Genomic DNA, 288,358 nt, shown 5'->3' with positions numbered 1-288,358 from the left:
AGCTGGGAGCGCCACAGGACAACTGTGTGAGTGTGTGCGCATGTGCTGGTCCGCAAAGTAATGGCTGCGGTCTGCAGAGAAAGCGGCAGAGTCCCGTATGGAGGTTCTTTGAGTACAAACACCTGCACACGACCACAAGGTAATTAACATACACAATCCAGCTACACAAGCATAAATGCGGACATGAGGTCGGACACTTCTGTAGGTTGTGTACAGAGGCCGCAAAGACCCTGCAGGTTTAATTAGCGAGCATCTAACCAAGCTAGCTCCAAAACAGAAGCAGCTTCAGGTGGTGAGAACATCAGGATGCAGCTGGATTTGAGCTTTGACTCCTTCAAAGAGTTTGTTTTTGTCAAACACCACATGTACGCGTTATTAATCTGCTGCACTGATGCTGAACTTTATTGTGGAGTTTATTGTAGAATTTATTGAGTTTGGGAGTTCATGTTTTTCTTTGTTTCTCCCTGCTGATGTTCATGTGTGTCCTTAATATTACACAAATTTAGCATGTCTTGTGAACAGTTGGTTGTTGAATATATTTCTTTAAATGGTATCTTTTTGTCATTACACAATAGTCACTTTTGCGCCTTGAATCTTGCACCTGATTAGGTATGAAAATACTAAAACTAATACTGAAACTAACTGAAACTAACTAAAACTATGCATGAAACCAAAAATAAAAACTAATAAAAATGAGAAAAACCACTCTGAAAACTAATTAAAACTAACTGAATTAGAGAAAAAAAAGTAAAAACTAACTAAAACTAAACTATAATGTAAAATCCAAAACTATTATAACCCTGATCATTAGTTATTATTAATCTATATGTCTTTTGTCCTGTCTCTCTCCCCCCTCAGCAGATGACCCCCCCTCCCTGAGCCTGGTTCTGCTGGAGGTTTCTTCCTGTTAAAGGGAGTTTTTCCTTTCCACTGTCACCAAGTGCTGCTCATAGGGGGTCGTTTGACTGTTGGGTTTTCTCTGTATTATTGTAGGGTCTCTAGATTACAATATAAAGTCTTTACCTTACAATTCTATAGAAATAAGTTCAGTCTTACAGCATGCACTTTATGAGACAAACTAAATAACTATGTAACCTAAACAAACTCTTCAGTAAGTTTGTGCTTTAACTTCTGAGAACTACAAGCTGAACCATACAAATGTCAGCTGCAATCACCAGACCAAGGTTATTACATCCCTTTACTTACAGCGCCCTTAATAGATTCTGATGATGCACCTCCTTCCATTTGTCAAATACTGTGTCTGTCTTGCTAACACGCAGCTTTGGTGCTGTGAGATTTGACTGTGTGGGTAATTAGAGAATTCAAAAGGTGAGGATAAATATTCTGGCACTCTAGTGATTGTTAGTGAGATGGATGAATGCTGGAGAGCAGATGGAAGGAGACTTGATTTAAAAAAAGAGAGAAGGATATAGATTATAAATGTTTTGTTAGAGTGTTGTTAGAAGCGGACTAATAACTGTATGGATTACAGAGACATATTAGATAGACTGGTATAATATATTGTAATAACCTTATAAACTTGTCAAAAATGTGCCAAAAATGTTATTGGAAAAAAGCAGCAGGCAAGGACGCCAATAAGCGCAAACTGCAATCTGTGCAATAAAGCACGGATCTCCAGACGGTGATAAACAATAAGAAAACTGGCAGGTTTGTGTTGCAGGCTGAAAGCATTTGGAACCGCCTGCTAAGTGCAACCTGGGGAAACTGACAAGAACAGTGACAGGAAACTCAAACACAGCATGACTAAAGCAACAAAGGCGCCGAAGGATTCAGGAGCTGTTTGAGTGGACATCTGGGTACAGGATGTCATTCCTCCAAACCGTGCATTTGGAGTTGACAATAAGATATTATCAAAAGCAACGAACCAGAAAATGAAACAGAGACCCTTTAAAAAAAAAAAAAAAAAAAAAAAACTACAGAGATATTCATACATTTTTAGACAAATGACCCTTCTGAATATTCAGCTTGGAAGCCAGTTTCCACTCCTGCATCTGAACCACAATCTGTTAGGAGCTTTCTTTGATGTGTCTTCTGAACCTTGTCCTTACAAGATGTGGTTGGTTTGCAGCCACTGGTCTCCAGTGTCCCATTCGGATTTATCCGACAGTTGGAAAGATGAGGATAAGCCCTCAAGAGCCTGTCAATCTGACACCTTTGTCAACAAGCTGTCATATTAGCTATAATGACATGCACATATTTTGAGCTCATGATAATATGAACCTTACAGTTTTTTAAAGCCCATGTGCAATTTCTGATTTAACAAATAGAGAAACTAAAATCCAAAACTTTGATTGCATACAACTAAGTTTGATGTGGCAGTACAATATTTTGTAGCTAGAATATACAGTACCAGTCAAAAGTTTGGACAGTGTGTCTTATAAATAGAGTAAGGTGAAAAAGAGTTTTCATAGGACCCTATTCTGCCCTGGAAAAACTAAACAGATCCTTACTGCTTCCAAAGGAATTAAGAGAGTAAGCAGCAGCCAGGTGCAGCTGATCAAATGCACTTGATTAACCGATCAGCCAGTGCCCACTGACCACTTACCACCTCTGTAAACGCCAGTCTGGCACATTCAGGTGTGTGTTAACCAACATGAATGTTCATCCAATCCCAGGAGCGGCTGACCCAGCAAATTTAACCCAGTGTTGGACCGCACAGTTCTCAGAGAAACTGCAACAAACCTCAGCAACATCTCCGACTCTTCAGCATGTTAAATGTTAAAGTTCATGACAGTACAATTAGAAAAAGATTGAACAAGGTTTGTGAAAGTGTCTTCTTTGTAAAAAGAACACAGCAGCTTGGGTATGAAAAACTGCATCAAACCACATGGCATCTGGGACAATGCCCTTTGGACAGAAGAGCCCAAAGTAAAGATGGTTGACCATAAAGCACAGCGCCATGTTTGGCAACAACCAAACACAGCTTATCAGCACAAACACTTCATACTAACTGCCAGGCACAGTGGTGGAGGGGTGATGATTTGGGCTGGTTGTTGCTACAGGCTGGGCACCTTGGAGTCACTGAGTCAACCACGAACTCGTCTGTATGCCAAAGTATCCTAGAGTCTGTCTGACAGCTAACGTTTGGATCATGCATCAGGACAATAATCCAACGAGCAAATCTGTAACATAACAGCTGTAAAAGAAACAAACTGAGGTGCTGCAATGGCCCAAGGTCCAGACCTCAACCTGAGTGAAATGCTGTGTTGCGACCTTAAGAGAGCCGTGTAGAGTTTGCAAAGAAGAGAGGAAAGGAAGATAAGAATAGAAATGCAACAAAATAATCTGTGCAGGTTTAAGAGAGAAAATGCATTCAGCATGTTGTTTACATTTGGTTTTCCTGGCAGAACAGATTGCATGTACGCCATCTAAAATTTGTCACGATCCTGTGTCTTATTTATGAATATATACATCAGTGTAAACATGCTGCGGAATGTAAACAACTTGTAGCACATATTTACAGCAGATAGCTTACACAACATTCATAGTTTGGACAGTTTCCATGTATTTATTAATTAATTATGCAGTTCCATTTCATTCCCTGGTAACCTTAAGGTTAGAACTGATTTTTGGACAAAAAAAAAAAATATGTCAAACAGAATATTTGAGCATGCTGTGGGCTGAGGAAATGAGAAGAGAGAGCCTGCCGGTTAAATCAAATGCATACAAGATAAGCACACTAATACGCTCAGAGAGCCTCCAGAGATGACTATATGTCAGTCAGCTGTCTCTCTGTACATAATGATATGCTGGTGTTGATCCGTTCCACTGGAGGCCAAACTCCTCGGCTCTAATGAGAGTAGATTTCCAGTTTATTGTGTTTTCAGCAGCTCGGTGTGGTTGTTCAAACACATAACGTACATCTGTTACCATGTTTCACTAAATTAAAACAATACAAAAAGCAAATATGAATAAAGAATTGTCATATTTATGAAATATTTTACAGTGTGCACAATGCAAGTTTTATGTATGCAAACTATTACCTGCCACTGTGCAAGCCGAGAGACACATTACAAATGCGTCATTGTGGGCAGATTTTTAATAATTACTACAAAAATACTGCTGTTTTCTTTCATCTGTAACAGACGCGTATCATCAAAGAGGCTTTTTTTTTTTTTTTTTTGGATCATCTAATTTTCTTTTATCTTAGCAATCATCAAACAATTCTGCTTTGTCTTCACTGTGAATTATTACAAAAATACACTGTATTGTTACACCCATGTTCGACTGCTTAAGACAGTCAAACAAACTTAAGGATGTTCTCCCCCAGAGGACAGCTGACATTTGGCCTGCAGTGGCAAGGATCAACATTAATATGTGCACAGAGAGCTGACATATAATCATTTCTAGAAACTTGTTCATGAAATGTATGCTTATCCAGGCTTTCTGAGCAGCACTGGCTCCCACACAGAAAACACAATTCAAAAGGAAAATCAAGACTTATATATATATATATATATATATATATATATATATATATATATATATATTAGGGGTGGGACTTTAACGCGTTAATTTCGATTAATTAATTACGGGGAAATTAACGCGTTAAAAATTTTAACGCATTTTAATCGCACTTTGCACCGTGGAACGTTTCTCAGTGCGCGAGTTCCCGGCATACAGATTATATCGACGCACAATGTCCAAATTAGGGGCCGCATCCTGCGAAGGACCCGGCCCACGTCTTTCATAGCCCACGAAGACCACAAAGGCCGGAAGTGAGCAGCTAGCCTTCATATCAGCTGCCGTCACCTCTGCGTAGCTCATGTCGCCTAGCAACCGTGAGTGCGAAGCACAGCTGTGTAAAAGCAGCTGTTAAACGGAGAACGAACTTTTTCTCCTTTTTGTGGTTTAATTTTAAGTCTTTAATTCAAAATAAGCTGTTAAAACAAGCATAACACATTTCAACATCAAGGAATACAGCTGAGAGAATGATTAATTTCCAACTATAACAAGTGAGACATTAATGTTGAATAAAACTATCCAGTTATGATGCTTAACTTTAGTTTCAGGAGTTTGCTTATCACAGGAGCACTTCCACCCTTTGTTGGTCTGTGTAGTAGACTGGTGGGAAAATAAACTAAATTTTGAAGTTTAAGCTTATGTATATTGATTCATTCATCAACTAAACTTAAATTAATATTTCTCATGTCAAATATTGAAATGCGATTAAAATGCGATTAATTTCGATTAATTAATTACAAAGCTTGTAATTAATTCGATTAATTTTTTTAATCCAGTCCCACCCCTAATATATATATATATATGCATATATATATATATATATATATATATATATATATATATATAAAATGTTCTTTTTCCCTGCAGTCCCTGCAGAGTTATATCAGTGGAAAAATAAAGAAATGTAGGCTGAAAACAATCAGGCTTATGTTGCATATAACCCCCACGGGGGGCGGGGGGGCTAGTCTGGGGACCCTTATTAGATGCATCCTCTGGTCAGGATTCAAACCCCCAACCTGTTGTTGCAAAGACAGTAATGTTGCCATTACACTAACGCAGCCTACAGGATCCAGCTGCAGACTGTGTAAAGGTGCCCCAGAGATGATCCAGCACATGGTAGCAGGATGTAAGATGCAAGCTGGGACTGCATACAGTAAGAGGCACAACAGAGTGGCTGGAATAGCATTCAGGAACATCTGTGCCACATATGGACTGGATGTGCCCGGGTCCCGGTGGTTAAGAACCACGAGTCTAAGGTCCTTTGGGACTTCAAATTCCAGACAGACAAGCAGCTGCTGGCCAACCAACCAGACACAGTGCTGCCTGACAAGGAGCAGAAGTCTGCAGTTGTGATCGATGTGGCAACCCCAGTGGACAGCAACGTCAGGAAGAAGGACTACAAGAAAATAGAGAAGTACCAGGAGCTGAAGGAACAACTGGACCATATGTGGAATGTAAAGTCCAAAGTGGTCCCAGTGGTAATAGGAGCTGTAAACTGGGAGAGTGGCTCCAGCAGACTCCAGGCACAGCATCAGAGGTCTCTGTCCAGAAGAGCGCAGTCCTGGGAACAGCTAAGATGCTGCGCCTCTGATAGAAGACCCGAGCAGGGGGATGCACAGAGCAACTGTATGTTGTTGTGAAGACACAACAACATACAGTGGCAGTCACCATGTTTTAATTATTCAACTCAAAATGTACACAAGTGTCCACCACCACTGAAAAACTCCCTGAGGTGGAACAGCAGCACTTTTGCTAAACCAGTTATTATTTTCGAGCTTTCAGTTAAATTAACCCATGGCACTTTTTTCTGAGAATGTCTCAAAGAAGAGAAGGCTGCACTGTCTGAGAAAATGAAACAAAGGCATACAGCAAGGCAGCAAAGTGAGAGCAAGTGAGATATTCAGCAGTGATAATGCTGCAGGAGGTGTGTTATTAAATCTAATTACCTCACTCTTTTAAGTTACCCCTGTTTCTTCTTAATACACAATCTCCCCAATCTCAGTGCTAATTAAGATTATTGTGACTTGGTGCTCTGGGACTCAAAAGGCTTGACTCAAGAATTTAATGATTGTATAAGACAATGAAATTACATGTAGCATTACTGAGCTGTTTCTCAGTTAATTGTTGGCTTTATTTCCTCTGTTTTCAGGCGTTCACTGAGCTCCGTATATACAAGGAGTGCTGATGAAACCGTTACAAAGAAAAAGAATCATTTATTTTGACACAGTGACACGAACTGTTTTTTAAAATCTGAAAAGTAAGAAAAGGGAAGAGCTCTGTGGGCTTTAGCAAATCTTCATCAGTAAAGGATATCTTTAGCATAATGAGGCACTTTTTGATCCACTGTATAATTATGATGTTCCACATTATTATGCTGAACAGCAGGGGGCGAGGATGAACCGGAGGGCCGCGGGGTGTCAGTTAAGACTACAGCCGTCACCCTCTGAAGTGTGAAAGCAAAAGAAGAGCTGCCTGTGAAAGAAAGAGCCTTTTACTTTTAACAGGTTTGTGGGTAAATTTAGAAAACTGGTGATTTTGTTATTACATGTAATATTACCAAGGTTTAGCTTTTCTAAACAAACCCCATTAAAAGACTCAAACCAACAATGAACTGAACCTCTCATTGAGTTTTGACCAAGTGTGTAAAACCTTATTCACCCCTCTGTGAGTCACCACCTTACTCTGTGTGTGTCTGTGTGTGTTGGGGGGTGGGGGGGCATCCCTGTTGATCCCAGGATCTTTGTTGTCAAGGGCAACTGGTCCTGGATGAGGGGAAGGTGTGAGGACACATTTGCGAGTGTCCACAGCTCACATGAGTCTCATGTGGGTCCACCTCCTCTGGAGATGGACTGCAGTGACCTGAGGCATCTGAAGGAGAACGAGTGGAAACTATTTGAACTGTGCAGGTGCCGTAATGTATTTGCTCACAGAAGACTTCAAGTACACATTTTGGGGCACACCAAGAAAATTATCAGGACTTGTCAGATTTGGCTTCATGCAACTTTATTCTTTTTCCCAAAAATTAAATTCCACTTGGCAAACAGGAGGAGATCCAACGCTCACTTCAGGTGCTCTAATACAAGCGGTTAAAATGGGACCAGAAGACCTACAACACGGCTGAAGCATGATACCTTTAAGGGGAGTTTGGCCAACCTTCAACAGCCTCAGTCCTACCTAACTACCCTGATGTTCACAAATACAAATGAAGATTATGAGCAGTCTCACTGGTTCCTGCTGTGCTCTGTGTGAACAGCATTTCTTAAAGTGAGACTGTTCATACTTTCAGTCACAATTAATCTGCAATACTGGAAATACAGCTTGTCTCAAAGCCTGAAAACACTCAGAGCTATCATGCTGTTTTTTAATGATCACAGTCATTAATCTGTGAGTAAACTCGTGATACACATACACACACACGTGCGTGCACGCACACAGAATCACACACACACACACACAGTCTCATAATGGATGTATAAAAGTCAGTCGGACATAAAAGTAAACAAACACAGCTTTAAGCTCTCTGCCACTAATGGTCCTATCAGTCACACATAAGCACAACAAAGCACTGCATGGGAGTACCGCTGAACTTCAGAGGCAGTGATTAATATGCTCTCACTTTATTCTTGATTTTCTACATTGGAAAAACTTTTAAGCTTTTCAGTGTTTCAATTAATGACTCAAATGCATCACAAGTTCCAGCTTCTGTTGTTACCGGAAAATTCGGTGCACAGTTTTTGGCTCAGGCCACAACTTTATACTAGTCTCAGTTCAGCCACCAGGTGTCCTCGTATTCGTTGCTCCTACCTGCTCAACAAATGTGCAACAACGTCTGGACTGTGTTTCATTTGGTGTGTCAAAATTGTTACCCAAAATTAAACAGGCTACACACACACACACACACACACACACACACACACACACACACACACACACACACAAAAAATCAGGTGCAAAACGAATCAACGCAGTGGCCGAATCCTTCAAATAATTCTAAAAAGTGAGTGAAAGTGCCACGTTTGACCCAATCATTCATTACTGTGGCCTCTATGGAACGACACCAACAGCAAAACGTGAGACAGCCTCCACCTGTGAAACCATTCCTGTCTGGGGGGGTGTCTCATTGTTGCCCCTGTAGTGCACCTGCTGGTAATTTCATGAACACCAAAGCAGCTGAAACTGCAACTGAATACCCTCCTCTGATACTTACCCGACCTCATCAGTATCACAGAGGTTTACTGACTGATGCTGAATGATTCAGTCCAGTCCCAACTACAATACAGCCAACACAAATATTCACCCCCCAACCTCCCCCACTCCCCACACCTCAGAGAAGCCCACATTATCAAGGACTCCCACCCCAGAGTCCCCCTCCTCCCCCACCCCCACAGTCTTTTGTATTCAGGAGGACCAGGTGCTAAAGCAGTTCAGGAGTGTCAAAGCTCGCAAAGCTCCAGGTCCAGATGGTGTCTCACCTGCCACACTGAGACACTGTGCTAACGAGCTTGCCCCATTGTTCACGAACATCTTCAACTCCTCACTGGAGGCTTGCCACGTGCCTGTCTGCTTTAAAACCGCTACCATTGTTCCTGTCCCCAAGAAGCCAAGGATCACTGGACTAAATGACTACAGACCTGTGGCACTGACTTCTGTGGTCATGAAGTCATTTGAGCGTCTGGTGCTGTCCCACCTCAAGTCCCTCACAGCCCCCCTTCTGGACCCCCTGCAGTTTGCCTACAGAGCCAACAGGTCTGTGGACGACGCCATCAACCTGACTCTGCACTTCATCCTACAGCATCTGGACTCCCAGGGAACCTACGCCAGGATCCTGTTTGTGGACTTCAGCTCTGCCTTCAACACCATCATCCCTGATCTCCTCCAAGAAAAGCTGTCCCAGATGAACGTGCCTGATCCCATCTGCAGGTGGATCACTGACTTCCTGACGAACAGGAAGCAGCACGTGAGGCTGGGGAAGAATGTCTCGGACTCCCGGACCATCAGCACTGGCACTCCTCAGGGCTGTGTCCTCTCTCCTCTGCTCTTCTCCCTGTATACCAACTGCTGCACCTCTGACCACCAGTCTGTCAAGCTTATTAAGTTTGCAGACGACATGACTCTCATCGGACTCATCTCAGACGGGGACGAGTCGGCCTACAGGATGGAGGTCAAACGTCTGGCGTCCTGGTGCAGCCACAATAACCTGGTACTGAACGCCCAGAAGACAGTGGAGATTATAGTGGACTTTAGAAAGCACACAGCCCCTCTACCCTCCATCATCCTGACTGACACCCCCATCACCACAGTGGACTCTTCTCGCTTCCTGGGAACTACCATCACCCAGGACCTCAAGTGGGAGCCCACCATCACCTCTGTCATCAAAAAGGCCCAGCAGAGGATGTACTTCCTGCGGCAGTTGAAGAAATTCAACTTGCCAGCAAGGACCATGGTGCAGTTCTATACTGCCATCATTGAGTCCATCCTCACCTCCTCCATCACTGTGTGGTACGCTGGAGCCACCACTAGGGACAAACAGAGACTACAGCGCGTTGTTCACTCTGCTGAGAAGGTGATTGGCTGTAACCTCCCATCTCTCCAGGACCTGTACACCTCCAGGACACTGGGGCGTGCAGGTCGGATCACAGCCGACCACTCTCACCCTGGGCACAGACTTTTTGACCCTCTCCCCTCAGGCAGGAGGCTACGGTCCATACGGACCAGAACCTCCCGCCATAAGAACAGTTTCTTCCCCTCTGCTGTTGGACTCATGAACAATAACCCTAAGACTGTTACCACCACCCTCCACAAACGCTGATGACCCTATGTCTATGCACCTGTCTGACTGCACTGATGTACATATTAGTGGAATATAGTCTACATTCTTCTATCTTTTAATTAGTCTCTGCACTGTATATTTTGTAATTTTGTAATATTGTGCTATAGTTATAGCTCTAATATCTCTGTATATTTGCAATTTGTATACTTGTATATTGTCTTATAGTTTTTATACTTATTTGTTTCTTTCTGTAAGCACGAAGTACCGCAGCAATTTCCTAATGCTGTGAACCTGTTCACCCATATGGCAATTAAAAACCTTCTGATTCTGATTCTGATTCTGATTCTGATTCCTTATTAGTGTGCAAACAACACTTTTAAGCCTTTTATATTTATGTACATGTTGAATTTGTTGTGGGGTAAACTTGTTGGTCTGTTACAACCACTGCCCAACAGAGATGTGAAAATGTCAATATGTGATTTCCGGTTGTATCAGTGTGAGGACAGCTGTAGAATATTACAGTCATAGCCAAAGGACTAAGGTCCCATTTACACTGGAAACGCTGTCGTTTTGATGCGTGTCAGCCTTCTGTTTACACGATAGTGTTTCAGAAACGATCTGCGTTTACACGGGGACACGTGAAACGATGAAAATGATGTAGTTCCCATGCCAGGCCACAAGTTGGCGTTGGTTTTCTCTTTGCAAAGCTTGTTTACGCAAGACGCGCGTGTGTGGAGTGACACAGTAGGAAGCACGGCAAATTGTTCATTACTTACAAAACGGCCAATGTGAGAGGTTTTGTGTGGACTGACGATGAGGTTGGATCGCTGCTGCACACAACGCTGAATTACAAAACGGTAAAAACACAAGAAAAGCACAAGAAGCACTCGTGAATCCATGAGTACTGTTTATCAATTTGTACAAGCGCGGAAAACTGTGGCCGTCGCAACCATAGTGCGCATGTACGAGTCACCCGTTTTCAAATCACGCCAGTTTCAAGAGTTTACACGAGAACGCAAGCTGGTACGTTTCTGAAACGCTCCACTCTGGACCCCGTTTCCGAAACACATCGTTTTCACTCCGTTGTCGTGTAAAGACCAAGACGGCGGCGCGTGAACAACGCAAGGCTCAGCGTCTCTCCAGAATCTGCTATTTAGTGATTTTCTATCAACTCTTGACTGGATTATTCATCCAGAATTGCTCTGCGTTGCTGCTCTACAGCAGACAGGAGCTTCTGGACATTTAGACTCAAAACTCCGACAGTTTCATCACCGATCTCCAATTCATCCCAGAGATCTCCAGAACACCGGAGGCTGCTTACTCTTCCCGGCCGGGCGGAAGTGCACGCAGACGGCGCCGGGAACGTAAACAAAGACGGGGTAGGCGCGGTGGGCTACAAGCCAAGCTAAGGCTAACACCACACCGGCTTCCTTTACCCAGCATCTTCCTCGCCAATGTCCGTTCTCTGGTAAACAAAATGGATGAAATATGACTCTCCATCACCAATAATAGATGAACCATGGACTCAAATGTCATGACTTTTACCGAAACATGGCTAAACAACAACTGCCCGGACAATGCTATTGAGTTAACAGGACGTCACACACACCGAGCTGACAGGATAGCAGATGACTCTGGTAAGACCAGAGGTGGAGGTTTGTGCATTTATATCAACAAAGCTTGTTGCAGAGACTCTGCTACAACTGAGAGACAATGCTCACCTAAGGTGGAATTTTTGATGGTCAAATGCAGACCTTATTATCTCCCCAGAGAATTCACTTCCATCATACTCACTGCAGTGTATACCCCCCCAGATGCTGATGCTAAGCAGGCTATGAAAGAACTTTATGCAGCCATTAGCAAACACCAGACCAAACACCCTGAGGCTGCTTTTATTGTCGCTGGTCATTTCAATCACTCCAATTTAAGGACAGTCCTCCCCAGATTCCACCAACATGTCTCCTGTCACACCAGAGGGGACAAGACCTTGGATCATGTTTATTCCAACTTGGCTGGGGCCTACAAAGTAACACCTCTCCCCCACATTGGTCAATCGGACCATCTCTCCCTGTTCCTCACACCTCGGTACTCACCACTCATCCAATGTGTGGAACCCGCTGTGAGGATCATAAAAGTGTGGCCAGAGGGGACAGATGTTGTGCTTCAGGACCAGTTCAAAAACACAGACTGGAATATGTTCATCCACACAGACTTGGACCAGCACACCTCATCTGTACTGAACCACATCGCCACCACTATAGACAGTGTCACTATCCAGAAACGGATCATCATGTACCCCAACCAGAAGCCTTGGATGAACCGGGATGTCCGTCTCCTGCTGAAGGCCCGCAACACCGCCTTCAGGTCAGGGGATGTAAAGGCCTACAGCACAGCCAGGGCTGAGCTGAAGAGGGGCATAAAAAGGGCAAAATACCACTACAAAAAGAAAATAGAAGAACACTTCTCCAACTCCAATCCCCGACGTATGTGGCAAGGACTTCAGATTTTTACAGACTATAGGACCACCCACCCCTCACCCGCCTCCTCTGACGTCTCCTTCCTCAACGAGCTCAACAACTTTTATGCTCGTTTTGAGAGGGGGAACCCAACAACTGCAACCAAGGCAGATGTGACCCCAGACAACCAACCACTGACCCTCTCCCCCACTGATGTAGGAGCGGTGCTGAGCAGGATTAAAGTCCACAAGGCAGCAGGTCCTGATGGCATCCCTGGATGTGTTCTCAGAGCGTGCTCTGGGGAGCTGGCAGGAGTGCTGACGGACATATTGAACCTGTCCTTGTCCCGTGCTGTGGTACCTACCTGCTTCAAATTCACCTCCATCATCCCGATACCCAAAGTCTCTAAACCAACAAGTCTTAATGACTACCGTCCGGTAGCCCTCACCCCCGTCATCACAAAATGCTTCGAGCGGCTGGTCCTAGCACATCTCAAATCTTGTCTCCCTTCCACCCTGGATCCCCACCAATTTGAGTACAGGAGCACAGAGGATGCAGTCTCCATAGCGCTGCACGCTGTCCTCTCACACCTGGACAATAAAAACACCTACGCTAGAATGCTGTTTGTAGACTTCAGCTCAGCATTCAACACAGTCATCCCCTCAAAACTCATTACAAAACTCACAGACCTAGTTATCAGTTCCCTCATGTGCAACTGGTTACTGGACTTCCTAACCAGCCGGCCCCAACATGTCCGGCTGGATAACCGCTGCTCATCCACCATCACCATAAACACCGGTGTACCACAAGGCTGTGTGATGAGTCCCTTCCTCTACTCCCTCCTCACCCACGACTGCAGACCTGTTGACGTTTCCAACATCATCATTAAGTTCGCAGACGACACCACGGTGATCGGCCTCATCAAAGGCAGCAATGAGGCTGCCTACAGGGAGGAGGTGGAGCGTCTGGCTGAGTGGTGTAACACCAACAACCTGCTGCTCAACACAGAGAAGACCAAGAAGCTCATCGTGGACTTCAGGAGGAATGCGAATCCACATCCACCCATCTACATCAAGGGGATGGCGGTAGAGCGTGTGAACAACTTCAAGTTCCTGGGAGTCCACATCTCCGAGGAGCTTACCTGGACAACCAACTGTTCCAAGCTGGTCAAGAAGGCTCACCAGCACCTCTTCTTCCTGAGGACTTTGAGGAAAAACCATCTGTCCCCAGACATCCCGGTGAACTTCTACTGCTGTACCATCGAGAGCATCCTGACCAACTGTATCACAGTCTGGTATGGGAACTGCTCTGCCTCAGACCGGAAGGCGTTGCAGATGGTGGTGAAAACCGCCCAGCGCATCACCGGAGCACCACTTCCTGCCATAGAGGACATCTACAGGATATGATGTCTGAAAAGGGCTAGGAAAATCATCAAAGACTCCGGACAAGGACCACCAGGTACCGGAACAGCTTCTTCCCCACAGCTGTCACACTCCTGAACTATGCTTCCTGACATCTGAACCACATAAACAATCATGGACTGAGCATACACACACACACGCATGCACGCACACACAACCACTCTCAGCCATCCATAACTGAACAACTGGCACATACTTATATTAATCTGTAACATATGTAACATGCATAATCCTGTTCACAGCCTGTACATTCACCACAGTTATAGCTTGTATATACTTGTAGTCATGGTGCATTCACAAAAGTGTTGTATACCGTGTACGCAAAAGTGTTGTATACCGTGTACGCATTATATCTATACTTACAGTTTTGCTAAAGCACTTCTGACTGACACCCCCATCACCACAGTGGACTCTTCTCGCTTCCTGGGAACTACCATCACCCAGGACCTCAAGTGGGAGCCCACCATCACCTCTGTCATCAAAAAGGCCCAGCAGAGGATGTACTTCCTGCGGCAGTTGAAGAAATTCAACTTGCCAGCAAGGACCATGGTGCAGTTCTATACTGCCATCATTGAGTCCATCCTCACCTCCTCCATCACTGTGTGGTACGCTGGAGCCACCACTAGGGACAAACAGAGACTACAGCGCGTTGTGCACTCTGCTGAGAAGGTGATTGGCTGTAACCTCCCATCTCTCCAGGACCTGTACACCTCCAGGACACTGGGGCGTGCAGGTCGGATCACAGCCGACCACTCTCACCCTGGGCACAGACTTTTTGACCCTCTCCCCTCAGGCAGGAGGCTACGGTCCATACGGACCAGAACCTCCCGCCATAAGAACAGTTTCTTCCCCTCTGCTGTTGGACTCATGAACAATAACCCTAAGACTGTTACCACCACCCTCCACAAACGCTGATGACCCTATGTCTATGCACCTGTCTGACTGCACTGATGTACATATTAGTGGAATATAGTCTACATTCTTCTATCTTTTAATTAGTCTCTGCACTGTATATTTTGTAATTTTGTAATATTGTGCTATAGTTATAGCTCTAATATCTCTGTATATTTGCAATTTGTATACTTGTATATTGTCTTATAGTTTTTATACTTATTTGTTTTTTTCTGTAAGCACGAAGTACCGCAGCAATTTCCTAATGCTGTGAACCTGTTCACCCATATGGCAATAAAAACCTTCTGATTCTGATTCTGATTCTGATGGATGCAAACTGCATTTTGTTGCCTTTACTTGAGACATGTGCAATGACAATAAAGTTGAATCTATCTATCTATCTATCTAAACGGAAGGCTGAAACGCATCAAAAGACGCCGTTTTCATTTTGAAACAGCGCCGTGTAAACGGGGCCTGAGAAAGGACAACTCTGCACTAGTCTGAGCCTGTTTCTCCTGAGCTGTCCAGACTTTTCACATGTGAGGCTGCAGCCATTAAATGAGATGATAAGAACCCCTTCAGCTTACTTGGAGTTGGAGGTGTAATAGGGTGTCACATAGCAATACCTTCTGGATTGATAAACAAACTGAGAGCACTGGGAAGAGAAGCTCCACCTCCATCAAAAGAAACTGCAGATCAACTACCTGCAAATGAAAGAAAACTACAGATAGTTTAATCAGCAACAAAGACTTTGATAAAAGAAGACCGGGATCCTGGAAAGGCAGCATACTCATCAGTGCCTCAACACACACACACACACACACACACACACACACACACACACACACACACACACACACACACACACACACACACACACATACACACACACACACACACACACACCAAAGCCTCCCCTTAATCCACACTGCTGCTGCTTTCTTCTTCTGCAGAACATCTCTTGCTCTCCTCTCCTGACTCATGTAACACCCCAGCTTCACGACTCCGTCTCTGCTTTCGATCATTAAGACTTTTTTCATCCACCTGGCCGCCACAGCCTGAGGATCCGGCTGACTTTGTCACTTTATTTTTAAACCACATGGAGGTAATTGGATAATCTTAAACAAATGTGTAGTACTGTATCACCTTCACTTTGATTGATTTATGTAAAGCTCAGAGTTCAGACTTTTGTCACAATGTGATTTTCAGTTTGAACTCAGGAAAATAAAATTCTGTACTGTGCAGACTTCATTCCTTTATTTTCATGACAGTTTCCTTCATATTGATTTTTACACTCTAATTAGCTCAGCTGTGTGTGTTCTTATTGTTGGATGTGCATCCACACAATTTTTCACTCCTCCTTTACCTTTTGTCATGTTTCCTCTCATATATATATATATATATATATATGTTTGTGAGCATGTATTGTGTTTTCTCCTCAAGTCTTTGCCTTGTTCAACCACTCATTACAAACAAGGTATGCAGAAGAGCACCTCTGAAGCCACAACACATCTCACCTTTAAGCAGATGGGCTGCAGTAACAGAAGACCACACCGAGGGGGGGGGCACTCCTGTCGGCTGAGAAGAGGAAGCTGAAACTACATTTTGCACGGACTAACCAAAATTAGACAACAGAAGACTGAAAAAACACTGTACTCCAATGGCCTCCACCGAGAAAGACCGAGCTCACATCCCGTGGGACTTCCAGATACAGACAGACAAACTGGTGATGGCTAACCAACCAGACACAGTAGTGGTGGACAAGCACTTGTAATACCAAGTGATCCCAACATCAAGAAGAAGGAACAGAAGGAGCTCGATAAATACCAAGGGCTCAGAGGCGATCGCCAAGGTAATCAGTGACCCCCAAACTGGGAGAACGTCTCCAGCAGATTCCAGGAACGACATCCAAGATCTGAGTCCAGAAGAGCGTTACCGAGAGAAGCAAGAATGACTTTTCTGCTGTAAGAATTGCTCTGAATAAACTAAGTAAAACAGTAATAAAAAATTAATCTACATGTTTGTGGACCCAGAAAATGTTTTGAATAGTGCTGAAATAATAATAAAAAATGAACAACATGAGACAAAATTCAAAGAACACAAAGTCATCCAAAACCAGTGTTGTGAAAATGATATTTTAGTTATTTAGCCATTTATGTTTTAGCTCAAAATATGTCAATAACACAAACACTGAGACTGCTTTTTGCTGTTTTTATATTATTGAAACAGTAGTAGCTTTAAATCCCTGCAGCGAGCAAAGAATCACAAAGAATGTTAAAGAACATTTTAGGTAAAAATGAAGAACAATACACAAATTTCCATTAATGTAAGTTGAGTTGTCATGTGTCTGTGTCAACAGCCTGCAGTTATTGATTCTAACTACAAAGGCAGTTAGATGAGGCAGCTATCAGGAACTCGCTAACACGGGTTTATGTTTAGTAGGGTGGATGGTAAGTGAAATTCAGCTGGACTGATAAATGATGAATAAGTTTTCAAAGGCCTCTTTGAAAAGTGCAGCTCAACACAAACAACAGTTCCACTCTGGTTTAATCATTACTCAGCAGGTGGTTGCTCCCTTTGTGATTGTCCTTTCACGAAATGTTGCTCCAACTCTCTCCTCCCCGGTAAGAAGGGTTTTTCCTCCTGCAGAGCTTTACAGCCAGACTGGAGTGAAGCCACCAAATCTTCCACCTGCCACCTTCTCTCCGTGAAGGAGGGGGGATTTGGATCAATATGGTACGTTCTCTCATTTCCCTTATCTAAGGCACTTTCTCCTTTTTTCATTTCTCACTTTGTTTCCTCTGCCCATCATCCTGTCTTCCCTTTATTATCTGCTTTTTCTACTCTTCACTTTATTTAACATTTAATCATTTGATCCTGAACATTTTTCTATAACCATTATTTGGCTTTCTCACCTTTCACCTTCTTCAACTCCAACCTTTCCTTTCATATTTTTTATCATCATATTTTCCTCACCTATTTTCTCTACTTTTTCTTCACCCTCCCCAGTTTTAATTTATGATTTCTGATCCTTCCTGTTCTGCTCAAACTGTTCTCCCATTTATATATTTATTTTACCTCTGTCTTCTTCAAACTTATTCTCATTTTTTCATACCATATTTCCCATGTTGTTTTTTCAGTCATTTTGCTATCAGAGGGGAGACTGGTGCATAGAGAGTGACCTGGGTGGGTGGGGTCATACTGGATCTCTGTGGCCTGTTGGAGCAGACAGTAGATCTCATCTAGATATGGGATGGGGCAGCTGATGATCTGCTGAGCCGTCTTGATGACCCGCTTCAGCTGTTTCTTCTGTGATGCTACCACACCGTACAGCAACCAAGGACACTCTCTGTTGTGCAGTGATAAAGGTTCTTCAGCAGGGGTGGAGGAAGCTTGCTCCTCCTCAGCGTTCTCAGGACAAAGAAACTCTGCTGGGCCTTGTTGATAATGTGGGTGATGTTCACAGTCCAGCCCAGGTCCTGTGAGACATGCAGTCCGAAGAATGTGACGGCTTTCCCATTGATGCTCAGGCCTGAGTGCAGTGCGGTCCTCAACTTCTGGAAGTCAACGATGATTTCTTTTGGATTCCTGATGTTGAGGTTGAGGCGACAGTCCACCAAAGTCCTGATCTCTTCCCTGTATGGTGCCTCATTGTTGTTGCTGATCAATCCCACAATGGTTGTATCATCTGCAAATTTGATGAAGGTGTTAAAGCCATGGATAGCAATGCAATAGTGGGTACACAGCATGAACAAGACTGGGCTCAGGACAGAACCCTGAGGAACACCAGTGTTGAGGACGAAGGTGGAGGATGTAGAATTGCCCATCCTGACATGCTGGGGTCTGTTAATCCACAGACAGAGGGAGGCTCCTCTGTGATTAGTCGGCTGGGGCCGATGGAGTTCAATGCCGAGCTGAAGTCAACAACAGCATCCTGATGTACAGTGCCAGTCACCCAACAGGTGAGTGTAAGCCAACTGCTTATTTTTCCATGTCAGCAACTTACAGTTATTGATCCTAACTACAGAGGTGATTAGATCAGAGTTATTAGGAACTAGCTAATATTATTTTCTATTTTACAGGGTAGATATTGAGTGATATTCAGCAGGCCTGGTAAATGATGACTAATTCTTTTCAAAGGCCTCTTTGAAGATGAAAAGTGCAGCTCAACAACAACAACAGTTCCACTCGGTTTCAGTCCAGAGGGATTATTCAGCAGGTGGTTGCTCCCTTTGATTGGTCCATTGGGTCACAATATGCCATGCAAAGGCACACTACTGTTGTGTTTTCCGTTTATTTCAGAAATTCTGAATGGAGATGCAACTTGTATAATTGTATCCTTTGTATGTCTGTGTAGATTCTCAGTTATCCAGGTCATAGTAGTCTCTGGAGCTTGAAAAAAGGCGACTGGACTTCTTTTTGTATCCTTTGTAATTACATCAGGGAGAAAAGAACGGGAGCTTAAGTGAGACAATGATGATCAGGACAAATGGGATGATTGCAAAACAAGGCAGCGTCTGTGATTTGATCTGTTTGTGCTCAGTAAGCAGTACAATGCAGCACAGCTGTCATGTCCTGGGCCGTTGGCCCAGCGTTTTGTGTTAATAGTTTATTTCCTGAGTTTGTCCTCCCTGTATGTTTGTCATGTTCCCAGTGTTGTGACTTGTCTGCGTGTTCCTTGGTTTATCACTTCCTGTTTTATTTTGCCAATGTGATTTCCTTGTGCTTTGTGTTTAGCTTTGCTTCCCCTGTGTAATTAGTTTCATTTGCCTCACCTGTTGTTCCCTGCTGTTTCCTCTTGCCCTGATTACCCATTGTGTATTTAAGCCCTCAGTTTTCATTTGTTCTCTGTCGCGTCGTTGATGTTGTGTGCCCGTGTGTTCCTGTGCTCCCTGTGGTTCCCCTTCGTCTCCCTTCTGAACGGTTTTTGTATTGTTTTTTTCCCGTTGAAATAAATCCCTTTTAAGTTACGCTGACTTCTGGAGTCCTTTGTGTCAGCCATTCCTCGCCTGTTTCCTCCCCGGCCATGACAGAACGACGCGACCAAACTATGGACCCCGCAGATATAAGGACCCTCTCTGAGCAAGAAGAGAAGATCCAGGAGCTCAAGGATTTCTCCGAGAGAATTGTTCAGGCCCCCACCAGTCACCACCGGTTAATACAATTAGCTTTCTGTTGTGGACTTATTTCGTCCTCCACCTGGCTCCTCACCCATCCTGACACCGCTTCACTTGCCCATTCAATAATCATGCTCCGAAAGAACCTACAATATGAACTGCACAATATTGGCCGCCCAGTCCAGGGCAGGGACTCAAATTTTTTTCTTCAAGCCATCACTAATGCACCTCTCCTGCAGCCAGACGGCTTATCCTCGTCTCCTCCTCTCCATGGCCCCTCATCGCCACCGGCACTGCCTTGCTCTCCGGCCCTGCCATCTTCCATTCCACTCACCTCTCCCCAAGACCCGAGCGGTATAACGCCGCGGACATTGTCACCGCTTCACGCACAGGCCACCACCTCCGTGAGTACCACCGGGCTCGATATTATTGCGGCAAGTGATGAGACTTTTTCCCACTCCACCGTCGCGCAGCCCGACCTCTGTTGGCTGCCGCAAGATGTAGAAATCATTGATTCTCCTCTGCTAGTGGACATTCTGGATGCAGAGAATCGTGCCTCCCACTCCAACAGAAAGCGGAGGAAGCAGCGCACCCGGCATCGTCACGCTCCCCCCCGGTCGCGCTCGCCCCTGTCTGCTGTGATGCCAGCTCGTCTCCAGGAGCCCCAGGTTCCGCCAGCCTCTGTGAAGCTCTCTGCACCCGTTCCTGTTTCGCGGGTGGGGGCAACCACGGACGGGCTGACCTCTGCGCCCGTTCCTGTTTCGCGGGGGGAGGCAGCCACGGACGGGCTGACCTCTGCGCCCGTTCCTGTTTCGCGGGGGGAGGCAGCCACGGACGGGCTGGCCTCTGCGCCCGTTCCTGTTCCACGGGGGGAGGCAGCCACGGACGGGCTGACCTCTGCGCCCGCTCCTGTTCCGCGGGTGGGGGCAGCCAGGTCCAAGCCTTCACAGCAGTTTTCAGTGTCGTCCACAGTGCCTCTTCAGCCTGTCTCTCAGTCAGCTGTAGCTCCAGCCACCTCCCAGTCTCAGTCAGCTGTAGCTCCAGCCACCTCCCAGTCTCAGTCAGCTGTCGCTCCAGCCACCTCCCAGTCTCAGTCAGCTGTAGCTCCAGCCACCTCCCAGTCTCAGTCAGCTGTCGCTCCAGCCACCTCCCAGTCTCAGTCAGCTGTAGCTCCAGCCACCTCCCAGTCTCAGTCAGCTGTAGCTCCAGCCACCTTCCAGTCTCAGTCAGCTGTCGCTCCAGCCACCTCCCAGTCTCAGTCAGCTGTAGCTCCAGCCACCTCCCAGTCTCAGTCAGCTGTCGCTCCAGCCACCTCCCAGTCTCAGTCAGCTGTAGCTCCAGCCACCTCCCAGTCTCAGTCAGCTGTAGCTCCAGCCACCTCCCAGTCTCAGTCAGCTGTAGCTCCAGCCACCTCCCAGTCTCAGTCAGCTGTAGCTCCAGCCACCTCCCAGTCTCAGTCAGCTGTAGCTCCAGCCACCTCCCAGTCTCAGTCAGCTGTAGCTCCAGCCACCTCCCAGTCTCAGTCAGCTGTAGCTCCAGCCACCTCCCAGTCTCAGTCAGCTGTCGCTCCAGCCACCTCCCAGTCTCAGTCAGCTGTCGCTCCAGCCACCTCCCAGTCTCAGTCAGCTGTCGCTCCAGCCACCTCCCAGTCTCAGTCAGCTGTCGCTCCAGCCACCTCCCAGTCTCAGTCAGCTGTCGCTCCAGCCACCTCCCAGTCTCAGTCAGCTGTCGCTCCAGCCACCTCCCAGTCTCAGTCAGCTGTCGCTCCAGCCACCGCTCAGTCTCAGTCAGCCTCTGTAGCTCTCCCCGCTTCACCTTCCCCAGAGCCAGCTCTCCCCGCATCAGCTCCCTCAGCCTCAGCTCTCTCTAGCTCTCAGTCAGTCTCCACGCAGTCGGCTCGCCCTCAGTCAGCTCTAGCTCCAGTCGCTCCCCCTCGCCCTCAGTCAGCTCTAGCTCCAGTAACTCTTCCTCGGTCCCCAGTGTCAGCTGTTTCAGTGCCCTCTCAGTCAGTTCCCTCAGCCCCTGTCTTAGTTCCTTCGGTTTTGGTCCCAGTTCCCTCAGCTCCTGCTCCTTCTGTAGCTCCAGTTGTGTCAGCTCCCTCTCAGGCCCCAGTGTTAGCTAGCTCTCGGTCTGTTTCCACGCAGCCAGATCTCCCTAGCTCTCGGTCTGTTTCCACGCAGCCAGATCTCCCTAGCTCTCGGTCTGTTTCCACGCAGCCAGATCTCCCTAGCTCTCGGTCTGTTTCCACGCAGCCAGATCTCCCTAGCTCTCGGTCTGTTTCCACGCAGCCAGATCTCCCTAGCTCTCGGTCTGTTTCCACGCGGCCAGTCGTCTCCCTAGCTCTCGGTCTGCTTCCACGCAGTCTGCTCTCTCTCGCTCCCGGCCTGCTTCCACGCGGCCAGTCGTCTCCCGGCCTGCTTCCACGCGGCCAGTCGTCTCCCGGCCTGCTTCCACGCGGCCAGTCGTCTCCCGGCCTGCTTCCACGCGGCCAGTCGTCTCCCGGCCTGCTTCCACGCAGTCCCCTGCACCTCGGCTATTCCTCGAGCAGCCCCTGCTGCTCAATAAAGCAGCAGTGTGCCCTGTTCCGCGGTCCCAGCCTACGCATCCGGTGCCTCACTATGTAGGCCCCGTTCAGCCCATGGGCTCAGCTCACTCCAAGCCGATGGGGGTCTCCGCTCATTCCGAGCCGATGGGGGTCTCCGCTCAGTCCGAGCGCTCCGCGCCAGAGGGCCCCGCTCAGTCCGAGCCGATGGGGGTCTCCGCTCAGTCCGAGCCAGGGGGTCCCGCTCAGTCCGAGCCGATGGGGGTCTCCGCTCAGTCCGAGCGCTCCGCGCCAGAGGGTCCCGCTCAGTCCGAGCCGATGGGGGTCTCCGCTCAGTCCGAGCCAGGGGGTCCCGCTCAGTCCGAGCACTCCGCGCCAGAGGGTCCCGCTCAGTCCGAGCCGATGGGGGTCTCCGCTCAGTCCGAGCGCTCCGCGCCGGAGAGTCCTGCTCAGTCCGAGCCGCCAGAGTCCTCAGAGTGTTCCGCTCAGTCCGAGCCGCCAGGGGGTCCCGCTCAGTCCGAGCCGCCAGGGGGTCCCGCTCAGTCCGAGCCGCCAGGGGGTCCCGCTCAGTCCGAGTCTTCGGAGTGTTCCGCTCAGTCCGAGCCGCCAGGGGGTCCCGCTCAGTCCGAGCCTCCGGAGTCTTCGGAGTGTCCCGCTCAGTCCGAGCCGCCAGGGGGTCCCGCTCAGTCCGAGCCGCCAGGGGGTCCCGCTCAGTCCGAGCCGCCGGAGTCTTCGGAGTGTTCCGCTCAGTCCGAGCCGCCGGAGTCTTCGGAGTGTTCCGCTCAGTCCGAGCCGCCAGGGGGTCCCGCTCGGTTCGGACCTTCCGAGTTTCCTGTGTCCTTGACCGCCCTGGGCTCAGGGGAGTCCGGGCATGTTGCGGCTCTGGTGTGTCTTCGTCGTCGCCGCCGGGGGCGCGGTCGGCCTCCAGTGTCTTCTCCTCGTCTCCGCCGCCGCCGCTGGGAGCGCGGTCGGCCTCCAGTGTCTTCTCCTCGTCTCCGCCGCCGCCGCTGGGAGCGCGGTCGGCCTCCAGTGTCTTCTCCTCGTCTCCGCCGCCGCCGCTGGGAGCGCGGTCGGCCTCCAGTGTCTTCTCCTCGTCTCCGCCGCCGCCGCTGGGAGCGCGGTCGGCCTCCGGTGCCTGCTCCCCATCGCCGCCGCCGCTGGGAGCGCGGTTGGCCTCCAGTGACTTCCCCTCGTCGTCGCCGCCGCCGCTGGGAGCGCGGTCGGCCTCCAGTGATTCCTCCTCGTCCTCGTCGCCGCCGCCGCTGGGAGCGCGGTCGGCCTCCCTCGTTGGGACTTTGCTTTGTGGCCCCTTGGCCTCTGCGGCCTCCTGAACTGTGTGTTTTTTGTTTTGGATTTCCCACTGACTCCCCTGAACTGTGGACTGTTTTTTCCCCTGCTGTTTTTGTTTTGTCATAGCTCCTGGACTGTTCCTTGTTTCGACCCCCTATTTTGGACATTGGAGCTCTCCGGCCTTGTGCCGTCGCGTTTTGTTTCATCCGGTTGTTTTTTTTTTGTTTTCTCATCCCCGTGTTTTTGCTCTGGTTTTTGGACTGTATTCAGCTTGTGCCATTGCTTTTCTTTGTTCTGTTCCTTTTGCTTATTGTTTTTTGCCCTTGTGCTCTTCCCTTGCTCCAGTGCTTCCTTGTGTTTTTGGGTTTGTTCCTGACTTTGTTTGCTCCCTGGCTGTTTTTGTTGCGGGCCCTCCTTCCTGGTCCCCCGCCTCCCGCCCTGGTCTGGTTTTGTTTCTGGTTTTGGCCGTCGGGAGCCGGCCTTTGAGGGGGGGGTACTGTCATGTCCTGGGCCGTTGGCCCAGCGTTTTGTGTTAATAGTTTATTTCCTGAGTTTGTCCTCCCTGTATGTTTGTCATGTTCCCAGTGTTGTGACTTGTCTGCGTGTTCCTTGGTTTATCACTTCCTGTTTTATTTTGCCAATGTGATTTCCTTGTGCTTTGTGTTTAGCTTTGCTTCCCCTGTGTAATTAGTTTCATTTGCCTCACCTGTTGTTCCCTGCTGTTTCCTCTTGCCCTGATTACCCATTGTGTATTTAAGCCCTCAGTTTTCATTTGTTCTCTGTCGCGTCGTTGATGTTGTGTGCCCGTGTGTTCCTGTGCTCCCTGTGGTTCCCCTTCGTCTCCCTTCTGAACGGTTTTTGTATTGTTTTTTTCCCGTTGAAATAAATCCCTTTTAAGTTACGCTGACTTCTGGAGTCCTTTGTGTCAGCCATTCCTCGCCTGTTTCCTCCCCGGCCATGACAACAGCATACTTTTTAAAACATGTAAATGATTAGGATCAAGAAAATCAGGATAAGAATGTGGATTTATTGATAATACTTGTCTTAATTTCAGTATATGTTACATATTCTCGAGACCATGGGGGAAAAAAAAAAACTTGTATGATGTAAAATGAATATTACTACAAAAAAAGCTTTGCAGTGTCTGCCGGTTCATGTAAAGGTGAATGTCTTACAGCCTCCAACGTCTTCCTTGTATCTTCAGAAGAACAGATGAAGGATGCAGGAAGTGTTGACTTTACAGGAAACATCAAAGACTGAGGTGGAAGAAGTTCATACAAATGCTGGAAACACGTCAAAGCAGTTGAATTTTTAGAAAGGCAAACACAGCTTAAAGTCCATCCTTTCATTTTCTCTCACTGATCTGATTCATTCCTTCTCCTCTCCTTCAGTTCATCTTCCCTTCTTTCCTCTCAACATCTCCATCCTCCAGATTTATGAGGAAAGATTTAACTCCTCTGCTCTCGCTGTGGCATATTGGTTTCTGTTGTCTTGTCAGGCTCTGACTCTCTGTCTTCGCCTCGGGTGTTTTTCATTGAAGTAATATGAGGAAAACTTTTCATGGTTGATTAGTAGCTCACCTACTGTCTTTTTGAAAAATATAAATTCATAATGACTACAGACTGCAGTGTTTTGAAAAACAAATTCAAATCTGGCATCAACTGTTGAAACTGAAAAATTGATGTTTTTTAATAGCTGGTTTTGAAAAATACAAGGTCAGATACAGAATCACTGCTAGCTTCTCTGAGCCTGCATCTCAGATATTTGGGGGGGGGAGCACGGGAAATCTGCACATCTGTGAAAACACCATTGATGCTGCACGATACCCACAGAGTTTGGAACGATATATGCTGCCATCCAGATGAATATATCAGAAATATATCAGAAATTTCAAAAGCATGGCTTTGTAATAAGAGTCTGGATGCTAAACCAGCCTATTGGTAATCGGGATCTGTCGCCTAATTAAAGCATTCATAGAATTTTGAAATTAAAATATAAATATAAAGCAACACTGGGGACTACTTAGGCTCCTCAAAGTGTTGTTAGAAGAAGAGATGAGCCATCACAATTTCAACATTTTCTTTTTCTGTGATTTTTAATTAAGCACAGCATTTATATGAATTTCAGTGTGTTTTTATTTACAGTGTCAGCATTTTATTTTTGATTCGCGATGCTCAGTTTTTAAGCAGACTGTTTAAAAGAGACACTTTACACTTTATTTCCTTTCAGCTCCGTTTTCATAAAACAGGAAGTTGTCATTTCTTTGGCATTTTTTTCCTTTACTTCCAGATGTAAAAGCAGCATCATAATAACAAATCATATTCTTCACACAGAGCACGAATACACACGTTTATGAATAAACATCACAGCGAGCACCACGCGCACACAGCCTTGGAAGCCTCCGGGTGCCGAGGCCACCTTCCAGTGAGCAGATTAAACTGAACAGACAGTAAGCCAGGGTTTTAATTAGTGTGTGTGTGTGTGTGAGACCGCTAAAGAGACACACCTGTCGCCTGTCGGGAACACATTGTACCAACCAGATGCCTGACAAATGCCAGCTTCTCATAGACAAACACACACACATGCTCATGCTTGATTCTTACCCATATCCAGAGCCTGGGGATCAATTTGGGTTTATTCCTATAAAACGATCACCATGAAAGTGTCCCCGTAATTTATTTCCATTTATTTGCATCTTCTTAATATGATTTGTTCAAAGCCTTGCAGGAAATTTGGTAACAGCTTAAGACTACTGATGAGCTGTTGATGAGTATTGACGAGCCTTTCATGAACTAGTCTGGGTTACCTATTAGTGGGCAAGCAAAAATTCACCAGCCCTTCTCTGTAACCTTTGCTAAACTTTAACAGTTTTAGCAAATAGTATTGTTAACTTGGCCATTAGCATCCCTAGGTTGGTGACTAGCATTCTTAGACTAGTCAGTATAGCCACTTAGTACAACAGCAAACTTTAAGACAACTACTTCCAACTACTCGAGTGCTCCTGTGAGACTGAGCCAACAATACTGTACAGTGTGTGCTCATTATAACGGAGGAACATGATCACAGTGTGAATTCATGCCACATTAAAAACAGCATATCAGGATACACAGATAATACTGCTTAGTAGGATCGATACATGGGTGGGCATTTGTCCATTTGTTGATAATAAATTAGAGGCTGTGAACAGTTTTCACCCAAAGTTGTGGCTACAGAGGGAAGTCTAAACAGGGAGCTAATAGCATGATGCTCTTGTGTAATAATTTAGTTGAAAAGAATTGGCCCCTGCTTCTCTGAGAGGAATTTGAAGGCACAGATCCTGATTAGTTGGCATCTTCCAGCTGCTATTGTCATCTGTGTTGCCTGTTATTTCCACAAACATGAGCAGATGAGACCAACAAATTGTATTTGTGAACATAACATGCAAATTAGCCTCATATCCCCTCAATTCCCTCACCAGAGACCACCTCCAGACCTGGATGCTGCCCCAGTTTAGCCTAGAAAAGGGTTTTTTTTACCTTGCCAGAGTGCCTGTTAGTGTGGGGATGTATCCTAACAACTGTGAGTATTACATGGAAAAAAAACCAAAAACATAAAACCCAGCCAAACTAAATAAAAGTAGTGTTCAAGGGCTAAATAAAAAAATCTGTGCCATTTGTGGTGTCATCCACAGGTCTCTGATGTGATGTTTAAAAGCCCGATGCCACCATCTTGGCAGCTTTGTTGAGCCATATGTGGGAAAATGGAATGAAGCCTTAGTTGAGATAAATGAGAGTGAGGTCGGGTGAAGAGCTTAAAAATCAGGAAATTCCAACAAATCTCTAAACTATTGTTTTAAATATCTAATTTAAGATGCCATGTGATCGTGGTATCTCTCTGTCGATATACTGTGGATTCTAGTCCAGACTTTTCTGAGTTTCTCTCTGTGACATGAGGACCAAATGAGCATGAAGCTGTGTGATGAAACCAGGGTTAGTAATAAAACAGTCGACCACATGCGCTGCAGTATATTCTTGAAATTACTCACTATCATTTTTATTTTTTTATGCTTTGTTTTTATTAAAGGACCAGCAAACTTAGTATGCTGCCATGACTATGCACATCAGGGTCAGCTTTAAATGACTGGCCATTATTGGTTAGGGAGAGGATCCACTGATACCGATAGGTCAGTAATTAATCTTTGTATGCTGTAGTGCACAGTTAGTTTTTGCTTATGTCTCTCATCCTATACATGCCGCTCTGCTAAGTGCTGATGATTCTTAGAGAGAACAAAGTGCCAACTCCCCCTTTTCTGTCTGTTCAAATTGGCTGACACCCCCACAAGACTTGGATGAATTTTCCTAATAAGTCATTTGAGTGAGTTTAAGTGTATTTACAGGGCAACAGTGTTCATTTTGACAGCAAATTTTGATTTAGTTTTAGTCATAATTTAGTCATCTGAATAGTTTTACTTTTAGTCGATGAAATTATGGTAAGAATATATTCGACTAAATCTACAGTCGATTTAGTGACTAAAATATAAAGGGTGGAAAATGTAAATGCTTTTTCTTCAGTTCCCTTGAATTAGTCATTATACACACTTACACAAAATTAAACATTTATTAAAAGTTATGGAATATTATTAATAATATTAACATTAGCATTTCACCTGCTTCCCAGACGAGGATGATGAAGATGCAGGAGCAGCTGAAGTGAACCGTCGGCCTGTCAGCTCTAAACCAACATGCAGGAATCTTGGATTTTTTATTTTAAGCAACAAAGAAAGGGTAACGTACCAAAGTGTGTTTCAGTAAAAGATTTTAAAAAATAAATAAATAAAAAATTCAGGTCCTGTCCTTCTTCACCAACCAGCATATGGTACAGGGTTCAGGGTCTAGTTTAAACACAATGCCAGAACAAATAAACACCTTTTTAAGAATCTCCATATATATATATATATATGGTTGGCTATCCAAAAATCAACATGGCCTGGGCTGCAAAAAGAGGAGTTGCAGTTATACCAGATTCTATGACATGTGATCATTTCTACATCATCAGGTCTTCGCTGAAAGTGGTCAATGATTTTGAACGTGCCAGAAGATGAGAAGAACAAGGATCCCCTGTGGAAAGTCAGACGAGTTCTTAATAGCGTTCTCCGAGGTTTCCTTGACCTACCTGGGCCAACTGTTACGTTCCCTTAAACAGTCCAGGGGGTGTGGGGAAGTAACAAAAAGTGTCCAGGTTGACCAAAAGGAGACGTGGAGGCAAAAGTCTTAAAAGGTTTTTATTGATAATTAAAATAAAAGAGACAAACAGGCCGCTTTCACCTTCAAAAGAGAGAAAAAACAAACAAAATCCAGAGGTCTATAAAAAGTCTATTTTGATGAACAGATTGTTCCATTCAGCAGCAATTGTTCAGCCAAATCCAAAAGGATTAAAGGTGTTCGTTCCTGTAAGTCCAGGTGGCTTAGTACTGGATTTTGAATCCTACATTGGACAGAATACCTTCAGTCAAGTCCAACAGATGGGAATAAGTGGAAATGCAGTTCTGCGTTTGACTGAGAGACTTCCCAGAGGATCACTGGTCTACTTTGACTGGTATTTTACCATTATCAGTCTCATGGATGCTCTTCAAGAAAGCCTGCTACAAGAACAATTCAAAAGAATCGAATCCCAAAAAAAATGTCACTTCACTGCTGTCATCATCCTGAGCACAAAACCAAAAGGGTCATCAGAAATGATTATACGGAGACCTGATGAAATAGCTGCAAAGAACACCTCCCAGTACCTGGAGTTCAAACTCCTCTTGGCCGTGGAACTGATAACCCAGGGACAAAGATGTCAACAATGAGCTGAACGATTCAAGCGATGAAGAGCTCGCTCCAGAAATCGAGAAAAGGAAGCCCGACCCAGATGAGAGAGTAAGAAAATATGGTGCAATCCACTTGCCTGAAGTGGTTAACAGCCTGAGGCCTTTCAGGTGCAGCATTCCTGGGTGCAACAGCAAAACATATGTGAGATGTGTCAAATGTTCCTCTGTGTCTCCAAATAAAAGAGACATCAAAATACTTTGTGTTCCTTTGTCTCAGGAGGATCGGAGTTCTTGAAAAGGTAGGTTGGTGGTATGATCACCAGACTTAAAGTGGGGAAAACTGAACACAAAGTATGCTGGTAGCAGGTTTGGCATTTAGCACATTTCAGATATATTTTATATGAATTTAAGTAAAACAACTTCCTCATTAAGAAAGTAAGCATGAAAGAAAGCTAAAGTTTCTCCTCATACTTTTGTATCTTCATCTTGCCTTTGTTTTCTTCCTTTTCCATCCCAATAACTGCTGTTTTATGAGGATGCATCCATAGATCTGCACATCACATTTCTCATGTCATATTCTCTTACACATGAAATTGAAAAATAGCAAAAGCAGAAATGTCCAAAAACCCAGTGAAGTTACTCATAACAGGGTGAAGCAGGTGAATTCTACAGAAAGCTGCAAAACTTGTGACCTTTTGGTGACTCACGATTTTCCCGGCTGGGAAAGGTTGACCTGCAGGCGTCCCATGGTGACAGCCTCCCCAGCTTTCTTCACAAAGGTAGGATTTTACCTGTCCAGCAGCGAAAACTAGAATCAATAAAAATGAGTGATAGTGTCTCAATATGTGGGATGAAGGACAGGAGTTAAGAATTCAGTGTGGTGCACCTGGTCACCTGATGGAAGGGGTTAGAAACAGGCTCAAAGACCCTTTAACACAGAACACTGTTTTATGTTAAAGCGTAAAATAAAAATATCAGCTTTGTCTTCATTTTAACGTTTACATCAGGTAAAGTTTGTTTTTAGGTGTTTTGCCTTCCCTGGACTGGAACACCTGTACCAAATTACCCTGACAAAGAAACATGGCACTTCATCCATATTCCATCTTTGTGGGGTATGAGTCACTCTGCAGAAGGATGATGACTCCCAGCCATACGTCAAAGGTTTTTTAACAGCTATTGAAGATGTTTAAGGACCGACTGTCTAAGACTTTCATCCACAATCACCTGAACGCAGCCCCACTGAACCTTTATGGGGACTGAGTCACTCCTCATGTTACAAGATGTTCTCTGGAACAAATCCAAACCTCAGTTATCAGGTTTGGATAAACTTGTATTGTGCATGCAGAGTGATACTGCTGCCATTAAATCAAAAAAGGGGAAAATAAATACCAAGATATTCTGATATTTGACATCCATTTACAGTTTTCAGATATTTCACCTTTTAAACTGTTAAGCGCAATCATTTCATATAGAATGAAACCGATGTGGTCTTTTTATTGAACAGGGAATCTTAATTGTAGTTTCTCAGACCTTTCTTTTCCCCCTCTAATTGCTGCATACAGTCCATATGATGTATCTTTTTTTTAATGCATTCCTTTATGCCAGATTGCGTGATGGCATTTAACTAACGGCCAGCTCCACATTTCGTGCAGTGAATCTCTCTGTCAACGTGCTGCCCTCACAAGCCACAGTTGTCTGCCTGTTTCTTCGAGCTCACTTCAAAAGAGAGGCTGCGGTGCTAATTACTCCCACAAGTGGAACCCTGCTGCCGAGCACAAAGCATGAAGCATAGATTTTCAGCTCCCTTTTCATCTGAAACTCAGACTGGCTGCTCACTCCTTCAACTCACTTGACCTTCTCCGTTGAAGTCATACTTCGCTGTACTCCGCTTTCATATTTCACCATGTACACCTCTGCGGGAATTAGGCTGCAACAATCTCGGCCCAGAAGATCCACCGTCTCCTTCAGACTCTTTACCAGGTCTGTGATCAGTTGAAAAGGAGGGAACGTCTTCAAAGAGAAAGACAAACCTGCTTTGTTGTGTTGATACAGTGTTACCTTCAGCAGGTTTCTCTTAATGAGCTTAGCCTTCATCTGTGGCAGCATTCCTATATCGGTGCTGTGTGAACTTGACTCAGTATCTTTTTTACACCACGGTTTAGGTACCGAGACTTTCACGATTGCACTAATAGATTTACAGTAACATCTTTGTAAAAATGAGCAAAATTGTAGCTAAAAGAAACATAAACAAATGTTTACTAAAGAAATGAGTTTGATAACAGAAGAGGAGATCCAACCTGTCACATCTGATGTAGGCGTTTATCAGGCAGGCTCAGTTACAGATATGCTGAGGACTGCTTTTTGTGTTTGGAGCTCGAGCTTGGCCCCGTGATGTAATTTTGACTTCTTTTTTCCTCTGTCCCACTCAAGTCTTTCACTTTTTATAAAAGGTGGAGTGGTCCACTTTATCAAACAGTTGGAGAGATGCAGCAGTTCAAACTGTCCAATTGGTTAAAATGGGAAAGGACTATAGAAGTGCAGTTGAAATTACTGGAGTTCTTCTGGATATTGATTAGAGAAACATTTAGTATATTTGAGTAAAAGTGTTTATAGGTCACCCTGTACCGTCAGTGCCACTTTTTGGGGGAGGGGGCAAGTTAGCAGGCTAACACAGAGAGACAGACAACCATTCACACCTACCGGCAATTTAGAATCACCAATGAACCTAACCCCACTAACTGCATGTCCTCGGACTGTGGGAGGAAATGGGGAGAACATGCAAACTCCACACAGAAAAGCCGAGGTGGATTCAAACCCAGGACCTTCTTGCTGTGAGGGAGCAGTGCTAACCACCGTGCTGCCCAAGACAGAAACCCAAAGGTGTAAAATAAGTAGTTTATGCAGTTTTAAAACTGCTGTTGTAACTCTGGGTTACCAAACTGGCAGCACGCTACAGTTTGAAATCTAATGTACCGTTTATGTGAAATCATAAGTCTGTTTCTGTTTGTCACAAAAGGCAGATGAGAATAACTCATCTGCACTGACTGACATTATGAACTCTCGTTATTCTGAAGCACTTCCCTAACTCTACATTCCTTCAGATTCCTTTTTTTTCATCCCCGTATTTTATAGATATTTATTTAAACATTAAAATTTTGAGACACAATGTCAGCTGTGACTGTCCTTCAAATTTATGTCTCAGATTTGACCTTTGCAGCTCTTCCTGTAGTTGTGAGCACCTTGTTTTCCTGCAGTTGGGGATTCTTACTGAAATGTAATATTTTTGCTTATTCTTTAAACATAAAATGTTTGGATTATTTAGCATATCTGAGCTTCTTTTTCTACCCTGCTGGATTTAAAGTAACAGTTCAGAAGTCTGTATTTAATATGGTTAAAGGAATTTTCATACATTAGTAATGGTGGACACAATTTTTGGTAGAAGATCACTTAATTATTTGCTGTTTTTGCAGCTATCTATAATTTAAATTGAGGTTAAAAAGCTCACTGTTGCCTCTCCCTGTGTACGGTCCTCAGTGCCAACAGTCTTGTAAACCTGGTCACCTGAATGTGCCAACACCTGATCATCCTTTCTGACATCTTCAAAGAGCTGCGGCGTAACTCGGCGAGGCGGTTACAGGGATTTACCTGTAAGCTGTGACTGTGAGTAGAGTGTCGGGCTCAGCCTGGCATTTTATTTCAGGCAGACACCAAAATGTTGTTGAAGTGCGAGTTCAGCAGTGGAACCTGCGCTTCTGGGCAGAGAGCCACACTTATCACACAGATGCTTATTAAAGCCTGAGGGGACACACGGACACACACACACACACACACACACACACAGTGGGACAGAAGTGGGCACAGAAAATACACACAGACATGCAAAGATTAAAGTACATGCTTGCACAAGTGTGCACACCATTGGCACGGGTGCTCAGGCATCAGTAAGGACACACACCTGCACAGAGGTCAAGAGGAAGCGAGTTCTGACAGGATGCTGCTCTGGGGTAGTGCTGGACTTTAATGTTGATTCATTCTGAGTCGTTTCCACGTCTGCTGCTCTGCACTTTAACTCTGTGTCTGATTCTCTGTTCTGTGACTTTCCTGCACTCCTCACAGGGCATCGGTTTAGGCTCGGACATGAAGAGGGACACAATGAAGTACAGAAATCAGTGAAAACACAGCTGATGCTGTTCAAACATACTGTGGTGGGAAACGATGGCTGGAACATTTTGTTTAATTGTTAGAAATAATAATAATAATAAAAAAGATTTATTAAAGTATCGGAACTTTATGACCTGAGCCAATGTATTATTATTATTACTCACTGAACACATATGTATTGCAGACATAATGGGTTGAAATTTTAATGAATGTTTTGTAAATTACCATCATATTTTTGCTTCATGGTCTTTTTTTCCTCTTTTCCACACAGGGTGGCCAAAGCTCTGACACGGGCATACAGGTAGCAGATGGCATCTTCTGGGACAGGACGAAGCATGTGATCAAAGCTGCTTGTTGCCAGTCGGGTCTCTCTTTGATGTGAGCTCCTTCAGGATAATGTTGAATCCTGTGAGGGGGGGGAGAGAAACGGGCAGAGCTTAGCCAACCCACGAACCCACAGCATTTTTTAATAGTTATTTTTATATCCTTATCTAAATGAATTTAGCTTTCTACAACTTTTATTTCAGTGCTCAAGGCGACATAAGACTGCAAAAAAGCAAACCAAGCAGAACAAGCACAGCCATTTGATGAATTTAGCCCAAAATTTTCTCAGTAAATGAAATTTCAACTATGCAGGTTTACAGTTCCACACCTGCACAGCCTCATTAAGAGCTCGTTACGGTGCACGATCAGTATCTGTGGCTTATTCTATCAGAACCCTGAACAAGTGCTCTCCAGTCTCCAAATGTGCACTTTGCACAGTGGGTCTTATCACGCTGCAAGATGTCCCTCAACTTTATTTTTTTTCTTACTCTAAAAAGTTAGTTTAGTTTTCTCTGCATTACCTCACACACATCATACAAACACAGAATTGCACCTGAAGCCAAAATAAGCTAAAGTCTACTCTGAATATCAACATGGTGAGTATGCATGCTGGACATAATTTATGGAACAGTGTATAAAGAGCTGTGCTGGCCTACTGGCATAATGAATGCAGAGTCAGCCGGGGAGAGCCATGAGCTTCATTTTGGTAAAATTTCATTTTACCAAAAAAAAAACCATCTTTCCACAGAAGAATGGAGGAAAATAAGATAAAGACAAAAGAGAACTGGAAAACAGGTTTCTGGTATTTCAGAGAGCTTACCACAGCCTGCGTCTTTGTAAAGGACTGCTGTACAGCCTCACGTGTGGAGCAGATGATGAATTGCCTTTCAAAACAAATGTTGAAAGGAACGAGTTTTCTTTCTATGTCATAATTCGGATCAGTTATGACAAAATTTGGCTCGAGTTCAGGAAAGATGATGTCCTTCCTGTCTAACGCATCGCTTTCTTCTTTTAGCATCAAACCGCACTGCGATCTTTTTCTAACGTAAGGCAGCAGCTGTGAGCTCCTAACCTTAATCATAAAAACTCCATTCATGCTTCACATCAATGATCAAATGTACTGAAGAGCAGTTTTTCTTATTTCCTGGGTTTTGAGTTTATAAATTTTGTATTTTGTTGTTAAATATTCTCCATTTGGCTTTTAGTTTGGTTTCATCTTCTTGTATTTTCTTAGTATTTTGAGTCTTAAATTCAAATATTTGCCATAATTGGAACAAAGAACTAATTTGTTTCCCTAGTATTTCCCTCTGTTTTCTGCATGGATTCATGACTTCAGAGACAAAGGTTTGTGTTTGGGACCATCTGGCATGAAGGAACTATTTACAAACATCCTCAACTGCTTCACTTCCTTACAATTCCTTCCTGTGTGTATATGACACTAAATAATATTAGTACACAACCAATACACTGATAATTTATTGGAAACGTTAAAACCACCAATCCACTCAATATAAGCGCTTTTCCAACTCGACTCTCTTCTCCTCCTCTTCCTTCTCTGCTCATCAGCCCTGCACAGAGGCAGAGGGATGTCAGAGTCCACAGAGAGGAGGTGTTGAGATGAACAAGACGTCTGCCTCTGGGAGAAGCAGAGCAGAAATGGTTGAACTGAGCCAACCGGAATATCTGATAGAAAATGAAGACGTGAGTTAACACGTAGACTCCAGAGAGAGGGGTGAAGCAGAGGTGAAGTGTTTTTATGCTGGGAAACCTACCTTAATGGAGAAAAGGAGTAACGTCTCTCAAAACCTGTTGTGCTTGAGGAACTGTGGTCAGACCTCAGCTCATTAGCAGTTTATTAAATAAAGTACCTGTCTGAACTAACAGTCATCTTGGTTTCTGTTAAAACTTTGAATTCTGAAAGATTTTAAAAGCACTTAACACAACTACAAGGAAACATTTATAATGAATCAATATTTATATGCAACCCATTTAGCCTGACAAAATAATTATTTTTTCATGAACCCTCGCGGGAACTAAACTTTGGTTAAATCTGGAAAATATTTTCAGTAGTGAGTGGAACAAGCTTTTATCGCCTAAACTCAAATCCTGTTTCAAAACATCTAAACTCTAAGGAGGCTCCACACACACACACACACACACACACACACACACACACACACACACACACACACACACACACACACAGGTATTTTGGGACTTGTCACTTTTTCTGTCCACGTGTGAACAGGATCACTGAGAACTGAGCTTTGACAAACTCCTGCCTTTAGAGGTGTATGCCTTTAGCTCCTTTTTAAACAGTTTGCTGTGCTATTGTTGGGTGGCTTATGATTGGTGAAGGGTTATATCACCACCTGTTGCTTTGGCGTGCTCCCAACAGACAGATAATTTTTTTTGTTCCTTTTGTTTTATTGTGGACAGAAATATTTTTTCAGAACAAAAATCCCTGTTTTAAAAACTAGCTGTGTACGTTTGAACAGTCTTAAATTATTCACATTAAAACAAATTGGTTTATGAATGTGTATCTTGTGAGGTAGCTATGAAGTGCATTAATGTGTATGAACATGAAGCGGAGAGCAAATCAGAGTCCAGCAGAAACTATGGGAAAGGTGAAATGTGTTTTCACTTTGGTGAATGGAGACATTTTTAACTAAACATCACAAAAGCTGAAAGTTCAATAAGATCTGTAATCACTCATGTGTCTGCTTTCCTGGGTGTTTGGACTAGAAAAGCATGGAAAAGTGGAAATGATGTGAAGAACAGACTAGGAGCCAATCATCTTCTTCAGGCTAATCCACCTCCACTCTTTAAACCTGTCATTCTCCCTCACAGACTCATTTGTGTAACCCACCTCCTCTCCACCAACACCTCACCACAGTCGAACCTCCATCTTTATCTTCAACACCACCGGCTGGGATTCTGTCCTGCTATGATGGGCCACCGGAGTGTAATTGCCAAATAACTTAATTGAATTCTATATATCAATGAATCATGTTCAATTCCTAATAATGATGTCCCTTTACTGAAATAAAGTCAGTGATGGAATTTGCAAGATGGAGGCAGAAAAGATTTATGAAGTGAAAAGGAAGCAACATAAAATACTGACAGGCAAGAGGTACTGATAAACAGCAACCGACCGAGCAAGACAACAGATGGAAGATTAAATAATACATAGGACCAAGTCAGACAGATGAAAGACACAAACAGCAGGCCATTACAACTGACAGAAAGGTCAGATGATTTAACCAATAAATCAAAGTGAAATACGTTCGCTGAGGGACAGACGATGGAGAGATATTTGTCAGAGGAGATGATGGAAAAAGTAGATGATTAACGTGTGTTTTTTCTTTAAGCTGGCTCATCCTGGCACTCGGTAGATACTCGATAACTTTACCACTAACACAACAAAAAAGGTGATAAAATATTGTACATTTTTGTTACTGTATCTTTCATGGCCATTAAGTTATTACAGTTAGGACTGTAACATCGCGTTTCCATAAGTATCTACTCAGCGTGGGTTGACTCGGCTCGCCACGTTCTTCTTTTGTTTCCATTGCAATTGAGGACCACCTCAAAGTGGGTGGAGTCTATATAGCAGCGTGGGCAGTAGTGTCTTGATGTAATTTGTATGCAACTCAAAACACAACAACAATGGATGAGATAGAGGCAAGCTAACATAGCTAACATAGCTAATGCCAGTTTTTGATCGTCATCATACATAAGTCCCCCGTACAGTATTTTAATGGATGAAGGTTATCATTGTTAAGTATTAAAATATGTATTCTGTGTGCACTTTGCAAACGGTCAGTCTGGGCATTCAACCGAGCCTCCCCGTGCTTCGCGTGCCTCCATTTTCTTGCTGTCGGATTTTAAAAATGGCATGAATCATTCTGGCGAAAGAGTCTCTCTCATGACTCAGCTAGTGACAACACTCCATGTCCAATCAGAGGCATGCACGTCACATTTTCAGATCGTCTCGGACCGCTTGGAACCCCGGCTGAGTGGGTACTCATGGAAATGCCTACAAACTGTGCTGAGTTGAGTCGAGCTGCGCTGAGTAAATACTAATTGAAAAGCGGCATAAATTTAATTTGTCTCTGTACATCACAGTCAATTTTAAAGACAGTCTTTAGAGATTACTAACATTTTTATTTTCAGATGCCCCAAACTAATTGGACATACTAAGTAAAGACTGTTTAACCCTTTAACGCTGAACGAGTCTTCAGTGTTAAAGTATTTCAAATATCCCGCTGTTCGTGGGCCAATTACTGTAATAATCCTAGGTTGGTTGTGAAGCGCAGTTTCTCAGCTTTCAGAAACTGTTTGAATTTTTCCAATAGGACAAATGGTTGCATAATTACGGTAAAGTTCGTTTGATCAGTGGTCTCAGTGGTGATACGCTCAGATGACCCCCCCTCCCTGAGCCTGGTTCTGCTGCAGGTTTCTTCCTCTTAAAGGGAGTTTTTCCATCCCACTGTCACCAAGTGCTGCTCATAGGGGGTCATCTGATTGTTGGGGTTATATTTATATTTATTATTATTATTGTAATGTCTTTACAATTTAAAGCACCGTGAGGTGATTTGTAATTTGGTGCTACATACATAAAATTGAGCCAGTTTTGATAACCGGGGACCCGTCTGCCAGGGCCTCCGCCCGACACACACTGCACCCGACCCCTACGACGCCCCTGCGGGTGGTGGGCCTACGGGATGAGGCCCCGGGGCAGACCCAGGACATGCTGGAGAGATTATATCTCTTGGCTGGCCTGGGAACACCTTGGGGTCTCTCCGGATGAGTTGGTGGAGGTGGCTGGGGAGAGGGAGGCCTGGGCTTCTCTGCTTAGGCTGCTGCCCCCGCGACCTGGCCCCGGATAAGCAGGAGAATGGATGGATTTATAAATATGGATGAAACACAGGCAGGGAAAACCGGGATGGCTAGAATAACAAGTAGAAATAAAACAAAAAACAAAACATGAAATAAAGCTATAAATAAGAATCCAAAACTCTGACACAACCAAACCCTGTGACATTAAAAAAAAAAAAAAAAAAATTGTAAGAGGAGGTTTGGTAAAATTCTGGTTTTGGTCTTTTCAGGTGATTTACTGATGCTAAAAAATACAGAGAAATGCTCCCTGCAGTCGTTCTTCCAGCTTCAGACGCCGTTTCCCAAAAGCATCTCCAGGGTAAGATCCATGCAAATTCCATCCAAGCACTGTCATTAGTTTTCATAAGGAGAAGTTAGGCAGCTTTTCACTGAAGGTGGAAAAAAATGAATAATGATCACTTTTGTAATCACTGATTGAGGGAACTAATAGCACTGCATACAAAAGCTGCTAAGTGGCAGACAGACCACCATATAAAAACAGTTTCCTGTCAGACCGCGGCATTATTTTTACCTGGAGGAAGAACTAGAAATAAATCCAAATACTCTGACTAATAATCCCTGAGTTAGTCCTGTTTGTACCGGTTTAGTTGGTGTGGTATTTTGGTGATGCCAACAATAATCAGTAAGACAGGTACCACTCTGATGTAGCACATTAAACTGAATTTTAGCCCACGTGCAGTTGTGTAAGACTTATGACTAAAGAGGACATTACATTCACTTAATTTCCTTAAGACTCTAACCATAAATAGCTCTTGTCTAATCTTTATCCTAACATTAACTAAAACCTTACCCTCACTCTGAAGCATACATTCACCTTAAAATTTCATGATTCACTTTATGGGTATCTGCTTTTTGTCCCTATAAGAAAGCTAAACCCCCATAATGTGTAAACAGATTTAAGTCCTCACAACATTAGTAGTACCTAGTCTACACACACACACACAAAGTTAGCTAGCAGGCATGCATGTATTTCACACCCACTGTTTGAACACACACGCTCTCTCCCCCTTGACCAGAGGGAGAGGGAGGCAGCACCGATTAGCAGAACAGAGGTTTTTACTCTGCGGGGGAAGCAAAACTCGTTTAGCAATCATATTCCTCTGCATAATGTTCCATTAATGACATGCTAATCATATGTAAATTAGATGCTAATTGAGCAGGATTCAATTCTGAGCCAACAGATGGTTCCCATACTGCTGTAATGGAACCTCTGATGGCTGTGAGAGCAAGTGTGTGTGTGTGTCTGTGTGTGTGTGTGTGTGTCTTTGTGTGTGTGTGTGTGTGTGTGGGGACAGGTATATCTGTTGCACGGTTGTGAACATCTACAGAAAAAAAACAAAGACATGTAAGGTGAAGAAAAAAATTAAACCACAGACAAATGAATTCTTTTTAATGAGAATAATGGAAATACTTAGAATCAATAAAATTACTAATCCCAATACCAAGATGTCTCTGATACCCAACTGAGACTTGTGACCTATATTATCAACACTAAACAAGTTCTAATAAAGCCATTTACTTCCAAACAGCATATACAGTACCAGTCAAAAGGTTGGACACACACTCGAGTGTGTCAACAGCCGGAGGGTGCTGCACCATAAACCTCCTTGTTATTGCGTTGGTTATACAGAGATAGAGAGCTAGATACTTTTTTTAATCCCCACTGGGGAAATTCATTTGTCCAGCAGCAACTACACACAGGTGAACAAAACATTACAAATCACACCTAGTATAACCAGACAGGAAAGACATAAAACATAAATGCACATGTCAGGAAGAGGTGTTGTACAAGCTTACAGGAACAGAGGACCTCCTGAACCTCTCAGGTCTACAGTGCAGCAGAGGAGCCTGTTAGTTTGGCTGCTTCCCTGACCTGCCACAGTCTCATGCAGAGGGTGTTTGCTGTAGTTATGGATGGTCTGCATAAGACACCTCACCCTCTTCTCCACCAGCTCCCCCACATAGCCCACTCTCCCACCCATCACAGAAACACTTTCTGATCAGCTTATCAAGCCTGTTGCAGTCCTTGACAGTGATGCTGTTTCCCCAACATGTTTCCCAAAGAACACAGCACTTGCCCCAACAGAATGGTAGAAAGTGTGCAGGAACTCATTGCAGACATTGAAGGATTTGAGCCTCCTCAAAAAATAGAGTCTACTCTGTCCTTTCTTATAGGCTGCATTCATGTGCACTGACCAGTCCAGCTGGTTGGACTCTGAGATATTTGTAGGACTGAACAACTTCAGTGCTCTCTCCATCAATTACAATGGGCTTATGGGGAAGTCTCTGTTGATGGAAGTCCACAGTCATCTCCTCGGTCTTAAATATATTCAGGATCAGACCATTTCTCCTACTTCAGGCTGTAAAAGCTGCAACAAGGTCTCTATACTGCACTTCCTCTGCTCCTTTTACACATGCCACCACTGCTGTATCATCTGAGTGTTTCTGTATATGACAAAGCTCAGACTTATGTGAAGTCAGTGGTGTATATGGTGAAAAGAAAAGGTGACAGTACTGTACCTTGAGGAGCCCCAATATTGATCACTACCATCTCTGAGATGCTGCTACCCAACCTGATGTACTGTGGACACTCTGTGAAGATAGCTTTTAATCCACGTGATTAACGTAGGATCTGTCATGGTCCAGGGTCCTTTTGACCCTGGGTGTTTTGTTTTGCCTTGTTTGTCTGTTCTGGGTTTCTTTTGTTTTGGAGTTTGGTTATGTTTTGATTTTTCTAGTTCCTTGTGTTCCGTGTCAAGTCTGCATCTTTGTTCCCTTGTCTCACTTCCTGTTTTATTTTGAGAGTTATCTGGTCCCTGTGTGTTGTGTTCAGTTTTGCTTCCCCATGTCTCATCAAGGTATTTTGGTTCACCTGTGCTCCCTGCTGTTTCCACTTCCCTCATTATCCCCTGGTGTATTTAAGTCCTGTGTTTCTGCTGCTTGTTGTTGTGTCCGTGTGTTCTTGTCAAGCCTTGCTTTGTTTTTGGATTACAGTCGGCACTCAGGAGGATTTTGTATTTTGTTCTCCTCACTAAACACTTTTTAGTTATGTCTGTCTCCAGAGTCCTGCAACTGGGTCCATCCCTGCATGTCATACTGCCCACCATGACAGGATCCACTCCTATCAATTCCAACTTCTCTCTTAGACTTTGTGGCCTGATTGTACTGGTTGTTCCCCCAGGCTCATCCAGGAACAAGAGAGTTTTGTGCAGCATATATAAAACTGCATCATCAACCCCCATCCTCTCTTGATAGGCAAACTGTAATGGGTCCACAGCCTGCTCCACCTGTGGTTTGAGAACCCAGAATAAGAACCTCTCAAAAGTCTTCACAATAACAGACGTCAGGGCCACCGGTCTATAGTCCTTGACCCCCGCCTGTCTCCCCACTTTAGGAACCGGCACAGGGCATGACAATTTCCACCCGACAGGGACTTGTTCAGTGCAAAGACCCTATTTAATCAGAGTCTGAAAAGGCACAGCCAACTCAGATGCACACTCCTTGAGAAGTCTTGGTGCTACTCCATCAGGACCAGCAGACTTCCCCCAGACACAACCTCAGCTGCTCAGCACGCACCTCATCCACAGAAAAACCATGAGGTGTACCAACAGCAGAGGTGGAACAGCCACCGGGTGGAGCAGAGCAGGTCACAGCACTTGGACTTGCCCACCGGGCGGAAGCTGAGTTGGACCTACTATAAAAGCGGTTAAACTCATTGACCATGTTGGCGCTGCCTAGAGTCTCACTCTCTTTATCCTTATAGCCAGTGATGGTCTTCATACATAATCTGAAACAGCAGCAGCACGATTTCCCCAGGACGGGTCAGAAGTATAGATTTCACTGATTTCCTACAAAAAGAGCGATGAGCAATCAATGCTATTAGTCACAGTCGCTGTGAATAGTGAGACGTAAAGGGGAAGTAAAACTAGAGGCAATACACAACATAGACAAACTACCAAAATAAAACAGGAAGTAACTAAGCACAGATAACAGACATACACAACTTAACACAGGAACACTGGTGGAGGTGAAGGAAATAAACCGAAATACAAAGAGTGCGACACAAATAACTGACAGAAACTAGGTTTCCAAAGTAGCAAAAACTAAAGGGTAAGGATCCCTAAAGACTAAACTGGGAATATAATCATAAAACCAACCAGGAAATTTCACATACATAAACCATCAAAATGAATCATGAAAATGAATCATGAACTCTCAAAAGAGAAGCTCAAAACTGAGGACCCGAGAGCCAGGTACCATGACAGGGCATATTAAACTGTATGTACACACAATGGACTCTGAAATGCCACTTTTATGAAGTATGCTATTCAAATATATCTGCCTTGACACGGGGAGGACATGCAAACTCCACACAGAACCCCGGCCAGATGATGGATTCAAACCCATGACCTTCTTACTGTGAGGCAACATTGCTAACCACTGCACCACCATGCCGCCTGCATCTTACCTGTTTTCTTTTTTATTTTCTATAAATCCACCCACTCCTTCTGTCCTCTAGCGCTGATGTTTTGCTGCAGTGCAGATTCTCTTCACTGCTGCAGGATGTAAAGACGCATTCATATTAATGATTATATTCCGCTATAGCTAGTTATCATTAGTCTACAATAATATGTTTCTTTTTCATTACACCTACTCATAGCAACAAAGCCCAGAGGATGAGACTTACTGTAACTGAAGCAGATCATGAAAAGCTTCATGTGCAAAGAGATGGTGATGTCATCACCATCTTGTAGCAGCATTGTGTAGTCAAAACTGCCTCTGGCTGTTTTTTCTTTTTTTTTTTTTTAAAGCTTGTTGCGCATTGGAAAATAACACTTATCTAGTGCATTGAAACTTCTACAAGGATCCATACGTGTCAAATTGGCTGTGCCATGCCTCTCTCAGTAATAGCACTGGATGCCTTGGGAATGAAGAGACAGGTGGATTTATAAGGTCAAAACAATACTAGCCATGTTGAGATACATCAATGAAGATAATATCATTATGAGTGCAGTTAATAAGCCTAAGGCAGGGTAATATTTAACCTGCTGCAGGTCTACTTTTTACACATGCAGCCAGCAAAAAACTCTGCCTTTAAATATCCTTGTCAGGTCATTTGACTTTGTGAGCTGGATGAAAGGTTTTTTTCTCCCTGATGTCTGCAAGAGAAGTGTGGCTGGTTGGAAAATAATGGGACCAACCACAAAGACTGTTGGCAGTTCTCATGAACTGCCTGGGGAAGGTAAAGCACCTGGTATATGGAGACTGTCAACATACTGAGATCAGTTTTAATCATTAATTAGCTACACCATGATGAAAATGGCTCAGAAAGACCGACAGTCTGATGTGCAGCTATTTTCTAAGGTGCAAATCTAACTGCAACGAGGCTTTCTTATAACTTTCATATATATGTGTTGCTAAATTTAATCATGTGACTATTTTCTGCTTCTTAATAAGTGCCCAAAATATGAATTGGTGAAAGTGAGTACATTTAGTTTTAAAATGTATAATCCAGCTCTGAACCTGTCAGCTTCCTACTAATAAATTCAGTTCAATTCAATTTTATTTATATAGCGCCAAATCACAACAAACAGTCACCTCAAAGCGCTTTGTATTGTGGGTAAAGACCCTACAATAATACAGAGAAAACCCAACAGTCAGAACGACCCCCTATGAGCAGCACTTGGTGACAGTGGGAAGGAAAAACTCCCTTTTAACAGGAAGAAACCTCCATCAGAACCAGGCTCAGGGAGGGGCAGTCATCTGCTGAGGGGGGGCTGAGGGGAGAGAGACAGACATGCTGTGGAAGAGAGATGTCCTGCATCCCTTTGCTTAAGCAGCACGTCTGCCAAAACCAAAATATTTCCATTAGTGATGAATATGGATGACACAACGACACGGTCCTGGGCCGAGTGCCCAGAGGTTTGGGTTTAGTTCTTTTAGGTTTTGTTTCCATTGAATTTCTTCTGTTTCCCTGTTTGCATTTAGTTTTGATTCTTTGTTCATTATAGTTTCCTGTCCTGTTTTTAGTTCTTGTCATTTACAAATTGACTTCCTGGTTCCTTTTGTTCCCATCTCCCCTGCACGTCTGTGCTCTAGTATCTGTTTTGTCCCTCTGTCATGTGTTTTTGTACTGAGTTTTATTCCCAGCGTTGTCCCGTGCCTGCTTGTTTCCTGTGTTTGTGTTTAAGTTCTCAGTCTGTGTCAGTTCTTTGTGATGTTGTCGTCAGTGTTTCCCTGCTGTGTGTCACCCTTTAGTTTTATATTCAGTTCTGGCACCCGTCCAGCCCCAGTGTAGCTGTGTTTATCATTTCCTGTTGTTTACCAAATAAACCACGTTTCAGTTCAGTTTTGCCTGATGAGTCCTGCCACACAGCATCACCAAGACATAAATTGTGCTACATGTGAAAAAGAATCACTTTGGATGACGATTCTTCCAGTATTTTCCACAGATGTCTGAAAAGAAACACTGTGTATTTAGAATTTGAGTGATATGTCTAATAGATTAAGCAAAGGTTTTTTGATATCTTTCAATAACAGGTACAATTTAGTTCCTTATTATATCTTATTCCTTATCCAATTTGCATTCTCCACCACCTTGGTTTTGTGTGTCTTGTGTGTATCTGGTAAAATAAGTGATCTGAGGTGCATTGAGCCTTGGAACACAGAAAGGGTTAAAAATGTCAGCAGATCTTGATTTGACAAGCTGACAATGAGACTTTTAGAGGGGAAAAAAAAACAGCTCAAGGTTTTCTGTTCAGCACAACACTGACATGTAAAGTGGCCGGAGAATTTACCGAGTGAAGTGCATTTATTTGTGAAGGATGCTTGTGTCTTTGTGGATCTGCAGCAACATGAAAAGAACACGGCCACAAAAAAGCCATGAAAGGTGCCAAAACCTCAGAACCCTTTAAAGAAAAACAGCAATTAAAAGAAAATGTTTTTAATTTTAAATGTTTTTCTGATTTTTCAAGTGTTCCTGTGTTTCTTTCTCACTTCACACCCACGTGTAACAGCAAACAGATTAGAAAGGAACAAAAGGGCAGGGACGAAGTTCACTGTGGTGCAGAGACCGTGTGAGTAATATGTACGCCCTTTCTGATGTAACAAAAAAAACAATCCAGTAAGATAGCATTTGTTTTTTCCTTTTATAAAAGTGAATTATTTTTAAAACATATTTAAGTAAACATGAAAATTTACTCCAGGGAGTGTATTTTATTATTCAGGCTCAGTGTCATTTTTGAAATGCTAACTTTTCTGAATGTGCCCGTCCCATTTTTCACCCATTTCTGTTTTATGAAATTGTGCATAAACAGTTGCCTGTTTTCAAACCCACATTAACAGCACAGCTCAGATTTGTTCAAAAACGCAATTACATGCAGTCCTGTTTCTATCAGTGACTGTGTGATGTTAGGTTGGAGAACTTTAGATGAGATGGGTGAATTGTTGAAGGGGTTAGCCCCGTGTTCTAGCTTTCTCCCTAAAACATTTTTAAAAGTTTGTTTTATATTTTCAAAAAAGTTGCTAAAGCCACAGTCACTTCAAGGCACTTAAGGTAAAGACCCTACAATAATACAACAACCAGACGACCCCCTATGAGCAGCACTTGGTGACAGTGGGAAGGAAAAACTCCCTTTAACAGGAAGAAACCTCCAGCAGAACCAGGCTCAGGGGGCGGGGGTCATCTGCTGGGACCAGTGGGGAGTGAGGGGAGCTAATGAGCAACCCCTCCTTTCATACATATGAGGTAACTAAACAAAACAACAAAAATTTTACAACAGGAAAAATTATAATATTGAATCTTCAAAATATAGAGTCCAAAACCAATGAGTGATGTTATGGTGCCTTCATCCTTTTGCATGTTTTTTTTTTTTTTTTATTAATACAACGGCTGAATGTAATGTGTGTCAGTCGTGTTGTCGCACGAAAATGCGAATGGCATTATTTTTATTCTGGAGTGATGAACTACAGTTGTTGCTCTTGTTGGCTGTCTGGTTTTCCCTGTTAATATATTATAATGTTGTAGTTTTAGGCATGCATTAAAACTTTAATTTGGGAGAAAGTTTACAAGCCTTCTATTGTTTTTTTGTTTAGATTTGACTAGTGACCATACAAGTTGAGTCTCTCTCCCCAGTCATTTATATAGGGGACTGTTTGTGTAGATTCTCAGTCATCCAGGTCATAGAAGTCTCTGGAGCTTGAAAAAAGGTGACTGGACTTTGTTTCTTGAAGACGTTTCACCTCTCATCTAAAAGGCTTCTTCAGTTCTCTTCAATTGGTGCGGGAGTATGAAAGGGAACCAAGAAAGCTAGCAGACTACAGGAACCACCTTCATTTCAACTTTGAAATGGAGACAGTCCAGACTGGTTCCCGAGAGTTTGCACCTTGGGTCCACAGTAAAAGGACATAAAGCTGATCAAATCCTATGGAGAGCACAGAACCACCTTTTGAGTGAAAGGATAAGACAGGTCCATTTCACCATAGATGCACTCCAGAGCAAAATCCACCAGACTCGGCAGAAACTCATCACTCTTACCTCACACCATCGTAGAAGAAGTTTTTACATTTGTGGACAAAGCCCAGCTCGCACAACACATCAAAGGCAAAGAAAGACAACTCCGTAAATTTCAGAGCCAGTACACAGACCATCTGGAAACAAACAGGAAGACACCATAAGCAAATGCAGCCAAGAGAAGTGCGTGAAGAACCTATCAGACAGGGTCCTCATCAAACCAGAAGAAAATGTGCTAGCCAAAGGACTCAATTTTGCCATATCTCCACAACAGCTTCCCATAGTAGACCTCATCACAGTCACAAAAACAGCTGTAAGAAATAAACTATCCCAACCTGAAGCAGAACAAATCAGGATGAAATTTTCAGCCACCCTCTCTGGTGCAAGACTTCCTTCATCCAACCTCAGCATTCAGGAGAAGAAGGCCATTACAGTCCCGAGTAAGGATCAAAACATCATTCTACCAGCCAACAAGGGGAGGTGCACCGTTGTTCTGAATTCAACTGACTACCACAACAAAACTACTACACTCCTCAGTGACAACAATACTTATGAGGTCTTGAGATGTGATCCCACAAACAACTACAAGAAAAAAAGTCATCTGCTACCTACAACAACTGGAAAAGGAAAAAGTCATTGACCAACCCACTTACTACCATCTGTACCCTGGAGAAACTACTCCATGCATTTATGGACTCCCGAAGGTCCACAAAGAAGGAGTCCCACTCTGACCCATTATCAGCAGTATAAACTCGGTCACCTACAACATTTCCAAACACCTCACCATCATCTTATCACCGCTTGTTGGCAACACACCCCACCACACTGAAAACTCCACAGATTTTACCAACAAGGTCCACAATCTTGTACTGAATCCAGATGAAACCATGGTGTCCCCACAACTGAGGCAGTGGAGACCGTCAGAAGACGACTACAGGATGACGACTCCTTACAGAACAGAACCAGCTTCACCCCAGATCAGATTTGTGCACTTTTAGACCTCTGCCTCACCACAACATATTTCAAATACAATGATGGATTCTTCAGACAGAAGCATGAATGTGCCATGGGCTCCCCAATGTCACCCATTGTAGCCAACCTTTACATGGAGGAAGTGGAAAGTAAAGCTCTTGGTTCCTTCAAAGGTGTGGCGCCTAGCCACTGGTACAGATATGTGAATGACACCTGGGTCAAAATCAAAACCCAAGAAGTAGAAGCCTTCACTGACCACATCAACTCAGTAAATAAATACATATGTTTTACCAGGGAGGACACCAGAGATAACAAGTTACCATTCCTGGACTGGAAAGCGGTCCCTCTGTGGCAGAAGGTAAACAAAAGGAACACACACATATTAAGAAAGCCCTAAAAACATGTGGTTACCCCAACTGGGCTTTCATCAAATCAGCAACAATGCACAGGAATGAAGGTCAAACACAAACTACAGAGAATAAGAATGACAAGAGTCAAGTCAAGTTTATTTACAAAGCACATTTAAAACAACGACGTTGACCAAAGTGCTGTACAAGATCTTTAACCCCAAGGACTATACTAAATTAAAAAAATAAATAAAATAAAATAAATAAAAACATTAAAAAAAACAATAAATAAAATAACATAAAACAACTAAAAAAACATTTAAAACAAATACCATAAAATACCATAAAGCAATCGTCTAAAAGGAGGTAGCACTGCAGCCAAATGCAAGAGGAACAACTTTGTCCTCCCTTATGTGGCAGCTTGTCAGAGAAACTCAGAAGAATTTTCTCCAAGAATGACATCCCAGAATACTTCAAACCAAGTCACACCCTAAGGCAAAGACTGGTCCATCCCAAGGACAAACCTCCAAACACACAAGATCAGCAACGTAGTGTCTGCTGTCCAGGGCAGTGAAGAGTGCTCGGACCTCTACACCGGAGAAACCAAACAGCCTCTTCACAAACGATGGCACAACATAGAAGAGCCACCTCGACAGGACAAGACTCAGCTGTATGTCTGCATCTGAGGGTCAAAGGTCACTCTTTTGAGGATGCCAATGTTCACATTTTGGACAGGGAAGACAGATGGTTTGAAAGAGGAGTAAAAGAAGCATCTAAGGTGCCGTTTACACGAAGCCGTTTTCACTGGAAACGGTGTCGTTTTGATGCGTTTCAGCCTTTCGTTTACACGATGGCGTTTCAGAAACGATCCGCGTTTACACGAGGACATGTGAAACGATGAAAACGATGTAGTTCCCATGCCAGGCCACAAGTTGGCGTTGGTTTTCTCTTTGCAGTTTGTTTACGCAAGACGCGCATGCGTGGAGTGACACAGTAGGTAGTGCGGCAAATTGTTCATTACTTACAAAACGGCCAATGTGAGAGGTTTTGTGTGGACAGATGATGAGGTTGGATCGCTGCTGCACACAACGCTGAATTACAAAACGGTAAAAACACAAGAAAAGCATAAGAAGCACTCGTGAATCCGCGAGTACTGTTTATCAGTTTGCGCGTGCGCGAAAAACTGGCCGTCGCAACCATAGTGCGCATGTGCGAGTCGAGCGTTTTCAAATCACCCCGGTTTCAAGTGTTTACACGAAAACGCAAGCCGGTGCGTTTCTGAAACGCTCCACTCTGGACCCCGTTTCTGAAACACATCGTTTTCACTCTGTTGTCGTGTAAACAGAAGGGCGAAACGCATCAAAACGACGCCGTTTCAAAATGAAAACGGTCTCGTGTAAACGGCACCTAAGTCTACTGTAAACAACCATCATTGAACAGAGGAGGTGGATTACGTCACCAGCTTTCCCCCACTTACAGTGCTGTCCTGAGCTCCCTCCCCAGACGTCTCAGCCCCCATTCACACCTTTGTTCCAGTGACCTCAATAGGCCACAGGAAACAATGGAGCAAAGTCCTAAATTGGTTTGATCTGAAACCACTGATTGAAATGACCCACGCCTCCTTTCACACCTTGGCACATGTGTTTACGCACATGAACAATAGAGGGTCATAACCACCTCCAGGAGACCACGCCCACAGGGGTTTAAATACCGGGGTCTCTCCACCTTTGGTTGAGAACTGAAGAAGCCTTTTGGATGAGAGGAGGAACGTCTTCAAGAAATAAAAAAAAGTCCAGTCGCCTTTTTTTCAAGCTCCAGAGACTATTCCTGACTTCGCGCCATTACCCATAATTCATAGCGGAAACCGGTAGTTTACTTCCGTTTGCACTGCTGTTTACGGTTGCGGGCTTACACAAAATGTTCATTGAAACATTTTGACACTGCAGTTTCTTTTACCTGGCCTAAATGGTACCACATCGGAGGTGGATACATTGCAAGGATGTTTTAAAAAGCAGCGAGGTAACAGTGCCTCACCCGTCACTTGTGTAAATGACATGAAATTATGGCCTGAAGTCAGCTACATCCACATTATCAGTTACCATGTTTTTTTCCGAAGGTGTTGATGGCGGGGAATCACGTAATTATAAGAGCACCAGATTACCTTCAAAGCAATAAAATCAATAAAGTAATGCTTAACAAACAAGGCGAGGTTGTTTTCCTTAAAGCAGCTGTAGAGCCGAGCAAGAGCATCGGCCAAGCTAAGCGCTTAGCATGGGTGGAGCGGTGGAGACAGTCAGCTGTTCCTGAATCGCTGATTAGGGAAATCATGTAGTGATACTGCAGCTATTCTGTGGAAGGTAAATCACTGATCTGGATATCAGAGTGTTCAGATCACTGAAACAGAAACACTGGACTGGCCGAAGGCTGTGATCGAGGAGACACGCAGCTGTCATCTTGCTAACTGCTACGTGTTTACATGAAGGCAGGCATTGTTTAAGCTTTGTGTAGGCTGTATGCTGTAGTGTCACACTATAAATAAAATAACGTAAACAAATAAGAGGCTGTACATTAAAGGAAAACTTAAAACATAAGGAAAAATACAGTAATAGGATGTGCAACTGGGTAGTATAATTAGGGGAAAAAGGAACACATTTACAGAATAAAATATTGTGAAAAAAAATGTACAGACTGATGTAGTGACAACCGACAACAGCACAAGTTGAACCCGAGCTCATGTTCCAACTAATAAAGCACAAAGTAACCGAATTTTGTCATTAACTCTGGCTGACTTTGGGTAACCGGAAGTGTAAAACCGTACAGCGGAAGTAGCACTCTGTCAAAAAAACCTGTGGATACTTAGCTTGGCTTGTAGCTGGTAACTAGCTTGCTCGTCTACTGTAGGTCAGCTCAGCGAAGAGGAGAGATGCAGTGGAACTTTATTCCCTTACAGGAAGCGAGGACAGCGAACAGTGCTATACCAACATTTCAGTCATAACTGAGCCAAAACTCTTGTTGGGGCTGCAGCATCTGGCAATCAGGCATAACTTACTTTCCATCGCCACCTAACACACTTTTTCCCTCGCACTCCACTCCCGCGCTAACCCGCAGACACACAAACAGGGGGCGGAGAAAGTGGGTGGTCTCTCTTAGCCTACAACACACAACCTGTGGCTTGAAATACATTACCCATAAGGCTACAGTCTTAAAGGGGAAGGCTCTGCCTGTAACACTGAAAACTATGACGCGCTGCTTCACGTCTACGCGCGCTCCTGATTTTCATTCATGCGCGTTCACGTGTGGATTCCTTCGAGTCGCGCTTCTGCGCGCGCGTTCTTGTTTAATTTCAGATAAAAAAGCGGCCGAAAATCCTTTGAAGGTTCTAATGTCTGTGATCGTGATCGCTGATGACGTCACAAAACAGAAGGCATACATTGGATGTCTGACACTCAGCACTTCAGAAAAACAAGATAGAAACGCAGGAGCTCAAACTTGAGAATGTCAACAATGAAAAAACACGAAGCTAAAATTACAACCGTGGTCACAGCAGAGGACTTCTTACCAGCTTTTAATGGCTATTTTGAGAAGTTCTCTGAATTACAGTGGAGCATGATAAAAGATGGTGTTTGGGACTCAGATGCTAAAGCACTTCTGGCTGATCTGATTTCTGAAATCATTCAGATCGCCGCTGCCAAAAACATGAGAATTGTTCTGCCTCTGATTCAAAGCCAGACGATCAGGGGAGAAAGCCCAGAAGATGTAATGGAGAACATAAATACATCTCTTGGAGACTCTGTCTCAGACAGCATTGCCAGCTCTCTCAATGTCCTGAAACAGACATGTAAGAGCGCTCAAAAGCTGACGCAGATGATTGAGAAGGAGGTCACGGAGAAGGTCAACGCGGCCATCTCTCTGCTCACACAGAGCCCCAATTTGCCATCAGACCCTTCTATCTACGTCAATGGAAGAGTAAGCAACATAAAGAAACTGCGTCGCATGGTTTCGTCTGCTGCCTCGTGCCTGAGAAGGTATATACGTCGGCTTGAGCGCTGCTGCATGGGAAGGGAAGATCATTCAAGCTCCAGTGATGAAAGCACAACATCCATCACCACAGTGAAATCAGCCACCAGTAAGGTTTCTTCAATTCTCACAAAATGGATTAAACACACAGATATCACAGGGGATGATACTCCTGATGGTGTGGAAGAAGGCATGGACATGGGGCTCACAGACAAAGCAGCAGCAGTGGAGAAACATGAAGAAAGCGAGGAGTTCACACACACCGAGGGACGAGCGGAAAACATCCACGATCCAATCTCGGCAGAAAAGGCTGCATCAGAATTAGTGGAAATAGCATTTGAAAAACAGGAGTCCAGTGATGCATCTTGCTCACCCAAACACGCCTCTGACAGGAGTTTAATGATCAGTAAAGTGAGAGACTTCTTCACCTCAAATTTACCATCTACAGGCTTAGCCAAACAAAATGTCCGCGAAAAACTGTTTTTCATGTTTGCGGAAAAACAGTTTGAAAAAATGAGAAAAGGGTTGAAAAGAAAACTTAGGTTAAACAGGAAATATTTGATTTCTCTGTTAAACATGGCCAAACCCCCCCAGGATGACAGACAGACCCCCCCTGAGAGTAGTGATTTAAGCCTCCCAGGATCAGTGCCTCAAACTCCTCGTCCTGAGTCTTCTACGTCCTCCCGTACTTCTATACAGACGCCAGCCCCGGAGAGCACAGGTAAACGTTGTTCTCCTTTCAACTTTGACACCATCAAGTCATATGTTATCAATTTGTATAACAAACTGACAAAGAAAGAAGAACATTGCATTGGTCCCGATGATCTGGAAAACACTGGAAATAGCGTGGAACTCAGGAATATTACGAGGGAACTGACGGACAAAATATTTGATCTTCTAACGGTCAACGACAAATATGAAAAACCGGTGCCTGTGATGGGAAGATCTCTCTCAGAATCTGTGATCTCCAGGACTCCAGTAGACGGCTCACGGCGCCGGTTTTCACATGAAGTCCTCTATGTTCTCATAGAAGACTTAGTAGAAAAGTACGTGCAGAAGATTGTCCTCTGGCTGGAGAATAAAGAGTTAGATCAAACTATTCAAGCTGATCTAGTCTCTGGGGCACTAGGAGACATCCGGGACCTTATTGGAACAGCCCCGACCCCAGCAGATGCTTTGTCAGATGCTTTGGAACAAAGTGGCAGAGAATCTGCAGCATCCTGCCCTTCAAGGCCAGCATCTGCTTTGAGTACAGCAGAGCAGAGCATCTGTCTGGAAGAAAGCTCTGCTACATCCACAGCCCAGTCACAGCCCAGGATCAGCTTATCGCCGGAAAAAAGCTCTGCTAGGTCCAGACGCTCTGCATCACCATTGAGGTCCGAGAGCCCGTCTCTGGAAGAAAGCTCTGCTAGGTCCAGACGCTCTGCATCACCATTGAGGTCCGAGAGCATGTCTCTGGAAGAAAGCTCTGCTAGGTCCAGATGCTCTGCATCACCATTGAGGTCCGAGAGCCCGTCTCTGGAAGAAAGCTCTGCTAGGTCCAGACGCTCTGCATCACCATTGAGGTCCGAGAGCATGTCTGTGGAAGAAAGCTCTGCTAGGTCCAGACGCTCTGCATCACCATTGAGGTCAGAGAGCATGTCTGTGGAAGAAAGCTCTGCTAGGTCCAGACGCTCTGCATCACCATTGAGGTCCGAGAGCCCGTCTCTGGAAGAAAGCTCTGCTAGGTCCAGACGCTCTGCATCACCATTGAGGTCCGAGAGCATGTCTGTGGTAGAAAGCTCTGCTAGGTCCAGACGCTCTGCATCACCATTAAGGTCTGAGGGCACGTCTCTGGAAGAAAGCTCTGCTAGGTCCAGACGCTCTGCATCACCATTAAGGTCAAAGAGCCCGTCTCTGGAAGAAAGCTCTGCTAGGTCCAGACGCTCTGCATCACCATTGAGGTCCGAGAGCCCGTCTTGTGAAGAAAGCTCTTCTACATCCAGTGACTCTGCATCAACATTAAGGTCTGAGTGCTCAAGTCTGGAAGAAATCTCTGCTACATCCAGTCACCCAGTTCCTGCATTCAGGCGTAGGGTCAGATTATTGCCACAAAAAAGTTCTACTAGATACAGACACTCTGCGCCAACATTAAGGCCCAGGAGCACATCTCCAGAAGAACGATATATTAGATCCTGTCACTCCGCGCCAGTATCAAGGTCCAAGTGCAAACATCTGAAAATAATATCTGAGCGTAAACTGGCCTCTCTTCCTGGGGCTTCAAAAGGTCACATCACTCAGCCGTCACCCTCTGAAAAGTCTGAGCAGGGTCTGTCACAAGTGTCTGTGTCATCATTTGATGCTGAGAAAATATCCAAAAACCTCACTTCCTTTCTGTTAATCCGGATCATCACAAAATCCAGGAAGCAACATCTTCTGTCTAGCAAGGAAACAAAAATCGTCTTGGACCGTCTCGAAGATTTGGTGAACCAACATATCAGCAACATAGAGTCTGCCGGAAGTCTGGAGGACTCCATGTACCAATTCACCAAATCCTTATCTAAAAGACTCATCAAGGAGTTTGGATCCCCAGACAAGGTGTTGGAGGCTGCTATGGCCTATGATTCATCTTTTGATGAAGCTGTCCTGAGGAACCTAAAAATGGATCTCGGTGTCTTCCCTAGTCCTCCCCCAAAGAAGTCCAAAATTTCCAGATTCTGTTCAGCAGTGGGAAAAGCTTTTCTTAAGCCCTTTAGGTGCTTCTGTAAGGGCAATGATGGTTTAAACATCACCCCGTCTCCTTTTTGAGTCCCAACATTCCCAACCGGTCGCGGCAGATGGCCGCCCCTCCCTGAGCCTGGTTCTGCCGGAGGTTTCTTCCTGTTCAAAGGGAGTTGTTCCTCCCCACCGTCGCCGAGTGCTTGCTCATAGGGGATCATTTGATTGTTGGGATTTCTCTCTGGTACTGTAGAGAGTACCAGAGAGAAAGATGTTTCGTACTGTAGAGTCTTTACCCTACAGTACGAAACATCTTAAGGAGACGGATTCTTTTAATTTGGCCCTTTCTAATCTTGAGTTGTACTGTTTTAAAATTGGCATCAATAAAAAAAAAAAAAAAAAAAAAAATCTTTTCATTTTTTTTCTTGTGTTGTCAAATATAAAAAAAGTGTTGCATATGTACGTTAGTCATTGGTTCCTGTATTTTACGGTATTAGAGTATTAAAATAGACTGTTGTGATTTTGCACTCTAATCATAAAATATTTAATTCAACATGTGGTCGCCAGATTGTCATCAACTTTGTGGGGTAACGTGGCTTCCTTAGTTTTTCTGTATAATGAAAAACACTGTCACTTTATGTTCTTTGCTCCAGTCAGTATTGCTATGGCAACTAAAAGATGCTATCACAATAAAATATAACTGAAGGTCATTTATGCAGTCAGCTCATTAAAACCGTGGTTGTAATAGTAGTGAACGACCCTGTTGAGGATCATGTCTGCAGTGATGTTTGCATGATTCTCTCTACACTTGTTCTGTTTGGTCCTGAATCATCGCTGATCTCTCCTTCTCATTAATACCAGAGCTCAGTGGTTCTCATGAAATGTGTCAACATCGACCCACTCCTCACACTAACTTCAGCTTAAACATACTTTGAACCTTAACATTTACTGTATGTCAAGTATTTCAAGTAAACACTTGGGGAAAAAAAATAAGAAATAAGTCTTTTCATAAAGAAAACCCTTGAAAAATTTACACATTTTCCAGCATGTCAAAGTTTGGAATATAACAATATGAAAATGCATTAGAAAATAACATTTCTGTATTATCCAACAAGGTATGAAACTCCCTCTTCACAAACCTTTAAATAAAACAGCGCATGTATGAAATTATCCATATTAAAAACACACACTCCCTCTCACATGCCGTTAGTACACACACACACACACACACACACACACACACACACACACACACACACACACACACACACACACAATGCTACACAGCACCACACTTCTCCCTGCTTGGTAAGATTATTGATGACAAGTTGAGTAATTTGTCTTTTTAAACAAGACGCGAAAATATCTTTTGACTCTGAGGACGTTCACACTGCAATTAAGGCCAGCTTATTAACGATGCACAGATGTGGATACAGAATTTCTGCTCTCCTTTATTCATCACACATGACTTTTCCTTCCACAGAGGAATCACTGCTGGCACAAATGGACCAGTCACAGTTTAGCACATCCATTCACAGTGCACATGCTTACTTCACTTTAAATGCCCAAGTCAGTGAAAGAGGGAGGGGTGGTTAAAAGGTTCCCATAATAAAGGAACCTATTTGCTTCAAATTTCCATAAATTACTTCTAACCTCAGCTGTTATTTTACTTCAAGATGCACTAATAGGATCGAGTTTTTTTTCCTTCCCTAAACCAGATGCAATTTAAAAAGTAAAAGTCTGATTATAGATTGAATCAATTAGTTTGCATCTTAATTTATGTCAGATTTATGAGTTTTAGTCACTGATGTTTTTGGATAAACCATTGGCCAGTCTCAATTATGGTTTTATACTGTAAAAGTATACTGCAGTAACTTTATTCACAGGACCCAAAATGTTTGTTAGAACACAAACTTATCGACATACTTGGGAAAACAAATTAGTATTGCATAAGCACGATTTCTATGAGGGGGGGTATCCTCTTGTGGCCTCCAAACCGCGGCAAACGAAGGCTACATTTAGATGAGCTTTAGAAGTGGGACTGGCCCCGCTGGCCTGTAATGATGCATTCATCCTTGAAATGCAGACTTCTTCCACGGCAGCCTCTGAATTGTGATGAAGCGTGTGTTTGCATGTACACCTGGAGAGTTTGATGCTCTTACCTGAAAACGAGCAAAAGCAGTGAGATAATCTGGATATTCTGCACACACAGACACACACAGACACACACACACACACACACACACACACACACACAGAACATCGTCAGCGACTGCTGGAGCAGCTGAACTGTGATTGATTGGCTGACAGCAGCTGGCCTTTGCAGGATCCTTGTCTGAGTAATATGCATTGCTGCTGATATGAACTTTATATGTCCAACAGCTTAAACAGTCACTTGGTACAGTATGCCACTGCACATTTTCATAAATTTTTATCAATAAATTTTACTTCAATCATTTTAAACAATAGTAAACAGGTCCAGTGCATTCTGCAGAAATGCAGTTGAAACTATCAGATCAAATTTAGCTACTGATATTGATAAAGCTGCACACACATTTTGCTGCCTCTCTTTCCCGGCTGTTTCCACCTCCCCATCACCCCTCAGTGCATAAATGTATAGGCCTATCTTCCCTTTGCATCTGTGTATGTACCCCAGCATACTCCGTTTTCCCAGGGCATCCCACAAACTTCTGGATTGAAGTTTTGTGCTGGGTTTGGACTTTCTTGAACTATATAATTCGACCTAATTAAAGGTTCTTTATTTTTCTCTTATGTCTGCCTGCTTTAGATTCTGTACTCTGCAAACCATCACAGATCAAGTTTAAAGCCTTTAAGTTGGCTCAAACACCACCTCTTTAATGTAAATCTGTCCCAAACTTTCTGAAAAATCCTGATTACCCGAAAAACAAACTGAACAAATGACATACCCACCTAAGCAGAAGTAATAGAATTAGATGTATATATCTGAAATTACTATAAATATTCAAGCAATAATAATATCATGGTGTGGCTTATTACAAAGATTATTAATTTCAAAACTCAAATTTGCTTGTACCCTGAAGAGCAGTGAGTTTTATGGGAGTGCAGACAGCAGTGGGGCTGTTTAAATTCAGGGAGTGATCATGATCACTCTTGAGATTTTATAATGATCAGTTAGAGCTAACTACCTAATGGCTTGATATGTCTTAGTCCATGTTCACTGGAAATATGTCACAGAGTAACATTTTCAGCATGCAGTCGTTTGCTGAGCTCTAGGATTTTCTTCAGAGCACCGTATTGACACTCTGTGAACTTTGACCTCTCTGCTGTGTCCCAGTTGCCAGGCTCACCGAGGCCACCAAGAGAGCAAGAAATACTGCCCGCTGTTCATTTCAGTGTTTATTTAATGCTGTATGATTTTTTTTTCCCCCTGAAGTCATTCTTGTATTTATTTTTAACATGCTTATTTCAATATGCATCAGATTCCTTTCACTTTATTAGGAGATTGGGAGCTGCAGCTCAGCCTGGAGTGACAGGAAGATTAGATTGGTGGGATTTGTTTCACTTCACTGCTGCTGTTGTGACTTAATTTTTCATCTCCATTAGTGATGGTATTGTGTTAACAAGCAGCTCATTGTCTTACTGATTATCTTATTGTTTGAGTTGATTCCAGCAGCTGCAGAGTGGATGTGTGCAGAGACGTCACTGCTGATGCTTTATGGGGACAGAACCATTAAGGGGATTTCCAGGTATAGCTGGAGGCCAACTGTTTACAGTGTTGTGCTATTTCTGCTGTTTTTTTCTTAAAGCTCATCTCAGTTATAGTTTAAGCTCTAGGATGACAGTAACAACAATATTCACCAATTTATTTCTCAGAAAAGGTCAACAGGGTCACTGCAGAGTGATTGTTCAGATCAAAGAAAACAAAGTGTCCATTTTCAGTTACAAATGTTTCTTATTAAGATGTTTGTTTTTTTTAAATAAATTTCCTAAAATCTGAAAACTTTTAAATTAATATAAAAAAACATTTTCATTTCTCCATCTTGGTTTGTTTTCAATAAACTTATAAGTAAAGGTGTGTGCATTATTGTGGTTTAGCAGCAATAGAAACAGTCACTTGTAGCGCATTCAAAAATGATTAAACTTCTGATAAAACTGATCACAATCCTCACAGCGTTACTGCCACAGCCTGAAGACGGAAAAATCTCCAGCATCACTCAAAGGGCAGATTTAGCCGGCTGACTGGCCAGGTTGCATCCCCAGGCGAGCTGCTGCACAGACTGGGGCTTTTCTGCTCATAGCTGAGAGGTTTGCCGGAGGAAGATTTGGGGCAAAAAATGTGTTTATTTATGGACATAGTTTTGAGAGATACTTGCTGACAATTAAGTTCAGATAAACACTGGAAACATGGAAAGTTCAGTTATTCTTAAATGCATCATTGTTTGGATGTTTTTTGCATGCAGCTCGGATTCTCAGTCTGAGTCTCAGCCAGCTTTTCACATATTTCAAGAATGAAAACAGTCTGCTTCTCTTTTTAAGACGACAGCTGCACCAGGTGAACCCCTTTAATGCAATGGTTGTGAGACAGACAACTGGGTCAAAGTGGACAGGTCAAAGTCCACAAACTGGAAATATGGTAGAGTAAAAGAAATCCAGCTGTGGATCAAGATGCCTTAACCAAAACCTGTCTTGAGACACATTGAGGAACTCTTCACCTTTTTGATGCTGCCACTTGTGCTTTTCCAGCACTTATCCATAGAAAATTTAACAGTGTCATATAGAACTTGTTGCTGTTAACACAAAAGCTCTCCAGAGTCACATTAACTCCACAAGAAATAATCGGTCATCCTCTCACAGCATTGGGGAATATCTTTAGCGGTTCTGACAGCTCATTAGCTTAATCTAGTGCACTGAACTTGTCAAGAGCTGGAAGGCACAACTCTTGATCACCTGCAAACCTTTGCTTTTGCTAATGAGGTGTGTGCAGAGCTGGTGGAGTCAGAATATAAGGGCGAATGAATTCCACAAAAACTATCTTGGCGATCACTGGTTTCATTGCAGTGCTTAAGGGCTATCCCAGTGCACCTCTTTAGGGCAGTGAGCTTCCATGCAAGGTGCTCTCAACGTGAAATAGTTTTGGGATTCGCTATCTTTGTAATTCCTCTTTGACTGTGTACAGGAGAAGCAGCTGATCAAACCAGTCCTGTAACAAGATGCAGTCTGTGTTCACAGCATGACCTCATTTATACAGACAATTTATACAGCCTTATAGGAAAATGATTTCTGTACTAATAGATTTAATTTTAGGTAGCACATGTTAATCAGGGGTACCCCACCTACCACTCAGTGACAGCTGAGATAAGCTCCCCTCACGCTAGGCTGGATTATCCAACGCGTATTTTGGGGGGGGAAATGTATTTTCTTAAATTTTAGGTCTTGAAAGCATACATCATCAAAACACAAACACCCACAGAGGTTTTTATGTATAAATATAAAGGTGTATTCTCAGTGGCAGGGGAACAATATGAGTTAGCTTACATCAGTGGTGGATGCTGGTCTTTCAAGGAGGGGAAGCTCAATTTCAGCCTACATCGTAAAATGTGTCGGCTTATTTATTCTACCCTCCGTTCCTTTTCAAGAAAATGATCTGTGACCCTGTCTACCAACAAGGCCTCTTTTCCAGGGACTTGACTAGTGTCCTCTCAATGGCCAGCAGAGGTAGGCTGCTTAAACGGCCTTGGCCCATGGTGTTGTGGGTGTAAGACTTGAGCCGCTTTAAACAGGAGAAGCTCCTCTCTACACCTGCAGATGTAGCTCCAATCGTTGCCACTAATGACAATGGTTTGTACACCTGAGGCATTGCACTGTCCAACTCCGGTCCACAACATTCAAACTGTCTGCCATTATGTGCAGCTTGCTACCTAGCTAGCTTGCTAGCTGGGACTGGCGCGAGGCTAGTGTTCAGTGTGTCCGCCTGTGAGTGCTTTGTGACGGTGGAGGGGCTCAGCAGCACCCGCTGGACAGAAACTGCGATAGAAGTGTAACGTGAGGGTTCGGGATATGCCACTGATTCTCTCTTAGCTAAAAGGAAACAGCACAATGGAGACGGATAATTTTCTCAGCTGCCGCTTTGTTTACTCCACCACACATTTTTGTGCACACCACAACTTCCTTGTTCCCACTTCCCGTGAGACTCACACAACCAATCAGAACCCAGGAACTCCTAGCCTTAAGTAAATGTGGGAAAACCACAAAGGTACATTCAACACCGCATTAAAACTTCACTGAAATGTGCATCATTAAACATCCTAACGTACTTACCAAAAACATGTAAACACTAAATATAAATGCAAATATGTATATGCTTAGCTTCTGTAACCGCATCTCTATAAACTAACTGAAGTAAAAGTTTACCTCTAAACTTTACATTTTCCTCCCTCTCTCACATAAGAAACGTCCTCGTTTCACATAGGAAAGGAAAAAAAAAAAAGAGAGAAAGAGAAAATAAAACAAAGCAGCAAGCTACAAGTAAGAGAACAAAGAAACCCCCCCCCCCCCCCCCCCCCAGCACAGTCATTTCAAAACATAGTCCTTAAGGTAACTGGGAGTCACCACTGGACGTCTGCTGCCTCGCAGTGAAAAAGTAGATCCTTGGCCAGTAGGTGGGGAGGGGACAGTGTCCGGGTGGGGAACAGTCAAAACATCAGGCCGAGGAGAAGGGGGCAAAGGGGAGGGAGAGTTGAGCTTTGACTGAGTAGGGGGTCGTGGCTGACACACCTGAGGGGCTGATGAAGGTGCAAGGCTGTGGTCATGCATGTTGTCGTTTCTCTTAGCCTTGGATGTGGAAAATTTAAAGGGCAAAGCACCTGATAATGCAGTCAACTGATGAAGCTGAGGCTGTAGCGGTATGTCACCAGTAGGTGGTTTGTTCCCAGTTTCAGGGAGAGGTGCATTATAAGGTCTGAGACGATTATAGTGAATAATCTGAGACTTGTCTGATTGATCCAGGAGGTAATGAATCCTGTATGTGACACCAGGGGATTCATCCTCAGCACCAAGGCACTCAAGTATCTCAAAGGGGCCCTTCCAATGGAAGAAGAAGAAGAAGAAACAGCCTTTATTGTCCCACAGAGGGGAAATTTGGGTGTAACAGCAGCCGCAGTTATTATAAATATAAATAAAGATATAATAATTCACACTATTAAGAAAAGAATATATATAAAATCAACAAACAATATTAACCTTAATACTACTAATAATAACACTATATACAATGTACATGATGTGCCTGTGTGTTGAACCTTAACAGGCCGGACTATTTACAGTATATTATATATTATCCTACATTGTGTAGGTTATTGTGGTTTTTGTTGGGAGCAGTGATGGTTATAAAGTCTTACAGCTGCTGGGAGGAAGGATCTGCGGTAACGCTCCTTTGTGCATTTAGGATGCAGCAGTCTGTCACTGAAGGAGCTCTCCAGCTCAGCAACAGTTTCATGCATGGGGTGGGAGACTTTGTCCATCAGTGATGTTATTTTGGTCAGAGTCCTTCTGTCTCCCACCACCTGCACTGAGTCGAGAGGACATCCTAGGACAGAGCTGGCTTTCCTGATGAGCTTGTCTATCCTCTTCCTCTCAGCTGTAGACAAGCTGCTGCTCCAACATACTGCTGCATAGAAGATGGCTGATGCCACCACAGAGTCATAGAAGGTCTTCAGGAGTGTCCCCTGCACTCCAAAAGACCTCAGCCTTCTCAGCAGGTAGAGTCTGCTCTGACCCTTCCTGTAGAGCGCATCAGTGTTATGAGTCCAGTCCAGTTTATTGTTTAGGTGAACACCCAGGTACTTATAAGAGTCCACTATCTCAATGTCCACTCCCTGGATGTTCACCGGTGTCCGTGTGGTGGGTCTGCGCCTGCGGAAATCCACCACCAGCTCCTTGGTTTTAGCGGCGTTGATCAGGAGGTGGTTCTGCTGGCACCAGTCCACAAAGTCCTGAGTCCACTGTCTGTACTCTGAGTCATCCTCACCTGTGATGAGGCCAACTATGGCAGAGTCGTCAGAGAACTTCTGCAGATGGCAGCGTGGGGAGTTGATGGAGAAGTCTGCAGTGTAGAGGGTGAAGAGGAACGGTGCCAGCACAGTTCCCTGTGGGGCCCCCGTACTGCAGACCAGCCTGTCAGAGACACAGCCCTGTGTCCTCACGTACTGTGGGCGGTCAGTGAGGTAGTCCAGTATCCACTCGGAGATGTGGTGGTCCACTCCTGACAGTTCCAGCTTGTCTCTCAGAAGTCCTGGCTGGATGGTGTTAAAAGCACTGGAGAAATCAAAGAACATGATCCTCACAGTGCTTCCAGGCTTCTCCAGGTGGGTCAGAGCTCGGTGCAGGAGGTAGATGATGGCGTCATCCACCCCGATGCCAGGAGCAAGTTTCTGTTTTGCTGTAGTGGGGTCATTTAACCACACAAAGTCACCAGGAGCATAAGTGGTGTGTTTGATGCCTTTATCATACTGTTGCTTCTGCTGGTTATGGGCAAAGTCTCTGTTCCCGGCAGCAGTACTGAAGGCGGACTGAAGCCTCTGAGTTAACTGTTTAACATAATCAGCAGGCGAACCTGGGGTACAAGAAGCAGGCATGTTGTTAGGTAACAGCATGTTAGCAGGCATCCGTGCTTCATGTCCATGTGTGAGAAAAAATGGATTAAATCCAGTAGTAGAGTGAGGGCTAGTGTTGTAAGCCAAAGCAACTTGATTGAGACAGTTATCCCATTCACCAGGCTGCTGAAGGAGTGACTTCGCTAACTGATCAATAAGAGTTCTATTGAATCTCTCAATCATACCATCACACTGAGGATGATATGAGCTGGTACGTGTTTTTTGGATTCCCAGCAGGTGACACAGGTGTTTCACCAGATCAGATTCAAATTGACGTCCCTGATCCGTGTGCAGCATTTCAGGGATACCATGCTCACAGATGAAGTTTTCAAACAGACATTTTGCCACTGTTATTGAGCGTTGGTCTGGAATGGCATAGAGGTTGACATATTTGGAGAAATAATCCTGAACAACAAGCACATACCTGTTGCCATGACTTGTGATGGGGAGCTCAAGTATGTCAGCTGCCACCTTTTGAAATGGCTCAGTAGCAACAATTGTTCTCATTGGAGCTCTGTGCCGAGGTGTGGGATTTCTTCGGGCATCACATGGAGTGCACTGTGTACACCACATTTTGATGTCACGTGACATGAATGGCCAGTAATATAATTGCTGAGCACATTTCAGGACTTTATCTGCTGCCAGATGACCTGTTACTGGGTTTCCATGCAGCAGCTGCAAGAGGGTGTCTTTTAAAGCCTGAGGAACAACCCACTGGTGCAGCAGTGACTTCGTGGAGGTATTGAAAACTTTACGACAAAGTAAACCATTATACAGGGTAAGTCTAGAGTACTCATGCCAAAGCACTTTCTCCACGGGCGAGCGTTTTTTCATGTGCCAGTGGGGTGGTTTCCGACCCTTAGCTTTCCAACCAATGACCTCTGACAGTACAGGATCGTTTTGTTGCTCCTCTCTTAGTTTATCCTCCGGTAACTCGAGCACAAAGGTGGATGAGACAGATGGTGCATCACAATGCAACTGTGGATCAAAAGACTCATTGCGTGCAACCTGTTTGGGGTCAGTGCTGCAGGAGCTGTGGTCAGGTGGGCTTGAGCAGCTTTTATCAGGTTGTAGGGTGGCTGGAGCACTACAAACCATGTTCTGTTCTGTGGGCATAACAGTAACAGGGCGGCGTGACATGGCATCTGCATTGAGGTGGCAGTGGCCATCTTTATGGATAACAGTCCATTCAAAAGGATCAAGTTCCAGGGCCCAGCGTGCACGTCGACCAGTCCTATCACTGTCAATGGGTATCTTTCTGAGATCCAAGAGTGGTTTGTGATCTGTGACAATAACAAACGGCTGCTTGTAGAGGTAGTGACGAAAATGTCTTACTGCCCAGACAATAGCCCAAAGTTCTCTATCATAAGTTGACCATTTTCTTTCTGCTTTTGTGAGCACATGGCTAGCATAGGCAATCACTTTCTCCTGATGTCCCTGTTTTTGAGCTAGCACAGCACCAATAGCAGTGGATGATGCATCAGTGTAGAGAGAAAAGGGCAATGTGAAGTCAGGGAATGAGACCACTGGAGGGTTTGAGAGTGCATGTTTCAGATACATGAATGCATCATTACACTGAGAAGTCCACTGGAAAATTGCATTCTTTTCGGTGAGTGCATGAAGGAAGACACTGTGATGTGCAAAGTTCCTAATGAACTTACGGTAATATGAACAGAGTCCCAAGAATGCTCTTACTTCTGTAGCTGTGCGGGGAATAGGCCAGTCTTGAACACTTTGCACATTTTTGGGGTCAGGTTGAATGCCATTTTTAGATACAATATGGCCTAGAAATTGTACCTGATCCTTGGCAAAAAAACATTTTGTTGGATTCAGCTTGAGGCCACTTGACTGGAATCGGGAGAAAATTTCTTCCAGGTGCTGTAGATGTTCAGCAAAAGAGCGGCTGTAAATGAGGACATCATCCAGGTACACTAAGCAGGTTTTCCAGGGAAGCCCACGAAGTACCATCTCCATTAGCCGCTGACATGTAGCTGGAGCATTTGTAAGTCCCATTGGCATAACTTTAAAGTGATAGAGCCCACTGCCTGTTGTGAAAGCTGTCTTCTCACGGTCTTCCTCTTCCAGTTCAACCTGCCAATAGCCGTGCTGAAGGTCCATGGTGGAGAACCAGGCAGAACCTGAGAGCGCATCCAGCGCATCATCAACTCTGGGGAGAGGATGAGAGTCTTTGATTGTCACTGCATTGAGTTTTCTATAGTCAAGACAAAAACGCCATGTGCCATTTTTCTTTCGCACTAACACAACTGGTGCAGCCCATGGACTGTAGCTTTCTTCAATGACATCTGCCTTTAAAAGGTTGTCCACTTGAGTCTGTATTTCTGCTCTTTGTTCGGGTGTTACTCTATAGGCTCTCTGTTTAATTGGTGTGGTATTAGAGGTGCGAATATGGTGCTTGATAATACCTGTGCGACCTCTGTCTTCTGGATGCTTACTGAAGACTGCAGAATATCTCTCAAGAAGTGATTTTAGGGACTGAATTTGAGAGGGTGACAAGTTTGTTTCATCTATTTCAACTGGTGGGGACAAATCAGATACAGGCAAAGTTGCACAACATGTCTCATCAAGTGGTATGATGTCAACAGATGAGCCTGAATGAAACTCACCAATGTGTTGACCAGAATGCAGCTCTATGTCGTCACTGGAGGGATTCAACACACGGACCACAGTAGTACCATTCTGAACCTCACTGAGAGAGTGAGCCACAATAATGTCACAAACTGGATTTGGCATTAGGACACCATAATAGTCCGTCGGCACAGGAGAAGCAGGTGTGGCTGCTGACACACAGGCTGTGATGAGAGTTTCACTCATAGCTGGGATTTTGGTTGGTGCCAGCACTGAAACATTACAGCAGGCAGCCACCTCATGTCGTTTGGGTAACAGGGGAATTTTCATGTCCCACAGTTGCAGCACTTTGTTTCTGAGGTCAAGAAGGGCATGGTGTCTTTGCAGGAAGTCCCAACCTAATATGACTGGCTGGAAAGCACCCCTGAGAACTTCAAATTCTTGCTGCCATATCTGTTTCCCAAGCCTAATCCCAATGGTCAATTTGCCCAGAATTTCCAAACGTTCTCCGTTGACTGAACGGGCTGGCACAGTGGATGCTGCCATAGGCCTTTTTTTTAAAGCTGGATGAGAGTTTCGGAAATCCTCACTCACAAGGGAGACAAAGGAGCCAGAGTCAATTAAAGCACACACTTCAATGCCTTCAACGATAGCCAAGATGCTAGAAGAAACTGAGTCATCAGGTTCTGGGTCGCTGTCAGGACATATTAACTGGGAGGTGTTATTCTGGGGCTGTGATACTGTAGCTGATGTTTGCCCCTCAACAGCAGCTAATGAAAGTTTCCCTGTTGGTTGGAGCTGAAGCGTACAGACCTTTCAGGAGACTGGAAGCGAATGCTACTTCTAGTGGGTGGATCTGCTGCTCTATCTCTACGTGGAGCAGGGCTGGGACTGCGTCTGTATCTGTTGGAGTTGGTGTCAGTGTCGTGGTGATCATGCCTGGTGTACTGGGAGGATGGTTGTGGGGGTGGATATTGTCGTTGATCAGGTTTGTCATATGTGTCCCATGCATTACCTCTTCGATGAATGGGGGAAGGGGGACGCTCATAGTGGGACTCTGGATCATGACGATAATATTGCTCCGGTGAGTAATATTCTCTCGGGTGTTGTCTGGCATGGTAAGGTAAAGGGGATGAACCGCGTGTGCTGTACTGAGCATCCGAATAAGAGGATCTATCCGGTCTTGAGTCCAAACGTTGGACAAGGTAACTCTGTTTCTCTCTTAGCTGCTGTACTTCATGCTTCAGACTGGTAACAGTGAGTGTAAGCTGCTCTACTGCTTGATAAAGTTTATCCTCAGCAGGCTTAGGATGAATCATAGCTACCTGTTCTGAAGACTGAACTGTGGCAGTCAGTTGCAGTGCTGCACGTGCCCTCTCACAACGGCCAGCAATGCGCACAGCTTCTTCAAGATCCTCTGCACCCATCTCATGTATTTTCGACTGCAAAATGGGGTCCAACCCGGCAACAAAGCGACGGAATTTTTCTCCTTCTAGTGCATTGTGGTCATAGTGTGGAAAAGCTTCAAGTACAAGACGAGTGATGTCTGCACTGTATACATCCAAACTTTCACCTGGTTTACGAGGGCGAGCATTCACATGTGTTTGGAAGAAGGGCAGAGAATACTTTGGTCCAAAAACTTCCCTGAGTTTCTCCTTCACTAAGTCATAGTCCTTCTGAGTTGATGATGGCAGGCTGTCCCAATATAAAAAAGCAGCATCTGCTAGACGAGTGGGCAAAATGGAGGACATAACTGCTGACAAATCTACTGCAGGTGGCGTCATAGCTTGCACTGCTACGTCAAAACGTCGAGACCAACTTGTAAAAGATTCAGTCCCATCTCCTTTAAAAGCAGGTGGAAGATCAATTGTCAAGGCACCGGAGACTGTATGTGCAGCGAGAGGCGCAGCAACGGTCCTTACCGCATCCACTGAGCTCCGTTGCGGGGCAGGAGAGGAGCGCGGCTCGTGCACAGATTCACTTTCATCCGCTGACATGTTGCGAAAGAAAAAAAAAAAAATCCAGCACAAAAATCACCAAAAAGCACCAAAGAGTGTAGGAAACGTTGCAAAAAGAGAAAAAAAAAAATCCTTACGATCTCCAAAACTAAACTTTCTTCCGTTAATCGGCTGTCCACTAAGAGGGAAAAGTTCGGCAAAAAAAAGTGGCGGTATCCGAAGCTCGGGGGAGTATAACTCACCACATACACGGAGCTCCAAAATAGGAATCCCACCGCTGCCACCAATTGTAACGTGAGGGTTCGGGATATGCCACTGATTCTCTCTTAGCTAAAAGGAAACAGCACAATGGAGACGGATAATTTTCTCAGCTGCCGCTTTGTTTACTCCACCACACATTTTTGTGCACACCACAACTTCCTTGTTCCCACTTCCCGTGAGACTCACACAACCAATCAGAAGCCAGGAACTCCTAGCCTTAAGTAAATGTGGGAAAACCACAAAGGTACATTCAACACCGCATTAAAACTTCACTGAAATGTGCATCATTAAACATCCTAACGTACTTACCAAAAACATGTAAACACTAAATATAAATGCAAATATGTATATGCTTAGCTTCTGTAACCGCATCTCTATAAACTAACTGAAGTAAAAGTTTACCTCTAAACTTTACAGAAGTAAGAAAGAGTGACAGAAGTCAGTCTCCAAACACAAGCAGCTACAAAAAAACCACCAGAAATAGAAGCTCGATTTGTCGCTAGTCGTTTTTAACAAAGAAAATGCCGCTAAGAGGGTTAGGAAAGTCTCCGGTTCAACTCAGAACAGAATGAAAATTTAAAAATGCTCCCATGGACGTTTACACCAAAAGATCGCTGATTCGCTCATTTCGCTGTCAATCAAAAAGGGATTCAGCCTCAGACAGATCATCCAATCATCATGCAGAAGCTGAGCCAGCCGAGGCCAGCCCACTGCCCCATAGACCCCCAGAGACGCTGAGCGTCCGATGGGCGGGACAAAGCCCAGCATTTATCCAATGACTCGTCTCGTTTCGCTGCACTCTCTGCTTTGCTATTGAACTCTGCGGACGCTCAGCGTCCACACTGTTTAAAGCACTGTGAAGCTGCGGGAATAAGAGAGAGGAAAGCCGCGTCGTTACCAGTGATAAGAAGCTGATTCTGAACAAAAGTTGAGCGCGTTGTAGCGCATATTTAGTCAATGACATGTACACACAACAGTATATGTTTGATCACTTATTTTTTGACATTTTAGGGGAAGCTAAGCTTCCCTTGCAGTCTTAGAGCAATCGCCTCTGGCTTACATAAGCAACAATATGACAATTGCAAAAGTCAGCATCAAGTGTGGGATTTACAGAGGAGATGCTCTGTCCCCACTGCTGTTCTGCATAGGCCTGAATCCCCTCAACAACAACAGATCAACAACAAGGCTGCCTACAAATACCAACTACAGAATGGAGCAACCATTGGCCGTCACTGCAGACACTGACAGCTACAAGTACCTTGGACTCCCACAGGCAGGCCTCTGTACCACCAGCAGAAAAAAAAAAGTGCCGGATATTGAAAAATCTTACTGATAGGTGGACAAAGCTTGACTGAAAGAACTCCAGAATACAGCCTGCAACCTAAATGCAGAATACTAAGAATGTAATATAGGGAAATATGTTGATTTTCTAGCTAAATTCATCTAAAAATTATGCTGTACTTATTTAAAGGGTGCTTAAATTCACTTACAGGGTACATAAATTAAATTTACCTACAGAGTAACTAGTATAACTTAAATGAACTCTTAATGCTTCAGCATAAAAAGCAGCTCCATAAAGACATGGATGAACCAGTTTGGTGTGGAAGAACTTGACTGGCCTGCACAGAGTCCTGACCTCAGCCTGATAGAACACCTTTGGGATGGATTAGAGCAGAGACTGTGAGCCAGGCCTTCTCTCCAACATCAGTGTCTGACCTCACAGATGTGCTTCTGGAAGAATGGTCAGAAATTCCCATAAACACTCCTAAACCTGTGGAAATAAATACCAGAATAAGGAACACTAAAAAGTAATTGGTCAGCTTATTTCCATAATGACCCTTTGTGGCTACGCGAGGACACTTATGTTGAACATGTTGTAGTTTTATTCTTATGAAAGGGAAAAAAAAAAAAAAAAGCTCTGGCTGATTCATTTTCCATTTAATATGAAATACTTTACAGCTTTTAGAGAAGCTGTGTATTGGTAAATGGAATGTAGCCCCTTTCTACTTAAGTTGAGTTCCTACTGCAATTCTCATTTACTCAGTCACACACACTCCAGCCCTTTTACCTATGCCTAAACACCCAGGGATAGTTCAACATGTGGACCGGAGAAGCCTGGGATCGATCTTCTGGCCTGCAGACTCGTAAACAACCTGCTGTACCACCCGAGCCACTGCTCAGTTTTAATGGCCCGTTTTCAACTTTTCAGAACGGTGCAGTGCTTTTCATTTAGATCTCTTTAAAATGTACATTCATGTAAATACATTCCTGAATGCTTTGTATAATTATTGAAGGAAGAAAAATAACCTGATCCTCAAAAAAGTTGTCTAAAGCCCATCAACCATTTGTCTCAAGGGGTCCATAACTTTGTGACCCTGAATGAGTAAGTCATTAATAAAATGGATGGATGGATAATATAATTAAACTCTGTTAATAAGCTGTGGGGTTTTCTAGAAATAAGCATTGTTTACTATAAAAAACAAAATAACACAAACATACCTTTTACATTAGGACCATGAATGTGAACCATTTCCAAGAACAGTGACAGACAAGCAAATGTGATCTAACAAAATGACACATGCATACCCACTTTCACTTTGTGCGAGGCAGGCAGACAGACTGAGTCAGGCAGGCTGGAGGTGACTGGTTTGACAATGAGCAGACTTGTATTGTGCTCTGGTGATTCTTCCCCTCTTCAAGGCTGAGTGAAGGAGTCGGCACCACTGCCAGCTGCTGAATAGCCTTCCTTTGTATGAAAAGATGTTTTTGGTTTGTCTTCAAGGACAACTGAACAGAGTTATAAACAAACCAAGAAAACTTTTCTAACTACAAAATGTAAAAGGGGGCAGGTTAACACGAAGATAATGCAAAGGGACAAACGGGGCTTGAATCACAGTACAGACCTCATGCTCATCATATGCATCAGACTTCAATAGAAAGAACTCATGTTGTGTTGAACTTGCAAGCCTGAAGTACATTTTCTGTTGATGTAATCCCTCCCTGTCAGTGCCATTCTATCCTGCCAATGCACGCATCAGGACAAGGATGCAATTTTCAAGTTCAGGACAGGCCACCACAGAAAGCTGATTGATCAACACTAGAACCCAGCTAACAGGACATCAGGGATGTAATTCAGATTTACACAAAGTGAAAAAGTTAAATTCATCTATTTATTCACATAAATATCAACTTAAGCTGGACTTAAATTACAGTTTGAGCTGTCAAAAATGGTTCCTTCCATGATGATTGGCCTGCCAAAAAGCAAATTTCAATTTCTCAGTGAGAAAGTGGGCAGTCATGTTTGGAGATGCGTTCAGTACAAAAAGAAATCACCACTCAGAAAAGGTCCTCAGAAATTCAGCTGTGAATAACATGTAATCGCCTTTTACTGCTCTGATGTAGCACACAGATCAAATGTCTTGGAAAAACTCTGAAAAGTAACTTTAAGCAAAAGCAAAGATGAAAAATGATGAATATCTTTACATTGCATAACAACATGTGGCTGCAAAGAGAGACGCACTAAAGGCAAAGAAAAGGGCATACAGTGAATTATAATATTTCAAGAGTGACCTGGCCGAGACAACAGCACAGTTTCCAGAGTTGAACACAAAAGCAGCAGAGAATAAGTAGGATAAAATTACAGCAAGGAATTCTAAAATATAAGAACTGCATAACAGTTAAATCATGGTGAACATCTACATCTTTGGGGATGTTTAACAATTCCTTAAACGCTTTCACAGAGACCAGTTTCTGAAGTCTGAGGCTCTGTTGTAATTAATTCCACACATTTGGAGAAGCATATCAAAACACTTTGCCCTTCCCTGACCTAACCCTTGGTACAAGAAGATATTGTATGGAGCCAAATCTGGTGAGCCAGACAGGTAGAAAGAGCCAAAAGAGACAAATTTCAAATTAAAGCTACAGACCACACAACCTCTGTAGTTTAACAAAAAACATTAAAACATTTTTAGCAAGGCTAACTATGAATTTCACAGCAAACTGAAAAGGCTTGTATTTGGTTTTAATTCCCAGAAGGTACTAAATATTTCCACATGTCCCCTGTTAGACAAATATTTATATGGGGGTTCTTGTAATGAAACATGACAACCAGAAAAAAAGGTTTTGTCTAACTGGGTCAAACACAATGAAAATGGTACAACAGAAGTGGTGAATTTAGAAACAAAGTCATCATCCCAAATTTTAAATACGTGGCAATATTTTGGTAGTAGTTCCAACGAGCTGCCAAAGGTTTCTTTACTGATAAAAAAAATAAATAATTTGGGCTATTTGGCTACTCCTCTCAAACTTGATTGAGAGGAGTTTTTACAAAAGTGTTAAATACTAAATGCCTGTAGTATCTACAAAGAGACCCACATTTCTTTAACTTATTGTACTGTCTTAATGCAAACTGGGGCATGTTCATGTTTATGAGATGAATTACCTGCTTTGCCTCCAGTTTCTTATAGGAGTTGGTTTTTATTATCCAATTAAAAAATTAATTTTTTTTTTAAAAAAAACCTTTGTTGGGGTCTTAGAAAAATGTCCTTGTTAAATAAATGGTCTTGCCTCAGCAAAATAAAGTAAATCATGGCTCATGCACTGTCAACCACTGGGTGGTAGTTTGTGGCACAATGATACAACAATGAATATGATGGTGTGCCAAAGAGTGTAAAGTAGTTGCACATATCACTGCAGTTCCTTCATCTGTGGTCTCATTTTAATAGACTTTAATAAACAGATTCATGTTTTGTCTTCATACCAGTGCAACAAATACACAACAAAATACTCTTATTTTGACTAACGTGTAGCACATCGATATGTGAACAAACACGTGCACTGCACACTGAACGATTGTTCACATATTTTGTGCTTGTATGATACATTTGTAAGTATAACCCAGTCATACAGGGTCCACAAGGGCATCTGGGGTAAAATATTTGCCAAATCAAGCAAGTGGATCATCAGTAAAGAGGAAGACTACAGAGAAGATTCATGGATAAAGTGAAGAAGCACATGCAGAGGACTGATGTGACCCAAGAGGATGCTAGGGACAGGGTGAGATGGAGGCTGATGATCTGCTGGGAAAGTGGCAGAAAGATGATGATGCAGTTGTAAGTATGCCCAGGATATACAGTAACACTATCCCATATTCTAAATTCTGTTCATTTAGAATAAGAGCTAAAATTAGCTTCACATCTGGTGTGTACACAGCTTGAGGTTGTGTGTCATGCACTGTGCGTGTGTGTGGAAACAGATGTTGTAAGCAGGGTCCAATTTCTAAGAAAAAAAAAAATTTCGGATGGTTTCAGATTTCAGGAACCACGTGGTCATAAATAGACTGAAGCACTCATTATTGGTGTCAATGAATAAAGTTAGGCTAAATAAATATTCCGCTAGAGCAGATTTCTCCAAATCAGTCTTAGAAAACCGTCTATGATGGCAGAATCTTTTTCCTGGAGGACATTGCAGCTCGGTGCAAAGCTACAATTCTGATGTCAGCAATCAGGGAAGTAGCTGACACGCAGCCTCCCAATACTCTGAATCTGGTTCATTTCTCTTTTTTTAGTTTACATGATTTTCACTCAGAAACAGCAGCATTTTAAACATTTTTTTGTTTAATGAAAGCTGGAACAGAACAGATCCAACGTCATCTCGACTGTAGCAACATCGTGAGTGCTGAAAGAGAAACTCAGCTTCTGACTGATGTTTGCACTTTAGACTGTTTCAAAAATGGCAGTGCTAAAAATCACAGGGAGTGATAAAAATGTATCCCACCTGGGATGAAAAATTATTTAAAAGTGGCAAAAACATGTAGACAAGGTGGGGGGGTGGGGGGGTGAGGGGTGAATTCTCACCAGCAAATTACACACTACTGCTTTCAGGTCCACATGCAACTACAACCACAGAATAACAATCCCTTGAGGTGTGTGTGTGTGTGTGTGTGTGTGTGTGTGTGTGTGTGTGTGTGTGTGTGTGTGTGTGTGTGTGTTGGCTGCCTTGGGGGAAAGAAGAATGTAGCAAAAGAGTGAACATTTTTCTCTTTAACACCATATTACATGATAGATAACCAGATCCACAGGGACACATGATGGATAGGTCTCAAACACACACACACACACACACACACACACACACACACACACACACACACACACACACACACACACACACACACACACTTTTACCCTCAGTCACTAAATCGCCTCCTGAAATGAATCATGGGATGTCAAATGAGACCCACTACAATCAGTCAGCCTGCTTAACAACCCAGAGGGAGCACAGGGAAGGTGGGCTTCTAGTAAGAGAAATGCACACACACACACACAAACTGATACACATTAATGGCAGAGTCATCACACACTTTAAAACACAACAATATGCAGGCAAACAGCGTCACATGGTTCACATATTCCCCAAGTTCTCTTTAACACACACACACACACACACACACACACACACCTGTACTCCATGATGGCAGCAGAGGCTTCGGTGAGTTTTCTCTGCTGCAGATGCTGAGATGAATTTCCTGCTCTAATTGAATAATAAGGAAGCAGCTCAGCAGGGAAATCACAGCAAACAACAGGAAGTGCAGACAGAAGGATGGTGTGTGTGTGTGTGTGTGTGTGTGTGTCTGAATATGTACAGAGCATTTTGTTTCTTGGTCTTTGAGATAATTACATCTTTTGTTATCATCTTGCACTCAGACAAAACAGTACATTTTATATATGCTCTATTATTAAAGCATACACTTATGGAATTTGCTGTTTGCATCCCACTATGTAATCCAATGTTAGGCCTATTTCCAAACTTCCCTTTCTCTCAAAAAGTTTGTTTACAGCTGATGAAAAACATTTTTAAATTAAAATGATGTTTTTCAGTCTGGTTTGAAATCTCTTCACAGCAACAATAGGTCCTGTTAAAGGTTTTTAATGACATCCTTCTCGCTACAGATTCAGGGGACCATATGATCCCAGTTCTCATACACTTTGAGCTGCCTTTGACACAGTGGATCATAATATTTTAATATCTCCTATAGAGCATAGTGTAGGCATTTGTGGCACTGCTGTGGAGTGGTTCAGATCATACCTGGCTCAGAACTTTTCGTGCTGGTCTAAACGATTCCAGATCCTCCTCTGCTCCGCCGACATGTGTGTCATGGCGTGTGTGTGGCAGGCAGAATTGGACCCCAGGATGCAGACTCAAAAACAGGATTTATTGGGAAAATAACAGAAACCAGAACACAGCTAGGCAGGGGCTGGACAGATGCCAAAACTAAACTAAAGGAACTACAGAGAAGGAACAGACACAACGAGGGAACACTGAAGACGACGCGACAAGAACAGATGAACACTGAGGGCTTAAATACACAGCAGGTAATTAGGGCAAGAAGAAACAGCAGGGCAAAACAGGTGAAGCAAATGAAACTAACAACATGGGAAGCAAAACTAAACACAAAGAACAGGGAACATACGACTGTCAAAATAATACAGGAAGTGACTAACCAAGGCGCACGCAGACTACATACGGGGGACTGGCACACAGACACGGGGCAGAGACACAGACTAGTCACAACACTAGTAATAAACTCAACATGAAAACACAGGAGGTCAGGGACAAGACATCATGACAAGACCATGGAGCAGGGGAGACAGGGACGAGGGGAACAAACGTATCAAAACAACTGAAAAACAACAAAACTCAGGGAAGACAGAACTAAACACAAAATGCTGGGCAGACGGCCCAGGACCATGACAGCACCCCCCCCTCAAAGGCCGGCACCCGACGGCCAAAACAGGAAACAAAACCAGACCAGGGAGGGAGGCGGGGGACCAGGACGGAGGGACCGGAACAAAAACAAAACCAGGCAGGGAGCAACAAAGGCAGGGAGCAAACATCAAAAATCACAATGTCAGAACAAAAACAGCAGGGGCACAAGGCCGGGACAAAGTCCAAAAACAGGGACAAAACACAGGGATGAGAAAAAAAAACAACTGGATGAAACAAAAAGCGACGGCACAAGGCGGAGAGCTCCAATGTCCAAAACAGGGGGTCAAAACAAGGAACAGTTCAGGAGCTATGACAAAAACAGAAACAAAAAGAGCAATGGCCAGGGGGAACAAACAGTCCATAGTTCAGGGGGCCGTCCAGGCCAAGGGGCCAAAAAGCAGAGTCCAAACCTCTCAGGCGGGCGACCGCGGCTCCAGTGGCGGCGACGAGGAATCGTGGCAGGGGGCCGACCGCGGCTCCAGCGGCGGCGGTGAGGAGACGAGACTGGGGGCCGACCGCGGCTCCAGCGGCGGCGGCGAGGAGACGAGACTGGGGGCCGACCGCGGCTCCAGCGGCGGCGGCGAGGAGACGAGACTGGGGGCCGACCGCGGCTCCAGCGGCGGCGGCGAGGAGACGAGACTGGGGGCCGACCGCGGCTCCAGCGGCGGCGGCGAGGAGACGAGACTGGGGGCCGACCGCGGCTCCAGCGGCGGCGGCGGCGGCGGCGGCGAGACGAGACTGGGGGCCGACCGCGCTCCAGGCGGCGGCGGCGAGACGAGACTGAGGGCCGACCGCGCTCCAGGCGGCGGCGGCGGCGAGACGAGACTGAGGGCCGACTGCGCTCCAGGCGGCGGCGGCGGCGAGACGAGACTGAGGGCCGACCGCGCTCCAGGCGGCGGCGGCGGCGAGACGAGGCAGGAGGCTCGAAACCGAGCCCGACGCTCCAACTGAGCGTAACCCTTGGGCTTCAAACACGGCTCCGACTGAGCGGACCCTTGGGCTGAACGGGGCCTACAAGGTGAGGCTCCGAATGTGCAGGCTGGGTCTGCGGTGTAGGGCACACAGCTACTTCACTGAGCAGCTGGGGCTGCTTGGGGGATGGACCGGGTGCATGTGATGGTGGGTGCGTGGAAGCTGACACTATGGAGGGCAAGGGAGCTGACGCTATGGAGGGCGAGGGAGCTGACGCTATGGAGGGCGAGGGAGCTGACGCTATGGAGGGCGAGGGAGCTGACGCTATGGAGGGCGAGGGAGCTGACGCTATGGACTCTGACTGCAGGGAGACTGAGGGAACTAGGGGGAACGAGGGACCAGGAATGGAAGCACAGGAGGGAATAAGGAGACTAAGGGGACCTGAGAGACTAAGGGAGCTGGGGGAACTAAGGCTGACACTGGGGAGCTGACACGGAGGGCGCTAAGAGCGTGGAAGCTGAGGACGGGGAAGCTGACACTGGGGAAGCTGACTGCGGAAGAGGTAAGGGGACTGAAGCTAACTGCGGGGAAACCGGAGTCGGGGGAGCAGGAGCAGAGGAGACTGGGACTGAGGCTGCAGGGGGAACCACAACTAAAGGAGCTGAGGGACCAGAGGAGGGAACAAAGGGAACCTGAGGGACCGGGGAGACTAAGGGACCAAAACTGAAGGGACTGAAGCTAAGGGAACTAGCACTAGGGGCCGCGTGGAAGCAGGCCGGGAGACGACTGGCTGCGTGGAAGCAGGCCGGGAGACGACTGGCTGCGTGGAAGCAGGCCGGGAGACGACTGGCTGCGTGGAAGCAGGCCGGGAGACGACTGGCTGCGTGGGAAGCAGGCCGGGAGACGACTGGCTGCGTGGAAGCAGGCCGGGCGCTAGGGAGAGCCGGCTGCGTGGAAGCAGGCCGGGCGCTAGGGAGAGCCGGCTGCGTGGAAGCAGGGCCGGGCGCTAGGGAGAGCCGGCTGCGTGGAAGCAGGCCGGGCGCTAGGGAGAGCCGGCTGCGTGGAAGCAGGCCGGGCGCTAGGGAGAGCCGGCTGCGTGGAAGGCAGGCCGGGCGCTAGGGAGAGCCGGCTGCGTGGAAGCAGGCCGGGCGCTAGGGAGAGCCGGCTGCGTGGAAGCAGGCTGGGCGCTAGGGAGAGCTGAAGGGACTACGGGGACCTGAGGGACTGAGGGACCAGAAGTGGAAGTAGAGTAAGGGACTACGGGGACCTGAGGGACTGCGGGGACCTGAGGGACTGCGGGGACCTGAGGGACTACGGGGACCTGAGGGACTGAGGGACCAGAAGTGGAAGTAGAGTAAGGGACTACGGGGACCTGAGGGACTACGGGGACCTGAGGGACTACGGGGACCTGAGGGACTACGGGGACCTGAGGGACTACGGGGACAGAGGGCACGGAGGAAACCGAGGAGACTGCGACTAGAACTGAAGATGAAAACTAAACTGACTGGAGAGACCAAGGGATTTAAGGGAAGTGACGCCACTGAAGGGGGCAAAGCTGAAGCACTGGCTGTGGGGACCGGGGAAGCTGACTGGAGTATGGAAGCTGAGGAGACCGAAACCACGGAGGGAGTAGGACCAGACTGGACTGAGGTGACTGAGGACGAGGGGGCTGACGCTGAGGAGGATGAGGGGACTGAGACTAAAACTGAAGATGAAGGGACTGGAGGTGAAACTAACTGACCAAGGGGATCACAGAAAGAGAAACCACTGGAGGGGCAAAGCTGAGGCAGGGTGAACTAGAGCGGCTGGAGCTGCTGCTGACTGAGGGCGAGCAGGCTGAGAGCTAGGGAGAGCTGAGGCTGAGGGAGCTGAAGCGGGGAGAGCTGGCACTGGGGAAGTTGAAGCGGGGAGAGCTACAGAGGCTGACTGAGACTGAGCGGAGGCCGGAACTACAGCTGACTGAGACTGGGAGGTGGCCGGAGCTACAGCTGACTGAGACTGGGAGGTGGCCGGAGCTACAGCCGAATGAGACGGGAGTAACTGGGGAGGAGCTGCTGTAGTCTGAAATGCAGGCGGCGTGGGTGACTGTGGCTTAGATGCTCCCACCCGTGGAACAGAAACGGGTGCGGGTGCAGGTTCTTCTGTGGCTGCCCCCACCCGTGGAACAGAAATGGGTACCACCGAGTGGATCATACTTTCGACCAAGCCCCTCTTCGAACCTGGCAAAGCGTCCAAAAGCCAGGGAAAACTGGACTCCAATCTGTGCGCACTGTAGGCCATGGCGTCTCGATACCCCTGACTGGGGCATTTAAGCCATTGCTCACAGAGGTCCATCATTGAGCTACAGATTTCCTTTCCCAATTCTGGTGAGGGAGGAACAGCTTCAGAAACCACAGGTCTTGAATGGGCAGGCATGGCAAGAGTATCTATGGAACAATTTGTCTTCTTTATGATTTGTGAAATGTCAGTAACTGAGTTCATGATCAAACTGTCTATGGCTGACACAGGAGTTGTATCATAGTTCGCTGACTGAGTTTTACTCCGGCGCCGAGAGCTCCGCTTCCGCGCCCCCGCTGTAGGATGAGAGAGGGGAGCGGCGCTAGGAAACGAAGCAGGAGATGGTGGGCCTGGCATCACGGAGAAGCCGCCTAGCCTTATCCCTGGAGGCATGGGCGGAGGCGGGGTGACTGCCGGCGAGCGCGGCTGCAGTTTCAGAGGTGGGGAGAGTGGCGAGTACTGAAGCTGAGGTCTCTTTCCCCAGCCGGGTCCTCCTAGGGCGAGACTAGTGCCCAGAAAGCGTGACTCGTCCTCCGGAGCACGCCACCTCTCTATTTCCTGCAGGAAAACCCGTACGGCTCGCTGCCGTCCCCGCTGGCTTGAGTCCGCGAGGTCCGTATTTTGGTCGCGTCGTTCTGTCATGGCGTGTGTGTGGCAGGCAGAATTGGACCCCAGGATGCAGACTCAAAAACAGGATTTATTGGGAAAATAACAGAAACCAGAACACAGCTAGGCAGGGGCTGGACAGATGCCAAAACTAAACTAAAGGAACTACAGAGAAGGACCAGACACAACGAGGGAACACTGAAGACGACGCGACAAGAACAGATGAACACTGAGGGCTTAAATACACAGCAGGTAATTAGGGCAAGAAGAAACAGCAGGGCAAAACAGGTGAAGCAAATGAAACTAACAACATGGGAAGCAAAACTAAACACAAAGCACAGGGAACATACGACTGTCAAAATAATACAGGAAGTGACTAACCAAGGCGCACGCAGACTACCTACGGGGGACTGGCACACAGACACGGGGCAGAGACACAGACTAGTCACAACACTAGGAATAAACTCAACATGAAAACACAGGAGGTCAGGGACAAGACATCATGACAAGACCATGGAGCAGGGGAGACAGGGACGAGGGGAACAAACGTATCAAAACAACTGAAAAACAACAAAACTCAGGGAAGACAGAACTAAACACAAAATGCTGGGCAGACGGCCCAGGACCATGACAATGTGGAGTCCCGCAGGGCTCAATACTTGGGCTTCTGCTATTTCTGCTCCCCCTCAGTTCCATTCTTAGAAAGCACAAAACTGCTTTCCATTGTTATGCAGATGATATTCAGGTTTATATGCCCCTAAAATAAAAGGATGTCTACCACAAAGTAACTGTCTTGAGAAACTAAAAGCTTGGATGGTTCTAAACTTCCTACATTTTAATGAAAAGCAGACAGAAATGATTGTTTTTGGTCCTGACATCATTGGTGGGTCCTCTCCTGTGGACATGGACCCTCAGCCTACAGTCACAAACCCGGGTTTAAGGATGGACAGTGATTTTAGGCTGGAGGGTCAGATCAGCGCAGCAGTGAAATCCAGCTTCTTTCAGCTCAGACAGATGCAACGATAAAAATGATTCTGTTGAAAGATCACTGCTTTACAGCGATCGGTGCCTTTATCACAGCTCGGCTGGATCACTGCAATTCTTTGTAGTCCTCCCTGTCTCATCTTCAGCTGGTGAAAACGCTTCCTCGCGGCTCTTAAGTGGAGCACAGAAGAGAGAGCACATTACTCATGCTCTATCCTCACTGGGTTAGGGTTGCACTGGCTGCCTGTCCATGTGAGAGTTCATTTTCGCTAAGGGCGCTAAGGTCAGCTGACCAGCTGCTCCTGGATGTGCCGAGGACACAGCAGAGGCTCGGGGGGCTTTTTCCATTGCAGCTCCCAAATTGTGGAATTTGTTGCTGTTACGCATTAGATAGCCCCCCCCTGCACACTTTAAATCTGCTCTTAAGACCCACTCTGCTGCTTGGCTTGTGACCCAGTGTGAGATGCTGATTTTAGATTTGTTGTTTGTTATTGGGTTTTATTTATTTCTAATTTGTTTGTATTCCTATGTTTAATGCTTTGGTCTGTGGCTGCTGTTTTTAAAGTGCTTTATAAATAAAGTTGGCTTTACTTGTCATCATTTTTTGGAACATATTAACATTCTCAGCATTTTAAAGAAAGCAGGCTTCACCATCAGTGATGTTGCCCTTGTCAGTCGGTATGTCCACTCTGAGACTTGAATATTAAGTAAATGCAGGCATAGTTTAATCTGATTCTTATATTTTTGCTTTTATATTTTTTCCTGAGAATCACTGGAAAGGGAAAAAGGTGCAGATGAAGGCATTTTGTACTTTTTACATTTTGTACCACTCCTCTTTTATATGCTTCAGTTAAGATAAAGATTCAAAGTCCCACGTGGTATGGACTGATCGTGGAATATCTGAATTTATAATCTGCCGTGGACCTAAAACAATAACAGTCTGCTTGTTCTTGAAGAGAAAAGTTAATACTTTACTAATTCCCATTAGAGAATCAGTTTTCTGCACTTTACCCATCCTGAGTATTATGAAGTGTGGGCAGCCTTGTTCAGCACCCGGGGACCAACTCTAGTTCTAAGCCACTGCTTTGGTCAAGGACACTTTGAAGGATAATTAACCTATCGTTTTTTTTTTTTTTGATGGTGGGAAAAGCTGTAGCTCCCAGAGGAGCCTGTGAGGCAACAGTGATGCTTCTGCTGCTCTGATACAACAATCAAGGCTTAAAAGGGGGAGACGGTGCTGCCAGAGCACCGGCGGTCAAACTGTGGGGCATAAAGTATCTGCGGGTGGGCAAGCCGGGAAAACGGAGTGAAACTCATTCAAATAAATATGATTCTTGCAGGGAAAATAAATAAAAAGGTCTGATATTTTACTTAAGAACTGCAGTTCAGAGTACCTTTGTATCACTTTTTCTAGAAACGAATAGAAAGCTTATTATATTTATTTTCTCGTGCTTCTGGCCTTATCTTCACAGTTTCCTTTTCTCATACTTTTTTCCTTTTTCTGTCCTCTGTCCTTCACTGGCTCACTTCTTCATACTCAGACCTTTGTTCGTGGCTTATAAGAATCCACATGCCCATCAGGATGTCCAAAAGCAAGATTCAGAAAAGAGAACTGAGGAAGTCTTGGTGAGTCAAGTGGAGGGAAAATACACTGTATTGACTTTGGTCTAATTAATAAATAAAATGCATAATTTCTTTGTCAGTTTTAATTGTGAAAATTCACTATTTAATGAATAAGTTTGTATATTCACTAACAGTCAGTAAGATGTGCCAGAACTTCATTTTCATGCCAAAAAAAAACAAAAAAAAAAACAACCCTCATTGTAGTTGTTTTCCCCCAACAGCCTGTCCTCCTTTTAAGCACACTCTGTATTCACTCAGCTGGCAGCATTCAGGATTTGTCAAGGTTGGAACACCGTTGTTGGTTCTCAGACTGGATTTTTGTCCCTCAACTTGACAACACCTAAAAGCTCAAAGCAACTCTGGATCCCTGGATGTTGGGCAGCCTGATCCACTTTCGTACCAACAATTGTGGGGCTGGGTACCCCCGGTAACTAAATACCTTCTGAACTTTTCTTCTTTTTGTATTTGCAGCAGCAACTCTGAAGTTGGTAATGCAATGTCTTTCTTTGGTCCATTATTCTCTTGTAATCCAGTTTCAACCTCTTTATTTTTCCTCTCTATGTTTTCGCTTCCTCGTGGATGCCTGGCAGCAACTTGAGGGAAATTGCTAGTGAGCATTTTCATGATGCTTTTGTGAGTCAAAATTGATAGTCCCACATCCTGCAGTGTGAACTCAGAGAAAAAGAGGGCGCTCTCTTCAACAGTTACTGGAACTATGAAAAACTTCCTGCAGTGTAAAAGTGCCTACATACATGGCATTTCTGTGGCCTTTTAAAGTTCACACATGAGAAAGCAAAAAAAAAAAACACAACAAGAACACACACCATAGTTTTCTAGCCAAACCAGGTTTTCTTAAAATCGGACTAAAATTGACTGAAAATTAAAATGAAGTTGATCATGGAAGCCCCACAACACTCTGACTCTTGACTGATATATTTCTGTTAAAGACTTCAGAAGCCAGTCCAGTTATCACTAAAAACCCCTCAACTGTCTCTTAAAATGTCAATAAACCCTAAAGACTAAAAAACAACCTCATCAAGACAAAAGACTTTAAGCTTATATAGTCCTTCAAAATAGCACCTCAAACCAAACAACTTGAATCCAGGAAGTGCTCCTACTCAAGAACTCTTTTCTTTTCAGAAGGTATTTGAACTAACTTTAGTACCAGATCGAGCCTTTAACAGAGCTCAGAAGCTGCTTTATTGACTGAGTATTCACTGAAACCTATAATGTCAAAAGAAATCTTTGAACCCTCGAGGATCTTTTGTTGGCTTCTTAAAAGCTCATCAGAAATACTCAAGAACTGATGACCTCTCAGCCATTATTAGAAATGTCATGAATGACTCCTAGAAGGTATTTGAACTTTTTTTTTTTTTTTTAGGGACACTGGAAAACTCTTCAAAAAGCCTTGACATCCATTACAGCGGCACTAACCTTCACACACATTCACTCTGACGGCTGCATTGGAGAGCAACTTGGGGTTCAGTATCTTCCCAAGGATACTTTGGCAAGCAGACTGGAGCAGCCAGGAATTGAACCACCAACCTTCTGATTAGTAGGTGACCTTCTCTACCTCCTGAGCTACACCCACCCCACCCACTAGTGCTAAAGTCTTTCTTGAAAACACTGCAAAACTTCAAACCCCCCCAAAGATGGAGGCATTGTTTTGATTACAACCCTTTCAAGGACTCCTAAATCTCCAAGCAACTTGGGAACTCTTTAGTACCACTTAGGGGCACCTGTTACCTTGCCACTGAAGCCACTAAAAGGTCCTTTAATAGAACCCAGAATTCCTTAGTAAGACTGGTACTTATTTGATGACAAATAAGACTACCTTAAGAACCCTCTACCCCCCCGCAACAAAAAAGAAAAAACATTCAGTTTACTGTGGTTTTACTTTATATTTTCCCTGGTTGCCAATAGCAATACTGTATGTCCCACCAGTGGGCCAGGCCCACACTTTGTGAGGTTAAGGGTAATTTCCCACTTTTTTCTCATGTTTGAAGTTTTTGCAAGAGAGACCATTTGTGAGCAGGTGTTTTTTCCAAGGTTGACATATGATTTTGCATTTAAGGCTTGAATTAAGTTTTAGTAAGGGTTAAGGTAAAAGTTGAACCAGGCATTTAGTGCTAGAGTAAGAGGCTAGGGTATGCTTTATGTCAGTGAGTGCTATCACAAAGACACGTGTAAGTGTATGTGTGTGCTAACCTAAGTAATTCTGCAGCAGAGGAGCGACTGGGGCTGCAATAGCCTACAGTGGTGTGAACCTCGTTAATTACCCCCCTGTCTTTGATCTCAGCCTAATGAGGAGAAAACGAGGTGATAACGAGCCCAGGCGGGCTCTTTGAGACTTTCAGCTACTAATCACTCCATGGGAAAAAGCTGCTATTTGTGTGCGTGCATGTGAGTATGTGTGGTAATGTACTGGGGAGGTTCAGGTGGTAAACTGAAAGTGGTTTGCAACTGGTCCCTGGAAGTGTGGAATAGTTCTCCAAATATCTAAGAGAGGTTTTCAGGTTTAAAAAAAAATTATAGACCGATCCTTGAAAACTTATTAGCGTGCATAGGGAGGGTTCTGAGTGCTGAGTTTTATAAAAAGTTCTTTGGAGGGGGTGGGAATTCTGTGAGATTAATGCTTTAAGCAAACAGGAGTCTGTGGGAGACCTTGGGTAAGGTTATTGCGGTTGGAGATTTTCTGTGATGTAAGAATAGAGAAAGGCAAATGTCTGCGGTCTCTTATCCTCAGTTGCTTGGTACGTCACCTGTTACTGCACTGTTCTATTAAAAATAAATAAATACTGATGTTGTGTGTCTGTGTGTGTGTGTTTAATGGCAGTACTGCCAGTGAGATTAAAGCATCTTTATCTTTGGCCCTGTCTTTATTATTTCACTCTGGCGATGTTTTTCACAGCGTTGCCATATTATCCCATCCAGCTCACTGAAATTGTGTCTCTTTAAATAAAAACTAATTCACATTTCTCACAAAAATGGGTTAAACCTGTTGACACAATCGCTTCAAACATGAAATGTAAAGTGAATGAGTTTGCTCAGCCAGCTGCTATTGAAGCTGTATTTAGTGCTTCATTGGCAGCTAATAATAAGACTGGGCTTGGTGTAAGTCTGTAAGCTGGAGAGGGAATGGCGTCTCACTAAATTAGAAGATGCTCATTAGCCTGGAAAAAGAGTTTGTTGCTCTATAAAAAAGCCCTCCGTAAAGCTAGGACATCTTACTATTCATCATTAATTGAAGAAATAAGAACAACCCCAGGTTTGTTTTCAGCACTGTAGCCAGGCTGACAAAGAGTCAGAGCTCTGTAGTATTCCTTCACTTTAACTAGTAAAGAAATTATTCAAAATCACCACACAAACATATTATGTCTATTTATATTTAGACTCTTTTTAGTTGATCTTTCAGAGTTAACTTCAATAGTTACTTACTCCAAACCAGCAACATGTTTATTAGATCCCATTCCTACTAGACTGTTCAAAGAAGTCTTTCCAAGTATTGATGCTTCTATCTTAAAAATGATCAATCAGTCTTTATTAGTTGGCTATGTACCACAGACCTTCAAGGTGGCTGTAATTAAACCTCTGCTTAAAAAGCCATCACTGACCCAGCTGTCTTAGCTAATTATAGGCCAATCTCCAACCTTCCTTTTCTCTCAAAGACTCTTGAAAGAGTAGTTGTAAAACAGCTAACTGATCATCTGCAGAGGAACGGTTTATTTGAAGAGTTTCAGTCAGGTTTCAGAATTCATCACAGTACAGAACAGCATTAGTGAAGGTTACAAATGATCTTCTTACAGCCTCTGACAGTGGACTCATCTCTGTTCTTGTCCTGTTGGACCTCAGTGCAGCTTTTGATACTGTTGAACATAACATTTTATTACAGAGATTAGAGCATACTATAGGTATTAAGGTACTGCACTGCAGTGGTTTGAATCATATCTAATAGACTCTGTGGGGATTGTTTTTATTCTTTTCATTTAATAAAGATTAGTTTAAAAACACACACACACACACACACACACACCACACCCACACACACACACACACACACACACACTAACAACTCCAGTTTGTTTATGTAAATGGGAAGTCTTTCTCACACACCAAAGCTTAATTATGCAGTTCCAGGGTTCTGTGCTAGGACCAGTTTTGTTTACATTATGCATGCTTCTCTTGGGCAGTATTATTAGAAGGCATAGCAGACATCTTCATTGTTTTGTAGATGATACCCACCTTTATCCATTACCTGTTTTAGTTTTAAGAAGAATAAATGACTCATTAGCGAAAGAGCTACTGTTAAAAGGGTGATAACTGCAGGAGAGACTGGAATCAGTGGCAGAATCACACACTAATTAGACGGGTGAGCGACACAAAACTTGAATTTTTCCCCCACATCTATGCATTATAAATAAAATCTGTAACCAAAATAAATTGTTTATGTTTATGTGTTAATGCTCAACATTAGTGTGTGTAACACAATTTTGTGTCATGTGCAGCAGGCAGGGTTGGACCCAAATGCAGAATGCATGAAGCAGAGCTGAACTCAAAACAGCGTTATTGCTGGAGGCTCTGACTTGGTACAAAACAAAATCCTAAACCAGGAGATGGGAGCCTACTAAACTGAACCTCGGAAACAAGATTACTGAAGAGACAGAAACACACAGCATTTTTTTTTTTTTTTGGGGGGGGGGACACAGACGACAACGCAACAATGAGCTAAAGAACACTGAGACTTTAAATACACACACACACACACACACACGGTAATTGGGGAAAGAGAGCAGCTGGGGAGGACGAGGCACAGGTGAACAAAATGACACTAACGACGCAAAGGGAGAAAAAACTGAACAGAGAAGCACATGGAACAAGGAAATGTCAAAATAAAACAGGAAGTGACCAAACACGACACAGCTGCAGCCTTCCAATAACATGAATAAACTGAATACAAAACAAGAGGCAAGAACTTATACACAGAGGGACAGGGAGTACAAAGAGAGCACAGGGATCAGTGTAAATACCTGTACATAAAAAAGGACCTATAACCCATAATGAACTAAGAATCAAAACCATATGAACACTGAAACAACAGAAGAATCTGAAAGAAACTGAACATAAAACAGATTGCTCCGGACCAGGACCAATTTTGTTCTTGGTCCTTGGCTGTACTTTGCTTGTTGCTGGGACATTTCAGAGTAAGAAGGGAACACACTGCAACAACAACAACAGAGAGATGGTTGGTCTGTATCAGGGGAATAGCTGAAGGCAGTGACTGTATAACTCTGATATCACAGCATTAGGAAATTGTCTTTTTTTTAATAGGCACACTTTTGAATACTGTGTGGACAGTGATTGATACTGTCACAGTATTAATGTAGCAACTTGATCTGCTTTTAATAACTACATGCAAGTCTTCATTTCTGGAACATGGGTGTCATAATGTGCTGTGGCAGGCAAAGCAGAGGATCCCAAAGCAGGACTCGGAGACGAGAGCTAAAACAAAGCTTTGACTTTATTGGTGAGCATACAACATAAGCAGGGATGGTCGGGAGCCAGCAGCATAAACTATGGACACACTATCACTAAAAACTATTGACCATGGACTATGACTGAAGCCTTAAACAAAAGGCGCACAGCAGGGATATCACAACAACGATGAGGACGTGACAAAGAACTGCCACAGACTGAGGACTTAAATACAGGCAGAGCATAACGAGAGGATCGGGAACGAGTGGAGACACAGCTGGGAATAATTAAACAGGACGAGACCAGGAAGTAAATAATACAAGGACCGACAAGACTAACAAAGTAAGACAGGAAACGACTGAATACTAAGACAGATGCAGACGTAACACAACACTGGGAATAAAACTGAATACCAAAACACACGAGGCAAGAATTCATACACAGAGGGACAAAACAGACACTGGAGCACAGAGAGGTGGAGAAGACAAGGACAACAGGGATTCAATATAACTATAACTAACAAAATACAGAACACTAAACCAACTAAGAATCCTAAACCATAAGTAAACTTGCAAATGAAACAAAAGGGCAAGAACACAAAACACTGGGCTCAAGGCCCAGGACCGTGACAACAGGGGCTTTACATATTCTTAAAAATTTCCTTTATTAGACGAGGCTTTGTTTAAATCATGGTGAACAGATCCAGAACCAAATTCTTCATTTGGCAGTTGATGAGCAGCAGGGAAAAATGCCTGTAGTGACTTGTCTGACAAACCTGGCCTAGATTTTGTGCTGCAGCTTTTGGCAGTAATCAGTCAATGAGGAATTCAAATAATGTTAAAAAAAAAAAACTACATCAAAGATGTTCAACTTGCAGGCAGGTTTCCGGGTTAAGGTATCTCTCCAAGCTTGCCTTTGGGGACTTTCGTTTTTGGGGGGGGGGGTTTGGCCACAGCGGCTTTCATTCGTAGTGAGGGAGGGACAGGAAATGGGGGGGACACGTGGACCAGCTGGTGACAGGCTGGGACTCAAGCCTGCGCCGCAACACAGCATATGCATGTGGTCACTGGCTTCACCACTAAGCACCCGGGCTGCCCTGTTTTTTTATTTATATATATATGAAATATAAAAAAATTATTTGTTTTGATGTGGTTGTTTTGTTTTTAAATAAGTGGTAGGAGAAAGCGAGCTTTAGCAAGTTGTTTTCTGAAGAAAACAATACAAGTGAGCAATAAGTGTTTCCTACCAACTGACGTCTCAGGCTGGAAACTAAATGTAAATGTTCTTTTTTTTTCCAATTTTTTGTTGAAAACAAAAGACTACATACAACACGCTGAAGTGCAAATCCATATGTGTTTATGTGCCTGCTCATCAGCTGATCATTCACGGAAAATAAATAACATTGAACAGAATCATAAGTATAACTTCTCAGTTCCCAAAGGTCACTGATGTGTAGAAAGAATTTGCTGTGGCATTTTCAGCTTGTAGTTCAGTTTGCTGAAATCAATAGACACACAAAAAGGAGTCTTTGGTGGTGGTGATACACGCTTCTTTCACTTAATCTGAGTTTCCAACATGCGTGTGAGGTGCTGTCTGATCTGTATGGCAGCCTGTGGTGGAATCTGAGCAGAACTCATCACATCATCAGTGAACACTGGTGACCCACTTCCTCCACTGACAGCCATACCTGCCCGCGTCATGTTGGCAGGTGCTGCAGTGTCGATCACGGGCTTCACCGCTCTTTTCCCATCTGTCTGGCATGAGTTACTCTTGTTTAATTTCTCAGGTAGTTTTTCCAGTCCCTTATCTGGCCTTCTGGTTTCCTGAGTGTAACCAGTGGTTTGCTTCTTGTTGTAAACCCTCTACAGTCACATCCTCTTAATGGTAGACTTTGACAGTGACACGCCTGCCCCCTCGAGGGTCTTCTTGATTTGGTTAGATGTTTTTTCTTATACATGGAGTGCATTCTGTGATCGTCCACTTTAGTTGTCTTCTGTGGTCTTTCAGGCCTTTTGGTGTTGGTGAGCTGGCCGCTGCACTCCTTTTTAAGAATATACTAGATTGTTGATTTGGCCACTCCTGAAGTTGTTGCTGTTTCTCTGATGGGTTTATTTGGTTTTCAGGCTAATGATGGCCTGATTGCAATGACATCTTTGAACCTCATGTTGTGAGTCAGTGAACAGCTGCCAAATACAAGTTCATGGAATAAAGAGGGTAAAGGTCACAACTGGCTATGAAAACAGCTGTCAGTAACTGTCCAATTACTTTTGATCCTCTGCAAATGGAGGGTTGTGTATAAAAAATGCAATAGTTTTGTTAAACCCACTGAATTAAAGCTGTACGTCTGCATTTCAGTTTAAATCTGCTCTGTAGGGTCGAGAGTCAGAACACAAAAATCGTGTCACCCTCCAAATACTTGTGGAGTTACCTGTAATTTTAGTTAATTCCAGCACACAAACAGCAGTGGTGGGTACCACCTGTTTGTTGTGTTGTTGAGATACAACAAAAAAAAGACATTTTCCAATAATAAAAACAAAAACATGGGAAATGTTTCTGCCATCACCACCATAACCTGAAGAATCTGTTCATTTTGCCCAAAGGTTTGTAGCTCCATGAAACATCTCCACCTGCTCAACATTTCTGAACGGGTGTCTTATGAGCCAATTTTTTTCATTTTCATGTATTGTCTGACATCTTGTCAGGATTTAACCACTGATATGTTGCTTGACATGGAAGCATTCAAGCTTGGAGTTGAGGGTCGCATCATCTTTATTTATCAGGTCTAAATTGGTATCATCCTCCTAAGCATTACCAAAAATGTACATATTTAGTTGTAGCATTTGGCTGTATTGATTTTGGTAAATCTAACCCTTAATTACATTAATTAGCCATGTCCATGACGTGTAGCAGCTCTGATCCTCTGCATACAAGACAATCCAGCGTCGGCTGATGGCCATCGCACAGCATAAATACCGGCTAGATGAGCAGATCATCAACAGGTGTGCTGTAAGCGGCCAACGGGCGACTCAGAAGGACCCACCCACTAAAACACAATAGGTTAAGCCCACACACACACACATGAGGAGAAGAGAGTCACAGGCTTCTGGAAGGCAGACTGTGACAAGCTGGTCTGTTACCAATCAAGTTTTTGTGCTTTGGTTTGTGTTTGTGAACTTTAAAATTCAACATTGTGTCTGTTACTATCTACACCTGTTTTATGGGACTGGAAAATGACATCATTTTGTTCATAAAACCTCATCTTTAGTGTCAGGGTCCCTGGGTCTCAGACCCAGGATTGTCCACCTTGTGAGTTTATCTGGGGGGGTGCCACCTCTTTTGAGGGAGTGAATTAGTTTCCCTTGTTCCCTCAGTCTCATTAGTGTGCATCAGCTCACTTGTTCTCCCCAGCTGTGTCCACTTTCCCCTCATTACCACTTGTGTGTTTAGTGTCGACATCCTCCTCCCATTCTTTGTTGTGTTGTTCCTGTGTGTATATTGCCACACAGCAGAGTCGACATTTAGGGCGTTCAGAATCTTCTAGCACGCCATCACCAAATGAAGAAAGTGAGCGTAGGGATTAGTGGGCTTTGTAAAAACTTTATTTGAACCCAATTAATTTGAATGTCCTTAATTTTATAAACTGCAGGTGAAAGTCAGTGTAATGGCTGATGTAATCAACAGTTACCTTATTAAAGACCCAACAAATACTTTACAGACAGCACCACCCCCAGTGACAGATGTATTCACTGTGCTGTTGCTGGAGATAGGGTGGTGCTGCGTATTTAGGTGTCTTTTCTCTACATGTAATCAGTTACATACACATAACTTACATTATACTCCAGAATATTCTGGAGTATATAGACACTGTTGTGCTTACCGTCCCATTTAAGGATGAAGAGACAGTGGGAGAAACATTCAGTCTGGGTGGAATAATAACAGGAAGTGATTTGATACTCAGCCAGGTCACTTTGACCTAGCTGCAACGGAGATTGCTGAGCTTGAAGTAAACTCTTTAAAAATGCTCAGTATGTCTAATAACATCAAAACTCTTAGAGCAATTTGCTCTGCAGGTTTCCAAAAGCAGCTTTTAGGACTTCCTCCAGCTCCCAGTTTGGGTTCAGGAGACAAAAACCTTCCTTACTTTAAAGATTAGACTTCAAACTTTCCTTTTTGAAAACCAATGCAAACACAGCAGCTGCTTAGTCAACAACGATGCTTGTTTCCACATTCACGTCGCCCACAACTGCCACATTCTTCATTCCCAGTGCATCAGATATAGCCGGCGCCTCCCAGATTTGTACAATATGTCATTTGGCTATAAAGAGCTGTATTTGAACTAAAACCATGTTTTCATAAACCTAACAAAGCCCAGCAGTTAGAAATGTTTAAAAAGTAACGAATAAGCCAGCAAAGAGCAAACCACAGTTATCTGACCTCCTCCATCACCACCACTACAACTTCCTTTTGTCAGTCTGGACTCTCACACGTGGTCTCATATAATGTTGCTGCTGCTCATGCTTCACTAATGTCCTAGGACATCTTTTGTGGACCTCTGTGGACACTAGTGTCCTACACAGGACCGATCGCATCTGCATTCGTGTTTTCTTTTAAACTATTTAATGTCTGTTAATAATGTGATACAGGGTCCAGTTTTCATCACTTCTCCTACTAAAAAGTCAGAGCGAGTTAAACTGCCAGCAGCACACTCACAAAAGATTGCATACATATTGGACTTGCAGAAGCATGACACTGATTCACTCATTTTTAGTGCATCAGCATCATTTTTATTAGGTGTTTATTGTCTAATAACTTTTTTTTCCCCTATCTTTCCACATCTTCTGTATTGATTTCTTATTCTTTAAAGTTCTGCTGTAGATTCCAGTATACCAGGTCGGTCTCCACAGTGTTTGTCTTCTTGTAACTTTCGAGACCGAATCTGTTTTAAAGAGGCTTCTCATCTCAGTGGGAGAGTAATAACAAACAATATGTACACTTTCAATAAGCTTTAAGATCAAACTAAGATTTCAGAGCAACGTTTCCCTGGGCAAATGAAGGTTGAAAGTTGCTCTACCATCCCATTTCCAACCCTGATAGGAATTATTATTGCTGGATATTTACTGCAAACAGTTCTAAGTTAAAAGGAGCCTGGGATTAGTGCTGCTTATGGGGCTTTGTGCAAACCGCATATGTTTTTGGATGCAATTAGAGTGAAACTATAGAACGAATAAAGCATTTAGTCTTTTAATGCCCCCTGGTGAGTTATGAAAGCAGGGTATTATGTTGGATGTTGAGATATAAACTCTGTGTTGTAAACGGAACATAGAAAATGACTTGTGGAACGAGAGTGAGTTTATTGGAATGGTATTCAGTGAAATTCATAAGAGGGGAATGCTGTGCAGAACTGGAGGACAGCAAGAAACTTTAATAACTAACTTTAAGACAGACAGTGCAGGCTGCACACATGTTAACCAGCTGTCTCTGGGATATCAAGTGTAATTTCTCTCTGCAGAAAGACACGTGCAAGAGTGCTGATTAATGCATCAAAAGTGGCCAAAGTACTTTATAAGTTTCTTTATTTTCCTGCAAATGTGTTTCATTGATGTTTCCAGTGTGAACAGCCCGATGATCTATTAGACCACACGTGCACCCTGATTTTTGATGAGTTCACTTAAATGTAACATGTTGTTATATTAGTTTCAAACCCGTCTCCATCACTGACATTTGGGGACCTGGTGACATTCGTAAAAGCAGCAAAATGAGTATCAGTCAGAATTTTATATGGAGGTAAAACAGTAATGCACTGTGGGTAATGTAGAGCTCATTACACAAGGCCTTTTTTTTCACTCAGGCATAAAGACTGTAATTATACTATAATATGCTGATCAGTGATGTTTGATAATGACGGCTATAAAAAAGCTAAAATGGCTTATCAACAACTACATGCATTATATATTTGGGTTTGAGCTCCTGTAGTCCCCTGAATTAAATGTCATCATTTTGATGCTAAAAACCTCAGGAGCTTATTCCTCAACCCTAAAAAGTGTCGGGATAAAAATGAGATCATTTAAAAGCATTTTCATGAACTGTCTGAGGTGATTTAGAGTCATTGCTGTAGCTGGATCTCTCACACTAAAGATAATGAAGGTCATAATAACGTTTCCTGCACGTGTGTGTTATTGATCAATCACTGTAGCAGTCTATCATCTGCCTCGCTTTAAAAGTGATCTGTCACTGAAAGGGATGAAAAATTGACCAAGAACACACACACACACACACACACACACACACACACACACACACACACAATGCAGGAGTCTATTGGTAACAAAACTAAGTGGGCAACCAGAGAAAATCAGTCAATCCAAAAGCCCAACATTTGCATTTAGGAGAATAAATCCTTTATGAACCCTAACGTCTCTGTTTTTTTCCACTATGTTTCAAAAGATCGTAAGCAAATGAAATCTTAAAATAACAGAAAGAAATATGATAAACAGTCAGTAATGATAAAGCAAAGCAAGTGTAGAATTTGTAGCTGGCTCCAGAAGCACAAATACTTTAAAACATGGAATTATTTGGGAGGGTTTTCCAAAACTGTTGAAAATCATTTTTCTTTTGAAAGCTATAATAGCTCACACTAATACATCACACGGACATATTTAGTCTAACTCATTACTGAAATAACAATAGCCAATATTAACCTTTAAGTTTATGAAAGGATGGCTGAGCTTAGAAGGAGCAACAGAATAATGTTGATCAAAGATGTGAAGCAGGAAACATCAGCAGTCTCCTGTGTTTAAGGCCAGTGTTTGATTTTAATTTGTGTGTCTGTGTTTTAACATCTGTGAACACTGATGGACTCACAGCAGCATGGTAAAACACTGGTTTTCGTGTGTGTGTGTGTGTGTGTGTGTGTGTGTGTGTGTGTGTGTGTGCTTGTGTTTCAGACTCACTCATACATTTTAATACACGAGCAAGGTCTGCTCCATTTGTACTGGCCAAGGTTTTTGTCATAAATACTAAACACTGACATTTGATTTAAAGAAGAACGTCAGTGTTTGAGTGAGCTCCAGTGTTTAAATCCCAGTGCAGGCCACGTGGACATTTACACCTCAACAACAGGGCATTTTGGGATATTAAGCAGATATTTTGTGGGCAGGTCCTCACTTCTTAACTCCATAGTACTTTATGTAGCTTAAACAGTCAGTTCATTACTCATAAACATACGCTGCTCAATAAAATTAAAGGAACACTCAAAGGAGCTACTGGGTCTAAGCACCAACACTGCAGTCAGGGTGCCGTTGCCTAGCCTGTAGAGGTCCATGGATATGCCTCCTCAGACCCACCACCAAACAGGTCATTATGAACGATGTCACAGGCAGCATAACGTTCTCCACAGCTTCTCTTGTAGGGTGGCTGTGGCTCAGGAGGTAGAGCAGGTCACCTACTAATCGGAAGGTTGGTGGTTTGATTCCTGGCTGCTCCGGCAAGATACTGAACCCTGAGTTGCTCTCTGACACAAGCATTGGAGTGTGAATGTGTAAATGTAAAACGTGTTGTAAAAGCGCTTTGAGTGCTCAGTTAGAGTAGAAAAGCACTACATAAGAACTCGTCCATTTACCCTTTCATGTCCTGTCACATGTGCTCAGGGTGAACCTGCTCTCGTCTGTGTAAAGCACAGGGCTCCAGTGGGGACCTGCTGATTCTAGTATTCTATGGTGAATGCCAGTCAGGCTCCACCTTGCCGACATCATGAAGCCAACATTCAGCATCCATAATCCAGTATTTCATTCAGACTTAAAGAATGCGATGGTCATCTGAGTGATAATAATAATCAATAATGAAAGTTATAGTTAAACAAAAGAGAGGAAAAAGGAACATTAGAATGAAACCAACATGGAAATTAACAGAATAAAATATGATAAAACTGCACATTCAAACAGGTGGACTTAAAATCTGTCCAAAACTTATAAAGCAACAAACAAATTAAATAAATACATCAAATTATTCAGAAACCGAAGCAGACTGGTGCATGCTTGTCACATAAACACCTGTCCTAATCAGGTTTTCACTTGCAGAAGTATCACAGATGATCTTTGTGATGGCAGGACAGAGCATTTCTCATGACATGATAGAATATTTCAGGTTAATGTTTGTGTTATATGCATCCCACACATACACAGCATCCCAACCTTTTTGGGATTGTAGCTCTGAAAAGTGAAGCCAGCGTGGAAGTGCCTTCATCTCAAGTCCAACAGAGCTGAACTCTGATTTCTGACTGATGGAAGTTTGTGAGAAAATGACCTCTGCTCTGTTTCTCTGAGACCTCAGCAAACACCATCTGGAAGGGTTATGGGCTTTGTCAGGTTAACAGGTTTTTTGTGAAGGAAGACACCTGAAACACTTCAATTAAAAAAGTAAAACATTTAAGATATTAAAGGATCAGAAAAAATACACACATGCCATGTGCTCAAAACATTTTTATACACGTTATCTAAGCATAACAATCTCTGGGTGCTATGAGTTGTCGTTCATCATTCAGTCTTGTTCTGGCTGGTTTTTGCTCTCTGTCTAATGTATTATTTAATTGTTTATTATTTGGTTGATCCACTGTTTATTAATTAATTTACTGGAGTTTACCTTTAAAACATTTGTCCTTTATTCACTGAGTAAAAAATAATCCCTAACAGCTTGAACACGAGCTTCAAATTTTACAGGTTATAAAATAATTTAATGGCCACCATTAGAGTCAGAATCAATGATGAACAGGGGTATGATGATGATGATGATGATGATGATGATGAATGGGGGGGGGGGGGGGGGGGGGGACAAATGATAAGTTATTAGCTGTGTGCAGTGTCCCTTGATTTCCCAGTCAGACCTGCACCACACCAGTGATGGATGGTTTTTAAAAAAAAAGGTGGTGACTGGAGATGCTCAGCTTTAGGCTTCACAGGACTCGACTAACCAGTGAGTGATGTCATGGTCACCTTGTGTGTCTTTTAAATTCAGTATAATATCTTGCACATTGTACAAAATATCCCTTCAAATGCTTCTTTGATGGTGGTGGAGAGATAATAAGCCCAGAATATGATGATGGGGAAGATTACACTGCATATTTCACATCATTTCAACGAATAAAGAAAATTCAGGGACCCTTTATGGCCTGTGGATGGGTCTATAGTCATCCTGGAAGAAGGCACTTCTGCCAGGATAGAAATATTTCATTATGGAACAAAGGTCATTACTCAGAACTACTCAGCTACAGTGACCCTTCCCTTTATGGGGAACAATGGACCCACTCCATGCCAGCCAAATCATCCTTTTCTGTATACAGAACAACTGGATCCCCTCACCACCTACACTGGGTGGAGATTATGACTGACAGAATATTTTTACTTGACTTAAATGTTTCAGTTTATTTATGCATCAGGTGTAAAAAGGATGAAAATTAGCCCTGAACTGTTCTGTATATTCAGTCTACTCTTGGAGTCAATAATCTGCTCACAGGCCCACTCCTGTGTTCCCATCAGTTTCTTTTCAGGAAGTTTTTTTATGCCTTAACAAGGGTACTTTGTTGTGTGCCTCCCACGCAGCACACAACAAACCAGCAGAGGGTATTAAAGTGGAGTTAAGTTATGAAGTGAGTAACTATCCACACCAGACAAAGCCCACTTGCTTACGTAAAAGTTCCTCGGCTCATTAAGGACAGAAATTGCCATCCCAGACATATTTTTGGGAACACTAACTTGTTAGGAAGCTTTTAGGGGAGAAAACTAAGATGTAGGATTTCCTGTCTGATCTTCAGAGTTTCTGTGAAATCCACTAATTGGGGCTAACTGAGGAGAGAGTGTAATTATTGCCTTTATCCAAATCTGTTGTGTTTGATGGTGTGAGCTACTGTGCAGTGTTGAATCAGATAAGCTATAAATAGCAACTAAAGAAAGCTGGTTTAAAATTTCCCCTTGATACAGCTGATTTGTTCAGCTGAATTTATACATTTATTTTTTTTTATAACTTAAATATTTTCATTATACTTATTAATGTTTTAAACAACACTAAAAACAAGACGTTAAAATGTACACAATAAAGAATGAAAGAAACAATGTTCTCAAATTAATTAATAAGTGAACAGGTGGCAGGTTACTGCTAGTAAAGATAAGACCTTCATATGGAAGATATAAAAAATATGTTACACCTAATTTTAAAAGCTTGAATGTGTTTTCTGGGCTCGCAGTGCGATTCAGCATTTATTATTTTTCTTCTATTTCCCTCTGTGTTTAGTTCTATGCTCAGTTTTCCATTTTTAATTCGGTGTATTGGTTTTTATAATGTTGTCTGAAATCAGAGGGTCAGATTGTCCCGTTATATCAAAACCAGACATTTCACAAATGCAGACGTGTCCTTAGACGACTCAGCACTACCAGAGCCAGATGCATAACACTACTACTACTACTACTACTACTACTACTACTACTGATAATAATGATAATGAGAATGAGAATAATGACATATTTTTTCATCCGTATCAAGTTTGACTCTAGAAAATTTGTGTGTGCATTGCCTGAATTATGTATGAGGTCCACATTTTTGACCTTCTACATAAATGGCAGTTCATGTGTGTGAAAAGGTTATGATAATAGTGCATAATCTATGTTTGTTACATTTAAACTCACTAAGACTGATTAGGAGTCATTAAGTGTGCAGTAATGTTGTGGGCCACCCAGAACTGCAGTCTTTTCCTGAACCAACCAAGTCGATTTAGAGAATAAAAGAGAAAATAAAATGATCAGCGTGTGAAAACAAAGTAAACTGAGGATCATTATCTCCCCACATCCAGTATTTCTGTGGCTGGTGCATCAAGGTACCAAAGCCAGAGGTCACTCTGCACACATCTGTGGGATTCCAGCTGCATGTGACATCTGCACCTTACAAAAGAAGAAGTTGGTGAGAATGAAGTGGATTTCCGATTTTGATTGCTTACACTTACAATAAAGCAAGTCTAAAGCCAAAGAAGAAAGTGTGACTTTTTAAAAATTTCATTCACTGTACATCTGCCAAAATCACTTCAGTGACACCCACAGCTGTCAACACTGTTAAAGGTCACCCTGGACCACAGCACACACCTGTCCCATCTGCTGCTTTGTACAGTAAACTGACACTTGAGGACACAGAGGCATGAAGAAAGTCTGTGTTTCTGCAAAACTTTAATATACATGTATTTGCTTGTATGTTTCTGCACCGCACAAAGATAAATGTGTCTCACAAGGCAGACATTTGTATGGCAAAAACCAACTCAAAATCACAAAGGTCACAACTGGTAACATTTGTTGCTAAAATGAAGGTTTCTTGTTTGTTTTGTTCCTTTTTTTTTTCTCTCTCCATGTCCATGAATTACATTTATGAACCATAATGTGCACATGAATGCAATGAAGAAGCTCTTCCTCAGTTCTTTGTGTGAGGGGTCCTGTGGGTGCATCAGACCTTCCTTTGCCTCAGTTTCAATGAGTGTTACAAAGTAAAGCGCTGCATTAAGAAAGTTGTTGCGGGGACAGCTTTTAGATTCAGAGAATTCTGCTTCTGTTGTGCTTTGAAATCATACGTCTCACTGAAGAAAATCAAGTAACTCGAGCAACCGTCTCAGTCCGTGTCTTCGGCTCACTCTCTTCGCTCAGTGCGGCTCAGAGTGAAGGAAAAGAATTTAGCGTGAGCGAGAAGGAAGATATGAGACGATATATTCTGAGAGACTTTAATTAAAACATGCAGCGTGAAATCCCACTGACTCAAATGATAAACTTGTGTCATAAAAGCCGTTTTTAATCTCACGTCCTGAGAATACATATTTCATTATTCTTTTATAGCCAATTAAAGTTTTCAAGACCTTAAGTGTAAACCACCTCATTATTTGAAGTTAAAGAGATAAATATGATTCTGGGGCTTCTGCATAACATTTGCAGGTATATTTTCATAAAAGCATTAATTTCCAGATTGCTGTAATATAGAGCTCATGGTTTGCTGGAAGCTCGCTGAGTTTGCCTTACAGGTGACCGGAGGAAAAAATATTCCTGGTGTTTCTTTCTGATCCTGCAGTGCAGGATATCACAGCACCGCTAATATGATAATCAATCATTTCCCACTCTCAGGCTCTTTATTCTCTCAAAAGTCAACTCAGACTCGTGATCGGCCAGAATTAAAGTTCTCATTTACCTTTTGAAACCAAGTCCAGTGATTGGTTTGATTCCATGGAAACAAATGAATTATTTCTTGTTCCTGATGTAGCTCATAGAGTGTAAAATCTTATTATAGCAGGGAAACATGATTGGCTTTAATATTGATCCTGGAAAGCTTCGTCCTTCTTTTACATGCAGTATACTAAAAACAAACATTAGCATATTTGTTTGACACATGTACTGTATGTAAAAGACTATAGGCATTTGTTTGGGTTGGCTTTCTTGTAAAGTTCAGTCCATTAATGACATAAAACATGCGCGTAATTAACACAAAGCAGATTCCAAACCGAATGGTTTACTATTAAAAGACTTGAATAATAAACCCTCTTTTATTTAAATACACAGTTTGTGTGTCTCCATTGAGCAGAACAGATCAAACAAAACTGGATATTTTGTAACAGCAACCTTGGCTCATATTTTGACTTAATCAGTCCAGTTTCAACCGTCTGCTTTCATTTTCTTCATGAACCTGGTTGCTCAGAGCGCTGCAGGCCGAGCTTCTTCTCTGCCTGTCTGTATCTCTCACTGCCTCCGCCTCCTGATCTGTTGCTCGTTTCTTCCTCACTCGCTCTCATTTTTACGGCTCCTCTTTTTGCCCTTGAAGGAAAAAAACAGAAACAAACAGCACAACACAATAAACAACCTTGCTCTTCCTGTCTTCACATGCCTCTTCTCCTTGTCTCAGCTGAAATGTTTTCACAGATAACTGTGTGTGTGTGTATGTGTGTGTTCAGGATTGCCCTTTGGCTTGTAAAGATTGTGAAGAGTTTGCAACTTCACTGATGTCAGGAAAACAAACAACTCAATGCTTTGCCTTCATAAAGTCTCCCCGGCACCTTTGCAGCAGCGATACAGAGTAAACAACAGCAACAAACAGGGAGGCACTTACTGTACACGACCAGAGCTTTGATGGGGCGAGAGTCAGGAGACAGGCTGCCAGTCTATCAGCGGGCCAACACACAATAACACAATCACACCTACGACCAATTTAGAATCACACGTTAATCTAACAAACGTGTTTGGACTGTGAGAGGAGCCACGCAGACACACAGAGAACATGCAAACATCACTCTGGGAGGGGACCGTGGTAACCGCCTCATCACTGTGCTGCCCAAATGCTTCATAAATGTTTACAAATCATTTTAACCGTGTTGGGACACAACAACACAACCACGTTTTTATTGTCCAGACCCAAACCTCTGCATACCTCTGTACAGCAGGCAATTAACTAAATCAGTCTTTCCACACTTGCGCTACTGAGCAGTAATGATGTGCGGATTGATACTGAAATATCGATACTTCCGATACCAGACCTTTATGCTTTAAAATCGATTCTCAAATCCAAGTATTAATACTGTAACGTTCCGTTATGTCACCCAAGCACCAGGCAGAGGTTCGTTACTAACACCATTTAATCAGGCCGGACACACACAGAACAGCTCTCGCCGGATACAGCCAACTCTAACTCACACAAGAAAAAGAGAGACCTCCCTCCCAAGAGCGACCCCCCACATCTCCTTCCGGTTCAACCCCAAAACAACCTAACTTAAAGAGAACAATAACTGTGACACACATTTAGCAATAACGTCCATCATGGATCATTACACTGCTCCCCCAACAAAAAGTTCCTCGTCCTCGAGGGAAAAACACAGTCTCTGAGGCGGGGAGGCAGTTGACGTCGCCTCCTTGGCTTCCGAGGGGTGGCATGAACTACAGGAAACTGAGGGGGAGAACAAGGGGATGGGGAGGGAGCCATGTCCAGCTGGGAGTCCAGCTGAGCTGGAGTGTGGGGGATTTGCACGCATCCCTCAGAGAAAGGGGAAGGAGAACGACCCTTATAAGGGGCCATCCTGTCTCTGTGCAGGACCACTTTCCTGCCTCTAGGTGGTAACTGTACTCTATAAACCACTTCCCCAACTCGTTCCAGGACACTGCAGGGTCCAACCCAGTTGCTGTCCAGTTTAGGACACCGTCCTTTTTTTCTCTTCGGGCTGTAGACCCACACCAGCTCTCCAGCACGGAAGTGCCTCCCTTTAGTAGTCAGGTCGTAGTTTCTCTTTTGCCGCAGTCCCGCCTTTGCCAGCTGGTCCCGAGCATAGGAATGCGCCGACTCCAGTCGGTCCTGCAGCTTCCTGGCATAGCTTTGACCCGGTGGCGCATCCGGAGCATCAGGAGGTTTCCCAAAAGCCAGTTCAGCAGGGGTCCTTAGTTCTCTCCCTAACATGAGCAGGGCGGGTGTGCACTGGGTGGAGTCCTGGACGGCCGACCTGTAGGCCATTAGGATGAGTGGGAGGTGAGTGTCCCAGTCACGCTGGTGTTCTGACGTGATGATGGCTAACTGCTGGGCCAGTGTCCTATTAAACCTTTCCACCAGGCCATCACTCTGGGGGTGGAGTGGCGTGGTGCGGGTCTTCTGAAATCCAAGGCGTTCGCACATGGCAGCAAACACCCTGGACTCAAAGTTACGGCCTTGGTCACTGTGAAGAACCCCTGCCGTTCCAAATCTGCTGAGCATTCCCTCCACTAATGTGTCAGCCACTGTCTCCGCCTCCTGGTCCGGGATGGCGTATGCTTCCGGCCATTTGGTAAAATAGTCCATAGCAGCAACCACATAGCGGTTTCCCCTATCAGTCCGGGGAAATGGCCCCATGATGTCCACAGCCACTCGCTCCATCGGTGCACCTGCCGGTTGCTGTTGAAGTTGAGCACGGGACTGGTCCAGCGGACCTTTGTGGGCGGCACAGGAGTCACAGCTTCGGCAGAAGCCCTCCACATCTCTACGCTGCTGGCCCCAATAGTAACCCTGGCGCAGGCGGCGAAGGGTCTTTGACACGCCAAAGTGGCCAGCGCCTCTACTCCCATGGCAGGCTTCCAGCACCGCGGGCCTTAGCGACTTGGGTACCACAACTTGCCACCTTTCCTCACCTGTAGCAGGATCTTTCCAGCCGCGCTGCAGCACTCCCTTGTCCAACCTTAGAGCATTGAACTTGGCCCACAGCCCTTTGGTGGCGATAGAGAGCCCGGTAACCTCATCCCAGTTAGGTCGCTGCTCGTTCTCAAGCCATCGTAGTACTGGTAGCAGGTCGGTGTCTTGCTCCTGCTGGGCCCTCCATTCTGCCATGTCCACCACTAGGAGTGCCCTGCAGGAGAGCTGTGCAGGATTATCTGTTGCTGTGAGTTCCCTCTCCTTCTCCTCCCGCTTCCCACAATAGCGGCAGCCTGGCGCGGCACATGGGCGGCGGGATAGTGCATCCGCATTGGAGTGGTGTGCCCCTGCTCTGTGCTCCACAGTGAAATTAAAGGCCTGGAGCTCCTCCAGCCAACGAGCCACCTGCCCCTCTGGTTCTCTGAAAGACATAAGCCACTGGAGGGCGGCATGATCAGTCCTGATGATAAAAGGCGTGCCACATAGGTAGTACTTAAAGTGTCTCACTGCCATCACCACAGCCAGGAGCTCTCGCCGTGTGACACAATAGCGTCGCTCACTCTTATTCAGGACCCGGCTGAAGTATGCCACCACCTTCTCACCTTCAGGTCCGACCTGCGACAGCACGGCTCCCAGTCCCACACTACTTGCATCTGTGTCCAGGACAAATGGTAGTGCGGGGTCAGGTGGGGCAAGGATCGGAGACTCCGTCAGGGATCTGCGCAGGGTGTCGAATGCCTGCTGACAGTCTTGGGTCCAGCTGAAGTCGTGATCCTTCTGCAGCAGGCGAAAGAGTGGTGCAGCTATGGAGGAGAAGCCTTTTACAAACCTCCTGTAATATGACGCCAGTCCCAGGAAGCTTTTTAGTTGCACCTGGTCTGCGGGAGTGGGCCAGTCCCTAATGGTCTGCACTTTTTCCTCCAAAGTGCTGATGCCCTCCCGACCCAACTTGTGACCAAGGAACTCCACCTCCCTCCTCATGAAGTGACACTTGTCCGGGTGCAGCTTAAGGCCTGCGGCCCTTACTCTCTCCATTACCTGTCTCAGGGTATCCATGGTGGGTTCAAAAGAGGTCCCATGCACCAGGAGGTCGTCCAGGTAGACCAGACACTGCTGTCTTGGGACACCAGCCAGCACACCGTCCATAAGTCTCTCAAAGGTGGCTGGGGCATTGCACAGGCCAAAGCTCAGGACTCTGAACTGCCACAGTCCCCTGTTCATGCAAAAGGCCGTCTTTGGTCTAGAATCTGGGGACAGAGGCACCTGCCAGTAACCACTTCGCAGGTCCAGGGTGGAGAACCAGGAAGACCCTGCCACCAGGTCGAGAGACTCATCGATTCTGGGAAGGGGATAAGAGTCCTTTTTAGTAACTTTATTAAGTGGCCTGTAGTCCACGCAGAAGCGCATTCGTGGACTGTTCTTCTTGGGCACCATCACCACAGCAGATGCCCAGGGACTTTCAGATGGCTCTATGATGCCCATCTTTAGCATCTCACGCAGTTCTTGGTCAGCCGCCTCCTGATGAGCCAGAGGAAGGCGACGAGGACGCATTTTAACAGGACGAGCATCCCCAGTGTCAATAACGTGTTCCACCAAGTGTGTCAGGCCTACATCACACTCTGTGAGGGCAAAAATGTCTTTAAAGTCCAAGAGCACCTGCCATAGACTTCCTTGCTGCTGCTGAGTCAGGCCCTCACAGTTCCTGGACCAGACGTTTCTCACTGCTGACAGCCTCTCCTCTTCATCGGTTCGCTGTTCAACTAGTGGTAATACAGGGGACTCCGAGGTGCAAGCCGCTATTACAGCAGGGGATGGGTTTAAAGGTGGGGGTTTAAGCTGCACCCTCTCTCCTCCCGGGAGTAACAGACAGCCTTCCCCGAGGTCCAGCACACCATCAATGGCTCGTAAAAAGTCCAGCCCCAGGATGCAGGCATCCTGGACGTCAGCCACCCAGGCAGCAAAAGGCATGGTTAGGTCTCCAACCTTAAACTGAAACATCCCCCTCCCTTTTATGGGGGCCAGGTCACCAGTCACTGTCTTAAGCTGCACATTGGTTGTTTGCATGGCAGTCCCAGCTGGAATGATGTCAGGTCGGACCAGTGTTGTGTTGGACCCTGTGTCGAGGAGTGCTGTGCAGGATACCCCATCAACCACCACCGGAATGTGGCAAAAGTCACCAACTTGGGTCCAGCCTACAGTAATGACCATGCCAGGTGACAATGTGGGTGGTGTGGGGGTGTTGGTCACGACGGCCCGTGTACTCCCACCTACACGGGCCCCTGACCGTTTCCCTGCGCCGCTGCAAACCTGGGGCACTGCCTGCTGAGATGTCCAGCTTGTCCACATCCCCAGCAGCTTTGTGGTCGGTGGCGTGTGCCAGCACGGGGAGAAGGTGACTGAAGAGCAGCCGCCTGGGTCATGCTGTGTGGTCCCCCCTGCCTCTCCGTCCGCTCAGCAGGTGCAGATGTTGCTCTGACCACTGGTGAATCCTCAGCCCCTCCAGGAGGTCCTGTCAGCATCTCCCTCTCCACCGCCAACTCCAGAGCTGCACTGAGTGTGGTTGGACGAGCAAGCTGTGTCTGAATACGGAGCTCTTTGGGACTGAGGGCCTGTAGGAACTGATCACGGGCGAGCTCTGTCTGCACTGCAAGGGGCATGTTGTCATAGGCCCGCCTGCAGAGGCACTCAATGTCATGGGCCAGGATACGCAGCGGTTCTCCAGGCAGTCTCCGTCTGTTGTGAAACTCTGACCTCAGTAGCACAGGCTGGTTATACTGCCCAAACCGTCTCTGGAGTGCCCCAACTAGAGCAGTATAGTCTCCCCTCTCTCTTTCACTCAGCAGCAGCAGGCATGCTGCTGCATCCTCACACAGGCACAGAGCTAATTGCAATGCTTTATGTTCGACAGACCAGCCAGCTGCAGCAGCTAATAGTTCAAACTGAGCAATAAACACTTCCCACGGCGTCTTACCGCTGAACTTGGGTGTCTTTATGTTTACCGTAGCCGGCTGTGCATGGGCGCTGCCATCATTGTTTACATCACATGACCTCCGCTCCGTCCCGCCGAAATGGCGATCATGGCGCGAACGGCCCTCCAGCCGAGACAAACCTGGGGAGAACCCAGCCTCAGCAGCCAGCTGGAGCGCCGCTTCCCTCACGCTGCGAGCGGGTCGGATATCCATCTCCTGCTCCTCCTTCTTAACAGTGTTCCTCCGCATAATCGGGAGTTGTGTCCCTGAGCCGTGAGCAGAGCCGCTGGTAATAGATCCAGGCGTGGTAGTTCGTAGTTTAAGCTTCTGACACCAGTGTAACGTTCCGTTATGTCACCCAAGCACCAGGCAGAGGTTTCGTTACTAACACCATTTAATCAGGCCGGACACACACAGAACAGCTCTCGCCGGATACAGCCAACTCTAACTCACACAAGAAAAAGAGACCTCCCTCCCAAGAGCGACCCCCCACATCTCCTTCCGGTTCAACCCCAAAACAACCTAACTTAAAGAGAACAATAACTGTGACACACATTTAGCAATAACGTCCATCATGGATCATTACAATACTTTCAATACTTTAGTCATTTGAGATAATAAATCTTAACAAGAACACGTTAGAAAGTAAATAAATTATTGGGATCTTGTCTAAATGAGACGGGGTTGATGGGAACTACTTTTTCTGCCACCTGGTAAGTGTGTAATGTGTAAGGACGTAACGCCCAAGCGCAGCGTGCTGCAGCTGCACGCTCACTCACACAAATATAGACACAATGGCAAAAAAAGAAGTCAGGCGTGGAGCTATTTCAGCTGTACAAATAGCCAAGACGATCTGTGATGTTTGTGGGAATGAGTAATAAATGAGGCTGCTACCTCAATGTACTTCTGAGTTTAAAATAATGTGTTTTTTTGTGAAGCCAAGATTTGAATTACACCACTTTTTTTAGATTTACCAGACACATTAGGTGTTTTTGCACAAAGTATCGGTATCAGATCGGTATCGCCGATACCAGCTTGAATTTTACTCAGTATTGGAAAGGAAATCTGTGGTATCTGTTCATGCCCCTGTTCCAGCACATTTTATAGATTATCAAGATAGCAAAATCTCCTCCTCCAGCATTGCATCATTTCAAGGAGCTCTGCATTCAAGAGCTGATTGGACGGCTTCTCCGTTTGAATGGAAGAACCGGTCAACAGAGTTGAGGTGATGTCCTGAACAGAGTGCAGCTAATAGATTGCAGCTTTCAGCTGGGTATACTCTGTCTGCCATAAGCACCTCTAGCATCAAGAAATCAGGTAAATGTATTAACGTCCTCTTTCGTTGCGTGTGTACGTGCCTGTATCGTGCGCTTCTTAATGCAGGTGCCAAATTACGCACGGAGCTCCCAGCAGTAATTCTGATGCCTGGCCCTCCCCCTCCTTGGCAGTGCGCAGTGGTTTGCTCCAGTCGACGCGCTGCTGCTGTTCATCGCAGCTCCACCGGCTGCACCGGCACTCGGAGCTTCAGTCCGGTTACCGAACGCACCCCGAACGTCGTCACCTGCGCGGTGTCAGTTCGCATCTCGCTTCAGCCTCTTTCGGCGTTTTAACCTCCTACATTGGAAGGTCAGTTCTTCCCTCCTCTTGTCTTCATTCTTTCTTTCGTTCTTTCTTTCAGGTGTTGTGCCCCTTTTTTCTTTTCTTTCCTTTTTTTCCTTCTTGCAGTGAATTTCAGCAGCTAGTTGGATTTTTCTGTTATCCTGCGAGTCCTCAGCGGGGCTCTGACTCGAGCTTCTTGGTTTGTTGGAGGGAAACTGAATCTTTCTTCTGTTTATTTACAGTTTTCTCGTTTTCTTCACTTTTAAGAAATGTGCTCTTTCCTCTCTTACAAATTTTATTTGGATTTTCGTGAGTTTGACTCTTTAGTTTGCCCCCAGCTTAATCGCACACTTCAACAGTTTTTTTTCTCTTTTTGTAAAGTTCAAAGGGGATTTTTATGTATCGTATATGTAAATGTGGCGGATGCAGCATGACAGAATCATGTGGGGATGCTGCAGCTGCTGGGTAGGTGTTTCACGGACTGATCCTATTCCACGGAACTGCTTGTGCCTCTGACGGGACTGCCTGAAGAGTGATCTCAGTTGTGTGAATGTGTTTGCAGCCGCTCACACACAGAGACACTAAGGTCTGTTTTACTGTCAGGTCCTGTTCAGCGTTTCTGATGTGTAATATCAGCAGACTGGCTGTTTTCTTGTGTTTGCAGATATGAACCTCAGTGCGTGCTGAGAGCGTTTTTGCCTCTTCTTAGAGCTGGCTTGACATTTACTCTTTGTGCTCAGATCTATGAATTTCATAGCAAATGTTACATGTAGCTTAGCTTGAATATTGATAACGTATTTCAAACCAAGTCAACTAGAAACTTGACTAGTGTTGCATTTGTGGTAAGTGCACTTACATGGGAAGCTGGCTAATTTGCATTATTGTGAGTTCCTGAATACAGAAACCTGCTTTAGTGTATTTTCAGTGAGAGCTGTAAGACCCAGAGACACAGAAACATTTGCAAATACAAGACGTAACTGAGGTGTGACTTTATATACACAGCTTGTATATAAAGTCACCTCTGTATCAAACACTGTAGAGCTTCATGAGTGAACAAGGTTTTGACCGTTTCCCATAAACAGAGAGAGAAATAAGAGCGTCTCTGTGGGTTCTCTACTCCGGTTTCCTCCCACAGTCCAAAGACATGCAGTTAGTGGGGTTAGGTGGTGATTGTAAATTGGTGTGAGTGTGAGTGTGAATGGTTGTCTGTCTCTCTGTGTCAGCCCTGCGACAAGGCTGGCGACCTGTGCGGGTGTACCCTGCCTCCCACCCTGTGACAGCTGGGATGGGCTCGAGCCCCCAGCCCCCATGACCTCATGTTACTTAACTGCTGCTCACACTTCTGTTGTAACTTGTTCATCTGTGTGTTTGCGTTTAAAATCTGCTCTGTGGTGTGTGGCGTTTCTGTGCAGTGAGGTGCAGCTACAGGCAGGATTCTGAGACTCTGGGGACAAAAAGAGTCTGCAGGATACAATCGGTGAGGATGCAGGCTGCTGCTGCTGCTGCTGCTGCTGCTGCTGCTTTTAGTTTGCTTGATTCTGCAAATATATTTTGTCATATTGCTAGGTTTCTGATCCCGGGTTGGTTTGTGTGGCTCAGTCTGCGTGTCCTTGATGAGAAATGTGATAAAAATGTTTCAATTAGAGGCATTCTCAAAACCATTTAATAACTTGGCAGTCACAATATTTAAAGTTTACTCCCATGTATCTGAAAGCTCCACTGATTGATATATTTTATGTTATTAAGAGTGATGCAGGTGTTTCAAGAACGGAGTGGGAGTGAGAATATTGTTGAAACTAGACCAGATTCTCCCCCCTTATGCATTTCTGAGGTTTGAACCAAAATCAATCAGATAGAAATTTGACACAATATAAAACTCTGTATTGTCCGGAGGGGAGAGACTCACTTCTTCCACTTAGAGCTGCTGCTTACCTGGTTTATAGGTTGCTTACCTGGTTGTTGGGTCCACAGGTGATCCAAGGTGGCTCTTAATAAGATGTTTGTCAGGCAGCAGTTATTAGAGCGCATGTATGTTTTTATGACCCACTGCTGTCATTGACCTTCTTCCATAAAACTTAAATTATTTAGTAGGCCTATAAAGAAGTTCACCGAAGTGAAACTAAATGAGACAGACGCGGTGACTTCATGTGTTTTGTTTAACCTGCTCAGATCATTTTTGTAGCTAATGCATGTGACTGAGGCTAACCATGACTCTCACTGCTATAGCCTCCCCCTCAGTGTGTCTCTCTGTTGTCTCACCAGCAGCAGTAGCTGTGTGTGCCACAGTGTGTATAATATGTGGGTAGAATAGTGCTGTATAGTATAAGTGGTCACAAAAATCATTTTTATGTGGTCCCGGTTCACTTGTCAGTGTTTAGGTGTGAGTCTTGGCAGGTGGTGCTGTCAGGTGAAAAGCTTTTTATATGCAAAATGGAACTAAGGGACATATCCTGCTGAATAACAAAGCACTTTAGGCATTAATTGCAAGGCTTTGACAGAGTCTAAGGCTTTGTGTTTAAAAATGCTGTATCGATGGGAGCATGTCTGACGCGCAGGAGGATGAACTGTATTTCAGATTCGGGTTTGAAGGGTTCTCAGATCAGAAAACAGCAGATTACAGCAGTGAGGATGGAACATGTTCTAAAGAGGATGCACATCTGTGCCAGGAGGAGTGGCGTGGACACTGCACTGTACCAAATGTGGTCTGCTCAGATCTTCCTGCTTTCTCACACACCTGCACTGATCTGCTCAAAGGTTTTTTTTAGCATTTGAAGGAATATTTCACCCTGCAGAGTTGCACACAAACCTTCAGATCAGTCAAATCAAAAAAGAACAGGAGAAATGAGCGGTTCTTACAGCGACAATATTACTCTTGAAATTAGCTCAGTAAATGCAGACTCACAGCTGAGTGACATAATAGAAGCCATGACAGTGAGAGCCACTGTGCTCTGTACTGTTACAGTGTTGCATGTGTTCAGACAGCCGTATTGATAGGAAAGAGAAAACACAGATCAATAAATAATGATTCAGAATTAAACTTGGTTTTGTTAATGATTTAGTACCTCTGAGCTGATGATAAATAGATGTTACTGCATTTTGGCTCCATATGTAGAAACTCATTAGTGTTGTGCACAGCAGAGTATTTTTTTTGTTTTCTTGGGCGTAGCCACATGCACACATTGAGCATGTATATAAGAGAAAATAGATTTTTTTTTTATTTAAAAATTTTGTTTATTAGTTATAGCTTTTTATTTTATTCATTTTATTTTATTTTATTATTTTTTTTTTAGGAAGGCTCAATATTTCTAGTGTGGCAGGGATCCCGGTCACATAAAAAGATCATGAATTAAACATATGAATTTCACTTGTATTTGCAGTAATCAGTGGGAGCTGCTTCATTTGGAGATTAATCACATCCAAGACGTTTTTTTTGCATAAAGCCTGTCCTGCTGTGGTGGTTCTGTTCAACCTGTATCAGCACTAGTGGGAAAAAAAAAATCTATTAGTCTTAATTAGAATTTTCCGATTTATTCCCATGTTTAATCATAATTAATTAATGCAGCCTTTTCATAAAATAAGGTTCAGCTTGGTCTTTTAATCATGTTTGGAGTGATGGCAGGTTCTGGCTCTGCGATGAACCTTTTGTTCATCATAGCTGGGACATGTGTACAGTTATGTGTATCTTTTCAGCAAGTCATCATGTTGATGCTGAAGCTGTCATGGTTTCATTCACATCGACTGTAGACAGTTATGTCATTAATGTGGAATACTGTGGGGGTGGGTCTACATCAGGGGTCACCTCTGAGCACCTTTTTTGCAGTGGAAATGGAGAGGCTGAAAGTTGAGGTCAGGCAGGAGTCTCTGAGGACTGATGTTCACAGACGATGCTGTGATCTGCAGAGAGGCTGAGAGATGCAGTGGAGAGAAGAGGAATGAAAGCCTGTCGAAGCAAGGCAGAGTGCACGTGTGTGACTGAGAGGGAGGAGGGTGCAAAGGTGAAGCTGTTAGAAATAGAGGTGGTGAAGGTGGATATCCAGATAGATAATTACATACCAGCAAAAGATGCTGCATATGAAGCTCCCAAATAAGAGGAAAACTATAGCGGAGGTTCATGGATGTAGTGAAGGACCTGTTGGTGTAACAGAAGAGGATGCTGGGATAGGTTGAGATGGAGGAAGATGAGCCGCTGTGGCCAACTCTAAAGGGAGCAGCTAGCTAGCTTGTTTAGCTCATGTGCTAAGTCTCCATTATAGAAAGTATTAGCATTAGCTTCTGTATCCAGGGTTGCCACGTGGTTGCTGAGGATCACTTTATTTGGATTTACTAAAAGTTCACATTATTGTTCACTGAATCATCACTCAGTTCAGATATTATAATGTTTGTGATGTCTAATCAGTCACATTTTTTTGTCCCGTTGCTCTGAGTGTTCAAAACCATTGAAAGTACTGTAAAATAGAGGCTTCAGCTGTACAGACAGTCACTGCTGATGGCCTGGATTTCCAGTGTTTTGTCTCTAATTCTCTGTAGCAGTAAAGCTGCAGGGTAAATTCAGTTTTGGTTCAGCAGACTCGTATTTTTCTAGTGCAGGTGTCACTCCAAATGTTTCTCTCAGGAGTGGGTCCCATAATAAAACTGTGGATTGTAAAATGTCATTTCATCTTATTTTCTGTAGCAGTGATGGTAATTTCCATGTGCAGAATTGTCCGAGTGGTGTTGTGTGTTTGCTGCCCATGGCGGCGCACACACCGAGGTACACCTCAGTTTGAGTCTAAAAGGCAACACGAGATAAAATTAACCTTTTTAATGTGTTATCCAACAAAACAAATCCAAACAGGGCAGCATGGTGGCACGGTGGTTAACGCTGTCGCCTCACGCCAGGAAGGTCCTGGGTTCAAATCTGTGGGGACTTTGTGTGGAGGTTGCATGTTCTTCCTGTGTCTGTGTGGGTTCTCTCTGGGTACTCCAGCTTCCTCCCACACTCCAAAGAGTTAGTGGCACGGGTGGGTAGGTTAATTGGTGATTCTAAATTGCCCACAGGTGTGAATGGTTGTCTGTCTGTCTGTCTTAGCCCTGCGACAGGCTGGTGACCTGTACAGGGTGCACCCCACCTCTCGCCCTATGACAGCTGGGATAGGCTCCAGCCCCCCACGTGACCCTGAAATGGACAAGCTTTTGGATTTCAAAAACTCCTGATGAAGCATTTTTTTTAAAAAGTTATTTATAATATAGATGATATCTCAGCACACATCCAGTGTTGCAGTAATTGAGTGGAATCTGGTTTTCCTGGAACCATTAGAGCTGCTTGCAGCTGCTTGATGACACAGTGGAGAATCCAAAGATTGAACTCATCAACTTCTGTGATTGTAAAGATTGTCAGTGCTCCCCTCAATCCTCAGCAGCTTGTATTAATGCATGAAAAGGTTTGGAGCCAACATGAGAGGCCGTTTGGACCAAAAGTGTTTCTAGGAGTGAAATATTAAAACACAGTTTAAAGTGGCAGCTAAAATTGGCAGGTAGACGAGGTTTGAATACAGAAAATGTGGGCGTGGCATTAAGGAAAAAGCAAATCAAAGGAGAAAAAAACTAATCATGTACAGGAAAGAGTCAGAAAAATGATCCATGTGGTTCGACTGAAAACGTGTAATTTGTAGAAGTTAATGAGTTCTTAAACGCTGAAAAAGTGAGGAAATATCTCTTTTTTTTTCTGCTGGATGGATCAGGGACAGTTTGGGATTAATTATCTTCCTCACACACTCATGGACATGTGATTAACAGGTGACTTCCTCTGGTTCCTAAACCACAGACACCCAAGAGATGGTTCTAAGAGCTCTCACTGAGGAGACGGTGGAGGAAGTCACAAGTTTGTGACCCAGAAGATCGTTGTTTATATCCCATTTGGGAGCTTTGGTTTGGTTCCATGCTCTTTCACATAACTTTCACAGAAACATACCTTAAATAAAGACCACTTTCCTTACACTTGTGCTTTAGGGAAAACTTTCCGTTCTTTACTCGGAGCAGGAAAAGACGGGAGAACGAGTTATGAAATACAACAAAGGTTACCGGCTGCAAACGAGGCACATTAATGTTCGTGTCTGGAGGATGACCTGCACGTAAATTGGGCTTCTTTATGAAATAAATTGGCACATATGTGAACTATGCATGTGACGGGATTTCTTTGTGTGAACTGTGCTTTATATAGCGCATATGGTGTAACTGCTGCACGCAGAACAAAAACCACAGACTCACAAGGAAACAAAACAGTGACCCACTAAAGCTTACATAGACACACATCACAGTCAAGCAGATGTGGGTTTACACTGACACCCACTCACACATCTATCCTTTTCTCCCCTGGAGGCATTCACACCTACATGCAGACCAGATGCACACAAGCACACACTTAGCTAGTGGGCATGGATGCTGCAGATAATGGTGGTGTGGCACACACACCTTTTATCTCTCTGAGATTACAAAACCTGAGTAATGTGATGCATTTATATTGTGATTCAGAGCATTCAGTTTGTTCGCTTTTGATCTGATTCTTTAAAATCTGTCTGGCTGATTTATTTTGGCAAAAAGATTGACTAAAGATTTGGCCACATTTCCACCTTTGCTTTTTGAGTTACTTAGTAAAAATGTGACTATAATGGCACTAAAGTGCAGTGGTTTATGCATTCACCCAACATGCATAAGATGAAGTCTAAACAACTGTTTGTAGAAACTTGATCCAGTTAATCTATATGTCTATTATTAGAGGTCTAACAGTTCACAGCAGTTAACCGCGGGATAGAAGCCAAACATGAACAGATCACACGGTGTTGGTACAGAAAATAACAATTTAAAAAAGATTAAAATAAATTAGAGTTTTAATCCTCTGTACCCCAAAGCTGCGGTGGCCGGCCAGCGTGTTTCTACTACTGTTTGTGTATAAAAATGTTTTTGTGCACACTATATTTGGACATATTTTATTAATAAACAGTCATCAATAAATCAGGAATAAAAGGATTTTTGTTAATTAAATATTTTACTTTTTTTTTTTTTCTTTTTAAATATTTTTCTCTGGCCGGTGTTTATCCAGTGAGTGCAGCTGCAAGATCAGAAATGGAAACAAATCTAACATCACAGTTCTATAAGGATATTTGAAGTAATCAGAGAGGACTACATTATTATAATGCAGGTACAATAAGGCAGGTCATTTGTTCAATTGATATATAAGCCCTTCATAAATTCTGTTGGCTACAGTTTATTTACCAATATAAGCAAAGACATTAGATTCAATTTATTGTCATTGCACATGTCACACATACAGTGCAACGAAATGCAGATGCACACAATCAAAAACACAAAAACATCAGAAAACTCCTGTCAGCTGTGTGTAAACGGGAGGGTCGCAGGTCTGATCTGCTGTAAATCAGTAACTGTAAATACTGGGAATAAATAAGCATGAGGTGATGATAAGGTGCAGATATACCTCTCAGGTGAGATGTGGTAGACACTGATCAGTTTTTCTCAGATGTTCTCTTGTCAAATGGGGATTTTATGTTCATTGAAAGTTATTTTATTCTAAGACGTTCGAAGTAATTTAGCTGCTTTTGTCACATAAACCATCATTTGATCTAGAAATAACTATTTCATATATGCAAATGAACCAAACAGAAATTCACCGCACCGTGGTGAAAGGGGGCTGTTCTAAAAACTCGGATGTGCTTAGCTGCAAGTTTGTTGTCAGCTTCTCAGCAAAAAAAAGTGATGGCAGAAATGCTCACAAATTCCTCTTTTTTATAATGCAGTTCTTTTGTTTGTTTTGTGTCTCCTGTGTTTGATTTCCTGACAGTACGGCTCATGAATATGCTTGTGTGGTACACTGACTGGTGGTGCTCTTGGCTGGCTGGTTGTTTATTGATTAGTCAGCTGAGAGACTTCTTTCCGTCTTGTTTTTTCCATCTTTGTAAGCATCTTCTTTCTCTTTCCACTCTCTGGGTTTGCCAAAAATATGAGCTTAACTGTCATTAATGCAAATTGCCTGCACTCTGTAGCTTTGCTCTGTGCACAGACCCTGTGTGTGTGTGTGTGTGTGTGTGTGTGTGTGTGTGTGTGTGTGTGTGTGCGTGCACTTGCCTCCACTGTAGCTATGTTTTTAAAAGTGGCGGTGACTATTTAAAATGTTAACATTATTTTATGATATTAGCCATTGTAAACTCCACCGGGGTGGGGCTCATCTCGTCAGGGGGTGGGGGTGTACCGGGATGAGGTGCACTGGCTGTCAGGGTGGTGCAGTGACAACAACCTGATCCTGAACATCACTAAGACAAAGGTGATGGCAGTCGACTTTAGGAGGACAGAGGACGGCCTCAGATTTTCAGTTCTTGGAGGATGGAGTATTAACACCACCAACATTGTCAGAAAGGCCCAGCAGAGACTGCACTCCCTGAGGGTGCTCAGGAACAACCACCTGACCCAAAATCTGCTGGTGCCCTTCTGCCGTTGCTCAGCATTTTGACTCACTGTCTGTGCATGTGGTTCAACAGCTGCACAGCAGCGGACAGGAAAACACTCGAGGGTCATTAATGCGGCTCAAAAGATCGCAGGCTGTCCTCTGCCCTCCCTCCTGGAACTGCTCAGCGCTCGCTGCCAGAGGAGGGCACACAACATCCTCCGGGACCCCTCACACCTCCGGGACGCTCCAAGACAAACAGACTGAGAAATGACAGAGCCATCACTGAACTGAACTCTGTGCTGTTAAATGGAAAGGTGTGTGTATGTGTAATTTTATTACCTTTAAGTTGTAGCTTTACTATTCATTGATCTTTTTTGTTTTTTGAGAAACCTGGGAGGATTGTATTTTAAATTTCTTTGTGCAAATTGTGTGTACAATGACAATAAAGATTATATTCTATTTTTTTCTATTCTAAATATTTTATCTATGGAACATAGTTCACAATAACAATGCCAGCTGTCTCACTGTGGTTTTTTCCTTCGATGGGTTTCACTGAAATCTGAAGTAAAATCATTGTTAGTTATGTGATGCTCGCGTGCTGGAGCTCACATTGATGAAGCATGAATAAATAAATGAGCTGATGACAGTCAGCTAATGTGTGTGTGCCTGAACTCACACTTTATTCCTTAGAAATAGAAAGCTTAACAAGCTTAATCACCAAACTAAATATTTACCCAAGAACAATAAGCAGATCACAAAAGAATAAAAATGGAAATAAACTAAGTGGATGTGCACATTTTTTTTTTCTGTATGAAGGAAGGAGATATTTTATTTATTTATATATATATATATATATATATATATATATATATATATATATATAATTAGGGGTGCAGGAAAAAATCAATTTGAGCTCGAATCGCGTTTCTATCATTGAACGATTCAGAATCGATTCTCATTTTCAAAAAATCGATTTTTTTTTCGGGTGCGGGTGTGCCTTCTCAGCCACCATAGTGCTAGGCAAAACAAGGAAGCAGCGTGGCCTAGTAGGCTACAGGGGGGTGTGTAGTGTCGTGTTACGGTGTTTGTTGTTGCGCCGCTAAATTATGGAGGATGAAGAAAAAGAAATCCAACCGCCTCCGCGGTCTTTGAAAGCAACCATTTGGAAACACTTTGGGTTTTACCGTCAACCCGGGTAAGAAAGGGCATGACACGACTCATGCGATTTGCAGAGACTGTAACGGTAAAGTATTTCGGGAATACTTCAAATCCCCGTTCTCACCTGGAAAGACATCACCCAGAGCACGCTTCACCACTTTGAAAAAGTGCCACTCAATTGTGAACGGGCAAAGAAGATAACAAAATCCATCGCTTGTTTCATCGCAAAAGACCTGCGACCATACAGCGCAGTGGAGAGAGACGGCTTCAAATTCATGATTAAATAATTCATTCATTCATGATAAAACCTTTATAATTATAAAATCTTTATAAATGTACTCTGCTTTCATGCCAGCAGACCGGAGTAGATCCTGAGAATCGTTTTGAATCAAGAATCGTTTTTGAATCGGAAAATAATCGTTTTTGAATCGAATCGTTTGGATTTGAAAGAATCGGAAAAAAATTGAATCGTGACCCCAAGAATCGATTCTGAATCGAATCGTGGGATTCCCAAAGATTCACAGCCCTTATATATATATATAAAAAAAATCATTTACTGAGTCTGATGTGATGCTGGATGTGAAGAGGAATGAGTCGGACAAAAGTTGTGTAGTTTAAGTTGTAAAGTGAAATGAAAACAAGCTTGAAATAGAGCTGTCCAGTGAAGCAGATGATGGGGGGAGCCGTGAGTGACAAGAGAAAAGAGAAGAAAAAAGATTAGATTTTAAAAAGGAGAGGGAGAATAGGGATTTGAGGAAAGACAAGAAGCGAGGAGAGGTATTAAGGAAAAAACCTAAAGAAGGTACATAATGGAAAGTAGGAAGAAAAATAAGCCTAGCACTGAGTATAAGAACTCATAAAGGTTTGTGCATATATGGCTAATGACTGATAAAGTGATGCTGGTGGTGAATTATAGATGCATTTGAGCTGAAATATTTATGAAAATGTTACTAAGCCATTCAGATTAGCCAAACGGCCTAAAACATGACCTGAAAGATAAGTAATGACTCGGAGAGGTGAGACAAAAAAGGGCAGGTGGACAGAGGAAAGAATGACGGTAAGGATGGGCAGAGCTGCGTGGAGGGGGAACAGAAATGCTTTTGCTAGAACAAAGACAGATGAAGAGAACAATCTGACCACTTCACTCGTACTTTACTCTGGGTCGCGCTGCTGTCCATCGTTCTGCAGCCTGATTCTGAATGAAAACCTGAGATAAGGACTATATCTTATGGACACAACTGTAATTCAGCAGAAAGAGAGACTGATGGGAGAGCTGAGAAAGAGTTGGAAGTAGTGTTAACGAGTGTGTTAAAAAGCGTGTGTCAGAAGAAACACTGATTGGTTCAGGCTCATTTCCCACTGACTCTGGAACTGCAGCGGCGGACACAAATACTCAGCTTCATTACCTGCAGTGTTTTGACCTTCTGCCATTAAACTGATAAGCAGCTAATTATTATGAACGAACACGCACAGCACAGCACAGGCAGATCCCTGGAATAAAGGAGGAATTTTGTGTGTATTTATGTGTGTATAGTCTAATTACACTCCCCAGGCATTATAGTTTATTTGCATTAATAACATTGTTCCTAATTTCCATTTAACAGTGTTTAGACTAATTATCTGTTTAGCACCAACTGTTTTGTTGTTTCTTAGACAATAAGCTAATTCGCTGGAAAGAGTGCTGTTCCAGATCATTTCAAATACCAACCAAGAACACGGTGATGGGGAGCTATATGAACTTTATTACCATAAAAATGCTAAATTGTATTTACAATCAAGTGATACAAAATATGCTTTGTGACCAAAACTTGGTGGTTTGTGTGCATGTATGTCATGTTGTAATATGCTTTAGTCAAACTAATGCACATACTGTATATGGCCCGATTACTGCCAGACGAAGTCACTAAAAATGAACCTGTCTGACAGAGTGAAGTAGGCTAAAAGAGCTCAGAAAGCAGCACATCGTGCCACAAACTAAAGAAACTCAAGAACAGATGAGAAACAAAGTCACTGATATCTGGTTACAAAGGCATGTCTGAGGCTTTGGGACTCCAACAAACCGCACTGAGAGCCACAAATGGAAAACCTTAGAAAAGTGGTGAACCTTCCCAGCACTGCCCAGCCTACCAAAATTACTCCAAGAGTGCATCAACGACTCATCCAGGAGGTCACAGAAGAAACCAGAACATCATCTAAAGAACTGCAGGCTCACTTCCCTCGGTTAAGGTCGGAGTTCATGATTCAACAATAAGAGAGAGACTGGGCTAACGTGGCATTCTGCTGACCAAAAGCTCATCTCACAAAAGACATCTTGATGTCCTCGAAGGCTTTTGGTAAAATATTCTGTGGACTGATCAGACAAAAGCTGAACTTTTTGGAAGGTTCGAGTCCTGTTACATCTGCATAAAACTAATGCAGCATTTTGTTAGAAGAACATCAGACCAACAGTCTAACATGGTGGTGGTAGTGTGATGGTCTGGGGCTGCTTCAGGACGACTTGCTGTAATTGATGGAACCATGAATTCTCCTCTACTACAAAACCCTGAAATCCAACCATCAGTTCGTGCCCTGAAGCTCAAACACACTTGGGCTATGCAGCAGGACAATGATCCGAAACACCCCAGCAAGCCACTGTTTGGAGCGGCCTAGTCAACAACTGGACTTAAATCAGATCGAGGTGCTTCGGCATGACTTTAAACAGGCGGTTCATGCTCAGATTCTCCAGTTTGGCTGAATTAAAACAATTCTGCAAAAAAAAAAAAAAGTGGGCCAAAATTAAAATTCCTCCACAGCGATGAGCAAAACTCACTGCCAGTTATTGCAAAGGCTTGATTGCAGCTGTTGGAGCCAATGCTGACACAACCAGTTAGTAGGTTTCAGGCCAATTACTTTTCCACATAGAGATGGGGAGGTTTGGATAAAATCTGAACTAGCAAATGTTGTACTTACAAAAAACTGAATCTAAAGTGTTTCCTTGTGTCCTGAAGTTCTCATTCTGGATTACAGGCTGGCATTAATATAAAAATTATATTCAGCAAATGGAACATGGATTCATGCAAGATATAATATAGTTACCATTTGGCCTCAGGAAACAGTTTGAGCATAATAGAAAGGAAAAGACCTGTGCTTTCTGCATTCCCTAGACGTACAATTTTCATGTTAATTTTCATATAATTTAGAGAGCAGAGCAGAGAATGCACATCCAATCAAATATTCATTTGCATGGAGCAAGTACAGTGAAGAAGATGAAGCAGAGAATCCTTGAGGGGAAGCTTTAGGACACAGGCACCACTGGAGGAGGTAGAGTTAGCGGTGCAGATAAACTGGTGTCTATTAGTGAGGTAATTCATTACTACTATCACATTTATTTACCCTAGGTCAACTAACAGTTTTTTTATCTATCGATCAATAGATATAGATATATCTAGAATGGTGTAGTGGTAACGTTAGTCTTTGAATCCTGAGCAGGGCATACTTCCAGTAAGGGTCCCCAGGCTAACACTGCCCCGAGTGTTTGGATTACCACATCACATATATCACAGTACAAATGTGATGTGTATGAATGCGCCATAATCAAATGCAGAGACATTAATATACTTATAGCTGCTAATTAAATAAAGATATGCAAATTATAAGAGAAATCCCCTGACACTTATTTAAATGATCATAACTTTGTAACAAGCTGTTTATCCTAAAGTTCTTATCAAAGCATTTTTTAAAAAAATGTGAATATCAAATAAATTAAAATGTTACATTAGTTCAGAAAGGCAGCGTCATGTTTCTGTGAGCTTTGTTAAATGAATATTTTTCATATACTAAATACTGAACTGCACGGTTTTAAGCCTGTTCACTGAGTGACACCAGCACACCCACACAGTTTGACTGACAGCTGCTCCTCGGAAAATAAGGAGAAGCGCTGCAGAGGGAAAAATACATTTCTAGACGTTCCTTTGACCTTTAGTTCATGCTAACTAAGAGAGGTGTGGTTGTTAATGATGATAATTATCAACCAGCCTCATCGTCTGTAGTTATTTTATTTCAGCGGCTGTCTGCACCTCTCCACTTGGCTGCTTTAGAGATGCATCTTATTCCATAAAGCACTGCCCTGTCGTCCCGGCACCTCAGCTGCTGCCAACTGCTTTGGCTCCTGTTTCCTCCATCCATCATTCAGTCCTCCATCCTAAAAACTGGTCCTCTCATCCAGCCACCAACCGCAGTCTGTGGAAACCCCACGGGTTTATCTGCACCTCTCCGGTTAGTCACATTGATGTGACTGTCTGTGTGGTATTTATCCATGTTTAATCCATGCATCGCATTTTACTGTGTCACATGATCCTTTATGGAAAGAGAGACTGTTAGCTGGTTCAAACCCAGCCACAGGTTTTCTGCTGTAATTTGATAATATATTTGGGCGATGTCATATTTGAGCATGATTTAAGCTAAAGAAATATTTTTGGGATAACATTTTGACGCACTGGGCTTCAGGGGCAGCTGGACCTTTGGGTTGGGGTGAGGGGGGTCATAATTCAGCAATGGCTAGAGGAACCACTCATAATTTATTTCCCTGTGTGGGAAGATAATTGATTCTGATTAAATCTACTGCAGCACCACACACAGACACACACAACGGCTGGAAAGTATTATTATTTTTAAAAATTATTTTGTCAAGTCAAGTCAAGTTTATTTATAAAGCACATTTAAAACAACGACGTTGACCAAAGTGCTGTACAAGATCTGTAACCCCAAGGACTATACTAAATAAAAATAAAAATATATAAATAAATAAATAAAATAATAAAATAAAAATAAATAAATAAAAACATTAAGAACAATAAATAACATAAGAAAATTAAAAATTAAAACGTTTAAAACAAGTACCATAAAATACCATAAAACAATCATCTAAAAGGAGGTAGCACTGCAGCCAAATGCCAAGGAAAAGAAATGTGTTTTTAATAGAGATTTAAATGTGTGTATCGTCTGAGCTGTGCGGATATGGAGAGGTAGATCGTTCCATAGCTTTGGTGCTGCTGCTGCAAAAGCTCGATCACCTCTCTGTTTTAGTCTGGTTTTAGGCCTCTGTAAGAGCAGCTGGTTCGATGACCTCAGAGCTCTTACAGGGGTGTGACAGTGAAGCAGCTCAGACAGATACAAAGGTGCCAGTCCGTTTAAGGCTTTAAAAGTAAGCAATAAAATCTTAAAATCGATTCTAAAACGGACAGGGAGCCAGTGAAAGGATGACAGGACTGGGGTAATGTGTTCATGCTTTTTTATACCAGTTAAAAGACGAGCTGCCGCATTCTGGACTACCTGCAGGCGGCGCACAGATGATTGATCTATGCCAAAGTACAGAGAATTACAGTAGTCCAGGCGGGAAGTAATAAAAGCATGAATAACTTTTTCCAGGTCCTGCTGTGGGAGATAAGGTTTTACCTTGGCAATGACTCTGAGTTGGTAAAAACTGATTTTGGTAACAGCACTTACTTGCTTCTCCATTTTAAAACTACTATCTAAAATGACACCCAGATTTTTCACAGCATCACGACAGTGAGGAGCCAAATGACTCGGAGTGCCAGAGGAGTAGCTTGAGGGGTCAAATTTACCAAAGCATATGACCTCGGTTTTGCTTTCATTATTATTTTGTGTATTTGGTTAAATCATTCACAACATCAGAATGCATCGGGTCACCTAAGCATTGTTCTATGAAACAGATCTTTTGTTTATGACTCATCAGCACATACAAAATATAACAGCAGTTATAATGTTGTGCAAGTTCACAGAAGAACTAGCTCAGAGTTCCTGTCATAAAAGTTCACAGTCCTAAAAATGAGCTGGCTCACATTAATATTCTGATTTTCCTTTTAGATGACCTGCTCTCTGTTACCCTTTTTCTTTAGTAATGATGATTTTTGTTTACTGCTTAAACTGCTTTTATAAAGCAGGACGACTCAAAACGGATCAGCACGATTTTCATTACAATGTGAGATCTCTTAAGTCTTCATAGGCATGTGTGTTCATATGACCCCTACCCAATATTTCTTAAGTGATGATGATGATACGAGAGCAGTTAATGCTCACTGAAACATTTATCATTCATCAGTGGTTACATACTGATATATAACATTTGTCATGTCCAAGCATTTTGGCGTTCTACTTTTCCCGTGGCATTATTGTAATTTTGTAACCACATAGATAATTTAGTTGCCTTTGAGCCAACTCTAAGGAGAATAATATTTGTTTTCATGAAATTAGACAAATACCCCAGGGGTTGGATGAGCCTGCACTCTTCTTATAATAAATTACGTGAAGATGTTTAAAGTTTTAAATAGATTGCCCTTTCTATCCCCAAGGTGGAAATTTGCTGGTCAGCAAAACTTATGAGTCGTTTCCTCTCCCTAAATATATATTTTCTCTGTGAAGGAATGAGTTATCGTTTTCCCCAAGGAGGCCGAGTGGACCACCATCCACCAGTTTTTTTTATTAGCAGCTTTGATGGATACAGTGAGGAGGCAGTAAAGTGGGAAAGAGTGCAAAGATGGAGAGGGAATTTTTCTAGTTGACTGCAAACTTCTATCTCACAGTGATGTCACACAATGTGGATTAGTCATTTATTAAGATATGTGTACTTAATGGGTGGTAAAATTAATGAATGAATCACAGAATTTGCTGATACTGTCATTTAAAGACATTTTAGGAGTGACTGGTAACTCTGTAAATAGCTGGAATGCTCATCAAAAAAGGATAAAGGCAATAATGTTTAATCTCTTGGGGGATTTTCCAGTAAGTAATGCACTTCCATTATGGAAAAGCATTACTTACTACACTTCTTGATGGGTTCATTCTTCAGAGCCTCCCTGTCTGATAAATACCACTGCCCTTTAAAACCAACACCACCATCCAGGGATTCTTGTCATTTCTTAGTTTTTCTTCATTTTATTCTTTGTGTAATCACTGAAGTAATATAATCACCTTTATTTATCGCCTTAGTTATTATGTCATGTTATTAATCAGACAACAGTGAGTCTTAAGATCATTTTGATTTGAATAATTCTGACTGTCAAGATATTAAATTTCATCAGCTGTGTTTTTGTGTAAGAACTGCGAGGATGTCCCAGCAATTCTCTCCTCTGTGTTGCTGCATTATCTTCAAACACGTCATCTTCCTCCAGCCTGTCTCCCACTTGTCTCTGTGCATTTATCATTTATAAATTGTTTATAATATATTTATTAAGTGCAAGCTTTTTGCTCGAGTTGAAATATCCTCAATATTGTGACTCGCTGTAATAAACTTTCACCTTTGATCATTTTTGCTGAATAATAAGCCACCATAATAAGTGAATGGAGCACTGGGAAGCCAGTTTCCAGTTCTCTTCATTTGTCCTTTTGCTGAGTTTGAATTAAGGCATTAAAAAGTTAAAAAAAAAAAAAAGCTCCTTAAAATAAAATTATCTCTGGGTTTCCAATATCCTCGCTTACAGAGAAGGAAAAAAAAAATGAATGCAGCAAAAATGTTAATTGAAGGAAAAATGGTGAGGAAATCATTTTTAAAAAAAAATCACCACCACATAAAGATTAACAGGAAAATAAAGGAAAGAAAACATGTCTTTAAGACATGATGACTTGTATCAGATTTAGTTTGGAAAGTGAAGGAATAAAGTCTGCAGTAAAGTAGTCGCAGAATATTGATCATTATAGAACTATTATTAGGACCCAGCTGTTTCTGTAAACTGATAAATGAATATATTTCAAACCGTTTGTACCAAAAAGTTCAGAATAAGGTTCCATTTAACAAAAGAGAAATGCAAAAACAAAAAATAAGCAGTAAAAAATTGTTTCTTTTATATCTAAGAAAGATAAAGAACAGAGTCATAGAGGCAGGAGTCTACCACAACATTAACATTACTGCTGTGCAGAGGTGCCCCTGAGACAGTTTAACACACAGGAGCAGGATGTAAGCTGTGAGCAGGGACAGTGTACTGTGGCTGGGATAATGGGCCCAGTGTATGATTAAATGTCCTCTAGTCCCAACGGGAGACGAGCCTGAAAGTGGCTGAGAACAGCAGGACTAAGATCCTCTGGGACAGACAGCCAGCTGCTGGGTAACCAACTACACATAGTGGTGGTTGACAAGGAGCAGAAGGCAGCTTTTTTTTTTTTTTTTAAATAGATGTGGCAGTCCCAGCTGACAGTAATATCAGAAAGAAGGAGCATGAGGAAAATTGAGAAGTCTGAAGGAACAAGTGGAGCAGATGTGGAGGGTGAAGTGTAAAGTGGTCCCAGTGATAATGAGAGCATAAGAGGCTGTAAACCCCAAACTGGGAGAGTGGCTGCAGCAGACGCAGCATCTGAGGTCTCTGACCAGAAGAGTGCGGTTAAAGAACAGCTCGCATACAGCACGGCAGCTCCAAACGGTGCATATTTAGTAGCTGTTTTGGGGTTTTATTGGGCTGCTGTGGCTGAGGTGATAGAGCGAGTCGTCAGCTCTGAATCTTAAGTACTTTGATCCCCGGCTCCTCCAGCCCACAAGTCGAAATGTCCTTGGGCAAGATACCGAACCCCAAACCGCCCCTAATGCATCCGTGAGTGTGGGCGTGATGCGTACAAAGCTCTTAAAGGCAGAGATTAAAGCATGAGTGTGTGTGAATGGTTCAGTGTGAGTTTAGTGTAAAAGCTGTTTGAGTGCTCAGTAAGAGCAGAAACATGCTTTATAAATACCAGTTCATTACTGTTATTAAAGATTAGAAATGAAGCACGTGGTTCTGTGGTTCTGGATGATTCGGTGACTGAAACGAGTAACTCGAATAACTCGATTATAAAAAAAATCCTCCACACAAAGTTTTTGCTTCGACTCTTTGTTTAATCCACAACTCCACAGCGCTCAGGTGGCACCACGTAATCACGAGCCTTTCACCCACGTTTGCAGCAGAAATGTAATAAAAAGCATTACAGCAGTATTAAGTGATGCAGCCCCCAGTCTCTCAGCAAAAAGGCTGAGAACACAACAGGGGCAGTGGAGATGTTTGAAGCTGTGTCTGCACAAACATGGGGAAGAGCAAAGGGGCGGAGCTGTTACCCTCACCTGAGCTCAGGTGAAAGAAAACTGCCAAACAGGCAGTGCTTGTTCCTGCTTTATATGGCAGCAATACCTGCAGCAGGCAGGGGCAAGTCTAAAGGGGGGCATGGGGTGCACTAGACCATATTTATTTCAAGGCTTTAGAAACATAGTTTTGCATTAAAAGATAAGTAAAATGTATTAATTAAATTCTATTAATTTTTAAAAATATAAAGATAAAAGCTTTGTTTTTCGTAGGCCAGTAAAACTCTGAGCCACTGACCTGCTGCTGTCGGGTTGGACACTAAATTATTATTAACATTAATTTTTAACGTCGTCACCATCAGTGATTGAAACATCACAGGGTAATCGCAGCTGCTCACAGACACACACTCACTCGCTCATTAGCACACACAAACACACAGCAAATCTACCTCATTATACTTATTTATTTATTTTGCCTTAAAGAAAACGTTTTCTTTAAAATATTATTTTAATATGACACATAAATACAATGAAAGGTTTCAGTTATTTTTTTTTTTTGACATGTTTGCAATTAAACTATTAAAAATATTGCAGTTTCTAAACATTTCATTTTAGAAGGCCTGTGTTTTTTCTCATTTGTATTATTGCTCATTAATAAAACAAAAGTTTTTTTTTTTTTTTATCCGATTACTCGATAATCGATAGAATATTTGATTACTAAAATAATCGATAGCTGCAGCTCTAATAAGAGGGTTTTACAGACTTTTTGTTAGAAGCATACTGAGGCTTTAAAATTCGAGCAGACGGCAGCGGCTCGTGTCCATTTACTAATACTAAAGACTAATTTAGAGGTGGGTGCTGGGCAGTTTTAACATATGATGCATCCCACTGCACACTCTGGCAAGAGATTAAAAGGAATGCATTAGCTTCTAATCACCTGCTAAGTCCAGATGTTTTATTCATTGATGAGTCATATAATTGATACTGTTTAAAATAAAAGCTCGAGGTTTAGGCTGCGTACCTAAGGTACATGTATTTGTGGGTGAACTGCAGCATATGTGTGCAAGCCTTAGTAGCTGTCTGAGGAAGGATGCAGGCTCTGTAGAAACTCTGCAGGCTTAATGTTAACATGTGAACATGCACCTTTCTCCAGCTGTGGAGAGCAGGAAGCATAGATGAAGGTAGGGTGGACCTGATCTTTGGGGTGATCCTGTATAAGGCACTGTGTTTGTAATATGAATCTTGTCTGCACTGCATTTTGGCTGCCATGATTTATGCAGCCTTTCCCACACAAAGAGTTTACTCGGGCGAGCTGCCCAGGTATATTGGTGGCTGCCCAAGGATATTTTGCGATTTATTTTGTCGACCGACAACATGATCGATTTATTATTGGACAGTCGTTTTGAAGAAGGGAAACAGGGAAGATAAGAGTTGGTCTCCTAAATGAGTTTGCCCAGTTCAGCTGCACCAGCTCTGCGTATTTCCGTGCAGGTCCCTGCATGTGTCTGATGTGTGCACTTGTGACCGCCATGCCTCATGCACACCTGTGTATTGTGCCCAAGTGCTGAATTATAGTTCAATCTGGTCCTGCAGCCTCCTGCATTGAAAATGGTCTCACAAATCATAGACTATCTACACACACACACACACACACACACACACACACACACACACACACACACACACACACACACACACACACACACACACACACACACACACACAAAGAAACCTGGAAGGATGTAGGACCAGGATTTATGCACAATAATGTGACTCAGGCTTGTTCTGCATATTATTTTCAACAAGGAACTTCAGACTCTAAGAGAGGCTGAATGGGCATCCATCCATCCATCCATCCGTCCATCCGTCCGTCCATCCCCACTTCCACTTATTTGCAAGCATGTGAAATGCAGGATTTTCTATATTTAGCAGTTATTTTTAGACCTATACAATTCCCCGATGATAATTTCCCTTTTTAAGAAATATGTGTTTGTGTTGTTGTGTATCGTACTGTTGTGGACTCTATGCCACTGTCTCAGTGTATCACAAACTGCTGTTTGAGATGACAGTGTTTGTTTGTTTTGAAATCACACTTGTGGCAAAGTTCATGCAAATCGTCCGTCGTGTTTTCAGTGTCTCAGTAACTGTGCAACACGTAGACTTCAAACTTGGAGGATTTCCGTCGTTTCACTTCCTGTCTAAATTGTATAAAAACACATAATGCAGTGTAGCAGAATCACTGAATGACCTTTTCCTTTAACTCCATTCATTCAGATTTACAGTGTGTTTCTCACTGGAAAAAGAAGGTCTCATTTTATTGGGCCCTAACCAATCACTACAGATGAAAGTATTCCTTCCTGTTGTCTGGAGCAATTAACATAATATTGTTCACGTTGATTGGAGGAATATGGAGATTCAAGACTTTCAGTAAGCCAACTTATCAGCATGCAGAGCTGCTTCTGTCTTATATTTAACACAATTTTCAGAGTAGTTTGTATACATTGTATACATTTTAAGGATACCTGGGTATCTGTGTGGGATTATTATGTCCCTGAATGCTCTGATTGTTTTTCACAGCCCCTGTCATATGCATAACAACTGCCTCATTTGGATGTTAGTTAAAGGAAATCACGTGCAACCCAATATTTACCTTTTTATATGTTGGTTACAATGAGCACTGAAGCCTGCAGGGGCCTTTAGTAGGGATTTAGAGTTTGAGCCTTGCATGCTTTGAGCCAGTGAAATAAAATGTTTCATGCTGAATGAAATTTGGCTTCAGTGTCTGTTTGAGGACAGAGCAGTGTGAGTTTAAATTTGGCTTCAGAGCATCAAACATGTATAAAAGATTTGAAATGCTAAGGCCACGGGGTTACTGTGTGTTTAATGTGCAAAATGGGTCTGAAATGCCTGAGCTTGTTTAAATTTGTACATTTGTAATTTTCTCTAATCTAACTCGACACGGATTTTCTTTCCTTGTTCATGCTGCTGTGTGTGGAAGTCTTCGCTACTTGAGAAAATGAGCTCATGTTTCATGTTGAGTGTGTGTGTGTGTGTGTGTGTGTGTTTGTGTGTGTTTGTATTAAATAGTAATAAGGGCAAATTTGTATTTTCATATTTTAACCTAAATAAATATATAAATACTTAATAATATAATATCATTTTTATTTAGAAACATAAACTGTTGTGTTTTACCATCTATAGTTTCACATAATTGCAACAGTTTAAAATTTACATGATAACTTATTGGTTTAAGTGATCAAATCTGTCTTTATGCTTCATATTTCTGCATCATTTGTCTTTCCTGCTATAAGCATCATTGTGTTCATGAGTCTGATCCCAACCTGTGCTGCTGCTGCTGCTGCTGCAGATCCTCACATTTTCCCAGAAAGTGAACAATGTTTTGTGTCCAGTGTTTCTGTCTGTCTGTACAGCTTGACTGTATTTAATATAACCAGATATGAAACTTTAATCCTTGTTGTGACATTTCAGTTTTAGCCTGTGTGCTACACCATACAGCACAAAGTAAAGGAGATGCTCTTTGATTAAAACTGTGACATGAAGACAACTGAAGACAAGCCAATCAAAATTAAAAATGAAGGAAAATACAAAGCGCACTCTTCCTTAAACTTTAAAGCTCTCACTGCATGAATAGTTAATATGGTATCAACACAATCCTTTCATTACGGACACACACGACCGAAACAGCCTTTTAATGAAGAAAGTTTCATAAATTGTTATATTAGCTTCACTGTGAATGTTTGTCACTTTGTGGCGTGGCTGAGAAATCATCCTGACACGGCTTAAAGGAACGGACGGCACGATTCTTCATTTGTCTCAGTGTCAGCAAATCCAATAAAAGGCTGAAACCAACTGTGTTTATTTCAGCGCCGCATCGTCTGCGGCACTCAGCTCCAAGCCCTGAACTAGTGATTAGAAATGACATCAAGTGAGTCAATGATTGTATAAAACTAATGACTGGATGAAACATAAATGTAGCAGAAAGAGAACTGGAATCCTTTCATGTATTTTTGCCAACTAAATCTCCATATTAAACATTTAGGTGTACTCAGGTGTGCTCATAGGTTAAACTGAGGCGTCATCAACAAATTATGTTTTTACAACTTCTTTTAAATCCTTTATGGATTATTTATAAATGCGTATTTGTTACAATGAGCACGTCACTGTAGACTGCTGCGGTCTTTTAGATGTTTATTGACTGCCTGAAGGCCAAATCCAGAGCATGAAATAAAATCATACGCGTGAACACAAAGCAGCTCCTGCTGTGTGGCATTTGTTTCAAAAGCGTGTTTGTGGTTTCCACTGTTAGCATCCTTCCCTGCAACTCATTTAACAAGAGTAGATTAGGATGAGCAAAAGGTCGCAAAGGAGTCGAAGGTCATGATGTTTTGAGTGTGATACAAGTCTTGTTAAATTTGGTTCTGATGGATTTTAATATAACAGGATTTGTCACTGAGAAAAACGGATTGTTTCCTTTGTTTTCCCGTCAGAGGGTTCAGCTCTGTGACAGTAAATGAGATGGTGAGTGCGCCTGTGTCGTTATAGCAACAAATGACAGCTACTCGTCAATTTCAGAGCAGCAAATTTTCTTGGATCACACTGAGAGTTTAGTTTCACAAACATAAGTAGGCAATCGAGCGGTTTGGGTCTGTTCAGTCTTCTGCAATAGATATATTCTTTTCTATACTTGGCTGCTAAATGTATTAATATTTTAGCTGACATAAATGCCTCAATAGTTGCATAGTTGACAGATTAAAAATTAAATGCCTACCTTGAATGTTTTATTAGGAAGAAGCGTCTCCACTTTTGGTCTCACTTACAAAAATACTTTTAACAGCTTTGATCAAGAAACTTAAAGTTTCAACAGGCAGAAATCTAAAAAAATGGGATGGGGGGGGGCGCCGCAGTCGAGTTCTTTCTGAGACCACTGAGACATGTTGAAAGGCTATTTTGATCAAAGACACCGAGAACATGTTGGCTACCCAAGTTTGGAACAGGCCTGAAGAGTTTCAACTGCAAAGAATTAGAAACGTGTTAAAGATGTGATTGACCTGAGATTTCTATCAAGTTATACTGCTCAAAGTCTCCCAGCACAGTCTCAGAGCATGGCGGAGACTCCAGGAGACAGGCAGTTACTCTAGGAGAGCTGGACAGGGCCGGAGAAGGTCCTTAACACATCAGCAGGACCGGGATCTGCTCCTTTGTGCGAGGAGGAACAGGATGAGCACTGCAGAGCTACAACATGACCTCCAGCAGCCACTGGCATCTGCCATAGACTACCAGAACTGGCAGGTCCACCACTGGAGCCCTGTGCTTTTCATGAAAGCAGGTTCACCCTGAGCTCATGTGACAGACCTGAAGGATCTGGAGAAGTCGTGGAGAATGTTATGCTGCCTGTAACATCGTTCAGTATGACCGGTTTGGTGGTGGGTCAGTAATGTTTGGGGAGGCATATTCATGGAGGGACGCACAGACCTCTACAGGCTAGGCAACGGCACCCTGACTGCCATCAGCTATCAGGATGAAATCCGTGGACCTGTCAGACCCTACGCTGGTGCAGTGGGTCCTGGGCTCCTCCTGGTGCACGACAATGCACGGCCTCATGTGTTGTGCATTGCTCTTTGCAGCACTATATAAATCCCCTTCCATTTCTCAATTATGCACCTGTCCCAGTACACCAGTGGTGCATGTCTAGAGGCACTGCTAGGATCTTTAAACATTTGGAGCTAAGCCCAGAAATAACAATAACAGAACAATAAACATGTTCAGATAAATTACTGTAATCTGAGTTCTCTTTCAACTTTATTATTATTTTGTTTTTCAGCAGTAGGAGTAAAACCTTTAAGAAAAATCAGAGCACTGACCTTAATGAAGAAGTCCAGTCCTGTATGATGTAGCCAAGTTTGATTTGGCCCGTGAGAACGTGTTAATTCCTGTCTTATCTAATTTCCTAGCAGTTTTTTCTACTCTCTCCTTTCTTCTGTCCAACTCATTAAGAAGGTGCAGTTAGCATATTCCACCAAAAATCTAACCAGTTCTTTTTTTCCTTCATGCATAAATGGCGTATACCTTTTATATGACATTGACTGCACCACTGGTTACAGCAGCAGAAGGCTGTGCTGGCTGACGTCTGTGGCTAAATGTAAAAACGCAGTTGTTGTGGTTTTTATCAGCTGCCATTTAATACTCTTGCATGTTATGACAAAACAATGAGTAATGTATGATAACATTATTAAATATTGCTGTGACTAGTGACTTTTGTTTAATAGGGGCACTGCTGGAATGGTGTTTACCAATTGAATGCACAAGTATGAAATATATAAAATCTTAGCATCCTGCACTGCACTCAGCCGTGTCTTAATGACAGAGTTTTGACTCTGATTATATGAATATGCAGAAGTCCACTATCAAGCTGTGAGTAATGAATACACATAAATGTGTGGGTCATAATAATGATGTGTGTTATTAATATGGATTACTCAATCATATGCGTTTGGGAGTGAGGTTATTGAATTTGATCCACAGAGTAATGTGTTTAGGCAGTGAAGACTCCTCATTGAAATGGGAAAGCCTTGACCTTTCTGGATGCATCTGATTACTGTCGGCTTCACTTTATCACGTTTGTGTGTGTGTGTGTGTGTGTGTGTGTGTGTGTGTGTGTGTGTGAGACAAGGGCATAGCTTTGGTTTTTAAAGGTGGAGACTTAGTGAAATAATATTCACATATCGCTAAAAGTTTTGAATTGATGAAACTTGGTGGAAATATTCTTTAGGGGCCCAAGAACATATGATTTCATGTTTGAGGTCAAAGGTCAAGATCATGGAAAAATGTTCAAGAATTTTAAAAATCCCTATCCCATTGAAATTTTAAAGTTCATATCTCAGTGAATTTTTCACCTGCTGTGATGCAGTTTGGTTCTCAGGTATAAACAGTTACTGTTGATAATTCATCTTTTTCTATTTGAAATGAAAATGCTCACAATAATGCAAAGTGAACTACAAACCTTACACAATACAAATGCGCATATACAATTCATATTTTGAGAAATTTTTTATTTATTTATTTATTTTTTTTTTGAGGATGTCTTTAGGGTACATAAACATAATGCAGTGTATCCAGACTATATATGTTTCTATCTGCTTTAAAATTTATAAATCATATTTTACAGCTTTTAAAAGCTAATATAATAGATTTCCACACTTTGTGATCTAGTAATTTATGATGGCGTATGACAGCACTGGGTGGTCTCTATTACAGTGTATTAATATTTGGGATGGGCGAGGTATGTGCTCCTCTGAGCGCCCTTCTTTCCACGGTGCCGGGCAGTGAGCACAGCGCCCACTAGAGGACGTCGGGCCCTCAGGCCGCCCTCATGAAGTCTGTTTCTGATGGTTTGCTCAGACACATTCACACCAGTGGCTGCTGGAGGTCATGTTGTAGCTCTGCAGGGCTCATCCTGTTCCTCCTGCACAAAGGAGCAGATCCCGGTCCTGCTGATGGGTTAAGGACCTTCTCCTGTCCAGCTGTCCTAGAGTAACTGCCTGTCTCCTGGAGTCTCCTCCATGCTCTGAGACTGTGCTGGGAGACACACTTACCGGGCAAGGTGTGGGCTCTGCCGAGTGCCCTTCTAGTTGTAAAAACTGAAAAGTGAATGCTTATCATCTCAGCCACATCTGCCTTGTCTTCACCAGACTTACATTCATCCACCACCCACACTGCTCTGTTCAGTCCAGTTTGTCTGCTCTGCTTTGGACTTCACTCTTTATTTACTCAGATTAATATACCCGGTTCTCCATGTGTTAAAATGACCCTCTTGGCAGTTCAAGTTTTAACTTTTGTTATAGACTCAAAGAAAAGTGGTTCAGGTACTTTAAGACTAAAGTGTGGTTTTTGGACCGAAGTCTGTCTTTTAATAATAAGTTATTATTATATCAGTCTCTGGCTATCTTCCACAGTGGGTCTTTTGTCCTGCCCCCCCCCCCCCAGCAGATGACCCCCCCCCCTCCCTGAGCCTGGTTCTGATGGAGGTTTCTTCCTGTTAAAGGGAGTTTTTCCTTCCCACTGTCACCAAGTGCTGCTCACAGGGGGTCGTTCTGACTGTTGGGTTTCCTCTGTATTATTGTAGGGTCTTTACCCACAATACAAAGCACCATGGGGTGACTGTTTGTTGTGATTGAGTGCTGTATAAATAAATTAAAATTGAAGTGAATTGATATTATATTGCAGACATTATACTTAATATGTTAATATGGTGAACACACAAATACACACGTGGGTATGAGTATGAATGGTTTCTAGGTGTTTGATTCTCATTGGCTGGGCTTTCTGTATGTTAGTCAGGGGCAGATCAGTTTTACAGTCAGTAATATAAAACAAGTGCAGCTTAAAACCTTTTAAATACTGTATGTATCTGTATGTTTGTGACCGCGGTGATTTGAAACACTGCCATTTTTTTTGACTCACTTAAAACTTTGAATAACTTTTATACTAAAATACATCAGCAATACATTAGACCTTAGAGCTCGTCTTCCACCTGTCTATCCACGAAGCCATCAGCCAATTAAAAAAAAAGTGGTCTGAAATGTTTCATATGGGTTAACTGATCAAAAATCATCTTTCAGGTAAAAATGCATGAATGTGCTGCAGCAGTGTGTCACACGTTACTTTCCACCACCAACCAAAACATCAATAGAAGGAATGTTTGTGCTAAGAATTACTGTGTGTTCCTCCCTCGATAACCGAAGAACTTCATGTTCTGTGGGCTTTTCAAAGAACTGCATGGATCTCTAAAATCTCTTGATTGATTTTATCAGTTGTATTAGAATTACAGCTACATAAGTACACATAATTGTGACTGGATTATATTTATTTTTTATACAATGACAGAGTACAAAACATATTTTATGTGAAACATGTGAAAATAATTCAACAACAGTCTTTGTGATGATGATAGCTGGTTGATGCAGAGCTGTTGAGTTCTTAAACTTCTCCTGTTACATGTCACTATTCCTGCATGTAAGACAAAAATTTCTGACTGACTAATCAGCTGAACTTCAGCATGTGTTCTTCGATTGAAGATTTCCCCTTATTAAGCAGGCTTCTTAAAAAGGCTCCCTAATGAGCACTTTCTGCAGTAGCACTGTCAGTCGTCTGTTGACTTAGCAGGCTGTTGCCCTCACAATGCTGCTGACAGCCCATCCCTGCCTGGATGGTGCCCAGATGTCAGCAGGGGGGGAGCTCAGCTTAGAGTTGGAAGATTTTTCTGCAAATCAATTACAATTGATTTATCTTTACTGGTGCAAAGGGTGCACTGGTTACGGCAGGGAGGTTCTCAGTTCGAACCTTTGTCTTTGCATGCACGGGTTTCCTCCAGCGCAGTCCTCTCGCAGTTCAGATACATGTGAGGTTAATCAGTGTTTCAAAGTTGGCCGTAGGTGTGAATGTGAGAGCTCGTGATTCCCCGTCTCTTTCTGTTAGCCCTGTGGTGATCTGGTGTCCCGGCCAGGGTAAACTGCACCATTCACCCTGAGCTGGATGACTGGTTAAGAACGTGGGTGGATGGTACCTTCATCAGCTCGACCTGCATAGTTCATTTTGGATCCAAAGTTCAACCTGCAGTTGAACTTTGGATCCAAAATGAAGAAAAATATGTTTAAATGAACATTGTCACCCTTGATTTTTAATTATTTACTAATGCTGCTTGGCTCAGGCTTTACAACAAAAAAAAATTGAGGCTTAACCATGACAGATCTTTTGCCTCTAAAAGACTAAAGTAAACTTAATACTGATTTGATTAACATTGAATAAAAGTTGCAGAATCCCTCTGTGAGTCACTTGAGTCTAGATTTACACAAATACTTGGGCTTTTAAGCACCATTCAAGTGGTTCATAATTAAACTGAGGAACATAAATTGCCATTTGTAAAATTAGGTTATAGTGGCTCTTTGTTTTTTATTTAAAGTGTTAGTGACACTGTACAACTGCCGGAATATCAAGGATTTGCTTCACAATAGTCGGTGACCTCTCACTTCTGAAAACAGTATTTATAAACTTGTTGCTCCATTTTCACTTTATTTCTTTGACATTTTGTTGAAGTGAATTAATTCTGAAGGGTAACATTCATCAGTAGTATAGAGAGTGCAATAAAAACAGCTCATCAGGGTACCTTACTTTTCTGTTCCTAGTGTTAGTTCAGTGTTAGTGTGCATCAGCCGTCTGTGGAACGAGTTCAGCAGTTTGTCACGTTTAGCGAGAAGGCGTCTGCTGGCGAACTCTGACAATGATTTGAAATCATAAGACGGTCACTCCCAACAGTTTTAGGGAAGTCTGTTGTAGCTAAAACCAATTTTTCTATTCAAAACTGAATATTTTAGAGTGCCTAAACATTACAGTAAGTGAAGGGTGGGGATGGTGGTGAAAATGAAACAAAACAGATTAAATTAGAGTTGATTTAAACTTCAGATTCGTAACCCTGCAGGTCTCCAAACAGAACTCTGACCCATTTGTGGTCAGTGTTGCTGTGGTGAGCTGAATCTGAAAAATCAGACTTATATTTTTGATGACTTTATATTATGAGACTAAACTTTATGATGCTGGGTGGTCATCACAATTTACAAACCCAGACTTCAGTCCAGGCTGTTCTGGAGCCAAACGTTCTGCCTGCGCTAACAAAGTTTTCTGTCTTGAGCTCTTAGAGCTCTTTTTTAAAATTATTTTTATAGATAGATACTTTTTGGTCCCACAAGGGGAAATTATAGATATTATCGTTATTCATATTATTACTATTATAATGCAGGGAGGAGGCTTTATGATTTCACCAGTTCCTCGGCCATCAGGTTGCCTTAACTTCATTATTCAACGATAGCCTTTCCATAACCTTAACTTCCTGTTTATTATTGACAGCAACAAACTTGTTTTAATTCATGCTATATTTTTTTGTCTACAGCTATCCAATCCAATACACAAGAAGAACGTTATGTTTTGTCTTAATAGCGACATTTCGTGCTTCAGTTTGGGAATAATGAATTATATCGGTTGCAGCAGAGCATTTTTCCTGACAGATATGTAACTAAAACGCTTGCTTTTTATCAGTCATCATGCTAATACTTATGTATTCAAATGGAATACAAGGCCGAGCCATGAATGGAAGATCTTACGAGTTAATTTGCCAAATGAAAGTGAAGCCAAATAAAAACAAATCAAGAAACCTTGAGAATCATTCGTCACCGTATCGCGTCTCAAAAGGAAAAGAGGAGGAAACACAGCTGGGGAATGAAAGCTGCGCGCCTTCACAGACTCTGTGGCGACTCTCAATTATACGACCAATATCGAAGTAAAAGCTTCTTCCAAAGGAGGAAGTTTGTTCCTTCCAAGAAAATTGGATGTGAAGAACTCAGCCCAGATGTGTAGAAAAGCTAAAAGCTTTTTGAACAACTTGATGGAAATTAAGGGTGTGGATACTTTTATGTAAAATCATTTAGGAGGTACAGATTTGAGTTAAAATAAACTTGCCTGCCTTTGTTGTGCCAGCTGTTCGGTCCATCTTCAGTGGCTGTCGTAGAAACTGACTCCGGCCATCGAGTATTTATGTGCGGATTGCCAGGAAACACTCTGAATACCAGTGACTCACACACACACACACACACACACACACACACACACACACACACACACACACACACACACACACACACACACAATTTACTAGTTATTGGATACAGTATTGGGGCGATAAATACAAAAGTTGCTATCATCTCATTCCTGTGTGTTTGTGTGCATCAATTACCAACAGATGGTCAAAACCAGCATTTTATGATGTGAAAGTGAGAACGCACCGCAGAAAGAAGAGTTTTGGCTGTACGAGTTTCTCACACTGACATCCTCCTGAGAAACAACCATCGTTCTTTACTTTTTCCCCGTCTTCTCTGCTGTGCCTCGTATTCAGAGCTGTGGGCCAGGATTCGGTTTAAATCACTAAAGTGCTCAGGGACATTTGGTTTGCGAGCGGGTTGCAGCAGCGGCACAAAGCACAAACATGAAAATACAAATTAAAAACACAACCACTGTAATCTCACACAGAAGTGATGAGAGCTGACAGGGGAGGTATTGGCTGGATGTAATGAAACAAAATGTTTGCATATCTGCTGTGTATCATGAGTGTGAGCTGTGAACACTCACTGTTTTCCTCTGGGCCTTTTTTTAATATATCATTTATATATCCTGGTGTGATTTTTATCGATCCCCTCTTTTTTACTCTGTGCTAACGCAGACAGCCAGCGTTTTGGATGCAGTCATTTGTTGTTCTTTCATCTTAATTTTGGTGCCATTTTCTCCTAATGTCAACAGATTCTCGCAGCACATTCCAGCTTGTCATGTACTGCTCAGGATTGTTATACCGAGACCAGTGCTGCTCAGTAGCATGTTGCATTGTGAAGAAGACAAGAACTCACAAAAGCCTGCTTTGAGGTGACAACTAAGCGGATGCACAAATCATTGGACCTTCAGCTTTCAACACTGACTCGTTTTCAGCCAATGAATAAATTTACTGCTTGTTTCAGTTACAGTGCAGCCTGAACAACAAGTCAGAAGGAAAATTTCTTCCATATATTAAAAAATCTGCATACCTGAAAAAATACTTTATGAAATCATTTGAGTTGCAGAGATGCCCAAACCTTTCTTTCCCCAGCCGCCTCCTCCAGCTCTTCTGGGGGACATCAAGATACTCCCAAGCCAGCTCTGAATCCAGGTGTTCCAGTCACTTCCACGGCCACAGGTGTATAAACCAAGCAACTAGGCATGCAGACTGCTTCTACAAACATTCGTGAAAGAATGGGTCGCTCTCAGCAGCTCAGTGAATTCCAGCGTGGTACCGTGATAGGATGATACCTGTGCAACAAGTCCAGTCACTACTAAATATTCCTCAGTTAGCTGTTGGTGGGATTATGACAGTGGAAGTGGAAGCAATTGGATATGACAGGAACTCAGCAGTAAAGTGTTAGGCCACGTAAAATGACAGAGTATGGTCAGTGGATGTTGAAGCGCATAGGCTGGGCAGCTGCATCCGAGCCTTACATCACCAAACGCAATGCAAAGTGTCGGATGCAGTGGTGTAAAGCACGCCGACACTGGACTCTAGAGCAGTGGAGACGTGTTCTGTGGAGGGATGAATCACACTTCTCCATCCAGAAATTTGGTGCATGAGAACGGGCTTGGCGGTTGTGCCGGTAGTGCTCCTGCAGTTACCTGCAGCAGTGAAGTGATTTCCTTGTTTTGCTGCCATACCTGTAACATAGCCTAACCCTCCTGATGTGCCTCTGTCCCATCACATCTCAGGTTTTTCTGTGTTCACATTCAACCTCTACAGTAGGGGTATTCAAATAAAATTTAAAGAGGTCCACTCAGACAAAACTTCATGAGGCCAAGGTCTGGAAGTCCAACTATTTAATGTGAATATATATATATATATAAAATATATATATATATATTCATGCTTAGTTTTAGTTTAGTTTTCCTCAGTTTTAGTTTTTCATACTTTGTCAGGTGCAGAGTGACGATTGTGTGATAATAACTCGACAAAAGATACCGTTTAAAAATTTGCATTCAACAACCAACTTTTCACAAAATAGCAGCATTACGTGTTTAATGTGTGTAATATTAAGGAAACACATGAACATCAACAAGGAGAAACATAAAGAAAAACATGAACTCCAAAACCGAATAAACTCTCCAACAAACTTCAGCGTCAGTGCAGAACACTAAAACATCAGCACAAAAACAAACTGAAGTCTTTGAAGGAGTCAAAGCTCAAATGCAGCTGCATCCTGATGTTCTCACCACATGAAGCTGCTTCTGTTACGGAGCTGCTCGGAGAGCTAGCTTTGCGGCCTCTGTACACAACCTACTTAAGTGGCCGACCATTTACGCTTGTGTAGCTGGATTGTGTGCGTTAATTACCTTGTGGTCATGCTGGTGTTTTATACGCGGTGCCAGCTGGGACTTTTTTGGTCCTTGCTCTTTGTGCTCAGTTTTTTGGCTGCAAACATATTTGTCCCTGTTTGTCCACTTTCTTCATTTCCTCACATCCATTCCGACAGCAGTCTCCCTCCAGGAATTTGCTGACATTTGTGAGTCCTTATATTGATGCTTTGATTATTATTCCTGATTGTTATTCTCTCACTGATAAATTCAAACACTGCAGCATAAAGTAGCCAGAAACGCACAAGGACTGAACAGGTTAATCACAACCTTGTGGGCTGTGTGGACCTGACATGTAGTTCGATTTCTCCGCAGGCGCACGTCAGGTTATGCTGAATGCTCAGTGCGGTTTCTCGGCAGACCGCTGCCATTACTTTGCGGACCGATGCGGTGAGCACGCACATGCACTCACACAGTTGCCCGATGGCGCTCCCAGCTTAAACTGTTAGAGCGGAAAAAAATGATTTCACATCAAGGGTTTTAAATAAAATCACGAAAACAAAGGTCATTTTATCTATTCTTAGTTTTGTAAACTCACAATACTGTTTTTTGCTTTTAATTATAGATTTTATTTTTTTCAGTTAATGAAAATGTTTTTTTCAGTTTCATTTTTGATTATTTAGTTCGTTTTCGTTAGCTATAATAACCCTGTTTGTTACAAAGTTTACCAGCTGGCAGGAACCAGCTTGGTGGTATCACATAGTCAAACTCGCATGCAATTGGTCACTGGGTTTCCTTGGACGCTTCACTACTACTGTAAGGACTGTAAAAGCTGCGCCGGTAAACCAGAAAGCGCTCAACAAGATTTTAATTAAGTGGTTATTTCTGTTTTGGTATTAGGTTCGGGTCCGCTTGAGACATCATTTCGGTCCGGATCCGGACCGAGGTCCGCCTATTGGTGATGGCTGCTCTACAGTGTCTTTATGTCATCTAATCTATATGACTTTAATGATATACGGGAGCATAACGAGGGGAAGGTAGCATCACAGCATGGGAATATAGAACAGTGACACAAAAGGTGTGGAGGTTTGTATCACAAATTTGATTTAAGTTTTATAATTTTTGCACCTCTAAAGCTGAAGTGAAGACACAACCTGAAGACAAAACTTCTCAACATGCGTTAACAAAATCAAATTCCAGTTTTATTTAATTCAGATTTTGGAAAGACTTCTGTTGAAGTCCGTTGGACTGCACTCTCGGTGCATCAGAATAAGACCACAATAGTTCCTCTCCAAACATGTCTCAGTATGCAAGTGCAGATATTTTTCACAAGCTGTAACTCAAAGAACCAGACAAGCTGCAACCACCACCAAAAATAAAGAAAAAACACACAAAAGTCAAAGGAACGGATCAAACACGCTGCTATCCACAAGGACTGTGCTCACAAAACACACAGCCCACATGCTACACAGAGACTGGCACCGGGGCTCTCCTCTACCTATGCTTAAGCACTCCTCTGCTTTAGTGTGAGCTACCAAGGGAGGCTAAGGCCTCAATTACACTAGAGTAAAAATAGAAGTGGTTAGTGTTGAATTTCTTTGCTGTCAGACTGATTGTAAGTGGTTGCGGTGACCAGCTGATCACCCAGAGGCTCAGAGTGTAGAACCCTCAACCTGAGTGACCACTTTTGGTTGCAGGATTTGATTGCACAGGTCGCCTGGTGGGAGGCAACCTGTCTCGGCCCAACTCGGTTTACCTGCAATCTCTCACAAAGAGGTTGGGGAGGTTTGCAATTAATCTCCATCTAATTTATATGCAGACATGTCTGTGCAGTCTGTGCTGATGAGCACAACTCATCTGCTCCATGAAAAACACATGGACCTGAGTTACTAACGTTTGTGACAATCCTCTGTAAACTGTGCTTTTAAAAAGCTTATTTTATTTTGCTCCAGATGTGTGTGTGATAGCTGCCTCTGGGGGTATTTATTTGGAATGAGAGGAATAGATGTTATTGGAATGAGTGCATAACTGGCATAGCTCGATGGTTCAAAGCTGTGAGTGCAAGCACCAAAACTATGGCTCTGCCCTGTTGCTCTTTACTCGCTCAGTGTTTAGAGCTGAGCTCCACATGTTCCTGCTCTGAAATGATATTGGTATTTTACCGAAACCGAGCAGAACTGAACGGAGCATCAGAGGGAGGAGAAGTTTGTATCTAGTTCTCCTTTTTCAGAAACCTTGGCATCGTTTTAGACAGTGATCTCAGTTTTGATGGTCGTGTTAAATAAGGTCACCAGAACTCGAAAAATGCATACAAAGTTAGAAAACTCACATCTCAAACTGACTGAGAAATTAGTTCATGCATTCACACTGTATCAAGCAGTTTACTGTAATGCTCCATTTGCAGGATTATCCAAATCATTAGTAGACTTCAAGACATTCAGAACGTAGAATCCTTAAACGTACATGGAAATGTGAACATGTTATCCCAGTACGGAAGTTACTTCATTGGCTCCCAGTTCAGTACAGAATTACCTTATAAAATGCTTCTGATTTCATAAAGCTGTCAATGATTTGGCCCCACAGTACATCTCTGACTTAATCAGAGCTCTCAGGTCATCAGGTGCAGATCGTAACTGTTCCCAGAATTAGATCCAGGTGTGCTGACGGTGCTTTCAGGTACCGTAGTGCTGTTTGTTGGAACAAGGTGGCTGCTGACCTGAGGTCTGCAAATACATTTAAAAACGGACCCAAAACATTTTCTTTTAACAAGCCTGTATTCAGTATGTTTGTGTGTGCGCGCATGTGTATGTATGGAGCAACATTCATGTTTTTATTTATTTACTTTTACTTCCCTCTATAGGTACTGTTACCTAACATTTCAATATGTCTGTCAAAATGTAGCTATTAACAAGATTGTTCGCTTCATGTCTTAATGTTACAATATGGCTGTTTGTCCTATGGCAGCTGGGGTAGGAGTTTGAGGGTTAGTAAATATATGAAAATGATTCAGCTCATGTTCTGTAATCATAGACTGTGAATGTGAAGTGCAGTGAATGACAGTCAGGTTATGGTTGAACTTTTCACTCAGGAGTGCGGCTCCTGTTCTCTACTGGCCCATCACAGCAGCTGCACATGAGTTGCAAAGCCAAATAACTGTGTGTAACATTCGTAATTATTGTAGGGTCTTTACCTTACAATATAAAGTGCCTTGAGGTGACTGTTGCGGTTTGGCGCTATATAAATAGATTAACATTCCTTCAGAGATGCAGGATGTGAGACAGGGGTAATAGTGCATAATTCCAGTTCAGTTTCACACACTGCAGAAAAAACCATGGCACAGTAACAGCGTCTTCACTGATGGCTTGGAAAATAAATGTTTTTTTCTACACATCATCCATGTCAAGTCAAGTCAAGTCAAGTCAAGTCAAGTCAAGTTTATTTATAAAGCACATTTAAAACAACGACGTTGACCAAAGTGCTGTACAAGATCTGTAACCCCAAGGACTATACTAAATAAAAATAAAAATATATAAATAAATAAATAAATAAAATAATAAAATAAAATAAATAAATAAAAACATTAAGAACAATAAATAACATAAGAAAATTAAAAATTAAAACTTTTAAAACAAGTACCATAAAATACCATAAAACAATCATCTAAAAGGAGGTAGCACTGCAGCCAAATGCCAAGGAAAAGAAATGTGTTTTTAATAGAGATTTAAATGTGTGTATCGTCTGAGCTGTGCGGATATGGAGAGGTAGATCGTTCCATAGCTTTGGTGCTGCTGCTGCAAAAGCTCGATCACCTCTCTGTTTTAGTCTAGTTTTAGGCCTCTGTAAGAGCAGCTGGTTCGATGACCTCAGAGCTCTTACAGGGGTGTGACAGTGAAGCAGCTCAGACAGATACAAAGGTGCCAGTCCGTTTAAGGCTTTAAAAGTAAGCAATAAAATCTTAAAATCGATTCTAAAACGGACAGGGAGCCAGTGAAGGGATGACAGGACTGGGGTAATGTGTTCATGCTTTTTTAAACCGGTTAAAAGACGAGCTGCCGCATTCTGGACTACCTGCAGGCGGCGCACAGATGATTGATCTATGCCAAAGTACAGAGAATTACAGTAGTCCAGGCGGGAAGTAATAAAAGCATGAATAACTTTTTCCAGGTCCTGCTGCGGGAGATAAGGTTTTACCTTGGCAATGACTCTGAGTTGGTAAAAACTGATTTTGGTAACAGCACTTACTTGCTTCTCCATTTTAAAACTACTATCTAAAATGACACCCAGATTTTTCACAGCATCACGACAGTGAGGAGCCAAATGACTCGGAGTGCCAGAGGAGTAGCTTGAGGGGTCAAATTTACCAAAGCATATGACCTCGGTTTTGCTTTCATTAAGATTTAGGAAATTGTTTCTCATCCAGGACTTGATGTCACTTAGACAGTTCAGCAGGGGTTCCCATGGATCTCTGCTGTTCAGTTTGATGGGCATATACACCTGGATGTCGTCAGCAAAACAGTGGAAACAAATATTATGTTTCCTAAAAATCGACCCTAGAGGCAACATATACAATGAGAAAAGAATTGGGCCCAGAATGGACCCCTGAGGCACTCCACAAGAAAGCTTTGCTGTGGTAGAAAAACAGTTTCCTAGATGGACAGAGAAACTTCTATCAGTAAGATAAGATCTGAACCAAGTCAGAACCGTGCCTTTAATGCCAATTTCATGTTCTAGGCGGGATAGAAGGATCTCGTGGTCCACAGTGTCAAAGGCAGCTGACAGGTCTAGAAGTACTAAAACTGCAGGACTACCAGAGTCCACAGTTAAAAGCAGATCGTTAAAAACTCTTAAAAGAGCTGTCTCTGTGCTGTGACGCATTCTAAAACCTGACTGAAACTTTTCCCACATTCCATGTTCACTTAAAAATGCTTGAAGTTGCTTAAAAACAACTTTTTCAAGAACCTTGGATAAAAATGGTAATTTAGAAATTGGTCTGTAATTTGAAAGAACATCAGGGTCAAGGTTCTTCTTCTTGATTAGAGGCTGTACAACTGCATGTTTAAAGGCAGCTGGAACACAACCAGATGCAAGCGCACTGTTAATCAGAGCGAGGATAGTTGGTCCCACTGAATCAAAAGCCTCTTTAAAAAGGCGAGAGGGAACACAGTCTGTGGGAGAGTTTACAGGTCTCATATTGTGAATCACCTCCTTTAGTGTGGAGAGTGTGACAGGCTCAAACTGCTCAAAGACAGCTCTGCTGGGAGGAGGTGCAGATGAGTCTGTTTCAGCCTGAGGTGATGAAGGCCTGAGGGCAGAAATTTTTTCCACAAAAATTTCTTAAAGTTTTCGCACAGTGCAGGACAGACCTTCGCTTGGTTCACATTACAGCGAGGATCAGCGAGTGAATTAAAAACACTAAAAAGAAAATGAGGCCTGTGACTGTTACTTGAAACAATGTTAGAGAAATAAGCAGACTTTGCATATTTTACTGCTTTCTGGTATTTCAATAAACAGTTACGCAGGATCTCTAAGGAGACATGGAGATTATCCTTTTTCCACCTTCTCTCAGCGCGTCTGCACTCACGTCTGAGAGCGCGGGTTGTCTCATCCAGCCAGGGCTGGGAGGAAGGTTTGGTGCGTTTGGTTGTAAAAGGGGCAATACAGTCCAGTACAGCAGTGCAAGCAGATATAAAAGAGTTAGTGAAGTCCTCGGTATTCAGGCTCAAGCAAAAATCCAAATTGCTTAAGTCAGAGTTTTTAAAAGCAGCTGCAAAATCAGCAGCGCATGAAGAGTTAACCAAGCGCACACGACGTGTAGAGGATACTCTATTTATCCCAGAGCTGGGGAGCGCTGCTGTAAATAAAACAGGAAAATGGTCCGATATACCACAGTCACGTATCCCTGTGATGCAGACTCTAAGTCCATAAGACAACACCAGATCCAGTGTGTGACCTTTTTCATGAGTGGGACCACACACGAGTTGTGTTAAGTTAAAAGAGTCAATAAGCGAGGCAAATTCTTTAACCAGTGGACCACTCTCACAACACACATGAATATTAAAGTCGCCAACAATTAAAATACGGTCATATTTTAGTATGAGACCCGTCAGCAAGTCAGCAAAGTCACCGATGAAGTCCTTCGTGCACTTCGGTGGTCGGTAAATCACCGCGCAGAGCACCGAGGGGGAAGAGTTTATCTCCAACAGCTGCAGTTCAAAGCTGGCGTACAGGTCTGCCGAGACCTGACGACAGCGAAAACTGCATTTAAATATTGAAGCAAGTCCTCCACCTTTTCCAGAGATCCGCGGGGAGCTGAAGAAAGAACAGCCGGGAGGTAAAAGTTCGGAAAAAGGTGCAGACTCACCAGCATGAAGCCACGTCTCAGTCACAAACATAAAATCCAACTGCTGTGCGATGAAAAAGTCATTGAGAAGGAAAGTTTTGTTGGCTAACGATCTAGCATTTAGTAGGGCCATTCGGATGTCCAGATCCTTGTTAGCTGAGGCCGGGGCCCGCTTCAACAGGCGAAGGTTAGCATGGTTTACGCCGCCTCCACGATCCCGCATCCTGCGCCAGGACGAGGGACGCCGAGTCTCCAGGATGACAGGTGGGACAATCGGCCTGATCCAGCGACGCCCGAAATCCACAGGCAGCCCAACAGCCTTGAGGTGGCAAAGACCACCATCCAGGGGGTAATGAACAGACAAACCTAGGAGTCTCAGGTAAGTTTTGACCCGCACCGCGATACCTCCCCGCTTTCCGCGTCTCCTCTGGCGTTTGTTGGGGACCGGAGCACTGGGCAGCCGGCGCAAATTCTCAGGTACATCCGATAGGTGTGGAGGAAAAATCGTTGAGTTTTTCTTTACAGTATATGCTGGTACCAAAACAAACTGGAGGTTTAGAAGTGTCTGCCGATCGTAGGTGATTAAAGCGGAGACATCTGGGCAGATGACTACCAGGAACAGAGCGACAGCAAACAATACACAGAACAGCTGACGGCAGCCCGTACACAGTGGCGCCATCTTGGGTCCTCATGTCAGGTGTTGCACACAGACTTCAGGTTTACAGAGGATTTTGTTAGATTACTCACTCCCTGTAGAGTGCTGGTCTACCAGCACTGAAACAAAGTAGCTACTTTCCAAATTTATAAATTTGCTCCATTAGCTCTGTGCCAGTCTGTGACTGAGAGAGTTAAATAGGCTGGTTCTTAGATAGTGCTTTTTTATTCTACATGAGTACTCAAAGTACTTTATACAGCATGTCTCATTCACATATGCAAAATCACACTCCAATGAACGCATCAGGAGCAACTCAGGGTTCAGTATCTGGCTCAAGTATCCTTTAGCATGCAGACTAGAGCAACCAGGGATCGAACCGCCAACCTTGCTCAATGTCCCGAGCCACAGCAACCCCGGTTTGGCTGTGGATTCTGTGCAGTCTGCCGGTGCTGCGTCCACCCCTGGCTCTAACGTGCCAGAATTGGATCTCCTGTCCACTTAACGCCTTAACCAGCTGTGCCATTTCAATATTTAACATGAAATAATGTCAAAATGTGCACAACAGCACATGATGGTGTCAGTTTAAATAAATATTACACTGCAGCAGAATCCTAATCCTAATCTAGACTGAAACAGATTTGAGATTTATCACAGTATCACACTTCTTAACCAACCGGCTCCAGACTGTGAGACTTGGCCCCCATCTCTCCTCCACCCGCACACTGAGCACTGGCTCCCCACAGGGCTGTGTGCTGAGCCCCCTCCTGTACTGCCTCTACACCCATGACTGCAGTCCGGCCCACAATAACAACCTCATCGTCAAATTTGCTGACGACACCACAGTGGTCGGACTCATCTCAAGGGGAGATGATGCAGCCTACAGAGAGGAGGTCCTGAAGTTGACAGCCTGGTGTTCAGAGAACAACCTGCACTGAACACCATGAAAACCAAAGAGATCATCATCGACTTCAGGAAGCACAGGACTGACCCAGCTCCCCTCTACATCAACGGCGAGCGTGTGGAGAGGGTCCACACCTTCAGGTTTCTTGGTGTCCTCATCTCTGCTGATCTCTCTTGGTCAGATAACATCACAGCTGTTATCAAGAAGGCTCAGCAGAGACTTCACTTCCTGAGGGTCCTCAGGAAGAACAACTTGGACTCAAACCTGCTGCTGACCTTCTACCGCTCATCCATTGAGAGCCTGCTGACGTACTGTATCACAGTATGGTACGGCAGCTGCACTGAGGCAGACAGGGAGGCTTCAGAGGGTAGTCAAGACAGCACAAAGAATCGTTGGCTGCCCTCTCCCCTCCCTGATGGACATCTACACCTCCCACTGCATCAGCAGAGCCAGGAACATCATCAAGGACAGCTCACACCCTGGCTTTGACCTCTGACCTGCTGCCCTCTGGCAGTAGCTACAGGAGCATCAAAGCCAGAACAAACAGACTCAGGAACAGTTTCTTCACCAGAGCAATCACCACCCTGAACTCACACACTCACCCACTGTAACTGTGCAACACCCACATCTCTGTGCAATGTTATATTATTCATACTGAACAATATCTATCACTCCTATATTGGTAATATCCAATATTCATTCACTAGTGCAATACTCACCATCTTCATTATTATATGTATATACTTATTTTATTTTTTACATTCTCTTATTTTCTGTGTTTTTAATACATTTTATTTTCTGTATATTTTTAGATTATATTAGATTACTATATTTTTATTTTTATTAATAGAAAGTGTGACTTTCTATTGCATGGCACTGAACAGGAGTGGCCCTCCAATCTCATTACACTGCACTTTATATTATTTTATTATTTATTAGATTTGGACATGGTATGTTTCTTAAATTCCACTGCACCTTCCCTTCCCAGACCTGTATTGTATATTGTGTATTGTATATTGTACATATAGCATTTAAGTTAAATTATAGGTCACTTTATATTAGAGAGACACCATCAACCAGAACCAAACTTGTGTGTGTGAACATACTTGGCCAAAATAAACCTGATTCTGACTGTACATCCTGTATAATGACAATAAAGGCATTCTATTCTACTATTCTCTAGTTAATCACCATATTGTCACAGATTGCATGTAAAACTGATATTAGACTCTGTCATATTTCCACTTTACCTCTTTTATTGCTGTCTTGACACACCACAGTTGCCTGGAAGACGGCAACTGACTGCGAGTGGTCTCAGACCCGGTACCCGTCCTTAAAGCAAGCATTTCAAAGTCAGAGAGAGATCAGAAATTTATTGCTATGAGGTTCCAGTGATTTTGCAGTGGTCACCAACCACTGTTTTCCACTAGTGTGATGGTAGCCTGAGGCAGGGGGGAGAGAGCAAAACACCCCCACACAGGCAAAGCTGCAGCAGGCCCTGCTAACAGCCCGGAGGGGAAACAAAGGCGGCCAGAATGACAGAATGAGGCACCCCGATAAGAGCGACCCACTGGAAGTGGTCCCCCGGGCAGCATCATTATTTTCCTTAAATTGATTTGCCATATCTCATCTACAAGTACAAGTAATGCTGCTTCTGAAATTACTATGAGAAAAGTAATTCAACAAATTGAAGTCCCTGTAACATCACTGCAGGAACCACAGAAGTAATTTTGATTGGCCAGAAAAACAGCATTTTAGATTTTGTTCAGTGTGTAGAAAATCAGATCGCAAACACACACACAGCTCCTGCTTATTAATATGGCTATGTAACTGAAAACAACTTCATGTATTTTAGAAACAGTTGCATTTGATGTGGAGCGTTTCAGCAGAGTGATCGTTTTCATTTTTCTTTACTGTAACGTTCTCAGCACTGACCTGTCAATCAAACCGCGTTGGCGTGCTCGGTACTTTTGATGACGTCGCCTTCTGTAGGTGGCATTTGTTCTCAGTCACGGCGGATATGCTGTGCACGCTAACTACACTCTTTTTTTTTTGTTCTGTCACAGACTCACTTTTTTCAGTTTCTGTCATAATTTTGTATTCAGAACCTGAACCTTGACCTGTCAGACTCCCACTTTCTTAGTGCCTTGCTCAGTGGTTGTCCCTAGCTAACACCATGCATTCATCAGTACACTTCCATTTCCTTTTCTCATTTAATTTCCCTCTCTAACCCTTTTACCTCATAGCAATACACAGAATCCATCAGGAAGAGGTCAGGGGGTCACACGGCGCCCACACGTCTCTCGCCTTCACCTCCGGGGAATTCTAAAAAAGGTGTAATTTTAGCACCAAAGTGAGCCGAGTCTAATATTAATAAAATTAGGAGAAGTTAATAGGCAGGCATAATTCTCCAGAGACAGATGACTTCATTGGAGAAATTGGCCTAGAAGCATTTAATTTAAGTCCCAATTACCGTGGAAGTTCTTCATCCTGCTGGCTGTTTAACAGAAAATAACATAAAATAGCCGTGCAGGTTACAGTGAAGCACACAAAGAGGGGAAATAATTGAAAAGTATCGTCCTCCAGGAAATATAAATGGAAGGGAAGAAGAGGGAGTGATGGAGGAAAGAGAATAAAAAGACGTGTTTGAGAAATAATAAATGGGCTAAAACCAAAAGCAAGAAAAACAGCAGGAAAAAAAGATGAATAAAAGAAAGTAAGAGAGCAACAAGACAGGAAGGAGGAGGGATGTCGAATTCACAGGAGAAGATGTCTGATGTGTGCACGGGAAAAGGATATTAAAACGGACATACTGGTTAGAAACACTTAAACATACATCTTCAAAAACAACTTTCAAAGTTCCTTTTTTTTTTATCTGAATGTGGTTACAACAAAAACAGCCCTTGTTGCACAAACCTGAATAATTCACCGTCTTTAGTGGAGGCAGCACGGTGGCTCACGGTGAGGGCACAGATCCAGCTGTGCCTCCTGCTTTAAAAACTCTCACTTGAAGCATCTTTGATGTGTCGTGATCTCTCTGTAAAAGCACTACAATAAAAGTAAACAGCTGAGTTAATTAATTTTTGATGCTGTGTTTTTTGTGTCTCCGCAGCCTTTGCTCATAGACACTTAAGCAGGGTCGAGGTTAGGGAGCTGGGAGAAAGAAGATTGCTTTATTAAAATTTATGTCACGCTTTTCAAAAGGTCCCCAGAGGCCAGCCATTCATGGTTGCTGACTGGTAACATCTTGTGCCCTTTGATAAACTTTTGTCTGCTTGCAGCGTAAGCTGTTAAACAAATAAACTGCATTATAACAACTGTGATTTTCACATTTCTGCACTGCAACATTGAATATGTCAGCAAGCTCAATTACTCCCAACATGTCATCTCACCAAATGTAAAGTCATCTATTTTTTGCTTAAGTTTTGTCTGTCAGGATATCGATTTATATTTATGTCCAAAAAAAAGAAAAAACATGAGCAAATAATTTAATCGCCACTTGAACAATTCAATTCTTCCCACATAAATGCAACAAACTGCAGTTGTAGTCAGCTCAGCAGAAGTCATCGTGCACACTGAGTGCACACTACTGCAGTTTCACTCTCTCTCTGTAACTCTGAGGTCAGAGCTGAGTGCTGCTCACTCGAATCCACTGACCTTTGACCGCTCGGAGGGCCTGTAACCTGTAATATTATCTGGATGAAGTGAATAGGGAGGTCTGAACCCGCAGCGACTGGAGCTCTGCAGCCAGATGTGTACTGCTGTGTTTCACTTTGTAACCATCAACATGAGCACGTTTTTCCTTTGTTTGCATGTTGGAAAATTTAGTTTACTCAATTGCCTACGCAAACTATTTTTCCTTTTTCTCAGGAATGTTACGAGCTCCTCGTTATGATTTTTGTGTTGCCTGCTGAGAGGCAGGGAGACGCTTAGGGATCATTTTTCTGTTGTATCTCAGTAACTGCAGCATATTGATTACAGACGTGGAGAATAGATCCCTACTGAAGAGCACAGGAACCACACCCTCCTCTTATACTGGTTTAATCACTCTTCCCATCATTCATTCGTCTCTCAGCTGTCTCATCTCTGTATTTCCTATTTCAGATATCTTTGTCAAGATTGAATGAATAAACTTCATATATAACATAAAGACAGTTCTGTGCAGTACCTGCTGAAGAACATTTACTGCAAAAATCTATTTGTGAATATTAACTAAGTTCGGCACTTAATGACTTCCTTTCATATACAGGATTGTAGTTTCTGACGAGCCTTTGAGCAGGCGACACGTTTTCTTTGGAACACCTGTTTAAATCATAAAAGCCATGTGATGCAGTACAACAGGTTAATGGGACGGGAGTGCAGAGGCTTCAGAACTTGTCTTAGAATTTATTCAGCCTTAATGTAGTCCAGGGACAGCTGTCATATTTGCACTGCTACACAGGAAATCGTAACATTTCATTTTCCAAATTGTAAACAAGTACGGTTTAAAACAGCGTTATGTTGTCGACTTGGTTTAACGCAGTAACCTGAACCGTCCATCAAAGTGACCGATCGCATTAGGACTCCTCTTCCTTTGGGCTCTGCCGTCCAAAAGGTCAAAGGTCAGCCTATTTGAGCGAGCAGGATTCACCCCCGAGCGCAGAGTTACCTGAAACTGCAGCAGCGTGCAAAGCACAAACTCCCACTTTGCTTCTTTGAATTTAATTGTGCGAGTGGCAATAAAAACCTGCACCCCGTGATTATATTTTTTTTCTTTTGACATAAATATAATTCCATATCAGGATCAGTAAAAAAAAAAAAAAATTCTTTTCTAGATTTTAAAAAGTCACCTCATCTTACCACAGCAACTGCAACTATGGCTATAGTGTTAATAATAACAATAATCATAAAAGTTGCTAAATGGGTCTATATGACACCTCAAAATAGATACAATATGTAATGTGCAGCCTCTTTATTAGACTATGTGCTCACATTTGTGGGAGCGGTTACTGTATAAGTACAAATTCTGTCTTAATAGTTCAGTGGTAAGTAATTATTTGTAATGCATAAAAGAAAATGATCCCTTTCCTTATTATTACATTGAATTTCAATATACAGTGGCTATTTCTGTTTACAGCTGAATACAGGAAATGGTTTCTTTATTTCTGTAAAACCAAAAAAAAAAAAAAAACCTACATAGCTGCCTTTGAGCAGCTCACTAAAACAGCTGCAATGGAGCTGCCTACCTGATAAATAGACTGTGATTGCAGTGCGAGCGGGCAGCTTCAGGTGTGCACGTCAGGCAGCCGAATAACGCCGGGAACAAAGACCCAACGCATAACAAACGATCGCCGGATAAATACGAGTTAAATAAATAATAAGGTTTGTACTCAAAGTTTAATACAGCAGTAATGTGGGTATCGCTGGTGAAAAAGGATCATTGGTTCCTAGCAGTGTTTGAGCCATTAGTTCGTAGCTCGTTCCCAGGAGAATACATTTACAACAGGCTGGAATAAGAAGATGAATTATTAAGTCCAAATAGAGAGAGAAGAACTCTTCTGACTGCTGCAGAGGTCAGCCTGTACTGCTCCGAGGAAAAGCAGCTCACTTCAGTATGTGTGGAAGAATAGCATGTGTGCAAAGAATGAAACAAACTTGTTTATAAAGGTTATGTGCACACCCCCCAGCCAAGGTGGATTTAAGAAACTCCCCACCAAAAATGTGCGTTCTGAATGTCAGATACTCGACGTGGTTTACAGCACAAACAGCTCTGATTCACATCAGCTGTGATGGCTTCACTGCCGGCAGCTTTCCAGATCTCTGCTGTTTTACATGTTTGTCCTAATTTGTTTCTTTCAGATTTTGGTGAATTGACCCTTTGACTTGTTTAGTGATGCTGAGATGAAACTCAGTTTGAACTGTAATTTCGTTAAAAGCTCCGTGCCTGTTTCAGCGATGCGACCTGACCCCTTCACTGGAGCAGAACACAAGTACTTCTTTTAATTTCTTGTTTTTGTTTCATTGTGTATTTATGAAAAAGTCTGTATGTGTGTGTCTGTGTTACTCACTGGCTTGTCACTTCTTCGCTTCAGTGCGTTGTACAGCAGCATGTGTGCAGTCCTCCTCCCTCGAATAAACCCTGTTGTTCTTGTTTTGTTGTTGTTTTGGTGAAATAATCACAGTTGTTGCATCAACGGTGACCACAAGCCAAAGGCATTATTTACTTTGTGAAAGGCGAGCATTGTTAGAAGGTAGGAGCAATAATAAGGAGTAGATGTTTAAAAAGAGCTCTGAAAGTTTCATACAAAAGAATAATAGCTGGAGCAGAAGCAACATAAGGCAAACAATAGATCTGTATTACATGTGGAGGCTGTTAGCTTTTATCAGGCATGCATAAATGATCCAATTGTTACAACCTCAGTTTGCAATGTTCTACAAAGAGTATTCATACAATGTAACATGAACTATGTAGCACCAGATAAAAGTAACTGTTTCCTTAATGTGCTTCATGTTTTGAGGTAAAGACCCTGCTATAGAGAGACGGCAGCTCGGTGAGCCCCTGTGAGATTCTGTGGGGAAAAAAAATGCTGTAACAGGGAAAGACTTCCAGCAGAACCAGGTTCCAGGATGGGTAAAAAAAGAAAAGGGAAGCATACCCGTGAACACCCGACACAAACTCAGCTTAGACAACTTTTCTGAGAGTTATAAAAGCTTTATTCCATCCAGCAGTTTAGTTTTCAGAAGCTGCCTCATCAGAAATGTTTGTCCTGCACTTGGAACACTGGAAGACCCCTGAGTAATACACAGGAAGTATGCCAGGCGTGATAAATATATTTAAAACAGCGGTGAGGAAGCACAACAACTGAAGAGTCCATGTTTGGAGGCAGATGGGGTAGTGGGTGATAGAAGCGCCGGACCTCCAACCAAGAGACAAGAGTGTGAGTCCTCTGTGGGATCTTTACTTTGGTCTTTGAGTCTCTCTTTGTGAGCTGCCACATGCAGACTTTAAGGAATTGGTCTTAAAATTATAACCGTCCAAAAATCATTTTTACCCTGAAAAACGAACAGAACCCTTGTTCACATTGATGGTGCCACCTTTTCAACCGAGGTTTGGGTTTTTGGTCTCTGCAGTGACCTGGGATCTCACCAAGCTGAAAAATCAAAAGACCTGGATCAAAAAAAAAAAACCCTAAAAGTTTCAGAAAGCATTTATCAAGAATTTCTCATCAAGCTATAATTTAATTTGAAATGTAATGTTTTTGTTGTAACCTTCTAGTTGTAACTAATGTGTCAGCTTGTTAAAGAATAGCAGCTGAAACAAAATCCATAAGAGAGGACATATTCAGGGTTTGATGGCAGTTTACCATCTATATCCAGTATCACATTACTTTGTCTGGACTGGAGCACGTGTATCATTAATAATTGTAGGACATCATCATTTCACATGCGCCGTGCATATGTAACCCAAAGGAAACTTAACTAACAATAATTAAAATGTACTACTGGGCAGATATAGCTGCCCTTTACCTTAAAACAAACAAAAATAAATTGTGTCATCAGTTACAACACTTCCATTGATATCAAATATGTTTAACCTTGGGACATGTAAATATGTCCTTTCAACCACAGAGTCTCTTTCTCAGTCCGTGCAATATAAATCACAAATATGTGTAACAAATAACAAGAGTGTATCTCTTCATAGGATAACTCGGGCAGTCTCTGAATAGTCTTGGAATAAAATAAAAGTAGCTGGCCAGCACTATAATTAATATATATATATATATATATATATATATATATATATATATATATATATATATATATATATATATAAATTTCAAGTTACTTGAGCCCTAGTGGCATGTGCACTCAAAATTGGGTAGTGAAAATATGAGTTAGGTAGCAGTGTTTAGCAAAGGTGAACAAACTGTGGTCAGGTTTTGACCTCTGAATGCCTTCTAGTGAATTAGAGCTGCATTAAAGGAATCAGTGTTTTCATGTTGACCTGTTGGACAGCTGCTGCCTTCAGCCTCCAGGTGACAAGGAAATGATGTACCTTCATGGAGCTTCCTGATTGGCAGAGCTAATGCAAAATTTGGAGTTATGGATGGAAATTTTTTTTTGTTTTGTTTTGTTTTTTTTGCAGCGTTCAGCTGCTGTATGAGTCAAACGTTTTACCCGCGTGTGTGTAGTCGAAGCCTATTTTGGTAAACGTAGTTGTTTCTGTGTGTTTTAGCTTTGTAAACAGCCTTTTGGAGCTTCTGAAGAACTCTAGAAGATTTTTGAAAATGCAATTTCTGCATTTACATGTGGACAAGGAAGCAGAGAAGATCAGAGGTGTGCACCTTTATCTCCTTTTGTGATGTCAGACTGTGCACCATGTTAGTGTGTGTGGGCTTTTGATTGGTCAGTATTTCTTCACAGTTAGGGCTGTATCACCATCTGCTGCTTTGGCACGCTCTTGAGGGCTTGAGGTTATTTTTTGCAGTTTCATGTCGATGGAGGTATTTTTCAAAACAAACTCAGGAAGGTTCCTGCATTAAAAAAATCCCTGTGTATGTGTGGACATAACTGTAGGTCGTGTTCATATGCATATACAGCACATACTTTCACATCAGTGGCAAAGAGATAAATGTATTGGTTCTATTTCATAATGATGTTAACACACATAAAAATGGATACCCATTATTCAAACCAGAGGCTAATATAGTCCTTCCTCCGTTGCACTCTTGCTGCCTTTAAATATGAACAGGTTTAACTGCCAACACACACACACACAGACACACACACACACACACACACAGACACACACACACACACAGACACACACACACACACACACACACACACACACACACACACACACAACCTCAATCATGAGAGCAGCTGTGGTTTTATAAAGATTGAAGTGATTTGATGCAAAAACAGGATGTATACTGACCCTCACTGTGTGCTGTGTGGTTGGTTTATTAAAGTCTCGTTACTGCTTTTGTGTTTATAGAGAACTTCCTGAATCATAGTGTATAAAAACACAAAAGCTTTTCTAGCTTAATGACTCAAAGACAGAAAACAACACAAAAATCCTCCAAAGAACAGAATAATCCTTCAGATTATTCAGATTACTTTGTTTTAATTGCTCCTAGTTTAATGTTTTTATGTTGCTGTTGCTTAATGGCCCCTCCTGTCAAATGCCCGACACCAACGGCAGTAAATCTCCTTTAGGACGGGACCATGAAAAAAACCCCCAAAAACTTTTATTCTAATTTTGATCTTAACAGTTTTGACTTTGAGCTTTTGTATTATATTTATGATAAATTAGTCTTAGTATGTAACTCAAATTGCTCTCTTGATGATGGCACTCTGCTCCACAACACAACACAACACATTCATCCATCTTTATTTGTAAATAGAACCTGATGATATGATATTTGGTCATAATGTGTGCGCCTCAAACAATGCAAAGATGCTTCAGACCATTGAGGTGTGTGAGCGTGTGCATGCATGTGTGTAAATAAAAGTACTGCACTTTTCCAGGAGAGGGCGCTATAATTGAAGCGTCGCGTAATTAACCCATTTCCAACACAACTGGTTCAAGTGGTTCACAAAAGCTTCATATTCTCATCACTAAGGCCCATGACTATTGGGCCCAAGCCAGCCTGCCATGCCACCCTGACTCCCCCTCAGGAGCAGCAACCCAGGCTTATAAAACTTAAGCCCCTCCCCAGAATGAACCATGTGAGCATTTATCAATTAACTCATATAATTAGATATTTTTACACCAAGAGCAAAACAAAAACATTCTGTTTGACACTTCTGAAGGTTTTGCACAAGACCACAAATACACCAGTTTGTTTACCGTGTTTAAAATACTATTTGACAAGGGGATCAATTCCCCCCACTGCTCTCTTACCCACCCAGTAACACCCCCACCCCCACCCCCCCAAATTATAAAAAGGTTTGGAATCTTCCCCATCCTGTTTGACGGTCTGGACCTCCAAGATGGTGGCAGCATGGAGCAGAGCATACTTCAAACATTCTGGTAATGCTGATAACTGACATGACTTTGCAATAATAAATAGTTTTGAATGTGTGGACCCACTGCATCTTTATTTTTATGGTATGAAAATAATGGCAAGGTTTGTTCTTAGAGAAAATTACAAAAAATATATGACTAAAATTCAAAGCAACCCAGTGAAGGAATGGTCCACAGTAGCACTGGCCTCACATTCACAGCTAAAACAACACATTGCAAAATTTGCAAAAAACAAAAAAAAAAGCACCTCATCCTCCCTGTGTGCCCACACACACACACACACACACACACTTCAGAGTGTGACATTACTTATACATCATATTTTGTTTTGATGCTCATCACATTTCATGTTCATAATCTGCTTTTGGTTTACGTTGCAGCTCTTTCAGAAAACGTTTCAGAGCCTTGCACATCGTGCAGAATCCTGTACCATTTTCAGTTAGCCTCGTCACTCCCGCCCTGTAATAACTGATTTCTTCTTTCAGTACACCGATTTACATCATCATTCTGTCATCATTCAACAGTTGTAAGGGAAACCATTATTAGTAGCCATTTCTAAGGCTTTGGGACTCCAGTGAACACAGTGAGGGGCCTTATCCACAACTGTGGTGAACCTTCCCAAGAGTGACCGCCTACCAAAATTACTCCAGGAGGTCACCGAAGAAGCCAGAACAGCATCTAAAGTACTGCAGGCCTCACTTACCCCATTTAAGGTCAGAGTTCATGATTCAACAATCAGAAAGAGACCGGGCAAAAAAGTGGCATCCAAGGAGAAAACCACTGCTGACCAAAAAGAAAGCAAAGGCTCGTCTGACATCTGCCAAAAGAACCTCATACCAAGAGTCAGCAGTCGGACGGTGATGTGAAACAGCAGGTCCTTCTCCAGATGCCTACACAACCCAAACCAAATGAGGATTTTAGAGTGGGCTGGTCACAGCCTGGATTCAAATCCAGTTGAGATGCTTTGACGTGTCCTCAAACAGGCCATTCATGCTCAAACCCTCCAGTGTGGCTGGATTAAAATAATTCTGCAAAGAAGAGCGGGTCAAAATTACACCACGGTGATGAGAAGGAGTTTTTCACGTAGGTTTGGCTTTTTCCTTTAAATGAAGCTATCATTTAAAAACTGCATTTTGTATTTACTGAGGTTATTTTTGACTAATATTACATCTTAGCTCTGAAACATGTAAGTGTGAAATCAGAAAGGGGGGAAATGCTTTTTCAGAGCGCCCTCATTGAGATTACAACCAAAATTCCTCCAAGAATGGGAGCTTGTAATTGGACAACAGTAATGATGATTATGCCCTTTAATGTTGTTGTTATGTTATTGAGTAATTTGTCTATTTCCCCTCTTTATGGTAACTTGCTGCCATGATTAGCTGGTTGCTTTGGTGATGAATGTCAGTCACTGTCTGACCAAACTTAATTAATGCTCCTTCCTGCCTTTGTCTCCTCCTCCCGTCTCTCTTCATTCATTTACTTCTTCCCTTGTTCTTTGCTGTCTTTCACCTTTGCCTTCCTCTGCTGTTGTGCTGTTTGCTCTTTGCATTTTAAGCCTCTGCTGTCTGTCTGTTATTTTTGGTTGTTTTCTGCACTCTTTTATTCTTCTTGCTCCTTCTTTCCTCTCCAACTCTTCATGACCTTTAATCTCCTCTAAAAGACATTTCAGGGTGTATCTGTGTGTGCGCAGCTACTCAGTGTATTTACCTGGATTTAAATGTTGACATATAAACGGGATTTATAAATATTTTTACAAGCAAGTGTGCATATCTAAGCAGTTTGCAGTGGATGTGGGTTGCCACACCAAGACTAAGAACGACATGACTTTGCAGCCAGTTGCCTCATTATAGTATTTAGTCAGGCTTATGTTTAAACATCAGGCTGTGGGATGGTATGGATCTAATCCTGTTTAAACACATCGTGCGCTTAGTTTGTGGCTCAGCTGTGTTACGTGTCAAAGAGCAACTTGTGTTTGAGTCAAAAACCAGAACAAAGACGGAGAAAGATTAAGGTGGTAAAAATAACAGGGTCAGAGGCCATTTTGTAAACCTATTTTTAAAAAGCGACCTATAAATAAATTAGTATAGTTGTATTATTTATTATTCAAAAATGTTTTTTGTTCCAATATGGGAACTCATTATCTCCTGACCTGTGGTGTACTCGCGTGATGCGATCCCGAGCTCGGTTCACGCCCGAATCGTTAAAGGCAGCGTGAGCGCAACCCGCCGGGGGAGCGGGACGGGGTAATAAGGCACGGCAGCCACGCCTTGTTTGAGTTAACCCTCGGCCTCTGTGGCAGGATTTCAGGGCTTTTGATACAGCTAGCTCTTGTTCCTTGCATACATATGATTATATGAAACTGTTTTTAGAGATTACTGAGGAAACAGCTGCCAATAAGAGCTTATACAGTAGGTCTGTGTTAGCCTTTAGGACCCTAAAGGTGAATGTCATTCAGACTGCATTTCACTGAAGAGATGGAAAAAATGATTTGTGTAGGAAGGTGCATACTTCTCAAATATTTCTAACTATACATTTACACTACATTATAAATTATTGTGTACTGTAAAAAAAAAACAAAAAAGGCTTTTTTAAAATTTTGTATTTATCTTCTAATGCATGTATTCAGTGGGATTAAGAACAAATGTTGACACTCTTGTTCTTTGAATTGTGCGTTTCAGTATTGTTCAAGGTAGATTTTGCATTTAAATACATAAGAATCGTCGTGACTAACAAGCTAACCTTTAAATGTCACAGACCTGATGTGATGTCAGCGGGATGTTGCTGTTCCAAATGAAACAGCTGCCGGATCACCTGAGTGAGGGATTAGTACCTAAATCAGAAAGAACAGGTCTGTGATTTTATTTGTTTGATATTTCTACTGATTCTATTGCTATGCTATATGGAACATGCAGAGCAGATTTGATATGAATTGCTTTTGTGCACAGTGAAGTTTCCTCTCATCTAAAAGAAAAGGGGGGGGGGGGGGGGGGGGGGTGGAGAGAAAGGTAGGTGGAAGTGAGGTCATGCAGGTCCCACACCTTGTTTCTTACTTGACTGAGCATTCAGCATCCTTCACCCCTGGGCTCTGTCCATGGTGTCCACCTCTCTGCAGGTGTGTGTGTGTGTGTGGGGGGGGGGGGGGTGTGTGCACATGTAGGTGTAACCACAAAAGGAAGCTGAACACAAAACACTGAAAGAAAACAGGACAGAGTGGAGCTCAGGAATGGGAGGAATGAGAAGTTGAAGGACAAAGTTTAGATGTTCAGCAGTCACCTCAAATGAGGCGACTCGATGCACTTGCTTTAGAGTAGCATGGCTGGAAATAAAAAAAATAAAAATTCTTGCTGAGATTCAATTCAGTTTTATTTATATAGCACCAAATCACATCAAACAGTCGCCTCATGGTGCTTTATATTTTGGGTAAAGACCCTACAATAATACAGAGAAAACCCAACAATCAAACGACCCCTATGAGCAGCACTTGGTGACAGTGGGAAGGAAAAAACTCCCTTTAACAGGAAGAAACCTCCATCAGGACCAGGCTCACGGAGGGGGGGTCATCTGCTGAGGGGGGCTGAGGGGGGAGAGACAGGACAAAAGACACACTGTGGAAGAGAGCCAGAGATTAATAATAACTAATGATTAAATGCAGAGTGGGCTATAAACAGAGTGAAAGAGGTGAATGAAAAGAGAAACAGTGCATCATGGGAACATAATGATGCAAACTTGAGTTGTACTCTTTGGCTACACTGAATGCATATTTTCAGGAGCTACACCTGCGCCTCGTTAGCGTTAGTGTAATGGACCCAGCATAGCTGTGAAGGTTTTCCACTGGGTTTATGCAGTAAAGGTATATTAACACCTACAGACCGCAGTAAACTATGTGAGAAGTAAAGCTAGTAAGCAACTTCCAGCTGATACAAATAAATAAATGGTGATGCTAGAGTCATTTCCTATATTCTGATAGAATGATTTAATCGAAGCAGACACTATTTGACTGTCTAAAAAGGGCTGTGCACGCAGCATGTACAAAATAAATAGACTTCTATTTTTAGACTGGAGGAACATTCCTGAAGCACGCGCCACTTACGCTCTGGTATAAACTCTTTCATTGATTATCAATGTTGCAGCATCTGCAGACGCCACACGCACAGAGTTTAAAGACTGAACTCGTATCCAATCCACCCCCATCTCCAATCCCAATATCTACTACCTTACCGCCTCACACTGCATAACATCATTGTGCCTCCTGCAGCAGTACGGAGCGTGGGCATTTAATAATGTGAAAGTATGAACAGTTGTCCTTGGTTATGAATTTAATGCGTTCAAAATTTCTTATCATATTTACATTCAGTTTTACTCACTTTGTATAATTTCTCGTTGAACAAACACTTTTGCCAGTTATTTGCAAAACTGCATTGTTGTTTATTTTGGGTATTGATAAGTTGTTTAATCAATGTGATTATTTTCTAAGGAGATCAGTATTTTTTTATGCAAAACCAGCATCTGAAAAGTAGCAGCTTGAGGAAAAAGTGTGTTGAAGTAATCATAATGCTGATGAATACTGGATTGTGCAGTTTCACCTACAGTGATTTGTTTTTGGGAGAAATCCAGAGGGTCAGCCATCAGATGAGACCCGAGGATAATATAGGATATTTGTCTTTAACTTTCTCCTGAGATGCTGAGACCACGAGACCGAATATGAAGGCTTTCCTATGTTCTAAACTGACAGATAATTGGGCCTGACCGAAAGAATGAATCAGTCGCACACGGGAAAAAGCAGATGTACATTTGTAGCCTGTGGTAATATAGATAAAAATGCAGCAGCACTGAGACGCCCATTTTAATGATTCTGAAATGTCTGCATGGAAAATACAAGTGCTGCACAGAAATGTCAAAAAGTGCCCATCAATTACACACACACACACACACACACTGTCCAGACTGTGGTTTTATCCCCAGGCTGTGGTTCCCATTAACATCCTGTATCTGCTGCAGTGTTAACCGCCTGTGGTGCCAATCAGCTGGAATGCCAGTTTACAGCCAGTGGCAGGAGCCGGAGTTGTTGTATCTTACTATCACAGTGTTTTTCTTTCTCCTGTTTCCTGCAGGGAGAAAGATGGAGAGAAGCACACAGACAATCAGAGGATTGTGGAGGGAAAGATAAAGAGAGAGGACATGGGCAGAAAGTAGTGGTAACACAGTTAAGGAAAAAAAACCTTCCTGGTGGATTGTTGAGTTAATTTAAAGCGAGTTATTCTGTGTCTGTGGAGACAGAGTAACAAGAACAGTTTCCTCAAACAGTGCTGGTATTTTTTTTTTTGGAAACACCAAAACCAAAATTTGATTCTCCTTCATTGTATTGCACGGTTAAGAAACTGACAGCATCAAAGGAGGCTGTTAATCAACAAATAATTCTACATAAACTCGGGTCTAAAGCCACTTCATAACTCCATGAATTCAGTGTGATTGAGTGTTTTTGGATTATGTGTGAAATGTCCTTTTTCTTTTGACTATGATGCAGAGAATTTCCTTAAAAAAAAGAGCAATAAATGAGCTCTGAGGTCCCATCAGCCCCCCTGTCAGCTGCGTTTGCCTGTTATTTGTTTGTTTGGTTCTAATTGGTGCAACATCCAGCCTCAGTGTGGGGGGGGGGAGACTGATCACAAAGAGGCTGCAGTATAAGCAATATGCCAACTACGCTGTTTAATGATGACTGCCAGGACTGTGTGTGTGTGTGTGTGTCTGTGTGTGCATGCTTAAGTAAAATAATGAATATTGTGGTTCTGTATAATAATGAAGCTGTAATGGATAAAAGACTCGAATAAATGGCATTTTATTCTTACATCATTCTTAAGTCATTCAGTTTGTTTCAGAAGTCACTTTTCATAATGTTCTGGCAGTTATTCTTATATTAACTCTAAATAAGCCTAAAAAACAACATGGTGCCAACTGTGGAATTAAAACTGATGAACTAACATAATGAGTTTAGATTTATTAGTTCCCATCATCTGATTCCATCACCATCAACTCACAACACAAATACTTTGCAAAGTGTGTCTGCAGCATGAAAACATTCATATTTCAGACGAAACTTTCACGTCAGAAGTCGTTGGAATAAGTCAGCGGCTCCTCTGAGGCAGGATGGTCGCTGGTTATAATAAATAGCAGAGAGAAACTCAGATGTGGTTCGGTTTTCTACTGGGACTCTACTTTTTTTTTTTTTAAGCTCAGGGTTTTTATATATTGAGCTGTCTCACCAACCCATGTCCAACAGCAGTTCTCCAGCAAGCAATGTACTGTAGTCTACTGTAAGTTATTCCAAGTTATCCTTCAACTCAATTCAATTTTATTTACAGTACCAGTCAAGAGTGTGTCCAAACTTTGGACTGATACTGTATAAATCACAACAAACAGTCATCTCGAGGCTCTTTATATTGTAGGTAAAGACCCTCCAATAAAACAGAGAAAACCCAACAGTCAAAACGACCCCCTATGAGCAGCACTTGGTGACAGTGGGAAGGAAAAACTCCCAGGAAGAAACCTCCATCAGAACCAGGCCAGAACATGACTAAGGTTAGCTGAGCACTTTAAAGCTGAGGAATTAAACCCTTTATGACTGGAGACAAAACCAGAACTAACCAGTGTTAATTCTGACAGCAAATTTTGATTTAGTTTTAGTCATAATTTAGTATCTGAATAGTTTTAGTTTTAGTCGAATTATGGTAAGAATATAGTCGACTAAATCTACAGTCGATTTAGACGACTAAAATATAAAAGGTGTAAAATGTAAATGCTTTTTCTTCAGTGAATTAGTCATTATACACACACAAAATTAAACATTTATTAAAAGTTATGGAATATTATTAATAATATTAACATTAGCGTTTCACCTGCTTCCACACACCTGATCATTAACACCACCTTACTGAGATAATCCAGCGTTTTACAGCAGGACGCTCTGAAAGGTACAGGGCAGTGTTCAGGACTAAGATTATAAAGGCTAATCCACCGCGGTGTGGAGATTTTCTCTAAACACAAACTGGGAAAAACACTTTACCCTGCATGACATTAAAATGCTGACCTTTGCATGGAGATCTGGGTGACTGGTTTGCAGATGTTTAAGATTTGTCGTGTTTTTACCCGAGATAGTCGCCCCACATGGTTTACACATCGTTTACACATCGTTTTGTTTGTCACAGTATTAAAGGACAAATGTGTCCATACATCGACTCTTCTCTTTCTCCCTGCTGACATTGGTTACATCACTTAGTTCTATCGGAAGTAACGACCAATCACAGGCTAGTTTGGTCTTCCCGGGTTTAGAGCAAATTTGTGCAACTGTGCGTTTGATTGGATGTTTTCCTAACTTGTCCCGCCCTGTCACAAAATTAATGAATTTCTGATTGGATGTCGTCCCTGCCAAGCATTTTCATCTCATTTTCATTCGTTGATGAAAGTGTCAGTTAATTTTGTTATAGTTTTTATCCTTTTAGGTAGTTTTAATTTTAGTTAACGTCTCGTTTTCGTTATGAAAAAAAGGGTTGTTGACAAAAACTATGATGAAAATATTTCGTCAAAAAAATTAACACTGGAACTAACACAGCAAACAGGCATTAAATGTACCTCATCAATAAAAACAAATAATGCACGGCTAATTTAATGCTTCCCAAACTATTTCTGGCATGCTTCACTTCAGAAGCAGAGAAAAGTTCACCGGCCACGGCCCCAAATTTTTATTAACAATAAAAGGGAGATGAGCTGAATTTTACTTGAATAAAGGTCAAAACTCCTGCCTGCTTATTTCCCCTTGAAAAAAAAAAAATCATATACTGAGCTTAGCTTCTCTTCATATCTTCCTCGGGGTCCTTCAGTTCCTTCTGGTGGATTTTTATTCACCACTTTGAACTTTTCTGTTTATGATGCAAACATGTTTATTTATGTAAATAAAAAAAGGTCAGAGAGCAGTCAACAGTTCACACATATATGAAAATATTACTATTGTTAAATAATAATAAGGCTTTCATGCATTCTGTATTCAAAATCATTATTCTGCACTTTTTATTTCATTTAATAAGGCCTGCTGACTCAGCGCACATAAAGACCTGATTTATTCTGTCCATTTTCCAGAGTCAGAGTCTTTGATTCATCCTCACACGTGTGCTTTCATGCCTTCTGTTTGGTGAATTAACCTGTTTAAATGTGCACGTGTCGCCTGTTTATATCAATGAAATGAAAGTGAAATATTTACATTTACCATCTAAGTGCTTTTGTATGATTTCTGAACATTTTCCAAACTTCCTACACATTCGAAACATGTGACATAAACACGTTTTCTGGGATGATTTTAGGGGCTCGTCTGTATTGAGGACAAAACGGACCAGATTCCTCTGATTTTATCCTTTCGCGTATCCTCACAGTCTCCTGCATTCTGCCTGGATGTCTAAAACTGTGTATAATTTACAAATTTCACTTAAAGAATTAAAAAATAAAATGTTATTCTGCAGAAAAAAAAATGTTTCCCATCAATGTTATACGGATTATATTACTGCTGCAGATGTTGAAGTTTGAGCTCATCTTAAATTTAATGTATTTAATGTTCTGTTGGGTAGTTTAATTATTATTAATCATCTCCACGTTGAGACAGGACCACATATATCTAAAAAAACCCCATTTTGATGAGGTCAGGCCTATGTATTGATGTTTACAAAAAAAAGAAAAGTATATAAAATCATATACAAACAGAAATGCATGTGGTCTGAACATGGAGGCCACCTTTTCAGGATTCAAATAAGTTAATGTTTGTATCCTGAGCCAATTATCAACATAGATCCTGATCGGAGCGTTAGCTACAATCTCAGGAATCCGAACCACCTTACAGTCTGTCCTCCACTCCAGGCCTCAGATGGGAAACCTGCTAAAATTAGACAATAATTGAGTTGTGTGCCACACATGGGGCTGATGTGAATAAGAAGCAGCTGATGAGCGCAGCATCGCACGTCCGTCTCAGTTTGTTTTGATTGGAGTGGACTGCAAATAAATTGGTTAGGAGAGACAGAAAGGAATCAGCTGCCAATGACAACTGACAGACTGGCACTGATCCACGAGTGAGACAGAAAGCACTCGGTCTGCGGTATCCGTGTGTTTGTGAGGGATTCAGTTCAAATCAAGTGGCACTAGAGTGTGTGTTTTATGTGTTTTTAAGAATATGTGTGTGTTATGCTGAATGTAGGTGAGCAGGCTGTGCTAAATCCAAAGTATGGCCGTGTGGTAATCATGCATATATGTGTGGGTCTTTGCTGATTGTGTGTAAATGTAGTTTGATTGAACAGGAATTATAATCAGACTTTTAAGTTTCTCATTAGAATTCAAGGTTGCTGTAAAACACGTCCTTAAACCAGAGCAGCAGAGCAGCTCGACTGCAGGTGACTCCAAAAACAGAGCTACACACGAAGCATGTAGCAAGAATAACACGAGACTGTTTCCACATCTGTAATGTTTCTCAGTGATTCCGTATGAAGAGCGACAAAAATCTGCATTTGTGCTATCGGAGCAAATCGAACACAAAGCAGCTGCTGCTGCTGCTTCAGATTGATGGTGATCGTGATACAGCTGCAACCTGCAAAGCCCAGACGCAGCCGTGGTGTCTTCTGCCTAAAAGAAAAGGTGTATCATAGAAATATGGTGAAACAGGTCACTACAGCAGAGATGACACCCCCGTTGATTCGTGTGTTATTTCAGCAGACAAACCCAGAGTGGACAGATTTTAACAGCTCAGTCCTTAATCTTCTCGAGGAGGATAAACTAAACACGCCTCCGGAAGCAGTGTGTTGGCTGTGTGTCTGAGTGCCCCTTTCTCACTTATTAGTATTTCCTTAAGTGTTGATCCCAAAATCCACGACTGCAGAGATGAAGGTGGTGGAAAAACAAAACACAAGAAATCCTGTTTGATTTCTACAGAATGTATACATTTATTAATGACTTTTATTAATTAAGGACTCGGGTGTATTTCTGTGGATATTTCAAGTATTTCACTTTGATGAATGCAGAGTCGTGGTGGCTTTTGCTATGGCAGAGAGACACAGACGCTTAAACCTGAAGCGCTCTCAGGACACTTGAATTGTGCCTGATCATAGTTAACTGGTTCAGCACTGGGTCATATTTTTACTTTTTATTAAATGACTTCCTCAAAGCCACACCTGTAACTTCCACCTACCGGGAGCTCCATGGCAACAGAATATGGAAATCACAGGTGGTTACATTGTGTTCTCCTCCTGTGCTTCCTGGGACAGTGTGAATTTAAAAAAAAAGTTTTAAACAGGGTCATTTTATCCAATCCTGCATGAAATTTAGTACGAAATAAGAGAGTAGAAATAGAATCGAATAGAAAGCTTTTATTGTCATCAAACATGGGGAATGATAAAATGCAGCAGCTGCCACAGTTCAGTTCCTTTTCTTTATAAAACCTAAACAAGAAGATAATACACAGACTGATTTTACAGTATTTTTATGCTACAAAGAACAGGAGCATAAATATGAAAGAAAGCAAGGAATAAATAAATGTGACCAGTGAGGTAGTCAGGAGAAGAGATGAGCAGTGACTCAGTGAAGCTATTAGTGTGCAGTGTTCAGGGGCGCGATGGCCCAGGGGGTAAAAAGTGCTCCTCAGCCTGTCGGTCCTGCCTTTGTGGGAGTCTCTGCCCTGATGGCAGCAGGTCGAACAGGCGCTGACCAGGGCGAAAGGGGTCTGCTGAGAGGTAAGGGGTTCCTGACCAAAGGAGGTCAAGAGTTACCAAATAATTTAGTAAAGGTGAAGACTTTGGTTCATTGTAATTTAGCTCTAAATGAGTTCACTGTCGCTAAACGTTGTGTTCACATTAGTTTCCGTGTTAAACGCTCAGCCTGTGAGAACGGCCGGACGTCCTCCGTGGCTCTGAGAACGTGAAGTTGATGATGTCACTGCATTATGCAGCGGAGGTGTGGCACTTTGAACATATGGCTGTTTACATTTTATCAGTACTAAAAAAACGATGATGTGAACAAGTTTAAATGAGGACTGATTTCAGAGGACTCGTTTGTTTGCTGTGAAGTTTCTCATTATAAGAACTTAGAAGCAGCTCTGCTGACTCTAGGTTTACAACTTGGTACAATTTAAACAACCTGACATTAAAAAAAACTGCACAACTGAACTCATGCTTTTATTCATTTGACTGTTTTTCAACAGTTTATTATGATTTGTCAACACGCGAGTTATTGTTCGTCACTCTGTTTCTTTTACAATAAAACATTTTTGAAACAAAGCAAAGTGAAGAGCTGGAGGGACGAAGCAGAGACGCTTTGAAGGAGAGAAACGGGCTGAAGGTGGAGAAAGTGTGAGAGACAAAGAGAGGTGGGGCTGTAATGAAAGAGCTATTGATTTTCTATAGAAGCTCTTTAATCAGAAGCTGTACTGACACATCCTGAGGAAGGATATATGTGTGTGTGTGTGTGTGTTTGCAAGCTTGTGTGCACAGCTGAGCACATTCAAATTACACTTCATTTCATTGTAGACACCTTCAGTTTGTGTATGAGTTTTATGTTGCTTGTGTGTCTCGCTGTGCATGTTTGTGTATTATTTTGGGACATGCTATGCGCGCGCGTGTGTGTGTGTGTGTGTGTGTGGGCAGGCAGTAGATAGATAGATGAGGCTGCCCGGTAGATGGATGAGTGGAACAACCAGTCGTTCATCATCTGGAGAACAAGGAATTCAGGAAACGCTGTGAGGGGGGGGGGGGGGGGGGGGGGTGAGGAAGAGGAGGGATGATGATGAAGGTGGAGGAGAAAGGGAAGGTGCAGAAGGAAGGAGAGCTGGATAGTTTGAAAGAAAGGAATGAAAAGAAGAGAACACAGGAGTGGGAAAGATGAGAAAATGAAAGGAGAGAGGATGAAATGCAATTATAAAGTCATGAAAAGGGGGGATGAGGGGGAAACGGGTGGGTGGAAAGAACAGAAGGGTAAAGGATGGAAAACCGAATGGAGAGAAGGGAAGAAAAAGGAGAGGGCTCTGTGAAACCAGGACTATAGGGGAGGTTAGGAGAGGAAAAAGGAAGGAAAAGAAGAAAGAAGGGGAATTTAGGGAGGGAAATGCAGACTTTAGATAGAAAAGGAAAAAAGACACAAAATTATGAAGAGAGGAGTTCAAGATAGAAAAACGAGGACTTGAGTTGATTTGAATGTTGGATACTGTATATGCTGATTTGGATAACTCTTGTGTTTGAGCTATAAATTGACTTGAATATGATAAAATATCATCCTGAATGTTGGAACTGTAAAAACGGTAAACCCAGTGTAAACAAGCGGACAGATTCAACCTGAACAGGAAAGCTGGACCGCAGCCAGTTCACCTCCGGTCAGCTCCAAATGGAGGCGGATACGTTCATTCCTGAGGCTCTATAAATTTTTTATTTAATGAAACATAGATTGCCCTCTTATTAATTGCCTACCTGAGCTGATAGTGAACTGATGTCGAGTCTGCGGTGACTGCGGAGCAGAAAACAGTGCAGTATTGATCTGTTCATTGGCTTTCCTGGTTCCAGGAACAACAGTTCATTAATGCAGTCTAAGAGGGACTATCTGTCTCTATTACTGCCTGTTGGCCTGCATGGCAATGATTTATAGGCAACCTGTGGAGGCAGTGGAGACAGCTAATGTTGCCCTGAGTGGGAATTGAAGACTTATCTGGGATGAAACCAGTGGTGAACCGTGGGCTGTCGAACATGTAACTATCACCATTAGAAGCACCAATATTCTTGTCTCTGGTACTTACCAAACACAGCTTCTGTATCTTCATCCTGTTATTTCATCCAGCCCTTACTTGTCTTCCTCCTCAGTGCCAAGCACAAAGAAAAACTGGCACATGAAAATGAAATGTTGCTCCCCTTTCTTCTCTAACATTGGGGCTAAGTCAGAGAAACTCTGACTTTAAAAAAAGAGGTTTTACTTTAAGAGAGAATTCATTCACAGCAGTAAGGAAAAGCTTTTTGACCACATTGGGTGTTTTACTCCCCTTGAATATGGTAGAGAATTTCAGCTGAATAACAATAATAAGGATAAAAGAACTGATTTATTTTAATCCCTGCACTCACACTCTTACATGTTTAGTACATCTCAGACTTGTCCTGGACAAAGACAGCGTGCTCCATGGGCCAGTGTGCAGCGGGAGATTAATTGGCTTACTCAGCGAGACCTCAGCTCTGGTAATTATAGCAGCTTGCTTTACTTCTTCAAACCCACAACGTAACAATTTCTGCATTTTCTTTTTAGTAGGTTATGAAATTGAAAGAACAATTTCCAGAGAATCATTATGAGTGTGTATATTATAATATTATATTATTTTGGGGATCAAAATTACAATTAATTTCAAGTAGTGTCAGATAAATAACAACAGTGCAACATGCTTGCAAATAATGGTGTTTGTTTCTAGGAAGTTCGCTTTGGTTGGACACTAAATGATAGTTAGTTAGTAAATAACTGAAATATGATTCCAAAATGCTGCTTTTAAAATATTAAACATACATCATCACGGTCTGAACTTCAAAGCACTCCAGAAATTATTTTGTGAAAGGTTGTAACGCTCTTATTGTGAAGGAAAACAAACCACCACACGACAAAAGGAGCTCAGAGCCGAGCGTGACGCAGCCGGCAGCGTTTGTGCTGTTTTACTCCACACTGTCCTGGATGTGTTAGCAATTTAAACCAAAGCTGCACAGCCAAGGTGTGCACCATTTGACTCGACGACAGGCTGAACAATTGTTTCGTCAGGTCACAATAGTCTAAACAGTTAATGTGTGTGAAAGTTTTTGCTGTTGCAAATCAATCAGATCTTATTGTACATCTTATCACAGCTTGATAAAATCCTGAGAGTTTCTAACCTGGAATCAGGAGCAAGTGGGAACAAATCAGAGTCCTCAGACTCCACCACACAGGCTCTTCACTTGCAGCTTAGTCATTTTGGTCCAATCGCTTAATACATATTCAATTAGACTGGGATGACTATATGACTGTGTGTCAAGAGTTTTTTATTGTAACACTTGAACTTGTGAAATCTCATGAAAACTGAAGGTAAACATTTTTAAACAATGAAAACTGAAAATAAAATGATAAAACAGAAAAGAGCCTCTAAAGACACTAAACAAGTAAAAAAAATGTCATGGTCTGTGTTTTATTTATTTATTATTTTTATTGTTTATGTTTGATTTTATTGGGGTTTTTTTATTTATTTATTGCCATTTTGGAGCTTTAGTTTATACCTTTCTGGTTTAGCTTCTGTTCAGGGTTTTGCATTTCTTGGTGTTTATCAATATTTGATTCCTTGTGTTTTTGTTTATTTTTGCTTTTCCTGTAACTTCCTGTTTCCTGCTTCCTGTTAAGTCGTCATCTCTGTGTTCAGTATTTCCTTGTTTAGTTACTTTGTTTTATTTTGACAGTCTCGTTTTTGGTGTCCTGTCAGTTTTATTTCCTTTTGTGTTGTTAATCTTGATTAGTTTCAACTGTGCCTCATTTCCCACCTGTTTCTCTTTCCCTGAGTACCCTCACTGTGTCTGTGGGTGTATATATAGCCCTGCTCCTGCCTGCCTGATGTGTTCCTTTTTTATCTTCTGCCAGTTTGGATTTTAGTTTGGTTTTTTTGTAGCCTTTGCATCCAACCCTAACAAAGGTTATTTTTTGTTCTTTTAGTCTGTGTAGTATCCGAATACTGTACACCACAATCCGCTGTACACAATTTCTGCTACTTTCAAACATACCATCCACTGCATTCAGTTGTTTGAATTGTGTATGATTTTTCCAGTGAAGCCTTTTTTAAATTTTGTTTTACTATATTTTTACTTTTCTAACAATTTTTGACAGGCAGTGGGTAAATACAGCCTTCTTCCAGTAACAACAGTAAAAGGAACGATGACACTGACGCTGTTATTGCACCACCAAAGGTTTTGGAGAAAAGCATCAGGTGGGCCGTTGGATTCGTTCTTCAGCTTTAACAAAATGGCTTTTGTCAGACCTTCAGTGGGAAAGTGGAAGACCAGAACATATTCAGATGGATTGTTGTGATCAAAGACTTGTGTGGTTTGGTATGAATACTCAACCTTTTCAAGATTCTGACTGCAGAGACGCTTCATGAAACTTGAATGCACTTCATATTTATAGTACTTTTGTTATGCCCAGGTTATAGCCTAACTAGATACTGTTTCTATAGTAACAGATGGATGAGCTCTCCCTGATTCCCTCTCTCTTGCTCTGGACTCAAAAGCCACATTTCTCTGCACAGTTCACCAAATCTCAGTGATTATACATGAATGCAACTTGTAGGCCGCTGGGATTTGAAGTGGCATCAGTCAGTTGGCTCTGCACTGATCTGCCAGAGCAACAACAGGAAAGGTGGTGTTAGGAGGAGGAAAGAGAGACAAATAGGGATAAAGAAAGAGACCAATGGAAATGGGAAAAGGTGGAGGTGGAGACGGTGCTGTTTTTAGTCGTTCAGTTCTCAAACTGAAAACGTGAGCTTGACTTGGACTATGGTAATGTTTTTATTTGAGAGGATATGGTGATTATGGTAAATCAAACCCACGTTATAAAAAAGTGAGGTTGAATGTTTGAGAGTGAGATTTGGCCGGTCTTCCCCTTCAAATAGATGTTTGGGGACTGATTTGGTTTGAGGCTTAATGGTGCAGTTAGGACTAGTTTAGGGTAAGGCTCCACATTTAAACACTAAGAGTAAGCGCTGAGGGAATGAAGTACAAAAACGTGAGTGAGATTAATGGTAGGGAGTGTTTGTGGCTTTTCTGTTTTATTTTTATTTATTTATTTTTTTTAATAAGCAATTTCCAATTCCATGAGTCTGGACACGTGATTTTCATAATCATGAGCTTCCAGCCTTCATTTCCATGCGGATTTATGTGTGAAGTGAAATCTGGTGTGTATGCGTTCTAGCCCAGCCTGCAGCCTTGCTCGGGGGCTTGCAGCTTCACTCTTCAACTATGCATCAAGCCAGAAAAACCTGAGTGTAAGTGTATGCCTCTGTGCCTTTTGTGGATCTGAGCTTATCCTCACATCCAGCCACAGCTTTTACCTCAAGCAACAATCCTGTGTGTACATCAGGGGCAGTACGGGTGCTCGTGTCGTAAAGCGTTGGGCTTCATGAATGGACTGGGTTGGAAAAAAGGAAGAAAATAATTTCAGCTAGCTACAAAGGGTGCTCTATGTGTCAGAGTTAATGTGTGGTGTACAGTATATGCAATACCATGTGAGCTCATGCTTTCACTGGATTTTATATTATACAGATAGACATGCTTTTCAGTATGATGGAAGCATCATTCATTCAGGTCCAAACATACGTGTCTCTGAGAGAGAGCGAGGGGAGAAAATAATTGCCAGCCTCTGTTTGAAGGTCACATATTCAACATAGGAGTTGTAGCTAATAAATAATGAGTCTAAGGCTGGTTCAGCTTAAATAAACCCAGTCCTGTTATTTAATGGGCACATCTTATACACAAACACCATGACAATACATCACCCTATGGCTCTAAATCATGTGTGTGGGACAATGGTTTCCTCATTTTATTGCATTCATCCAGTTCTGTCTTGTTATCTCTGCCAAACACATTAATGCTTCCTTTCCTCTCCTCTGACACACACACACACACACACACACACACACACACACACACACACACACACACACACACACACACACACACACACACACACACACATTAACTGCGTTGACTAAAAAAGGGTTAAGACGCTATCTTTGGTTCAAAAAGTTCAGATCCTTCTTTCAAAGGTTACTAATGAGATGAATACCATCTCCACCTCAGTATGCTTCCTGCTGCAACCATTAACTGTCTAAATCTGTACCAGGCAGAGTGCAGTGTATATAAGTTTAACTACAGTCTCAGAAATTAGCATAGTCTGTCATACCAACATAAGCTTCTCAGAAGTAGGATTTATTGCAGGGAAATTGCTTTGGATTGCAGCAGACTCTGGTGTGCAATCTTACACCCACTAACTGTATAGATGGATAAGTACTGAGCAGAGACTTATTTTGCTTTAATGAAAGAAAAAAAAAAGGGACTAATGTGATTAGAAGTGATTTAAAAGATTCTCTTGAGTTTTCAATCCTCAGATGCCCAGAAGTGAGCTCAACAGCTGTGAGACATTGATTGCAAAAAAAACCCCCAAAAAAATCTGATCACCTTTTATCGTGAACTCAGCCTGAGAGCCTGCAGCTACAGTCTGACTCATGGGTGTGCAGCATTGTAGCATATTATCCCAGAGTCATTACATGGATGGGTAACTACTGAAGATAGCTCAGAGCAGGGATGATGCGATACAGTCACTGAAATGGACAATATGAACTGTAAGTTACTCACAGCGCTGTTGTGCATAACTGTCAAACACAGATTACAGTTCGGTCCAATGCGCTGGTTCTTACACAGCGCTTCATACAACATGCCTCATTCACCTGTTCATACACACACTTTTCTCTACACCTAAGTGCTTTCTAACATTCACACTCCAGTGAACACATCAGAGAGCAACTTGGGGTTCAGTATTTTGCCCAAGGATACTTTGACATGCAGACTGGAGCGGCCAGGATTTGAACCACCAACCTTCCTTTTAGTAGTTGACCGCCTGAGCTACAGCCACCACAATAAACTATTAGTCTCAGTGCAATTAGTACTTTTTCTCAGTCTGACTTCTCTATCCTGTTTCTAGGTTCTTCTGTTTTATGCTGGTTTGTGTGATTTCACTCATGGCATCATGGAGAGTTTGTGTGGTGGTGATTGTAGAACTTCATGCAGCATGGAAGTAATACACTGATCAGGTATAAGATTATAACCACCTATCTAAGTTTGTGTTGATCCCCCTTTTGCTGCCAAAACAGCCCTGACCCCTCACGGCATGGACTCCACCCCAGGGTTATAATAGTTTTGGATTTTACATTATAGTTCAGTTTTATTTTGTTTACTTTTTTCTCTAATTCAGTTAGTTTTAATTAGTTTTTAGAGTGGTTTTGCTCATTTTTATTTTTTTGTTTAATGCTTAAATGTTTTCATGTGTTATTTGTCAGGTGCAGGATTCAAAGTGCAAGACTAACTATTGTGTAATAAGACCTCAAATTATACCATTAAAAAGAAATTGTATTCAACAACCAACTGTTCACAGGATAGCAGCATCATGTGCTACATGTGTGTGATATTAGAGACACGCATGAACATCATGAGGCGTCAACGGGGAGCAACATAACAAAAAATCTAATAAACTTAAACTCCCAATAAACTCTTATCTCAAAAATAGAAAAATATGAATAAAAATATTTATCTCAAGAATAAATTAAAAATAAATTGGACTGCCCAGCAGTCGATGCAGGTCCAGCTTCAGTGCAGCAGATTAACATCAGCTCCATGTGGTGTATAAGATCAGAACTCAGCCAAACATTAGAAACAAGAACAAACTGAACTCTGAGCATTTAAAGGAATCAAAGCTCAAATACAGCTTTTTAAGATTGTGTGTATTTGTGTGTATCACACAGTGGTGTGGACATCCCTGTCTCAGTAACACATTTATCAGTGTGTGTGTTTAGGGTACACCTGTACCGGTCTAGCCAGCAGTTATGTTTTTTCAGTTATGTCTGTTATGGTTGTCACCTCGCTGCATGGCCACGATGCTGGCTCTGTCAGACCTGCTCAGAGAGCTAGCTTGGTTAGATACTCACTAATTAGACTTGTGGGCTGGGTCTTTGCGCGGCCTAGCTACACAACCAACCAGCATTTATTCTTGTGTGAGCTGCATTACGTGTGATAATTACCTCGTGGTCGTGTGCTGCTGTTTTATGCCGGCCGACAGAAAAACGCTGGGACTTTTTCTCTGACGCTTTACCAACTCTGCCATTATTTTTTGCACACCAGCGCGGTGAGCAGACACACACACACAGTGAGGTGCCAGAGCTCCTAGTTAAAACTGCTAAAGTGGGGAAAATGTGATTCATATCAATCCACAAGGCTTTCAAATAAACTGACAAACACGAAAACGAAGCGCATTTTACCTTTAATTTCACTTAGTTTTAGTTTTGTAAAACCATAATACAGTTTCAGTGAGTTACTTTTAATTATTTATTTCAGTTAACGAAAATAACTATAATAACCTTGCTCCACCCCTGAAGGTGTGCTTTGGTATCTACATACTCCTGGTATCTGCACCAAGATGTTAGCAACAGATCCGTTAAGTCCTGTAAGCTGTGAGGTGTTTTTGTCCAGCACATCCCACAGGTGCTCGACTGGATTGAGATCTGGGGAGTTTTCGATGAAAGGGTGCACATGGTTTGCTACAACGCTGAGGTAGGTGGTCCGTGTCAAATTAACATCTACGTGGATGGCAGGACCCAATCCTCTACCGGCTTGGTTCTACGGTGTTCCCCGGGTAAAGTAAGCTGCACACCCGGCCATCCACGTGATGTAAGAGAAAATGTGATTTATCAGACCAGGCCACCTTTTTCCATTGCTCCGTGGTCCAGTTCTGATGCCCATTGTTGGTGCTTTTGGGGGTGGACAGAGGTCAGCATGGGCACCCTGACTGGTCTGCAGCTGTGCAGCCCCATACGCAACATTCTGACTCCTTTCTACCAGAACCAGCATTACTGTTTTTGGCAGTTTGAGCTACAAGGGCTCATCTGTTGGCTCAGACCACACGGCCCAGCCTTTGTCTCCCACGTGCATCAGTGAGCCTTGGCCCTCCATGACCCTGTCGCTGGTTCACTGATGTTCCTTCCTTGACTACTTTTGATTGATACTGACCACTGCAGGCTGGAAACACCCCAGAAGAGCTGCAGTTTTGGAGAAGCTCTGACCCGCTCGTCTAGCCATCACAATTCAGGATTGTCGAACTCGCTCACATCCGTACGCTGCCCATTTTTCCTGCTTCTAACACATCAGCTTTGGGGACAAAATCTTCACTTGCTCCCTAATATATCCCACCCAGTAACCGGTGCCATGATGAACAGACCATCAGTGTTGTTCACTTCACCTGTCAGTGGACATAATGTTATACCTGATTGGTTCTCCTTCTGATTTTCTTTTATTTATGTGCAGGTTTTTTGTTGTTTGTTTTTTTACTTTCAAATAGAGTAAAGCCAGGATAATCTGCAATCCAGGCAGGTCAGCTAATCTCAGTGCCGGCCCACATCAGCCGATGGATAAGCTGATATTTGTCCAAGCACCCAATTGGCAAATCTCGTGTGGGGCTGCTGTGGAAACCGATTTAAACTGCCCACAACTGCTTGACATGTGAAAGCTACTTTGCAACCTCCTACACCCCAGCGCCTCCTTTTCATGCTGTGTTTCATGCTATGTCTGAATCATATCATGTCTGTCGTCACTGATGCCTTCTTTCTTTCTTCCTTCTGTATGGGGGCCTCCATGCCTCAGGCTTCCTTGAATCTTGGAGTGTGCTTGGAAAGGCGTAAAGATGATCTCTCGGGGGCTCCTTGAACAAAGCCATATCTCCAAATATGAATTTCTGAAAATGGAAATAGTCCTTTTTGCTTTCTTTTCATTGTGTTTTGATGTTGTTGTTATTTTTTTTTCGGGTCTGCAGACACTATCTTATAGTTTTAAAGGTCAGTAATATTTGTGAACATATCTGAGCCTGAGTCATGAGGCTGGCTGGGCTGAGAGAGTATTGACTGTAAGCCCGTAGTGATTCTCTCTATCACAGTATTGCCACCTTGGCTTGTAAGTGCAGTTTGTGGAAGTGACTCTAATCCCAAATGTGCTGCTGCCTCATCTATTTATCATTATGAAGTGTTTCTCCCTGCTGGCTCCCCTGGCGCTGAAATGACCTTTCCTCACTGGGGGCAGAGTCACTCGACATGTTCCAGACTGAAATTTGACTTTTTGTGCTATACTTCACATCGTGGCCTCCCTTCTGAGCCACAGTTTCTTTCAATTCACACTTACCCGTCTGCCAGATCTTTCTGACCACACATCACTCCCTTTTTCAAGTGCCTCCCGTATTTGTGAGGGGAGTATTTGGAAACATGAAATACTGAATTACTGATCATTCACACTGCTTTGCTTCATGCTTTTGTGCATTTTGACTCAGTTAATCTACACATTATTCCTGTAACTGAGCCTTTCTTTCTGCCTGCTTTACATCTGAGATTTGTCACTGTATGCAGTGAACACGTGTGTGCTGAATGAGTTTGATTTATTTTATTTTATTACAAGCAAAATCATTTCTTTCTGAACTAGTCACCCCGTCTAAAATGAAACACTGTAAATTCTGGAGTTTGTGGTTACAGTGTTTCCTGGTGGGAAACTATTCGCTATAATTATTCAAACCCTTGAACTTCAGACTGTCATTTATTGTTTTCTGCCCTTTTTAAAAGTATTAAAAGTATGTATTGCAGTAAACCCTATTAAAGCAGGAGGACTTGATAAGTGACATAAACCAAAACTTTCCGCTTTAATTAAGTTTTAGTGCACTTTATGGAAACAGGTTTGTCAGCCAGGTGTGCCTGATGTTAACTATTATTTAACTACAATCCACTGTATCCAAAAAGTTTTTTTTTTTATTTTAAGCTGCTGTGCTGCATAGAATATAAGCTTTACAGTGCCATATGATGCTTTCTGCTGTGCACTCCATCAGCTGTACTGTAATTGGCCCTGTGACAGCAGAGCCAATCACCTTTTGTCCTGGCTGCACTCAATGCTGATTGGTCAGCAGCCCAGTCCCAGCACAGTCATTTTATGTGAGCAGTCCACCTTTAGAACTCGCTCTCTTTAGTTTGTGATGGCTAAAAGCAGGCATTCACTGGGTGCACTATACTGATATAGTCTGTATGACTGTGCACAGGTGCTACAGACTTGAACAAAACAGGTGCTAATATTTCCCTACTCCGTGCACCACACAGTTATATGGATGCACACTGGTCAGAGGAGATTAATTGCTGAAGGTTTTGCACTTAAACTATTTTAGTCTTGTGAGTCTTTGTACTTTCTAAGCAAAAAAGATACTGTGTTATACAGTTATTATACCATATTTTTACAGCTATTTGTTAGAGTGCAGGTAAAAATAAGAAATGTTAATGTTTTAGACAAAAAACACCTACCGTAACTTTATTAAACCCGTCTTCGTGCAAAGCTGCAGTCAGTGCAGTTCTGATTTTTTTTTTCTTTCCATATTTGTCTCTAATGCGTTTCAGATCATCAAATTTCAATCTTAGACAAAGATAACTGAATAAATACAAAATGCAGTTTTTAAACATCATTTATTAACAGAAGAAAGCCATCCAAATGTGAAAATCCTGTATGTATCTGAGTAATATGAATTTAACATGGCTACACTGAGACAAGGAAAGATCAGCAAATGTAGAGCAAACAGGAAATTGTTTGATGCAGGATGACTGTGGTTAAATATACACCATGTATCATACTGTATATCTCTGAGGCCCAGGGGGGAGCTTGGTTTACAAAGCTAATCTTTCAAAGACGTTTTCAGTGACTTTTCAGTTTTTTGCAGACATTTCCTTTATTATGTTTTTATTTGCAGCTGATTTTTCTCATCTATTTCCCTAAACTCCCAGTTGTGCTAGAAAAAATGTTTAATAGCAAAGAAATGGTGACTGATCAAGTCTGACAGCATCAGGATTTTGACCCATGCAGTGCTTTGTGTGTGGGTGTGGGTGTGCTCAGTTCATAACTGTAACAGTGCCTGGAGACAGCATTTGTTCCAGCGTTATAATCACAGCCGATTACCGTGTGGTGTTAGCTTTAATTGCTAATCTTGCACACACGGAATCACTGAAAGAGACATCCGGTATGATGTGTTTACGGTGGTGTGTGTGCGTGCACTTGTGCACTTTGGTGTAATTAAACACTCAGGAAATAAAGCTAATTTCAGTGTAAAGCTCTTCTCGTGCAAGACTCGAGGGTGGAAATTTTAATGAATGTGAATCGTTGAACCTGGGGAGCTTATCTGCATGTTAATCCTGCAGACACAGAGCAGGAAGTGCGTGCATTTCACATTACTATGGGGGTGAGCTGACTCCATTGATCTGCACTTGGCTTGGCAGAGTTTGGGTGAGTAGCTTCAGAGCACCTGAGCTTGGAAGTTTGTTTTTCTTGAGGTTTGGGGCACAAGGTCAGATCATGACATGAGCTTTCAGGGATATGAGCAGCATGTGGGGGGTGGGGGGGTGCTATGATGGTTAATGTCTTATTTCACACAGGAAAAATTCAAAACACTGCTTACAAATAACATTTAAAATAAAAGTTTTATTTTTAAATGCTGTTATTATGTATATATTTTCATATTGTGGTTTGAAGGTAGGGCAATGATTTTGTGCAAAAATAAAATATTAAACTGATGAAGTCCAGCTGAAGGAGTTGTGATTTAATAGCTGTTGACCTTTGACCCCACACACAACTGCCAAACTGTAACGACTGTTCTCTTGCTCACTGGCAAATGTAATGAGCCCTTTAAAATATGCTCTTACTTTAGATTCTTAATGCATCATTGACAAACAATTAATACTTGTGATGTTTTGGTCTGTGGTTTGTTTGTCCTTTTGGCGGCAGTTATGATGCTTTTATGAGGACTGCTGTGTGCAGAGGCACAGCAACTAGCAGCAGGGTGAGCGCACTTCAAGTCAGTGTTTTGTTGGTGCGGTGGAGCTGGATGGTTTTTAGGATGTGCGCTATCATCCAGTGTGTATCTGCCTAGTGACCGCAGATAGAAATGAGCTTTTCTCTGAGATCAGTGTTTTTGCACACTGTCCCTGAAAGTGAAAATAATAAATATAAAATATAAAAATGCATAATCCCTGAGATGCTATCTTCAGATGTTATCTTAGATGCGCTGCAGTAGTTGAGGCTGTGATCCCAGTAGTTTTTTAAAACAACAGTTTTGCCTTGAAGCTCATTTTAACTTAAAAGCTAATTTTGATATTAAAATCAGATTCACTGAGTGCACGAATCATCGAGCCAAAAAGCTCAAAAATGAGGAAGCATTTAAAGCTAATTTGCTTATTAAGCGTGACATCATTGGGTTTCATCATGTCTTTTACATCAGAGGCATGGGAATGTTCGTTTCCCCCCAAATTTATTAGATTTGATACATTTTGTTGCATATTGCTTGATACGGTTTGATCCTGTGACACTAATAAAGTTTGATGAATACTGAGAGCCTATTCATACTGTGTTGCATACTCTTTGTATCACCATTTAGGCTGCGGACACTTGCTTTTGATGAAAATATGACTGCCTGTATGCTTTGGTTTGGTACCCGTTCGATGCCATCCTGATGGTGCTGTGGGATGCATAAGAATATAAACGTCTAAAAGTTTTTCATAGTACATCTGTGAGATGTTGTTCAGTTCCTGTAGTAGAGTGCAGTCATGCTATAGTAAAAGCAACCCAAGTAAATAAATAAAATGCCAACCTGCAATTCATTTCAGTTTTATTTATATAGCACCAATTCACAACAACAGTCCCCTCAAGGTGCTTCATATTGTCAGGTAAAGACTCTAACCTTCAACTTAATGTGTGCATGCACAGTAAACAGGTCAACACCTGTTTATAATTTGTGTGTGCATGCACAGTAAACATTTACACAAAGCTTCATTCATTCTTCTGGATGCATTTACCACATACGCACACACCCACCCACCCATGCATTCAGACACACAAACACTGAATGTGCTGGATCAACACTAATTTTGCACCACACACACACACACACACACACACACACACACACACACACACACACACACACACACACACACACACACACACACACACACACACACACACACACAGGTCTTCAAGGCCAAGCTCAATTTGATTTATTAGAGTTTCACCAATCAGTTTTAAGATGGCTCTGCCACTGAGAAGGTCAGCAGAGAAAGGACGAGAGATCATCAATACACACACACACACACACACACACACACACACACACTAAGAAAGTTGGTTTAACTTGACTTTTTAACCTTTTAACTTTTCTTGAAATGCAGGTCTGAAAGTAAAACTTTTTTTGCTGTAATGTACACACACACACGCACACACACACACACACACACACACACACACACACACACACAGTCAGCAGTGCTGAATCATATAAAATTCTTGCTTCCTGGAACCCTAACTCACTGCTGGATATTTCTAATGAAACAGAGAAAAGGAGGATATACTGCAGTGTGGCCAAAGGTATGCTTACAGAAAAGTGTACACCTGGGCTACATCTGTTAATCAAAATCAGTTTGTTTGTTTCTTTTTAGCCTCTTTCTGTATTTAAAGAAAAATGTCCTGAGTTTTGAGTCTTTGAGCCAAGATCGAAGCATTTTTCTAACCTTGATCGTTTGACAGGTATTTAAAAATCTCTGAATAGTTTATTTGTTCTGATGTTTTGCAGGATTTTTACTTCGTGCTGTTTTCTGTGTGCTAAAGTTCTTCTGTTTCATGTCATTGTTGACAGAACAACAAGCTGCATTTTTCCATCTCCTGTCTGCTGACTCATCTGTCAGTTTTCACTCCCACCACTCTGCTATCAGTAGTTTACATAAATCACTCACTCATTTGCATGAGTCCCTTGGCTTTTTTGTAAATGCCAAGTTTATATCTGAATGTCAAGTACAATGAAGCCATGATGAATCAAGTTTCAAGTGAGCAATGATCCCCTGGAGCGTTACAGCAGCTTGTGATGGGAGAAGCTCAAAGGTCTTCAGTGGTGGATAAGTTACCTGAGATCCCCTCGCTCTGCTTCATCTGCTCTCCTACACTATGGTCATATGCATGATATGGCATGTCACAGCTTACACCAGCATGGTTGAGGGCTCAAACTCGAATGCTGTTTTTGGTAAATTGTAACCAGTAAGAAGAAAATATCAGCAGTTTGGGTTTGTAATGTAATTTTGGCCTCACAATTATCAGCAGATTACTTTGACTCTAAAGAAAGATTCAGATTTCTAATCTCATGCAAGTTATAGATTATGAGTTTCATTTACTTGATAAAATGTATCTCTATACATGATAGAAACTTGTTGCAGAGTGCTTCAGTCTAAATATCAATAAACATCTGTATCAATAATGACTCTCTTATGGAGGAGGAGTTATGACGTGATTTTGAAAGGTGCCAAAAAAAAATGCAAGAGGCAGAGATGGGCTTTGGGAGGAGCTGGGGGTGGAAGGAGGATGTGATGTGAGGCACTAAATTCTCCTCATCAGCGATTCTTAGACCACAGAAAAATATGGCTTCACCTTTGCCGTGGAGTTTCTCTGAGCTGGAGGAACCGTCCCCTTCATCGTCCCCTTCAGGACGGACTTTGATGTGGAGGAGCACCGTGACGCTCTCTCTCTCACTTGTCTCACGGTTTGTGTGCTTTCACAAACTTCTACACAAGAGCAGGATTTGGAGGTGGTGTGACCGCCACAGATTAAAAATCTCTTTTTTTAAAGAAATAACTTTTATGAGATACATTTGAATTATTCTACGTCATTGCTGGCTGTAAAGTCAGGATGGCTTAAAATAACAGCTAATTCCAAACATTAAATGCTATTTTTCTATGAATCTTGTAGAAATGTAACATTAGGGGCTTAGTGGTGAAGCCAGTGACCATATACATATGCTGCGTGGCGGCGCGGGTTCGAGTCCCGGCCTGTCGCCAATTTGCCCACGTGTCTTAAGTCCATACGCCAAATAAAATAACTGTGTAGATCAGATACCTGCCCATCAACTGTTCCTCAAGTTTAGAGAGCTGTTGGGAAACTGTGGTGTGGACTTCCACTCATTACCATTTTTACTGTACGTGAATGTGAACAAGCTTCCAAAACTAACTTGTAATTTTTGTATTCATTTCACTGCAGTAATTAGTTTTCAAAATGACACGTGCAGCTTTACCTTTTCCATCCTTCACTCACTCATCCATTTCTCCTTTGGCTCGAATCATCTACATCACTATGTTCACTTCCTTCCCACTGTTTCTCCTTTTATTTCCTTTTTCCTAACTCATCCATCTTTTTCCTCCATGTTGAATTTTCTTGGCTTGTGATTATTATGTGATGTAGATAAAAAGGAGGAAATCACTTTGTGGGCAGGATGGCGATTGCTGAGTGATGCTTGCTTTATTTAGTTTACACGTTCTGCTGTGATTGATTGATTGTCTTGTGATAAAGCAGCTTTATTTTGGTCTCCTGCAACTTGTCTGATAAGAGCAACCTTGTTGCTTCTTCTCATTGTTCTTTTCCCAGCTGTATTAAGATATTCACACTGGACTGGAGCTGCTCTTTCCCTTTCATTTATGGGAGTTTTTAGTAATGAGTTAAGTTAATAGAAAATCTAGCTTGTTGCAAATGATCTGTAAATACTGTCTGAGTCTGTGTTTGGTGGAAGACATAACATTTGATGACTGCTGGGTTTTCTCTGTATTATTGTAGGGTCCTTACCTACAGTATAAAGCGCCATGAGGCGACTGTTGTGATTTGGCGCTATATAAATAAAATTGAATTGAATTGAATATTACCCATAACCGTTACTGTACGAATAACATAACAGATGGCTAATGTGGGTGATTGCTTAAATGGCTAATATTAACATGTACGTCAGCCAGGAACTGAGCTCACAAAAGTCTTCATAAAGATCAGGGTGTGAGTTTGTTGTGCTCCTCTTCACGTGCTAATGATGGGATGGCCTGTGTGCCTGCCTGCAGTGGTGCTGTGTGAAGATGTGTCAGTTGGTATCAGTTTGAGTTAATTAGTATCTGATAATGAAAACATTTTTGACTTCCCTCCTTGGTGCCTACAGTAGGAGTAAAAAAAGGAAGTACTGTCACCTTTTCAGGATTTTTGGGATCTAAAGGTAGAATAAGTTTTGGTTTTGGTGACACAGCAGGTTCACACTGAATGCTGAAAGCAGTCCACTTTCAGGTTTCTTGGACATTATATTCAGGATTTTAACATAAACATTAAGCGAAAGGAAAACAGTGTTTCAATTTTTTCAATTCTATTCAATTCAGTTTGTATATAAAGAAGAAAGTGAGCACAGGGAGACGGGACAAAGCGTAAACTATGGGTGAGAGAAGACACAATGTAACGAGTTGCTGCAGTGGTGTATTTACACACACGTGGTGAGTGGAGACAAAATGCTCAGTGCATCACAGTGAATGAAGTCCCTCAGCAGTCTGAGCCTATAGCAGCATAACTGAAGGATGGTTCAGGGTCACCTGATCCAGCACTAACTATAAGCTTTATCAGAAGGGTGATGGGGCGGCTGCCACGTTGGTGTGTTTAGTGTGTTGAAAGGGAAGAACGTTGGTGACCAAATCTGCATTTCCCTGTAAACTGACTGATTCTTATGTTCTGTCGTCTGTTTTAATCTGTCTGTAAGTCTTCTCCTTCAGTTCATTAAACACCACCGATTCACACCTGACCTTTGCCCAGTTATGAGCACAATTCTCAAATGTCTGTCACTGAGACTCTTGCAGCTGTCCTCCATTATCTGTCACTTTGACTAAAATGTTATCTTCTCTCTTTCATTCCCTCCAGATACTTGTCTCTCTGCGCATCTGCCTTCCAATACACCCATTTGGCATTTGCCTCCATCGCCGTTCTCTGCAGGATGTCACTGAAGGTACAGACGAGTAATGTGACCAACAAGACAGACCCAAAGTCCATCAACTCGCGGGTGTTTATCGGTAACCTGAACACAGCGGTGGTGAAGAAGTCTGATGTCGAGAGCATCTTTTCCAAGTACGGCCGTGTGCTCGGCTGCTCCGTGCACAAGGGTTACGCCTTTGTCCAGTACGCCAGTGAGAGGCACGCCAGAGGAGCTGTGATAGGGGAGAACGGCAGGGTGCTGGCAGGACAAACACTCGGTGAGTTGGGTTGATGGCTGCCGTCCTGCTGGATTAGATTTTCAGCTGAAGCTTTGGAACCCATGAACCGAATCATAGATTAATGTCTTCAGACTGTACAGTCCTGCAATATTAAAACTAGCATCCAGGGAAAAAAAAGGATCTCTAACCTGTGACGACCCCTGAGCATCATTAAATCCAATTTCCTCTTTAGTGTTTGCATATTATCTCTCTCTGTCTCACTCTCACTCGTATTTCATTGCAGTTTCAGTGCACAAAAAAATATCAGAGGAGAAAAAGAAAAGAGTTAATCGGAGTGTGCCTTTAAGCTGCTGGAGTGTTTTTCCTCCTCCTGCCTGGTCCCCCGGCGAAGCAGGAAGAGACGAGCTGTCAGTGAGCTGGTGTGAAGAACTCGACTGGTTTATGCTCAGTAACTGCAGGGCTCTGAGCACATTTCTTTAATAGCTTCTCTCAGTGCAGTATGTGCGAGAAAGTGAAGGTACATGAATGAGCTATGTAAATAAAACTACGTGTGTGTGTGTGTGAAAATGTATCTTAGTGTTCTTATGGTGGTTTGAAAGGTTAATTGCTCTTTCACTAGCAAAATTCTCTCTTTCTCTCTCTCTCTGTCTCTGTGGTGTGTGTGTGTGTGTGTGTGTGTGTGTGTGTGTGTACGTGTGTGTATAATGCAGGATAAAGCTGTGACAGCTAAGAGGCCTCTAAGTGATGCTTTCTGCCCCTCTGCAGCTTTTGTGTGTGTGTGTGTGTGTGTGTGTGTTTGTGTGTGTGTGTGTGTGTGTGTGTGTGTCTGTGTGTTTGTGTTTGTGTTGCTGGTGAAATCATAAGAATGCCATCTTCTTTTTCTATACCACCTAAACATCTCTTCACTCTTACCCTGTCTTTTCCTCTCTCTGAGGCACTTTTTAAGCATGGCTGCTATCTTGGTGACGTGATGCCCTTTAAAACAAAGACTCAGACAATAAATATAATAAGTTTCTGAGCTGACTTTGCCAACAAATCATTTCAATAAATCCTGTTTATTATTATTTTTATTATTATTGAATGACCACTCATTCAAGTAGGTGTTGTGAGGCCAGCCTGAGGTTTATTGAAAAAACTGTAATCCTCCAAGTCTTAAACCTTATGACAGTTTCACTGTAATTCCAAAAATATTCCTTAAACATGATCAATAACATCACAAAATGAGTTATGCAACAATTAAAAAATGTTAGCCGCATTTTAACACATGTGCTTTTACTCATTATCAGATGTTGGGAACATTTCAGCATCATAAATACAAACACCTCAAACAGTGCTTAAAGTTATAGGACTGGCATTTGTGTAACCATTATTGAACACCCAATAATGGTTACACAAGGGTTACATAATCCACATTCGCGCGCACACATCAGTACACGGTTCAGTATCTCGCTCTCTGTCCAGCTGCTCAGTTATCAAAACTCAGAGTTTTAAAAGTTGGGAGATAAAAAGCCGGCCTGGTGCTCACACTGTAAAACACAGAAATAATCCCAGCACGTTGTCATCAGATATATTTTTTGACCTTTTGCTTTAGACAAGAACACAAAGTTGGTGCTCCATCAAAGGTAAATCACAGCAGCCAAGAACATTATTGATTCAGAAACCACTAAAATTCTAATGTCCTCATCAGCAGACAGATGAAGTGTTTCTACTGACTTGCTCCTCAAAGGGACACAGGAAATGTGTGTGTGTGTGTGTGTGTGTGTGTGTGTGTGTGTGTGTGTGTGTGTGTGTGTGTGTGTGTGTGTGTGTGCGTGTGTGTGTGTGTATGTAACCCTCAGGGACTTCCCCTCTAAATAGCAGAGACCTGCAGGTAAAGTCAGTGAGGCATATGGAGCAGCAGGTGGACTGTGTGTGTGTGTGTGTGTGTGTGTGTGTGTGTTTTCTTGCAAACCAATGGACTCCAACCATTTTCACACCTGGCTGGAGTCGGAGTTCTGGATCCCTGCCTCAAAGGCGCGCGCGCGCACACACACACACACACACACACACATACATACACACACACACACTCTCTCTCCTTCACGGTGAAGTTAAAAGGCTCGAATCTTCAGCCTCTGGTTGCTGAAAACTCACTTTCTGCCCTCATCCTCTCATTCATCCTGTTATTATCCTCACTGGATCATTTTCTTCTCTTCATCTTTCAACATTTCTCAGACAAAAAGTATTAGTATTAGTTTAATATGTTTTTGTTACATGTTTTCGGTTCCTGTGAAGTGCACACCAGTTTTTGAGGAGACGAGAGCTCATGTATCTGAAAGTGCAGAAATGTTACATTTGCCTTTGATGTCAAGTTAACAGAAAAATCTCAAACATTGCTACATTGCTTAAACAGAACCACAGTATCCCGATGCAGTTTGTTTATCTCTCAGCTTCAAATCATTTTTTGTCCTTTCCAACTAAAAATAATAAGTAAAACCTTTGAGTTTGCTTGTGGGGGCGTCTTTATTTACAGCCTGAGTTTGACAAAGAACTGGAGCATCGTGTTCTATTCAAGCAGAGGATTTAAGTGGTGCTCGTATTGGCTGACTGGCATCAGCTATTTTGTTAACAGCTCACAGGCACTGGCTCGTTAGCAATTTCTTGATTGCCAGTCATATCCATGCAGATGAACAGAATGGCCAGTATGAGCTAAGACTTTTTGCTTTGCTAAAATATTGGTAGCAACAGTGTTACTGCTGCATCTCCTTTGACCAGCCCAAGCAGCTCCAAGTGTGCAACTTTTTTTTTTTTTTTGCCTTTAACTCCAACTGTAACAATATAACATTTTTATCTCATTATTTTCTTAATATCTCTGACTTCAACAATGTATTTTCCAGCCGTTTGCTATAGTCAATTGCAAGCTAATATTCAATTCAATTTAGTTTTATTTACATAGCACAAAATCATAATAACAGTTACCTCAAAGTGCTTTATATTATAAGGTAAAGACCCCAGCAATCAGACAACCTCCTATGAGCAAGCACTCTGTGACAGTAGGAAGGAAAAACTCCCTTTAACAGGAAGAAACCTCCAGCAGAACCAGGCTCAGGGAGGGGGGGTCATCTGCTGAGGGGGGAGAGAGACAGGACAAAAGACATGCTGTGAAAGAGAGCCAGAGATTAATAATAACTAATGTTAAATGCACAGTGAAAAGAGATGATTGAAGAAGAAGCACTCAATGCATCATGGGAACCCCCAACATCCTACAGTAGGCCTATTGCAGAGTAACTAATGCCGCTTTTCCACTAGTACCTACTCAACTTGACTTGTCCTGGTTTGGTTTGGTTTGATTTGTTTTTTAGGGTTTTCTATTAGGTATTAGTAACTGGCACCAGGTATTTTTTTAGTATCTCCTCAGCTGCAATTCCAAGTGCACTGAGTCACTCCAAAAATGTGACACCAACAGAAAATATTCCACTCATTGGCCACCCAGTGATGTCACTGAATGAGTCTTGAGACTACTTTACAGGAATCAAACCTGCCATTTGGCAACACACCATACTCTGTCTGTGGAGTTACAAACTTGTCCACCCAGCTGGATGCCATCCGTCTGACTTTTAAACCAGAGAAATATGTGTTTAATAAACCAGTAATAGAAAATGATATTGCATCCTCAGATCCACTGTCACTACTGTTAGCATTGACTAATCCTGATGCTGTTAATTATATTCAAATGACATATAATATGAGAAATACAACTTCACATGACAGGCCAATAGGCAGCAGTGACTGGGATTATGGGATTAAGACATTCTGCAGTTTAACTAATTGATGTGCGTCAGCTGGCTTCATGGATAGATAAATCTGGGTATCATCTGCATAGCAATGAAAATGTAAATGAAAACTTTTTTGAGCAGTCTTGTAAGAATAGGGTCTAATAGACACGTTGGTTTGGAGGAAGTAACTATTGAACTTAACTCAGAAAGATCAATCAGAGAGAGATAGTCTAAATAAATAGCAGTAGTACTGAAAGTAGCTGTACATAATAATTCATCTGTGAGATGGTTATGAGTAATTGAATGATGAATAGTAAGATGTCCTAGCTTTACGGAGGGCTTTTTTTTTTATAGAGCAACAAACTCTTTTTCCAGGCTAATAGTTTGCAGACTGAGATTCATTATGGAACTACAATCATTAGTTTATTTTTGTACCTGAGATCATACTGTTATTATGTTTTAATTTGAATTCGGCTTAAGCAACAACAATTTCATACCAACAAGTTTTCAGCAATTTTACAACCTTTAATCTTTATGTTTGAGTTTGTTTTACTGCTTTACTGCATGTACTTGTGTTTTTACCTCAGTAAACTTTATAACTCAGAGGTACTGAGCAAACACCGTGCACCAAATCTGAAGTGTTTTTTCATAAGTTCCTGGGAATTTCTGCTTGTAAATATTGGCTTTACTCATTTTGTCCATCACTGATCTGTGAGGGGCTGCAGTATCGGTGCTTTTTCCTAGTTTTGGGGTCCAATCTGGTTTTCAGCCTTTTCTGTGTGGAGTTTGTTTTCTACAGTTTCTTATGGCTTTCATAGAGATGCTCTGGTTTACTCCTACAATCCAAAGTCACTCGGGTCAGGTGAACTGGAAAGTAAATGCTCTTCTGTGATAGACGGGTGAGCTTTGGTGCTCTATGACCCCCTGCATGCTAGAATTGACTCCGGTACCCTGGGGGCCTTGACCCATGAAGTGATTTAGACAATGGATGGATGGTGATTTATCAGAGCAAGCTGTTCTTTTTTTCCTGTCTGTTAGCAGACCAGCCATTAACCATCTACCCATGATGGTGGAAATGACACAAACGAGCTCTAATAGTCTGTTAAATTTAAGACCACGAAGAATCAGCTTGTGACATTTTCATCATTCATAATGGCAGAGCCTTTGTTTTCCTTTCACAGTGTACTTAACAGCACAAATATGTACAAATAAATAAATAAAATAAACCACAAAAAGCATCTCAACAAACTGTCTTTAATAATCTTACTGATTTTTTTCATGTATCCAAAGCATTTTGCCCTTAAACATGCATACCTCATTAATCCTTACTTGCTGTTATTAAGCTTTCATACTTTAATTGTTCATAATTTATACTGCAGTTAATCCAGGACTAATGTTTGCGGGTAGAGCAGTGGTTTATGGGTTATGGGTTATTGCTGTTGCCTCAAAGGCAGAAAGTACTGGGTTAAAACAGGCTTTTAAAGGTTTGTATGGTTGTCTGTCTGTCCTTGTTAGACCTGTGGTGGACAGAAGACCTCTCCAGCATGTGACCTGCCTTTTGTGCAAAGTCAGCTGGGAAATCTTCAGCCTCTCCATGACATTAACTCCATATGTGATCCAGAAAGTTCAGAGTTTTCTGAAGTCTTTAATTTTTTTTGGCCTACACAGTAGGTACATATATTTTTAATAGCTACCACAACCATGTAATTAATGCAGAGCCTTTACTTTTGATGTGCTGCTGTATTCCTCCATGACTCGAGTGAAGGATTTCTGTGTTTCTCCACACCAAATAAACGAGGGAGGCAACAAACAGCTAAGGGGTTAATTTTTTTGCCCCCCTTCAGTACAGGAAGTGGGAGCTTGGTACTGCTGTTGTTGTTGTTGTAAAATAGCTCAACAGCTACCTCTAGTGGAAGTCACAAGATAACACAGGAACTCTCTTAGACCTCACCGCACAGATATGGTAACTGTTTTATCCGTTCATATACTTTTATTTGGTAATTAACAAAACTTTTTTTTTTTCTTAATTTATTGCAGATATCAACATGGCAGGAGAGCCAAAGCCAAACAGAGCCAAAGGCCTGAAACGATCAGCAGCATCTCTCTACAGGTACACACTGCTATTCATCAGCACGTAAACAAACTCATTTGCAGTGTAGCTGCCTGCACTACATAACAGTGTCCTAATGAACACGGAGGCTGAGACCTCTTTATGAAAGGCTGTTTAATTTGTAAGGTCAGTTTTTATTTTACTTTAAAGTCTCCAGATTCTCTTTATATTGACACTGCTGATGAGTCACCTTATAAAGCACCCCACCCCGTAAACCTGCTTTTGTCTGAATACTGGTGTAGGCTCACAGCTGCCAACTGTAATACTGTGATCAAAATCTCACTTTGGCAGTTTTTAGTTAGAAAAGGTAAATAAGTACTCCTGATACACAAGCAGTCCGCTCCTGTGTACTGCAGTGATTTGCTCTCCCTTCAGTGTGAATGGGGTGGACAAAATATTGAAAAAAAAAGCTATCATTTTTTTTATTATAGCATGAAGAAGCTAAAATGTTTAGATAATTTAAAAGGGTTTTAAAAGGGAACTATTTACTTTTCATACAGGTTAATATTTCTTTAATATTATCGGAGCTGTTTCACTTTGCTCTTCTGTTAGCAGCCTGCTAACAGTAATTATAAGGTGCTCGTCATAAATACAGATTCTGTTTCTGCGTCTTCCATCTTTGTTCGGCCTCTGGTTTGAGTGCAGTCGGGTTTCCGTCTCTTTCCCGCACAGTTTGTATTTATTTTATGCACTTTTATTTTTCATTTGCATTTTCAACTATAAAGTGCACGTAATCCCCCAAAAAGCTTCTGTTGCCATGTGTTGTTTTATATGTGGTTTCATGCCCGTGTTGTTGAAAATACTGCATGACATTTGTTTTCAGTCACGATGTTCTGCTGTGCTTTTTCTTCCCAGTGGCTATGAATTTGATTATGACTACTACAGAGAAGACTTCTATGACAGGTAACATATGGACTGTTTTCAGCAATCAGCAGGAGGTTAATCATTTTAACCTCTGAGTTAACATATGGGATGTCCCTAACCAGCAATAACAGAGAAGATATGGCAGTGGGGCAGAATATGAATATATCAATAAAATGATCGTTTTGGTGTAAATCCACCAGCTTGAATAAATTACCATAAGTGTGATTTATCATACGTGAGCCTACCAATTTAAAGACTATAAGGTGATCAAAAGTTTGTGAATTTTCTTCAGCTTCCCATTTCTTCCCATCAGAGTCATCTGCTCTCACACTATTTTCAGGTATTTTTAGCCGTTGCGGTCTCACCCTGGGCACAGCCTCGGCCATCAACTTTGTTTCAAACTAACCCAAAAATATGTGTGGTATGGAGGGTCATCGCTGGTGATCATAGTTTGGTGTCTGCCTTTGACCCAGCCGTTTTCAGCAGCCTTTATTATTGGAGGCTTCCAGGGTGAGCAGGGTTTTGATACTCAGCAGAAACGACCTGACCTCCGTTGTGTGCCAACTTTTTTTTTTTCTTTCACCACACTAACACATCTTTGCTCACCACCTGCCTTACCTGCCAGCCTTGTATCCCAGCGAATCCTGCGCTTGCCTGAAATGAAATTCAAGCTGAAGCTGGAGTATTCATGCTGAAATTCCACATAAGAGAACCAGAACATCCACTATTGACCAGCCATGCTGGACATGCAACAATGTGCACCTCACTTCACAGCTCGCTGTCCCAGTACTCCGATAATCGTTATGCATGCTCTGATGTTTCTCGCTAGCTCGTGTGCTGGGTCAGATCTCGTTTAGTGGGAACAGTGAGGACCTTTATACCCACCAGAATCAGCGCTGATGTCCTACCTGATAAACTGTAGTGACTGATTTATGCTACGGTGCCTACTGTGGAGGCTGTCACAGCAGTCAAGCTCTCCGAGCTGATATTTATGACAGCAACATTTGACAGCTGATCAGATTTAATGGTAACACAGCAGGAAGGTTTACAGTATCTTTCATCACAGCAATTCGATCTACGAGATTTCAGACAGAATCTTTCAACGCGGAATTATCCTCCTCAGGGTTTTTATTTTTCCTTTTTCTACTTTTCTTTCAATACGTCTTATCTGAGAAACATCTGAGAAACATCAGACCGTTTAAACTGACCTCTGCAGTCATGTCACAGTGTGGTAACTATTACAGCTCTGACAAGAGCAGGTGAAAGTCATCATCAAAGGCACTGCAGTTGTGGTTAAGAGGAAAAAGCTGCATCTGTAGTCCAGGAATTCCTCAGACTGCAAGCAAATTGTTGCACCCAGTCATGTATGTCTGAAATAATTTTCATTAGTCTTCAGGGCTCTGATATCAAATCTTTACATTTGTTAAGTAGACAAATATGCAAGTTGGGGGGGGGGCTGAAAAGAATAAATGGTTAAAAGGAAAAAATAAGCATTTTGGAAAGTTTGGAATAAGCAGGATTTCTGCATAAAAGTGAGTCGTAATCGCAGACAAATGCCGTCTCAGTAAAGGAATGACCAAAGTGCTTTCTGATGTTATTGAACACACCGAGACTGTGAAACATCAGTCCAGCCTGGACTGAGTGCACGAACTTCTGTGCTAACAACCTCTTTAAACGTTATGTGCAGTCAGCTGTTATATTTAAGGAAATAAAATTGGAAGTGTGGGTTGTAGAGATGCCCCTTGATGTGGTCGCCAACCAAGTCTCCTCTTCTCGAGAAAGACAATTGGGTATGAACTATGGCCCAGTCTCAGTTTTCAAAGGACGGAAGAAGAAGCGTTATCCCTTATAGGGATGACGCATAAATAAATAAAAGGCTACAAATATTGTTGGTATTCTCTGTGAAAGTGAGGAGCACAATGAGTAATCCTACAAGAGCTGGAAAAACGGGTAACAGCTACAATAAGAGCAAAAATCTTCATTCTTCAGTCGACACTGTGTAAAAAAAAAAAACTGAGGAAAGCTCTGACTGAAGGACACCACAAAGGAACAATGTTGCAAGTTTACAGACACCACATGATTGTCCCACAACACTGCTGGGACAGCAGAGATAGATCTGAACCTTTGACGCCAACACAAAATTCTGTGTGTAGAGTTAAAAAATGAGCCGCGTTGCAAAAATGAAACCTCGTTGCAGATGTTGGGGGGGGGGCATCAGGTTTGAACTTGATTGGCGTCCTCGGCACCGTACGGTCACTGACGGGATGATGAGTCAGTGAAGACTTTGTAAATTCTGTCAGAGAACCTGATGCTTGGGACAGCAAGACAAAAACAAACAAACAACAACAAAGCACACAAGAAGAAATAAGAAAAAAGAACATTATTCATATTTTAATCTTTCCAAGTCAGAGCCCTGAGCTCAGCATAAATGATGACCAACAAGTCAGAAATAGTGTTGAACTATGATCTAAGATGCCTTCTCATCATTTTTCAAGTCTCCATAAGCAGCACCAGGAAAGCTTGTTGCTTTCCACAACTCACTAAGTTGTTCCCAAAATGTTTTTCCAGACTTCACTGAGTTATGACTGAAGTGTATTAAAAGGCATGAAAATTACATCTGTAGTTACACTGTATTTACATATGATTGTGACAATATCAGATGAGACCACATTATGTGTATTCAGTAATCTTGATGGCTCAGCTAGCACGTAAACTTTTTACTTGCAGCCTTGGTTGTATGAGCACAATGGAAAGCAGAGGTGGCCTGCTGAGAATCTACGATAATGCATTCAGACAATGCCAGATGTCAAACTAGTATCTGACTCCAGTCAAAGAATATTATCTTTGCATTTACCCTGAGAAAAAAAAAGAAACAATAGGAGGTTATTCAGTGTCAATACTCTGTATGTTGAGGTTTTTGAAGCCTGTGGTGCCAAAGATTTGTGTTTCAAGATGGTCGTGCTAACAGGAGAAAAACAACTCTCCCAAACCCTCTTGACTCCTGTCAAAACATATCAAGTTTTGGTTTGAAATTAAAAAAAAAAAAAAAGCCTAATTCAGTGAAAAGGGGCAACCGAAGTTTCTCCATCTCCCAGAGAAGAAGAGCACTTGTCTATTAATTCTTTGAATGCTCTTATAAATTGTAATTGCAGCAACGTTTGAGCAAAGGACAGACAGAGAATTCTGCTGTCAGGCTTGTTGAACACTTGACTTGTAATCTGGGGATAGTGTGGGAATCTCTGGTCCTGGGATGCTTCCTGTAACCCCTGCAGGTCCCTTTCTGTCACCCAAGTAGTGACAGAAATGGACCTGCTCGCCTTTCTGTAAAAGTTACTGCACTCCACTGCTGTTTATTATCATAATATCCCAATGGAGCAATTCATCCTTAGAGTGCAGGCCTACTTGTGGTTCCTGGAGCTGCTAAAAGCATAATGGGAGGAAGAGCCTTCACCTTTCAGGGTTGCCTTTTATAGAAAGGCCCTTTATAGAAACCCTGAAAGTATGAAGCCTGTGGAACAACTCCTAGTTTGGGTTCACATGCCAGACACCCTCTCTGCCTTTAAGATGAGGCTTTAAAACTTGTTTTTTTTTGTTGTTGTTTTTTTTAATTATTAACAGTTATAGTTAGGGCTGGATCAGGTGACCCTGAACCCTCCCTTAGTTATGCTGCAGTAGGCCTAGGCTGCTGGGGGGTTCCCATGATGCACTGAGCATTTCTGCTTCACTCAGCTATTTTCATTCTTTATTATTAATCTGTGGCTCTCTTCCACAGCATATCTTTGCACTGTTTCACTCTCCTCACCTCCAGCCGGTCGCAGCAGATGACCCCCCCCCCCCTCGCTCAGCCTGGTTCTCCTGGAGGTTTCTTCCTGTTAAAAGGGAGTTTTTCCCTTCCCACTGTCACCAAGTGCTGCTCATAGGGCTCAGGGGTACTTCCCATGATGCACTGAGCATTTCGTCCCTACTTGCAGTGCATTTATACATGCTGTTAACTGTCACCAAGTGCTTGCTCTGATATTTGGGTCTTCTGTCTGCCACTGTAGGATGTTTATGTTGCAATATGAAATGTCTTGAGGCAGCTGATGTTGTGAATTGGGGTATATATATATATATATATATATATATATATTAAATTGAATTGAACAGAGATACATTGTTATGTAACTGTCATTTATCAGTATAAGGTTAAGCTTTACAAACCCTTACATGCCTTTGGTATACACTCACTTTACCAGGAGAGCTTTCCAATCGGCAGGGCAAATACAAAGTTTAATTATTTCTGTTCTTTAATTATTCTTATTTGGAGAATCTTTAAAAGCCAAAGAATACAAAAGGAATCTTATTCTTTCCCAGAATTATTAGCAGTGTAATTATAATGTTAGAAGTACAGAATTATATCACAAAGAAATGAGCTCATTGCTCTCCAGCGGGCTCAGCGATGTGGTCTTAACTCAGTGTTGAAGGTTTCTTATTTTCTGTCAATCATTTGAACAGCGACGTTTTTCTCCAATACTGTCGCTTAGAGAAAAAATGGTCTGTAAACATTTCTGAATTCATTTCAGTCAGCATACCATAACACATTAAGGACCTCTGTGTATATGTTGGATGGCATAAAACCAGTTTCTGTGGTTTACATTTGAAATCACACAGGGATTACCACAGCATGGCTCTCACACTGCCAAATCATTTAAAAGGCAAGTGAGCCAGAAATACTGAACAAAGTGGTTGCTTCCTACAACTTATTTAGTACTCTTAAATATTGGAATTATAGTTACAGATGACAAACAAAAGGCAGCTTCCTAATAATTGGCCCTGCACATGGTCGCTGCCTTTAATTTGTTAATCAACATGAAAGTCAGTGAAGTGAAGCTGACACTGCACATGCGTCATTACTGCTCTGTACATCCCCTCCAGACCAACCTCAGGCAACAGTGTATACATCCAGTGTCAACAGATAACCAACCAACAAACAAAAGACAATCCCACTCCAATTCAGCTCCGATGCAGCATAGCAACAACACAGAGGATTTAGGGCCAGAGTTTTGACAGCATCCATGTGTGGCTGGTGCAGATGTTAAAAACTATGGGCATTCATATGCTGCTATAATAATTTGTTGTTCTGTGAATGATTAACACCAGATTTTGAAACCTTACTGCAGTAATGTGCTTCTATTTAGCTACAAGAACATTTAAAAAGTTGGGAACATGTTCACAGTATTTTCCCAGATCTGTTGGATGGGAGCTGATGGGAGCTATTCAAGTTATTCCAAACCAAACTGGCAAGAACATTTCTTCATGAACCTGGCTTTGTTTACTGTGACGCTGGATTGTAGGCTCACGGTAAGGCTGTGTCCTTTAGCCTTAAAGTGACGCAGAGCAGAACAAAACGATTAAAATGAAGCTCACACCAAACGGGGCAGCGCCCGGCAAGAGGCGGGTCCACAGATGTGCCGTTTTTGCCTCGCTCAGAGTGAGTCGGCTTGTTCGGTTACATCGTATTCGCTCAAAATAGGTATGAGATATTGTTCTCACATCTGTAAAGTGTTAATAAACACACTTAAAGAAGAAGCAGTTTGAACAGTATTTTAATTCAGTGTGGCACAAAGAGACAACCTACCAAGGATATTTAATCGTCCTGACACTTAGTAACTTAATTGCATTGCGTATGTACAAATAAATCATTACATTAGTATTTTTGGTATAATATTAGTAACGTGCAATATTCCATCGACTTTTTAATCAGACCACCTTAACGGTCTTATTTCAGAGGAGATTTCTAAAGAACGGCACGATTCCTTCCAGATGTTTACGGCCTTCGTCCCAGCGTTCAGCCACCGTGTGAAGAAAACAAATCGATACTTTCCACCCACTCATCTTTCAGCCCTTCCAGCATCTATTTCTGAGCCTAAGTGGACAAACATTTTGTTAACAGTCGGTGAAACAGGCTGACCAGCTGGGCCGCAGACCTCGGCACTGATTTACACCCATCCGTCATTCACCTCGCTCAGACTTTGTTATAAATGTATTATAAACAGTCTAGACCATGTGAAATTGCCAAATCTCAGTTAATTGGGTAAGGCTCAACATCAAAAGTTACCATATGAGAGCGACTGCTTCTGCAGTCTTATTTTAAAATCCTTCTTATCATATTTATTTTGAAACTCAACTTGACCCAACATCACCGGAGCTGGGATCAAAGTTTATCCGTCTCCTGAAGTATGATCTTTGCAGTAAATCAGGGGATTAAGGGCTCCTGCTGGGGTTAGCGTGGTGCAGCAGAACAGTTTTGTTTTAACAGAGTTATTTTCATGTTACACAGTATGATTTATCAAGTTAGGGGGAGAATATTGCTGTGCCATCTGGACAGATTATCTGCAATGATTATCAGACCTCTGACTTTACAGTTTTATTGCTATCTGCAAAAAGCCCAGCTTATCTAGTGTCTGAATAACCTCTGGGAATGTGTAAATCTGGAGGTTATGAACTTTATTTGGGCGTATCACTGAAAACGGGCCCCAAAAAAAATGATGTTGTTTGTCCCAAAAGTTTCAAACTGCAGGCTGGGGTGGACTATATCTCATAGCACGTACTGTAGTAAAACCAAATAGAGATGATTGTTCCCAGAATGGTGGAATTAAATCACAGTGATCCAAAAGGTCTCTCAAAAGTATCATTCATTTTTCAGGGCCTGCGCTGAATCGCCAGCTTGTGAAATGTTTTCTGCTGAGAGCGGAAAAAAGATTTTGATTTAAGCAGTTAACTTTGTAACTGCAGCCAAACGTGCACTCTGACCTGCGCTTCACAGGAATCGTTCATATTTAAGACATTAAGCCGCAGTAGCTCATCTCTCACCCACAAACAGAAGAAATGGCCACATTGTTACCATCTACAGTAAATCCAGGTGTTAAGTAGGAAGGGGTTCTGCTGTTGAGATGAAGCTACATTATGGAAATCTGCATATTTTTATTAATTTATTACTCCTTGAATTTCTCAGTATCCTCAGTGATGCTAAGTCAGACCAGATCATTCAAACGCCACAAAGTTTCCTTTGTTGAAATACATTAAACAGCTGTTCAGTTCCTGCTTTTAATAAGCTCTGTCTTTGCTCTTATGGGAGCTGCAATTTATGCCAATATACATATAGCATAAACCTCATAATGGACTGCGATCATGACAAAGATATCTGACTGTGCTTATTGCGTATGCAGTATAGGAACACTGATTTGGTCACGGTTTGTTAGAAACCCGAAGAACATCTGATGGAGGCTTTTGGAGCACAGTGCTCTTTCTTCTGTTCGGCTCCATGATGGCCACAAAAACCGCCCAGCTGCTGGCTGATGCTGCAAAGACGTACAGCGGCGCGGCGACAAAGTTTTATGTGACATTACAACAACATTCCTGTTGTAACGTGTGACCACCTGTTAAAGTGATGTTCCATAATAAATAGACTAATTATCTGCTTCTCCTAACCAGCCGTTCCTTAACAAGGCCAAACCTGTTTTCATTATAATTTCCATCGTGCTCACGGACCACACCTGGATCTGAAAAGCAGGTTCAACACGACCAGGCAAGAAAACCTCAAACCCTAGTCAGAGATAATGGCTCGAACTTTTACTGTGACAGTCGCCGTCCCTGGCTCAGTTTGGTTGTTGTTAATCTTTGGCACATAGAGAACCAGTGGCAGCTATTGCTAAATGAAGTTATTTCAAAACTATTTTGCAATACAAAAGTAAGGATCAGCTTCTTTAGGCAGTCATAAGTCACTTTAGCTTATTCCAGTGTAAAGTTTGATGTTTATAGAATCGTCTCAGCAGTTTCACAGCATGAGCTCATGTTTCTTTTAATTGCAGCAACATGTTCAAACACGGCTGAGATTTAAAAGCGAAAACCTTTCAAAAAGCTTGAATTTATTGCAGATGATTTCTGTTTCGTTGAACTATAATGTAAAACATTTGCATTATTTTGGCTGCATTTCTTCCAGTACATGATTTAAACATGCAGAACACGAAGTTCGTAAATTTGTTTAAGCCATCTTCAGATTGTCATCGGGGTGTACCACAAGAATATGAGGCTCATATTCTGGATCTCAAAAACTAAAATTTCCCTTTGGCTTTTTCTGTGGCATCAATTTGGACCCTTTGATAAAATGATAAAACTGCTTTCATAAATTACTTTGCCTTAAACCACTTTTATTTAGATGTCATGCTCAATAAAACCCAGATGCCAAGCTCTGAAATTACTCAGTCTCACAGCATTACTAAATTACTGTGTTAAATCAACGGGGGTTAACAAACTACCAGAAGTTCCACACAGATAGATCAAAAATATGTTTTTTCCACAATAGTAATAAAGCTTTTTCCAGAGTTTTTATCCTCGTAAAGACCAAACAAACCATTTGCAACAGATTTCCTGTTTTTCCCAAAAGCTCCTCTGCTGTGCGGTTGCAGGCCTTTTTAATTCCTTAATGGATGTTGTTGATTCTTTGCTGAACAGCAGTCAGGGAGAAGTGCTGAGAAAGCCAGGCTGCTAATAAATGTTGACCATTAAATCTTGGTTTTCAAAAGCAGAACTGTTTGGGTGATTTTTATGTTGCTTAGGTTCATTCTTGCTGGAACAGAAAACAGCATGGATTCATGTATTTTAGTGTATTCTAATTTAATGGAACAGTACTCCAGGAATGAGTGCTTTTAAGCTTTTTTTTCCCCCACTTGTTGTTGTTTCCAACACAGACTTCATTGCAGTGCGAGTTCAGTGGTGTGTTGCAGGTTGTTACTATAAGGGGTTCTCCTACTTAGTGTGCATGTGGCCTTAAAAAAGCAAGAAAAGGTGAGGAGAAAGTACCTTAACTAAGTGGAGCAGCTGCCATTTTATCATGGCTGTTATTATCTGTCAGCTGATGCCTAACAAAGTAAGAAAAGTACAGTACTGTGCAAAACTCTCGAGCCACCCCCGATTCCTTTATACTTTGCTTGGAAAATGGGGAATGGGACAGGCAAAAACAGAGTTGGTGCAGTTCGAACGATTAGCGTGGCCACCTTTGTTCTCCAGCACAGCCTGAACTCTGAGGCGGCGTTCTTTCAGCAGTCCTCAGGAAGTTCTCCTCCAAAGACATTCAAAGCTCCTCTTTGGATGTTCCTGCCTTTTGTTCTGTTCTCTGAAGATCCCACACTGCCTCAGTGATGCTGAGGTCAGTGCCCTGGGGAAGCTATTCCAGGACCTCTAGTGTTTTGTTGTGTATATACATATTTCTATATATATATCCAGGTATGCTTTTACTGCATTGGCAGTATATTTGGGATCACTGTGATGTTTCCAAAAATTGAAGCCGTTGTCAGTCTGATGTGTTCCACATGGTGGATACAAATCTGACTTTCCTACTTCATACTTTTCTGCATTCATAATTCCATCAGTTTTGACAAGACGCCCCCCCCCCCCCCCCCCCCCCCCCCTCAGACCACCGGCTGAAGCCCCAATCCTGACAGAGCCTCCACTGCATCGTGCAGACGGCTCTCACTCTGTTCTGACCTCCTCCGTATACGTTGATGGCGATTTGAGCCAGAAATGTAACAATAGCAATCACCATAATCCAAAATATTTACTTTTCAAATACCAACCAAAACATTTTGTCTCGTTTAAGTTGATTTAAAGAAGGCAGTGATTTTCTTCCTCCTTTAATTTTGTAGTATATTAGTATACAGTACAGTACATCTATGAGTACTATTTAAATGTAATTTATTACTATTACTATTTAATTTATTGGAATATAAATGTTGGTCTGTCAGTCTGATTCTCCTTATCTTTACACCCTTCTTACTTAATTCATAAATGCCACCTTCAGCCTCCCCCTTCTCATCTTTTCCTTGTTTCTTCACTCCCTTCCTTGGATTTATCCAATAAGCTTTTGCCTCCTTGTTCTCTGTTCTCCTATCTCAACATTTCTCCTTGTTTCTCTCCTTTCTGTATTTCTTTACTTTCATACCTCCCTCTTCCTCTCCATTCTCTCCGTCTCTCCTCCCATTTCCCTTTTCTCAGGTTGTTTGAGTACCGTGGCAGGGTGTCTCCAGTTCCTCGTGTGGTGCCAGTCAAACGCCCGAGAGTAGCGGTACCCCTGGTACGACGGGTCAAGTCTCTGCCTGTCAAACTGCTGGCGTGTAACGCCTCCGTCCTCCCCACCAGCAACGGCAACAAACAGAGATGTGAGTTTCAGCTCCTCTGCTTGTGTAAATGAATAAAGTGTCAACCACGACTGGTTTACACGACACTGCTGAATAACGGCATCATATCTAAACAAATTTCAGCTGAATAATACACCGTTAAAGTGTGGACTGTAGTTTTCTTACTGATCACTATTACAAGCAAAATAAATAGTGTTATTTTAGGGAAGTAAAGATACACGTCCTTATATTGATGTATAATTTCTAAACATATAAATTGTCAATGTTTATTCTAAGGAACAGCACCTCTGTGTCATCAAACCTTTTCTTTCTGACTGCACATCTTTCTGGCTTTTCTCTTATTTTTTGTCTCTTCTGTTTTATTTTCTAACCAACCCCACCCTCCCCCCTAACCCCGTCTCCATCTGTCATTCAAGCCTTGCTTTTACATCACAATGCGAGGTTAAAACATCAGGTCACTTCATGTCTCCCTCTCTTTTTTTTTACACATTCAGCTGAAAGTGTATCAGACTGTGGCTCTAAACAGATCTCAGCTCTGCGCTCATAAAGCACTTTACATGTCACTGATTTAAGTGTCTTCCTGTGTACTCATCATCATAAAAATGAATAAACCAAAAACCTTTTTAACCACTCACTTTTTTGGAATCTCAGTTTGGACTTTTTTTTCCCTCCTAACGACCTCACGCTCACTGATATGAAGTAATGTGTGTTTGCAGTTACGCAGGAAGCCCTTAAACAACATTAAATAATTTGAATTGTGGTTACAGATTATATTTTTACCTGATCTTCATTTTGCTATTAGCTCTCATCCTTCTTACAGAAGTTATGCAGAAAAAAGTCATTCATGCATTTATTTTTCCTTCTGGCTGCATCAGCTTCCTCCTTTATGGGATGCATTTTATATATGACTCCTCTTCGCCTCCAGCTCACCTCTCCTTTAGGTTTCAGCAAACAGCGTGATCACAATGAAAATAGATACTCTGCTCACCTCCATAATTATCTGTATCTCATGTCATTTTTTTTCATTTAAGATTTTCCTTCTCACATTCTGATAAAGAGCTGAATAAATACTGAAATCAAGTTTTTGCTAAAAGCATGCTGAATGAGCCCAAAAATAATTATTAAAGTCCTATCAATAGTTTACTGATTTTAATACATGACAATGCTTTTTAAAAATCTACCTCATATCACAGACATCACGCTCGCATCATCACAGCACTGCCGTGAAGATGCTTCCCTCCAGCACGGAAATGGGAAACAGATGTACGAGTAAGAACCTTCTGACTGCAGCTTTGACACTTTGATTAAGTTGGGAATTCGGTCTTAGTTGTATTTAGGAATGACGTGAACTCCTGTGTCCAGAGAGCTTTGCTAAATCCTTTTTCTACTTAAAGAGAAGAAGTTATCAGTTTTTAGGTGGGAATAGTTTTGTCTTCCCCCCTCTTACACACATGTCCAGGAGAATTTTATATATATATATATATATATATATATATATATATATATATATATATATATATATATATATATATATATATATATATATAATATGGATTATGTTTAAAGAAGGAGCCAAAATTAAATTCTAAATGAAGTTTAGTTACATCAGATACATCACATGCCAGTATCACAGACAGCCCTTTTAAAAATATGTACTTAGATGTTAAATTTCTTTCACAAATATTTCCCTCAATATAAAATTGTGTTTTCTTGGCCAAATGAAAATATCATAAACATTTTTTTTGCAAAACAGCCATTGCTATGATTTTCTTTTCTATAAAAAAATAGTAATTAAACACTATAATAAACAGCTACATGTTTGCTGTGCAAGTTTCATTTTGATTGATCATCAGTTTTGAGCGTTCAAGGTAGAAATGAAAGTAAACATTTGGAGTTTTCTTTTACTTTTATTGTCTGTAGTTTATTCCTGTTTCTGCTGCTGCTCAAAGAGAACAATCATATCAGTTAGTAGATTTTTTTTATTGAAGCAAACTGACCAAAGTGTTACAGGAAACTAACTCAGTAAATCTGAGGACTCTGAATGTTCTCCGGCAGCAGCTCTTTATCATAGAAAGCAGCGGTGCGTCTTTACCTTTGCAGCACAGTTGCCAGCTGGAGCCAGAGTTGTTGTTTGGTTCTGGTTCTTCTCACGCAGCCCGCCAAAGAGGTGACACTCTCCAGGATCCAGCCGGCGCCAGGGGTGGATTAGCTGCGCGGTGGCTGGTGCTGATGTCACAGTGTGGGCGGAAGCTGGCAGATGTTAAAGGCAGACCCCGGGTCCCTTTTGTTTGAAGTCAAATAACTCCAGTATATTAATTAATCAAAACTCATTAATTGTGAAGTTAATCTTGTGTGCTGGACAACAGAACCAAAGCTATGAAAATGACACGTCCCCAAACAGGACAGGAAGATATCAGAAACAGGTTCGCTCAGCTCGGTCCTGAGCTTGTTCCTGTTCGAGTTTAAAGATCAAAAAGGTATACACAAGTTAGCCAAAGACCCAAAGCAGAGTTTTAGTGAGTGGTCATAAAATCCTGAGTCGAAAACAAAATTTAAAGAGCAAAATAAAAGTGTCAGAACCACTGTGGCTAATGCCAGAGATGGAAAATCCCCAAAAAAAAAAAAAAAATCACGAGTGCGAGCAGAGAAAAAAAGACAGCCAGGTCTTTTATCGCCTGGGGCCTGGCGGGGGACCAACCATCTAAACGAGCCTCCGTGATAAGGCTTCGAGATGTCCCTGCATGTATAACCTGTACTGAACAGACGAGCTGTAAAAACGGGGGGGGGGGATTCCTGGGTTTGTGTGAGAAGGAGAGAGCGGAGAAAGTGCAGGACACAAAGTCCTGGTAACAATTTCATTTCATTAATCCAATCATCAATTTCTGCACAACAAGCCGTCTCTTGAAAGAAAATGCCTCTTTCCTCAGCGTCAGACCCGCTGCAGCTTGTGACCAGTTGCTTCTGGTGAAACCTTTACTTCCAGCCATCAAAGGTGGAGCAGCCATTAAACATGAAAACCTTTATCAGGGTGATTCTGTAAAAACCACATCTCCGCCCCAGAGCCCGCAATAAGTGAGGAAGAGAAACTAATGCCAAGTCACTGCATGAGTGTCTGTGTGTGTGTGTGTGTGTGTGTGTGTGTGTGTGTGTGTGTGTGTGTGTGTGGGAGCACTGAAAGGTCATCAAAGAATTTTTATGTCGAACAGAGATGCATCTTTGGTTCTGATCTGGTCCATTTCCTTTGGCACCTTTATGGTAGGAAGAAAAAAAAAAACAGGCATTTTGACAAAGAGTTTCTAAATCTTCATTTTCATTTAACTTTTTTCATTTCAAATGTTTATTTAACCAGGAAGAAAAACACATTGAGATTAAAATCTCTTTTTCAAGTGTGTCCTCGGTATGACAAATATTCACAGAAAACAGCCATACAGGTCAAAAGGATAAATAAATAAGAAGTCTAAGAATCTAAAAAATGTCATTAAAAATTTAACAAAACATCTACAGCTCATTGCAGTCATTGGCAGGTTATTTAAAAGTGCCTTAAACTCACGTATTGAGACCAGGTCCTTAAGTTTGAGGTCTTTTTGAATTTCTTCTTTGCCTGTCTCAGTCCTGGCCTCAGGAACAGACAACAACAAACTATCCTGAGACCTCAGAGTGTAAGGACCTCAACTCTTCTGTTGCAAGTGGGTCTGAAGGTAGGAGGGAAGCAAGCCTAGTACACACTTATATAAAAGAACGCACCAATGTTTAAATCTGCAAACCTTAAGGGAGGGCCACGCGACACCGTCACACAGCAAACACTGATGAGTAAGAGCCTTAGAGTTTAAGATAAATCTTAATGCTCAATGATACACAGTATCAAGCACATGTAGACTCTTTGATGAAGCGCACGTGTACAGAACATCCCCAGAGTCGAGCACAGGAAGAAATGTTGCAGCGACCAATTTCTCCTGTTGTGCTTGTAGTCCTGTCAGTGTAGACAGCCTCCTATCATCTGGATTAGTTTATGTATTTATGTATTTATTACCTTGAAATGAGCTTTTTGTGCATGTTGTATGAACTCAGCTTCCACATCATGCACTCCTAACTGATCGACCTACAACTACTAACCGCTGCCCTGATATTCAGCGCCGATGTAACACATAACTTTATTGTAAAAATAAGAATGAAACAACAGAATCCAGAAAAGAAGGATGAGCGCAAAGAGTGAAGACACGACAGGTACAGGTGGCTGGTGGAGGGACAGGTAAATAACGGCAGAGTAAATAGAAATGATGTAACACTCAAATATATTTCTTTGCATCTCTATAATACTGTGCTGAAAATACAGATAAGCTTTCATCTGTTTGATCAGAAAAATCTATTAAATTTCTAAGAAATGCAGCAGAGATTCTTTGATTGAAGAAATAAGATGAATAAGTTGTCTAACATTTGCAGGGTAAGACTGCAATTCATCACTTTGATCCACAGCAGAATATTTGTCTGTAATCGAGTCATGAAATCTGGCACAGATGCTCGTGAAACCCAACAAATGACTCCAGATGTTCTCGGCGAATCCCCGACTTTATCTCCGGTGCTGCTAACACATAACGTTTTTGACTCGTACACACGGAGATCAGCATCTAAGTACCGATTTCCATCAGCGTGATCAAAAGAGGAGCCTCGCCTGATGTGCAGTCAGGGCCGTAAGTTTTGAGGCAGCGAGACGTTTCAGTGGATTTTAAATCAAACAGGATGTGATGGAAGTGCAGCCTTTCAACTGTAATTCAAGGGGTTTAACTAAAGTATTGCATTAACTGTTTAGGAAGCCATTTTTATACCCAGTCCCCTGTTTTCAGAGCGGATCACAAATATGAGATAAAGTATCTCTTATCTTTATTATATTCTGTTTTGTTGCACTGCTGTGGACGCAGAAATTTTAGAAGAACAAAAAAAAGTCAAATTCAAGATAACATTCCTGTCATAAACAGGAAAAAGGCAGCGTGCGGATCAGTCTCAGCTGTTTCCTGACCCGCAATATTGCAGTCTGATCCTGGAGTATTATAGCATTTGATATTTACACTCCTCAGGATCAGCCAGTGTCTAATTAAAATAACCACCATTCTAATCCGCCATATCACAAAGTCCAGACAGCATGAAAACAGTTGCAGTAATTGGCTGCTTATTAATCAGGACATGAACACTTACACCCCCGTCTCTGTTTCTCCCTCTCTCCTGTGTCCGTCTGTGTCTCTCTACCAGCAGTGAAAGGGACAGAGCTTCAGGCGATAAAGTCGGAGCTGACTCAGATTAAAGCCAACATCGAGGCTTTGCTGGGCAGACTGGAGCAGATCACAGAAGACCCACACATAGCTGCCACAGGTGACACACACACACACACACACACACACACACACACACACACACACAATGACTTTCAGTGCCAAAGCCAGGACAGTTTGGGGGTACAGTGCATTAAACAATTAAGGAGACATCAATATTTGGACCTCATGGACAGATTTGGAGACAGTGGTCCTCATTTACTCATTTACTAATGATACTAATGTTTCAGACACAAATCATTGATTCATCAATATTTTCATACCTGAAATTATTTGTGCATTATGAAAAAAATGTAAAAGTCCCTCTGGAAGTCTTTAAAATAAATACTGTTACTACTACTATTGCTCCTTACTCCTCCTTCTACTGTTGCTGTTAGCAGTAGTAGCATTGGCTTTCGGGCATTATTTACATCATAATGCTCAGAATTACAGTTGAATAAAAATAAATAAATTGCATGTAAAGAAAACAAAATACTAAATGGAAACTTTTTAATTTAAACAGGATCCCTCACCTTAAATTCTCTTATCTAAATTCAACATATCGTTGCTCAGACTGTCCCACAGATGCTGGAGATTTTGCATTGCAGTGACAGGAGCTGACAGATAATGAGCCCTTTGTCCTCGACCTGTTTTCTTCTTTTTCTTGTAGCCTGCTAGTTTTTTTGTTTTTTTTTTTCCACATCAACTTTGAACATTTTTTGACTTGAGCAGCGGGGAGAGGACGTTCAGCACCCCCAACTATTTATTTATTTTCTAAACAGCTGTCACTGCCATGGAAATGCTTTGGAAAGCTGTCCCTGTTATTGCTGCCCTGATTTAGGATGATCCATATTTACGAACACATGTGACGGTAAGAAGAAAATTTACAGGTCATAAATCTCACAGTGGTTTGGGGTGAAAAGTGACTTTTTTTTTGTGCAACATTTCCAAACACATATTAGTAGATGAGGGTCACTGAATTTAATGATGCTTTTGTGCTTTTTGAGAAAGCTGCTCAAGATTACAGTGCAAATGTTTTGGAGGTTTTTTTGGGTTTTGTTTCCAGCCACCCTTGGAGACCATCATCTCCAGGAAACAGAAATAGTACAACAATCAAATTCATTCTTCCAGCAGCTGTAGTGTTATGAAGGGAGCAAAGGAGGAGGTTGGATCTCATAGATGAATATGTCTACAATGGACAATAAGTTGCACAATACTGAAGTAAAATTGTTGGCTGATCCGTCGTTGAAAAAGGTGCGTCTACCGCTACAGCCAGCCAGCACAGGAAGAGGGACGGACTGTAAAACGCACAAATGTTAACAATTAGAGTTTGTCAATACTTGGCTCGGAGGTTGCGTCTCAGCTACTGCCTCCAACATTAAAATCCTTCAGGACACAGAAATGTTGTCATGAGAGCGATCTCAGTCTTTATGTTTCCCCTCGTCTCTGTGGCCGAGGGGAAGAAATGTAAAAAAAGGAAAACAAAGAATGTTTTTTTTTTTTTTTTTTGCAAAATATGTGAAGTATAAACAGTGCTACTAACATGGGGCACAAATCCAACAATATATCCTTATAATATTCTTAATAAACAGGTGGTGATGTGCCCGTAAGAGAAGAGAAGTGGTCCGTACAGTTTTTTGATGGTGTTTTCCAGATGGCAGCAGAGAGCCGGGTTTCAGCGGATGTGAAGAGGGTAACTGTAGTTCCTTTCTTCAGAGGGTACCTGTCACTGAAACAGAAGAAAATCTGTACATTTGTAGATTAGTTTAATTGCTAAACAATTGGGCTGAAGCTTCAGAATGAAGGTAGATGTGAGTGCACTGTGGTTTCCTTTTATTTTCTTCCAGTTCAACCCAAAATCCTTTATTATCCCCGAGGGGCAATTTGCAACAGCAAAAAAATCCATCCATCCATCCATTCGCTTCCGCACATCCTGTTAAGGGTCGCGGGGGGGCTGGAGCCTATCCCAGCTGTCATGGGGCTATTCAATTCAATTCAATTTTATTTATATAGCGCCAAATCACAACAAACTGTCACCTCAAGGCGCTTTGTATTGTGGGTAAAGACCCTACAATAATACAGAGAAAACCCAACAGTCAAAACGACCCCCTATGAGCAGCACTTGGCGACAGTGGAAAGGAAAAACTCCCTTTTAACAGGAAGAAACCTCCAGCAGAACCAGGCTCAGGGAGGGGGGGGTCATCTGCCGCGACCGGTTGGGCTGAGGGGAGAGAAAGACATGCTGTGGAAGAGAGCCAGAGATTAATATCAATTAATGATTAAATGCAGAGTGGAGTATAAACAAAGTAAATAAGGTGAATGAGAAACAGTGCATTATGTGAACCCCCCGTCTGGCGACCTGTTCAGGGTACACCCTGAACAGGTCGCCAGCCTGTTGCAGGGCCAACACGGAGTGACAGACGACCTTTCACACTCACATTCACGCACTCAGTCACACCTATGGGCAATATAGATTAGCCAATTAACCTAACCCCAGTAAGTGCATGTCTTTTGGAATGTGGGAGGAAACCAGAGTACCCGGAGGAAACCCACGCAAGCATGGGGAGAACATGCAAACTCCACACAGAGAGAGGGAGAGGCCTGGGCCAAGGTGGAATCGAACCCAGGCCTTCCAGATGGTATTCTAACTGTGAGGCAGCAGTGCTAACCACTGCGCCACCGTGCAAAAAAATCTAATAAAAATAAAAATCCCATACAACACAAAATCACCTGATAGAATTCAAAAAGTGGAACGAATGAGGATTTAAGTGTTTGTTCTGCAATGTGGCAACGAATACCTCCTTCCTGAAGGCAGGGGGTGAGTGCTGTCACCCTGAGTCCTCTCTGCCGTTTGGGTGGCTCTAGCTCTGCACAGGAGGGCGGGATCATTAAGCTTTATACCTGCCACTTTGCTACAGTGTTACAATATTCTCCAACCTCCGTTGTTCTTAAGGCTCAGAGATCCAAACCAGCAGATTAAAGAAAAATGTCTCAATAGTCTCAATAAAACAAGAGTAAAACATTTTCATAAAAATATCATCCACACTAACTTTGGTGGACTTAAAAAGTGCTGATGAACCTTAACTCAGTGCCGTTGCATTGCAGTGTGACTCTGTGCTTTCAGACTAAAGCCGGCTTCCTGTGACACTAAAATGACTTCAGTTTATTGTCATCAGAGCTTTCAGGTATCTAACTTTCTTTTTTAAAGTTGTTGCTTAGTATGATTGAAATCATAATGTCTAAGGTGTACTCACGAGATGGAAACACCTGAATAATTATTTTGTTTGTTTGATTTAATGTCTGGGTTATTTTCAAAACTAGAAGTGTAGCACATTATATGAACCTTCTTCTTCTTCTTCAAACTGAAAAATCAAAATCAGTTCATTGATTATTCACTGGTTTGGGTTTTACTTGCCATGCGCAGGAATAAAGTCTACAAAATACACATTCATAAAAAGCTGTCTTTTTTTTTTTTGGAGTTTTATAAAAACTGCATGTGAAAATCTTCTTGCTGTTGAACAGAAGGCCTCAGATCTCTGGACCTGCACAATCAGAGGGAGGGTGCATGATCATTTCTTTCAGTTTTGCATAAATGTCACCTTTGACCTTGTGCTGCTTGCTTGTGGTTCTCTCTGCCTGTTGTCTTCAGTGACTGAAAAGCCTGTTGGGGTGAAATCAGGTGACTGAACTGGCTGCTGAAGAGGATCTCTTAAGGCAGAGTACTCTTGGCCTTTGGTTGCTTTGGTCATTATTCACTGGCATTGTGAAGTGTGCTGGAAAAAATAAGTTGAGCTCTGAAACCAAACTGATTTTTTGATGATTTATTGAAAGTAAAGAGTAAACCTTTGCAAAGGGATCAATACAGCACAAACAGTCTGTGCACCAGCATTGACCAAAGAACAAAATAATAACGGCTCCTTTCTGCTCATTGTGTGGATACAGTCTTGTTCTCTTAGCTGTGGGGAGCTCCCCTGGACACAGTTTACATTTTAGTTATTTTCTTGTCTTCACACACTCAGTCTTTGTACAAAAAAATTACAGTTACATACCCAAGAGGTACACAGCGTTTATTAGAATTCAAAAACAAATTTTCCATTACATGAAGCTTCAACATCTCTTTGGATGCTGAGAAAGTGGATCGCAAACAGATACAAATCAAGCACATTGAATCAACTTCATATGTCACGAAATAATCACAGAATAGGTCTCACATGGCCATGAAACTACTTACAAATTTTAAAGATCCATCCAAGCCATACTTGAAGATGTAAAAATTGTATTTCCTAGATCACTGATCATTAATTAATATATATTAATTAATATGCACTGCTCAAAAAACAAACATCATGGGGAAATAAAAATCATGCTAGATATCTATACTGACATGGACTGGGTACTGTGAGAGGAATGAAGGAATTCAGCCCTCTGTAGGTTGATAATTGCTTGTATGCATGCCTGACGATGTTGGGTCATGCTCCCAATGACATGACCGATGCTGTCCTGGGGGATCGCTTCTCAGACCTGGACCAGGACATCACTGAGCTCCTGGACAGTCTGAGGTGCAACCTGAGGGACTGAAACATAATGTCCCAGAAGTGTTCTGTTGGATTTAGGTCAGGCGAGCGTGGGGGCCAGTCAAAGACATCAATTCCTTCATCCACTGGGAGCTTCCTGCATACTCTTAAAATATGAGGCCGGGCATTGTCGTGCACCAGGAGGAACCCATGATCCTCTGCACCAGTGTAGGGTCTGACAGTGAGTAGCCTGTAGAGGTCTGTATATGTGATGCTGAACGATGTCACAGGCAGTGTAATGTTCTCCACGACTTCTCACATGTGCTCAGGGTGAAACTTGTTGCACAATCCTGCTTAGAGGTACACTTCAATCTCAAACCCTGAACATACATATTTCTACATAGTATGGATAATATTATTGGTCGCAGAAAGTGTTGTACAGACACTTTGTCTGTACAACCAGCCAGAGTAAGTATAAGTGTTACCATAGAATGATTATTGGCCTTATGATCCTATTTATATTTTAACATTTTGGAGAAAAAAGATGACTTTTTATGCTTAAAAGGACAGAATTGCTCAAAAGGACGCATCACTGCAGTAAAAACTGTACCGGTAAGATTACAGTACTGACTGTAAAAACAGTCCAAGATGAAGAGAAAGCAGAAACAGAACCACTTGTTGTGTATCTGTACCAGGTGTCTGGAATGCAGCTTTAGAAACACTAAAATGTTAGTGTCTGTGTGGCCTGATGCCAGATTTCTGAATGGCAGCCCACCTTTAAAAACAGTTCAGACAGTTCAGAGGTGCAGAGATTCAGCCAATGCACAAGAGAAATGTTGCTGAGGATAGTTGGAGTCTTACGCCATGTGTTTCAATGACATTACTTATGGTCTTAGTGCAATGGAGGGGAGGGAACAGGAGCAATTTTCTAATCACTGCCTAACTGAGACCATTGCAGTGTCCTCCTGGGTAAAGTTGGGGTTTAGAGGGCACATTTTCTCCCTCTTCACTAACATTAGAAACATATTGGAACAAGATCTCCGTGTATCCAGTTCCCACACTTCACTGCTCTAATCTGTGAATCTATACTTTTCATGTCAGAGTTCATGTTAGCGAGCGCTAACTGTTCTCTTGTGATTCGCCTCTTTCTACCAAAAACACACGCCCATGTGATCACTTGTTTACAAATTAATTTTAAAAAGTGACAAAAAACAAACAAACAACACTCCTCAGCAAAATCAAAACAGATGATTTTGTGATTCTGGATTGATTTTTTTTTCCCATTATTTCTTTGTTATTATTTCATTGGGCATATTTTAAAATCAGATTACCCTCTGAGGACGGTCATGTTCTCTTTGCTCAAATGCATCATCACCTAAAGGCTTTGCTCATGTTTTTCTTTTCTTTTTTGTGTGTCTCTGTGTGTGTGTGTTCATGCAGATTTGATGAAGGCAGAGGACTGCAAGAGCGAGGAGGCGTGGCAGGAAGGGGAGGAGTCGGGTTCAGAGCTTGAAGACGAGGACGAGCAGAGACAGAACAGCGACGCTGAAGAGGAAGAGGAGGAAGACGAGGAGGGAGAGCACACACAGGATGGCATCCACAACCACATGGTGTGTTAATGTGGCAAACAATAGCGTGCAACAGTTGAACAGTGTTAGTGTCTGATTGTTGGGTTTCTCTGTATTATTGTTGGGTCTTTACAACATAAAGTGACTGTTGTTGTGATTTAGTGCTATATAAATAAAACCGTATTTAATTGAAGGTGTTTTATATTGTCAGGTAAATATCCTACAATATTACAGAGAGAACCACAATGATCAGAAGATCCCTGGTTTGCATGCGTCATGCATTAATACTTGCACAATTATTTTACATTGATACTACATATGTTTTGAGCTTCTGTTGGAGCTTTGACACATTTAAACCAAAATAGAATTACAGTCCATCCCAGTGTATTTCCTAAAACATATCCTGGACTGTGGCTCAGGGAGTAGAGAGGGTTTTTTTTTTTTTTTTGCCCGGGTTGTTCAGCCTCACAGCTGTTCTTCAAGGAGGAAAAAGAAAGAAAGTCTTCTGACTTATTATCTCATAGGCAGCTGTGGAGTGTGTCTCAGAGCAGGCTTTAATCCAGCTCGATCTCAGCTCCTACTCATCACTTATGCTGCTTATTAAGAACCTCTTATTGTAATTTTTCATCGTGCACAGTAGCGTCTTGCCAGAAGAGGCCGTATAAAAATAAACCAAAGTCCACGTGAAGAGTTCAGAGGAGTGAGAGTGGCATAAATCAAATACCTCCCACCCAGAAGATGTGTTCCTGTCTCAAACGTATGTTTTTGGATTTATTTTTGACTTTGCTCTTTGAGTCAGAGCTTTTAGGTTTAGGCACCTTAGAAAACCTTGGAAAGGTCATGATCATGGTTTGGGTTCAGATGCACTCTTTCCACACTGATACTGCATGCAGCAGACTTCTACATTTCTCCTTTACCTCTGTGAGAAGTGCTACACAGCAGAAACACGAGTGGAGATCATTCAGCCCGAGGTCTCATGGCGTCTGTTTTGGACGTAGAGGGACTTTTATTGCACTCTGGAAAGAAAATAATAGCACTGGTAACACATTATGTAATCTAACGTCTTTTAAGCTGTAAAACCTTCTTATAATAAATAATAAGGAAAATCCATTGCCCTATTTTGTCCTATAATTTCCCATAATAATAATAATCTGGGGCCAGTTTTGTTGAATACGTGTGATCAGGATTGTGTGCGTTTAGACTCTTGGTTGATATTCTGTTCTTTTGTTCAGGAGAACAGACACCTATCATCAGAAACAGACTCCGTTCACCCATGAGCGGTGAGTGTTTCATGACACTGATTTGCACGACATACACAAATTTGACTTTGTTGTTTATGCATCATGGTAGAAGAACAAATTGCAGCGACTGTGTGGAGAAACCAGACCGCTGTGGCTTTTTCTTTCTGGTATATTCAGAGATAAGGTGAGTTCTTCCAGGCTCAGCTCCTCTGTCTTTGTTGTCACTGTGTTCTGCTAATGTGTTACATTTGTGTTCCAGTTGTATTTCAGTTAAACAAACAAGATAAAACGGCACCAGCAAAGCAACATGTAAGAGTTTAAAGTTTTATTATTGGGTTAAGAAATGACTAAAACGCAGTGATTAAAGCCTGCTTAGGAAAAAACAACTTTATTTATTTTTGCAGATTTGTCTTTCATTATTGTCAGTTTCAATTACGTGCAATGAGGATTCATGCAAAGCATAGCATCAACATTCATTTCATCAAACAGCTTTGAAACTACCTGGGGCGAGCTGATCATGTCTGGAACGTATAATTCCAGTCATCACTGGAAGACGGATCTTTATGGTTCAGTCTTCCAAGACTTGGAGGCAAAATCTCTGTAATGATCTGAAGGGGCGAGTCGTACTCACTTTGGGCATCATCAAATTTGAAACTGCTTTCAATGGACCATAAATTAACAAAAGCTTTGCACTGTCCATCCATCCATCCGTATATCCATCCATCCATCCATCCAGCCAGCAGCAGCCTAAGCAGAGAAATCCAGACTTCCCTCTCCCTGGCCACCTCCCCCAGTTTGTCCGAGGGGAATAACAGCATTCCCATGCCCAGAACACCTCACCCAGGAAATATTCTACTCAGATGCTCAAACCAACTCAACTGGCTCCTTTCAATATGGAAGAGTAGTGGCTCTACTCTGAGCCCCTCTCGGAGGACTGTACTCTTCACCATATCTCCAAGGCTTGAATCTGCGATCTCATTCTTTCAGTCATTACCCAAAGCTCGTGACCATAGGTGAGGGTGGGGACGTAGATCGACCGGTAAATCGACAGCTTCGCTTTTATGCTCAGCTCTCTTCACCACAACGGACTGGTACTTAAAACTCTTCCACTTGGGGCAGCAACTTGTTCCTGACCCATGTCGTGTAAAATTCCACATATCACTGAAAACTTTTTTTAATTCATAAATATTTTGATCAGATTTGCAGAGTTCAGTGGCTCCTCTCGATGACTGAAGGCTTTGTTTGAGGCCACCTCAGCGAGTGTTGAACCTGCCGCTCCAGTACCTGAATGAGTTCTGCTCCATCACAGCCTTGTGGGGGCAATCTAAATTATATTTGAACACTAAACGCTCCAAAACGCCATATTCTGACTTGTTTTCTGCTGAATTATCTACTATAGTTGCCTTTTAAAAGTAAATTTTGATTATTTTCTTGGCTGATATTATGTGAATGAGCCTGGCTGAAGTATGTAAACGGAGTCAGAAATAACAATAAATAGATGGAAAATCCGAACAATGCAAAACTCTTTTCTCATAAGAGAGGAGGAAATTAGCAATTTGTACCGGCTTAGGGCAAGAAGTTATGAAAATAGCCCATACCACTGTGCAAAGGTACACACAGACACACTCATACACGCAGCACAATTTCCCGCGTGCCTCAGTAAATATACGAATGGCAGAAAACATAAAGTCAACGCTCTGGATTTGATTAAGCTCAGGTCCTTATAATGTTACAGATTTAATCCTCAGTTTCTGCAGCCCACACTGGCTCTGTGTAGTCACACTGCTGTATATTGTATGTAAGGCTAACAAGAGACCCCATCATTGACAAATAAACCACCTCAACCTCTCAGGGTGCTCAGTGCTGCACTCTGTGCTGCTATTTTCATTTTTTGACCCAGCTGTAATTGTATATTTAAAGTCATTTGTGGTTCAATATATACAGTGGGCATTATGCTGTGCAGTGAGCCCCATACTTGTGCTCCTGGGAAGGGAGTGTTTTGACATCTTAGAAATTCTTACATCTGGATCTGAGTGCTGATGCAGCGTGCAGCTCGCTGAAATTGGTTTGGAAACACTACTAAACAGGAAGCACTCCAAGAGCACGAACCTCCGCCAGGGCAGCTCGCTTTCTGGCAGTATTTACCTTTAAAGAAGTTTGTAGTGCAGTAAAAACCAGGTAAGGGCTGCATGGCAGACATTTGGTAATGGTAATGATAGTAGGTATTGATTTGTGAATAACTTGAGCTTTTTAAATAAGATTATCCTACAGTTTATATCTAACTAACTAGGCAGCTCATTCTCTTTATTCTTTTGACACTTTCTTTTAATTATTTCTTGGAGCATTTTGCTGGTGGGACTTGAACCTGGACCGCTACACTCTGGCCATGTGGCAGATGGTCTCTTGCTCACACGCTGAGCTGAACTGATGCCCAGACAAGGCTTACTTTAAAGATAGAAAATATTTTTGGGGTCAACTTGAAAGAAAGGCAGATGTGAAATGTAAAAGTGAGGTCAGAGGTCAAATGTGACATGATATTTGGTGCTTTTCATGTTGACAATACAAAGCACACTTGTAGGAATCGTAGTTACTAAGTTGTGAGGCTCTTTGTCAATTTTCGGCCAATGAATCACTAAGCTGACCTTACAGACCTGGGGGTGGACATAAGGCAAATTCTAATGGGTTGTTAACATGACCCCGCTCTGCACCCCTGACAAATCCTGATACATGTCTTTGTATAATATAGAAAATATAAGCACAGATATATATTTTTAACTGACTCTGCCAGCTTGTGTCTGTAGATCTCAGTAAAAATGGAGCCTTCTGTGTTTATGGACCAGGACTGCAGTCAGACTGCTTACATGTCTGCTTTGGGAAGAAGAGAAAAAAATACTTCACAGCAAACCAAACACTGACAGATGTGGCTTTAAGTTTGCCTCGTGGACCGTGATCATTTACACAAATAAGCTGATTTTATAAGCCTCCATACGGTGAAATTATTCTTCTGTGTTCAAACCATTCTGTCTGACCTTTAAGGAGTTCGACTGTTTTCATTAAACAGGACATTTATTATTTTTAGCTTAGCATTAGCATTTAGGACCCAAGAACTGAAGAACAAAAATTATTTAATTTTTTGTGAAACATAAGGTCTGAAATTTAAACTGAAAAAGTTTTTTTTCTGGTGTCAGTGTGATGTTTGTTTCATCAGTTTTCTTCCACTTATCCAATTCAGGTTCCGGGGGGGTGGGGGGGCTGGAGCCTATCCCAGCTGCTGCAGGGAGAAAGGCGGGGTACACCTGTACAGGTCACCAGTCTGTCACAGGGCTAACACAGAGAGACAAATAATCATCAGTTTAGAATCACTTATTAACCTAAACCCCACTGACTGCATGTCTTTGGACTGTGGGAGGAAACCAGAGCACCCGGAGAACCCACACAGACACATGGAGAACATGCAAACTCCACACAGAAAGGTCCCGGACAGATGCTGGATTCTAACCCAGGACCTTCTTCCTGTGAGGCAACGGCACTAACCAACCATGTTTTTATTTGTTTGACAATTGAAGTTTGCATGACAAAAGAATCCATCTGAGACGAAATCACTATATAATGCAATATCCACCTTAGATTATTTTTTTAATTAGATTACCTGAGAATAGAGCTTTGAATGTTTTAATACGGATGAAGCCAAATTGCAGTTGTTTAGCACATGCGCAAAAACATTATAAATTTTCATGTACTTGTTTTCTTTCTGCTAAGTTTGTAAACAACATGCAACAACAGAAAGCCAAAATAAAAAAAGACCTGAAAGAAACATGAAAAACAAGAAAAAAGCAGGTTTGCACTTTTTCCCTCTAAAGTTCTGCATGTCTGTCTGACCCCCCCCCCCCCCCCCCCCCCCCCCCCCCCCACACACACACACACACACACAGCCTGTAAATCCTCACTGAACAGAATCTCTGTTTTTGACTTTTTCCAGGAGAAGGGGCCGAAAGCAGTTTGTGAATTAAGTGCACATTTCTTTGCAGAAATCATGTGTTGAGAATAAATATGACACCCGGGGGGGGGGGGGGGGGGGGGGGGGGGGGGTGTATTGTTTTGTTGCTACAAGAGGACAGTTGGATACAGTAATTTCACGTGCCTGTCAGATGCAAAGTGATCCTTCATTTTAAAGAAATAAAACATCTTTAGTAACTATTTTAAGGTCGAGTTGGAACCAAACTGCTGTTTTTCCATCAACACGAACCAATCGAGACTTTGATAACATAACTGATAATAACAGGAGCGATCCAAACCTGCATACTTCGACAAAGGCTGAAAATTCTTTCCACACCGTGCATGAACTCTGGATACAGAGGAGTTTGTGATATTTTCTTGAGAACATCTCTCTCTGTCTTTCTTCTCTTTTTTTTCTCTTTTACTTATTTTTGATTTGTGATATTTAGACCTCATCCCAGCTTGCATTGTTAAAGGATTGTTGTAGAAATCCCCAAATTCATATCTGGATCTGATTAAGGTTAAAAAAAATTCATCTCATCAAAGCTGCACCAAGCCTTGACTGAGTAATCTTGCTAAAAAATAAACAAAGAGTCGGAAAAATCAGAAATGACCCCATTTGTGGTGATGATAAAAAGTTGAAGGAAATTGGTGACACAGGATATGGCAGCAACATTCACAAAACTCCTTAGTTTACAAAGTTACTAAAGAGCAAGCGAGGAACAAATCTAGAACATCAGCACCTAAAAGCCTCTTTATTCAATCCTTAATACTCTGATTAGTTCAGTATTATTTGATTTATTGATCTAATACCTGAAAAACAGCAACTATTTGTTACTACTCTTTACAGTACTTCAACATTATGAGTCCTTCAGTAGTTTCTTAGTAACATAATAACAAAGTCAGCAGGTTCTTAAAAAGTTCAGGTCAGTCAGGAGCTCCTTATTGCCTGTGGATTATTTCAGAGATATCTGCTCCCAATTTAATGCCGATACATTTAATGAGAGATTTTAATCTGGACTAAAGAGAAGCAGACCATCATTGGTGAGATGAGCTCAGCCACTATTCCTCGTAAGACGAATGTGAAATAGATGTCCAGGTGAATAAACGCAGGAAAAATTTGTGATGTGATCATGAATTTGTGAAGTAGCAAATACGTTTTCAAAATTCAGGTAAATTTATAAAATGTTTTATCCTTCTTACATCTCAGATATTTGAGTTTTGCTTTAGGACATTTCCGAGGCAGATAGCCACCCTCCCTGAGTTTGGGTTTTTTTTTTTTTCCTGTAAAAGGGGGCTATTCTCATTTATTTACCCCCACCCCCCCCCGCTGTCTTCGAGTGATTAAAGAGGTGTATTTGGTCTGTCAGATTGGAAGATATTTAACTAACAATGCAAAGTTCTCTGAAATAACCATTGTTGTAAATTGATGCTATTTAAATGAGACTGGATTTATTATTGTGATTTTTTTTAATGTTTCCATATTTTTGCTGAATATGCGATTATTTTAGAAGGTCACATTAATTTTTTTTTTTTTTTGCATTTTTGGCCAAAGCGGCTTTCATTGGTCATACAAAGAGAGAGGAAACGGGGGAAGATATGCGGGCAAGTTGGCGACAGGCCGGGACTCGAACCAGCGCTGCCCGCACGGCAACGCGGTATATATATATATATATGTGGTCACCTGCTCCATCACTGAGCTACCCGGGCGCCCAAATTTCATTTTTATAATTGTACCTACATTGGCATTTTTCACCATAACTATGGCCATACAGACATTACTTTGATTCAGGTTCTGAGGTTTGATGCTGTGAACCCTCACCTGCCAATTTAAGTATATCTGTTCAACTTTACACTCAGAAACTGGTCAGGAAAAAAAAGGAAATATCCGGTGGCAGTCTTCCAGTTTAAGATGCCTTGGCAGAGGTGAGAGGACTGTGACCAGACTGCTTTGAACTGATATGAAGGCAGCAGTAAATCAAATAACCACTTGTTACAATCAGGGGAGGCAGAAGAGCATCTTTTTTTTTTTTTTTTTAAAGCCTGTCATGTCTGGCAGTTTTCGCAATCAGAATATGATCTGAATGCTCTGGTGTACCAAACATATTTGCTCTTCCAAGAATAGCTCTGTAAATTTTCCAATAGGCTACTCTTGTTAATGTTTGTATTTTAATTTTATTTTATTTATTTACACCAGGCCTGACAGGTAGAAAGGAAAGGTAGGAAAAAAGAGTGAGAAAGAGAAAAAAACAAAAACAAAACAAAGGGGAGAAAAGAATAATCAAAGAATGATATACATACATACATACACACATCCACATATCTATACACATGCACACACACACACAATCCTGCTATTGCTTGAAAATAATGTGTGTATGTGCCTCTGTCATGGAACGTACTCACCAATGGGGGCAAGAAATTGCAACCACCCCCCCCCCCCCCCCCCCCCATGATCCAGGGGCAAACAGGGAAGGACCCATAGGACGCGGCCTATCCACGGCCCACTAGGACCTCAGAAGAACAACTGCGCACACACCCCAGAGGAGGAAGGAGGGAGACCCCAGACAGACCCCCCACGGTCAAACGCCAAGAGTCCAGAGAGCCAGAGGCAATGAGCAGCCAATCCCCGCCGCAGGCCGGCACCCCCCGCATGAGCCGAGAATGCGGCCCCAAGGCCCCAGGCGCCCGAGAACCGCCCGACACCCAGCAGAGCCCCCCCACGCCAAAGAGGCCCGAGCTACCCCCAGGCCACAACCACCAAGGGAGCGGGCCAAGAGCCACGCCAAGACATCCGACCATGAACCCTGGGACCCACGGGCACCCGACACCCCAGGGGCGGCAGTGGCAATCAGCAGGAAGCGGTAGGGAGCGATAGGGAGGGGTGACTCCCACCCTCCGCAACCATGTCCCACAGGTAGAAGAGCATCTCTGAATGCACGTGTTTTTGAACCATGAAGCAGATGAGCTACAGCAGCAGAAGATCAGACTGCGTCCCACTCAGCTGAGAACAGGAAACTGAAGCTACAATTCACACGGGCTCACCAAAATTGGACAAGACTGGAAAAGCATTGCCTGGTTTGATTAGTCTCAATTTCTGCTGTGACATTCTGATGGTGGGGAAATTAGTTTAAACGTCATGAAAGCATGGAGCCATCCTGCCTTGTACGCTGTTGGTAGTGGTGGTGGTATGGGGGATATTTTCTTGGCACACTTAGTATCCGGGCAGCATGGTGGGGTGGTTTTTAGCACTGCTGCCTCACAGCTAGAATGACATCCAGAAGTCTTGGGTTCAATTCCACCTTACACCACTGTGTGGAGTTTGCATGTTCTCCCTGTGTCTGTGTGGGTTTCCTCCCACAGTCCAAAGAAGTGCAGTTACTGGGGTTAGGTTAATTGGTCACTCTAAATTGCCCACAGGTGTAAATTCACATAGGTGTGTGTCTCTGTGTTAGCCCTGCGACAGGCTGGCGACCTGTACAGGGTGTACCCTGCCTCTCGCCCTGTGCCAGCCCCCCCGTGACCCTGAAAAGGATAAGCAGAAGAGAATGGATGGACAATTAGTATCAGCTGAGCACTGTTTAAATGCTGTAGCCCACCAGAATTGTTGACCATGTCCATCCTTTTCTGACCACAGTGTACCCATTATCTAATGGTTACTTTCTGCAGGACAACACGGCACATTACAAAGTTCAGATCATCTCAGACTGGTTTATTGAACATGAAAATGAGTTCATATTACTCTTCACAGTTACCAGATCTCAATCAGATAGAGCGTCTTTGTGATGTGGCGTAATTGGAGATTAACATCATGGATGCTGACACATCTGTTATCTGCTATAGTATGAAATCTTATTAATATGGACCATAGTCTCTACGAGATGTTTCCAGCACCTTGTTGAATCTATGCTACAAAGGATTCGTGCAAGTGATTGGGATGGGACTAACACAGAGCGTCTGCCTGTCCTACAGTGACAGTCGTTATACAGATGCTGTCATTTAAAAAGCCGCTTCCGTCCTTTGTTATCAGCGGACTTCAGCTGTCACACAGGCGGCGATCTCTGCGGGCAAACCACAATTTGAAAAAGGTGTAAAAATTGTAGCCAAAGAATGAACTCCAGCTGAAGTTTTATGTGAAAGGTGAATTGATTTACAGTTTTTATGCATAAAAAGCGGCAGTAAAACACATACATCATATTAGGCAAGATGACAGCCCTGCCTGTGATAACAGGGAAGATGGCAGCAGGCTAGTCAGGTCTTCTAGTGCTCGGTGCACTGGCTTGGGTTCTAATATGGATTTATTTTCAACCTTTTCTTGAGTCTTGCAGTGATCAATAGCTGTAATTGAAACACTTTGGCAGCTGAAAATAAACTCCACTGTAGAGAAAACAGTGGAGCAGCCCTCAGAGGGGAAATACTTATCATTCAGCATTGTGCCCTTAATTGTTCTGGCAACATTCACCAACGTTCGGGATCGCCCGCTCCACTGGAAGTGGGAAAATCCTTGAGAGCTGGTTGGATGTTATGGTAATGCTTCTTGTTTAGTTTGTTTTGGTTTAAATTCTGTAATTTAATCCACAGACAATAAAATCTTGATGATAATTTCAGTACAGGTTGAGGCGTAAATCAGCTGAGCTCATTTAAAACTCCATGTAAATAATTCTAAAATTGCAGAAAATATTATAATGTAAGTGCCGACACTGATGATGAATATATCATAACAATAATATAAACAATTAAAATGTGGAACTAGGAAATTTATGAATTTATGAAAGATGTTAAAGATGACTAACTCATCCATTTTTTAGTGTATTTTTTATTTTACTGTCCAACTCAAACAACTCACCAGTAAAAAAAAAACAAACAGTCTTCCTGCTCTCAGCTGAGATGCCCGTGTTTTTCTCTTCTCCTCCAACTTCCTTATCTATCCTTGCTTTTTCTGCTTCGCTGCTTAGAGCGTCTCTTCACACATCCCTGAACTGGAAATTAAATTATGGATCTGGTCAGCTGGTCTCTCAACACTACTGATGATCAAATTCTCATCACGAGGAGATTGGGAGAAGGAGAGCCCTCTTTCCTCTGGTCCCACTGACATACTCGGCTGGCTACGTTATGGATTCCCGTGAAGGATGGAAGATAACGTGCTTGGTTGTATTGTCGATTGCGGACGTGGCATATATTGGTTTATTGATACCAGGATTTCTCCTGATTGGACTTGGGGATACCTGGTTTATCGTGAAGTTCTGGGCAACCGTTCGGGCCTTAGTAAGGCGGCCTGGGAAGGATGCAGAGCTGTACGAACTCGATCAGCCTCAGTAGAGCTGAATCAAAATGGATTTTTATATATGAGGTTTTTTAACCTCATATATTGCCCTGGTACGGATAAAGTGTGAGATGATTTTTTTTTTCTCCTCACCTACCCTATTATATTGGCTATGTTTCCATCTTTTGGTGACGGCGAGAACACTTATCTCCCTCGGTTTGTCTGGTTTGTTTGTCTTTTCTTGGATGGGTGTTCTGGAACGCAAATTTTGTTATGTTTACATATAATGACAAATAAAGTCTTCTTCTAAAAACAGATAAAATCTGAAAATTAATGAAATATATTTATTTGTTTGTTACATTGATTGTTTTGTTTTTAAATCTAGACTATTAAAGCAACAATGTCATCCTTAATCACTAAGTTGACTTTTGAATAATAGAGAACTGAGGTTTTGTCTGCAGACATTCATGAAGTATAATATTTTAGAACGATTGTTTATTTACAGTAGATAACAGAAAAATAATGATCCAATAATAAATCCCTTACAGATCCCTCTGAACAGTGTAGTTTTGTTGATGGCAACCCTTCCCACATGTTGGAGACATAAGTTATTTAATTTAAGTAGAAGACCACAGATTTATTTCCTTTTCTTGGAGCCTGTTTTTTTTTTTTTTAAATGCTTATTTTTCTTTACCTTATAGATTTGTGTTTATCACAAATTGTTGTTTGGTTTTCATGGTTTCCCATATGAAAATATCCTGAGATCCTGATGCCATCAGTAACATTCTTTCCACCAGACTTTAGGGAAGGAGCTTCTCTAATTCTGGAAATGCTGATTTTAGCTCATGATGGAAAGACCAAGGAAGGATTAAAGTTCTAGCCTTCAAGTTTAGATTTATTGTAGTTCATAAGGTTTATAAAGATGAATCTACTTTAGATACGTGATGTGATTAAGTTATCAAAGCACTCTATTTATGCCTAATGGGAAATTTAAGGAGCACAAGTCTGAACTTTGGCCTGTGTTTGCTGGAATATTGGATAGGTGGTTGGAAACCTAAAACATTGCTGGGAGTAGTGTTCAGTCTTTGCCCGACAGGTTCGGGGAAGTCGTCATAGATGAAGATGCCTCATCCCTTCAAGTTTTTTGGCTTTATGCTGTAGGTTTATCCTTCAAATGCATAAATCAGACTATAATAGGTAAAAAGCTTTTCTGATGATGAAAATGGTATTCTGATGCTAAGAACATTTGGCTGGTCTTTTTAATGGTATCCACATCAATATTATGGCATCTTGACTGGCTGCCAGCTATTCTGTCTCATGGATTTGAGATCAAGCTGTTTTGGACTCACTGAAATTCTTGGACCAAGTTTTATGTGGGATTTTAAAACTGTCAAATTTTTTTTAAGACTCATCCTGAGATCACAGACTTGCTTTGACAGATCATCAGTCGTCCTGTTTGAAGATCTGAGCGCAAGTTTTTAAGTTTTTTTTTTTTTTTTTCCTGTTCAACCAAAAATGTGTAGAAACTTTGTTGCAGTTTAAACAGTGACGTGTTAGGCTCTCTAACACCTAGTTTATGCATGTTGTTTTCACCCTCATGAATGACGATACTTCACAGCTGCTGCCGTGGTCGCCAGGTTAACGTCACAAGTGTAAGAGCCGGTCGCTCGTTACTGCCATTTTAACAGGAGCTTGGAGATTCCCAGATTATTGAGTGGGAGGTGCTGAAACAGCTTGAAAAGCACCACAGAGGCAGTGGGCAAAATGATTCCTTCAGACTTAACGTAATTTACAGAACCACAATCCAAAAATGATCATAATGATTAAAGACTGGATGAAAATATACTGAGCAGAGCTCAGTAAACTCAACATCTATTAATGAAGTTGGATCATTTGTGGATTATTTAGCATTTAGCTGGAATCGTGTCTGCATACTAGTCTCTCTCTGCAGCTTCAGGTGTACCTGCATATAAAGACATATCACCATTTTTCAAAAATACTAATTACCGCTGATACAGATGTTTAGCTAGTATATTGGTGAATTTGCATTTTTCACATTCTTTAAGGCTTTTTACTCTGTTTTTGCATATTTCCTCCTGTAATGGCTTTCTGTAAATGTTGCCCTTTCATATTGTATTTGTGTTTGAATGTCTGGCCAAGGGACAGCAGCAGTTTCACTGACACTGGGACATTAATGCTGAGTGATGTGCTTTGTCACTAGAAAAAGGTTAAGTGGTGCCCGGTTCAAATCAGAAGTGAATGTCTGTGCTTTGAGGTTTTCACTAAGCAACTGGAGTGTGTTTCTGCACTGTTTGCTCTCTCGTGTGCAGCGCACAGGAAATACATCTGCTTTGTTATCAGCGGACGAGGCAGCAGTTCACAAATCACTGATACTTTTTTGTGTGTGGAAGAACTGCTGATGGTCTTCAGTACTTTTCAGTACTTTTACAGCCTTACATTGTTCAGCTTCTTCATTTCATCTACTCTTCCACATCAAAGCCATCATACTGTTCACACATGGGCGCCAATGGACTCATGAGCATTAAAATGACTGTCTGTGTAATGAACAAAACAGGAACTTAAGCATGATGGACAGCTAGTTTACTGAAAACCATCCTCCAGAAATCAAGGTTTGAGATGACCCAGATTCCCGACTCCACATGAATTCTCCTTTTTTTTTAAGCTGCATGATCACTTTTTAAGTATAGCTGTGTTCAAGATAATATCAAAATAATTTATTATTATGTATGTATCACCAAATCACAACAACAGTCACTGAAGGGTCATCTGTTCATGGGGGCTGAGGGGAGAGAGACAGGACAAAAGACATGCTGTGGAAGAGAGACAGAGATTAATAATAATTGATTAAATGCAGAGTGGGATATAAACAGTGAAAAGAGGTGAATGAAGAAGAAACACAAGAAATAGAGAGGGTGTCTGTCTCCTGAAGCTGAAGGCTCTGCCTCCCATTCTACTCTTAAGTATCCTAGGAACCACAAGTAAGCCAGCAGTCTGAGAGAGAAGTGCTCTGTTGGGGTGATATGGTACTATGAGGTCTTTGAGATAAGATGGGGCCTGATTATTCAAATTCTATTCTAGATTTAACAGGGAGCCAATGAAGAGAAGCCAATATGGGAGAAATCTTCTCTCTCTTTCTAGTCCCTGTCAGTACTCTAGCTGCAGCATTTTGGATCAGCTGAAGGCTTTTCAGGGAGCTTTTAGGACAGCCTGATAATAACAAATTACAGTAGTCCAGCCTAGAAGAAGTAATAATGTGAAATTATTAAAGTAAAAACTGTCCTCAGTCAGACTCGAGTCATGTTATTGTACTGTGTGCTGCTGTCTTTCATTCAGAATCACACCAACCAAAAAAATCTATTTTGGCACCAGAGAATCTCCTCTGTAACAAGAGGAGGATAAATGAGTGAAGGCTAGTAAGCCTGTCAGAAATGGATTCAAAGATTTTATATCCAGCAAGTCTGATTTACACACTTGATGTTTACACCATTAATCATATCCAAGGGAAAATTATATATCTGAGATGGATTCCCTGAATTTTTGATAATGTTTCAGTTCTGTTTTGAAGCTTCCCAGGATCCTCCGCTGTTATTTTCCCCCCTCTTTTGATCTGTTATTGTGTCAACAGAAGAATTCCCTTCTTCTCTTTCTTTCAAAGAGTCGCACATTGTGTCCTGTTTAACATGAACAGGGAAAAAAGAGACTGAACTGACTGTGACTGAAGTTATTAAAGTCACAGTTTCTCAAAAAGGAGTAAGAATAATCATTTGTGTAACAGTGTTATTTGTGTGATTTTGTTTCTAGGATTTGGAGCATCTTTTTTACCGGGAAGTAATTTTTTGTGGGATTTTACTTAATTACACTGTAATAACTTTAATATTCAGGTGCAATATCTGTATTACTTTGCTCAGAGAAGAGCGTAAAACAGACATGCTTAGTTTGTAAAACCTATATTATACAGAAAATAATAATCATGAAACATTTACATTTGACTCTATTTACATCGGAAAATCCTAATTAAATATATTTAATTTAAGTGTAATTGAATATGTATAAATTAGCTGGCCACAGTTAAATATCAGCTTTCTTGTTACTGCCCATCGAGCCTTGCCTTTATGATTTTTTAAAAAATTAGAGCAAATTAAATTATTATTTTATGGAGATGTATTATTCTTGCTTTGATCAGCTATGGTCAGTTAATTGTATAAAGGTTTGCATGAGTTTGTGTCCACTTTTGTTTGCAAATCTGTCTCTGAAAACTTAAGTGTAAAAATTGTCATTAATTGCTACAAAAGTGAGTACTTATTTGTTTCATAATGCGTTGCTGCTGTTGACTGTTCTTTCCTCTTCGACTCAGGCATCAGGAACTGTGGGGGAAGAGACAGAGGGAGAGAGAAAAGTGCTCTGGACAGACAGAACTGGGAACAGCAAAGGAAGGCCATCAAACAGCAGGGATCCTGAGACGCACAAGCTCACTCACTGACACAGACAAAACTGTAAAACACACAGCAGAGAGACATACTCGACACTTTGTCTAAGCCACAGGAAGACACTAAAACAGCAGGGTACTGACTGAGCACATAAACTGAATTACACACACTAGCACACATGCAGACATATTCATAGAAAGGAGACAAAAAAGCTTAGTGATGGTGCCAGACTCGCTGTGTCAGAGCAACAGGGAGATAGTAAAGACAGCGGGCTGTTGTCAAAGCGCATCTTAAACTGACAGATTTTACACACACTCACAGAGGAGCTCTCTTTGGGAACGCTGGAGCTCGTTCGATCCTCTGCTGCTTCACAGTCCATAAAATACGCGGGAATGGACAACACATAGTGAAATACATTGTTATTTTTAGTATAAATCCTTTAATATCAAGTTCAAAACAAATCCTCGGGGCTATTATTGTTGCGGATTATTTGCAAGAGTGCGTAGAGAGTCGCAATCCTCAATCAGTGTGTGAGTAATCAGATTTGTAATGTGTAAAAGGATCTTTAAATACGAGACTTGTTAGTGTGTACGTCGGTCGTGTATTCACAATCTGTATATGTGTGTATTCAAATTTGTAATCAAATATGAGCGTGCATAGATTATTTGACACATTTGACACAAATCTAAGCATGTGCACGAGGACTGAGAGAGACACAAACACGTTTTCTGTTCCAGTTATAGCCTCATAAAATCCTAAACATTAAGTGACAGTAAGACATACAAATACAGTATGTCATGACTTACAGTCATATCATGAGCACCAAAAAATGGCAATGAGCAAACATTACTTCACGTACACACATTCACTGTCACTTGGGTAGTATGAGTTTGACACACATTTAGCAACAATTTAGCAACAATTAACCAGACACAAACAGCGACATCATACTTGATGGTGTCTGATGGATGGAGTGCTGGATGGCGTGTATGCTCCCTCGGGATTGATGGGTCACACTTGTGTTAACCATGTTTTATTTAGTGCACTGTGATAGAAACAAGAATGACATTTCATATCATATTTGTTGCTGTCATTAACAGCTTTGCATGGCTCTAAATAACACTTTCAGAAGCCGACCGTTTAGTCTGAATTTAGTCTTTTTTATTTTGAAAATTGGCCAGATTTTTTTTATGCTGTCTGACTTCCTGCCCTCCTCATCAGCTTCTTGGAGGTTTTTGAAAAAATCTTGAGTGGCCATGATTCAGCAGCTGGTGTAGGTTAATAATAATAAAATTCAATGGAATTATTAGGAAATTGGCAACATGTATATTCCTCTTTCATTCATTAGACACAACCATCATAAACTCTATTGAAAGCTAATATATATTTATATTGAGTGATAATTAATTAAAGAATATTAAAACTTAACATGTATAGAATAAGAAAATTATCCAGCTGACATAATCTCTGTTTATCAGTACAATTAGGTTTTGTATGAATGACTGATGACGTAATCTGGAAGCTGGATTATGATGTTATCATAACTGCTTCTAAACCGTGAGGTTGGAACCCCGGAAGGATCCGTAAACAAAAGGTTAAAAAAATACAGGAGCACTGCAGCCATCAGACACGGCTGATATCATGTTAAAATTTATTAGCTTTTATACCATCTACCCAATTTTTGTTCTTGGGTATTAACCAGTAATTCATTTGTAATTAAATTGTAACTAAATAACTAGCGTCCTTGTCCTGGTCACAAAAGTGAAGTTTGATAAGAATTATATAATTATAGAATTATAATATATTTTCTCTACCATTGAGGTATATAAAAAAAAAAACAAAAAAAAACACTTATAACCCAAGAAAAAATTAATTTGGTGTCATAGTTTTGACTTTATAATATTATTCATATTTTTGCTGCTGTGTGAGATTTTATTTGTCCACAGAAGCCACATTCATTTACATGTTAACTTAAATATGCAGTTTTGTTTCTGTTTTCTTTAATAAATATTGCACATTACTGCCGAGTGATTATCCTAACTCATTAATTTTAGATCAATTTCTGGATTTTGGAGGCCATATTTCCACTAAATTTATGTGGTGATACAATCACACACTGCTGTCTCGGTACATGGCTGACTAAAGGTATTAAGTCCCATAATTATGAAAGTGTATTGCTGTTATTAAGTAGTAAAAGAAATGTTGGAAGTTTTGGGCTGTTTCTTCTGTGTGTACAGTAACGGGTAAAGTAGAAATAAGGAGAAAAGAGGGAAGATTTATTTTGTACACTATTTATTGATAGTGCAGATTTGTCTCTAAAGGAGCCGACTGACTCGTCTGATTACATGTTTTCATTTTCTTTTTCCATTTTGATTAACGTCCTTTTTTGCTTCCTTCCCTTTAAGACCCTTTCAGTTTATTCATAATGTGTTTATTTTGTCTTCTGTACCAGTCTTGTCATTTTAATTCTTTATTTTCATATTTCCAAATCTAGATTGTAATATTTATCTGTCACTGTAATTTATCTGTTCTTTTGAGTTTTCATCTTCTCTTGAATTTAATGTTTTAACATCTTTAATGTTTAGTTTTTTCCATCAGCTCCTGTCCTCCTCTGAATATCACATATGAAGATAAAGTATTTAGTTCAAGGAACAGGAGAGATTAATGGGGAGCCCAGTGAACTTTGATTCTGTATTGAGGTGTCATATATATGTTTTATGCTTTATTAAATACCCATGAGTAATCAGGCCTTACCACAGAGTTTGTGTAAAAAAAAAAATAAATAAATGAAAAAGAGTTATTAAGATGACAGATCTCTGACTTTACTTTTCATCCCAGAAGGAAAATATTGAAAGTCTCTTAAATGAAATAAGCTCTCTTCTTTCTTCCTCTGACCTGCCCCTCAAACTCAAGTCCATCCCAGTCTGATTCCCACATGCTGATGTTGGCTTTGCTGTTATTTTTAATGAATTGTGAATGAAGGTGCTGATTCCTCTGTCAGAGGGTGCTGGAGGCCTTTGCGGCATATGTAAATAAAAGGGTTGGAACTTGCGATTGTTGTCTGAGGACTTTTGTGATCACAGGCTCATAATGTGAAATAACATTGAAATAAATAACATAAGCATGGTAACATTCCTAACATTCCCAGCGAAGCAGCCCTTTTCTTTCCTCTGCACTTGAAAACGTCTCTCCATCTCACTTTGCATCCGTTCGTCACCAAAGTCGACATTTGATCAGCTTTGGCTGGTGCCGAGGACCCAGCTCAGTGCAGCTTTGAGTGCTGGCACGTGATGGATTTAGCGAACATGTCAGTTGTAGCTACAAAGTAACCTGGGTTACAGTCTCTCAGGATGGACTTCAAAGCACATACCCCGGCCACATCTGAACCAGATTTTTGTGGTGGTGAATATTTAATGAAGAAAATATTATCCAATGGTTCCAGACTTCTTTTTACATGAGCAAAGCCATGTAAACAAAGCCAAAGCAGGTAATTCGACAACCTTAAAGGCTTGAATGAGCAGCTCAGAAACATTACAGTAGTACGTTGCTCCATGATGAAATTCTTGGTTTCCAATGCCAGGTGATGTCACACCTATAAATGTGGCTGGTAGGTGCAGCAGGCTGTTATCACGTCCTTTAGTTCCACTTTAAAGACAGTTTCGAGACTGCTCTTCATATCTGTGGGTCTGAATTGTCAGAAGTCCACCTTAGTGAAATCAAATGGGAAAATTTAAACTCCTCTATGACCCAACCGTTACATCAACTTCTTCAAAGAGAGAATATGTTTTATATGAGCAGCTCAAAATACATAAGCCACCATTTTTAAAGTCATCAGACTTTATGTATAGTTCAAAATAAATATTTTTAAAAAAAATCTGTCTGCTGTGAGTTTTCCCTAAGACGTCAGCCTGGCTGACCTCATAAGTACTCAGGCTTTCAAAATCAGCTTCGCACATGTAAACCCTTTGTATGTTTCTAAATGGCCTTTCCATGCTTTTAAAATGAATGATTTGTTACCAGTTTTTGGGAAGGTGTAGCGCTTAAGTAATTCAGGCTTAATGATGCCATGTTAACAATCTGATATACTCTACTTGTTAGAGTATGAAGGGAAGTGCTTCAGAAGCATATTTTAATTGGCTTTTGGAAAGCAGTTTAAATTGGAGGCAGACTTTGAAGTCCTGCCTCCAATTTAACACGTCTGAGTTTCTTCGTGTTTAGTTCTTTTGACCCACTTAGAGAGCTTTGCTTTTATCTGCATGCTGTCTTTCAAAATGTACCTGAAAGTGAAAAATGTTAATTCGATAACTTGATTGCATTACTTAACAGCAAAGCCCCGAGGATTAATGGCTTATAGTTGGTCTCTGTTATCCCTTTTCCTTCCGACTGCCAGCTCACTCATTAAACAAAAATGTTTAACGATGTAATATTTTGTCTCCATATCAGAGTCACACTTCATCCATCACAGCAAATGCACCAAGTCAAAAAACACAGTAACAGAACAGAGACAGATGAAAAAAAAGAAAAAAAAAATCATTTTCAATACTTACGTATTCCTTACAAAAGAAAAAAAAAAGTTTGAAATTCTAGTGTTGGATTCTAAACAAAAAGGGAGACTACACATAATCTGTAACTTGATGTTGAAAAAATAAAATAAAAGTCACACAGTAACTTATCGACACCAGGTGGGTCAAATTCGCCCTGATAATTGACTCCATGCTCACGTTTCTGCGAGGAAACGAGTGGATGAGAACATTTACCCCACGGACCAACGTTCAGAGGAGCAAATAAAATGTTCACGCCTTTCAACATAAGATGTGAGCAAAAATGTCTGAGACGGTTACACGTCGGTGTCCTTACTCACTGTTACCATAAATTATTATTTATAACACCTGTAAACTGTTGTTCATAATGCCAGTGATGTACTGTGGAGTTTGAAACACAACCCTTGTGACTCATATGAATCAATCATATGGGTCCTGTAAGTCCTGCGAGGACTGTGAAACGGTTGGTCTTTGCAATGATCCTGAAACCAAAGATACCCCAAGATAATAATAGTGTCAGAAATGTATTAAGGCTGTCTCAAAATATGACTGCAGAATGCAGCATTAAATGAAAAGCCCAAATGGAATAGATGGAGATAAAACAATCATCCATTTTCTTAACCGCTAATCTAATTCTGGCTCTAATTCTGTGGTTGGAGTCTATCCCAGCTCTTAAAGGGCAAGAGGCAGAGGACTGTGGACAGACTGCTAGTCTATCACAGGGCTAATGCAGAGAGACAGACTTACAATGGATATCTTTGAGCTGTGGGAGAAAGCTGGAGAAAATGAAACTCCACACAGAAATGCCTCAGTCGGACAGTATTCAGCGCGTATCATTGTTGTACGTTCTGTATTGATCTCGTTACTCAAGTTTGTCAGATCCATAGTGCACAGTATGTCTTGCAAGAAAACACTGCTAAAATCCCATAGTCTGAAGTTACTTCAAGATGTTCAGTTCAATTAAATTTTATTTATATAGCTCCAAATCACAATGAGTCTCCTCAAGCTGCTCTGTATTGTGGGTAAAGACCCTACAATACAGAGAAAACCCAACAGTCAAAAACGACCCCTCTGAGCAGCACTTGGTAACAGTGGGAAGGAAAAACTCCCTTTAACAGGAAGAAACCTCCATCAGGCTCAGGGAGGGGGGGTCATCTGCTGAGGGGGGAGAAAAGACATGCTGTGGAAGAGAGCCAGAGATTAATAATAACTAATGATTAAGTACAGAGTGGGGTATAAACAGAGTAAAAAGAGGTGAATGAAAAGAAACACTCAGTGCATTATGGGATTCCCCCCCAGCAGCCTAGGCCTATAGCAGCATAACTAAGGGAGGGTTCAGGGTCACCTGATCTAGCCCTAACTATAAGCTTGATCAATAAGGAAAGTTTTAAGCCTAATCTTAAAAATAGAGAGGGTGTCTGTCTCCTGAATCCAAGCTGGAAGCTGGTTCCACAGAAGAGGCGCCTGAAAGCTGAAGGCTCTGCCTCCCATTCTACTCTTAAGTATCCTAGGAACCACAAGTAAGCCAGCAGTCTGAGAGAGAAGTGCTCTGTTGGGGTGATATGGTACTATGAGGTCTTTGAGATAAGATGGGGCCTGATTATTCAAGACCTTGTAGGTGAGGAGAAAGATTTTAAATTCTATTCTAGATTTAACAGGGAGCCAATGAAGAGAAGCCAATAGTGTTACCTGCTGGTGATAGATGCTTCATCCAATCACCTGGCAGGTATATCTTGAAAGCACCTGTAATTTCCACAGAAATTTAGGAAAAGGGCAAAACATCTGGTTGACAAACCAGATGGTTTTATGTGTTAAACCACCTGGTTTGTCAGGTCAGCACTTCAGATGAAAATGAATGTTTTGGATTTTTTTAAAGATATATAAAAAGATCACGGAAAATGTGAACAAATAACCAGATAAAAGCTATGAGATGGAGGAAATGTTTTTAATTAAGCTATCAGCAGGTGTGGACGTACAGAGAACACGCTGTGGAAACTTTCAGATCAAAGTTTTTGATTTGGCACCTACAGATAAAAGATGATATACTTGAACAACACCATAAACATAGTGATCTTTTTCAATAGTTTATCAATAATTTATCAATAGATGTGACTTTTTACAATGAAATCTGCTTCAGAAGCTAGACCTGCTCCTGACACAAAATACAGCTTTTATTTTCCTCAATTTGCAAGACCTATGAGAGCTTTCATGAAAAGACTTCCCATTTCAAAACCTCCCATGATAATTTAAGTGGTTTTAAAAGGTATGACTTTTTTTGTCCTTGGCTTGGCGTTTCTATAAGACCTCTATTTTTTAAGTAATTTCCTTGGTGGATTTCCTAGTTTGCACATTCGGTTGAAAGGTCCGCTTCTAGTTGAGCTTCAACTTTCAGACAGATGGCCTCATGCTGTCTTCAAGTACTTTTTAATACGATACAGAATTTCTTCACTCAGTGACTGCTGGCTGCTCGAAGCAAAGGAGAAACCCCAAACCATAACATCTCTAAATATCAGCAAATATTTAAATATATAAACTTCTTCATTTGACTGTGCCCTTATGATTGTAATGAGTGTTTCTTCAGTCACATTTTGTTAACCCACAGTGATGTTTTTAAACTTGAGAACATCTGTTGCTTAACTGTTTGCACCTGCTGCTCCTTTAGCAAGAATGTGACTCATTCCACTTCCCATGACAGCAATCATCAGGAAACCTAAGCTATGACAAAGATGTCACAGTCATGGTCTGACTATTACAAGCTGTGTTGTAGTTCAGATTGCGTCTCATGGACCAGAAACAAGTTTGTGTAGTCGATCAGCAGGGATGTATCTATGAGGACCTGACACGTGACGGTTGATCTGGAACGTGTTTTCTCCGTCAGCTCCTCCTGTTTTGGTTTCTGAATTTTTACATATGGTGGATGTTTTTCTAATTAAAGCCCACTGGGGATAATTTGATCTCAATGCTTTGTTGAAACTGGCAAATTGTATTTGGAAATTAGTTACAATGTCAGAGGCCCGTGTTCATCGTGCGTGATCACAAAAGTTGTTGCACAAATGTTTCAAAGTCCTGACAAGAACTTTACATCTGAGCTTTCAGGCATTTCTCACTTGGCAAATTGTTCAAAATTAACTGTTTGACATTGAGCCTGGATCCTGACAAAGACCCGCGAAGTGCTTGAATGAAGTTTTAGTTTATTTTTAGCAAATCATCAATATTCTGAGCTCAGAAAGCAGAACGTCGGTTATTGTTTCCCTCTTGATATTGTCTTTCAAATGTACATGAAATTAGCAAACACATAATGTTTAAGTTTTAAATGTTACGCTCTGGTGTCGCTGCTAGTTTGTGTGTGTGTGAGAGAGAGAGAACAGTGAATGGAAAACACATTGTAAAACACTGTGTAGGAACACTGAGGTTAAAACGTGGGCCATTCACCATTAAATCAGTGCAATCAGCAGTCTGAAAGAGCAAGGAGGTCAGCCATGGTCAGTTAAGCCTTATATACACTCTGTAAAAAACAGACTGTAAAAAATATTCTGTGTAGAATGTGAGCTTTAAAGTATGATACTGTTAAATGTTTGGTTTTTCTTAAACTGTTACAAATCAGTTATTAACTAATGCAAAGCTAATAATGATTTGTCACAGTGGCACGTCATAGTTAGCAGTTACTGGAGTTCCCAGATGAATCCTGCCTGAGTAATTATTTATTTGAACTTCAGCCTTTACATCCCTATGAACCTTAACCCCCCACCAAAGAAAAACAGTATTGTTATACACTGTAAAAATGTACAGTGGCTTGCAGTTAACATTATTTTCTATAGAGGCAGCATTCAAAGTATGTAATGGAATTTACAAAGAATACTGCAAAAGGATGTGCAAAGGTGTGGATGTAAGCAAAATTATTCCCCATCATTGTCATATGGTCACATAAAAGAAAATTAGGACCTAATTGATTACCACAATCAATAATGCATAATCACTAATCCTCATCTTTTTTAGCCCAGCTAGCATTGCCCTCAGCATCAACAGAGCAAACGTTTGGAGTCGATTCACTTTAAGGGGCAACACTTCAGTTTAATGCATTCTAGTACAGCCACCATCAGTCGCTGTGACCTCAGGAATGGACATAAAGTAGAAATATCTTTCTTTTTTTTTTTTTGACAACATGGACAAAAGCTGAAAATTGTAGAGTCTCTGTAAACGTCAAATTCATGGCCCAACTGTTGGTTTGCATTAAAACTCACAGGTGTACCTAATAAAGTTCCCGTCAGTTTGCTTTATGATGTTCTGTCAGTCTCTTTATGGAGGTTTACCTGCACAGCTCAGCAGCAACGTTAAAAAAGCATCTCCTGCCGACTGCTCACAACATCAGTGAAAACCTAAAGTTATTAGCCATAATCTTAATTTCATGTAACTGTTAACAGTACAAGTTGATATTTTGCAGAGTGGCAGAGCGTGTGGGTCATCTTTAACCAGCGAGATGTCCTCCCGGCAGATCTCACAGCAAGCACTTAAAAGGTCTTTAACCATAAACGGCTCGGTTCTCTCGCAGTATTTTCCTGATATACATATCAGTTCGTGTGTTATTACTTCAGCAAGCATCAATGTGAACCTCACAAAGAGCCTTTCCTCTCAAACTTTTATTCAGATAGTCACATCCAAGGTGCTCTCGTCCCAGCCCTCTGCTCTGTGTCTCTCACCTCAGACTCTGAGTACTATTCCAGGAGCAGACCTCTGCCTCTCGTTGTCTCATGGCTACATTTGAGCAGATGTTCAGAGAACAGGACATATTGTATCATCCATCCATCGCATTTAACAGGTTCAACAGTCTTAAGAATTCACAGCTGACAAATGGGTGTCAAACTTCACACCTCCTCCAGGCACCATTATTCATCTAAACTAAACAGGCTGACATTGTCCGAAACTCATGCATAAAAATGTCTTTATGGAGAACAACAGAAGCAGGAGTTTTTACACATGCCAGTCCAGTGTTTAATATATATTTTGTGTAAGTAGCTTTGTGCTATTTAATTGAAGTGAGGTCAGCAAATTAACTATTTTTGCCACACCAACTTCCTCATCTTTAAATGATTTTCTCTATTTTCTGCTAAAGGTCACAGGAGGCAACAGCAAACACGCTGCACCCTCAAAGTCTTGATGTCATATTTAGTGCACTTCTGGTAACAGCTTTGAATAAAAGCATCCATAAAACGGTAAAGTCTAAGAGGAATTTAGTGTGATCTGCTCTCTGTCAGTATGTCAGCATCTTTCGCCCGTCCCTTCAGAACCCTGAGCTGCCTTCCAGCTGTCTGTGATAATCCTTCTTCCTCTATCCAACTTCCTTCCAAACCAGATGCCTTAGCACACACTTTGGGAAGGACTAGAGGAATGCTGCAATAATATTTCAGCCCAATAAAGTCAGTCTGAGTCAGGTTATTTTGAAAATCTGATAACCACAAATTAAAGTATCCAGAAATAAATAATATACACATTTCTATTTCTAGGAGCCCAGAAGTCATTCCTCGACTCCAAGTCATTTCTCCTCATGTGAATTTTATTATTGTCATTTATAGCAAATTTATTTGACTCGATGGCACAGGTGTTGGACAGATATGCATGAGCATTTCCATCAGTACTCACAGTATGGGGCCATTTATTTGAATGTATTTTTCCTCAGCTTAAAGTTGTTTTTTTTTTAGTTTTCTACGATTTTTAAAGCTTAAATATGGGAATTTTTGGAAAAATATAAAGATCCAATCAATATAAAATATTGTCTGCACAGAGGACACAGAGCTACTTTATCCTGTCATAAGTTTTTGATTTAGTTCAGTTTATAAACAGTTGTCTCAAGAAGGCACTTTATACTTTTTTTGGTGAAGACCCTGCAGTACCAGAGAGAATCCCAACATCTGTCGCTGCGTTCAGTAGTGATCTGTTGTTAACATGCAGCAGCATCAGCCAGTATGGAGTAATGAGTATCAAAAGCTGTTATACCCTATGGCAACACACCTGAATCAAATGACTGAATTACCTCCTCAGTATGCAGTCAAGTTCTCCAGAGTCCTGCTAATGACTTCTATATTTGACTCAGGTGTGTTGGCTCCTCTAAAACCTGCAGGACACCAGACCACGAGGCCTGGATTTGAGGATCTCTGCCTTATGGGATACAATAGTATCCGCTATTTGTGTCCAAATTGGTTAAGTCTACATTTAAAATAAACCAATAAATGATGTGTGAGCTAAACATTAACAAAAGCTGTGTAAGATTCGGATGATGTTATGCTGATTGTATCCTTTGAATGACTGAAAACAGGAAGAGTTTGATAGATAAGTAAATAGTGCAATTATCTTATGAGAATTTAACAATTTCTGGGCTGAGCCTGCAATGTTTTCAAGATTCTAGAAATGCCTCCGCTAACACAAAACCTAAATTGGAAAACTGATGGCAGGCACAGTCACGGTGGTTAAAGGAGGAGATGCTTTTTTCCTGTTTACTCCTTCAAGGACAGATTTTATTCCAGTGGAAATGCAGGATCATCCAGACTGTCTCTCCCATCACAAGGTGACAGTTATTGCTAACATCTCAATATTCCTTATTAGTCATCCCTAAAGGGAATATGAAAAGTCAATGTGATTATCACAGCGCAGCAGTTACTGACTGGAAATCACCACATGAAGGTTGCTGGAAATATGTTTCATTTTTGCACAACAAGCAGTAATTTAAAACTGGAGGACTCCTGCGCTGGAGTTATTTCACTCAGTAACAAATCGCAGATAATAATCAGCCTGAAGCAGGATCATTAACGATGTGCTGGTGAACAGGAAATGCTTCTGGAGGAAATTAGTCCAAACTTAATATCCCCCACTTTGTTTCAAATACGATTTCATCACACTCAATATGTTTTTAAAACATATCCAGTTAATCACATATTCTATTTAAAAAAAAAAAAGAGAGAATTACTGTTGAAACAACAGCTCAGCAGAACTCATGTAATAGTAAAACATCCACAACAGCCAGTTTTGTCCTGTTTAAATAATATTTAGTGAGCAGCTGATGTAGAAACTTCTTTTTGAGTTATTTAGAAACAATGTATACACACCAAAGACAGGAACTCCTAAAAAAAATGAAAAAGCAAATTCAGGATTATTATTTTTTTTATTAATTTACTTGAAAATGTAAATGTGCTATTTGTGGTATTTGCGATGGAGACAAACAATACTTTTCTTAAAACTGCTTTAATATTACAAACATTTAATCCTTACAAAAGCTTAATAAAAATATTACAGTTTTGCAGTCGTGTGAAAAACAAAGCAGTATTGATGGAGAATGTAAATTATTTTTTATGCATACTCAGAGCTCAAAGAAAAATAAAAATGTGCTTCACAACTTTTATTTGAGAGTTTCGTAGCAGTGCTGTAAGCGTCACACACCCTGTAAGAGTTTAGGAGCGGTCCCTGTGGTGCAGTCCTTCCTCTCTGATAAAGTGCTTTCATGCAGTGAATTTTAGGGACAATTATAAACCAAAGGTGATCGGCCTCTCATAGCGTCCACTGCAAGTGGATTGCCGGAGCATACAGATTTGTTCTCGTACTGGGGATCTATGCTTCGGCAGAAACCTACGACGTAGCCTGCGGCGTAACCTGACGTGCACCGTCGGAGCCGTGCAGCACACGGCGATTCTGATTGGCCTGTTCAGCACCGTCGAGTCCTCGTGTGCATGTCCAGCTACTTTCTCACTGCAGTTTTTAATTTACCAGTGAGAGAATAACCATCAGCATCTCAGAATCAGTAATAATAATCATAGCATCAGCATAAGGACTCCCAAATGTCCTGGAGAGAGACCGCTGAAACTGTCAGACTGGATGTGAGAGATTTGCCCCTGAATAAAAACTGACCACAACAAAGGAGAGGGGGGGCAGGAGGGAAAAAGTCCCAGCATTTCCTTAATTTCTATTGGCCGGCACTGCACAGAAAACACTGGTCCCAGTTCACAAGGTAATTAGCACACGTGCACCTGCACAAGCATAAATGCTGGCAACCGTGTCGGCCACCTATGTAGGTTACGTAGTAGGCTGCGCCTAGATTTCCCGCAGAAGTCTAAATCAGGCTTTAGCCTTGAACAGGTGTCAGGCTGCCCCTGGCTGTTCAGCAGTGGGGGTTACCCATCCGGCAGTAACAGACAGTTCTGAAGAGTCGACACTGGCAGAAAGCACAATAATCACAGCACACATTGCCTGGAGATTTACAGCTTTCCCACTGGGAAATGCAGTTAGCGGGAGGAGGAGGATGCTTCTTTGCACCATATTTGTTCTGGGAGAAAAGGAGAGAGAAGAAGAAGTAACAACATGCATGGTCGTCCTGTAAAAGCTGTTTGATACAGTGAAGATGTCTAAATAATGTGCACTGAAAATATGATTACAACCACAGTTAACAGTTTATTATGTTACTGAATGTTCTGACTGAGAATTGTGGCATTTATTAAGTGTGTTTATAAAAGCCGGGCCCGAGGAGCTGAGGCAGGCGAACAGAACTGCATCCAGACCGCCGGCAGGAAACCACACAGGGCACATTTCTGCTCCACGAGTGCTCGGAACGACGTTTTTCTGCTTTCCCGTCAGCAAGAGGCTGTGATTGGAGTTCACTCGCTCTTGCTTACCTTTGACTCTCTGGAGGCGGGGACTGTGTATGTCTCTGCTCTTTAAAAGGTCACTCTAAATGATGGCAGCCCTTGATTGGCTGTATGGTTTGATCGCTTTGTTCCACCATCCAGTCCAGTGAGGCCAGTTAATGGTAATAATCACAGACATGGAATATTAAAAATCTTTGTATAATATAATTGTTTAATTTGGTTGCTTTTAATTGTATTCAAATTGACTTTACTAACTAAAAATCACTTAATTATTTTTAAAAAATAACGTTTTGATTTCTAGTTTATACAGTAAGTCCCCTTCAGTGTGCTACACAGTTATAATTTTCATTATTTCACTTTAGAAACTAATATATTCATTACAGTATTATAAAATAATATAATATGATAACACAACATTATACCAATTCCACAAATTGTATGTATTGTATGTTCTATGGGCTTTTATTATGTGCATACAGCTGGTTTTAAGTTGGTTCTGAGACGAAACCATCAGCGAGACGCTGAAGCCTGAAGAACGGTCTGAGTTAAATGGATATGAAGAAAACTAAGTGAAATATTAAAGACAAAATACAAAACAAAAAGAAACATAGCTAACTGTCAGAAAATACAAACAAACACATGTCAGGTCTTTATTTTTAGTTTCTGTCAATAAGGCCACATTTGCAAGACTGAAAATATGATACCAGGATGTTTTTATTCCATTATCTAAACTTCTAGCTAACCCCCCATAAATAGTAGTAATAATAATACCACTACTACTACTACTACTACTACTACTACTACTACTGCTACTACTACTACTACTACTACTATTAATAATAATAATAATAATAAAAAATCTGCACCAACCTTTTTCTGTTTCTTTGGTTTCTTGCTCTTCTTTGCAGATTTTGGTAACTCTGAAAGAGAACATCAGAAAATGTAGTTGCGCTTCATCAGCACACATGAGCAGAAATGGTACCGAGCTGAGCTCACAGCACACGTTCAGACGTACCTACAATAACCACGGGCGGTGAGTCTACTTCTAGGTTTTGAGACAAAGCGTTGGATACAGTAACCCTGTTGGTGGAGAGCGTCTCATCTGGGATCATGTAGGCGGAGCTGAGGAAGTGTTCTGTTGCGGCCAGAAGAAAGCAGCTTAGCAGCAGGGAGATGTGCATTTTTCTATGGAAGAAAAAAAATCATAACAATATAAATTGTGACACCAGAATTAATAAATTAATATTTCCCAAATTATTTTGTAATTGACCTGATGAAAAATGTTTGAATGAGAAAACATTTGAAGATCAAATATAATTTGTTTAGCTCAGTTTTGTCATCACTGTCACATTAATGGTTACAAACACATAAACTGCACGTGTGTCTTTTTTTTTTATATATATGTTTTTATGCCACGCCTGTCACATCTGTGTCCACTGCAGCAGTTTGTGAAAATTAATTTGAGACTTCAGTTTCAGTTTAATCCAAACTAAGAGAAAGAAAATTAACTTTAAGAAATTTAATCCAAAAAAAAAAAATTGTTTCACCTTCTGGTTCAACAGTTTTGTTTCCATTTCGGTCTGTGCAGCACAGACACATCGTTGTACTGATCTCCAAAACATCAGGATTAATAATCACTTCTTTGTTAAACTTATGATTGCATTTTTCAGAATACACACCTGATACTGATGCAGTTTATTATGCAAAACTAGATTAGTGTATTTTATTGATGCTTTTATTTTGTGTTTTAATTCTCTACCTCTACTTTCTCTTGTGCTGGTGTGTTTTGTTTCCCACGTTCAGCACTTTCATCAGTGGTTGCTGTCTTTAAAGTGCTTTATGAATAAAGTTGGTTTGATGTGCAGGGACACATTTCACAAGCTTAACATACCTACTAGAAAATGACAGACATCATATTTGCTAATATATGTTTTACTGTGACATATGTGTTTACGTCATTCTCTGCTTCATCTCAGACACACACACACACACACACACACACACACACACACACACACACACACACACACACACACACACACACACACACACACATACGGTAAAACAGCGAGCAGACAAACCAACAACTGAGTTAAATGAAAGTAGTTTAAAAATGCAGCCTCACATTAAAATAGAGAAATTTAAAGCACAGCACAAATGAAGTCTAAATTTTATTAAGGACTGGAGTTTGCATATATATTTATGGGGTGGCCGCTTTGACTGTCAGGTGGATGGCAGCACAGGCTGCTGTCTGTAAGCTTCATCTCCGTTAATTCGAGTCCCCTAATTGCACCATATTTTTGAAGTTGATCCCTTTGAAGCTAATTTGTTGCTGTGTGAAGACAGTTCTTGTATAACCTGTAGTGTCCAAGACTTGACACACCACTTGTCTTACTTCACAAACTTCTTGTATGATATTACAGTGAGGATGATCTGCAGAGGATGATTCATTCATTTTCCAGTTCAGGATCATGGGGCACCTGGAGGCTATTCATATGACTTTTGGTCAGGCTGCCAGTCTAACAGTAGACGGGTGAATTTAGAAACTGCAGTTAACCTCTGAAAGTTGATGACCTTCAGAAAGCCCACACAGTCACAGCAAGAACATAAGCCTCCACACAGAACGGTCTCAGCTGGGCAGGAGGTTTATTATATTTCAGTTCTATGTTTCAGTGTGTTATATATTAGCAACAAATACACATTTGACTTGCTTCTGTGTTTCTCACACTGATCCAGGGCTAACTGCAGGGCAGCAGCCGTGTGGAGAGTGCAGTTTAAAGTGTAGGGTTGCTACATTACTTTGAGGTCAGTAAGAAGGTTCAGTCAGGCTGGTTTTTTTTCTTTCACTTGTTCTGCTCCAGGCTATTTAAACCTCACACAATCTGTCCAGTTTCTTTGGCTTCTTTTCCTCTAACTTATAAAGCACAAGTGGTCATTATCCCAACATGAATATCACTACAAGTTTGTGCGTTTCTGTAAGAAGCAGGGTCACATCTCTCTCTTTTGTTCTTCTTTGAAAAATGGTTAAAATGACTTGCATCCAAATATTTGATAAAAAAAGGAAACCATGTTCCCCTGCCTCTCACCCTATAGGCTCCAGCATCCCCAGGACCCCGAAAAGGATGAGCAGAAGAAAATGGATGGAAACCCATGAATGTAGTTTAAAATGTGTTTTAAAAAGTAAAGCTCAAATATACCTCGACTGAATTTTGTATTTTGCTGAAAGCTTTTGTGCACTTTTAGTTGACTATATTTGTATCCTGCACCTTTCCTGGCATCAAGCCCAGGGTTGCAAGACACTTAATAAAAAAAATCCTTAAAGTCTATAAATAAATAAAGAAATACAAAATGAATTCTATCCTCAACAAATCCAAAATCACAAAAACGCAAAGCTCACTCTTCGGCAGGGCCGTATTACCGACCGGGCGAGTGGGGCTGGCGCCCCGGGGCCCATGGATCCAGGGGGCCCAGGGGGGGCCCAACAACAATCCAGATACCGATGTCGATGCTGATTGCGATAGAGCCCTCTATTCTAGGATCTTCTTTAGTTGTACTTCTTTAGTCTATAAGGGTAAATGGGCTGGGGGGAGTGACAGCAGTCAGAGGGCCCTCGGCCACAGGACATAGGAACCAGAGGGCCCCTGGGCCATGTCGTACAGCAACCAGAGGGCCCCTAGGCCACAGAGGACGGCAATCAGAGGGCCCCTGGGCCACGGGGGATGGCAAAGGGCCCCTGAACCACGGGATATGGCAACCAGAGGGCCCCTGGGCCACGGGGGACGGCAATCAGAGGGCCCCTGGGCCACGGGGGACGGCTATCAAAGGGCCCCTGAGCCACGGGATATGGCAACCATAGGGCCCCTGGGCCACAGGAAACAGCAATCAAAGGGCCCCTGGGCTATGCGGTACGGCGACTAGAGCGCCTAGGGGGACAGCAATCAAAGGGCCCCTGGGCTACAGGATATGGCAACCAGATGGTCCCTGGGCCATGCAGTACGAAAACCAGAGGGCCCCTGGGCCACAGAATATGGCAACCAGAGGGCCCCTGAGCCATGATGTATGGCAACCAGAGGGCCCCTGGGGCATGGGGGACGAAAACCAGAGGATCCCTGGGCCATGAGGAACGGCAGCCATTGTAAGAGAAAAACCAATATGGATTTTCCAGTGGACTCAGTCCTGCTAAAAATCACAGAAAGTCGCAACTGGCTCTCTGAAAAGTCGCTTAAAGTCACCAGATGACATCATGACATTACGTATGATGTCACAGCACCATGCACGCAATGCCAATCTCTAGAAAACGTGTGGGGACGGTTATGTCTGTAGTAGAAGAAGACAGTGCTAGCGGATTTTTACAGATCAGAGCTAATCTGCAGCACTGATTCACCATTAGAAATGCTTCTGACAGCGGCCCAAAGCTACAGTTATGTTGAGAACAATGATTTTTGTCACTTTAAAGACGAGCAGCCAGATTCACCAAAAGGTTGCGAAAGTTGCTAAATGTTTTTTTGTCGCTAGGGATGCCCACAAGTGCGGACGTTTTTCCTTTCCAAAACCCCGCCACTCCGAACGGGGTTAGGGTTAGGGTAAGGGGGTAGGGATATTCACCCCCGGTTTCGGGTTTCGGAGTAGCGGGGTTTCGTAATGGAGAGGTGTAACCCCCACAAGTCACTAAATCTAACGGCAAAGTTTCTCAATTGACAACACCTGCTTCGTGACCACAACGTATCCTGGGCCTAACGCTGGCCCCAGTAGAGAGCTAGTAGAACTTGTATCTATTTTCTGTGGGAAGTGATTTCGATGGTGATTCACTTGTCATGATACCTATTAGTTGTCTTCGGGGAGAGTAATAGACAAGTAGACATTCACCTTCGGAACACCAGGTTTTGTACCACTTCACTTTGTAGATTACGCTTCCATATGTCCCACAGTTAAGTGAAAATTGAATCTAATATTCTTAAATCCATTTATCAAAACTTCTATCAATATTATTTTATTAATATCTCACATATCAGATTTAGCCACCAACAATTTGTTTAAAAGCTCATAGACATTTACATAATATTATAACTGTATTGGAATAAATTATATTGTACTTAAAGACTTATGTCATTGAAAGAGCAACTGTATTTTTTCAGTGAACAAATTTAGATTTCCAATGTCGATTTTCCAGTGGACTCAGTATTGTTAAGAAAATCACAGAAAGTTGTTATTGACTCTCTCAAAAGTCGCTAGAAGTCGCCAGATAAAGTCATGACATTATGTATAATGTCACAGCGTTATAACGGGTGCACGGCTACGACTATCCTACAAGAAGGCAGTGGGATTCATGTTGCTATTGCGACATGCTGCTATGCCGACAATTGATGTCTATTGTCGGCATAGCGATATGTGCCTACCCCAAAACTATTCCTAACCTTAACCATCAGTGAAGAAGAGTCGGAATAGCGACATGTCGACATAGCGGGATGTCGGAATAGGTATTGCTAACCAAGGCAGTGCTAGCAGCTTTTTACAGATCAGAGCTAATCTGCTGCCCTATTTCTCCATTAGAATGGCTTCTGACGCAGGGCTACAGTTGTGTTGAAAAATAATGCTTTTGTCACTTAAAAGACAAGTAGCCAGATTCGCCATAAAATCGCCAAAGTCAATAGATGGTTTCTTTTATCGTTAGAGATGCGCACAAGTTACTAGACCTAGCAACACTGTCGCTTTGTGACCACCGCATATCCTGGGCCTAACGCTGGCCCCAGTAGAGAGCTAGCAGAACTTGTATCTATATTCTGTGGGAAGTGATTTTGCTCCTGCACAATATTGTTTGCACACAAAATGACATGGTGATTCACTTGTCATTATAACCTATTAGTTCTCTTCGGGGAGAGTAATACACCAGTAGATATTCACCTTAAGAACACAAGGTTTTGTACCTCTCAACTTTGCAGATTTCGCTTGCATATGTCCATATGAACAAATTTGGATGTCCAATATGGATTTTCCTGTGGAAATCACAGAAAGTCACTATTGGCTCTCTGAAAAATCGCCAGATGACGTCATGACATGACATATGACGGCAAAGCGTCATACACAACGCTCATCTCTAGAAAACGTGCATGCATGGCTGCGTTCATAATGCAAAAGGGCAATGCTAGCAATTTTTAAAGATTAGAGCTAATCTGCAGCACTATTTCACCATGAGAAACACTTCTGATAGCAGCACAGAGTTACATTTATGCTGAAAAACAATGACTATGCCGGGTGCATGTCGCTATTGCCATTGATTTCTATTGTTGGCATAGCGGTATGTTTTGGTTTTGTTTATTAGTGACACACTGTTTAATTAAATGTGCCTAACCCAAAACTATTCCTAACCTTAACCGTCAATAAAGGCATATGCCTTACCCTAAAACTATTCCTAACCCTAACCGTCAGTAAAGGCAAATATTTATTACATTAGTTGTCGGAATAGCGGCATGTCGGGATAGCGAGAATCAACGGACAATGCCACTGAAAAGATGAGTTGAGTCATCAGCTGACCAAAAAGTTGCCAAAGGCGCTACACGACATTTTTAGTCGCCAGGGACCATCAAAAGTCGCTGAATTGGCCACAAGTAGTGGACTGAAAGAAGGGGCGGAGACTTTGGCTCTCTCTATATATATATAACCCCCTGCATCACTTCTGTTCACTCAGAACTTGACCTTGGCTTACTGCTTGACAAATTGCTTTGCATTCAACCTGTGCAGCATCACTTGTTTAGTTGTAATAATCAACAGCCTTTTTAAAGGCTTGCATTCATTTGTATCATATTATATTAAGCTATACTATATCATTATACGTATAGTTTAATATTCAACAGCCTTTTTAAAGGCTTGTATACATTTATATTATATTGTATTATATTATATCATACTATATCATCATATGTAGTTTAATATTCAACAGCCTTTTTAAAGGCTTGTATACATTTATATTTTATTATTGTGTACTATATCACATTATACTATATCACATTATACGCATATCACATTACACCTTTAAAGGTTAAAAGCCTACCTTAAAAGGCTAGTGTATTTCGTGTTTAAATATAACACCTTCCGAACTTTAAGGAGTGTTGTATTGTATTTGGCCATTCTCTGGCAACTTCATTTAGTGAATTTAGCGACATTGCCTATTAGTTTTGATATGTAAACAACAGCTACTTTCTGCCTTTAAGCTTCACACTGCAACTTTTGGCCATCTTTAATAACTAAAAAGCTGATAAGCGACTTTTTCCCATTTTAATCATTTCATCATATTCTGTTCTATCTTAGGAAGTCTTACACGGTTGAGATATTACCTTTATCTAGCTTCTGCCCTTAATCATATATCGTGTTGTCATCAAGTGACTTTTCACAGAGCCAGTGGCGACTTGGTTTTTTGTTTGTCTTGTTTTTTTTTTTGTTTTTTTTTGCAACTGTCATTAATAGTAGGCCTATGGATTGCAAACAAAAAAGTGGCGCTTCAAAGCGAAGAGCCAAAAAAAACAGAGAGGCAAAACAGGCTGACTTCTTAAAAAATGTGCCTTCGATTTCTGGCTTTTTTGATAAGCCAAAGGATTCCAATGTTGATACCAATGTTGATAATGTCATCAGTGGTCCGAGTTGCAGCAGTGTAGAGAGCACCACTGATTTGATCATGCCGGAGCCCACACAGATCCAATCCGGTGTAGACCTGGCCTCTCAGGCTCAGGCTTCAGGGCCACACACAGAGCTCAGTTTCCACCCAGAAGCTGGGGACACCATCTCCAGTCATGGATCTTCTGCTTCATTCTCAAATACCACAGCCATTCCAGACTCGTGTACTCTTACAACAGCAGACTCACTGTCAGACCAGGAGGAGTACACTGAGCCCAGTATCCCATTAGCAGCTAGGACCTCAAACTCCTGGTGTGAAACCGTTAATGACCCTGCTTTGTGGCCAAATGCCATTACTGAACAGGCTAAGTCGATTCTGGTTAGTAGAGGAGCAGTTGCTTTTCAAAATCGGAGTGAAAAGTACCCTGCCTCAATTAGAGATATGACCATGGGGGGTGGCACTAGGAGTTTCACAAATTCCTTAGTCAAATGCTGTCTACCTAATGGTCAGTCTGTGGAAAGGCAGTGGCTCCTTTACTCACCTTCCTCTGGTTGCATTTATTGTTTTGCTTGCAAACTGTTCTCAAGTAAGTGCAATGCATTTGTCAATGGGTTTTCTGATTGGAAACATTCTGAGCGTATCGGTGAGCATGAGAGGAATGAGGAGCATAGGGCTTGCATGTTAGCATTACACAGTCGTTCCAAAGACACAGGAAGAATTGATTCTGATCTTATGAAACAAATTGATGCAGAAAGGCAATACTGGCGGGACGTTTTGAGAAGAGTTGTTGCTGTAATTCAGTTTTTGGGAGAGAGGGGCCTTGCGTTCAGGGGAGATGACGAGCAGTTTGGATCACCTCACAATGGTAATTTCTTAGGCATTATCGAACTGTTGGCCAAATTTGACCCTTTTCTAGCTGACCATCTCCAAAGGTTTGGAGGCAAGGGCAAAGGCTCTGTGTCCTATCTCTCATCCACAATCTGTGGGGAATTTATCCACTTAATGGGAGAAAGAACAAAGGAAGCGATTATCAGTGAGAAAAAAGAGACCAAATACTTTTCTGTTATCGTTGACTCCACTCCCGATCTTGCACATGTGGACCAACTCACTTTTATTTTCAGATTTGTTGAAGCTGGGGGAGACGTTGTTGAGCGGTTTCTGGGTTTCGAGCCTATTGAGAATCATAGCGGGAGCAATTTGGCTGAGTGTGTTGTTGCAATGGTGGAGAACCTGGGCCTAGACATAAGTAACTGTCGTGGCCAGTCTTACGACAATGCAAGTAATATGTCAGGAAAGTACAATGGAGTTCAATCTCATCTGAAAGGCATAAACCCATTGATTTGTTATGTCCCCTGTGCTGCGCATTCATTGAATTTATTTGGTGTCAATGCTGTTGACAGTAGCCCAGAAGCTGGGCGTTTCTTTGACTTCCTGCAATCTTTGTACACATTTTGTGCCTCTTCAACACACAGGTGGGGAAAGGTTTTCAGAAATACAAATGTGAAACTCACACTGAAGTCCTTGTCAGGCACTCGCTGGAGTGCAAGAGCTGAATCAACAAATGCTCTGTGGAAATATTATGCACAACTGAGAGATTCACTGAACAATATTTCCAAAGATCCACAGGAGAAACGTGACACTAGAAGTGAGGCCTCTGCACTTTGTGGCAAGCTGGACACCCTAGAGATAGCTGTCATGGCATACTTTTGGGATACAATACTGCAGCGGTTCCAAGCCACAAGCCTGCAGTTACAGAAGCCTAACATCAACATAAATACGGCAACACAGCTTCTCAGTTCTCTTTGTGATTTTGTGGCAGCACAGAGAGACAATTTTGCCCATTTTGAAAGATGAGCCTTAAGTGTTACTGATTCAGTCTCCCAAGACTACAGACATGATCTCCAGTGCACAAAGAAGCGCAAACATATGGCTGATGAAAGTGCAGAGCCAGATGTTAAATTAGGTGGAAAAGAAAAGTTTCGAATTGAAACGTTCAATGTTCTAATTGACAAGCTTGTGTCCTGCCTTGACCATCGGTTAACTGCATACACACACTTGACCAATCTTTTTCATGTTCTTTTCATGCCTGATAATATGTCAATCAGTGAGCTCACTTCAAGGGCCGAAGCACTTGCTGCAGCATATCCCACTGATCTAACCATGAGCCTGGCAGATGAACTTGTTCAATTCAAATCATTCATTCCAAAAGAACAAAGATGCCCAAATATAATGCTAAAGACCGTGGTAAATTTGGATTTGCAGTCCACTTTTCCAAGTCTTTACATCGCACTTCGACTGTTCTTGACTCTGCCAATTACGAACTGTGAAGGGGAACGGTCATTCTCCAAAATGGCTCGAATAAAAAATTAGCTCAGGATGAAAATGACCCAAAATCGTCTGAACTCCCTCTCACTTCTTGCAATTGAATCACAGTTTGTGCAACAGCTGAACTTTGATGAGTTGGTAGATGATTTTGCAGGAAGGAAGAGCAGAAAGAGACTTTTGTAGGGGAGTGTGTGTCGGGGGGGGGGGTTGGGTTGGGTTGGTATGGGCTCGGAGCGGGAGGGGGGGGCCCTTGCAATCTCCTTGCCCCGGGGCCCAGACCCACCTTAATCCGGGCCTGCTCTTCGGTGGTAAAAAGTGCTCAAAAACACGTGTATTCTCATAAAATTTAATTTTACATGCTATTTTTGGGCTTTTCTTTCTGTTTTTTTTCTTATTGGAAAACATTTTATTAACTTCTCTTCACCAAATTCTGTGCACCATTGCAGTTACTCCATTTCCACGCCCTCACTGCTGTAGTTTATCCGTCTCCTGTAACTTATACTGTAAATATTTGTTCCTCGTGGCCAGACTCTGGATAACATTATTGTAGCCAACGTCCTCAAACCCACATCCGCCTGCAGGATAAACAAAACTGAGCCTATCGCTGAATAATAAAGTTTTGTGGAAGCTGAAATACTCAGCACAGCATCACAGACTCTTCCAGCTGATTCAGCCAATATTTAAATAACCTACACTGTGTAAATCTCATCTGTTCACTGGAGACCAAAATAGTTTTAAGAACCATTTGATAGCAGTTTTTATAGCAGCCTTGCCCATAATATTTTGTATTATAATATTTAATATTTTAGTTGATTTCTGTTTAGCTCTCCAAGATTCCCATCATCAGTGGTTGACCTATTAATAATAATAATAATAATAATAATAATAATAATAATAATAATAATAATATTTACCATGAATCAAATAAGTTTAAACAGGGGCATTCTTTCCACTTTGCTGGATTCATTCTCTTCATCAGTTTCAGGTCTTTTAAACTATATACTTCTTAAAAAAACTGGTCTCCCCTCTTAAACCTGGAGGACACGGCATCTATGACTTTCAAATATAATTGCAAATTTTGATTGGCCATAAGACGGGCAGTTTTCCACTTTGCTCAGCCTGTTCTAGAATATCTCAGGCCCACAGAAGGCGGGAGTATTTCTGGATCTGATTTATACCTGTTTTGTTTTGTTTTGTTTTGTTTTGTTTTGTTTTGTTTTGTTTTGTTTTGTTTTGTTTTGTTTTGTTTTGTTTTTTTTTGTTTTGTTTTGTTTTGTTTTGTTTTGTTTTGTTTTGTTTTGTTTTGTTTTGTTTTGTTTTGTTTTGTTTTGTTTTGTTATGTTATGTTATGTTATGTTATGTTATGTTATGTTATGCTTTGCTTTGCTTTGCTTTGCTTTGCTTTGCTTTGCTTTGCTTTGCTTTGCTTTGCTTTGCTTTGCTTTGCTTTGTTTTGTTTTGTTTTGTTTTGTTTTGTTTTGTTTTGTTTTGTTTTGTTTTGTTTTGTTTTGTTTTGTTTTGTTATGTTATGTTATGTTATGTTATGTTATGTTATGTTATGTTATGCTTTGCTTTGCTTTGCTTTGCTTTGCTTTGTTTTGTTTTGTTTTGCTTTGCTTTGTTTTCTTTAGGTGTAACTGATATTTGCGTACTGAGTGTGTTCACTGGTTTCCGCTGCAGAACGGTGTCTGTTTTTAATGCTGTGCTTCGTGAGGGCCTCCAAATTCTTTGCAATTTTCTGCTGAGAAATGTTATTCTTACATTATTGAACTATTTGGCCGCACAGGCTTTCACGGAGTGGCAAACCGCACCCCATCTCTACTTATGAAAGCCAGCCTCTCTGGGATGCTTTTTTAAATACACATGTTTAATACTCATGTTACTAATTTGCCAGATTAGTTGTCACATGTTCCACCAGATGTTCTTTGCATTGCACAACTTTTCCAGTTTTAATTACAACTATCCCAGCTGAAACATGCTGCTAGCATTGAATTCAAGAGTGCTTTCAAAACACCCCCCAAAAAATCAGCATTTTTCAATTAAATGTAGGATTTAAATTATTTTAAAAATCATTGCATTTTGTTAGTTATTTATATTTTACACAGAGTCCAAACATTTTGTACATGAAGTCAAAATAAGATATGAGAAAGCACTTCCTTCTTTAGTCTGGATAATCCACGTTTTTACCTGCAAACGTGAAAATGTGGTTTTCTACTGGACTTTGATGGCACTGAATTTACCGTCATTAAATTTGTCTCTCTAAGCAGAACCACATCCATCTGCTAATGGCTTGTTTTCTGGGTCATCATTTTCTTAAGATAAAATAGAAAAGAAATAAGGCTGTGTCACCCTCACCCCTTCCTTACATGCCAGTGACAACTCAAATTCCTCAATCTTCATTTTTTTTTTTTATCTAGCTCAAATATGTGGACTAAATATATAAAACAATAAAAAACAGGTAAAAAAGTTTCAATTTGTGGCTGAAGTTTCCCACCGGACGTCTGCATAGTTAATGACGGGGATAAGCTGAACTTGGCATGAATTCAAAGATGTGCTCTGTGGCACAATGAAAACATGTTTCAGCGCCTTCTGATGCCCACAGGTTTGATACTAGAAAATAGATTTTAAGCACCATATTAAGCACCAAGCATTTCCTTTGAATTGCAGGGCAAACATAAAAGGAATGCCAAACACACACACTGAGTCAAAAGCCACCTAAAGCCACCTTAATATGTCTCCTTCCCTGCATCTGGATAGACTTTAACACATCAACCAAGGATCAGGGATGCTGGTTCTCATGTGGCTTTGCAAACCACACTATGCTGCTTTGGGACATTTCAAAGCACAATGATTTAAAGAGGTGAAACGATGACAGAAAGCTCAGAGGGAACGTTAACAAGCAACACAAATATGTGCAGATGTGCAGGCGAAATATGAAGTGTAAAGTTCTCTCCAGATATGAGGTGCACACGGCGGATCCAAGCTGGGAAAGTATCGCTCACATCGATATTTTGTTCTTAGAAATCTGAAAGGTGATTTGTAGGCTAAGATAATGAAGATAGGTAACATATTGTAAAACTTTAAGATGATATTTCAGTATGAAGTAGGTCTTAATGACTTGTTGAGACATTTATATATTTTTAGATCTTCAAATCGACAAATTATTGTTTACCGCAAAGGTATCTCTATTTAATGTTTTTCTAGAGTCAGGTCATCCACGTCTAATGTTTGGACTCAGTCCTGATTAATATGCTGTATGTCCTCTCTCTCCCTCTCTAAAGAGTTAGAGGGTCATAATGTTACACTTCTGTTCTTGTACAGCTGGACATGAAGTGAAAGTTACACCAGATAAAATTAAGTACAACACAATACATCGACTTTTTAAACATGACTTATTAAATACTCAAATATGATATAAGGAACCATGTGGCACAACAAATCAGTCGACTGTGAACTGTGAGGACTACTTGATGAAAAGTTCCAGTGAAGCCTCCTGAAATAAATAATTCACAAGAAGTGTAATAAAACGGCAAAAGAGACATTTTTACAGCCAAATTCAGCACGCAGGGAAACACCACCGATCACCCAGAATTACCCTCAGGAGGGACCGAACATAAACACGCTCTAACCATCTCTTATAACGAGCTCCACAGAGACAAAACCAAGACAATCATGACATAGCCAGAGATTATAAACATGCACTGATTCTGTTTTTTTGTTCCTTAGAAATACATGAAAACAAACAAATGACTGAATGAATAAATAAACAATGACTGGTCTTTAACTCTGGTCTTCTGATGTGTTGGTCATGTGGTGCTGAATGGAGAGCTCCTGTAAGATACTCTGTGTTGTTCACGTATTGTTACGACTACTGAAGTGATGATAACAGCAAAGTAGACAACAGTGCTGTTACTGCCTGAATGCCAAGCCTTCATGTTTAGTTTAGATTGTAGATAATTACACCTAAGAAAAAGCTTTTTTTTTTTAAATAAATAAAGGGTGCGTTTAGTATGTGATGTGAGGAGAATAAGTCATGTTATATATACAGCTCACCTTGATTTGTGTGTCTGTAAATGTTTGGATGGTGGCATATTTTTCATAAAACTGGACCTGTACAGGGTAGATTAGATTTTAAAATCTGATTAAAATGCAGAATTGTATCTTTAATTTTGAACAAAACATTTTTCGGATGGAAAAATTACATTAACCATTAAAAACAGACATTTTTTAAATGTAAAATATTTGGTACAGGGCAGCACGGTGGCGTAGTGGTTAGCACTGCTGCCTCACAGTAAGAAGATCCTGGGTTTGAATCTTTTCTCACATGAAAAAAGTGAAAAATTCTGTGCTCTGAAACACACTTAAAAACTAGAACATAGCTCTTTGGAGGAGCTTCATTTCTACCAGTTATTTTTGTGCAAATGAAGCCAAACCTCATGCCATGTTAATATAATATTAAAATGATATTAATGCATGGGAGTACAAACTTTATGTCAACCTAAATTCTAATTCTAAAGAATTTACTCAACTTGAACATCTGCTGAGTTCAAGTTGAGTTTTTGCCTCTTTTAAAATCTGTATGTTTAATAAGCACCACAGGAGGAAAACAGCTCTGTTTGCTGTTCCCTGTCATAGAAGGACGACTTTGCCTTCACACCCAAACACAATAATGAGCACGGTCAGGTGTTAAACTGTTGTTTGACAGGTGAGGGAACCCTGAGATCGGGCAAAGCTTGTACAAAGGTGCAATTCAGCGAGTGAATCACCTTCGTCTGATGTCTGCTACCCTCGATGAACACCGCAGCTTCTCTGCATCAGTCCAACACAGTGCGTTACTGTAAAGTTCACCATAGTGCTGCACAATAACCCGCCTGCACTAAACTGATCAGCATTTTCATGCAACATTTGAATAACACTCAGTCAGTGTGCCTCAATTACTGTTTCCTCCAAGGAGGTTCAAAGTGGATTAATGCTGTGAAGGACACAGGGATGATAAATCCCCTCAAATGTGTTAAAGTTAAAGTAGTGAGCCTGATTTGAAAATGAAGGAAGTTTAAAGTAGAGATATTTCTGTTACAATGTAAACGAGTAAAAGCAAAAAGCTGTCAGAAAAAAATACTGAATTGACGATACCTGAAACTTAAACACAGTAAAGACGTATTTATTCTTTGTTTCTTCGCACCTCTGTAAAACCTGCATGTTTATTAAGATCATTATGTGTGTGAGTGAGTTTTCTTTCAGCTGTGGCTTCCTTTGCACACTTCTCCGTCTTTCTCGCTTCTAATGGTGTGATACATCCCACAGGCAAGCTGGAGTTTCCTGCCAAGCCATAAATGCTCTGCTTACTCAGACATCTACAAAGATGCACCCCCACCGCTGCAGGTCCGTGCCCGCTGCTTTCTCTCTCCCTTCGCCTCTTAAACTCAGATCTATACACCTTATAATTGATGCCTCGTGAGCAGGACGAAGGCATCATCGGGGTATTCTGTTGCTAGAAACCTTAAATCATCCCAGATGATTTGAAGCTTAAGGTACGATAACGTATAACTACATTTTCTACAGTGTTTAACTGATCATATTTTCATATTTCACGCTTTATCTGTTCATGCGGTTAGAAAGAAATTTGTCTGTTTGCTGTTTCTTTTCTAATTAGGAAAATAAAAAGTTTCAGCTCTGATCTTGACAGTTTAGTTCAGCTGTGTGATGCACTCCTCTGACCACTTATTAAGGACATGACCACTTAAATTTGCTCACATACTGTAGTATATATGCTGAACCAAACTGGCTGTGTGTGAGCTACAAAGATTTGGTGAAGCGCTTCCAGAAAATGAGTACCGCACAGTGAAATGCACACATTCAGTCCTGAACTGTAGAGCTGGGGGTGGATGTAATTTTTTTTGTGCCACTGATGAAGAACTTACAACAAAACATTATAGCTGTGCAGAAAAAAACTCTTGACCTTCCTGTTGTGTCACATACATTTTTTTTTTTTTTTAAATTTACACACCACAGAGGTGACCCATGAACACAGGGTTACGCACACTGACAAGAAACACATTCGTCCTGCCGCCACAGCCACTCCACAGGATTAGAGGTGTGTGTGTAAGTGCATGATCACATTGGAAGTCTTAACTGCATATAAAAGGCCCACAAAAGAGAGGCACACAAAAATGTCTCATCATTCAGTCATTCAGCCTCCACTTCCTCTCAAATAGACCATAATAGAAACCTCTTTTACTGCATAGACAAGGTAAAAAAAAAAAAAAAAATCTAAAACAAGAAAACCTGGAAGTGAATTAAGATTAGGAAGAAAAAAGGATAAAAATCCGGTGAAGTTCAGATTGATCCCAGTTGCAGGTGCACACTGATTTAAACTTCCAAGCTAATTCAATCATTTGAGGACGTTTGATAACGATCTTAAATTATTCAATTACAACAACTTTAAACTGCGTTAACTGTGTGGTTTTAAGAGGAAAATAAATACCATTAATTTCCATTCTCCTCCGGGTGCACACGGTCCTCACATTAGGCTCATATTTAATATCTATAATGATTGTAGGGTATGTGTGTATGTCCAGTCTGTCTGCGTGTACCCGATCTCCTCCAATCTGAACAAATCTCTGCACGAACATCATCACACATACAACAATTATTAGCATCTATAAGTTTATAAGTTGAAAACGATTTATTATGAATCCCATTTTTTTTATTTTCATATATATTTAATTCATTTCATCATCCCCCCACGAATGTGATGTGTTTGCATTTCTTTCATGTGTCATATTCAGTGTATATTCCCCATACGTGAATTAACAATGAAGAAAATTTGTATCCATGATGGAATTTTGAGTCAGCGTCAAATATGAATGAAGACTTTGAAAAAGCAACTCAGACTCACATTTTTTGCTACTATGAAACAAAGACAGTTGGTGAACACAGGCGGGATCATTTTCAGCCACCAAGTCTTTAAAGAACTGCTGATGTTTCATGTTGATATAATAATTTTAATTACTACTAATAAAAGAAACTGAAATATAAAAATGTCTGAAGCTGAATTATGAGAAGTGGAAAGTGATTAATATTCTCTGGTGGTGGCACTTTGGCACATCAAAAAAAAAAAAGTGAAAATCAAACTTTATGTAACCAGACGATCTGATCACTAACAGTTCTCACATCAAAGATGGGGATTTTTTTTTTTCCTAGCAACACCAAGACAAAACATCTGACCTTCACAGAAATCACTCCCAGGACCCCTCTCTGGGAGTTGTCTGTTCAAACACACACACGCACTCACGCACTCATATTTTTTGAAGACACATGGTTAGGAAATTGTGGTGAAGCCAAGGGAAGAATAACAGCACAGTGCCCCAGTGGCATGGTTCTCATTTTGAAATAATTTTCAGTAATTTCCATCACCATGGAAGTCAGCAATAAACTCACGGGGATCCCTTTTAAATTGATCTGCTTTGTTGCAGAGGCTGCTGGCTCAGCTTTTCACCACAGCTCTGCGTTATGTCTTCGTTTTCTTTGTTTTTTTTTTTAAATGCCTTTAAAAAAAAAAAAAAAAAAGTAAAGTAAAAAAAGAACCATAAACTGCTTTTAACCTTTTAACAAAAAACAAAACAAAACAAACAAACATTAAAACACAAATACACGTTTTTTTGCCTTTTTGATGTGAACGCCATGAATGTCAACGTGGATCTGAAATCAGAAATTGTTTATAAAAGCACAGACCAATAAAACACCTTCTTGAAATTATAATAATGTTTATACACAAGAATCATTGATTTTTGTTATTTATTTTAAAAAGCATAAACATGTGCCCATTACACAGAGACAAAAAGTTCACTCGGTCTCTTATTTTGAAATTAAATCCCAGCTTCTAAAAAGCCTAAGAAGACGTCCTTTCAAAGGATCGGCATGCTAATAAAAATCAAACTTTAACCTCAGTCCTGCACAGAGACAACAAAACGTGCACTTGGTCATATTTTAGGGACAAAAAGGGGTCATGTGTCAGTGCCTTCAAAAACAAGGCTTTCGGGCCAGCAGCTCTTTTTTTTTCCTGGGGTGAGGGTGGACGTGTTTCTCCTCATTTGGTCCTCGCACACTTTCACAGTTTCAGTTGGATTTGCTTCAACTGTCCAGCTGCCAGAACCCAGAGAGAGGTGGTTTAAGTAGAGCAAAATGTTTGCTGCTCTTGTCTAAATTTCCCTGAACTGTGACTGTTTTACACAGTAAATACTTTTTCACATTCTGGAGCGTTTACAGCTTGTCCACATGTTTTTCCAAGTTTCCGAAACTGAACACAAATGGAAGAGGAATATTTATCTTTGGCTCATCTGTCATCAAGTATTTGTGTGCAAACAAGGGAAACGAATGTCATAGTTAGTAGCTGTGTTTGTATTTTACCCTTGCTGCATAGAGCCCCTCACCCTGTTTATTTTAAAAAAAAATTACCCTGACATAACTTTATACTGGAATTAGTATTTTTAGGATTCCTCTTTGTGTTTTTGAACCAACCCACACTTTCTGTGAGCAACCAAACGGGTTAATCATCGGTGTGTTTTTGTTCCTGCAGACACAGACCAAAAAAATTTTGTGATAATTTCAAATGTGACCTTTGTGGGAAAACAAAGATCCTTTTAAATGGAATATTTTATAGCCATGAAAACAGGTTTGCATCTTCTGCCTTCACAGAGGGCGGACAGCATCGTCTTTACACTGGACGACAAAACAACAAATCAAATGCTCATGAAACCCTCTCAGATCCTTCCTGTGGCGCAGTTCATTTTTTCTGAATACCGTATTTTCCGGAGTATAAGTCGCACTTTTTTTCATAGTTTGGCTGGGGGTGCGACCTATACTCCGGAAATTACGGTATTCAGAAAAAGGCTGGAATAATTGGAACTGCAGCTGACGACGAGTCTGACTAACGCGACACAGAAGAGGAAGCGGCGCTTCGTCTACGGAGTGTACGGAATTGTTTAGAAGTGACACCGAGGATGAAGAATTCAATGGATTGATGGTTTGGTTAACTTGTTAGTATGTTCTTTATGCTATGGTTATCTGAATAACTTAATGTTACGTTAACATACTGTAGCGATTCTCTTAGTTAGAGAGCGTGTTGATGTTGTGGGATTTCGGACTGTTCGGGAGGTTCGTGAAGGCAGCATGGAGAGAGAGAAAAAGACCGAGAGCTTGCCTGTGTGTGTGTTGCTGTTCCGCTGTTGTAGTTGTGGTTGGCGTGGCTGTGGCCTACAGCAGCCGTTTTTCTGTTAATAAAGACGACCTTTGTTGTGAATATCGCCGACTTTGGAAGTGTGTTTACAACGTTACAATACCGAACACGTGTTCGTTGTGCGTCATGTAGTTGAATGTGCTACGTTAGCATAACGTAGGTGTAACCGTGTTCGGCCTGTTCTTTAATCCATTATTATTTTAAATTGCCGTTCAAGATGGAATTTGTGCTCTGAGTCTCGGATTCTATCAACACCCCCCCCCCCCCCCCCCCGCCCCAAAAAAGTGCGACTTATAGTCCAGTGCGCCCTATATATGTTTTTTTCTTCTTTATTATGCATTTTTTGGCTGGTGCGACCTATACTCCGGAGCGACGTATAGTCCGAAAAATACGGTACTTTAAATTCTCTTGTTCACTAAAATATGTGCATCAAACCTGCAAAGCTTTCCCATTTTTCCACTGCTGTCTGATCCTGCTGGAAACATGCAGATGAAAATCTGACTGCACAGAAAACGAGCAGTGAAGCTGAAAGCGTCAAAGCTTCTGCAGAGCTTCAGAGTTGGTTGGAGAGCATCGTGTGTTCATAACTCCCAGTGGAGCTTTAAGTTTTAAAACTCAATAACAAATATTATGACAGGAAAAAAAATCATGCATTAAACAACAATGACATGGGATATTAATGGATGTGTCCATAACAAAGCTCCCGAGGGTTCAAGCCGCACCTCTGGGGAGCAATTAAATGCAGTTTCACATTTCAGCAGATTTTCTGACTGAAAATGTGAACGAGCTTTAATTTCTTAGTGCTAAAATCTGCCGGCCTCATATGAGAATCAAATGCTGACAAATATTAAAGGTCGACCGGCACAGATGGAGGTCAGCTTATTTGGATTTTCAAGGATGCGGTGCATGAGTGGTGAAAAATCTGCTACTCTATCATTTTTACAGCGTGACCAGTGCTGCAGCTGCTCTTACATGCTTTAGATAAAATAATTAGGACAGCATCTCAAACAAGAATCCACATCAAAAACAGACTTTAGATAAAAAGCTCAAAATGCTGTGACATCATGTCCTTTTAAGAAGTGAATCAGATTTACTCTAAGACAGTTTCATAGGGTTTGCTTATTGTTACAGTGTGTCCACTGTGAGCTGCGTCCCTGCGCTGTGTAGCTTTTTACTTGGACATTTTAGCACCACAAATAGATTGTGTGTTTGTTTTGTTAACAGTTATGGAGGCATTTAAAGACTTTCCTATTAAAACTCTGTTTCAGGCTAATTAGTGAACACTCTCCTGCTACACATCACTCCCTATAAACACAGAAAAGAATAAGAGCAAAATAATAATCCCCAGCAGACCACAGAACAGTGCTCTGCTACGCTCCAAGGAACTACTATTAAAGAGGCCAAAGTTCAAAGGTCAGCCTCTAAATAATACTGGTGTGGCTCAACCTTTTGTTTGTGTTCGGACGCAGCAATCTGGCAACTGAGAGCATTTCATCTGTGTCATCAGTGTGAGTGAGGCTGCTTTAAAGAGAAGAGGAGAGGCTTCTGGCACGTTTGGGGTATGACTTCAGGAGGATAAATCAGCCAGACAGTAGTTTTAATGTCTGTGTCTCGTCTATCATCTGCCATCTGGGTCTGCTTTGCACTGCGTGCCTTTTATCTGTTAGTTGTTCCACAGGTAGATGTAAATTATTTTGAGTAATACCTGTTTAGAAAAGTGAACAACATTTTTTTTCCTTTTGTTTAAATGTATTTAAATGAGAAAGATCTTCAGGCCTTCAGGGATTTTTATAATAATATTCCTCTGCTGTTTTTTTTTTTTCTTCATGAAATCCAGCGTATTAAAGCAGCCAGGCCACTCTACAAACTGCTGATATTTCATTTCTCACATGTCAACGTTTCAATCAAACGCCACAAGACAAAGAATTGCTTTGGACAAACTTTGTAATGAAGAACAACAAGAGGAGTTTCACTTTGCCAAGTAAATAACGACTTCATTACATTCCCGCGGCAGCAGCACTGTTACAGTGAGACCTGCCTGATGCACCGGATCGAGTGTGCGTGATGGTACAGTCAGAATAAACGGGCCGGCCGGCATCCAGCTCCACGTTTTATCAGAAAAATGCTGTCACGACTGTTTATTCATAGCTGCATAAAAACTGCTTATTACTGAGCTGGTTTTAACATTACTGAATTATTGTAATATTGTTGTTTTTTTAATTATGAGAAAAGTTCAAGAAAAGGCCAAAACCAACTATGTGTTAGTCCGTCTGATACTTTTTAGTGAGCAAATCGGACGGTAGGATGAAAACGTGCATTTATTATGTAATAAACTACATTCAGCAGTGTATTATAATGCAGCGATGTCTTCTGGTAGCAACATGACACCCAGTGCAAAACTGCCAAAATGTTTTTAGACATGACAGAGGTGAACGATGAGGCTCCTCTCATTTTTATGTAACAGTGCAGAATATTAATATAACTGTTAGTCTCTGTAACTGTTAGGATTTGTGCTCCTATTGAAAGGTGTCATCTGTCCAAAGGTAACTAAGACCATGTGCTTACTTTAAAGAAAGGACAGATCACTAACTGCAGTCATGCATCCTTGTTTTCTAAAGTAATTAAATATGAAGCGGCTATAATCCCTTCTCTCCAAATAATCTGGTGTTCTTGTACGCACTCAAAGAACAGAATCCAAAAAAGGCCAGTTATTTTAATAATAAAAGAAATAAAAGGGCCCCAGTGTTCAGCATGCACTAATGCTAGCAGGTACTCAGCAGTCACTCTGTATGAAAGACAAAGTTAATGTTTATTTTAAATGAAAACAGGAAAGCATCCAACATGTTCATCCATGAAAGACCAAGAAGTTAAGTGAGTTTTGGACGTATTTTTGCAAATATCACAGGGAGATCAAATGTATTCCCGGGGTTTGCCGATGCTCTGGAACCTCCACGTTTAAATGTTTCCATGTTTAAGAAACTTCTGCATGAAAATAAGTGACAGGTTCTGGCTGTCTGACTGCGTTATTAGCAGAAAAGTATCTGGATAATATTTCATGTTTTCTGTCCTTACTGTTACTCAGCAGGATGATATCAGAGTTATGAAGCTTGAGTTCTTGATTAAATTAATGTTTCCCAGAATGCTAAAGTTAAAGTTAAAGTTAAATTTAAGTTATAAGAAATAAATAATATTAGTTGAAGACTGTATATTTCATAATACATATTAAGCATTATAGATACACATTCTATAGAGCTATTAATGTGATGTATACAAAAGAGCTTCATGAACTGGAGAAACTGATGCTTTGTGATGTCTCAGCTGCTGTGCTGTTGCTTTCAAGCTTCTACAATACAAGTATCATTGATTTTGTTTTCCCCTTTCATTCCTTCATTTCAGAGAGCGTCTCAGCACAATGATCCCCGACAGCCGCCAACGGTGGACCGAGACGGAGCAGTCGATAGATGGAGCCCTGACAGTGCTGGCGCTCTCCTGGAAAACGATCGGAGAAACGACTCTCGTTGTTTCTGATATTCTTTGCTGCAGATGTTTCTGAGAACACGTTTAAAAACGTGAGTTACCCCGCAGACATCTGTGGAAGCAGCTTCGGTCCTCAGTCACAAATTACTACTTGATCGGCTTCTGTATTTTATTAGTAATTTTGCATTAACGGTCGCATCCTGAAAAAATCAGAGTCATTGAACACTTGATTTGAATAATACGGTTCCTCTCCTCAGTGATTAATTAGTTTCTCATCACTGGTCCACGATTTTGACATCAACTCTGTGAGCTGTATCTGTTTTATAGGCCACAGCTGGGGAAATCCCCTCTAAACAATTGTAAATGGTAAACAACATTTAAGGAATTTTCTTTTTTAATGAGCTCATAAAAGATGACTTTGAGCAAATGAAGCGGGATTAAGGCATAAAGATCATAAAGAGCGTGTTTTGAAATGCATCAGTAATCTAGGTCCCGGAGCCTCAGAGGTCTGTGCTGTACTTTCCTCCCCGCGCCTTTCCGGCGCTCAAACGATTTCAAGGAACGGCTCAAATAAAACGAGATAGGAAGAAACTCTGTTTGTCTTACCTGTGTTTGCCAGGCCAGCTGTCTGTTAGTATGGCACACTCTCAGCTTCTCCGGCTCTCTCGTTTCTCTGAGCTCCTCTATCCTCCCCTTTTCCCTGCCTTGCTTCAAGTCTTTATTTCTCCTCCACTTTGGTCCACAAGTCACCACTCGCCTTTTCTCTCCTCCCTCTCTTTTTTCACACTTCACCTCTGATTTCTTCTTTTTTGGGGTTTTTTTTTTAAACTTTTTTCGGTCTTTTTGCCGTCTTGTCCCACTTCCTCTTTTTCTCTCACTCTGTATGAGTCAGCCTCTTTCCCAAAAATGTGTTTTTATCCCGCTCTCCTCTGTTTCTTCTTTTTTCTCTTTTTAAATAGCAGTACCTTTCTGTTGATAATGAAGACACACTGGGAGGTTTGTACTGGAGGCGGGACCAGTGCTGCAGTGCTTTGGGGGATGGGAAAGGTCATATTATGCAGAGAACGGACAGATAAAAAGACCCTCCATTGAAGTGCTCTGATCGTAAGCAGCAATATGTATAAAAAGCCAATTTCTGGCCTTTTGGGAAAATCTTCCTCCAATAATTTTTATCTGTTTCATTTTTCTCTGATGTCTGATTTAGTAAACTGATCATTTCCCAGCCTGTCCAGGGCACCTTTCCTTCCTGGAGTAATTTTGGGGCATTTAGCATTCCATCTGGGATGTGGGCTGGAACCTACATCCCATTTCCAGACAACACATTAAGTCTAAGTGTAAGCAGGTGTTTCACACCAGATAAGTGAAAAATTATTTTCCTCATTTCTGTCATCTCCTTCTCATCACCCCCAACTGCAGATGGTCGCTCCTCCTGAGAGCTCTTTCTCTCCACTGTCACCAAGTACGTGCTAATTAGGGATTCATCTGATCTTGTTCTTTCTCTAATAGTTACAGTCTTCATCTTAAATAATACAAAGCTTCTTAAAATGACTGTTGTTATGAACTGGTGTTTTATAAATCCATTGTGTCCATGTGAAAATGTGTCAGTGGTCAAATACTAAACCATTAACTGCAGAAATTTTAAAAAGCCACTGGACTTCTTTCAGTTTTTTCACGTCTCATCCAAAAGGCTGCTTCACTTCTAAAGCTAAAAGGAGGAGATCCCAGGAATTTAAAACCTAGTGATGGTGGGGGGCATTGACCCACTGTTAATCATGTGTGTCATCACACGGCCAAGGTGGGGAAAAGGGGGTGGGTCATTACCATCAGGGGTTTGGGGTGAAACCACTGAGACCTTGCCCCACTCTATCAAGTGACCCACTGAGTGTGGGTTGAAGCACCTGGGAAGGGATCTCAAGACTGCGCTGTAGGTGGCTGACAGCTGGTGTTGTAAGGTACCACCTCTGTGCAGTGATGGTTGTTCACGGAGGGTCCAAAATGAGAATACTGGCATCCCTGAAAGAGTGTCCTTTATCTTTTAGGTGCAGACGTACGGCTGAGTCTCGGTGGCTTCTTCTATGTGTTGGTGGAGACGGAGAAGACCTGGAAGATCTACACAGACTATTTCTGCATTTGTGGAATTTGCTCATAGATTTTAGATTCTGAGTTGACTGAGTGCCACTTATTCCTCTTTTATTGTATCTGGCACTAAGTCAGGCTTTTGTGAATGTCAGCAGCTTTGTAAGTTGTTGAGTGACCCAGGATGAAAAGTCAAAGTATTTCAGTTCATCCTGAGGGGAAACATCACTGTCCCATATTTTAGGTTGTTACAACATGATAATAAATGAGGAAATCTCTGTATGTGTCTGTTTTTAAATTTTCTTAGACAACCTTTCACCTGATTTACTCCAAACAAAGTGGATATTTTGGTTTCAGGCTAGTTGAATGAGGAAAGGTCAAATTTCTGGGCTCTTCTGACTTTGCAGGTCTTCCAGTTATTAGGCAATAGAGAGATGTTTGACCTCACAGTCATTGTAACACTTCTCTGTGACCTCGTGATGTCACCAATTCATATAAGATTATGAACAAAACTCCACCGACTGTGATGACTACCTTTGCTCATGCACTATCTGGAAGATAAGTCAGGGTCCAGACTGTGAGGATATTTAATGGATCTATAAAATTTCTTGGCTAAAGCGATAGAAGCTGTTGCCCTAACGTCACTTTGCAGTGAACGAGCTCTCTGTTAAGAATAACACTTTTTTTTCCCACATCAGCTAATCTGTGTCTGAATTTCATGCAACAAATGTTAAAACCACAGAAATGTATTCTGCCCTCCTGAAGAGTCTGTCATACTCATCAGTAAACATCATTTATCTTAATCTTACAAGTGACTATAAATGACAGCAGGAAAACATACCCAGAAGCTGCATATAAAACAACTGTTTGTGCATGAAACAGGCACACTAATGTTGAGATAAAAAAAATAAAACCTGACCCCTGCATACAGACCTTTCAGAGAGACTTGGAAAACTTGCAACACAGATGGTTTAGTGGTGAACTGAAGCCAACTGTTAGAGTAAACTCCCTCACAGATTCAGTTTCACTGCAGATAAAACAAACAATCATCCATATGTCAAAAGAAAAAATCAAAAGTTACCAGTTCACATCTGCGCTTAATTATTATTTTTTTAAACAAATTATTAAAGTACTTTGCTGGTGCATCACTGCATTCCCAAACTCTTAGAGGTTTGGGTTTGTCAATATGATGCTTACAGTTGACTCCACACTTGGTCTCAAATTCAATTCAGTTTTATTTATATAGCTCCAAATCACAACAAACAGTCACCTCATGGTGCTTTGTATTGTAGGTAAAGACCCTACAATGATACAGAGAACAGTTAAAACGACCCCCTATGAGCAGCACTGGTGACAGTGGGAAGGAAAAACTCCCTTTAACAGGAAGAAACCTCCATCAGAACCAGGCTCAGGGAGGGGGGGGTCATCTGCTGTGAGGGGGGGTGAGACAGGACAAAAGACATACTGTGGAAGAGAGCCAGAGATTAATAATAACTAATGATTAAATGCAGAGTGGGGTATAACCACAGTAAAAAGAGGTGAATAAAAAGAAACTGTGCATTATGGGAACCCCCCAGCAGACTAGGCCTGTAGCAGCATAACTAAGGGAGGGTTCAGGGTCACCTGATCCAGCTCTAACTATAAGCTTGACCATAAAGGAAAGTTTTAAGACTAATCTTAAGTCTCAAATGTCAAGGACAATGCCAGGATACAGCAGGTGGCAGATTTGGCTTGGCTTTTCTGAATTGTGTCTTCATGTTTTTTGATCCCAATCTCATTAATGGGTGAAATATTCATCATGTTATATCTCAAAAAGTGCTGGTAAATATCTAATGCCAACTTCATAAAGCTGCTTTTTGGTATGCTGATCATTGTTTTGTAGATATTCAGTTACACATGTGGCTATATACAGAAGACATACACAGTTGGGTCCCATGAACTAGTGTATCAGTAACACACCAAGCCATTTTCTATTTTATGAGGCATTTCAGAGATCCTCTTTGGTTCCATCAATATTGTTTTGTGTGATTTGTTTATTCATCTTCGCTCTTTCGTTCCAGACGGGTGTGCAATGAAGCGAGTTTGCAAACTGCGGTGCAAACTGTGCATTACATCGTCGCTGGAATGTGCATGTAGCTCATTTATTTGGCGATGCAGAAAACATAATGACTCATGTTTTTTTACACTGCTAGAATTGCAGCTGGTAGAATCCGGGACACACAGCAAGAATACCTGTTCAGGTCCACTTTGATCTGCCAAGAAACTGAACCTGTTTCCATGTTTCCTTTAAGGGGCTCTGGGACAGAAATAGTTGATGTTTGAATGCATCCAGTTTAAAGTATCAGAGCTCTAAAATGCAGATTCATGGGGCCAGAGTCTACTCCACCTGCTGAGGAGACTGAGGTCCTTTGGTGTCTGCAGGACTCTGTTAAAGACCTTTTATGACACAGTGGTAGCATCTGCCCTTTTCTATGCAGTGGCCTGCTGGGGGGGTGGATGCACCAAAAGGGACAGGAGCAGGATCGACAAACTGGTGCGGAGGTCTAGCTCTGTGTTGGGATGTCCTCTAGAGTCTGTGATGGTGGTGGGTGAGAGGAGGATGTTATCAAAGCTGACATCCATCATGGACCCCCCCATCACCCTCTGCATGAGAGCGTGGGTGAGCTGAGCAGCTCCTTCAGTCAGAGACTGAAACATCCTCGCTGCAGGAAGGAGCGCTTTCACAGCTCATTCATCCCAACAGCAGTTAGACTGTATAACACATCATAATGTCTTGAGTCACTTGGACACTTTACCTCCTCTGCCATCACTTTTAATGCATACCGTGTATGCTGTGTACCTTACCGGCTACAAATGTATATAATATTTTGATATCTGTATATAGTGTTTTGATGTGTGTGTATATGTACATGTGTGTATTGACTATATGTTTTCTGTATATAGTGCTTATGTATATGTGTATAGTGTTTTTCTATTTTATTTTATTTTATTTCATTCTATTCTATTTTTAGTTTTCTGTACTGAGCTGCTGTAATGCGCAAATTTCCCCGTCGTGGGATCATTAAAGTTTTATCTTATCTTATCTTAAAATAGCTCAAATTAAAATGTTTACCGCTCTGTGCTAAATCACTAGATTATCAACAGTGTTGCAGTGTTTTACTGTTAAATTTGTAATTTTATTTTTTATAGTTTTGTATCATCATTTGATAATGTTTCTGACTGGAGTAGGCTGCACTCACTGGGATAATTTTCATATGATGCATGAAACACCCTTTTTTATGTACGCACACACAGAGCCGGAAACTTAACAGGGTTTTGGGTTTGGTTGAGCTAGCTAAGGCAAAGAGTGTCTTCCCTTTGCATATAAGCTGTGTGTTCTTCTGATTGTGTTAGTTATGCATTTATTCTCTCCTGTTAGACTTTCTGTATTTTGGTTTGCCACTGCTCGGGCATTTTTTATTTCGTTGCCCGGTCAGTCAGATCACCTGTGTACCAAACCCTGCTTTGGTTTAAGAAGGTGGTGAACTTCTACCTGGTCACCAGAGTCGTGCTTTTGGGGTTCATTCAGTGATGATCGTGTCTCCACAATTTCACAGTAAGACGCCCCAAACACTGACCCTAACCCCTCATCTGAATGCTTCAACTTACATATTTCAAAAATACTCTTAAAGTGGACTTTAAACCAGCCCAGTGGAGCCTCGATAAACATGGCCGACTGGATTATGCAGAACCTAACTGCAGCTGAATGCCTAATCATAACCATGTCTGGTTAACCATGATGGATGAAACTTCCTCTAGCCAGCTGATTCAAATGCCTGAACACAGTCAGCTGTAGTTCAAAACAACTCTCAAAATCAGAAGCCACGGGATTATCTCAAAATTACTTACAAATTAGCATTAGTCTAAACCAGAGATTACAGATAATGAAATCATTTAAGTGAGAAGATAATTTAGTGGGTAACATTCATGCAGTCTGATGCTTTTGTTTAACCGCTTAGTCGATGTACACGCCGTGATTCTAACATTTCAGCAAATCATTTTCCTCCTGCAAACGGCTCGTGCAGCTGCCACCTTCTCACATTCCACATTCTCCACAGAAACAATGTTCACATTAATACCTGACAGATTGTTTCATTGTGGGAATGCAGTTGATGGAGTGTTAATATAGACAAAAGTGAGTCCAGTGTGTGATCTGTAATCAGAAATGTGTGTGCAGGTGTATATAATTTTAATGTGTCATCTTTTGGTGCGGATCCCACACAAAGTCTTACTATAGAGGAGGCCCCAAGTTTTGCTGGGCTGCTCTCCAAAAATCACAGTGAAAGGTTTAAAGCTTAGTTACAATATAGCTGGAAGACGAAGAGCAATCAGTCTCAGACACCTGATTTCTGGTCACCTGGGGGCCACAAATTTATACAGCGGCTGTCCAAAGCATTTACTGCCTTCCACGAGCTTCTGATGGGACAGAGTTCAGTTAACAAGCAGATGAGGGCACTGCACTGAACGCAACTGTCACAGCAATCAGATGTTCCTCTCCAAAAAATGTAAAAAATTTAGCACGAGGAATTGTCTCGGTCCTGGTCTGTTGGCCCAGTGTTGTGTGTGGGATCCTGTTTAGGGTTTTTTCACTTTTCTCCCAGACTTGTCATTTTGTTTCAGTTCAGCCGTGGTTGAGTTTTTGGTATTGCATTTCGAGTTTTTGTATCTTGTGAACCTCCAGCAATAAAGCTGGAAAACCTACATGAGACCATATGGAGCGACTCTTTTGAGCAGCCACTTATCACACATGGTGATATGAACCTTGAAACTGTCCCCAAAATGCACTTTTTGTCATGGTCTCTGTTCCCACAGCAGTTTTAGTCCACTCTCTCTCTCTCTCTCGTGCATTAGTGCAGACCTAAGACTCTGGAGGTGTGGCAACCAGCTGGAACCACAGCCTCACTATACACCAAAGTGCAGTTTACTCACCTGCCTGCTCACTCTGCAGGGAATGAGTCAGCTGAAGGACAGTTCCTTTGAGTAGTCATTTGCCAGCTACAGAATCAGTCAGGATTATGAACTGAATTTATGATCACTTTTCCCGGCTCTGTTGTAACCAAACCCTTTGTTAATAAATCTGTTAAACTGCTCTGTTCTGTCTGCACTGTGGGTCCTTCTGTCTTAGTGTTAAAATGTAATAAGAGTTTTGTCCAGTGATTGTCTGAAACAGATCCAGTATTCACGGTAACACAAATGATACTGATGCTGCTCCCTTATTCATAAGGGGTTGCCGGGGTTGGCTCTGTATAATTGATTTGGTAGCTTTTTATGTTGGATGCCCTTCCTGACACGACCCCCAAGGGACACGTGTCTCCTCCCAGGATCATTTGCTTGTTTGGAAACTGTGTAAACCACTACACTATGGCTCCACTACTAGATTTATTATAGTTACTGTTTCTGAATGGATCAAATGTGAAAAACACCACTCGGTATAATCAAATAAAAGATTTTTTAGCCTTATTTAATAAGCAGGCAGTTTGTGTTGAAATTTCTGTTAATCTTCCTTTCTCTTTCAGGGCAGCACGGTGGTGCAGTGGTTACCACTGCTGCCTCACAGCAAGAAGGTCCTGGGTTGGAATCCATCATCCCGGCCTGGGCCTTTCTGTGTGCAGTTGGCATGTTCTCTGCGAGGGTTTTCTCCAGGTACTCCAGTTTCCTCCTACAGTCCAAAGACATGCAGCTAATGGGTTAGGTTAACTGGCAATTCTAAATTGCCCATAGGTGGGAATGGTTGTCTATTTGTGTTAGCCCTATGACAGACTGCCGACCTGTCCAGGGTGTACCCGCCCTCTCGTCCTGGCTGAATAAGCAGGAGATGGATTCCACTTTGGAATAAAACTTCACATGTGGCCTTTAGTAGTTCTTTTAGTTTTCCAGCTCCACAGCTCCCCTGTGGAGTTTGGTGAAAACTCTGACACGTGAGAAATCAAATACAAACTATTTAATAGTGAGAGGTCTGCTTTAATGTTCTGGCTTTTTCATGAAAGCTCAACTTATTTTATTATTATTTACACAAGTTTGTTATTTGTCTTCATTTATCTGACAAGAAATCTCTGACAGAAAACTCAGTTGTACATCATGTGATGTCATACCACTTTATTGTGCAGTCTTTCAATAACTACTCCTCATATCTGAGTTCATCCAAACAGTTTCCCTTATTTCAGTGAACTTGGTGCTGGTAACATTTTCTCTCATGAGGGAGAGACTCCGTCTTCCCAAAATAAAGCCAACTGGAACTTTGCCGCAGTTTTTAAGAGGAGACGTGTGAGTGTGTGTTTGTTTGAGAGTATATCAGAGAGAGAGAGAGTGCTAGAGTGGAGTGTGGATCCCCAGAAATATAAAATCTGTTTGCAGCGGGCACATTTTTAATGTGCAGAGTTGGCACAAATAAACACACAGGAAAGATCAAAGTTACATTTTCCCCAACAATATAGGAATAGCAGAGCATTCTGGATGACTCTGGGTCTCATGAAATAAATTAGTTCATGTCTTTGGAGGATCAACCATGGTGGTGGTTTTCAGTCTCTGTGCTGGTCCTGCAACAGAGCGGTAGACCATGGGTCTAAATCCCCCATCCCCCCACAACCACAACCGCCACCACCATCCAGACCCTGGATTGGATAATTGGAAGAGAATGGATGGATGGAGTCCTTGTTCCTCTCAAGCTTATTTGGCATGACATGGGCCCAGGTAGAAGTAAGACAGAGCTCACGTGAGCCAAATATGTCATGTCCTGGGCCGTTGGCCCAGCGTTTTGTGTTAATAGTTTATTTCCTGAGTTTGTCCTCCCTGTATGTTTGTCATGTTCCCAGTGTTGTGACTTGTCTGCGTGTTCCTTGGTTTATCACTTCCTGTTTTATTTTGCCAATGTGATTTCCTTGTGCTTTGTGTTTAGCTTTGCTTCCCCTGTGTAATTAGTTTCATTTGCCTCACCTGTTGTTCCCTGCTGTTTCCTCTTGCCCTGATTACCCATTGTGTATTTAAGCCCTCAGTTTTCATTTGTTCTCTGTCGCGTCGTTCTGTCATGGCCGGGGAGGAAACGGGCAAGGAAGGGCAAAAACGCAGGACTCCAGGGGTAACTTAAAAGGGCGTTTATTCCACCGGGGAAACACAAAAATACAAAAACCTTGGAAGGGAGGCACAGGGAGACGAAGGGCAGGCGCAGGGAACACGGGAACACAGGAACACAGAAACACACGGACACACAACGTCAACGACGCGACAGAGAACAAATGAAAACTGAGGGCTTAAATACACAATGGGTAATCAGGGCAAGAGGAAACAGCAGGGAACAACAGGTGAGGCAAATGAAACTAATTACACAGGGGAAGCAAAGCTAAACACAAAGCACAAGGAAATCACATTGGCAAAATAAAACAGGAAGTGATAAACCAAGGAACACGCAGACAAGTCACAACACTGGGAACATGACAAACATACAGGGAGGACAAACTCAGGAAATAAACTATTAACACAAAACGCTGGGCCAACGGCCCAGGACATGACAAAATATGAGCTCGACTGGGCCAGACCAATGAAACCACTTCTTATCTATATCTTAGTTTTAAGTTTTCTCACATTCACTTGGTCAGTTGTCATTGCAAAGACACAAAACTCTCATAAATCTAAGAAGAAATGAAGAAAAAGCGTGCTCCTTACCTCTGCGACTCTCTCAGTGATTTAAAGGTCAGACTCAGAAAATGGCCTTCCTCTCTACAGTTTTACATTATACAGAGTATTCACATGTTATTATAGATATGAATATAACCTCTTTCCTCCTTAGATTGCATATAAAAGATCCATTCTGGTCTGAAACTGCAAGACGTCCATCTTTTTTTATGGTTTTCTCCTTATAGAAACTGGAGGCTAATTAAATGCAGTTATGTAGGTAAGGTAGCATTTCTTTGCTTTGCTGTGTGCTGTACTGGGGCCTCTCAGAATCAAACTACATTAAATGCTATAATTTCAGGTGAATTTCATGTGTTCAGATTTGAAGAGAGAAGGAAAACGCTGATCCCATCAAGTTTACTGACATTTGCGAGCGACAATGAGAAGCCACATGCAGTCACCGGGCTATCTGAAACGCAGCTGTGAATAAAGGAAAAAAAAAACTATAAACTTTTACAGCTGTATATCAAAACTTAGGTTTAGGTGGTTGATACTAAATGTGTATGGGGCAAATATAAAGCTTTTCGCTCATGGGACAGAACATCTGGGAGATCATAAAGTTGTCACATGTTTTGATAGTCCTCTTTATTCCACTGCCAGCTTTACTGTTGGAATCTGCCTCCAAAAGCATCTCACACGATTCTCCCTTTTACAACACACACTGGAACAGCTCGAACCGCAGATTTTTGTCTGCGTCGCTCCGTTTGTTCAGCAGCTGAGCACATGTGGATAAGTCGCAGTGGATCTGAAGGGATCTTTCTTCTGTTTTTTTTTTTTAAATACCGGTGTGTGTGTCAGGCTTGATAGAGTTCATTATGATACTGTGTGCATGCTTTAGTCTTCATGTGACAGCATGGTGAGGTCATATTTGCAGACAGATACGTCTAAAAGAAACATGGTTTGTGATTGGTTGGAGGCCAAAACAACCAGCTGTTTGGCTTGATGTTCATTCGCTGGCGCGTCAAACTGAAACCAGTACCTTCTGAAGCACTTCAAATGAAAGAACTGCCGGCAGCAGATACTCACTCAAAGTCAGGAGACCCAAAAGCCAAGTCTCAGAGACTGAGTGTGGTAGGAAGCAGGCACTCTGTCCTGGTGGCTTTGTGACATTTGAATTGCTGTTTATGAATTCATTTTGAAGAGTTGGAGGTCAGCAAAAAAATTTAGCAGCAGATGGTTTTCCCCAAGATGTCTGATAGGTTACACAAGCCACGCCAACGCTGTCATAAAACATGCCATTTTGCCTTACTATAAGTAGCTAGCATTGTAAGGTCCTTGGTGGTGCCGCCTGCCTGGTTGCTCTGAATGTAATAGGACGGTTTGACTGAAGCAAATATAAGAGTGTGAGTGTGTGTGTGTGTGTGTGTGTGTGTGTAGTGATCTGTAGGACTGCATCTCAGTCTAAACACAACATATATGCAAACTTACTCTGTGTTGTGCAGCATGGTGGTGTAGTTATGCACTGCTGCCTCACAGTAAGAAGGTCTGGGTTTGAATCCTCCTTGGCCCGTGTGGAGTTTGCGTGTTCTCCCCGTGTCTGTGTGGGTTTTCTCCACATACTCCGGTTTCCTCCCACAGTCCAAAGACATGCAGTTAGTGGGATTGCCCATAGATGTGAATGTTGTCTGTCTCTCTGTGTTAGCCCTGCAGCAGGCTGGCGGGGTGTACCCTGCCTCTCGCCCTGGGATAGGCTGCAGCCCCCCCGTGACCCTGAATTGGATAAGTGGAAGAAAATTGGTGGATTCTCTGTTGTGAGGTTATTTTGGACTCTATCTTTAGAAACTATCAGCTGTCCTGTTTCTTTTATCAAAGCAACCAACTAATAAAAGTCAGATGTGATTAGTTTGCACTTCGTCTGCTTCACTTTGGGACACACAAACATGTGAGAATGAAGGCTGTTCTTAAAGCTGTAATCTTTTTTTAAGAAATGTATGTTTGTGTGTTTGCTCAGTCTGAACAGTCATACTGGCTGTTTGCTCATTCAGTCTGAACAGCACATGTAAGCATTCCTAAAATAACCAATAATTTAAACGCGGTGCACTTTACACTTAGGAGCACGTGTGGTGTGGGGGTCACGGGCTTTTGTGATAACCAAACATTGTGACTACATCATGAAACTGCACAAAAATGTATAAATGACATGTTAATTTAATGCATTTACTGCTAAAAACATACATGAACGTGAACCCCAGTCTGCACAGTTACTGGATGGGGCCCGATCGACACTTCTTAAATGACAAAGACTATTTTGCATGGATATGAATACAGGTGAGCAGTGAAATTTCTTCCTGTCCGTTGGTGCATCTTGAGCAGAAAATGTCTGAGAACCACTGATTATGAGGCTGGGACCATTTTTAAGTTTTGCTTTTGCTCCATGTTTCCTTTCATTTGAACTCACTGCACGTTTAGACACCAAAGGAACCTGTAAAGATAGTCAATTTGAGTTAAAAATAAGCCCTTTATCAATATTGACGACATAAGACAGTTATCTAGGTCACTAAGGTTCCCCAGCTAAAGCTAGCACTCATCTACCCATTCACAATGTATGAACAGCTAAAGTGTTCATTCAAGCAAAATCTCTTTCCTATTAAACTGCACAGACATTTCAAACTATACAAGCAACATCAAATATCAGCTTAATACATTTTCAGTTCAAAAGCAGTGTTGATGAGTCACAGCAGCTGTCCCGTTTCTCCAGTTAGACATCATAAAACTGCATGAATTTAAAAGCTGAGCAATTAAAGGACGCTCGGGAAAAACAAATGAAGGGTTGTGCAATGTGCTGAAAATACGCAGACAGATGTGTGTCATACTTTCAGCTGGCAGGCTAAATCAGCAGTGAGCAGAACTCTGTGTGTGTGTGTGTGTGTGTGTGTGTGTGTGTGTGTGTGTGTGTGTGTGTGTGTGTGTGTGTGTGTGTGTGTGTCATAACTGTTCTAAACGGTAAGAAAGAAACTGTTATTGGCTGACGCCGGCTTCTGTAAACGGCACTTTCACTGTTGTAACAGGTCACATTTGAATCCTGTGTTCCACTTTGAGGTTTTACAGGAAGATCTGTGATCAACTTGAAGCAAACTGCACTGTGTTGTACGTAAGTCACCAGCTGTTCCATTTCAGATGGCACAACTAGGCTAAAAGGAGTGGGAGACTCTTTTTATTGACCAGTACATGATTTCCTCACTAGAGTTCTCGTGGACTTCTGTCAGTCCATTTACAGTAAGGGGAAAGATGCTGTTATTTTACAGAAATCTGGTTGTTTTCCTGTTAATTCTGAAAATTAATTCACGTCACCTTCATAAACACGAAGTCCCTGGTGGTGTCTTTGTGGCAATCTCTGAAACACAGATTCATCACTGAGAAACAGCGGAGGAGGTCTTGAAAGTATGTGAAGCAAATAGCTAAGTCTCATCTGAGTCACTTCTTCCTCCAGGAGTGTAGCCTTAGATCATTTTCATGTGCTGAAATAAAAGCACTGGCGTCCCCTACTGAGGAGTGGTTACCACAGAGGAGACGTCACCTGCTGACCTCTTGGACCGGTGTTGTCTCTTCTCTGTTCATCAGGCTGCGCTTTGTCCCATGAAAGGCTGAGGAAACTGGACTAATAACATTTGGCAGACTTTCTGCTGCTTCGTGACACCCTGTCCACCCTCTGCAAGGCCAAATTTATGGTCTGCGCGATGTGCCAGCTCCAGCCTCTACCTCACTACATTCATGGGTTCTTGTATTCATTGTGTCGGTTCTTGTTAATGATGTTCTACTTGTGCCAGACTATTGAAGTGAGCCTGTTTGAACAGATAGCAGAGCATGGTTTCTGTATACTCATTAATATACAGTAATGGGCCACAACGATGACATACCTCTAACTGATATGAGACATCCAGACATCAGCTGTGTCTCATCTTTGGTCATCACTCAGTAACATTAATAGTAATACAGTAATAAGGGTGTAACAGGAGCTTGTTTCTGAGTGAATTGCTTCTTATTTGGTGTGTGAAACCCAAGTTTTCTATAACACTGTAAGGCTGAATATCATTACTGCTTTAAAATGAGCAGAGCAGGCGTCAGATATATGGTGATGTTCATGAGTGCATCGTGGTGGCTATCCAGAACTTACTCTGAGGGGAAAGGAAAGGATTCACTTCATTATTTTCCTGCTTGCGGCATATCGTTAAGAAAGGCTTTATGTACGTTCTGTGTAGCTTGTTGGAAACTTGTAAAGTACTGTGGAATATACAGACATCAGGGGTGGGGGCAGTGGTTTTTGCTGTTGTAGTCTGTGATCCTGGATCCTTCCAACATACCAGTCTAGTTGTCAGGAAAGGAAAACAGATCCTCTTTGCTGCCCTGATCGATTTCAGAAACGGGGCAGCTTTTACAGAGAGCTGGTGCCTTTTTGGAAAGCCACAAAGTCTTTGTTCATCTTAAGGGATAATTCTTCATATGGAAGTTATTAGCCAACCTCTAGTATTTCATCCCCATAGTCCTGTGTGGATACACTGATGACCACCTTCTAAGCTCTTGGTAGTGGGTCTCACTCGGTCTTTGATAATTCCTCAGATGCAAGGAAACAAATGTGTTGACAACAGCGAACTCTGCCCACTGTTTCCTAACTCACATCGTTATCGTGACCGGCTTAGTCGCGTTCAAGTGCTGAGAAACTGCCATGTGCTGATGGGAAATTTAAAAGCTGCTTATTTAAAATATTTTTAATGTCCTGTTTCGTCCTCTACAAATTAAGATCATATTCCACTACATTAACATTTAAAGTTATCCAATAAGAACCTCTGAAGATGCAGGAACTGAGGTCCACTGAATTCTGTATGCTCTTTTTCCCAGATTGTTTTTAATCATCTTTTTTTCCCTCCTCTAATAGCATCGATCAATTCATCAGTTTTTCTTGCTTTTACTGGGGGGCAATGATTAGTTATTCTCAGTTCTCAATATGTTCAAGACACTAATATAATTTCCTTTTTTTGTGATCTGCAAAGCTTTCACTGAGGTTTGGTTAGAGGCCCAGACACACAAACAACTTCATTTAGTTAAAGATCATGTTTTCAGTTAAAAGCACCACTTGGTTTATTATTATGCTTATTGCTAAAAGAAGGATGGCAAAACAAATGCTGCTGAACTCCAACAGTACGCCATGTTTGACAGATGATGCAGGATGAGCTGCTGCTTTCCTTCCCCATGGTTTCCATTGTTGTGGTACGAGTTAAACTCGGGTTCATCTGTCCAGAGAGTTTTTCCCCGAACTCTGCAGGTGTTTCCTGACATGTTCCTGAGATTAACCAGTGGTTTGTATCTTATTCTAAACCAGGGATCCTCAAATCCAGGCCTCGTGGCCCGGTGTCCTGCAGGTTTTAGATGTGTCTCTGCTTCAACACACCTGAGTCAAATATAGAAGTCATTAGCAGGACTCTGGAGAACTCGCCTGCATACTGAGGAGGTAATTCAGCCATTTGATTCAGGTGTGTTGGATCAGGGACACATCTAAAAGCTGCAGGACACCAGGCCACGAGGCCTGGATTTGAGAACCACTGTTCTAAACCCTTTGCATTCACACTCATGAGGGCTGATAATGAGATCCTTGCCTCCTCGACAGTGTTCTTGACTGCTAGATTTTATGAAGGTATTTTTCTGAAGAATGAATTCTGTGATGATCCACTTTTGTTGTCTTCTGTGGTCTTTCAGGCCTTTTGATGTTGCCGAGCTGCCAGATAATAATAATAATAATAATAATAAATTTTATTTTTAACCCTTTGAGTTAAAGCTGAAAGTCTGCACTTCATCCACTGTGATGGAGTCCAGAGGCAAACTTAAACTACACTTGTGTCGTTGCTCAAAGACTTACGGACCTAATTGTATACTCCAGCCTTCTACTAGCAATTGCTAAAACAGTTAGTGTTACCATCCTTCTATAGTTTCATGTTCATTTGTTGACTTGAAATGATGTATTAGAGCCACTCCTGGCAAGAAACAAGACAATTACCATGCTGAGGCAAGAAACTCACAAATTGAGACACAAACTTTGCTGGGCTGGCTCCACACTCCCACCCCACGGACGCCTCTGAGCAGGGAATGCCACATGAGAGGTTCTGAAAGCACACAAAAGTCCTCAGATCAGTGTGATGTTTTCCTGGTCAGTACCACATTCAGAGCCACTTTAAAATTCTTATGTGAAATCATAAGTGCTTGCATATTGCATCCCATAATTTGATAAAATCCTCTCTTGCAGGCATAAATATGGCAAGTGGTGATGTCTGTGGTACCCAGAGAAGCAGTGGTATTCCGGGATGAAAAAAACACTTTGTTTTCCCGAGAATGCTGCCCCCCCCCCCGCCTCCCCTGGCTATGCTGTGTGCATTTGTTCTCCCATTGGTCTAGGAAAGGCCCTAAAATGCAGATGTAGATAATTACAATTCCTATTTGATTATTTACTTGATTACAGTCAGCAGTTGTCCCGGCTGTTTAAGCTTTGTGAGCTCTTCAGAGACGCTCATTAATTCCACGGTGCAATTAGACTTAATAACACACACATTTTCTGAACAACAGCTTTTAATGTGTCATTTATGTTTATTAGGTCTAATGACTGACACATTTCCACCAGCAAATACTGATGTTTTGGGTTGATGGCAAAATAAAGTGTAAATGAAAACCATGTTGGTGCGCGGAAGACGGGCTTCTGCTGGCTCTGGCGGTCAGCTAAAACCATAACCACATGGAAATCCAGTGAAATCTCACCCATCACAAACACAGTGAGGCTGGAAGGAGCCGGGGTATGAGGAGAAAGAGTTAGAGAGTACTGCAAATATGAAAAACATGAGATTTCATTTTTCTAAATCCTGGAAATAAATAAGCCCTGTAACTACGCACTGATGCTTTATTTAAATTTACTGGAACCTCAAGTCCAACTACTATATATACACATAAATCCACTTCATAATTCCTTTCAAGGATTGTTTAATGCACAACTGCAAGCTGACAGTGAAGCAGTAGCACATCCAGAAGAGGAGTAACGGGAGCCCCACCCCAAAATTTTAATGGAGCTGTACTTTATTCAAGTGTTTCCATGATATGATGCTTTCTGCTCTAACTCCACTATAATTGTGATGCGATTATTGAACTTTGCACTCCATCCTGTTAATTTTAAAGCTTCAGTTACTTATTATTTTGCAGATTAACTGCATTATTATAGCTCAATTATGACCAGATAGTTTCATATGATTCTGATGATTCCACATAATGAGTACATTTACTTTAACTTTAATGTTTTATTATAATATTTTGAAGAACACCCCGAGGAACACGGTCGAATGCCTTCTCCAAGTCCACAAAGCACATGTAGACTGGTTGGGCAAACTCCCACGCACACTCGAATATCCTTGAGAGGATAAAGAGCTGGTCCAGCGTTCCACGACCAGGACGAAAACCGCATTGTTCCTCCTGAATCCGAGGTTCGACTAACGGACGCACCCTCCTTTCCAGCACCCTGGCATAGACCTTACCGGGGAGGCTGAGGAGTGTGATCCCCCGAAAGTTGGAGCACACCCTCCGGTCTCCCTTCTTAAAGATGGGGACCACCACCCCGGTCTGCCAGTCCAATGGCACTGCCCCAGATCTCCACGCGATGTTGCAGAGGCGTGTCAACCAAGACAGCCCTACAACATCCAGAGCCTTCAGGAACTCAGGGCGAATCTCGTCCACCCCAGGGGCTCTGCCACCAAGGAGTTGTTTAACTTCCTCAGTGACCTCACCCCCAGTGATGGTCAAGTCATCCCCCTCATCCCCAGACTCTGCTTCCACTACAGAAGGCGTGTCAGTGGGATTCAGAAGGTCCTTGAAGTATTCCTTCCACCGTCCGACTATAGCCTCAGTTGAAGTCAGCAGCACCCCCCCCGCACTATAAACAGTGTGAGTGAAGCACTGCTTTCCCCTCCTGAGTCGCCTGACGGTTTGCCAGAATCGCTTCGATGCCGTCCGAAAGTCTTTTTCCATAGCCTCACCAAACTCCTCCCACACCCGAGTTTTTGCTTCGGCCACTGCCCGAGCTGCATTCCGCTTGGCCTGTCGATACCTGTCAGCTGCCTCCGGAGTCCCACAGGCTAACCAAGCCCGATAGGACTCTTTCTTCAGCTTGATGGCTCCCTTCACCTCCGGTGACCACCATCTGGTTCGGGGGTTACCACCACGACAGGCACCAACCACCTTGCAGCCACAGCTCTGAGCAGCAGCCTCAACAATGGAGGTGCGGAACATGGTCCATTCGGACTCAATGTCCTCAGCCTCCCTCGGAATGCTGTCGAAGTTCTGCCGGAGGTGGGAGTTGAAGATCTCCCGGACTGGGGCTTCTGCCAGGCGTTCCCAGCGCACCCTCACAATACGTTTAGGTGTGCCAGGTCTGTCCAGCATCTTCCCCCGCCACCTGATCCAACTCACCACCAGGTGGTGATCAGTTGACAGCTCAGCTCCTCTCTTCACCCGAGTGTCCAGAACATACGGCCGCAGATCTGATGATACGATTACAAAATCGATCATCGACCTGCGACCTAGGGTGTCCTGGTGCCATGTGCACTTATGGACATCCTTGTGTTCGAACACGGTGTTTGTTATGGACAAACTGTGGTTTGCACAGAAGTCCAATAACAAAACACCATTCGGGTTCAGATCGGGCAGGCCGTTCCTCCCAATCACGCCCCTCCAGGTCTCACTGTCATTGCCCAACCAGTCTACATGTGCTTTGTGGACTTGGAGAAGGCATTCGACCGTGTTCCTCGGGGTGTTCTTTGGGAGGTTCTGCGGGAGTATGGGGTGTCTGGCCCATTGTTGCGGGCCATTCAGTCCTTGTACAACCACAGTGAGAGCTTGGTCCGTATAGCCGGTAATAAGTCGGATTTGTTTCCTGTGGGTGTTGGACTCCGTCAGGGCTGCCCTTTGTCATCGATTCTGTTCATAATTTTTATGGACAGAATTTCTAGGCGTAGCCAGGTGGCGGAAGGCTTCTTCCTTGGTGGCCTCAGAGTCTCATCTCTGCTTTTTGCAGATGATGCGGTTCTGTTGGCTTCATCAGGGGGGGGCCTCCAGCTCGCAGTGGAACGGTTCGCAGCCGAGTGTGAAGCGGCTGGCATGAGAATCAGCACCTCTAAGTCTGAGGCCATGGTCCTCAGCCGGAAAAGGGTGGAGTGCCATCTCCGGCTCAGGAACGAGTTCTTGCCTCAAGTGGAGGAGTTTAAGTATCTCGGGGTCTTGTTCACGAGTGATGGGCGAAGGGAACGGGAGATCGACAGGCGGATCGGGGCTGCTTCTGCAGTGATGCGGACGCTGCACCGGTCCGTCGTGGTGAAGAGGGAGCTTAGCGTAAAAGCGAAGCTCTCGATTTACCGGTCGATCTACGTTCCTACCCTCACCTATGGTCACGAGCTTTGGGTAGTGACCGAAAGAATAAGATCGCGAATACAAGCGGCAGAAATGAGTTTCCTTCGAAGGGTGGCTGGCCTCTCCCTTAGAGATAAGGTGAGGAGTGCGGCCATCCGGGAGGGGTTCAGAGTAGAGCCGCTGCTCCTCCACATCGAAAGGAGCCAGTTGAGGTGGCTCGGGCATCTGATTAGGATGCCTCCTGGCCGCCTCCTGGGTGAGGTGTTCCGGGCATGTCCCACCGGGAAGAGGCCCCGTGGTAGACCCAGGACACGCTGGAGAGATTATGTATCTCGGCTGGCCTGGGAACGCCTTGGGGTCCCTCCGGATGAGCTGGAGGAGGTGGCTGGGGAGAGGGAAGCTTGGGCTTCTCTGCTTAGGCTTCTGCCCCCGCGACCCGGCCCCGGATAAGCGGAAGAAATGGATGGATGGATGGATATAATATTTTGAATATACAACCTGTGGACTATTAGAATTATTACTTTTTTGCCATGGTCCTGGGCTGGTGGCCCAGTGTTTTGTGTTCTTTTTGTGCTGTTTAAGTTATATCTCTGATTATGTTTAGTCCCTCTGTGATTAGTCTCCTTTGTCCAGTCGTAGTTGTTGTCTTTCTTGTTTAGTTCCTGTTTTAGTTTGACGGTCCGGTGTTCCCAGTGTGTCCTGTTTAGTTTTGCTTCCCTTGTTTAATTTGTTAGATTCTGTTCACCTGTGTGCTGTGGTCTCCAGCTGTTTCTTGTCTGCCATTATTGCCTCCTGTGTTTATTTAAGCCCCTGTGTTTGTCCTCCCTTGTGGAGGTGTGGTGTTGTGCTGCGTCCATTCAGTCTGAGGGTTGTTACAGTGCCGTTTGTCTGCGTTATGTTTCATATCATCTACAATAAAGCCGCCTTTTACGTTTGGTCTGCCTCAGAGTTCTGCATTTGGGTCCACCCTGCCTGCCACACCGTTCCCACTTGACATTTTTAATGGCAATTTTCTACACTGATTCTGACACACACACACACACACACACACACACACACACACACACACACACACACACACACACACACACACACACACACACACACTGTGTTCTTGGTCCCTCCTGTGCCAACAATCCTGGAAATGCCCCCACAGTGAATTTGGAAAATGAATAAACTGCACTTGAAAAATAATGTATTTAATAGCGCAGGATGGAAAATAAAGCCACTGTTTCCATGTGTTTATGTGTACAGTGTGATCTTTGCAAATGATTCAGTATTATATCTGCATGTAAATGTTTCTGTAATCTGAGTGTAAGAGCCGGGCTATGAAAGAAACCCTGTTAGAATTCAGTGCAGGTGACGGTGATTTCTCCATGAGTGACTGCTACTGTGGATTTTCATCACTGGGCTCAAAGTCAGCCCTCATGTGATGACACCTTCGTGTAAGAGCAACTTTCCACATTATGAACATAAAACAGGTGTGTGAAGAAACAGCAGCTTATCACAGCAAGGAAAATGATATGAAATTCTCACTCTGTTCTCTTTTCACTCTTTCTCACACGGCTGGTGCAGAGTGAGCTTCGACGCAGACATATGAGAACAATTTTGACTCACCTCTGGCTAATAATGAGATGACATGCTCTGCAAACCTAAACATTTGTGTAACCAAGGATATTACTTGTCATGCTTCATGTCTTAAATAAGCTGGCAACAAATTGACCCAGTTGTTCACTTTAAAAGTCCAATATCCTGGAAAAGTATTTGAGTTTTGTTTTTTGTTTTTTTTATTGACCAGAATGTATAAAAGGTTAAAAATATAGAAACACCCCCGTTCTTACTCCCCCATCATAACTGCATGGCCTCGCAGACGCTGGGTTAAAATCAAGTAGAGAATTCAAACTTTATTTCGATCTAAATTCAGATTTTCTAATAAATGCACTCAGCTTTAACACTGTTATGCAGAACATGAGCAGAGAAAAAGAGATTTAAAAACACTGCAGAGGGCGACTCTGCTTCATCACCTGAACAGAAAAATGAGGCCAATCGGGGATTGAAGTGGGATTCAGCAGGTGGAGAGAGATCAGCTGTAGAGGCTCAGTGTGAGGAAAAGAATCACACAATCGTTTCTACTGCGTTTCTACTGAGAGCTCCAGTAGATTTTCTCTGTGTGCCGCTGCTCTGAGGTTCACTGCTCTTTGTGGAGCTACACAACTGAACTCATTTTAGGGTGAGTTGGTCTTATGCTACATTTTTCAGTCATTGTTGTGTATTTAGTGTGAGTGGAGTTTGCTCTTTTTGCTCAGTTTGCT

At 42.0% G+C, this 288,358-nt stretch overlaps 2 protein-coding genes and 2 long non-coding RNA genes across 7 annotated transcripts; 2 read left to right on the top strand and 2 right to left on the bottom strand.

Annotated features, from left to right (window-relative positions):
- Window positions 1–29,310: 29,310 nt before the first annotated feature.
- Window positions 29,311–34,311, bottom strand: LOC115779736 (uncharacterized). Its single transcript, XR_004019933.1, has 3 exons — window positions 34,147–34,311; window positions 33,716–33,890; window positions 29,311–30,568 (listed from the first exon to the last, which is right to left on the bottom strand). It is a non-coding gene; the product is annotated as an uncharacterized LOC115779736 (long non-coding RNA).
- A 73,893-nt stretch (window positions 34,312–108,204) lies between these two features.
- Window positions 108,205–231,535, top strand: raly (RALY heterogeneous nuclear ribonucleoprotein). Of its 3 annotated transcripts, none has more exons than XM_030728522.1 (10): window positions 108,205–108,210; window positions 108,342–108,519; window positions 187,548–187,876; window positions 193,630–193,702; window positions 194,558–194,605; window positions 204,599–204,762; window positions 209,986–210,105; window positions 215,999–216,168; window positions 217,362–217,406; window positions 231,002–231,535. In XM_030728522.1, exons 3-9 carry the CDS (start codon window positions 187,621–187,623, stop codon window positions 217,401–217,403), a joined length of 873 nt encoding a protein of 290 aa, XP_030584382.1. In that variant the 5' UTR covers window positions 108,205–108,210; window positions 108,342–108,519; window positions 187,548–187,620; the 3' UTR covers window positions 217,404–217,406; window positions 231,002–231,535. The 3 variants fall into 3 exon arrangements, with proteins under 3 accessions (XP_030584382.1, XP_030584379.1, XP_030584380.1); XM_030728519.1 differs by having other exon boundaries at window positions 217,359–217,406; XM_030728520.1 differs by lacking the exon at window positions 231,002–231,535 and adding an exon at window positions 217,627–217,662 and having other exon boundaries at window positions 217,359–217,406.
- An 11,283-nt stretch (window positions 231,536–242,818) lies between these two features.
- On the bottom strand, window positions 242,819–267,866 carry asip1 (agouti signaling protein 1). Its single transcript, XM_030729851.1, has 4 exons — window positions 267,498–267,866; window positions 245,258–245,427; window positions 245,113–245,162; window positions 242,819–243,923 (listed from the first exon to the last, which is right to left on the bottom strand). Exons 2-4 carry the CDS (start codon window positions 245,421–245,423, stop codon window positions 243,759–243,761), a joined length of 381 nt encoding a protein of 126 aa, XP_030585711.1. The 5' UTR covers window positions 245,424–245,427; window positions 267,498–267,866; the 3' UTR covers window positions 242,819–243,758.
- LOC115780587 (uncharacterized) lies at window positions 263,155–269,220 on the top strand. Of its 2 annotated transcripts, none has more exons than XR_004019983.1 (3): window positions 263,155–263,214; window positions 266,811–266,983; window positions 268,931–269,220. It is a non-coding gene; the product is annotated as an uncharacterized LOC115780587 (long non-coding RNA). The 2 variants fall into 2 exon arrangements; XR_004019982.1 differs by lacking the exon at window positions 263,155–263,214 and adding an exon at window positions 264,855–264,973.
- The last annotated feature ends 19,138 nt before the right edge of the window (window positions 269,221–288,358 follow it).

This window comes from Archocentrus centrarchus, chromosome 5, assembly GCF_007364275.1.
Source record: "Archocentrus centrarchus isolate MPI-CPG fArcCen1 chromosome 5, fArcCen1, whole genome shotgun sequence".
NCBI classification, from domain to species: Eukaryota; Metazoa; Chordata; class Actinopteri; order Cichliformes; family Cichlidae; genus Archocentrus; species Archocentrus centrarchus.
Note: the sequence above shows the minus strand (reverse complement) of the source record. Positions and strands in the feature narration are given on the sequence as shown.

Coding starts and splice junctions, on each gene's coding strand:
- raly (XM_030728519.1), top strand. CDS start 187,621: ATGTCACTGAAGGTACAGACGAGTAATGTGACCAACAAGACAGACCCA. Junction 187,877..193,629: donor GCTGGCAGGACAAACACTCG/GTGAGTTGGGTT, acceptor AATTTATTGCAG/ATATCAACATGGCAGGAGAG. Junction 210,106..215,998: donor CCCACACATAGCTGCCACAG/GTGACACACACA, acceptor GTGTTCATGCAG/ATTTGATGAAGGCAGAGGAC.
- asip1 (XM_030729851.1), bottom strand. CDS start 245,423: ATGCACATCTCCCTGCTGCTAAGCTGCTTTCTTCTGGCCGCAACAGAA. Junction 245,163..245,257: donor ACCGCCCGTGGTTATTGTAG/GTACGTCTGAAC, acceptor GTTCTCTTTCAG/AGTTACCAAAATCTGCAAAG. Junction 243,924..245,112: donor AACCAAAGAAACAGAAAAAG/GTTGGTGCAGAT, acceptor CTTTTCTCCCAG/AACAAATATGGTGCAAAGAA.